Here is a 232500-nt window from a genome sequence, read left to right on the forward strand (position 1 = left end):
GTGGGTGGGGTTTACATTTTTATTAACTTTGCCAAAAGTCCCAGGTTTTCCAGAAATTCTGACTGGAAGATTCCCGGATTCAGATGGGAAGAAGCAGGAAATCCGGAATCCTCTGGCCAGGATTTTTCTGGAAGTTTGCAACCCTACACATGAATGTGAGAGTTCCAAGAATGGAGAATACACGGTAGTGCACATTTTAAATCGAGTCATGGGGATGCCTTGTTGCCATGGTGATGTCTCAGTTTCCATTCACTGGTAAAAGTGATTATTCTCTCTCTCCTCTCCTCTCCTCTCCTCTCCTCACCTCCACTCCTCTCCTCTCCTCAATCCCCATCTTCTTTCACCTCTCTCTCTCCCTCTCTCGCTCTCTATGGTCCTCACAGACACTCCTCTCCTCTCCTCACCTCCACTCCTCTCCTCTCCTCAATCCCCTTCTTCTTTCACCTCTCTCTCCCTCTCTCTTTCTATGGTCCTCACCTCCACTCCACTCCTCTCCTCTCCTCTCCTCTCCTCTCCACTCCTCTCCTCTCCTCTCCTCTCCACTCCTCTCCTCTCCTCTCCACTCCTCTCCTCTCCTCTCCACTCCTCTCCTCTCATACTCCTCTCCACTCCTCTCCTCTCCTCCACTGCTCTCCTCTCCTCTCCTCTCCTCACAGACACTTGAGAGGGTTCTTGTTAGTTGGTTCGCCACCACTCTCTGTGATTATGTAGTCATTCTGCTGTCTTTAGTTCGCCACCTCTCTCTATGATTATGTAGTCATTCTGCTGTCGTTAGTTCGCCACCACTCTCTGTGATTATGTAGTCATTCTGCTGTCGTTAGTTCGCCACCACTCTCTGTGATTATGGAGTCATTCTGCTGTCGTTAGTTTGCCACCACTCTCTGTGATTATGGAGTCATTCTGCTGTCGTTAGTTCGCCACCACTCTCTGTGATTATGGAGTCATTCTGCTGTCGTTAGTTCGCCAGCACTCTCTGTGATTATGGAGTCATTCTGCTGTCGTTAGTTCGCCACCACTCTCTGTCATTATGTAGTCATTCTGCTGTCGTTAGTTCGCCACCACTCTCTGTGATTATGGAGTCATTCTGCTGTCGTTAGTTCGCCACCACTCTCTGTGATTATGGAGTCATTCTGCTGTCGTTAGTTCGCCACCACTCTCTGTCATTATGGAGTCATTCTGCTGTCGTTAGTTCGCCACCACTCTCTGTGATTATGGAGTCATTCTGCTGTCGTTAGTTCCCCACCACTCTCTGTGATTATGTAGTCATTCTGCTGTCGTTAGTTCGCCACCTCTCTCTGTGATTATGTAGTCATTCTGCTGTCGTTAGTTCGCCACCTCTCTCTGTGATTATGGAGTCATTCTGCTGTCGTTAGTTCCCCACCACTCTCTGTCATTATGGAGTCATTCTGCTGTGGTTAGTTCGCCACCACTCTCTGTGATTATGTAGTCATTCTGCTGTCGTTAGTTCGCCACCACTCTCTGTGATTATGGAGTCATTCTGCTGTCGTTAGTTCGCAACCACTCTCTGTGATTATGGAGTCATTCTGCTGTCGTTAGTTCGCCACCACTCTCTGTGATTATGGAGTCATTCTGCTGTCGTTAGTTCGCCTCTGTGATTATGGAGTCATTCTGCTGTCGTTAGTTCCCCACCTCTCTCTGTGATTATGGAGTCATTCTGCTGTCGTTAGTTCGCCACCACTCTCTGTGATTATGTAGTCATTCTGCTGTCGTTAGTTCGCCACCACTCTCTGTGATTATGGAGTCATTCTGCTGTCGTTAGTTCCCCACCTCTCTCTGTCATTATGTAGTCATTCTGCTGTCGTTAGTTCGCCACCACTCTCTGTGATTATGGAGTCATTCTGCTGTCGTTAGTTCGCCACCACTCTCTGTGATTATGGAGTCATTCTGCTGTGGTTAGTTCGCCACCACTCTCTGTCATTATGGAGTCATTCTGCTGTGGTTAGTTCGCCACCACTCTCTGTGATTATGGAGTCATTCTGCTGTCGTTAGTTCGCCACCACTCTCTGTCATTATGGAGTCATTCTGCTGTGGTTAGTTCGCCACCACTCTCTGTGATTATGGAGTCATTCTGCTGTCGTTAGTTCGCCACCACTCTCTGTCATTATGGAGTCATTCTGCTGTCGTTAGTTCGCCACCACTCTCTGTGATTATGGAGTCATTCTGCTGTCGTTAGTTCGCCACCACTCTCTGTCATTATGTAGTCATTCTGCTGTCGTTAGTTCGCCACCACTCTCTGTGATTATGGAGTCATTCTGCTGTCGTTAGTTCGCCACCACTCTCTGTGATTATGGAGTCATTCTGCTGTCGTTAGTTCGCCTCTGTGATTATGGAGTCATTCTGCTGTCGTTAGTTCGCCACCACTCTCTGTCATTATGTAGTCATTCTGCTGTCGTTAGTTCGCCACCACTCTCTGTGATTATGTAGTCATTCTGCTGTCGTTAGTTCGCCACCACTCTCTGTGATTATGGAGTCATTCTGCTGTCGTTAGTTCGCCTCTGTGATTATGGAGTCATTCTGCTGTCGTTAGTTCGCCACCTCTCTCTGTGATTATGTAGTCATTCTGCTGTCGTTATTTCGCTCAGTAAACAGAGAACATCCCTGCTCATCCCTACTGCCTCTGATCTGGCAGACTCACTAAACAGACAACATCCCTGGTCATCCCTACTGCTGTCACGTTCTGACCATAGTTCTGTTATTTTATTATTTGTTTTAGTATGGTCAGGGCGTGAGTTGTGGTGGGCAGTCTATGTTTGTTTTTCTATGTTTGGTTTCTGTGTTCGGCCTAGTATGGTTCTCAATCAGAGGCAGGTGTTGTTAGTTGTCTCTGATTGAGAATCATACTTAGGTAGCCTGGGTTTCACTGTTTGTTTGTGGGTGTTTGTTTCCGTGTGAGTGTTTGAGCCACACGGTACGTGCGGAAACAGGCTGCTTTAGGACTGTGAGGAAACAGGCTGCTTTAGGACTGTGAGGAAACAGGCTGCTTTAGGACTGTGAGGAAACAGGCTGCTTTAGGACTGTGAGGAAACAGGCTGCTTTAGGACTGTGAGGAAACAGGCTGCTTTAGGACTGTGAGGAAACAGGCTGCTTTAGGACTGTGAGGAAACAGGCTGCTTTAGGGACGTGCGGAAACAGGCTGCTTTAGGACCGTGAGGAAGCAGGCTGCTTTAGAACCGTGAGGAAACAGGCTTCTTTAGGGCCATGAGGAAGCAGGCTGCTTTAGGACCATGAGGAAGCAGGCTGCTTTAGGACTGTGAGGAAACAGGCTGCTTTAGGGCTGTGAGGAAACAGGCTGCTTTAGGGACGTGAGGAAACAGGCTGCTTTAGGGCCGTGAGGAAACAGGCTGCTTTAGGGCCATGAGGAAACAGGCTGCTTTAGGGCCATGAGGAAACAGGCTGCTTTAGGACTGTGAGGAAACAGGCTGCTTTAGGGCTGTGAGGAAACAGGCTGCTTTAGGGCTGTGAGGAAACAGGCTGCTTTAGGGCTGTGAGGAAACAGGCTGCTTTAGGACCATGAGGAAACAGGCTGCTTTAGGGCTGTGAGGAAACAGGCTGCTTTAGGACCGTGAGGAAACAGGCTGCTTTAGGACTGTGAGGAAACAGGCTGCTTTAGGGCTGTGAGGAAACAGGCAGCTTTAGGACTGTGAGGAAGCAGGCTGCTTTAGGGCTGTGAGGAATCAGGCTGCTTTAGGACTGTGAGGAAACAGGCTGCTTTAGGACTGTGAGGAAACAGGCTGCTTTAGGGCTGTGAGGAAACAGGCTGCTTTAGGGACGTGAGGAAACAGGCTGCTTTAGGGCTGTGAGGAAACAGGCTGCTTTAGGACTGTGAGGAAACAGGCTGCTTTAGGACTGTGAGGAAACAGGCTGCTTTAGGGCTGTGAGGAAACAGGCTGCTTTAGGACTGTGAGGAAACAGGCTGCTTTAGGACTGTGAGGAAACAGGCTGCTTTAGGGCTGTGAGGAAACAGGCTGCTTTAGGACTGTGAGGAAACAGGCTGCTTTAGGGCTGTGAGGAAACAGGCTGCTTTAGGGCTGTGAGGAAACAGGCTGCTTTAGGACTGTGAGGAAACAGGCTGCTTTAGGACTGTGAGGAAACAGGCTGCTTTAGGGCTGTGAGGAAACAGGCTGCTTTAGGGCTGTGAGGAAACAGGCTGCTTTAGGGCTGTGAGGAAACAGGCTGCTTTAGGGCTGTGAGGAAGCAGGCTGCTTTAGGACTGTGAGGAAGTAGGCTGCTTAAGGGCTGTGATGAAACAGGCTGCTTTAGGGCCATGAGGAAACAGGCTGCTTTAGGGCTGTGAGGAAACAGGCTGCTTTAGGACTGTGAGGAAACAGGCTGCTTTAGGGCTGTGAGGAAACAGGCTGCTTTAGGGACGTGAGGAAACAGGCTGCTTTAGGGACGTGAGGGAACAGGCTGCTTTAGGGCTGTGAGGAAACAGGCTGCTTTAGGGACGTGAGGAAGCAGGCTGCTTTAGGACTGTGAGGAAACAGGCTGCTTTAGGACTGTGAGGAAACAGGCTGCTTTAGGGCTGTGAGGAAACAGGCTGCTTTAGGGCTGTGAGGAAACAGGCTGCTTTAGGGCTGTGAGGAAACAGGCTGCTTTAGGGCTGTGAGGAAACAGGCTGCTTTAGGGACGTGAGGAAACAGGCTGCTTTAGGGCCATGAGGAAACAGGCTGCTTTAGGGCCATGAGGAAACAGGCTGCTTTAGGGCTGTGAGGAAACAGGCTGCTTTAGGACCGTGAGGAAACAGGCTGCTTTAGGGCTGTGAGGAAACAGGCTGCTTTAGGGCTGTGAGGAAACAGGCTGCTTTAGGGCTGTGAGGAAACAGGCTGCTTTAGGGCTGTGAGTAAACAGGCTGCTTCAGGGACGTGAGGAAACAGGCTGCTTTAGGGCCATGAGGAAACAGGCTGCTTTAGGGCCATGAGGAAACAGGCTGCTTTAGAGCTGTGAGGAAACAGGCTGCTTTAGGACCGTGAGGAAACAGGCTGCTTTAGGGCTGTGAGGAAACAGGCTGCTTTAGGGCTGTGAGGAAACAGGCTGCTTTAGGACTGTGAGGAAACAGGCTGCTTTAGGACCATGAGGAAACAGGCTGCTTTAGGGCTGTGAGGAAACAGGCTGCTTTAGGACCGTGAGGAAACAGGCTGCTTTAGGACTGTGAGGAAACAGGCTGCTTTAGGGCTGTGAGGAAACAGGCAGCTTTAGGACTGTGAGGAAGCAGGCTGCTTTAGGGCTGTGAGGAATCAGGCTGCTTTAGGACTGTGAGGAAACAGGCTGCTTTAGGACTGTGAGGAAACAGGCTGCTTTAGGGCTGTGAGGAAACAGGCTGCTTTAGGGACGTGAGGAAACAGGCTGCTTTAGGGCTGTGAGGAAACAGGCTGCTTTAGGACTGTGAGGAAACAGGCTGCTTTAGGACTGTGAGGAAACAGGCTGCTTTAGGACTGTGAGGAAACAGGCTGCTTTAGGACTGTGAGGAAACAGGCTGCTTTAGGGCTGTGAGGAAACAGGCTGCTTTAGGACTGTGAGGAAACAGGCTGCTTTAGGACTGTGAGGAAACAGGCTGCTTTAGGGCTGTGAGGAAACAGGCTGCTTTAGGACTGTGAGGAAACAGGCTGCTTTAGGACTGTGAGGAAACAGGCTGCTTTAGGGCTGTGAGGAAACAGGCTGCTTTAGGGCTGTGAGGAAACAGGCTGCTTTAGGGCTGTGAGGAAACAGGCTGCTTTAGGGCTGTGAGGAAGCAGGCTGCTTTAGGGCTGTGAGGAAACAGGCTGCTTTAGGACTGTGAGGAAACAGGCTGCTTTAGGACCATGAGGAAACAGGCTGCTTTAGGGCTGTGAGGAAACAGGCTGCTTTAGGACTGTGAGGAAACAGGCTGCTTTAGGGCTGTGAGGAAACAGGCTGCTTTAGGGACGTGAGGAAACAGGCTGCTTTAGGGCTGTGAGGAAACAGGCTGCTTTAGGGACGTGAGGGAACAGGCTGCTTTAGGGCTGTGAGGAAACAGGATGCTTTAGGGACGTGAGGAAGCAGGCTGCTTTAGGACTGTGAGGAAACAGGCTGCTTTAGGACTGTGAGGAAACAGGCTGCTTTAGGGCTGTGAGGAAACAGGCTGCTTTAGGGCTGTGAGGAAACAGGCTGCTTTAGGGCTGTGAGGAAACAGGCTGCTTTAGGGCTGTGAGGAAACAGGCTGCTTTAGGGCTGTGAGGAAACAGGCTGCTTTAGGGACGTGAGGAAACAGGCTGCTTTAGGGCCATGAGGAAACAGGCTGCTTTAGGGCCATGAGGAAACAGGCTGCTTTAGGGCTGTGAGGAAACAGGCTGCTTTAGGACCGTGAGGAAACAGGCTGCTTTAGGGCTGTGAGGAAACAGGCTGCTTTAGGGCTGTGAGGAAACAGGCTGCTTTAGGACTGTGAGGAAACAGGCTGCTTTAGGACCATGAGGAAACAGGCTGCTTTAGGGCTGTAAGGAAACAGGCTGCTTTAGGACCGTGAGGAAACAGGCTGCTTTAGGACTGTGAGGAAACAGGCTGCTTTAGGGCTGTGAGGAAACAGGCTCCTTTAGGACTGTGAGGAAGCAGGCTGCTTTAGGGCTGTGAGGAAACAGGCTGCTTTAGGACTGTGAGGAAACAGGCTGCTTTAGGACTGTGAGGAAACAGGCTGCTTTAGGGCTGTGAGGAAACAGGCTGCTTTAGGGACGTGAGGAAACAGGCTGCTTTAGGACTGTGAGGAAACAGGCTGCTTTAGGGCTGTGAGGAAACAGGCTGCTTTAGGACTGTGAGGAAACAGGCTGCTTTAGGACTGTGAGGAAACAGGCTGCTTTAGGGCTGTGAGGAAACAGGCTGCTTTAGGACTGTGAGGAAACAGGCTGCTTTAGGACTGTGAGGAAACAGGCTGCTTTAGGGCTGTGAGGAAACAGGCTGCTTTAGGGACGTGAGGAAGCAGGCTGCTTTAGGGCTGTGAGGAAACAGGCTGCTTTAGGGACGTGAGGGAACAGGCTGCTTTAGGGCTGTGAGGAAACAGGCTGCTTTAGGGACGTGAGGAAGCAGGCTGCTTTAGGGCTGTGAGGAAACAGGCTGCTTTAGGGACGTGAGGAAACAGGCTGCTTTAGGGACGTGAGGAAACAGGCTGCTTTAGGGCTGTGAGGAAACAGGCTGCTTTAGGGACATGAGGAAACAGGCTGCTTTAGGGCTGTGAGGAAACAGGCTGCTTTAGGGACGTGAGGAAGCAGGCTGCTTTAGGGCCGTGAGGAAACAGGCTGCTTTAGGGCTGTGAGGAAACAGGCTGCTTTAGGGCCGTGAGGAAACAGGCTGCTTTAGGACTGTGAGGAAACAGGCTGCTTTAGGGCTGTGAGGAAACAGGCTGCTTTAGGGCCGTCAGGAAACAGGCTGCTTTAGGACTGTGAGGAAACAGGCTGCTTTAGGACTGTGAGGAAACAGGCTGCTTTAGGGACGTGAGGAAACAGGTTGCTTTAGGGCCGTGAGGAGGCAGGCTGCTTTAGGGCCGTGAGGAAACAGGCTGCTTTAGGGCCATGAGGAAGCAGGCCACTTTAGGGCCGTGGTGACTTCAGCAGACTGCAGCAGTGTTTTCTCAGGACAGTTTCTCAGCTCAGTTTAATAACTGGAAATCCTTCTCCACTGCTCTAGAGTTAATGGTGCTGGGGGGGTTGGGGATTTGGCCACCACACCAAATCCCTTCCTAATCAAGAAGTATGCAGTGCAGACACATGAGCAGTAGGCCATAATAAACCAAGCAATTGCTGAAGAAATGTGATCATATAACATGTAGTCCACTTTCCCCCCCCCCCCCAATACACCAAGCAATATGGCTGTGGGGGTACTGTATGATCAAATAACGTTCAATCAATTCAACAGCAGAATTATTCAAGGCATGGGAAAGACATTCATTTTTGTTATGTGCAATTGGTAAACAGCTGGAGGAAGGAAAGAAGGGGAAGAAGGATGATGATGAGGAGGAGGATGATGATGATGGTGAAGAGGATGAGGAGGAGGAGGAGGGTGTTGGTGATGATGATGAGGAGGAGGAGGAGGAGGAGGAGGAGGGTGTTGGTGATGATGATGAGGAGGAGGAGGAGGAGGAGGAGGAGGAGGATGATGATGGTGGTGAAGAGGAGGAGGAGGAGGAGGAGGGTGTTGGTGATGATGAGGAGGAGGAGGAGGGTGTTGGTGATGATGATGAGGAGGATGATGATGATGATGATGATGGTGGTGAAGAGGATGAGGAGGAGGAGGAGGGTGTTGGTGATGATGATGAGGAGGAGGAGGAGGATGATGATGGTGGTGAAGAGGATGAGGAGGAGGATGATGATGGTGGTGAAGAGGATGAGGAGGAGGAGGAGGGTGTTGGTGATGATGATGATGGTGATGACAATGAAAATATAATAGATGCAATTAAGCAAATGATACAATCCAAAGCGACTTAAAATCATGCATGCTTAGATGTTTACATATGGGTGACCCCATTGGGAATCGAACCCACGACCTGTGGGGCTGCAAGTGCCAACGACGTCTATGATGACACAAAGGATAACCACATTGACGACAACGGCTGCGTAGAAAATAAAATCCGCCAAACTCTTTTTAACAAACAGGTACTTTGTTCTCTTGGTTCTCTGTTTTCAGAGCTGGTCATGTGCTTCTTCTTCTCAGTCTAAGTCTTCCTCCGTGACTCCAAAGAGGATTAGCTACACCTGTTTTTTCTTCAGTTTTCTGGCAGGTGTAGAGGTGTGGAAACTTGGTCCCAGTTCCACTATTACAGTTGCAGTCGTATTTCTCCATGTCACACATACTAACGGTGAACCAAATGAAGAAATATTGATCTGTCTTCAATTCAAAACATTACGTTGCTGTTAAATTAATAACTCTAGAACCGAGAATACCAGGGTTAAAACACACGTCTTAAGTAAAAGTCTGAAGAGGTCAATTCCTTTTTCCTAGGAATGTACATTAAGACTTCTTACGTATGCAGTAAGCTTCAGAGTAGTCGCACACTCGGTCTAGACTAAATACCGCTGCTTTTGAAACTTATACGGAGGTCATTTAGCACACAGAAACACCCCCCCCCCCAAAACATTTTACGTGAAATATGAGTAACATTTTTTTTAAATATGAGTAATAATTTTTTAAAAGCTGAAATCCCATTGAGGTGCAACATATCGTAACAGGCTTGCTATTCAAAGCCCACATTGCCTCTCCACTTGGAAGCTGGAGAAAATCTCGGAATCTCAGAATCTCTAAATCTTGGAATCTTTTCTCTATCGGAGAAGAGAAGCAATAATTGAATTCAATGAAGCAGCAGGGGTCTGAACTCCTGCACCCCACACAGGGGGTCTGAACTCCTGCACCCCACACAGGGGGTCTGAGCTACTGCACCTCACACAGGGGGTCTGAACTCCTGCACCCCACACAAGGGGGTTGAACTCCTGCACCCCACGCAAGGGGGCTGAACTCCTGCACCCCACCAACCCACAGGATAAAAATAGGCTTATTACCTTCATGCTCCATCAACTATTAGTAATGTATCAAACCATTAAACAAGGCTTACGAGGTTATAACATGTTCTGATGGTTATAACATGTTCTGATGGTTAACATGTTCTGGTGGTTAACATGTTCTGGTGGTTATAACATGTTCTGGTGGTTAACATGTTCTGGTGGTTATAACATGTTCTGATGGTTATAACATGTTCTGGTGGTTATAACATGTTCTGATGGTTATAACATGTTCTGGTGGTTATAACATGTTCTGGTGGTTATAACATGTTCTGGTGGTTATAACATGTTCTGGTGGTTATAACATGTTCTAGTGGTTATAACATGTTCTGGTGGTTATAACATGTTCTGGTGGTTATAACATGTTCTAGTGGTTATAACATGTTCTGGTGGTTATAACATGTTCTGGTGGTTATAACATGTTTTGGTGGTTAAGGTATGTCTGACCCTCAGGTATAAACTGGTTGAGTGATATCTGGCTGACCCTCAGGTGAAAGCTGATAAGGCAATGTCTATCTCTGCCATTCTGTACTGAAGAGAAACATACAGAGGTACAGACACACACATCGTGATCTTGTTGTCTGGTGGTATTGAACATGCTGTGTTGTGGTTAATGTGGTGTTGTAGGGATGTTATATGATGTACTGTTTCATCTTTAGCTCATTCAGTACAAACATAGTTCACTGTTTAATCTCTTGTGTTCTATGTAATGTGGGTGGTTTGGTGTGTTGGGACCTCGGGAAGAGTAGCTACTGCCTTGACAGTAGGGATCCCTAGCAAATACAATGACTATCTGAAGCACTTATAGGATTTGATTCCCTGGAAGGACAAAACTTCTTAACACTGGTAACGTAAAATTCACCCCCCGGTGTGGTGCTGTAGTCATTATCTGTGGTCCACTGCATAATGTTGACGGCAGCCGAGGCGAGGGTGTACTTATAGATTGAACCTCTCCAAAGGAGATAGCAGAGAGCATAGTGCATTGTGGGGAAAACCAATGAGGGACGGAGGTGGGGTCACGGGCTTAACAAACATGTGAAGACGTGCTGGGTTGGTGTGTATACCTTCTCTCTGAAGTTAATTGAAAGAAAACGTTACGTCACTACAGAGCTTTCTATGACTTTCGCGTTTTTGATATCAGGGGAACAGGGAAGATACAGTGGTGGAAAAAAAGTACCCAATTGTCATACTTGACTCAAACCAAAGCTGCCTTAACAGGAAATGGCTCAAGTAAAAGTGAGTCACGCAGTAAAATACTACTACAGCAAAAGTCTAAAAGTATTTGTTTTTAAATATACTTTCTGTATCAAAAGTAAGTGTACTTGCTCAAATATACTTTTAAGTATCGAAAGTAAACGTAAAAGTATAAATTCCTTATATTAAGCAAACCAGACGGCACAATTTTATTTTTTATTTTATTTTTAATTTATGGATAACCAGGGGCACATACCAAAACTCATACATCATTTACAAACTTAGTGTAATGTAACGAATTATTTTGGCTGTCAGGGAAAATGTAGAGAGTAAAAAAGTACATTTATTTTCTTTAGGAATGTAGTGAAGTAAAAGTAGTCAACAAATATAAATAGTAAAGTACAAACCCCCCCCCCCCCCCCCAAAAAAAAATGACTTAATTAGTACTTTAAAGTGTTTTTACTTAAATACTTTACACCTCTGGATACAATGGGTGGTTTTCATTGATGACGTAGATTACTTGGTGCTGTAACGAAAACATTACAGCCAAAACATGACTATCATTTTCTTATTTTGACATACTTGACAGCATATACACCGAGTGGAGAAAACATTAACAACACCTGCTCTTTTCATGACGTAAACCACAATTCCATCCACAGATGTTATGTGAGGAACGTCATACAGTATACAACAAAATTAATGACAGAATATATACACTGAGTGTAGAAAACATTAGCAACACCTGCTCAGCTGTCCCCAGTCCACCTGGCCGTGCTGCTGCTCCAATTTCAACTGTTCTGCCTTGTTATTATTGGACCATGCTGGTCATTTATGAACATTTGAACATCTTGGCCATGTTCTGTTATAATCTCCACCCGGCACAGCCAGAAGAGGACTGGCCACGCCACATAGCCTGGTTCCTCTCTAGGTTTCTTCCTAGGTTTTGGCCTTTCTAGGGAGTTTTTCCTAGCCACCGTGCTTCTACACCTGCATTGCTTGCTGTTTGGGGTTTTAGGCTGGGTTTCTGTACAGCACTTTGAGATATCAGCTGATGTACGAAGGGCTATATAAATAAATTTGATTTGATTTTCATGACGTAAACCACAATTCCATCCACAGATGTTATGTGAGGAACGTCATACAGTATATAACAAAACTAATGACAGAATATATAAACTGAGTGTAGAAAACATTAGCAACACCTGCTCTTTTCATGACGTAAACCCCAATTCCATCCACAGATGTTATGTGAGGTACGTCATACAGTATATAACAAAACTAATGACAGCCGTAATGGAAACAGGAAGTTTGCGGACCGTTTTCATGAACGCCAATAGATAATTTATTCCGTACAAAATGGTGAGATCTTTTTTGTGTTAGTAAAATTAATTATGTGATAAATGGTGGTAAAAAATATTGATGTAAATTAATACGATGAATATAATATATTAGAGATATTTGCCTGATACATGAAAACTTAAGCGAAAAAGTGCATTTTTGTATGAGAAAAAAAAAGTCAATTTGGTGGAAACACATCACTGGTGGAAAATGTGCATGTTTTATTTATGAGTATTCACATGTTTTATTTATGAGTATTCACATGTCTTCTTTATGAGTTTTCACATGTCTTCTTTATGAGTATTCACATGTTTTATTTATGAGTATTCACATGTCTTCTTTATGAGTATTCACATGTTTTATTTATGAGTATTCACATGTCTTCTTTATGAGTATTCACATGTTTTATTTATGAGTATTCACATGTCTTCTTTATGAGTATTCACATGTTTTATTTATGAGTATTCACATGTCTTCTTTATGAGTATTCACATGTTTTATTTATGAGTATTCACATGTCTTCTTTATGAGTATTCACATGTCTTCTTTATGAGTATTCACATGTTTTATTTATGAGTATTCACATGTCTTCTTTATGAGTATTCACATGTTTTATTTATGAGTATTCACATGTCTTCTTTATGAGTATTCACATGTTTTATTTATGAGTATTCACATGTTTTCTTTATGAGTTTTCACATGTCTTCTTTATGAGTATTCACATGTCTTCTTTATGAGTTTTCACATGTCTTCTTTATGAGTATTCACATGTTTTATTTATGAGTATTCACATGTCTTCTTTATGAGTATTCACATGTCTTCTTTATGAGTATTCACATGTCTTCTTTATGAGTATTCACATGAAAATATGTCACCAATTGGATGGAAACCTAGCTAGTGACTGACCAGGTGAATCCAGGTGAAAGCTGTGATCCCTTATGGATGTCACCTGTTAAATCCACTTCAGTCAGTGCAGATGAAAGGGGAGGAGACAGGGTTAAAGAAGGATTGTTAAGCCTTGAGACAATTGAGACATGGATTGTGTATGTGTGCCATTCAGAGGGTGAATGGGCAAGACAAAATGTTTAAGTGCCTTTGTACTGGGTATGGTAGTAGGTGCCAGGGCGCACCGGTTTGAATGTGTCAAGAACAGCAACGCTGCTGAGTATTTCAGGCTCAACGGTGTCCTGTGTGTATCAAGAATGGTTCACCACCCAAAGAACATCCAGCAAAATTGATACAACTGTGGGAAGCATTGGAGTCAACATGGGGCCAGCATCCCTGTGGAACGCTTTCCACACCTTGTAGAGTCCCATGTCCCGATGAATTGAGGCTGTTCTGAGGTCGAAAAGGGATGCAACTCAATATTAGGAAGTTGTTCCTAATGTTTTGTACACTCAGTGTAAACCTGTCCGTGACCATCATCAGGAAAAAAAATAACAATTGAAACGAAAAAAAAACGACAAACTACATCAGTTAGACACGATCTTTGTAAACCTTGTGGTTTGAACGTTTGAATAAAATATCTTTATATAAGGGTTATAAATGAAATCTGACATTATCTACTAAGCAAAAGACTTTCATTAGGCCTATATTAATTTCAAATTTATCAGAGGTTCATTATTAATTATAAACCGGGTGGTTCGAGCCCTAAATGCTGATAGGCTCAAAGTCGTGGTATATCACTGTATACCACAGGTATGACAAAACATTTATTTTTACTGCTCTAATTACATTGGTAACCAGTTTATAATAGCAATAAGGCACCTCGGGGGTTTGTGGTATATGGCCAATATAACACGGCTAAGGGCTGTATCCAGGCACGCCGCATTGCATCGTGAATAAGAACAGCCTTTAGCCGTGGTATATTGGCCGCATATCGCAAAACCTCGTGCCTTATTGCTCAATTATACCATTCAGTGTGTCGTAAATGGAGCAGTCTGGGCATTGATCTGCAGCGTCTCTGTAGAGTCAATAGGATTGATCCATTGAGGTTTTTTTGTAGGAGAACTAATCACACAGAACCCTTTCTCCCTCAATTAGTCACATCAGACTCTCTTCAGGGGTTGTGTCCTAAATGGTACCCTATTCCCTTTATAGTGCACTACTTTTAACCAGGGCCCTATGGCACCCTATTCCCTTTATAGTGCACTACTTTTAACCAGGGCCCATAGTGCTCTGGTAAAAAGTAGTGCACAATATAGGACATAAGCTGACATTTTGGACTGACCATCTACAACCGAAGGCCCTTTTTAGATGAGTGTTTCTCAATCTGTTTTTAACAGGGTCTGTATTCCAGTCTGTTTTTGCTAAAAATGCCAACAAGTCCTTGTCACTCATTGTTTTGAGAGATGGTGTTGATATCTGAGACCAGGCTAGGACTGGCAAACTATGTTTTAATCCTCCTGGGGTGCTGCTTCCATCAAAACTAGCACTCGAACATCTCAGGGTACCTGGGGTGCTGCTTCCATCAAAACTAGCACTCGAACATCTCAGGGTACCTGGGGTGCTGCTTCCATCAAAACTAGCACTCGAACATCTCAGGGTACCTGGGGTGCTGCTTACATCAAAACTAGCACAAAAACATCTCAGGGTACCTGGGGTGCTGCTTCCATCAAAACTAGCACTCGAACATCTCAGGGTACCTGGGGTGCTGCTTCCATCAAAACTAGCACTCTAACATCTCAGGGTACCTGGGGTGCTGCTTCCATCAAAACTAGCACTCTAACATCTCAGGGTACCTGGGGTGCGTCTTCCATCAGAACTAGCACTCGAACATCTCAGGGTACCTGGGGTGCCACTTTCATCAAAACTAGCACTCGAACATCTCAGGGTACCTGGGGTGCTGCTTCCATCAAAACTAGCACTCTAACATCTCAGGGTACCTGGGGTGCTGCTTCCATCAAAACTAGCACTCGAACATCTCAGGGTACCTGGGGTGCCACTTTCATCAAAACTAGCACTCGAACATCTCAGGGTACCTGGGGTGCTGCTTCCATCAAAACTAGCACTCTAACATCTCAGGGTACCTGGGGTGCTGCTTCCATCAAAACTAGCACTCGAACATCTCAGGGTACCATAAAGCAGTATCCCACGGACCAGGCCCGGTCCAGGAATCTGAGGTTGAGTAACACTGTTTTAGAAGAGTTTTATAATAGAATATAAACAGAACATGAGGATCATATAAACTCAGTTAATCCAAAGTTATTTTATACTATATATTTGCAAACTGTACAATTGCACTTATCATGTCATTAATTTCATTGAATGTTTCAGTCACTGTCTGTACTACAAAGGATTGGCGTTGGAAAGGAATGGTTTTCAATAGATCTGAAGAGACATGTTCTACCATAGAAAATAAACTCAAAATAATATGGAATAAAAAATGAAGCCCACATAGGGACAGCTACAGCTCAAGGCTTGATAGATTTCTCAAAATGAAATATTGCTGGTTCCTTTTGATGAAAAACAACAAGAGAAAATAACATCGCTATGGAGACAAGTGAAAGGTTTGATACAGAAACTCATTCATTATTTAAGACTTGATGATGACAGTTTAATCACGTTAGAAGATGTTTATGTTTATGGAAAAATGTCAATGTCTCACCCAGAATCTAAGATTCATCCAGTGTTCGTGTGACTCAATTCTCCATGTCAATCACAATGTAAATGTGGCATTGCAGGAATCGAATGCATGTACTGTATGTTCAATACATCATTGCCAAACTCATCAAAATCAACTAGATTAAATTGGTTGTGCTAATTAGAAATCAGTTGAAAAGGTTTTATCTGCTCTGCTAGCAGTACCAGTAGAAATCAGTTGAAAAGGTTTTATCTGCTCTGCTAGCAGTACCAGTAGAAATCAGTTGAAAAGGTTTTATCTGCTCTGCTAGCAGTACCAGTAGAAATCAGTTGAAAAGGTTTTATCTGCTCTGCTAGCAGTACCAGTAGAAATCAGTTGAAAAGGTTTTATCTGCTCTGCTAGCAGTACCAGTAGAAATCAGTTGAAAAGGTTTTATCTGCTCTGCTAGCAGTACCAGTAGAAATCAGTTGAAAAGGTTTTATCTGCTCTGTTAGCAGTACCAGTACAAATCAAGTGAAAATATTTATTGGAAAGATAGAACAAGAAAAAAAGAGAGAACATCGAAACCAGGGTAAAAATCCATGTCTTCAGAAAAACGTGACTTTGGTCTTTAGACTTGGGCTATTTGGTGTTCCAGTGGGGACTTTCTAAAATCTCACCAGTCATTGACATAAAATGTATACATTACACGACAGGGAGAATCATCTGAGACAGACTCATCTAGCTCTAGAGTTGTATATCCCTGCTTTCTCTTACAGGTGGTTGGTTAGGTGGTTGGTCAGGTGGTTGGTCAGGTGGTTGGTCAGGTGACTGGTCAGGTGACTGGTCAGGTGGTTGGTCAGGTGGTTGGTCAGGTGGTTGGTCCGGTGACTGGTCAGGTGGTTGGTCAGGTGGTTGGTCAGGTGACTGGTCAGGTGGTTGGTCAGGTGACTGGTCAGGTGACTGGTCAGGTGGTTGGTCAGGTGACTGGTCAGGTGGTTGGTCAGGTGGTTGGTCAGGTGACTGGTCAGGTGGTTGGTCAGGTGACTGGTCAGGTGGTTGGTCAGGTGGTGGTCAGGTGGTTGGTCAGATTTCCTCCATTGACTTTGTATCCAGTCATTGACATAAAATGTATCAAAGAACTTGATAGAAAAAGGAAAAGGTGTATTGCTGTTCTCATTACGCTCCGTCAGTGGAATACTCCTCTGGCTGACCTCCAGCCATAGCTGTCATCAGGGATCATAGGTTCAAAGGTCAACGGACAGGGTAGTTTAAGGGTCGACAACGGGAAAGTTGCTGACCTTGTTGTTCCTGCTGATTCGTCGTTCTGGCCGTGGGCGTGGCTGTTTGGTCTGGATCAGTTCCTCTGGGGTGTTCCCCAGCGGTGGGAGGAGCCTCTTTTTACTGTTCCTGGTCTCCGGCAGCCACTGGGGCGGCAGCTCGAATGGACCGAACCCAAACTGGGTGGCGTTGTCAGGCTCTGTGGGGGTCGCTGGCGCCACCTGTGATGAGGAGGTGTAAGAGCAGGCGTGGACAGGGGCAGGGGAGACTTTGGGCAATATGAGAGGAGGTTCTTTAGTCACTAGGACACTCTCTCTGATTGGTTGGGTCTCTTTCTGTAGAACCATCTTCCCTTTGTGTCCCCCTAGTCTACCCCCGCCAAGGTGGTTCTCTTTGGGTTGCAAACAACCCCCACCACCTCCTGACCCTAACGAAGGTATCTCATTCTCTACCTCCTCCTCGTCCTCTTCATCGGTCGGCCTAAAGATCTGCTGCTGTCCGATATTAAACATCTCCAGGAGCTGGCTCCCGGCCTGAGCCGACCCCTCCAGCCCTCCCTCGCCCCCTAGCCCCAGGGCCCCAGTGCTGACTACGTTACGCCGGCTGTAGCGTCTGTGGACCCGGGCTAAAACATCCAAAAGGCACTGCCTGGCCGTGCGGTTCACCGTCAGAAACAGCAGAGGGTTGGTGAGGAGAGACACCTTTGGCAGCCAGATGGCTGTGAGGTAGAGAGAAGGAGACAATTCCTCACCGTCCCCGAGAAGAGTGCGGTATACCACCAACGCCCCATAGGGGGCGCTACAGGCCGAGAAGGCTAAAACGACAGCTAGTAATGTAGCGTGTAGCTCAGCCTCGCGCTGCGACACGTACGGAATAGAGATGGAGTTCTGAGGGGTTCTCAACGCTGCAATAATCACCTTCTTCTTCTGGCTGGCGCTAAGGGCTCGGCGAATCAGAACCATGAACAGGAAGACAACCGCCAGGGGGAGGATCACCTAAAAATAAAATGCAATTAAAAACACAACAACTGTTGTACTGTTGTCTTTCCTGCACCAACACTCTTAGAAAAAAATTTGGTTCTAAAAAGGGTTCTTCGGTTGTCCCCATAGGATAACCATTTTTGGTTCCAGGTAGAACCATAGAGGGTTCTGGAACAAAAAAAAGAGTTATTCAAACAGTTCTCATATGGGAACAGCCAAAGAATCCTTAAATGTTCGCGAGAACATATTTTTTTTCTAAGAGGGTAGCACTCATACTTCTATTTTGTTACTAAACACTGGCGAGCCGAAAAACTGTGTTTTTTTTATTACTTGCAATGATTGTAATTCACTGGCTGGATAAAAACCGACTGATAAATGATCACAATGTAAATGTAACCACCGTGGTTACGTTGTAGATCACCACGTAGACCATGTGACCCAAGGAGCGTGCGCGGGCGTCGGAGCATGACAAGGTAGCGTACACGTCGGTAACGTTGGTGACGGCGAACACGGGCACGCTGGCGATGGTGGCGTGGATCCAGATGTAGATAACCAGGTCACGTGACTTGGCGTCTGAGATCTTCCTCTCCAGAGGGTAGAGGACAGAGTAGTACCTAAGAGAGAAGAAGAAGAGGAGACAGCATTACACACTGTCCTAAGGGTAGAGGACAGAGTAGTACCTAAGAGAGAAGAAGAAGAGGAGACAGCATTACACACTGTCCTGAGGGTAGAGGACAGAGTAGTACCTAAGAGAGAAGAAGAAGAGGAGACAGCATTACACACTGTCCTAAGGGTAGAGGACAGAGTAGTACCTAAGAGAGAAGAAGAAGAGGAGACAGCATTACACACTGTCCTGAGGGTAGAGGACAGAGTAGTACCTAGAGAGAAGAAGAAGAGGAGACTGCATTACACACTGTCCTGAGGGTAGAGGACAGAGTAGTACCTAGAGAGAAGAAGAAGAGGAGACAACATTACACACTGTCCTGAGGGTAGAGGACAGAGTAGTACCTAAGAGAGAAGAAGAAGAGGAGACAGCATTACACACTGTCCTGAGGGTAGAGGACAGAGTAGTACCTAAGAGAGAAGAAGAAGAGGAGACAGCATTACACACTGTCCTGAGGGTAGAGGACAGAGTAGTACCTAAGAGAGAAGAAGAAGAGGAGACAGCATTACACACTGTCCTGAGGGTAGAGGACAGAGTAGTACCTAAGAGAGAAGAAGAAGAGGAGACAACATTACACACTGTCCTGAGGGTAGAGGACAGAGTAGTACCTAAGAGAGAAGAAGAAGAGGAGACAGCATTACACACTGTCCTGAGGGTAGAGGACAGAGTAGTACCTAGAGAGAAGAAGAAGAGGAGACAGCATTACACACTGTCCTGAGGGTAGAGGACAGAGTAGTACCTAGAGAGAAGAAGAAGAGGAGACAACATTACACACTGTCCTGAGGGTAAATATATATATACACACAGTACCAGTCAAATGTTTGGACACGCCTACTCATTCAAGGGTTTTTTCTTTATTTTTACTATTTTCTACATTGTAGAATGATAGTGAAGACGTCAAAACTATTAAATAATACATATGGAATCATGTAGTAACCAAAAAAGTGCTAAACAAAACATTGTATATTTGAGGTTCTTCAAAGTAGCCACCCTTTGCCTTGATGACAGCTTTGCACACTCTTGGCATTCTCTCAATCAGCTCCATGAGGAATGCTTTTCCAACAGTCTTGAAGGAGTTCACACATATATGCTGGACACTTGTTGGCTGCTTTTCCTTCACTCTGCAGTCCAACTTATCCCAAACCATCTCAGTTGGGTTGAGGTTGGGTGATTGTGGAGACCAGGTCATACCCCCAGGACAGTAGTATCTACCATTAGACATAGACAGGACAGTAGTATCTACCATTAGATGTAGGCAGGACAGTAGTATCTACCATTAGATATAGACAGGACAGTAGTATCTACCATTAGATATAGACAGGACAGTAGTATCTACCATTAGATGTAGACTTGACAGTAGTATCTACCATTAGATATAGACAGGACAGTAGTATCTACCATTAGATGTAGACAGGACAGTAGTATCTACCATTAGATGTAGACAGGACAGTAGTATCTACCATTAGATGTAGACAGGACAGTAGTATCTACCATTAGATGTAGACAGTACAGTAGTATCTACCATTAGATGTAGACTTGACAGTAGTATCTACCATTAGATGTAGACAGGACAGTAGTATCTACCATTAGATATAGACAGGACAGTAGTATCTACCATTAGATGTAGACTTGACAGTAGTATCTACCATTAGATGTAGACTTGACAGTAGTATCTACCATTAGATGTAGACAGGACAGTAGTATCTACCATTAGATGTAGACAGGACAGTAGTATCTACCATTAGATGTAGACAGTACAGTAGTATCTACCATTAGATGTAGACAGGACAGTAGTATCTACCATTAGATATAGACAGGACAGTAGTATCTACCATTAGATATAGACAGGACAGTAGTATCTACCATTAGATGTAGACTTGACAGTAGTATCTACCATTAGATGTAGACTTGACAGTAGTATCTACCATTAGATGTAGACAGGACAGTAGTATCTACCATTAGATGTAGACAGGACAGTAGTATCTACCATTAGATGTAGACAGGACAGTAGTATCTACCATTAGATGTAGACTTGACAGTAGTATCTACCATTAGATGTAGACTTGACAGTAGTATCTACCATTAGATGTAGACTTGACAGTAGTATCTACCATTAGATGTAGACAGGACAGTAGTATCTACCATTAGATGTAGACAGGACAGTAGTATCTACCATTAGATGTAGACAGTACAGTAGTATCTACCATTAGATGTAGACAGGACAGTAGTATCTACCATTAGATATAGACAGGACAGTAGTATCTACCATTAGATATAGACAGGACAGTAGTATCTACCATTAGATGTAGACTTGACAGTAGTATCTACCATTAGATGTAGACTTGACAGTAGTATCTACCATTAGATGTAGACAGGACAGTAGTATCTACCATTAGATGTAGACAGGACAGTAGTATCTACCATTAGATGTAGACAGGACAGTAGTATCTACCATTAGATGTAGACAGGAGAGTAGTATCTACCATTAGATGTAGACAGGACAGTAGTATCTACCATTAGATATAGACAGGACAGTAGTATCTACCATTAGATGTAGACAGGATAGTAGTATCTACCATTAGATGTAGACAGGACAGTAGTATCTACCATTAGATGTAGACAGGACAGTAGTATCTACCATTAGATATAGACAGGACAGTAGTATCTACCATTAGATGTAGACAGGACAGTAGTATCTACCATTAGATGTAGACAGGACAGTAGTATCTACCATTAGATATAGACAGGACAGTAGTATCTACCATTAGATGTAGACAGGACAGTATCATTTACAAAGGCTGCAGTCTGAGCACTAGGAGCAGGAATCTCTCATTAGAGCAGACAGCAGGCATTGACGAGGATTCTCTTGGAAACATCACAGAAGAGAATAAAAGGTAAGACGTGTGTTCTTGTGATTGTTAATTTCCTGTGAGTTTGATGTAAACAGTATGAACACTAAGGAAAGCCTTCTTAGAGGATGTAGATGGAAGACTCTCTGGAGTGGAGACCGAAGGGTCCTTCAATGAGGCTAGATAAATACTCTATAGTTGCACGCATGACTGTAAGTCCCTTTGAATAAAAATGTCTGCTTAATATGATATATTACTTTGCTTGGCCTGCACCTTCTATCTAGACTAACCTTGCTGTACCTACTGTGCCTAGGTCAATGTGAAGAGGACGAGGAAGATCTTAACTGAGGTGTGAAGCGTCTTAACTGAGGTGTGAAGAGTCTTAACTGAGGTGTGAAGAGTCTTAACTGAGGTGTGAAGTGTCTTAACTGAGGTGTGAATAGTCTTGACTGAGGTGTGAAGAGTCTTAACTGAAGTGTGAATGAAGGTGTGAAGAGTCTTAACTGAGTTGTGAAGAGTCTTAACTGAGGTGTGAAGAGTCTTAACTGAGGTGTGAAGAGTCTTAACTGAGGTGTGAAGAGTCTTAACTGAGGTGTGAATGAAGGTGTGAAGAGTCGTAACTGAGTTGTGAAGAGTCTTAACTGAGGTGTGAAGAGTCTTAACTGAGGTGTGAAGAGTCTTAATTGAAGTGTGAAGGGTCTTAACTGAGGTGTGAATAGTCTTGACTGAAGTGTGAATGAAGGTGTGAAGAGTCTTAACTGAGGTGTGAATAGTCTTGACTGAGGTGTGAAGAGTCTTAACTGAGGTGTGAAGAGTCTTAACTGAGGTGTGAAGAGTCTTAACTGAGGTGTGAAAAGTCTTAACTGAGGTGTGAAAAGTCTTAACTGAGGTGTGAATAGTCTTGACTGAAGTGTGAAGAGTCTTAACTGAAGTGTGAATGAAGGTGTGAAGAGTCTTAACTGAGTTGTGAAGAGTCTTAACTGAGGTGTGAAGAGTCTTAATTGAAGTGTGAAGAGTCTTAACTGAGGTGTGAATAGTCTTGACTGAGGTGTGAAGAGTCTTAACTGAAGTGTGAATGAAGGTGTGAAGAGTCTTAACTGAGGTGTGAATAGTCTTGACTGAGGTGTGAATGGTCTTGACTGAGGTGTGAAGAGTCTTAATTGAGGTGTGAATAGTCTTGACTGAGGTGTGAAGAGTCTTAACTGAAGTGTGAATGAAGGTGTGAAGCGTCTTAACTGAGGTGTGAATAGTCTTGACTGAGGTGTGAAGAGTCTTAACTGAAGTGTGCATGAAGGTGTGAAGAGTCTTAACTGAGTTGTGAAGAGTCTTAACTGAGGTGTGAAGGGTCTTAACTGAGGTGTGAAGAGTCTTAATTGAAGTGTGAAGAGTCTTAACTGAAGTGTGAATGAAGGTGTGAAGAGTCTTAACTGAGGTGTGAAGAGTCTTAACTGAGTTGTGAAGAGTCTTAACTGAGGTGTCAAGAGTCTTAACTGAGTTGTGAAGAGTCTTAACTGAGTTGTTGACTCTCCAACAAGGCAATGACCCGAAACATACCTCAAGATCCACACAGAAATGGTTCTGTGACAACAAAATCAATGTTCTGCCTTGGCTCAGTCGCCGGCACGCAATCCAATCGAATACCTGTGGGCTGAGTGGAAGAGGGCAGTTGATAAGCGCAAACCCAAGAATGTGAAGGATCTTGAAAGGATCTGCCTAGAGGAATGGTCCAAAATCCCTCCAAATGTGTTCCTTAACCTTGTCAAACATTTACAGGAAAGGACTCCATGCTGTTATCCTTGCCAGAGTTGGTTGCACTAAGTACTAAATGAGGAGTGCCAATAATTATGAAACCTTGATTTTGGTTAAATGTATTTTGTATTAAATAATTGTATGATTTTGGTTGGTTCCATTGGAACATTAATAAAGTACAGCATTTCTAACATGTTGGTATTTTGAGTTCATCTCTATAACTATATTGTTTATATTTGTTTAAGTATTGTTTGTGCATTGCCGGTCAGGGGTACCAGTCATTTTGGAGCCCACTGTATGATACCTGATGGTCAATGGGCCCCACGCTGGTTGGTAATTCAACCTGCTTACTACAAGTTTAGATAGTTGGCCGCTAGAATAACTTACCATTCTAAAAAAGGTTTTTGCTGACTGCGCTAATTGAGTGATTGTTGATGCACGACCACATTTAGAAATTGCACCTTGTGTATTCTATCGTTCTAACTGTCAACAGGAAGTCGAGACCCCGACTGAGGTCCATATTATTATTTTGTAAAAAAATAAAAAATAAATTGCCTACAAAACAGCGGGCAGCCAGTAGCCCATCCCTGCTATATGTAGTGGGCAGCCAGTGGGCAGCCAGTGGGCAGCCAGTGCCATCCCTGCTATATGTAGTGGGCAGCCAGTGGGAAGCCAGTCCCTGCTATCCCTGCTATATGTAGTGGGCAGCCAGTCCCTGCTATCCCTGCTATATGTAGTGGGCAGCCAGTCCCTGCTATCCCTGCTATATGTAGTGGGCAGCCAGTCGCTGCTATCCCTGCTATATGTAGTGGGCAGCCAGTCCCTGCTATCCCTGCTATATGTAGTGGGCAGCCAGTCCCTGCTATATGTAGTGGGCAGCCAGTCCCTGCTATATGTAGTGGGCAGCCAGTCGCTGCTATCCCTGCTATATGTAGTGGGCAGCCAGTCCCTGCTATCCCTGCTATATGTAGTGGGCAGCCAGTCCCTGCTATCCCTGCTATATGTAGTGGGCAGCAAGTCCCTGCTATCCCTGCTATATGTAGTGGGCAGCCAGTCGCTGCTATCCCTGCTATATGTAGTGGGCAGCCAGTCCCTGCTATATGTAGTGGGCAGCCAGTCCCTGCTATATGTAGTGGGCAGCCAGTCCCTGCTATCCCTGCTATATGTAGTGGGCAGCCAGTCCCTGCTATATGTAGTGGGCAGCCAGTCCCTGCTATATGTAGTGGGCAGCCAGTCCCTGCTATATGTAGTGGGCAGCCAGTCGCTGCTATCCCTGCTATATGTAGTGGGCAGCCAGTCCCTGCTATCCCTGCTATATGTAGTGGGCAGCCAGTCCCTGCTATATGTAGTGGGCAGCCAGTCCCTGCTATATGTAGTGGGCAGCCAGTCCCTGCTATATGTAGTGGGCAGCCAGTCCCTGCTATCCCTGCTATATGTAGTGGGCAGCCAGTCCCTGCTATCCCTGCTATATGTAGTGGGCAGCCAGTCCCTGCTATCCCTGCAATATGTAGTGGGCAGCCAGTCCCTGCTATATGTAGTGGGCAGCCAGTCCCTGCTATATGTAGTGGGCAGCCAGTCCCTGCTATATGTAGTGGGCAGCCAGTCCCTGCTATCCCTGCTATATGTAGTGGGCGGCCAGTCCCTGCTATATGTAGTGGGCAGCCAGTCCCTGCTATATGTAGTGGGCAGCCAGTCCCTGCTATATGTAGTGGGCAGCCAGTCCCTGCTATCCCTGCTATATGTAGTGGGCAGCCAGTCCCTGCTATATGTAGTGGGCAGCCAGTCCCTGCTATATGTAGTGGGCAGCCAGTCCCTGCTATCCCTGCTATATGTAGTGGGCAGCCAGTCCCTGCTATATGTAGTGGGCAGCCAGTCCCTGCTATATGTAGTGGGCAGCCAGTCCCTGCTATCCCTGCTATATGTAGTGGGCAGCCAGTCCCTGCTATCCCTGCTATATGTAGTGGGCAGCCAGTCCCTGCTATCCCTGCTATATGTAGTGGGCAGCCAGTCCCTGCTATCCCTGCTATATGTAGTGGGCAGCCAGTCCCTGCTATATGTAGTGGGCAGCCAGTCCCTGCTATATGTAGTGGGCAGCCAGTCCCTGCTATCCCTGCTATATGTAGTGGGCAGCCAGTCGCTGCTATCCCTGCTATATGTAGTGGGCAGCCAGTCCCTGCTATCCCTGCTATATGTAGTGGGCAGCCAGTCCCTGCTATATGTAGTGGGCAGCCAGTCCCTGCTATATGTAGTGGGCAGCCAGTCGCTGCTATCCCTGCTATATGTAGTGGGCAGCCAGTCCCTGCTATCCCTGCTATATGTAGTGGGCAGCCAGTCCCTGCTATCCCTGCTATATGTAGTGGGCAGCAAGTCCCTGCTATCCCTGCTATATGTAGTGGGCAGCCAGTCGCTGCTATCCCTGCTATATGTAGTGGGCAGCCAGTCCCTGCTATATGTAGTGGGCAGCCAGTCGCTGCTATATGTAGTGGGCAGCCAGTCCCTGCTATCCCTGCTATATGTAGTGGGCAGCCAGTCCCTGCTATATGTAGTGGGCAGCCAGTCCCTGCTATATGTAGTGGGCAGCCAGTCCCTGCTATATGTAGTGGGCAGCCAGTCGCTGCTATCCCTGCTATATGTAGTGGGCAGCCAGTCCCTGCTATCCCTGCTATATGTAGTGGGCAGCCAGTCCCTGCTATATGTAGTGGGCAGCCAGTCCCTGCTATATGTAGTGGGCAGCCAGTCCCTGCTATATGTAGTGGGCAGCCAGTCCCTGCTATATGTAGTGGGCAGCCAGTCCCTGCTATCCCTGCTATATGTAGTGGGCAGCCAGTCCCTGCTATATGTAGTGGGCAGCCAGTCCCTGCTATATGTAGTGGGCAGCCAGTCCCTGCTATATGTAGTGGGCAGCCAGTCCCTGCTATCCCTGCTATATGTAGTGGGCAGCCAGTCGCTGCTATCCCTGCTATATGTAGTGGGCAGCCAGTCCCTGCTATCCCTGCTATATGTAGTGGGCAGCCAGTCCCTGCTATATGTAGTGGGCAGCCAGTCCCTGCTATATGTAGTGGGCAGCCAGTCGCTGCTATCCCTGCTATATGTAGTGGGCAGCCAGTCCCTGCTATCCCTGCTATATGTAGTGGGCAGCCAGTCCCTGCTATCCCTGCTATATGTAGTGGGCAGCAAGTCCCTGCTATCCCTGCTATATGTAGTGGGCAGCCAGTCGCTGCTATCCCTGCTATATGTAGTGGGCAGCCAGTCCCTGCTATATGTAGTGGGCAGCCAGTCGCTGCTATATGTAGTGGGCAGCCAGTCCCTGCTATCCCTGCTATATGTAGTGGGCAGCCAGTCCCTGCTATATGTAGTGGGCAGCCAGTCCCTGCTATATGTAGTGGGCAGCCAGTCCCTGCTATATGTAGTGGGCAGCCAGTCGCTGCTATCCCTGCTATATGTAGTGGGCAGCCAGTCCCTGCTATCCCTGCTATATGTAGTGGGCAGCCAGTCCCTGCTATATGTAGTGGGCAGCCAGTCCCTGCTATATGTAGTGGGCAGCCAGTCCCTGCTATATGTAGTGGGCAGCCAGTCCCTGCTATATGTAGTGGGCAGCCAGTCCCTGCTATATGTAGTGGGCAGCCAGTCCCTGCTATCCCTGCTATATGTAGTGGGCAGCCAGTCCCTGCTATATGTAGTGGGCAGCCAGTCCCTGCTATATGTAGTGGGCAGCCAGTCCCTGCTATATGTAGTGGGCAGCCAGTCCCTGCTATCCCTGCTATATGTAGTGGGCAGCCAGTCCCTGCTATCCCTGCTATATGTAGTGGGCAGCCAGTCCCTGCTATCCCTGCTATATGTAGTGGGCAGCCAGTCCCTGCTATATGTAGTGGGCAGCCAGTCCCTGCTATATGTAGTGGGCAGCCAGTCCCTGCTATATGTAGTGGGCAGCCAGTCCCTGCTATCCCTGCTATATGTAGTGGGCAGCCAGTCCCTGCTATATGTAGTGGGCAGCCAGTCCCTGCTATATGTAGTGGGCAGCCAGTCCCTGCTATATGTAGTGGGCAGCCAGTCCCTGCTATATGTAGTGGGCAGCCAGTCCCTGCTATCCCTGCTATATGTAGTGGGCAGCCAGTCCCTGCTATATGTAGTGGGCAGCCAGTCCCTGCTATATGTAGTGGGCAGCCAGTCCCTGCTATCCCTGCTATATGTAGTGGGCAGCCAGTCCCTGCTATCCCTGCTATATGTAGTGGGCAGCCAGTCCCTGCTATCCCTGCTATATGTAGTGGGCAGCCAGTCCCTGCTATCCCTGCTATATGTAGTGGGCAGCCAGTCCCTGCTATATGTAGTGGGCAGCCAGTCCCTGCTATATGTAGTGGGCAGCCAGTCCCTGCTATATGTAGTGGGCAGCCAGTCCCTGCTATCCCTGCTATATGTAGTGGGCAGCCAGTCCCTGCTATATGTAGTGGGCAGCCAGTCCCTGCTATATGTAGTGGGCAGCCAGTTCCTGCTATATGTAGTGGGCAGCCAGTCGCTGCTATATGTAGTGGGCAGCCAGTCGCTGCTATATGTAGTGGGCAGCCAGTCCCTGCTATCCCTGCTATATGTAGTGGGCAGCCAGTCCCTGCTATCCCTGCTATATGTAGTGGGCAACCAGTCCCTGCTATATGTAGTGGGCAGCCAGTCCCTGCTATATGTAGTGGGCAGCCAGTCCCTGCTATATGTAGTGGGCAGCCAGTCGCTGCTATCCCTGCTATATGTAGTGGGCAGCCAGTCCCTGCTATATGTAGTGGGCAGCCAGTCGCTGCTATATGTAGTGGGCAGCCAGTCGCTGCTATATGTAGTGGGCAGCCAGTCCCTGCTATCCCTGCTATATGTAGTGGGCAGCCAGTCCCTGCTATATGTAGTGGGCAGCCAGTCCCTGCTATATGTAGTGGGCAACCAGTCCCTGCTATATGTAGTGGGCAGCCAGTCCCTGCTATATGTAGTGGGCAGCCAGTCGCTGCTATATGTAGTGGGCAGCCAGTCCCTGCTATCCCTGCTATATGTAGTGGGCAGCCAGTCCCTGCTATATGTAGTGGGCAGCCAGTCCCAGCTAAATATGTAGTGGGCAGCCAGTCCCTGCTATATGTAGTGGGCAGCCAGTCGCTGCTATCCCTGCTATATGTAGTGGGCAGCCAGTCCCTGCTATCCCTGCTATATGTAGTGGGCAGCCAGTCCCTGCTATCCCTGCTATATGTAGTGGGCAGCCAGTCCCTGCTATCCCTGCTATATGTAGTGGGCAGCCAGTCGCTGCTATCCCTGCTATATGTAGTGGGCAGCCAGTCCCTGCTATATGTAGTGGGCAGCCAGTCCCTGCTATATGTAGTGGGCAGCCAGTCGCTGCTATATGTAGTGGGCAGCCAGTCCCTGCTATCCCTGCTATATGTAGTGGGCAGCCAGTCCCTGCTATATGTAGTGGGCAGCCAGTCCCTGCTATATGTAGTGGGCAGCCAGTCCCTGCTATATGTAGTGGGCAGCCAGTCGCTGCTATCCCTGCTATATGTAGTGGGCAGCCAGTCCCTTCTATATGTAGTGGGCAGCCAGTCCCTGCTATATGTAGTGGGCAGCCAGTCCCTGCTATATGTAGTGGGCAGCCAGTCCCTGCTATATGTAGTGGGCAGCCAGTCCCTGCTATATGTAGTGGGCAGCCAGTCCCTGCTATCCCTGCTATATGTAGTGGGCAGCCAGTCCCTGCTATCCCTGCTATATGTAGTGGGCAGCCAGTCCCTGCTATCCCTGCTATATGTAGTGGGCAGCCAGTCCCTGCTATCCCTGCTATATGTAGTGGGCAGCCAGTCCCTGCTATCCCTGCTATATGTAGTGGGCAGCCAGTCCCTGCAATATGTAGTGGGCAGCCAGTCCCTGCTATATGTAGTGGGCAGCCAGTCCCTGCTATATGTAGTGGGCAGCCAGTCCCTGCTATCCCTGCTATATGTAGTGGGCAGCCAGTCCCTGCAAAATGTAGTGGGCAGCCAGTCCCTGCTATATGTAGTGGGCAGCCAGTTCCTGCTATATGTAGTGGGCACCCAGTCCCTGCTATATGTAGTGGGCAGCCAGTCGCTGCTATATGTAGTGGTCAGCCAGTCCCTGCTATCCCTGCTATATGTAGTGGGCAGCCAGTCCCTGCTATCCCTGCTATATGTAGTGGGCAGCCAGTCCCTGCTATATGTAGTGGGCAGCCAGTCCCTGCTATATGTAGTGGGCAGCCAGTCCCTGCTATATGTAGTGGGCAGCCAGTCGCTGCTATCCCTGCTATATGTAGTGGGCAGCCAGTCCCTGCTATCCCTGCTATATGTAGTGGGCAGCCAGTCCCTGCTATATGTAGTGGGCAGCCAGTCCCTGCTATATGTAGTGGGCAGCCAGTCGCTGCTATCCCTGCTATATGTAGTGGGCAGCCAGTCCCTGCTATCCCTGCTATATGTAGTGGGCAGCCAGTCCCTGCTATATGTAGTGGGCAGCCAGTCCCTGCTATATGTAGTGGGCAGCCAGTCCCTGCTATATGTAGTGGGCAGCCAGTCGCTGCTATATGTAGTGGGCAGCCAGTCCCTGCTATCCCTGCTATATGTAGTGGGCAGCCAGTCCCTGCTATATGTAGTGGGCAGCCAGTCCCTGCTATATGTAGTGGGCAGCCAGTCCCTGCTATATGTAGTGGGCAGCCAGTCGCTGCTATCCCTGCTATATGTAGTGGGCAGCCAGTCCCTGCTATCCCTGCTATATGTAGTGGGCAGCCAGTCCCTGCTATCCCTGCTATATGTAGTGGGCAGCCAGTCCCTGCTATCCCTGCTATATGTAGTGGGCAGCCAGTCGCTGCTATCCCTGCTATATGTAGTGGGCAGCCAGTCCCTGCTATATGTAGTGGGCAGCCAGTCCCTGCTATATGTAGTGGGCAGCCAGTCGCTGCTATATGTAGTGGGCAGCCAGTCCCTGCTATCCCTGCTATATGTAGTGGGCAGCCAGTCCCTGCTATATGTAGTGGGCAGCCAGTCCCTGCTATATGTAGTGGGCAGCCAGTCCCTGCTATATGTAGTGGGCAGCCAGTCGCTGCTATCCCTGCTATATGTAGTGGGCAGCCAGTCCCTGCTATCCCTGCTATATGTAGTGGGCAGCCAGTCCCTGCTATATGTAGTGGGCAGCCAGTCCCTGCTATATGTAGTGGGCAGCCAGTCCCTGCTATATGTAGTGGGCAGCCAGTCCCTGCTATATGTAGTGGGCAGCCAGTCCCTGCTATATGTAGTGGGCAGCCAGTCCCTGCTATATGTAGTGGGCAGCCAGTCCCTGCTATATGTAGTGGGCAGCCAGTCCCTGCTATATGTAGTGGGCAGCCAGTCCCTGCTATATGTAGTGGGCAGCCAGTCCCTGCTATATGTAGTGGGCAGCCAGTCCCTGCTATATGTAGTGGGCAGCCAGTCGCTGCTATATGTAGTGGGCAGCCAGTCCCTGCTATCCCTGCTATATGTAGTGGGCAGCCAGTCCCTGCTATATGTAGTGGGCAGCCAGTCCCTGCTATATGTAGTGCCGCCAGTGGTTTGATTTGATAACATGTCGTTCTTATAGCACTTTCTGTAATCCAAACAAAGACGCTGTATTTGACTTGCTTTTCCGTGCAATCACCCACCTGTCGAGAGCGATAGCGGAGAAGCTGAGCACGGTGACAGAACAGAAGAGTTTGTGGAGGAACTTCAGGGCCTTGCAGAGCAGCAGAGTGTGTAGCCACCAGCAGCAGCGAGGGCTGGCCCCTAGAGCCACGTCAAAGGGAACACACACCAGACCCGCACAGATCCCTGAGCACGCCAGGTTCTTAATGAAACGACTGGTCACCGACTTGAAGACACTGGTACAGCATGTACACCATAGAACAGTGGCATTGCCTGGGAGAGGGAGGGAGGGAGGGAGGGAGGGAGGGAGGGAGGGAGGGAGGGAGGGAGGGAGGGAGGGAGGGAGGGAGGGAGGGAGGGAGGGAGGGAGGGAGGGAGGGAGGGAAGGGGGGTAAGGGAGAGAAAGGTGGCGAGTAGGGGGTGAGGGAGGAGAGAGAGAGAGAGAGGGTTTAGACAGGATGACAGTTTGATTGTTTTACAGTATAAGGGCTTGTGAGAAAACGTAATACAGTGAAATGTTATGGTGTGTGAGTTTGTGAAGTACTTTTGAAAGACAATCAGGAACAGACAAAATTGTAGAAATGATCGATCTTGTGGCCACTCAAGCACCCCCTTCTGTCTTTTCCATTACAATCAGTTTGTGAAAACATCAGCAACCAATTTGTCAAAACAATCCATTTAAACTAGAGGGTAGAGGTAGACCTGAGTGATACCAAGAAGACAGATCAATTTAAGCAACAAAGTGTGACATGCCACTGGTATTTACACACACGCCAGAGTTTGTGATTCATCACACACACACACACACACACACACACACACACACACACACACACACACACACACACACACACACACACACACACACACACACACACACAGCACTGCCATGACATTCCATTTGTAATTTTAGCAGAGTTCCATGAGAACAGTTTTCCAAACCCTGTGATGGTGCTCAGACTGGGAACAGAACTTCACACAACCCACCCTCCTTCTGGCACCTTCCCTGCTCTCCCTCCTCTCTCCTTCTCTCCCTCATCTCTCCCTCCTCTCTCCCACCTTTCCTCCTCTCTCCCTCATTTCCTCCTCTATCCCTCCTTCCCTCTTCTCTCCCTCCTTCTGGCACCTTCCCTCCTCTCCCTCCTTTCTCCCTCTATCCCTCTCTCCCTCCTTTCCCTCCTCTCTCCCTCCTCTCTCTCCCTCCTTTCCCTCCTCTCTCCCTCATCTCTCCTTCCTCTCTCCCTCCTTCCCTCCCTCCTCTCTCTCCCTCCTCTCCCTCCCACCTCTCTCTCCCTCCCTCCCTCCTTCTTCTCTCCCTCCCTCCCTCCCCCTCCATCTCTGCCCAGTGCTAATGTCCTGACTAATGGAAGAACTCAAATCACCATGTTCATAGTTGAAGGAGCTGCTATGATAGAAAACTGTACATATAAAACAGGGGAAAATAAATTAGTCTTAGAAATGGTATTCCTGTCACGATCGTCGTAAGAAGCGGACCAAAATGCAGCGTGGTATGTGTTCATGATGATATTTTAATTAAAGAAAGCACTGAACACTGAATACAAAAACAATAAACGAATAACAACCGTGAAGCTATAATGAGAACTGTGCTGACACAAGCAACTAACACAGACAATCACCCACAACCCACAATGACAAAAACAGGCTACCTAAATATGGTTCCAACGACTAACACCTGCCTCTGATTGAGAACCATATCAGGCCCAAACACAGAAACAGACAAACTAGACATCCAACATAGAATGCCCACTCAGATCACACCATGACCAAACAAAACATAGAAACATACAAAGCAAACTATGGTCAGGGCGTGATCATTTCAGATAGTAACCTTTTCAATACAAGTCTCAATGCAATAGACTGTACATTAATATCCATCATCATTCACACTGCTGGTCTGTTACATTAATATCCTTCATCATTCACACTGCTGGTCTGTTACATTAATATCCTTCATCATTCATACTGCTGGTCTGTTACATTAATATCCTTCATCATTCACACTGCTGGTCTGTTACATTAATATCCTTCATCATTCACACTGCTGGTCTGTTCCATTAATATCCTTCATCATTCACACTGCTGGTCTGTTGTATTAATATCCTTCATCATTCACACTGCTGGTCTGATACATTAATATCCTTCATCATTCACACTGCTGGTCTGTTACATTAATATCCTTCATCATTCACACTGCTGGTCTGTTGTATTAATATCCTTCATCATTCACACTGCTGGTCTGTTACATTAATATCCTTCATCATTCACACTGCTGGTCTGTTCCATTAATATCCTTCATCATTCACACTGCTGGTCTGTTACATTAATATCCTTCATCATTCACACTGCTGGTCTGTTATATTAATATCTTTCATCATTCACACTGCTGGTCTGATACATTAATATCCTTCATCATTCACACTGCTGGTCTGTTACATTAATATCCTTCATCATTCATACTGCTGGTCTGATACATTAATATCCTTCATCATTCACACTGCTGGTCTGTTACATTAATATCCTTCATCATTCACACTGCTGGTCTGATACATTAATATCCTTCATCATTCACACTGCTGGTCTGCTACATTAATATCCTTCATCATTCACACTGCTGGTTTGTTACATTAATATCCTTCATCATTCACACTGCTGGTCTGTTACATTAATATCCTTCATCATTCACACTGCTGGTCTGTTACATTAATATCCTTCATCATTCACACTGCTGGTCTGTTACATTAATATCCTTCATCATTCACACTGCTGGTCTGATACATTAATATCCTTCATCATTCACACTGCTGGTCTGTTACATTAATATCCTTCATCATTCACACTGCTGGTCTGTTACATTAATATCCTTCATCATTCATACTGCTGGTCTGTTACATTAATATCCTTCATCATTCACACTGCTGGTCTGATACATTAATATCCTCCATCATTCACACTGCTGGTCTGATACATTAATATCCTTCATCATTCACACTGCTGGTCTGATACATTAATATCCTTCATCATTCATACTGCTGGTCTGTTACATTAATATCCTTCATCATTCACACTGCTGGTCTGTTACATTAATATCCTTCATCATTCACACTGCTGGTCTGATACATTAATATCCTCCATCATTCACACTGCTGGTCTGATACATTAATATCCTTCATCATTCACACTGCTGGTCTGATACATTAATATCCTCCATCATTCACACTGCTGGTCTGTTATATTAATATCCTTCATCATTCACACTGCTGGTCTGTTACATTAATATCCTTCATCATTCACACTGCTGGTCTGTTACATTAATATCCTTCATCATTCACACTGCTGGTCTGTTACATTAATATCCTTCATCATTCACACTGCTGGTCTGTTACATTAATATCCTTCATCATTCACACTGCTGGTCTGTTACATTAATATCCTTCATCATTCACACTGCTGGTCTGTTATATTAATATCCTTCATCATTCACACTGCTGGTCTGTTACATTAATATCCTTCATCATTCACACTGCTGGTCTGTTACATTAATATCCTTCATCATTCACACTGCTGGTCTGTTACATTAATATCCTTCATCATTCACACTGCTGGTCTGTTACATTGAGGCGCTATCCATATATGTTCTTACAGTATTTCTTAACATGTCTCTGAGAGCAGGAGAATGGGTGCCACTGAGCTGGTTAATATGAGCTGGATCTTTCTATGTATCATCCTCATGATGTCTCAATAGGCTGGGACACATGTCCGTCTAGGCACAGAGGTCATATTGGTCATATTGGTCACAGTGGCCATCTCTTCCTGGTAGCTCCTACTCAAAACTGACAAAGAATTTCAAGCCCACAATGGTATTCAATTACATATTTCTCTTCTTTAGGGTATCCTCAGATTGTTTTCTCTGCCTTAAATGCCAGTCAGTCAGTTTTCTGGTAAACTTTTGCTCAGTTCCATTAGACTGCTGCTGAAGGAGTTTGATTAGACTGCTGCTGAAGGAGTTTGATTAGACTGCTGCTGAAGGAGTTTCATTAGACTGCTGCTGAAGGAGTTTCATTAGACTGCTGCTGAAGGAGTTTGATTAGACTGCTGCTGAAGGAGTTTCATTAGACTGCTGCTGAAGGAGTTTCATTAGACTGCTGCTGAAGGAGTCTCATTAGACTGCTGCTGAAGGAGTTTGATTAGACTGCTGCTGAAGGAGTTTGATTAGACTGCTGCTGAAGGAGTTTCATTAGACTGCTGCTGAAGGAGTTTGATTAGACTGCTGCTGAAGGAGTTTGATTAGACTGCTGCTGAAGGAGTTTGATTAGACTGCTGCTGAAGGAGTTTGATTAGACTGCTGCTGAAGGAGTTTGATTAGACTGCTGCTGAAGGAGTTTCATTAGACTGCTGCTGAAGGAGTCTCATTAGACTGCTGCTGAAGGAGTTTGATTAGACTGCTGCTGAAGGAGTTTGATTAGACTGCTGCTGAAGGAGTTTCATTAGACTGCTGCTGAAGGAGTTTGATTAGACTGCTGCTGAAGGAGTTTGATTAGACTGCTGCTGAAGGAGTTTGATTAGACTGCTGCTGAAGGAGTTTCATTAGACTGCTGCTGAAGGAGTTTCATTAGACTGCTGCTGAAGGAGTTTGATTAGACTGCTGCTGAAGGAGTTTGATTAGACTGCTGCTGAAGGAGTTTCATTAGACTGCTGCTGAAGGAGTTTCATTAGACTGCTGCTGAAGGAGTTTCATTAGACTGCTGCTGAAGGAGTTTCATTAGACTGCTGCTGAAGGAGTTTGATTAGACTGCTGCTGAAGGAGTTTCATTAGACTGCTGCTGAAGGAATTTCATTAGACTGCTGCTGAAGGAGTTTCATTAGACTGCTGCTGAAGGAGTTTGATTAGACTGCTGCTGAAGGAGTTTCATTAGACTGCTGCTGAAGGAGTTTCATTAGACTGCTGCTGAAGGAGTTTCATTAGACTGCTGCTGAAGGAGTTTGATTAGACTGCTGCTGAAGGAGTTTGATTAGACTGCTGCTGAAGGAGTTTCATTAGACTGCTGCTGAAGGAGTTTCATTAGACTGCTGCTGAAGGAGTTTGATTAGACTGCTGCTGAAGGAGTTTCATTAGACTGCTGCTGAAGGAGTTTGATTAGACTGCTGCTGAAGGAGTCTCATTAGACTGCTGCTGAAGGAGTTTGATTAGACTGCTGCTGAAGGAGTTTCATTAGACTGCTGCTGAAGGAGTTTCATTAGACTGCTGCTGAAGGAGTTTGATTAGACTGCTGCTGAAGGAGTTTCATTAGACTGCTGCTGAAGGAGTTTGATTAGACTGCTGCTGAAGGAGTCTCATTAGACTGCTGCTGAAGGAGTTTGATTAGACTGCTGCTGAAGGAGTTTGATTAGACTGCTGCTGAAGGAGTTTCATTAGACTGCTGCTGAAGGAGTTTGATTAGACTGCTGCTGAAGGAGTTTGATTAGACTGCTGCTGAAGGAGTTTGATTAGACTGCTGCTGAAGGAGTTTCATTAGACTGCTGCTGAAGGAGTTTCATTAGACTGCTGCTGAAGGAGTTTGATTAGACTGCTGCTGAAGGAGTTTGATTAGACTGCTGCTGAAGGAGTTTCATTAGACTGCTGCTGAAGGAGTTTCATTAGACTGCTGCTGAAGGAGTTTCATTAGACTGCTGCTGAAGGAGTTTCATTAGACTGCTGCTGAAGGAGTTTGATTAGACTGCTGCTGAAGGAGTTTCATTAGACTGCTGCTGAAGGAATTTCATTAGACTGCTGCTGAAGGAGTTTGATTAGACTGCTGCTGAAGGAGTTTGATTAGACTGCTGCTGAAGGAGTTTCATTAGACTGCTGCTGAAGGAGTTTCATTAGACTGCTGCTGAAGGAGTTTCATTAGACTGCTGCTGAAGGAGTTTGATTAGACTGCTGCTGAAGGAGTTTGATTAGACTGCTGCTGAAGGAGTTTGATTAGACTGCTGCTGAAGGAGTTTGATTAGACTGCTGCTGAAGGAGTTTCATTAGACTGCTGCTGAAGGAGTCTCATTAGACTGCTGCTGAAGGAGTTTGATTAGACTGCTGCTGAAGGAGTTTGATTAGACTGCTGCTGAAGGAGTTTGATTAGACTGCTGCTGAAGGAGTTTGATTAGACTGCTAGTGAAGGAGTTTCATTAGACTGCTGCTGAAGGAGTTTCATTAGACTGCTGCTGAAGGAGTTTGATTAGACTGCTGCTGAAGGAGTTTGATTAGACTGCTGCTGAAGGAGTTTCATTAGACTGCTGTTGAAGGAGTTTGATTAGACTGCTGCTGAAGGAGTTTGATTAGACTGCTGCTGAAGGAGTTTGATTAGACTGCTGCTGAAGGAGTTTCATTAGACTGCTGCTGAAGGAGTTTGATTAGACTGCTGCTGAAGGAGTTTCATTAGACTGCTGCTGAAGGAGTTTCATTAGACTGCTGCTGAATTAGTTTCATTAGACTGCTGCTGAAGGAGTTTGATTAGACTGCTGCTGAAGGAGTCTCATTAGACTGCTGCTGAAGGAGTTTGATTAGACTGCTGCTGAAGGAGTTGGATTAGACTGCTGCTGAAGGAGTTTGATTAGACTGCTGCTGAAGGAGTTTGATTAGACTGCTGCTGAAGGAGTTTGATTAGACTGCTGCTGAAGGAGTTTGATTAGACTGCTGCTGAAGGAGTTTGATTAGACTGCTGCTGAAGGAGTTTGATTAGACTGCTGCTGAAGGAGTTTGATTAGACTGCTGCTGAAGGAGTTTGATTAGACTGCTGCTGAAGGAGTTTCATTAGACTGCTGCTGAAGGAGTTTCATTAGACTGCTGCTGAAGGAGTTTCATTAGACTGCTGCTGAAGGAGTTTCATTAGACTGCTGCTGAAGGAGTTTCATTAGACTGCTGCTGAAGGAGTTTGATTAGACTGCTGCTGAAGGAGTTTCATTAGACTGCTGCTGAAGGAGTTTGATTAGACTGCTGCTGAAGGAGTTTGAATAGACTGCTGCTGAATGAGTTTGATTAGACTGCTGCTGAAGGAGTTTGATTAGACTGCTGCTGAAGGAGTTTGATTAGACTGCTGCTGAAGGAGTTTGATTAGACTGCTGCTGAAGGAGTTTCATTAGACTGCTGCTGAATGAGTTTGATTAGACTGCTGCTGAAGGAGTTTGATTAGACTGCTGCTGAAGGAGTTTCATTAGACTGCTGCTGAAGGAGTTTGATTAGACTGCTGCTGAAGAGTTTGATTAGACTGCTGCTGAAGGAGTTTCATTAGACTGCTGCTGAAGGAGTTTGATTAGACTGCTGCTGAAGGAGTTTCATTAGACTGCTGCTGAAGGAGTTTCATTAGACTGCTGCTGAAGGAGTTTGATTAGACTGCTGCTGAAGGAGTTTGATTAGACTGCTGCTGAAGGAGTTTGATTAGACTGCTGCTGAAGGAGTTTGATTAGACTGCTGCTGAAGGAGTTTGATTAGACTGCTGCTGAAGGAGTTTCATTAGACTGCTGCTGAAGGAGTTTCATTAGACTGCTGCTGAATGAGTTTGATTAGACTGCTGCTGAAGGAGTTTCATTAGACTGCTGCTGAATGAGTTTCATTAGACTGCTGCTGAAGGAGTTTCATTAGACTGCTGCTGAAGGAGACTAATGTTATGTCCCAAGTGGCACCCTATTCCCTATTTAGTGCACTACTTTTGACTAGAGCCCAATGGGACTCCCTATGGACCTGGTCAAAAGTAGTACACTATATAGGAAATGGATTGCCAGTTGGGACACATCGTAAGAGCTTTCCTCTATTGCCTCCACAGTAAGTCATTTTCTTCTCCATCTCCTCTGACTCCAGACTGACCGAGCCTTTCAGACCCTCATATCACAGTTACAGTCTCCATCTCTCCCATCTCCTCTGACTCCAGACTGACCGAGCCTTTCAGACCCTCATATCACAGTTACAGTCTCCATCTCTTCCATCTCCTCTGACTCCAGACTGACCGAGCCTTTCAGACCCTCATATCACAGTTACAGTCTCCATCTCTCCCATCTCCTCTGACTCCAGACTGACCGAGCCTTTCAGACCCTCTCAAGAGTTATATTAACGTTCTTTCTTTCCTTAAACTCATCTTTCTGGAAACTTTACTATACTGCAGTCAGCCAGTCATTCAGTCAGTCAATCATTCAGTTAGCCAGTCATTCAGTTAGCCAGTCATTCAGTCAGCTAGTCAGTCATTCAGTCAGCTAGTCAGTCATTCAGTGAGCCAGCCAGTCATTCAGTGAGCCAGCCAGTCACTCAGTGAGCCAGCCAGTCATTCAGTGAGCCAGTCATTCAGTGAGCCAGTCATTCAGTCAGCCAGTCATTCAGTCAGCCAGTCATTCAGTTAGCCAGTCATTCAGTTAGCCAGTCATTCAGTCAGCTAGTCAGTCATTCAGTCAGCTAGTCAGTCATTCAGTGAGCCAGCCAGTCATTCAGTGAGCCAGCCAGTCATTCAGTGAGCCAGCCAGTCATTCAGTGAGCCAGTCATTCAGTGAGCCAGTCATTCAGTCAGCCAGTCATTCAGTGAGCCAGTCATTCAGTCAGCCAGTCATTCAGTCAGCCAGTCATTCAGCCAGCCAGTCATTCAGCCAGCCAGTCATTCAGTGAGCCAGTCATTCAGTCAGCCAGTCATTCAGTCAGCCAGTCATTCAGTGAGCCAGTCATTCAGTCAGCCAGTCATTCAGTCAGCCAGTCATTCAGTAAGCCAGTCATTCAGCCAGCCAGTCATTCAGCCAGCCAGTCATTCAGTCAGCCAGTCATTCAGTCAGCCAGTTAGTTTCTTTACTATTAAACCTATATACATTTTCAGTCAATGACGCCATGCAGCAGAAAGGACTGATACTGGACAGCCTCGTGATGGTAAGTTGGTGGTTGGAGATATCCCTCTAGTGGTGTGGGGGCTGTGCTTTGGCAAAGTGGGTGGGGTTATATCTTGCCTGTTTGGCCTTGTCAGGAGGTATTGTCAGACGGGGCTACAGTGTCTCCTGACCCTTCCTGTCTCAGCCTCCAGTATTTATGCTGCAATAGTTTGTGTCGAGGGGCTAGGGTCAGTCTGTTATATCTGGAGTACTTCTCCTGTCTTATCCGGTGTCCTGTGGGAATTTAAGTATGCTCTCTCCAATTCTCTCTTTCTCTTTCTCTCTCTCGGAGGACCTGAGCCTTAGGACCATGCCTCAGGACTACCTGGCCTGATGACTCCTTTCTGTCCCCAGTCCACCTGGTCGTGCTGCTGCTCCAGTTTCAACTGTTCTGCCTGCGGCTATGGAATCCTGACCGGTTCACCGGACGTGCTACCTGCCCCAGACCTGCTGTTTTCAACTCTCTAGAGACAGCAGGAGCGGTAGAGATACTCTGAATGATCGGCTATGAAAAGCCAGCTGACATTTACTCCTGAGGTGCTGACCTGTTGCACCCTCGACAACCACTGTGATTATTATTATCTGACCATGCTGGTCATCTATGAACATTTGAACATCTTGGCCATGTTCTGTTATAATCGCCACCCGGCACAGCCAGAAGAGGACTGGCCACCCCTCATAGCCTGGTTCCTCTCTAGGTTTCTTCCTAGGTTCTGGCCTTTCTAGGGAGTTTTTCCTAGCCACCGTGCTTCTACACCTGCATTGCTTGCTGTTTGGGGTTTTAGTCTGGGTTTAAGTTCAGCACTTTGAGATATCAGCTGATGTAAGAAGGGCTTTATAAATACATTTAATTGATGGTTGTAGTGTCTAAGTCTATTTACACAGGGTGACTGATGTGAGGTTAAAAACCCCAGTCTATCCCTACCAGGGCTAGTAGTTATCAAGAGTCTCAGAGTAGGAGTGCTGATCTAAAATCAGGTCCTTCCTGGTCATAATGATATGATTAATTGGGATCTGCGATCAGCACTCCTATATTTTCAATGTTCTCAATTCTGTTTCGCTGCTCAAGTGAAGTAACTGAGCTGGCTGTGTTTCCAAAAGAGCAAGGTGTTCTCTTTGGATGAGCTGCCAATGTGTGAAACAGGTCTGAATATACTCTACGTTCAGTTGTCTGCTGAATATACTCTACGTTCATGTTGTCTGCTGAATAAACACTGCCATGTTGTCTAGTGAATAAACACTGCCATGTTGGTTGTCTAGTGAATAAACACTGCGATGTTGGTTGTCTAGTGAATAAACACTGCCATGTTGGTTGTCTAGTGAATAAACACTGCCATGTTGTCTAGTGAATAAACACTGCCATGTTGGTTGTCTAGTGAATAAACACTGCCATGTTGGTTGTCTAGTGAATAAACACTGCCATGTTGTCTAGTGAATAAACACTGCCATGTTGGTTGTCTAGTGAATAAACACTGCCATGTTGGTTGTCTAGTGAATAAACACTGCCATGTTGTCTAGTGAATAAACACTGACATGTTGTCTAGTGAATAAACACTGCCATGTTGGTTGTCTAGTGAATAAACACTGCCATGTTGTCTAGTGAATAAACACTGCCATGTTGGTTGTCTAGTGAATAAACACTGCCATGTTGGTTGTCTAGTGAATAAACACTGCCATGTTGTCTAGTGAATAAACACTGCCATGTTGTCTAGTGAATAAACACTGCCATGTTGTCTAGTGAATAAACACTGCCATGTTGGTTGTCTAGTGAATAAACACTGCCATGTTGGTTGTCTAGTGAATAAACACTGCCATGTTGTCTAGTGAATAAACACTGCCATGTTGGTTGTCTAGTGAATAAACACTGCCATGTTGGTTGTCTAGTGAATAAACACTGCCATGTTGGTTGTCTAGTGAATAAACACTGCCATGTTGTCTAGTGAATAAACACTGCCATGTTGTCTAGTGAATAAACACTGCCATGTTGTCTAGTGAATAAACACTGCCATGTTGGTTGTCTAGTGAATAAACACTGCCATGTTGGTTGTCTAGTGAATAAACACTGCCATGTTGTCAAGTGAATAAACACTGCCATGTTGGTTGTCTAGTGAATAAACACTGCCATGTTGGTTGTCTAGTGAATAAACACTGCCATGTTGTCTAGTGAATAAACACTGCCATGTTGTCTAGTGAATAAACACTGCCATGTTGGTTGTCTAGTGAATAAACACTGCCATGTTGTCTAGTGAATAAACACTGCCATGTTGGTTGTCTAGTGAATAAACACTGCCATGTTGGTTGTCTAGTGAATAAACACTGCCATGTTGTCTAGTGAATAAACACTGCCATGTTGGTTGTCTAGTGAATAAACACTGCCATGTTGGTTGTCTAGTGAATAAACACTGCCATGTTGTCTAGTGAATAAACACTGCCATGTTGGTTGTCTAGTGAATAAACACTGCCATGTTGGTTGTCTAGTGAATAAACACTGCCATGTTGGTTGTCTAGTGAATAAACACTGCCATGTTGGTTGTCTAGTGAATAAACACTGCCATGTTGTCTAGTGAATAAACACTGCCATGTTGGTTGTCTAGTGAATAAACACTGCCATGTTGTCTAGTGAATAAACACTGCCATGTTGTCTAGTGAATAAACACTGCCATGTTGTCTAGTGAATAAACACTGCCATGTTGGTTGTCTAGTGAATAAACACTGCCATGATGTCTAGTGAATAAACACTGCCATGTTGTCTAGTGAATAAACACTGCCATGTTGTCTAGTGAATAAACACTGCCATGTTGTCTAGTGAATAAACACTGCCATGTTGGTTGTCTAGTGAATAAACACTGCCATGTTGTCTAGTGAATAAACACTGCCATGTTGTCTAGTGAATAAACACTGCCATGTTGTCTAGTGAATAAACACTGCCATGTTGTCTAGTGAATAAACACTGCCATGTTGGTTGTCTAGTGAATAAACACTGCCATGTTGGTTGTCTAGTGAATAAACACTGCCATGTTGGTTGTCTAGTGAATAAACACTGCCATGTTGGTTGTCTAGTGAATAAACACTGCCATGTTGTCTAGTGAATAAACACTGCCATGTTGGTTGTCTAGTGAATAAACACTGCCATGTTGGTTGTCTAGTGAATAAACACTGCCATGTTGGTTGTCTAGTGAATAAACACTGCCATGTTGTCTAGTGAATAAACACTGCCATGTTGGTTGTCTAGTGAATAAACACTGCCATGTTGTCTAGTGAATAAACACTGCCATGATGTCTAGTGAATAAACACTGCCATGATGTCTAGTGAATAAACACTGCCATGATGGTTGTCTAGTGAATAAACACTGCCATGTTGGTTGTCTAGTGAATAAACACTGCCATGTTGGTTGTCTAGTGAATAAACACTGCCATGTTGGTTGTCTAGTGAATAAACACTGCCATGTTGTCTAGTGAATAAACACTGCCATGTTGGTTGTCTAGTGAATAAACACTGCCATGTTGTCTAGTGAATAAACACTGCCATGTTGTCTAGTGAATAAACACTGCCATGTTGGTTGTCTAGTGAATAAACACTGCCATGTTGTCTAGTGAATAAACACTGCCATGTTGTCTAGTGAATAAACACTGCCATGTTGTCTAGTGAATAAACACTGCCATGTTGGTTGTCTAGTGAATAAACACTGCCATGTTGGTTGTCTAGTGAATAAACACTGCCATGTTGTCTAGTGAATAAACACTGCCATGTTGTCTAGTGAATAAACACTGCCATGTTGGTTGTCTAGTGAATAAACACTGCCATGTTGGTTGTCTAGTGAATAAACACTGCCATGTTGTCTAGTGAATAAACACTGCCATGATGGTTGTCTAGTGAATAAACACTGCCATGTTGGTTGTCTAGTGAATAAACACTGCCATGTTGTCTAGTGAATAAACACTGCCATGTTGTCTAGTGAATAAACACTGCCATGTTGGTTGTCTAGTGAATAAACACTGCCATGTTGTCTAGTGAATAAACACTGCCATGTTGTCTAGTGAATAAACACTGCCATGTTGTCTAGTGAATAAACACTGCCATGTTGGTTGTCTAGTGAATAAACACTGCCATGTTGTCTAGTGAATAAACACTGCCATGTTGTCTAGTGAATAAACACTGCCATGTTGTCTAGTGAATAAACACTGCCATGTTGTCTAGTGAATAAACACTGCCATGTTGTCTAGTGAATAAACACTGACATGTTGGTTGTCTAGTGAATAAACACTGCCATGTTGTCTAGTGAATAAACACTGCCATGTTGTCTAGTGAATAAACACTGCCATGTTGTCTAGTGAATAAACACTGCCATGTTGGTTGTCTAGTGAATAAACACTGCCATGTTGTCTAGTGAATAAACACTGCCATGTTGTCTAGTGAATAAACACTGCCATGATGTCTAGTGAATAAACACTGCCATGTTGTCTAGTGAATAAACACTGCCATGTTGTCTAGTGAATAAACACTGACATGTTGTCTAGTGAATAAACACTGACATGTTGGTTGTCTAGTGAATAAACACTGCCATGTTGGTTGTCTAGTGAATAAACACTGCCATGTTGTCTAGTGAATAAACACTGCCATGTTGGTTGTCTAGTGAATAAACACTGCCATGTTGGTTGTCTAGTGAATAAACACTGCCATGTTGTCTAGTGAATAAACACTGCCATGTTGTCTAGTGAATAAACACTGCCATGTTGTCTAGTGAATAAACACTGCCATGTTGTCTAGTGAATAAACACTGCCATGTTGTCTAGTGAATAAACACTGCCATGTTGGTTGTCTAGTGAATAAACACTGCCATGTTGGTTGTCTAGTGAATAAACACTGCCATGATGTCTAGTGAATAAACACTGCCATGTTGTCTAGTGAATAAACACTGCCATGTTGTCTAGTGAATAAACACTGCCATGTTGGTTGTCTAGTGAATAAACACTGCCATGTTGTCTAGTGAATAAACACTGCCATGTTGGTTGTCTAGTGAATAAACACTGCCATGTTGGTTGTCTAGTGAATAAACACTGCCATGTTGTCTAGTGAATAAACACTGCCATGTTGTCTAGTGAATAAACACTGCCATGTTGTCTAGTGAATAAACACTGCCATGTTGGTTGTCTAGTGAATAAACACTGCCATGTTGTCTAGTGAATAAACACTGCCATGTTGTCTAGTGAATAAACACTGCCATGTTGTCTAGTGAATAAACACTGCCATGTTGTCTAGTGAATAAACACTGCCATGTTGTCTAGTGAATAAACACTGACATGTTGTCTAGTGAATAAACACTGCCATGTTGGTTGTCTAGTGAATAAACACTGCCATGTTGGTTGTCTAGTGAATAAACACTGCCATGTTGTCTAGTGAATAAACACTGCCATGATGTCTAGTGAATAAACACTGCCATGTTGTCTAGTGAATAAACACTGCCATGTTGTCTAGTGAATAAACACTGCCATGTTGTCTAGTGAATAAACACTGCCATGTTGGTTGTCTAGTGAATAAACACTGCCATGTTGTCTAGTGAATAAACACTGCCATGTTGTCTAGTGAATAAACACTGCCATGTTGGTTGTCTAGTGAATAAACACTGCCATGTTGTCTAGTGAATAAACACTGACATGTTGTCTAGTGAATAAACACTGCCATGTTGGTTGTCTAGTGAATAAACATTGCCATGTTGGTTGTCTAGTGAATAAACACTGCCATGTTGGTTGTCTAGTGAATAAACATTGCCATGTTGGTTGTCTAGTGAATAAACACTGCCATGATGTCTAGTGAATAAACACTGCCATGTTGTCTAGTGAATAAACATTGCCATGTTGTCTAGTGAATAAACACTGCCATGTTGGTTGTCTAGTGAATAAACACTGCCATGTTGGTTGTCTAGTGAATAAACACTGCCATGTTGGTTGTCTAGTGAATAAACACTGCCATGTTGTCTAGTGAATAAACACTGCCATGTTGGTTGTCTAGTGAATAAACACTGCCATGTTGTCTAGTGAATAAACATTGCCATGTTGTCTAGTGAATAAACACTGCCATGTTGGTTGTCTAGTGAATAAACACTGCCATGTTGTCTAGTGAATAAACATTGCCATGTTGTCTAGTGAATAAACACTGCCATGTTGTCTAGTGAATAAACACTGCCATGTTGGTTGTCTAGTGAATAAACACTGCCATGTTGTCTAGTGAATAAACATTGCCATGTTGTCTAGTGAATAAACACTGCCATGTTGTCTAGTGAATAAACACTGACATGTTGGTTGTCTAGTGAATAAACACTGCCATGTTGGTTGTCTAGTGAATAAACACTGCCATGATGGTTGTCTAGTGAATAAACACTGCCATGTTGGTTGTCTAGTGAATAAACACTGCCATGTTGGTTGTCTAGTGAATAAACACTACCATGTTGGTTGTCTAGTGAATAAACACTGCCATGTTGTCTAGTGAATAAACACTGCCATGATGTCTAGTGAATAAACACTGCCATGTTGTCTAGTGAATAAACACTGCCATGTTGGTTGTCTAGTGAATAAACACTGCCATGTTGGTTGTCTAGTGAATAAACACTGCCATGTTGGTTGTCTAGTGAATAAACACTGCCATGTTGTCTAGTGAATAAACACTGCCATGTTGGTTGTCTAGTGAATAAACACTGCCATGTTGGTTGTCTAGTGAATAAACACTGCCATGTTGGTTGTCTAGTGAATAAACACTGCCATGTTGTCTAGTGAATAAACACTGCCATGTTGGTTGTCTAGTGAATAAACACTGCCATGTTGGTTGTCTAGTGAATAAACACTGCCATGTTGGTTGTCTAGTGAATAAACACTGCCATGTTGTCTAGTGAATAAACACTGCCATGTTGTCTAGTGAATAAACACTGCCATGTTGTCTAGTGAATAAACACTGCCATGTTGTCTAGTGAATAAACACTGCCATGATGTCTAGTGAATAAACACTGCCATGTTGTCTAGTGAATAAACACTGTCATGATGTCTAGTGAATAAACACCTCCATGTTGTCTAGTGAATAAACACTGACATGTTGGTTGTCTAGTGAATAAACACTGCCATGTTGTCTAGTGAATAAACACTGCCATGTTGTCTAGTGAATAAACACTGCCATGTTGGTTGTCTAGTGAATAAACACTGCCATGTTGGTTGTCTAGTGAATAAACACTGCCATGTTGGTTGTCTAGTGAATAAACACTGCCATGTTGTCTAGTGAATAAACACTGCCATGTTGGTTGTCTAGTGAATAAACACTGCCATGTTGTCTAGTGAATAAACACTGACATGTTGTCTAGTGAATAAACACTGCCATGTTGGTTGTCTAGTGAATAAACACTGCCATGTTGGTTGTCTAGTGAATAAACACTGCCATGTTGGTTGTCTAGTGAATAAACACTGCCATGTTGGTTGTCTAGTGAATAAACACTGCCATGATGTCTAGTGAATAAACACTGCCATGTTGTCTAGTGAATAAACACTGCCATGTTGTCTAGTGAATAAACACTGACATGTTGTCTAGTGAATAAACACTGACATGTTGGTTGTCTAGTGAATAAACACTGCCATGTTGGTTGTCTAGTGAATAAACACTGCCATGATGGTTGTCTAGTGAATAAACACTGCCATGTTGGTTGTCTAGTGAATAAACACTGCCATGTTGGTTGTCTAGTGAATAAACACTGCCATGTTGTCTAGTGAATAAACACTGCCATGTTGGTTGTCTAGTGAATAAACACTGCCATGTTGTCTAGTGAATAAACACTGCCATGTTGTCTAGTGAATAAACACTGCCATGATGTCTAGTGAATAAACACTGCCATGTTGGTTGTCTAGTGAATAAACACTGCCATGTTGTCTAGTGAATAAACACTGCCATGTTGGTTGTCTAGTGAATAAACACTGCCATGTTGGTTGTCTAGTGAATAAACACTGCCATGTTGTCTAGTGAATAAACACTGCCATGTTGGTTGTCTAGTGAATAAACACTGCCATGTTGTCTAGTGAATAAACACTGCCATGTTGTCTAGTGAATAAACACTGCCATGTTGTCTAGTGAATAAACACTGCCATGTTGGTTGTCTAGTGAATAAACACTGCCATGTTGGTTGTCTAGTGAATAAACACTGCCATGTTGGTTGTCTAGTGAATAAACACTGCCATGTTGGTTGTCTAGTGAATAAACACTGCCATGTTGTCTAGTAAATAAACACTGCCATGTTGTCTAGTGAATAAACACTGCCATGTTGGTTGTCTAGTGAATAAACACTGCCATGTTGTCTAGTGAATAAACACTGCCATGTTGGTTGTCTAGTGAATAAACACTGCCATGTTGTCTAGTGAATAAACACTGCCATGTTGGTTGTCTAGTGAATAAACACTGCCATGTTGGTTGTCTAGTGAATAAACACTGCCATGTTGTCTAGTGAATAAACACTGCCATGTTGGTTGTCTAGTGAATAAACACTGCCATGTTGGTTGTCTAGTGAATAAACACTGCCATGTTGTCTAGTGAATAAACACTGCCATGTTGGTTGTCTAGTGAATAAACACTGCCATGTTGTCTAGTGAATAAACACTGCCATGTTGGTTGTCTAGTGAATAAACACTGACATGTTGTCTAGTGAATAAACACTGCCATGTTGTCTAGTGAATAAACACTGCCATGTTGTCTAGTGAATAAACACTGCCATGTTGTCTAGTGAATAAACACTGCCATGTTGTCTAGTGAATAAACACTGCCATGTTGTCTAGTGAATAAACACTGCCATGTTGGTTGTCTAGTGAATAAACACTGCCATGTTGTCTAGTGAATAAACACTGCCATGTTGGTTGTCTAGTGAATAAACACTGACATGTTGTCTAGTGAATAAACACTGCCATGTTGGTTGTCTAGTGAATAAACACTGCCATGTTGTCTAGTGAATAAACACTGCCATGTTGTCTAGTGAATAAACACTGCCATGTTGTCTAGTGAATAAACACTGCCATGTTGGTTGTCTAGTGAATAAACACTGCCATGTTGGTTGTCTAGTGAATAAACACTGCCATGTTGGTTGTCTAGTGAATAAACACTGCCATGTTGTCTAGTGAATAAACACTGCCATGTTGGTTGTCTAGTGAATAAACACTGCCATGTTGTCTAGTGAATAAACACTGCCATGTTGGTTGTCTAGTGAATAAACACTGCCATGTTGTCTAGTGAATAAACACTGCCATGTTGGTTGTCTAGTGAATAAACACTGCCATGTTGGTTGTCTAGTGAATAAACACTGCCATGTTGTCTAGTGAATAAACACTGCCATGTTGGTTGTCTAGTGAATAAACACTGCCATGTTGGTTGTCTAGTGAATAAACACTGCCATGTTGGTTGTCTAGTGAATAAACACTGCCATGTTGGTTGTCTAGTGAATAAACACTGCCATGTTGGTTGTCTAGTGAATAAACACTGCCATGTTGGTTGTCTAGTGAATAAACACTGCCATGTTGTCTAGTGAATAAACACTGCCATGTTGGTTGTCTAGTGAATGAACACTGCCATGTTGTCTAGTGAATAAACACTGCCATGTTGTCTAGTGAATAAACACTGCCATGTTGTCTAGTGAATGAACACTGCCATGTTGGTTGTCTAGTGAATAAACACTGCCATGTTGTCTAGTGAATAAACACTGCCATGTTGTCTAGTGAATAAACCCTGCCATGTTGTCTAGTGAATAAACACTGCCATGTTGGTTGTCTAGTGAATAAACACTGCCATGTTGGTTGCTGATGGATGATCAACAGTGAGCTCTCAGACAGAGGAACACATGAAAACAGCTATCTCTCCATTATAACAGGTGTGAATGAGAACCAGCATAGCAGACAGAATAAAACTATTTTAAACTGCACACCAACCTGAGCCTGAAATTAACCTTTCAAAGCCAGGTGTTCTCCTATAGTCACAGAGTTCTTTAGGCAGTTCTGTGTCAATTGATTATGCCATGTGATTGTTGTACATTTGATTAGACCAGGGCATATAATAAGTCACTATATTCAAGAAATTTCAGATGAGATCTGGTTATCAAGTGTATCAACAAAGTTTATTGGTGTTGCATGGCACATGATTGGTGCAACGCACGGCATTGATTGTCGGGGCTACTGTACGGCTCACAGGCACAGTAAACACACACACATAAAGCACACACACACACCCACCCCAGAGTATGTGAGCGGATCGAGGAGCTGAGCGGGGAGCGTGTCCAATTTGACTGGAGAGTGGAGTGAGATTCCCAAAGGTTGGAGTCTCAGCCTTCAAGCCCCCTCCAATTTTGCTCCAGTAACGCTCCAAGTAGTGCTCATTTCACAAGCTCAGGGCATGCCCGGCCCAGCATGCATTTCTAGTCTACTTGTATGCTGCTACAGCCCCTTGTTTTAGCTACTGTCATAGAGTTCACTAAATATTTGAGATGACCATCACTCATTCATATATCACTCATTCATATATCCTTATGTACATATTCTTTATCCCCTTACACTGTGTACAAGACAGTAGTTTTGGAATTGTTAGTTAGATTACTTGTTGGTTATTACTGCATTGTCAGAACTAGAAGCACAAGCATTTCGCTACACTCGCATTAACATCTGCTAACCATGTGTATGTGACAAATAAAATTTGATTTGATTTGATTTGATATTTTCATAAAGAAACTGATAAAAACACACAGGTGCTAAATCAAGGTGACTTACAAAGATGAGGACCAAGAGCAAGAGAGGGAGTGTGGTGATGTAGTGTCCACTACTAAAGAGAGGGAGTGTGGTGATTTATTGGCACACAACTAAAGAACCATTGTGAAATCTATAAAGACACGTATCCTGAAAGCATGAGGGTGTACTTAACAATGTGCACATGCTAACAGAAAGGAAGAGGTGGCTAGCTAGCTAGCTCTGTGTGTCAATGTAGCAATTCATTTATAAACTAAAAATCTGATATCTTAAAAGTTTCCTTCATTTTCGTTCTATTATCTATACAATAGGCCATAACTGGATTTTGGCCCAATAGTCCTGGCATATTCCCTCGTTCAAGGAGCTTTCCGTTTTGATTGGGTTATTTTTGCCTAAAAACCTTTAGGCCTAGTTAAAGAAAAATATAAAAAACAACTGTGCATCTCTGCCCAGCCTGTCAAGAGTGACCAACGGGGTGTTATTCATCCCCAGTGGCTCTGCCAGTGTCGAGAGGATATTCTCCCCTGCTGGCCGGCTCTCCAGGCACCATCACATGAGCCTGAAGCCACAGACTAAACTCGTGTTTCTGAAAATGAATTCAAAGGCACTAATAAGTTATTTTTCATTTAATTATAAGTAAGTCACAGCCTATATGGCCAATTCACAGACTATAATGGTTTAATACAACGAAATGCCGTTTAAACGCTGAGCTCTTTATGTTCCTACCAGCCTATTGTGTAGCACTCGCAAATACTTCACAATATATTTCTTTGTAGGCTATAGCCTTGAAATAATTGAAATAACAGACTAATAATATAGCCTAAATAATAAATGTTTGTTTCTTAAGTTCCCTGTCTGGCTCCTGACCTATTTACAGTGTTTTTATGTGTAGCAAAAACTCAGGGAGGAAAAGGTGTAGATTCACGCGCAGAGCGCGGCAGGTGATCATTTAGCCTCCGCAGAAGGCAGGATTCATGGTCATAGGCAGGCAATGGTCATACATAGGTAGGTAAACAGTCAGGTGACTCAAAACTAGGACTGAAGGCTATAACTGGTTGTCACAAACGAGCTGGGAAAAGGCTTAGTAGAGTCTAAACGAACAATACCTCACAAAGGCACAAACAGAATGAACGGAACTAAATAAGGAGCTGATGAGACCAGGTGAGTAACCAACACAGGTGAAAACAATGACAAAAATGAAAGACAGGGCTACGTTCAAGAACACAAAGAAACAGGGCTACGTTCCAGAACACAAAGAAACGGGGCTACGTTCCAGAACACAAAGAAACATTGCTACGTTCCAGATTACAAAGAAACAGGGCTACGTTCCAGAACACAAAGAAACAGGGCTACGTTCCAGAACACAAAGAAACAGGGCTACGTTCCAGAACACAAAGAAACAGGGCTACGTTCCAGAACACAAAGAAACAGAGCTACGTTCCAGAACGCAAAGAAACAGGGCTACATTCCAGAACGCAAAGAAACAGGGCTACGTTCCAGAACACAAAGAAACATTGCTATGTTCCAGAACACAAAGAAACAGGACTACGTTCCAGAACACAAAGAAACAGGGCTACGTTCCAGAACACAAAGAAACAGGGCTACGTTCCAGAACACAAAGAAACAGGGCTACGTTCCAGATTACAAAGAAACAGGGCTACGTTCCAGATCACAAAGAAACAGGGCTACGTTCCAGATCACAAAGAAACAGGGCTACGTTCCAGAACACAAAGAAACAGGGCTACGTTCCAGAACACAAAGAAACAGGGCTACGTTCCACAACACAAAGAAACAGAACACAAGGTTGACTAAGAAAATAAATACAGAACCTTAACAACATGCTGTTTTACATGACATGTAGCCAATTTGAAATGATGTTCGCTTCACATTTTCATGTTTATTCAAATACTTTTCATTCAAATCCATATGGTTTTGTTTCAATACTTAAAAAAACAATTGGTAGGTCCAAGTACTTACATAAATAGACGGGTTTTGGTTCAATTGTGCTTTTAATTAATGGAGCGAATTTGGAGCTGCAGGGAGCATTTTTTTATTTTTTTGCGGAGCGGTTGGAAAGGATGTGGAGTGCTGGAGCATGCGCATCCCTCCATTAACAATGAGCAGGTTATCCAACCACTCACATGCTCTGATACACACACACACACATCCTGGCTTCCTTCCATTGGGATAAAGTCAAGAGCTCTGAGTGAATTGCTTCATTGGAACCATAACCATCACTAAAACACAGGTCATTGATGGGGCTGTCTATACCGTTAAAACACAGGTCATTGATGAGGCTGTCTATACCTTTAAAACACAGGTCATTGATGAGGTCATCTATACCTTTAAAACACAGGTCATTGATGAGGCTGTCTATACCGTTAAAACACAGGTCATTGATGAGGTCATCTATACCGTTAAAACACAGGTCATTGATGGGGCTGTCTATACCGTTAAAACACAGGTCATTGATGAGGTCATCTATACCTTTAAAACACAAGTCATTGATGAGGCTGTCTATACCGTTAAAACACAGGTCATTGATGAGGTCATCTATACCTTTAAAACACAGGTCATTGATGGGGCTGTCTATACCGTTAAAACACAGGTCATTGATGAGGTCATCTATACCTTTAAAACACAGGTCATTGATGAGGCTGTCTATACCGTTAAAACACAGGTCATTGATGAGGTCATCTATACCTTTAAAACACAGGTCATTGATGAGGCTGTCTATACCGTTAAAACACAGGTCATTGATGAGGTCATCTATACCTTTAAAACACAGGTCATTGATGGGGCTGTCTATACCGTTAAAACACAGGTCATTGCACTCTTTATACCCTCTGTCTCTCTCTCTCTCTCTGTCTCTGTGTCTCTCTCTCTCTCTCTAGCTCTCTCTAGCTCTCTCTCTATCTCTCTCTCTAGCTCTCTCTCTAGCTCTCTCTGTCTCTCTGTCTCTCTCTCTCTCTAGCTCGATCTCTGTCTCTCTCTAGCTCTCTCTCTCTCTGTCTCTCTCGTTCTCAACCTGTTCCTCCTTCCTATTTTCTCCCTCTCTCTATTGTCTGTAAAGATCACTCTCTCCAGGCCTTATCAGTGTTGCATGCTTGCTGGTGCGATAATGGTGCACCTCGGTTACTGGTTATTAAACTCAGTGGCTTCTATATAGAGGAACAGCAAACATTGATCATGTTAATGTCCAGGCCAAAACCACAGATGTCAGTTACTAGTATCATTGATGACATGAAAACAGATGGGGCAGTGGTACTGATGGAGACGGGCGATGCCAGAAAAATAGATGGGCAGTGGTACTGATGGGGACGGGTGATGCCAGAAAAATAGATGGGCAGTGGTACTGATGGAGACGGGCGATGCCAGAAAAATAGATGGGCAGTGGTACTGATGGGGACGGGCGATGCCAGAAAAATAGATGGGCAGTGGTACTGATGGAGACGGGCGATGCCAGAAAAATAGATGGGCAGTGGTACTGATGAGGACGGGCGATGCCAGAAAAATAGATGGGCAGTGGTACTGATGGAGACGGGCGATGCCAGAAAAACAGATGGGCAGTGGTACTGATGGGGACGGGCGATGCCAGAAAAATAGATGGGCAGTGGTACTGATGGAGACGGGCGATGCCAGAAAAATAGATGAGCAGAGGTACTGATGGGGACGGGCGATGCCAGAAAAATAGATGGGCAGTGGTACTGATGGAGACGGGCGATGCCAGAAAAATAGATGAGCAGAGGTACTGATGGGGACGGGCGATGCCAGAAAAACAGATGGGCAGTGGTACTGATGGAGACAGGCGATGCCAGAAAAACAGATGGGCAGTGGTACTGATGGAGACAGGCGATGCCAGAAAAACAGATGGGCAGTGGTACTGATGGAGACAGGCGATGCCAGAAAAACAGATGGGCAGTGGTACTGATGGAGACAGGCGATGCCAGAAAAACAGATGGGCAGTGGTACTGATGGAGACAGGCGATGCCAGAAAAACAGATGGGCAGTGGTACTGATGGAGACAGGCGATGCCAGAAAAACAGATGGGCAGTGGTACTGATGGAGACAGGCGATGCCAGAAAAATAGATGGGCAGTGGTACTGATGGAGACAGGCGATGCCAGAAAAACAGATGGGCAGTGGTACTGATGGAGACAGGCGATGCCAGAAAAACAGATGGGCAGTGGTACTGATGGAGACAGGCGATGCCAGAAAAACAGATGGGCAGTGGTACTGATGGAGACAGGCGATGCCAGAAAAACAGATGGGCAGTGGTACTGATGGAGACAGGCGATGCCAGAAAAACAGATGGGCAGTGGTACTGATGGAGACAGGCGATGCCAGAAAAACAGATGGGCAGTGGTACTGATGGAGACAGGCGATGCCAGAAAAACAGATGGGCAGTGGTACTGATGGAGACAGGCGATGCCAGAAAAACAGATGGGCAGTGGTACTGATGGAGACAGGCGATGCCAGAAAAACAGATGGGCAGTGGTACTGATGGAGACAGGCGATGCCAGAAAAACAGATGGGCAGTGGTACTGATGGAGACAGGCGATGCCAGAAAAACAGATGGGCAGTGGTACTGATGGAGACAGGCGATGCCAGAAAAGTAACGTATACGTATACAAAAAAAACACGAGTGAAAGTTGTCACAGCTGGTTGTTTCTCTCCATGTGTTTCTATACGTTCAGGTGGTTTTATACATACGATGTGTCTGAACGGAACAAAAAGGTGTTAACAGCTAAATATAAATACATTGTTGTTACCTCTCCATATGTGATATTAGAAACGGGTCAAGAATACACCTCTCCATATGTGATATTAGAAACGGGTCATGAATACACCTCTCCATACGTGATATTAGAAACGGGTCATGAATACACCTCTCCATATGCCTCCTTTTCTGTATTTGCAAATAAAAAGGCATACTCTGCAAGATTTGCGCACCATCCAAAAAGTGAGCCCAGCAACAATAATGTAATCAATAGAGCAAGATAGAAATATTACAGACTATGGCTTTAAGTATTAGTAAACTCCTGACTCACTTTCAGAGTCCACTTCCAGGACTGGTGATATAAAGGTATCTGTTCCAGCAGTTAGAGTCAGAGGGACTGAGGTTGACCAGGACTGGTGATATAAAGGTATCTGTTCCAGCAGCTAGAGTCAGAGGGACTGAGGTTGACCAGGACTGCTGATATAAAGGTATCTGTTCCAGCAGCTAGAGTCAGAGGGACTGAGGTTGACCAGGACTGGTGATATAAAGATATCTGTTCCAGCAGCTAGAGTCAGAGGGACTGAGGTTGACCAGGACTGGTGATATAAAGGTATCTGTTCCAGCAGCTAGAGTCAGAGGGACTGAGGTTGACCAGGACTGGTGATATAAAGGTATCTGTTCCAGCAGCTAGAGTCAGAGGGACTGAGGTTGACCAGGACTGTATTTGTAGAAAAACAGATTAGTACCGGTGACGATGTGGGTGGCACAGGCACGGTTCACTGAGGCACACTAACCGGATTTACCAAAATACTGAGAATGCAACTTTAAAGTCAGGTGACACCGTAGGCCCTGAGGCTTACAACTGGAACTATATTACTGTATCTTGTATTCCATATCAAATATGAAATGTTTTGACTATAAAATGTTATTAAATATGAAAAAAGTGTGATTACAAAATGTTATCAAATCTGAAATGTCATTGTTATGAAATATTATTACATGTGAAATATTATTATTAAATGTTATGGCCCCTATTATGAATCCTCAGACAACCTGGGACTACTGTCCCTATCACCTGCACTGGGCTATGGCTGGAGTGTGTGTGTGTGTGAGAGAGAGAGAGAGACACACACACACAAGGAGAGAAAGTGAAAGGGGGGGGAGATGGTGTAGGATATTTTACTCACCCAACAGGGATCCTATGAGGATGAGCACCTGGATGGTAGTGGTGAAGTTCCGATAGGCTTGGTCTGTGATGGAGCGCTCCTGGCCGTTATCCAACCGTGTAGGTGTTGGACCTGACCCGTTATGGGGATCCAGCAGGAGGTGGGCCGGGGTGAAATTCGCGGTTCCATCTCCTGCGGTCGGAACCCAACTCCCAACATCCATTTTAGTTCACCTCAAGAGGGTATTACACTTTAAATTACATCTAAGATCCCAGTAAATGGCCAATGAATAGGCTGGAGGTTAGTCGGAAGTCAATACTGGCCGCACTTCATGTGGAATGAAGTCAAGATTCATTTGGAAAATGAGACCTTTTAGAAATGAGGTGTGAGAATGGGTTTGCCCTGAGGTGCCAATAGTCCATTGCCCCGCTGGTGAACAGGCATTCCCGCAGAGGGGCCAATTTCAAGACAGAATGGCATTTATATGTCACTCTCTTCTTGCATTCAAGTCCACACAGTCAAAAAAATGGTTTGGAAAAACAGGCCAGAATATAGATTCACAATTTCATATGTTCAGATTGCCCAAATATTACATCATGTTAAATGTTGTCTCCCTACATCATGCGGTGACATCTCTCCATTCAACAACCGACGAGCGTGCGCTGTCCATTGTGATGAAAAATGCTACCTGTTCTTAAGAGGTAAACTTCTGTCACAGATACATCTAAAAAATAAACAAAAATAAAAAATAAACGTCAACCTACATGAAAAACCGATAAACTACTGACTGACTAGGGTCCAGTCATAATAATTGACATTCAACATCCACATATTTAGATGACAGGATGTGCCAATATCTAGCCTATCAAGCACGTTTCTATTTCAAGGATTTTGTTCACTTATTAAAGACAGTGCATTTTGCCCTCAAATATATGAGATTCAGCTATACATACCTTCAAGGATTTTTCTTATCGAGACTACGGACACAGTCTCGTTGGTTACACCACGGAAATCTAAGATTTCCTTCAGTTTCTTGCTCATCAGCCCGTCCGTCAGCGGTTTGGACTATCAGCCCGTTTCATTAGGCTATTAGGAATAAAGGAGGGAACGCGTTCATCTGTCTCCTCAATCCGATTGATAAAATATTCTCTCCATGCGCGTCACCGTCAGCCCGCCGCTGTCAGTCAGTCTGCCAGCACTCTATCTGCGGGAGACTCGCTGTGCTGTGTGATGGGGCCGTAGATAAACGAATATTTTTCCTAAAGATCAGGCATCACACCGGAGGCAAGAGTCCCTCCTCTTCGTAGTAATAACATGGGCTCTGATAGACTCCTTCATAAATACATGACCGAAAAAAAAAATCGAATGAAATCGTATTTGTCTCACTACAACAGGTGTAAACATAACAGTGACAGGTTTACTTACCAGCTCTTTCCCAATGATGCAGATTAAAGCACATAAAACACACAGGAATGAAGCTATACGCAAGGAGTGCCATAACCATATCAATGTGTAGAGAGATACGTGGTAATTGAGGTAGATATGTAAAAACAGGCAAGGCTAAAGTGACCAGGCATCAGGATATAACACTAAATAAAGAATGACTGGGGCAAATGGAAATATAGCTACATTACACTTAATTTTACAATTTGAGCATTGTTAGCGTACTCATGGATGTCACTGTGCGTTTACATGTATAGTATGTTGCCGAGGCAATTCTTCCCCTGATCGTTGTACTAAAACGTGGCACATGTCCCAGTGGTCTAGAAGGAAATCCAGAGGCCAAAAACGACAACTCTGTATTGTTATGTTGCTACAACGTTACTCAGTTGGGAAATTCCTCTTAAGGTTAGCCGAATTCTCTCCCAGGAACACCCAAATAGGAGACGTTGGGACCAGACCTGCAACCCTGTCTCACATACAACGTTACTCAGTTGGGAAATTCCTCTTAAAGTTAGCCGAATTCTCTCCCAGGAACACCCAAATAGGAGACATTGGGACCAGACCTGCAACCCTGTCTCGCATACAACGTTATAAAGACATGTTTTCCATTCCATAGAGACAAAGATCATTTATGTATTTATTGTCAGCTAATCATCTGTTTATCACCTTTCGATGTAGCTCTACTAAATCAACAGTATGTATATGTTTCATTACATTTGACCTTTATTTAACTTGGCAAGTCAGTTAAGAACAAATTCTTATTTTCAATGACGGCCTAGGAACAGTGGGTGTTCAGGGGCAGAACGACAGATTTGTACCGTATCAGCTCGGGGGTTTGAACTTGCAACCTTCCGGTTACTAGTCCAACACTCGGTTACTAGTCCAACACTAGGCTACCCTGCCGCCCCACATATAAGCAACACACTTTAGCTACATGCAGATATAACTCATCACCTGAGGCTGAATCACTGATAATGTGTATATCAGTTTATTTGTCTCTCCTCACAGTCTGGCAGACTCTCACCTCTCTGACCAAGGCTCTTCTGCCCAGACTGCTCAGTTTGGCTGGGTGGCCAGCTCTAGGAAGAGTCTTGGTTGTTCCAAACTTCTTCCATTTAAGAATGATGGGCGAGACAGCCTACAGGGAGGAGGGGAGGGCACTCGGTATCAGGAAAACAAACTCTCAGTCAACATCAACAAAACAAAGGAGATTATCGTGGACTTCAGGAAACAGCAGAGGGAGCACCTACCTATCCACATCAATGAGACAGCAGTGGAGACCACCCACACAGACAGTGTGGTGAAGAAGGTGCAACAGAACCTCTTCAACCTCAGGAGGCTGAAGAAATGTGGCTTGTCACCTAAAACCCTCACGTTTATGAGATGCACAATTGAGAGCATCCTGTCGGGCTGTATCACCGCCTGGTATGGCAACTGCACCGCAAGGCTCTCCAGAGGGTAGTGAGGTCTGCACAACGCATCACCGGGGGCAAACTACCTGCCCTCCAGGACACCTACACCACCCAATGTCAAAGGAAGGCCATAAAGATCATCAAGGACAACAACCACCCGAGCCACTGCCTGTTCACCCCGCTATCATCCAGAAAGCGAGGTCAGTACAGGTGCATCAAAGCTGGGACCGAGAGACTGAAAAACAGCTTCTATCTCAAAGCCATCAGACTGTTAAACAGCAACAACACAGTGATGCTGCTGCCTACATACAGGCTTGAAATCATTGGCCACTTCAATAAATGGCTCACTATAATGTTTACATATCTGTCATTACTCATCTCATATGTATAGTGGGGCAAAAAAGTATTTAGTCAGCCACCAATTGTGCAAGTTCTCCCACTTAAAAAGATGAGAGAGGCCTGTAATTTTCATCATAGGTACACTTCAACTATGACAGACAAAATGAGGGGAAAAAATCCAGAAACTCACATTGTAGGATTTTTTATTAATTTATTTGCAAATTATGGTGGAAAATAAGTATTTTACATACACCTTAGCCAAATACAGTTAAACTCAGTTTAACTGCGTCCCCTTATGCCATAGTTTGTACATCTCACTTGTCAGTAGAAACCACATTTATTTAAGCAAGTCAGCCATTTCAGCTGTTTGTTTGTTTTTTAAGGCAGGAAATGAGGCTGAATGAACTGTTTCACTGCCAGACATGGCCATTCTGAAGGTGCTGGGACTCTGCTGTTGGCCCTAACAGTTTGTGGACACCGTTTGTCACCGTTACAGTGCAATTAATGTATTGTGGCTTTGCTGGCATGCATCCCACTTCTTTTTTTTTTGCCCCACCAAGAGTTACATGCTAAAATCGCCACTGGATATACACTGCCAGTCAAAAGGTATTAGAACACCTACTCATTCAAGGGTTTTTCTTTATTTTTACTATTTTCTACATTGTAGAATAATAGTGAAGACATCAACACTATGAAATAACACTTATAGAATCATGTAGTAACCAAAAAAAACAGTGTTAACCCAATCAAAATAAATAGTATATTTGAGATTCTTCAAATAGCCACCCTTAGCCTTGATGACAGCTTTGCACACTCTAGGCATTCTCTCAACCAGCATCACCTGGAATGCTTTTCCAACAGTCTTGAAAGAGTTCCCACATATGCTGAGCACTTGCTGGCTGCTTTTCCTTTACTCTGCAGCCTGACTCATTAGGTTGAGGTCGGGTGATTGTGGAGGCCAGGTCATCGGATGCAGCACTCCATCACTCTCCTTTTTGGTCAAATAGCCCTTACCCAGCCTGGAGGTGTGTTGGGTCATTGTCCTGTTGAAAAACAAATATAGTCCCTCTAAGCACAAACCAGATACGATGACGTATCGCTGCAGAATGCTGTGGTAGCCATGCTGTTTAAGTATGCCTTGAATTCTAAATAAATCACAGTGTCACCAGCAAAGCACCCTCACACACCATCACACCTCCATGCTTCACGGTGGGAACTACACATGCGGAGATCATCCGTCGACCTACTCTGCGTCTTACAAAGACCCAGCAGTTGGAACCAAAAATCTCAAATTTGGACTCATCAGACCAAAGGATAGATTTTCAACAGTCTAAAGTCCATTGCTCTTCTTCTGTCCTTTAGTAGTGGTTTCTTTGCAGCAATTCGATTGATTCACACAGTCTACTCTGAAAAGCTGATTTTGAAATGTGTCTGTTACTTGAACTCTGTGAAGCATTTATTTGGGCTGCAATTATTATTTGGGCTGCAATTTCTGAGGTGCAGTCAACTCTAATGACCTTATCCTCTGCAGCAGAGGTAATTCTAGGTCTTCCTTTCCTGTGGCAGTCCTCATGAGAGCCAGTTTCACCATAGCGCTTGATGGTTCTTGAAAGTAATGATGGAGTGTAATTTCTCTTTGCTTATTTGAGCTGTTCTTGCCATAATATGGACTTGGTATTTTACCAAATAGGGCTATCTTCTATATACCACCCCTACCTTGTCACAACACAACTGATTGGCTCAAACGTATTAAGGAAAGAAATTCCACAAATTAACTTTTAACAAGGCACACCTGTTAATTGAAATGCATTCCAGGTAACTACCTCAGGAAGCTGGCTGACAGAATGCCAAGAGCATGCAAAGCTCTCATCAAGGCAAAGGCAAATATACACTGCTCAAAAAAATAAAGGGAACACTTAAACAACACAATGTAACTCCAAGTCAATCACACTTCTGTGAAATCAAACTGTCCACTTAGGAAGCAACACTGATTGACAATACATTTCACATGCTGTTGTGCAAATGGAATAGACATCAGGTGGAAATTATAGGCAAATAGCAAGACACCCCCAATAAAGGAGTGGTTCTGCAGGTGGGGACCACAGACCACTTCACAGTTCTTAAGCTTCCTGGCTGATGTTTTGGTCACTTTTGAATGCTGGCGGTGCTTTCACTCTAGTGGTAGCATGAGACTGAGTCTACAACCCACACAAGTGGCTCAGGTAGTGCAGCTCATCCAGGATGGCACATCAATGTGAGCTGTGGCAAGAAGGTTTGCTGTGTCTGTCAGCGTAGTGTCCAGAGCATGGAGGCGCTACCAGGAGACAGGCCAGTACATCAGGAGATGTGGAGGAGGCCATAGGAGGGCAACAACCCAGCAGCAGGACCGCTACCTCCGCCTTTGTGCAAAGAGGAGCACTGCCAGAGCCCTGCAAAATGACCTTCAGCAGGCCACAAATGTGCATGTGTCTGCTCAAACGGTCAGAAACAGACTCCATGAGGGTGGTATGTGGGCCCGACGTCCACAGGTGGGGGTTGTGCTTACAGGGGGGCCGCACAGCCCTCTTTGGGGGGCCGCACAGCCCTCCATGTGCTCGCCAGAGGTAGCCTGACTGCCATTAGGTACCGAGATGAGATCCTCAGACCCCTTGTGAGACCATATTCTGGTGCGGTTGGCCCTGGGTTCCTCCTAATGCAAGACAATGCTAGACCTCATGTGGCTGGAGTGTGTCAGCAGTTCCTGCAAGAGGAAGGCATTGATGCTATGGACTGGCCCGCCCGTTCCCCAGACCTGAATCCAATTGAGCACATCTGGGACATCATGCTTTAGTCCAGGTCTGGGAGGAGATCCCTCAGGAGACCATCCGCCACCTCGTCAGGAGCATGCCCAGGCGCTGTAGGGAGGTCATACACACACTACTGAGCCTCATTTTGACTTGTTTTAAGGACATTACATCAAAGTTGGATCAGCCTGTAGTGTGGTTTTCCACTTTAATTTTGAGTGTGACTCTAAATCCAGACCTCCATGGGTTGATACATTTGATTTCCATTGATAATTTTTGTGTGATTTTGTTGTCAGCACATTTAACTATGTAATGACAAACGTATTCAATAAGAATATTTCATTCATTCAGATCTAGGATGTGTTATTTTAGTGTTCCCTTTATTTTTTTGAGCAGTGTATTTTGATTTGGTTTACTACATGATTCCATATGTGTTATTTCATAGTTTTGATGTCGTCTTCACTATTATTCTACAATGTAGAAAATAGTACAAATAAAGAAAAACCCTTGAATGAGTTGGTGTGTACAAACAGATGATTGGTACTGTATATAATATATCAAAGTTATTGTTAACAGAATCCAGTTAAATAAAGTACAGCAGCACATTCACAGGCTTATTCATGATACTCGTCTCCAATTGGATAATTTAGTTGCGTTCCAGGCTGACTACATTGCAGGCATTGCATTGCATTCAGCAATGGTTATGTGCCACTTCATTGACTGCACTGTAAGACATCAGATTACTATATCATATGATGTGGTAGGCTGATATGTTAAACACCTATCCACACATTGAGATCTGGCAGGAGTCTGCAAAATAGTCAACCAGGAAAGCAGCCATTCTCTTAGTGTTACAGCCTGGCTTTCTGGACAGTGTTGCTGTTGTGCTTCAGGTGTGTCCTGAAGAACTCCGGGACCCTCCTCCACAGGTCCAGCTGAGCCTCATGGTGGGCTTTAGCTTCCCCCCCAAACACCACCACTTTACCCACCGCAGAGTGGAAGCCAGACGGGCAGTGGGGCATGTAGGGCACCTCCAGGAAATGACCCGCCCTGGGGTAAGTCACCACCTCAAAGTTATCTTTCCCATGATGCCTCAGCTGGGCGGCGGCCTGCTGGGCAAAGAGACAGCTGTTCCAGTTCCTGTCGTCCTCGGAGACAACAAAAAGGAACCTAGAACCGGATCGTTCTATCGGGATCACGGAACCGCGGTTCCTTTCTGCTATCGGATCTGGTAAGGTGTCTCGGATATCGAGAAGGCCGGACGGTGTGAGGGTGATGTTCTCTAGGCTAGGCACGAGGGGAGGGATGACGAGGTCTCTGTAGTGCAGTGGTGTCACGACATTAGCGTTGCAGCCGTTGATCCAGACTGTGGCTGAGATGCCAGAGAGAAAAGAGGCCATGGACAGAGCCAGTTCGCCACTCTTAGAGATGGACAGGATTCCTATTCCTGGACCCTGGACCTAGAGAAAGAGACAATGGTTTGCCAAGAGACTAAAAATCATTACAGACAATCAAAGTAACCTGGTTTTGACAAACCAATAAATAGCATGGTTAAACTGAACACATAAAAAAGCATTGTTGTTATGTTGTCATTGTTATGAGTGTGACTGTTTAGTTGATATGATGTGTAGAGAAACAGCCACTAGGTGGCAGCAGTTACACAGTTAACAAAATATTGAAGTCCAGTGAAAGGAACCTCAAGGTGGCATTTACCTCTCATGGATGGAAGAAATGGCCCATATTCACAATGCATCTCATAGTAAGAGTGCTCGACATTCTATAGAGGAGGGTAAATCCTAGATCAGCACTCTTACTATGAGATGTTTCATAAATACAGGGCCTTGCTCTTCTTCCGCAACTAACCTGAGGCTGTCTCCTCAGGAATGTGATGGCCTCTTCAAAGTACTCCAGGTCAAAGTATTTGGGTAAGGTTTTGGGCAGGTCCTGGAAGCCAGAGTAGCCCAGCGCCAGAACCACAAAGCCTTTGTTAGCCAGCAGACTGGCCCGGACTTCAGATACACCTCCACCCAGAATATACATATCCAGGACACCAGGAAATGGACCTGGCCCTGAGGATGGGGCAATAGGAAAAGGTTGTTGGGCAACCGTTGTTGTCAGTTGCACAACTGAAACGCATTTAGCCCAGCCCCTTTGAATCAGAGGTCCGGGGGATATTTTTAATCGACATCAACGTCATGGGGAGAAGTTGTTGGGGGGTTTACTGCCTTGTTCAAGGGCAACCAGTGACCTTCCGGTTACTGGCCCACTTGGCTACCTGCCGCTCGCTTGCCGAGAGATAGCGACATATAATCTCAAGGCTGTTCTGTAACGGTTTCCTTCAAACACATACACATTCTGTTTTATGAGTCTATGATGCAAAGTTGTGTAGCCTAATACAAAGGCCTATTATCCTACAAGTGTAATTTGTGTTTTTCTGAGGAGATCTCACGACACTTTAAGAACACTTTCAAGCATATGTGCAAAGTAAACGATAGATGACAGACAAGAGGACGATGTGATAGGAGAGAAATGTGAAACTACATACACTTCAGAAAGGCATGACGAAACAGGGGACAACGACAATGGAAATATATACAGAGATATTTTTTTACTATTCATCAAATTAACGGATAGGCCAAGCCTACACAACTAACCTGGTGGTAGAAAGAGGGTCCCCCGAATTCTCCCATTTTTCATGCCCAACGGTATCCTCCTCAGCCCTTCCGTCATGAACTGCCTCTCGATAGTCTCTGTTGCCAAGATCTCACCTGTGTCCTCGTGCAGCGCGTCTATATCAACCATCATTGAACTCAACAAATTCTTTTTCAATAGTTTGTGGTGTGGAGTCTCGGGCGTCATTGCCCAAAACAAGCCCATGGGTTCAACTCCTGTATAACTTCCACCCAGAGAGGGGGAGAGGCACAGGTCTACCTGTCCTGTAGAATCTGCGGAGTACAGAGCGGAAGCTTTGAAGATGATCCCTTTATCGTCCCTGAGTTTGGACCTCAATTCCACTTTCTGGTGCGGAGAAAGTCCATCTACCTTGACGTGCACCGGTTCGTCGAAGAAACAGCGAGGATTGGGGAGAAGACGGACGCGAACCTGTTGCGAATTCGACCGCAATGATGTGTATAACCATAGAAACCATGGTTTTGAGAGAAATTCCTTGTACACCAATTGGGCCAACATGACTAAACTATTTTAATCTTATTTCCAAAATAATAACAGCAACTACTACTGCCGCTGCACGTTTGTAGGTATTTTTACGAGACGGACGCCTCTTACTTTAAACTATAATATTTACTTTGAGCTATAATATGTCCCAGACACAGCCTCCAATATGGCCAGCCGTTGTTTCCAACATAATAAATGGTCGCGCATGACGATGGCGTCTTGTTATTTCGTAATGAGTCTACTTTGCGCCCGAGCCGACATAAAATCGCCCTTCCCCTTCGCGTGAACGCGCACACATTCAAACTTCAATTCTGCAACTGCTAGTTCAAGATTTCTGCTCTGTGTTCCTTCAAGGCAGCTGTCAATGATCACGTTCGGTTTCATTTTTTATGGCGGTTTGATCGCAGGGTAGGCACTAGTAATGTCTGCAGTTTTTGGTTTAGCTATTTGTTTTAAGGTGTATTTGTCTATAAATAACTTTGCCATAATTCGGCATCTCTCCCATGTCGTATTCGACTAGTAGTTGTTCTGAACTGTTTATTGCTTGCCTACATTTTACTCCTTCCTCTGTGTTTAATATAACCAGGGGTGGAAGTAACGAATTACAACTACTCATGTTCCTGTAATTGAGTAGCTTTTCTGTGTACTTGTACATTTAGTATTTTTCAAAAGGCTGTACTTAAGTACTTAACTACTTTACCTAATTCAAAATGTACTTAGAGTACAATCTAGAAAAGGGATGCACATCATCATGGCAAGCACATAAAGTTTTCGCCTTTACATGCTGACCAGACCGGACAGGTCGCGTGCGCGAGCGTCGCAAAATAAATGTTGAAATCCACGTTATTCAATTATTCACCCACACTGCTCACGGGCGCCAACGAGGGTCTGCGATGCCAAGGGCTAAAATAGACGCATATCGTGCTGAAAGTCGTGCCTCTCCCATCTCCTCATTGGTTTATAGAAGCAGGTACCCACGTGCCATCTCCTCATTGGTTATACCCACGTGGGTGATTGAAAGACTAACTGTTTTGCCGGTGGTCGTGGTAATACTATGAAAGTTTAGATGCGATCACCATATAAGTTCAAAGATGAAAAGGCCTGGAAGGAGGAGAGTGTTATGGGTGTAAGATGGCACAGTGATGCCATCTGTTGGTAAATGTTCATTACTGCAACTCTTGTGTTTTACCGGGGTGCTTGAGATACCCGGATGTGTTGTGATGTACTGAACAAGACTGGTTACTCGCATCAATGCCTCTGTCTCGTCATTTAGCATTCAAACAGAGAGATGACTAGAAATGATTCGGTTGGCCATTTTATGTGTGGATTAATTGTCGGAGTAGAGGACCTTGTGCATTTCAGGTAAAATAACAACTCAATGTTTATATCCCAGGGCAAATTAGCTAGCAACAGCAAGCTAACATACATGTTTAATGCTTTTTGACCTGTCCCCAAATGAATGTCATTGGTTCAGAGTTTGTTTTGATATTTTAACCTGCGTATCGTGATCACGTTTGGTGCAGGGGGACAAAATAAATGTATGCACGATGGCGCTCAGACGGTTTGGGTTCCGTGTTAGTAGTAGCTAGAACTGTTCACATGTTTGTCAGTGACAAGTAACATGCAGTGTTGCCAACTCCTCAGTAAGGAAAGTAGCTATTGGCTTTCCTAAAAGTCACTAAATGACATCATCGCCTAATTTGCATAATTTTGCCATCTGCATGTAATTGTGATGGACGCTGTAGAAGCGAGGAATAACGTTGTGGGAGAGACAGGGTGTTTCTTACTCACTTTATGTTTAGAACTACAAATGAGCAAGCTGCAGAGAGTGGCACACAAAGCGAATACGAATCAGATTTGAGGCCATACTCCTCTTCCATCACTTTATGGACCCCATTGTTAATCCCTTCATAAGAGGCATTGTCAATCCCTATCCCCAGGAGTTTCTCTTTAAGACAACACTTCTCGAGGAAAGCCACAACAGCACGGGCTATAGATTTGGCATCTCCTCCCTCCAACTCAACAAGTCCCAGAAATGTTGATAATTGTCTGCTTGGTGTCACTAAAGTACCTTATCACAACCCCCAGGTACTTAGAAACACTTACATCTGCGACCAACTTTTTCAGAAAGTATGTTGGTGCTAGAACACCATTAATAATTTGTGTGTTAGAGTTGCGTAAATTCGAATCTGGTATCAGGAAAAATATGACAATGAGTTACCGATTGTATACTATGTATTTTTTATTAGCTAAGTAATAAATGGCAAATGCAACTTTCGTATATACGGGCTCACTGTAATACCACGCAGGGCAAAACAGGGAACTGACAGGATGTATGTAAACAGTGTTCTTATACTGTGATGGACATAGTTCCAACCCGTCTGTTGGCCTATCACAGTAGAGGCTGAGCGTGGTTTAGACTTGCAACTTTGTAAGATACAGCAAGTCACACCATGTGCTCAATATTCTCACATACAAACACAAGGACAAAGCATCTGCTGGGCTGTTATCTACAGTTTTGCAACATGCAGGTCACACCATGTTACTCAGCTCTTGTCACACACACAAACAGGCAAGTAGATGTAGCAAGCAGTTGTTTAATCTCATGATAATGCTCAAGTGCACAAATGCAGATACCTCACACAGCCAACACCAGATAATATTTAATAATATTTATATGGCAATGGCTATAATGTAAAAACACAGAATCCCACATGTGCAGGTTGTCCTGTGCATTTTGAAGTGGGTAGCAGCAGTCGAGTCTGAGAAAGCAGCTCTACATGCTTCTCCAATGTGATCATATGCCAGCATGGAACAGTGTTCAGCGATAGCTAATGCCATGGTGGCATTAACCATAAATGGCAGCTTGTTTTGGGTGGAACTGTTATCGGGCTTTGCCTTTTGAGTATGTTTTTGAGTTGTCATGTTTTTTTTTTTACATCAAAGTTTGGTGTGGAAATCAGCCTTACAATACAGGCAGTATGCCTGTGTATCGTCTCCAATAAACGGCTTCAACCAGCCTTTGAATTCAGGGTTTGATTCCCACTCCTTTCTGTATTTGAGAGTGTACAGTTTAGACTGAGACATGATGAGCTAGCCAGCTAGATGTCTAGCTTATGTCACAGAGAGGCACACACACACAGTGGACAAGGTGAGTAAGTGACTGACTGGGTTAGTCAAATGCAGTGATTTTTGTGCAGTGATTTATTTTAGACAGAGAACATTTTACATTTACATCCCGCCCTGAATGTAAGCCAGGACATGACCAGACGGACCAATGCATTTACATTTCAATCGCGCCAAAACGGCCCAATCACAGCTGTGTATGCAAACCAACTGATCGGTAAACAGTTTTTTTAAACAGTAAAAAATAGAAGAAAAAAATGTTTCCTAATCAACTTGAAAAAATAAATGGAGCCTAACGAGATTGAGAAGGTTCAGGAGACAATAGACAGAGCCAGTGGCCGGGTCTTCTGAAGATCACGAGGAAGGAAATGCCTGGCCGCATCTCAAAGAACACTTCCGCTTCAAGCAGAGAGGAGGAGACAGTAACTATGGAATGTAAAGATGGTGGAGGTGGCTGCCTACAAAAACTCTGCTTCAAATTTTAGGAAACATGTAATGGTACAAAAAGTAAATGTGTAAATATGTATATATTTTTTAAAGTAAAGTTGTAAATGTATTTTATTGCCATGAATGGCGTTTGTTGTGTAGGCTATGTAGCCAGTTTCATTCAATCTGTAGCGTAATGCTAACGTTAGCTAGCTCATCCTGTTGCTAGCTAGTTAGACGCTAACCCTGACCAATGTCTTAACACAGCTGAAGGAACTTTTGCCTGTAGTGCGGGCTACTACCTCATTGACATTATGGTGGCTAGTAGTTAGCCATCCCCATAATTTAAATTGTTGGGGATAGCTAAAAGTGAAATTAAGGAACTTGTTTAGATAAAATAAATAATTTTGAGACCTGGGATTTTTAGGTAAGTGCATTATCTTATTTGTTTATTACCTAGCTATATCTGGTTGGATCACTGAGTTTCCAATAATATCCCAAAACAATGTTTGGTAAAACTATAACGTTAGTTCTTATAACTGGGGAAAATAACAATATTCCCCAACATCCATAAGTATTTGGACAGTGACATTATTCAAAACATGCTGTAATTTCTAAATGGTTCATTTGATATGAATAAAAAACATCTTATAGCTGACAGTCTGCACTTTAACCCCATTGTCATTGGATCTTTTAAAATCCAAATGTGCTGGACTACAGAGCCAAAACAAAGTGTCATTGCCCAAATACTTAGATTGTAGATTTGATGCGGTTTTAAGTTAAGTTTGGTTTTATACAAACTAGTCAGGCAATATACATTTTGCCCAGACTGATGCAGTAATTTTGTCCACAGAGGAAACATCCATTAAAGATGACAAACTACAATATGCTCACCTTTGCAACCACAAACAAAAGAACCAAGGAACTATCAAACACCTCTTCAACTTGCAAAGATATCTGAAATGGCAGTGGGAGGAGCCAGGTGCGTCTCACAAGCAACCGTTGACAAGCTTGTCATTGATTTGATCTGTGAGGGCCAACAGCCGTTCTCTGCGGTCAAACAACCAGCTTTTAAAGAGTTGGTAACCACCCTGCATCCTCAATGCAAAGTAATCTCCAGACCTACTGTTCGTTCAAGAATAAATGAAGCAGCCAATCACACGAAGAAGACCGTTAGGGTACATTATGTTGCCACCACCACTGATTGGACAGCTCATCAAAGGAGTTACATAGGGGTCACTTGATAGATTAAGAAACTGACGTTCTGCTGCACTCGCTTGCAGGAGATTGAGAGGTTCCCACACAGGTGATGTGCTTGCAGGTGTCCTCGACGACATCCATTATGCATACAGGATCAGGGGAAAAGTAGTAAGAACCACAACAGACAGTGGATCAAACTTCATCAAAGCATTCAATGTTTTTTTTGGGTGAGCAGAGCCAGGCAGTCGAGTCAGCAGACCGAGACACAGATGCTGAAGAGCCAGCAGAGCAGGTTGAATGCTAAGACACCTATTCCATCCTGGAAAATGACAGTGGCCTAGAATAATCAACTCCCTCAGCATCAACGGTGTGCATGTCACCTGCTGAAGCTAATTGCAACAGATTCTGCGCTGGCAGAAACACAGTGATGGCTACAAAAGGTTGTCCAGAGCATCTTTTGCCAAATGCCATGTGGAGTAAAACAGGACGGTCAACCTTAGCTGCTGAAGTTGTAGAGAATGAGTGCAAACTGCAGTTGATCCGTCCAAATCTAAACAAGTTGGAACTCAACTTACCTGACTGTGGAGAGGATCACACATATCATACAAGAGAAGGGGGAGGATACCATAAGAAAGGTGTGACAAGAATTAACTGAAAATGTGAGTAGCAATTCTTTGAATCAACGTAAATATTTTCCTATTACAGTATTATATTGTCAATGAAATGTTAGAATTCTAAGAGGTATTACATTCACCTTGTCTTTCAGGGATGAGCCCGGCAGAAATGTCCTTCTTGAATGAGTACTGCAAAGTGATGAAGCCTTTGGTCTCAGCTTTGAACATTTTACAGTCTGAGACCAACATGCATATGGGGTGGCTGCTACCAGTGATCCGCTTACTAAAATCAAAACTTCAAGAGGTCGGGAAGCATCTTGCCAAATGTGCCTACCACTTATCAGAGCCATTCAGAGAGAAGTGATGTGAGTTAAGTGTTCGATAGGTTGTTCCACAAATAATATGGCTTTTGAACATTTTGTATATGTGAAGTTGAAGATTTAATATTAAAATCAGCTGTGGTGGATCTTATCTTGTTTTCGTTATTTTCTGGTGTTGTCACGAACGTCGTCAGGGAAATGACCGGACCAGGGTGCAACGGGGTGAGCTTACATTTTCTCTTTATTTCTTTAAAATGGAGCCAACAAAACAACAACAATGACCGTGAAGCTCCGTGAGGATATACCTGCATCAAACGAAGACAACTACCCACAACTAAGGTGTAAAAGTAAAAAAAAAAAAAAAAAAGGCTGCCCAAGTAAGATTCCCAATCAGAGACAACGATAGACAGCTGTCCCTGATTGAGAACCATACCCGGCTAAAACATAGAAACAGAAAACATAGAATGCCCACCCCACATCACACCCTGACCAAACCAAATGGAGGAATAAAACGTCTCTAAGGTCAGGGCATATATTGTTACATGTTAACAATATTACATATACAGCAGTATATAGAAAAGTACTTTATTTTTACAATTATTAATTTGTTTGTGAAGCTTGCATTCAGTTGCCATACCCTTTTCACATGAACTTCCATTCTTGTAAAAGGATAATACAAAATAACCATCCAAATTTGAAATAGCAAATTATTTTAGATGTAACTTTTACTCTGAGTACTTTTTAAATCTGCTACATTCTACTTTTTTTTAAACTTTTTTTTTTTTTTACACCAGTACTTTTACTTCTACTTGATTTACAATTTCATTAAAGTAACAGTACTTCAACTTGAGTAGGATTTTAAAGTACTCTTTCCATCCCTGAATATAACACACATACATGAATTATTAACTTTGGTTGCCTGACGTGATGTTTGTTCTATAGAAAGTATTTGATTAAAAATTACGAGGGGTGGGAGTATTTCGGCAGGGCCATTTTCTTGCCTGATTAAACATCATTTACAAACAAAGTAATCGTGTTCAGTGAATCCGCCAGATCAGAGGCATTTGGAATGACCAGGCATTTGGAATGACCAGGCATTTGGAATGACCAGGCATGTTGTCTTGACAAGTGTGTGAATTTGACCATTTTCCTGTCCTGCTAAGCATTCAAAATGTAATGAGTACTTTTGGGTATCAGGGAAATTGTATGGAGTAAAAAGTACATTATTTTCTTTAGGAATGCAGTGAAGTAAAAGTTGCAAAAAGTATAAATAAAGTACAGACACCGCAAAAAAAAAAATCTGACTTTGGTGTAGGCTACTGTATGTTTTGACTCGGGTCCCCGAGCTTACATGAGCAAGGCAGTTAACCCACTGTTCCCCTGAACAAGGCAGTTAACCCACTGTTCCCCTGAGCAAGGCAGTTAACCCACTGTTCCCCTGAGCAAGGCAGTTAACCCACTGTTCCCCTGAGCAAGGCAGTTAACCCACTGTTCCCCTGAGCAAGGCAGTTAACCCACTGTTCCCCTGAACAAGGCAGTTAACCCACTGTTCCCATGAACAAGGCAGTTAACCCACTGTTCCCCTGAACAAGACAGTTAACCCACTGTTCCCTGGGCTCCGATGACGTGGATGTTGATTAAGGCAGCCCTCTGCACCTCTCTGATTCAGAGGGGTTGGGTTAAATGCAGAAGACACATTTCAGTTGAATGCATTCAGTTGTACAACTGACTAGGTATCCCCCTTCCCAGTGGCGCAAGTTCGTTGATTTCTAAAAAATATGTTTTCACTTTGTCACTAGAGGGTATTGTGTGTAGATGGGTAAGAGAAAAAAAATATTTATTTCATCCACTTTGAATTTAGGCTGTAACAACAAAATGTGTAAAAAGTCAAGGGGATTGAATACCTTCTGAAGGCATTGTACTTTTGAAATAAGTTTCCATAGTAACCACAGAAAACACACCTGTTTAAAAACCCATCTTAATTTTTTGGGGGGAAGAACATTCCATTGTTAGTACTTCAGTAGTATTACAATTAAATGTTGTAAAAGTGTATGGTTTAAATGACAGTGATCTGTCTTTTAACTTACTGCCTTCCTTCTTGTTCCTTTCAGTAGCATATTTCTCTTAAGACTTTTTGTTTGTCCGTTTTTCCCCTGGTAGCATTCATGTTTTGTTTGTGCCCACAACTTGAAAAGAACACTATTGAATAGGAGAATTTTACTCTCCCAACTTATTTTGTTTATTTCCCCTACCAAAGGCTGTGTTTTTGTTGATGGTAAAGCATATGACCTACTACTAGTAGAATGAAAGGCATATAGGGAAACATATAACGTTGCTCTATCAAGTAGAGTAACTCCTCTGTGTTTTTAAGAGGAATGGAATCACATTTTAAAATGTGAAGCAGCCACTTTGGTGTTTCCACATAATATTTGGTAGTGAGGGGAAGCCTACTTGTGGACAGTGGGAGAAGATTGAACGAGATGGATTTTTGGCAGACATTCTGTAAATTTTCTCATCGATGAAACATTTGATCTCAATAGAGTTTTCTGTTTCCAAAACTAGAATCTGTTACGAACAGTGGACCAAGGTTTGTTAACGTTAACCTTTGCAAAAGCTTTTAGGAAATGCAAAGGTGAATTGAGTTATTGCACACACGCGTCACAGAGTATGCGTTCCCTAACGAAAACATGCAGATGATGTTAGAACGAAGCCAATAGGATCTCGCTAGCTCGTACTTGGCTCTGTTCATTTGAAATGACAGGCTGTGGTCTATCTTGGTTAAGTTACAAAAATCTTTGATGGAATCCTTTATGCTCGCTAGCTCATTTTAGGTAAGAGTAGCTAAAGTAAGCTATTCGTTATCTAAACGAGAAAAGACAACTCTTTTTTTTGCCCAAAACTTGTCATTTTCTAAAAGTTATGAATTTGTGACTCTTGTTCCCGAACGTATTTAGTCCTCAATCTTGAACTCGAGATATGCCGTTTTGAAAATGAGGCGTTTCCCGATAACAGGAATACGCGTCGTTACACTAGTTCATCCAATTGGTCGAGTAGGCGGGGTTCCTATATTTGGGTTTTTGGTAACTACGTTCTGGTATGGCTCGTCGCCGTAATATTTTCCTAGTTGAAAATAAGTACAAAAGGGCGCGTTCGTAAATTCACTCTGGCTACCTACTCCGATTTCAGAGCACACTCAACTGAGTGTGCAGAGCGCAGAATAATTGATGAATTTACTAACGCTCAACACCCGTTGAATATGACCGGTGCCACTAAACGTCAGCAAAAAAAAAAAGCATAGTTACATTGTTGCCAACATCACAGTTACCAACGCTCTGGATAACATGAAAACAGCCTAACCAGTTCTGCTAATGAGAGTAAAATGGTCAGAGTGAGGTGTTCTCTCTTTTTTTGTTGTCTATCAGTTGTCTCTTTTTTTTAGCCTGGGTGCTTGACTGCCGTTGAGGTCAGAGAACGCTCGGATCAACTCTACTCCTCGGCCACAGCGTCCAGTGTGTCCTCCGAAAGAGAAATGCTCTGAATTTAAGAGGACAATCTGACAACGCTCTGAATTTAAGAGCATGCACTCCAGAGTGAATTTACTAACACACCAAAGGTTCACATCAATGATTTATAGATACCCCCTTTTACGTCATCTAGTGTGCTGTTTTGAAACCCTCGCGTCTCCATCTTGGCACTCCCCTACAATTGCAAAACATATTTTGGAAGCTATAGATATGCATTTACTAACGTCTACATTTGTTTTAGCCACGTTTATTATATTAGACACCTTAATGCATACTTTAAAATGATATGTGAACTAAACATACAAATAAAATATATAAAACCATTTTCCTTAAAGTATAATTTTTTGAAAGTACTAATATTACTCTTCCCACTACAACAACAAAAAAATACATAAATATATTTAATTTTGTCCAAGAACCATTTAAATGAAATACCGAAAGATTCCATCCATTCCCATGGAAAGCGGCTTTTCTAAGGAGTGTCAATATGGCTTACCAGTGGGATCAAAGCTTCTCCTCAAAGATTTTTGTGACTAAACCAAGATATAGACCTCTCAAAGACCTCTCTGATGAGGATAGGCTACCCGTCTTGTTGGGGGAGGACGCAGAGCTGTGGGTTGTCAGCGCACTATATTGCTGCCTGCCATAAGTTGAGGGACAGTGGCTGACAGACCAATCAACCTGCACATGTACTCTACTGTATACGTATTGTTATTGTTGAATGTATGGTTATTTTGACCCTTGGTTATTGTTGTTACTGTTGTCCCGTTGACAATTTAGATTTTCATTCTTATTTATTTTTTATATTGTAAATATCCCAAATGAGCTTTGGCAATATTTACATTGTTACGTCATGCCAATAAAGCGAATTGAATTGAAGCGAATTGATATACCACCGCCTGTCGTTTCCAATGGGAACAAATGAGTCATAGTGGGCAGAGCCAAGCACAAGAAAGCGAGATCCTATTGGTGCGTTCTAGCATCATCTGTATGTTTTTCGTTATAGGGAACGTCTACCCTGTGAAGTGCGCGTGTGCAGTAACAATTCGCCTTTGTACTCATAAACAACGCGATCTTTAAAAGTTTTGCAAAGGTTAAAGTTTACAAACCTTAGCCCACTCTGTTCATAACAGATTCTAGTTTTGGAAACAGACAACTATATTGAGATTAAATGTTTAATCGATAAGAAAATGTGCATAATATCGGCTAAAATCCATCTCGTTCCATCTTCTCCCACTGTGCTCCAGTGGGCTTCCTCTCACTACCATATTTGGTAGTGGATGGAAACAGTAAGCGGATGCTTCACATTTTAAAAATCCAGTGAAATGTCTATCTGTTTGTTTTATCTGTGTTCTCATAGGGTGCGTTCGTAAATTGCCTCCAGTTTGTCAGAGTGCGCTTCGGATAGTTCGTCAAATCAGAGCGCACACTGGACGCTCTTACAGAGGAGTAGGGTTGATCTGAGTGTTCTGACCTTACAATGGCAGTGAAGTACTTAAGTTAACTGGCTAAAGTTGACAAGCTATTTCCAGACGCAAATGAGCAACACAACAAGGGAACACCTTTGACCATTTTACTTAACCTAGCAGAGGTGGTTAGGATGTTTTCATGTTATCTAAGGCGTTGGTGACTGTAACTGTGCTGCTGGCAACAATTTAATTACGCTTCTTTGCCGACGTTTACCGACACCGGACATATTACAAGCATTTCGCTTCACTCGCAATAATATCTGCTAAACACGCGTTGATAGCCAGAGTGAATTTACAAACGCACCCATATTATCTACAATCCAAGGTCTATCAAAATAAATAATTGGTTCACACAGTACATTGTGGACCTGCCCGCCCCTCTCGCAGTCAAACTATCCGCTCGGGCCAAGTCACCGGGCTAACAAAATTGGTCTGGTCCCAATGATTTTCAGTAGACCTGCTGGCCTGGGCTTCACCGAGTAAAAACAATTACTGTGGTACATTAGTTATAACGGATAAAGTCAATTTGACGCTTAATACATTAATGCCCGTCTTCATTCTACAGTAGCATAATAAAGATATCCTGACCACAGTCTTCTACTACCCAAGGAAACCGTGCACGAAAGCGAGGCTGCTGACGTGTTTCCGCTTCCCCTCTTCTCGCAGTGAAAGAAACGGTCTGGCTGTTTGTGACGAAGCGGAAGAAGCGACAACACCGCAGGAAAAGACTATTCGTGATTAAATAACAAATCAATTGGAGGATAGTCTGTCTGGCTATTTGAGTCCATGACCAGACAGTGAGAACGGAGAGGAGGGCTTGAAGGTAGCCTTTACGTTGGTAAGTGTTTTCAATCTTATGTTTTTTTCTCCCTCAAGCTAGCTGTACAGTAGCTAGCTAAGCGTACGGGATCACTCTGGCTTGTGCCGCTGGTATCTATGTTCTTCTTCTGACAGTATACTGCTTTCGATATCGGCCTCTTTGGCTTAGCCCTAATTGTCTATGTTCTGAACCTGTGGAAAAACAGAAACCAATGTTACTAACTACTGTGTAGCTAATACTATTGTCATTTACGATAACATCTGTCTTATTAGCTGCCTTCTACCCGTGTACGATCAACAATGTCCTAGGTCTAGGATAAGGCTAGCTAGAGCTATTATCTACTAGCTAATGAATCTCATTTCATAGACTCTGAGCCTTCAAAGGCTATTTGAACCGTCAAAAGTGTTTGTAAACCAACAATGACATACATGTCTGTCAGTGAGGTAGAGGGAGGAGAGAGGACGGGCCACTGCAACGAGGAAGAAAACCCGTTGTGGATGACGATGCCCAAGTAAAATAGATAACGATAGCTACCATAATACCTCACTACCAGTATAGTAATACCATAAAAACCTAACGAGAAGCAGTGGATAAAATGCATACAAACAGCGTTATTACAGTATAGAGCTGCCCATCCCTTTAAATAGGTGGTTCTACAACAGACTTGGGACTATTTTGTTACAATAACCCTTTGTCTCTAACCTTTGTCTAATAAATCAGATCATCAGCTTTGTACAGTAGCTAACTTATTAGTTACGGTGGTACATCGTGATAGTGGTTACGTTAGTGCTGTAAAATTGGCTATCATTAATCATATTTCCCAACTTTATAACCTTGTGTCCTCCCGACATGCAAGCAGATGCCTAACAATGCATGTCACCCTATATAGTGTGTACTACATTGTTCTCACCTGCTAGATCTGCTACACTGCTACTGTTTTGTGAAACAATGTTGCAATATATCAAAATGTAGACTTGTTTGACGATCCTTGGATATGTGACATTTTGGCATAGATTACAGTGTCGTTTCTGCTCGGTGTTTTATCCAGGAGCAGCGAATGCGGACATACAGTCGGTCCGGCGCACTGCAATCAGTACAGTTGCACGTGTCGGTGCGTGTGACTCGGGCCATTGAAGCATCCGCTGTACTATGAGGGCATTTTCTAATTCAATTTGGCCAAGTTTACTAGGCGCAGTTAAATAAATAAAATAAAACATATTTTTCTACCCCCCCCCCCCCCCCTCCCCAAAGTGTAAATGCTAAAGCTTAAGCATTGTGGTCATATCATAGCCCGATTAACATAATGGCTCATTACAAAGCAATAATGACAACAAAATAAGCAATAAGTACAATTTGATTACTACTTGATCCCCAAAACGTTTTGAAATCTCAGAAATGAAAAGGTAAATAAATGTCCCTTCTCGCGCTCTCTCGTGCAGTAGCACATAGGGATGCTCCTGCATGGGGTTTACACTACATAATGGCCTCCATGGCAAAGGCTTTCTTTCTCTGCTTCCATGCTACTCTCTCTCTCCCTCGATTTCTCATGCTCTCCATGCCCGAGTCCCTATCTTCTACTCGCTATCTTTCTCCTTCACTTATTCAATTCAAAGGGCTTTATTGGCATGGGAAACATACATATGTTTACAAATCATGTATAATAGATAATAAACAAAAGTGAAATAAACAGAAATGAACAGTAAACATTACAACTCACAAGACTTTCAAAGGAATAAAAACATTTTTAAATGTCATTATGTACCGTGTTGTAATGATGTGCACATTGTTAAAGTACAAAGGGGGGCATAAATAAACATAAATATGGGTTGTTTTTACAATTGTGTTTGTTTTTCACTGGTTGCCCTTTTCTTGTGGCAACAGGTGACAACAAATGTTGCTTCTGTGATGGCACACTGGAATTTCACCGAATAGATATGGGAGTTTATCAAAATTGGGTTTGTTTTAAAATTCTTTGTTGGTCTGTGTAATCTGAGGGAAATATGAGTCTCTATGGTCATGCATTGTTAGGAAGCACAGCTCAGTTTCCACCTCATTTTGTGGGCAGTGTGCACATAGCCTGTCTTCTCTTAAGCCAGGTCTGTCTATGGCGGCCTTTCATGGCTTTAGAAGCTTCTGGTAGGCTAATTGATATCATTTGAGTCAATTGGAGGTGTACCTTTGGATGTATTTCACGGCCTACCTTCAAATGTAGTGCTTCTTTGCTGGACATCATGGGAAAATCAAAAGAAATCAGCCAAGACCCCAGAAAAAAATTGTAGACCTCCACAAGTCTGGTTCATCCTTGGGAGCAATTTCCAAACGCCTGAAGGTACCACATTCATCTGTACAAACAATAGTACACAAGTATAAACATCATGGAACCACGCAGTCGTCATACCACTCAGGAAGGAGATGCGTTCTGTCTCCTAGAGATGAACGTACTTGGTGCGAGAAGTGCAAATCAATCCCAGAACAACAGCAAAGGACCTTGTGAAGATGCTGGAGGAAACAGGTACAAAGGTATCTATTTCCACAGTAAAACGAGTCCTATATCGGCATAACCTGAAAGGTCCCTCAGCAAGGAAGAAGACACTGCTCCAAAACCGCCATAAAAAAGCCAGACTACGGTTTGCAACTGTGCATGGGAACAAAGATTGTACTATTTGGAGAAATTTCCTCTGGTCTGATGAAACAAAAATAGAACTGTTTGGCCATAATGACCATCGTTATGTTTGGAGGAATAAGGGGGAGGCTTGCAAGCTGAAGAACCCCATCCCAACCGTGAAGTACGTGGGTTGCAGCATCATGTTGTGGGAGTGCTTTACTGCAGGAGGGACTGGTGCACTTCACAAAATAGATGGCATCATGTAGAAGGAAAATTATGTGGATATATTGAAGCAACATCTCAAGAAATCAGTCAGGAAGATAAAGCTTGGTCGCAAATGGGTCTTCCAAATGGACAATGACCCCAAGCATACTTCCAAGGTTGTGGCAAAATGGCTTAAGGACAACAAAGTCAAGGTATTGGAGTGGCGATCACAAAGCCCTGACCTCAATCCTATAGAAAATTTGCGGGCAGAACGGAAAAAGCGTGTGTGAGCAAGGAGGCCTACAAACCTGACTCAGTTACACCAGCTCTGTGAGGAGGAATGGGCCAAAAATCACCCACCTTATTGTGGGAAGGTTGGGGAAGGCTACCCTAAACATTTGACCCAAGTTAAACTTCTTAAAGGCAATGCTACCAAATACTAATTGAGTGTATGTAAACTTCTGACCCACTGGGAATGTGATGCAAGAGATAATAGCTGAAATGAATAATATTATTCTGACATTTCACATTCTTAAAATAAAGTGGTGATCCTAAGACATGGACTTTTTTACTAAGATCAAATGTCAGTAATTGTAAAAAAACTGAGTTTAAATGTATTTGGCTAAGGTGTATGTAAACTTCAGACTGTAACTGTACATGTTGAAGAGGGTGGGACTTAAGCTGCATCCCTGTCTCAACCCACGGCCCTGTGGAAAGAAATTTATTTTTTTTGCCAATTTTAGTTGCACACTTGTTTGTGTATATTGTTTTTATAGTATGTTTCTCCCCCAACACTACTTTCCATCAGTTTGTATAGCAGACCCTCGTGCCAAATTGAGTCAAACGCGTTTTTGGAGTCAACACGGCATGAGAAGACTTTGCCATTGTTTTGGTTTGATTGTTTGTTAATTAGGATGTGCAGGGTGAAATATGCGGTCTCTCGTATGGTCATTTGGTATAAAGCCAATTTGACATTTGTTCAGTACATTGTTTTCACTGAGGAAATTATAGGAGTCTGCTATTAATGATAACACAGAGGATTTCCCTAAGGTTGCTGTTGATGCATATCCCACGGTAGTTATTGGGGTCAAATTTGTCTTCACTTTTGTGGATTGGTGTGATCAGTCCTTGGTTCCAAATATTGAGGAAGATGCCAGAGCCGAGGATTATTTTATTAAAGTATAGCCAATTTGTGATCTGTATATTTTGTCATTTCATTTAGTATACCATCGACTCCACAGGCCTTTTGGTTTGGTATTTTGTCCTGTAGTTCATTCAACGTAAATGGAAAATCCAGTAGGTTCTGGTAGTCTTTAACAGCTGATTTGTAAGATTTGTAATTGATCATGTATATGTTTATGCTGTTTGTTCTTTGTTATAGAGCCAAAACGATTGGAGAACATCCCTGTTTTGAATCAATACCTATTTATGTTTGTTTAGTGTGTTACAATTTTCCCAGAAGTGGTTATATGCTATGGATTCTTCAGTTACATTGAGCTGATTTCTGAAGTGCGGTTCCTTTTTCATTACATTTCTGTATATAGAGTCTGTCTTCTATTATCCAGAGTTCTTACATTCTCGTCTTCTATTATCCAGAGTTCTTACATTCTCGTCTTCTATTATCCAGAGTTCTTACATTCTTGAAAATCCTGGAGAAGTCATGAGATTTTAAAATGGTGTTTTCCAGGCCTGGGAAAGTTTTGGAAAATAATAAAATCTGAAAATTTTTAAGAAAGTCATGGAAATTAATTTAATACATTATTTTATTTACATTGTATTTAGGCACAGTTTTTTATTTATTTTTAAATCATCATTTCGACCAGGATCGGAATGACTCTAGCACATCTGTGTTTGCGCGCTTAACCTACATAGTGCGAGGCAAGGGGGCCATTGCTCAAGGATTGAGTGACAGTCGGACGTTACAGCAGCAGGCAGGCCTATAAAATAGGATAGAGAACAGATTCATTAGGTAGCCAATTCAAAACATATTTTGTACCCTCTAGTTAACTGTTTGTCATGCCCCCCCCCCCCCCCCCCCCAAAAAGACACTGGCGAATAAGTTGATTTACTTTTTTTAAACAATTCACATGATTCATTTTAAACTATAATTTCTGACTAAATCACAATTCACTTCTTCGTTTGTATTAGTTGAGATTCGGTTCAATCCCAAAGAATCAAATTCATGTCAATCCAAATAATTAGTGAATGGTGAACATTCATTCTAGGCAGAAATATTAGATGTAGCCTTTCTTTTTGAATTATGTGGCTTCAGTAAATGATACTCAGACTGCAAAGTAAACGCTTCTAAACGGGGCATAAAATGAACCCCCGTCACCCGCCAAATGCAGGTAGATTTAGGTATTTGCGGGTAAGAATCTATATTTTACCAGCCATGTTGGCGTGTGGTCAATTTGTAGATCTCTGCAGTGCGAGCATTAGATTTGTGAATAAAAATAGTCAAGTATGAGCACATGCAGTAGCTGTTTTGTTTCATAGTTGCTAATCCCACAAAAAAAATACGAATCCTATATACCACCTGAGGTAGCAACAATGCCTGGTAGGAGAGCTGTATGCTCTGAGTGAAATGCTGATAGATTCATTTTTGGAGGCGCTGCGCACAGGGATATAAGTTTGTCTAATTAACTCTAGGAAGTCTCCAAAGTGAGACTTTGTCCTCGTGTTTCTTGGTTATCTACATCGTGTTAATCATAAGCTGGGTTGTCTTTCAACGTAGTTTGAGTCTGCTGCTTCAACTGATAGCGAAGAGACGCCCAAGTCAGATCCCACATCTCACACACACACACCTGACAAACCTCAAGTGGCCCCGTTACCACAGTAACCTCCCGCCCTTAAAGAGGCAGCTGAACATTTTGTCTCATCTGATATTTTGGTTTAAAGACTCGGGCCACAAAAAAAGGTAAAGAAATTGAGCAATATTACCACATTTACTTGTTACTAATACCTTTCTTGTTTTAGAAACATTACAAAACATGGTCATATGTTTTTAGTTTCTTCGATGTAATTATGGCCCAAAAAGATATTTTGGCTGGTGAAACCAATCTGAGTGGCTGGTGAAACCAATCTGAGTGGCTGGTGAAACCAATCTGAGTGGCTGGTGAAAACAATCTGAGTGGCTGGTGGACCAAAAAGTCAATTTTAGGCCATCCTCCGGGAGAGCTCATGGGGGGGAGGGGGTCAACCATCCTCCGGGAGAGCTCATGGGGGGGAGGGGGTCAACCATCCTCCGGGAGAGCTCATGGGGGGGGTCAACCATCCTCCGGGAGAGCTCATGGGCGGGGGGTCAACCATCCTCCGGGAGAGCTCATGGGGGGGAGGGGGTGAACCATCCTCCGGGAGAGCTCATGGGGGGGAGGGGGTCAACCATCCTCCGGGAGAGCTCATGGGGGGGAGGGGGTCAACCATCCTACGGGAGAGCTCATGGGGGGGTCAACCATCCTCCGGGAGAGCTCATGGGGGGGGTCAACCATCCTCCGGGAGAGCTCATGGGCGGGGGGGTCAACCATCCTCCGGGAGAACTCATGGGGGGGTCAACCATCCTCCGGGAGAGCTCATGGGGGGGGTGGGGGGGGTCAACCATCCCCCGGGAGAACTCATGGGGGGGGGTCAACCATCCCCCGGGAGAACTCATGGGGGGGGTCAACCATCCTCCGGGATTGCTCTAACAAACCACATTTTAGAGATCAGCTGCTCAACCGGACCTTGATAAACTAAGTGTTTGAGCAGGGCTTGATCAAAAGCCTGCACACCCAGTAACTCTGACTGAGGGTTGACCACGTGTGTTTATACAGTTGCCTAACAGGTATTCTATTTGTTGGGTGGGGGGTTATTGGTCTAGATTCCAAGCTATCTGCTCTAATGTTGCTATGTTGTAGAATGCCCTTGATGATACTAGCCAGATGGCCACAGATAAATACTAGATAAATACCTAGCAAGACGACAAAGAAGCAATAAAATTCACTCTCCATAATCACATACTGCCAGTTGCCAGCCCATAGCCAAGTGTTTAGCTAGCTTATGTTAGCATATTCACTAGCTAGCACATCGTAGTGCAGTGTGCTTAGCTAGCTAGCTAACATGGGCACCTGTTTTAATGGATACTAGCTAATCCATTGTGATTTTATTAGAATGTCAATACTAGCTACAGGGGTTAGCTAGCTAGCAGGAAGTAGTTAGTGTTGTGTCCATTGCGTCTGTGCACTTAGCTAGCTAACATCTCATAGCCTACATTGCATATGAAGTGTGACTAGCTCATCTGTGAACGTACGAAGAAAATGCCCACTCTAAAAAATATATTTATATATTAATTTATTTTGTTCCTGCACATGGGGGTTTGTGTTCTCTGATTGGCTTCGAAGTCAAGTTGTTGGCCACTGACAAACATTTTGATTCAACAAGTAGAACCGGTAGAATCGGCACACAGCAGGTACGCCGCCCACTGTGATAAGGCCGTACTTCTAGCCAGACGGGTTGCTGTTCTGTTCAGACTGGCCTCTTGGCATGATGCAGTGCCAATGTGCCAACGTAGTCCTTGCCAAAGGCTCATGCGTCACTCTCTGCCACCTCCCACCAGCCTGCATGCAGGTGACTCTGTTGCCTCTCCACTGGGGATCAGAAAGGAAAGGTGATGACAGGAGGGTACCGGACCTGATTATCAAGGGCCGCCAAGTTTGTGTGTGTGTGTTTCTCCCAGGAATAGGCCTATGTGTATACTTACTCTATGGTCTATTTCTGTGAGTGTCGCCATCGGGCGTACCTGTCTCACCCACTGTGATAAGTTCCTATCGGCAGTGAGATTCTTGGTGTATTTAATGCTTTTAAGGAGTGTTACTCCTTTAAGGTCCAGCGGCCTCATACACTATATATACACCAGTATGTGGACACCCCTTTAAATTAGTGGATAGAGAATAACGTACTACTACCCAGGACATTACTGAGGTTAGAGAATAACATACTTTTACAATATATATATATATATATATATATATATACACACACACACTTTGTGGACACCCCTTCAAATTAGTGGATTCAGCTATTTCAGCCACACCCATTGATGACCGGTGTATAAATCCAGCATAGCCATGCAATCTCCATAGACAAACACGGGTAGTAGAATGGCCTTACTGAAGAGCTCCGTGACTTTCAAAGCATGCCTACGAGTCAGTTAGTCAAATTTCTGCCCTGCTAGAGCCGCCCCGGTCAACTGTAAGTGCTTTTATTGTGAAGTAGAAACTTTTTAAGGTCACAGAATGGGGACCGCCGAGTGCGGAAGCGTGTAGCGCGTACAAAATCTGTCCTCAGTTGTAACACTCACTTCTGAGTTCCAAACTGCCTCTGGAAGTAACGTCATCAGCACAATAAATGTTTGTCGGGAGCTTCCTGAAATGGGTTTCCATGGCTGAGCAGCTGCACACAAGCCTAAGATCACCATGCCCGAATGCATAGTGCCAACTATAAAGTTTGGTGGAGGAGGAATAATGGTCTGGGGCTGTTTTTCATTGTTTGTGCTAGGCCTCTTTGTTTCAGGGAAGGGAAATCCTTAACGCTACAGCCTACAATTACATTCTAGACGATTCTGTGCTTCCAACTTTGTGGCAACAGTTTGGGGAAGGCCCTTTTTGCTGTTTCAGCAAGACAATGACCCTTTGCACAAAGCGAGGTCCATACAGAAATGGTTTGTCAAGATCGGTGTGTGAGAACTTGACTGGCCTGCACTGAGCCCTGACCTCAACCCCATCGAACACCTTTGGGATGAATTGGAATGCCGACTGCGAGCCAGGCCTAATTGCCCATCATCAGTGTCCGACGTCACTAATGCTCTTGTGGCTGAATGGAAGCAAGTCCCCGTTGCAATGTTCCAACATCTAGTGGAAAGCCTTCCCAGAAGAGTGGAGTCTGTTATAGCAGCAATGTTCCAACATCTAGTGGAAAGCCTTCCCAGAAGAGTGGAGGCTGTTATAGCAGCAATGTTCCAACATCTAGTGAAAAGCCTTCCCAGAAGAGTGGAGGCTGTTATAGCAGCAATGTTCCAACATCTAGTGGAAAGCCTTCCCAGAAGATTGGAGGCTGTTATAGCAGCAATGTTCCAACATCTAGTGGAAAGCCTTCCCAGAAGATTGGAGGCTGTTATAGCAGCAATGTTCCAACATCTAGTGGAAAGCCTTCCCAGAAGACTGGAGGTTGTTGTAGCATCAAAGGGGGGAGGGGGGGCCCAATGAGATGTTCGACGAGTGGGTGTCCACACACTTTTGGTCATGTAGTGTATATGTTATTTTCAGAGGTAGACCTGGCCAGCCAAAACCGTCAAATACTCCATGTAAACGTGAATGGATTCTCAATTTGCAGTATGGTTCTGGAAACATAAAGCCAATTTTAAATCAAAATAATTTCTCACTTGCAAAATACACACTTACTGTACACAGATTTAACCAGCTTTATCACAGTTGCAGCTGACAGAAGCCTTTGGTTTTCCTCCATTCCACACAGGTTTTCGGAGCATGCTAGATAGAGAGACCACGTGTTAATTAGCTGTCTTCCGTCTACCAGTGCTGTAAACATGGAGATATGGCCATGTGGGAACACTAACCCCATATAACAGTGTTTATCAATGTGATGTTATTTATTTATTTAGTTTTAAATCTTGCTGATATGAAAGATAAGGTCCTTATGCTTTCAAAGCCGTACCGCTAGAAATGTGTGTTGATGTTCAGACCAAGCATTGGGGCTCTTAACAAAAAATCGGATCAGAGTCGTGAGCTATCTCTCCATCCATCACTCTTTCTCTGGGCTCTCTCTCCCTTTTCCCTCAGCCACAGCCTGGCTCCATCAGCTCCATCAGAGCAGAGGGCTGAATTCAAGGCATTAGTCAGGCCTATCAGATGGCAATCTCTTCACTGCAGTTCTCTGGCACACTGAGTGCTCTGTTTCCTAGACACATGCCTTCTCTCCCCTGCTCTCTGTGTTTCCTAGACACATGCCTTCTCTCCCCTGCTCTCTGTGTTCCCAGACACATGCCTTCTCTCCCCTGCTCTCTGTGTTCCCAGACGTTTGAACAGTAGTGTACATTAGGCTGACATGACTAGTCAAGAAGAACATGATAGTTAGAGACCTCATGACCAGGAGGACTAGACTGTTTTCACTCTTCTTGTTGACCGACAACACAAGGCCTACTTCTGAGGGCAGAGTTGGTCAGATTCACAGTGTTTAATGGTCACATGTACAGGGTTGCAGGTGTGATTGCAGGGTACAGTGAAAATCTTAGGCTTCACGCTCCAACACGGAGGACTAAATGAAATAAGAGTAGAACAGCACAGTAAGAATTGTCCACTTTTCAAGATTTAGACACAATTTTCCACCCAGGTTTTGCTGAGTTTGTAATCTGATTTACAGCAGCAATCTGATTACAGTAGAGTAGTTCTGGGAGTTATTCCCTCTTAACCAGACAGAAGGCTGAGTCCAAATGGCTCCCTATAAAGTGCACTACTTTTCATATATAGTGCACTACTTTTCATATATAGTGCACTACTTTTGACCGGAACCCTATGGGCCATGGTCAAAATTAGTGCATTAGACTATACAGGGAATAGGGTGCCATTTGGGACAGGCCCAAGATCAGATTTTAATAGTCTGGATCCAGCAGATCCCTTCTCACACCACAGAGGCTGTGAGACATACGAGATGAGACAGGATGTGGAATTGTGCCAGAGAGGATGGCATGTTACCGCCACAAATGGCACGGTTGGTGAAATTTAATTTAGAATTAGAAGATGGGTGCTAGCTAGTGTTGGGCTAGCCTGCTCGTGTTGTGCTAGCCTGCTCGTGTTGTGCTAGCCTGCTCGTGTTGTGCTAGCCTGCTCGTGTTGGGCTAGCCTGCTCGTGTTGGGCTAGCCTGCTCGTGTTGTGCTAGCCTGCTCATGTTGTGCTAGCCTGCTCGTGTTGTGCTAGCCTGCTCGTGTTGTGCTAGCCTGCTCGTGTTGGGCTAGCCTGCTCGTGTTGGGCTAGCCTGCTCGTGTTGTGCTAGCCTGCTCATGTGGGCTAGCCTGCTCGTGTTGGGCTAGCCTGCTCGTGTTGGGCTAGCCAGCTGCACATGTAACATTGGTTAACATAGATACTCTGTTTCGTCTGTCACAAGACTACATGGGTTGTAAGTTAATTAACTAGCTTACTACACGACATCCAGAGTAACATCTGTCGCGGGCGCCAATTCAGCCTAAATTGATTTATTTTGATCATTTGTTTTGATGCTATCGGTTTTGTTGTTTTTCTACCAATTAATTCCCAGTCAGATATCTGTTTTCAGCAGTGGCTGTATTGTGTGGGCCAGAGTGTTTTGTTTTTTATAAGGAAGTTTGTTTCTGTTGACGGACTGGTTTGTTCAAACTGTGAAGATGGGTCTATTCCTGGCCGTATCAAACCAGGAAACATTCATTTCTATTGTCATTGTGTGTAAAGAGAAACTGGATGACAGAGACCAGAACTATTCTTAGAATGCTTTGATGACGGGCCAGCTGAGAGCTCAACGGAAAGGTTGGGCCAATAGAAGCAGAGTAATATTAAGGTTATTGCAACTTTTAATGTGTTTATTACAAAAAAAACTCTTATTACACAGTTATTATCATTAACACCAATCAGTGTAATCCAATCTAAAGTAGCAGGTGTGGCGACACCATCATCCTAGAGTGAATCGATCACGCAGCGCGCGTCCATGCCTCCTGGTAACCTTTGGTTACGTGCCTCTGCAGAGGACAAGAAGACTATGGAGGAGACACATGAGGTCAGATGATTTTAGGAATATAAAGGAGAACAATTGATTTTGCACAACACAAGAGAAAGAAGTACAAGAGGTTCTCCTGGCAATCTTAATGTAGTTAGGCTACAGGCTAATCGGGCTGCTTTGTGTTGGAAGGATTTCACAACCTTGGATTTAATAGGTTTGGATTTACTTTTCCGCATCCTTAGACTTGAGAAAGTAATCAAACTCATTCTGCTTTGAGCTTCCCTTCACAGATCACAGTCTCTGCTATAGCAGCATCACTGCTTTGGGCTTCCCTTCACAGATCACAGTCTCTGCTATAGCAGCATCACTGCTTTGGGCTTCCCTTCACAGATCACAGTCTCTGCTATAGCAGCATCGCTGCTTTGGGCTTCCCTTCACAGATCACAGTCTCTGCTATAGCAGCATCGCTGCTTTGGGCTTCCCTTCACAGATCACAGTCTCTGCTATAGCAGCATCACTGCTTTGGGCTTCCCTTCACAGATCACAGTCTCTGCTATAGCAGCATCGCTGCTTTGGGCTTCCCTTCACAGATCACAGTCTCTGCTATAGCAGCATCGCTGCTTTGGGCTTCCCTTCACAGATCAGTCTCTGCTATAGCAGCATCACTGCTTTGGGCTTCCCTTCACAGATCACAGTCTCTGCTATAGCAGCATCGCTGCTTTGGGCTTCCCTTCACAGATCACAGTCTCTGCTATAGCAGCATCGCTGCTTTGGGCTTCCCTTCACAGATCACAGTCTCTGCTATAGCAGCATCGCTGCTTTGGGCTTCCCTTCACAGATCACAGTCTCTGCTATAGCAGCATCGCTGCTTTGGGCTTCCCTTCACAGATCACAGTCTCTGCTATAGCAGCATCGCTGCTTTGGGCTTCCCTTCACAGATCACAGTCTCTGCTATAGCAGCATCGCTGCTTTGGGCTTCCCTTCACAGATCACAGTCTCTGCTATAGCAGCATCGCAGCATCACTGCTTTGAGTTTCCCTTCACAGATCACAGTCTCTGCTATAGCAGCATCGCTGCTTTGGGCTTCCCTTCACAGATCACAGTCTCTGCTAAAGCAGCATCGCTGCTTTGGGCTTCCCTTCACAGATCACAGTCTCTGCTATAGCAGCATCGCTGCTTTGGGCTTCCCTTCACAGATCACAGTCTCTGCTATAGCAGCATCGCAGCATCACTGCTTTGAGTTTCCCTTCACAGATCACAGTCTCTGCTATAGCAGCATCACTGCTTTGGGCTTCCCTTCACAGATCAGTCTCTGCTATAGCAGCATCGCTGCTTTGGGCTTCCCTTCACAGATCACAGTCTCTGCTATAGCAGCATCACTGCTTTGGGCTTCCCTTCACAGATCACAGTCTCTGCTATAGCAGCATCACTGCTTTGGGCTTCCCTTCACAGATCACAGTCTCTGCTATAGCAGCATCGCTGCTTTGGGCTTCCCTTCACAGATCACAGTCTCTGCTATAGCAGCATCACTGCTTTGGGCTTCCCTTCACAGATCACAGTCTCTGCTATAGCAGCATCGCTGCTTTGGGCTTCCCTTCACAGATCACAGTCTCTGCTATAGCAGCATCACTGCTTTGAGCTTCCCTTCACAGATCACAGTCTCTGCTATAGCAGCATCACTGCTTTGGGCTTCCCTTCACAGATCACAGTCTCTGCTATAGCAGCATCGCTGCTTTGGGCTTCCCTTCACAGATCACAGTCTCTGCTATAGCAGCATCACTGCTTTGGGCTTCCCTTCACAGATCACAGTCTCTGCTATAGCAGCATCACTGCTTTGGGCTTCCCTTCACAGATCACAGTCTCTGCTATAGCAGCATCGCTGCTTTGGGCTTCCCTTCACAGATCACAGTCTCTGCTATAGCAGCATCACTGCTTTGGGCTTCCCTTCACAGATCAGTCTCTGCTATAGCAGCATCGCTGCTTTGGGCTTCCCTTCACAGATCACAGTCTCTGCTATAGCAGCATCACTGCTTTGGGCTTCCCTTCACAGATCACAGTCTCTGCTATAGCAGCATCGCTGCTTTGGGCTTCCCTTCACAGATCACAGTCTCTGCTATAGCAGCATCACTGCTTTGGGCTTCCCTTCACAGATCACAGTCTCTGCTATAGCAGCATCACTGCTTTGGGCTTCCCTTCACAGATCACAGTCTCTGCTATAGCAGCATCGCTGCTTTGGGCTTCCCTTCACAGATCACAGTCTCTGCTATAGCAGCATCACTGCTTTGCAAACACACTGTCAAACAGTCGTACAACCAGCTAGGCTACATCTGAAGAGCTCCTTTGAACTAACACAATATAACAGTTGATGTAGCTTTTGTGTTTGTTTGTTGTCGATTAGAGAGGCGGAGCCATCTTGTCCATACAGAGTCCCATCTGCGTCAACAAAGCTTTTCATTATATCCTGGAGTGCATTACAAGTGCAACCAATGCACTGATAACGATAACACCCAACATTTGACTGTTTTTCTATCTGTTGGCCGTACTTCTAGCCAGGCGGGTTGCTGTTCTGTTCAGACTGGCCTCTTGGCATGATGCAGTGCCACTGTGCCAACGTAGTCCTTGCCAAAGGCCCATGCGTCACTCTCTGCCACCTTCCACCAGCCATTTTTCTGAGCGTCGCCATCAGGCGTGTGTGTGTGTCTTGCCACTAGGTCTGTGCCAGTCTTGTGTCGTTACCTACCAGGCCTCCATTCTAATGCAAGCAAAAACAGGAGCCAATCACATTTCCCTCCTCTGTTCTATTCAGCTCAGCGGCTCCATGCTGTTAGCTCCATGCTAGCAGCTCCATGCTGTTAGCTCCTCCATGCTGTTAGCTCCATGCTAGCAGCTCCATGCTGCTAGCTAGCTAGCAGCTCCATGCTGTTAGCTAGCTAGCAGCGCCATGCTGTTAGCTAGCTAGCAGCGCCATGCTATTATCTAGCAGCTCCATGATATTAGCTAGCAACTACAAGGCGCTCAGCAGGCTGCCCGCTACTCTCCTAAGGCATGCTGCCTGGCCTGTCGGGATAGCTTGCTACTGTTATGTTCAGTAACCATGCTATTAGCTTATGGCTATCAATAGCTACCAGATCAGCAGGCTGGCTGTGACTACTGGCTGTCTCTGAGCTAATGGACCCGCTGCCCTCTCTCTCCTGAGGTACGCTGCCTGCCAGGCTTCCGCCACTGCCTGCTGACTAATGACTAAAGCAGCCTAGCGCTAGGCTATCGCTCCCTAGTCTAGCAATCAAGCTTCTGCACCTGGATCTCATTTGTGTTTTAATGATCTTGATTCCTGGATGTGGATTTGATTTGTCCGTTTTTGTTTTCACCCCTAGAGCGCTAGTGTTACGGGTTGTTTCTCTGGGAGAGCTCACTCAGGCCCTGCTGGTTTAAAGAGGTTTAACTGTAAAACATCTCTCTTTGCTGACTTTGCTCCTTTCTTCTCTTCGTCCCCAGCTGTTTCTTGGAACCCAACGCCTCTGGGTTCTGGACTGGGGGGCTGGTGGATTGGGGGGGCGGGATTTCCGCTTCTGCTCTGAAAACTGGAAGTCACTACTGCTCCCTCTCTCTCTGTCCCGCTGTGTCTCTCTCTTTCTCTCTCGCTGTCTCTCTCTGTCTCTCTCTGTCTCTCTCTCTGTCCCGCTGTGTCTCTCTCTCTGTGTCTCTCTCTCTGTCCCGCTGTCGCTCTCTCGCTGTCTCTCTCTCTTTCCTCGTCCCCCCCGTACCCTCAGCTCCAATGTCTGTGTTCTTGTTTTACTGTCGAGTCTCTCTCTCTTTCCCCCCTTTCTTTTATTCTTGACATATTTCTCGTCCATCCCAGTAGATTAGCTAGCATATTAATATAGCTGGCATATTATATTTCCCAGTGTAGTCCTCCACAGTTCAGTCTGTTTTTAGTGTGACAGCAGCAGTGTGAGCAGACCACAGCAGAGATCAGAGGAAGTTTTCAAGCGAATGGTGATGGAAACTGATGTGTTCTGTAATGGGAGAGCTAATGTAACGATACGTAGGCCTCTGTCTGAACCCTCTGTCTGTCTCTGATACTGTCAGAGTGTAAACAGGACTCTCTCGCTCTCTCTGACTCTCTCAATTCAGTTTACTTTATTGACATTGACAATGGAAGTGTTTTCCTTTCAAAGTAAACATATATAAGAACGATGGCCAAAGACAGGAATATACCAGACTGTTTGTAATGAAGCGATAACAGTGATGAAGGTACTCGTATTAACAATAATTACAACACAGAATATGCTAATATGAATAATCAACACTTTCACCAACTATGTATCTAAGTTTATTTTCATCATTTAGGCTTTATAATTCTTTAATGTTTTATTTTTTAAATTTTTAGGAGCATTTTCTGTCAAATAGATCTCTTCCTGGGGGCATAATGACCACAGGCTGCCATCTCTGGGCTGCCATCTCTGGGCTGCCAGGTTTGCCTGTAAGGACCAGTCTCTATGGCCAGACTGTGCTCAGGGAGCCTGTACATAGTAGTTTTCTATCAGTCATAGTGGTCAGATAGTCTAGCTCCTTGTACACTCTGTTTTAGAGCCAAATAGCATGTATTCTTAGTTGTCATGGTTTCATTCTAATAGGTGATATATTTCAGATTTTTTTTTTTTTTTTTTTGCTTAGTGATAATTTGACCAGATTTTTCTGAGTTGTGTAGACAGGACCAAAGCCTCAGGACTTCACACTCACATGTGGCTTCTGCTATCAGAATACGAAGAATGCATTGAAAAGAAGGGTCTAGACTAGAGGTCGGCCGATTAATCGGAATGGCCGATTTAATTGGGGCCGATTTTCAAGTTTTCACAACAATCGGAAATCTGTATTTTTAATTAAAAAAACAACTACAACCTTTATTTAACTCGGCAAGTCCGTTAAGAACACGTTCTTATTTTCAATGACGGCCTACCGGGGAACAGTGGGTTAACTGCCTTGTTCAGGGGCAGAACAACAGATTTTCACCTTATCCGCTCGGGGAGTCAATCTTGCAACCTTACAGTTAACTAGTCTAACGCTCTAACCACTTGCCTCACGAGGAGCCTGCCTGTTACGCGAATGCAGTAAGAAGCCAAGGTAAGTTGCTAGCTAGCATTAAACATATCTTATAAAAAACAATCAATCAATCATAATCACTAGTTATAACTACACATGGTTGATGATATTACAAGTTTATCTAGCGTGTCCTGTGTTGCATATAATCGATGCAACGCTGGGAGATGATTTAACAAAAGCGCATTTGCGAAAAAAGCACAATCGTTGGACGACTGTACCTAACCATAAACACCAATGCCTTTCTTAAAATCAATACACAGAATTATATATTTATAAACCTGCATATTTAGCCAGAAGAAATCCAGGTTAGAAGGCAATATTAAACTAGGGAAATTGTGTCATTTCTCTTGCGTTCATTGCACGCAGAGTCAGGGTATATTCAGCAGTTTGGGCCGCCTGGCTCGTTGCAAACTAATTTTCCAGAATTTTACGTAATTAGGACATAACATTGAAGGTTGTACAATGTAACAGGAATATTTAGACTCATGGATGCCACCCGTTAGATAAAATACGTAACGGTTCTGTATTTCACTGAAAGAATAAACGTTTTGTTTTCTAAATGATAGTTTCCGGATTCTACCATATTAATGACCTAAGGCTCGTATTTCTGTGTGTTATTATGTTATAACTAAGTCTATGATTTGATAGAGCAGTCTGACTGAGCGGTGGTAGGCACCAGCAGGTTCGTAAGCCTCATTTAATCAGCACTTTCGTGCGTTTTGCCAGCAGCTCTTCGCTGTGCTTCAAGCATTGCGCTGTTTATGACAAATGGTATAGAGAGAAATAGTCCTATAATTCCTATAATAACTACAACCTAATACTGCTTACCTGGGAATATTGAAGACTCATGTTAAAAGGAACCACCAGCTTTCATATGTTCTCATGTTCTGAGCAAGGAACTGAAACGTTAGCTTTCTTAAATGGCACATATTGCACTTTTACGTTCTTCTCCAACACTTTGTTTTTGCATTATTTAAACCAAATTGAACATGTTTCATTATTTGGGAGTCCAATAGGGCGGCGCACAATTGTCCCAGCGTCGTCCGGGTTTGGCCGGGGTAGGCCGTCATTGTAAATAAGAATTTGTTCTTAACTGACTTAGATAAATAAAATACATTTTTAAGTGTAGATGCATGACCCGTTCAGAGCGCCCTATGTTCAGAGCGCCCTATGTTCAGAGCGCCCTATGTTCAGAGCGCCCTATGTTCAGAGCGCCCTATGTTCAGACTAATAAAGCTGCATGAACTGTCAAATCTAGACACAGTCTTGGTTGGGTGGTAGAAGTTAGTGAATTGAGCCTCGGGACCAGCTGGCTGAGGGGACTCGTCTCTATGGTCACCTCTTGGCATCTCTCTCTCTCCTCCTGAGGAGATCAGCGCGCTACACACACACACGGTCAATCTGCCATCCTCTGGATTAGTAATCCAACTGAAATGTGTTGCGGAGAGTTCTCTCTCTGCCTCTGTTTCTCTCACGTTCTCTCGCTGTTATGTAATCGTTGCTGTATGTTGATACTGTACTATTTGTCCCCCCCCCCCCCCCCCCACGCTGCCCTGCAGGTTAAGGCTTAGAGGACTGTAGAGTTTCCAGGGGAAAAGATGAGTGATGGAATGGTATTGTGTGAGACGAGAGCCCTGGCCTCCTCTTCCTCTCTAGTCCACAGGCTGGCTACATCTGCAATCCTCTTCCTCCTCCTCTCCCTGCTCCCCCACGGACACGCATCAGGTAAGAGACAGCGCCACCCAAAGAAATACCCACACCGACGCAGCACAGACACACCGGCGCAGCGCAGACACACAGACACGCCGGCGCAGCACAGACACACAGACACTCTGGCGCAACACAGACACTCTGGCGCAACACAGACACTCTGGCGCAGCACAGACACTCTGGCGCAGCACAGACACTCTGGCGCAGCACAGACACTCTGGCGCAGCACAGACACGCCGGCGCAGCACAGACACGCCGGCGCAGCACAGACACGCCGGCGCAGCACAGACACGCCGGCGCAGCACAGACACACAGACACTCTGGCGCAACACAGACACACAGACACTCTGGCGCAACACAGACACACAGACACACCGGCGCAGCACAGACACACAGACACTCTGGCGCAACACAGACACACAGACACACCGGCGCAGCACAGACACACAGACACTCTGGCGCAACACAGACACACAGACACACCGGCGCAGCACAGACACACAGACACGCTGGCGCAGCACAGACACGCTGGCGCAGCACAGACACTCTGGCGCAACACAGACACTCTGGCGCAGCACAGACACGCTGGCGCAGCACAGACACGCTGGCGCAGCACAGACACTCTGGCGCAGCACAGACACACAGACACGCTGGCGCAGCACAGACACTCTGGCGCAGCACAGGCACACAGACACGCTGGCGCAGCCCAGACACTCTGGCGCAACACAGACACTCTGGCGCAGCACAGACACGCTGGCGCAGCACAGACACTCTGGCGCAGCACAGACACACAGACACTCTGGCGCAGCACAGACACACACGCTGGCGCAGCAAAGACACACAGACGCAGCATACCCATTAATGCGTGGAGTCTTTGTACCCCTCCCTCAGTTTTTCCTTTATCTCGTCTTCGTTGCTCCAGAAGGTCGTTGCTGCGTTGCTCCTCACCCTGCACAAAAACACACTCCACACAGATTGCTTGAGAGCCTTGCTAGATGTCCTTACCGAAGCAGGCAGATGTCTGTGTGTAGAGGGGTGTGGTGTGATGCAGTGGCCCCAGGGATGTTTTTTTTCAGAGCTCTAATTGATTTCCCTTTTTAATGTGACATCTGAAAATAGTTCCCCTCCTACCCCTCTGTGTGTGTGTGTGTGTGTGTGTGTGTGTGTGTGTGTGTGTGTGTGTGTGTGTTAGTTAGTTAGGGCTGGCACAATTATAATCATGTTCCAGACGGTTATGGATGAAGACCGTCATGATAAATTCTTAACAACGTGATGAAACAAGCAAGGTGTTGTAGCAACAGAGTCATCGGTGGGGGACAGTAGATTGACATAGGCTAGTGATGTTAATGTTGTTTACTCGTCTTGTTGGCTAGTGATGTTAATGTTGGTTACTTGTCTTGTTGGCTAGTGATGTTAATGTTGGTTACTTGTCTTGTTGGCTAGTGATGTTAATGTTGGTTACTTGTCTTGTTGGCTTGTGATGTTGTTACTTGTCTTGTTGGCTAGTGATGTTAATGTTGTTTACTTGTCTTGTTGGCTAGTGATGTTAATGTTGTTTACTTGTCTTGTTGGCTAGTGATGTTAATGTTGGTTACTTGTCTTGTTGGCTAGTGATGTTGTTACTTGTCTTGTTGGCTAGTGATGTTGATGTTGTTTACTTGTCTTGTTGGCTAGTGATGTTGTTACTTGTCTTGTTGGCTAGTGATGTTAATGTTGTTTTACTTGTCTTGTTGGCTAGTGATGTTGTTACTTGTCTTGTTGGCTAGTGATGTTGTTACTTGTCTTGTTGGCTAGTGATGTTGATGTTGTTTACTTGTCTTGTTGGCTAGTGATGTTGTTACTTGTCTTGTTGGCTAGTGATGTTGTTACTTGTCTTGTTGGCTAGTGATGTTAATGTTGTTACTTGTCTTGTTGGCTAGTGATGTTGTTACTTGTCTTGTTGGCTAGTGATGTTAATGTTGTTTACTTGTCTTGTTGGCTAGTGATGTTGATGTTGTTTACTTGTCTTGTTGGCTAGTGATGTTAATGTTGTTTACTCGTCTTGTTGGCTAGTGATGTTAATGTTGTTACTTGTCTTGTTGGCTAGTGATGTCAATGTTGTTTACTTGTCTTGTTGGCTAGTGATGTTAATGTTGTTACTTGTCTTGTTGGCTAGTGATGTCAATGTTGTTTACTTGTCTTGTTGGCTAGTGATGTTAATGTTGTTTACTCGTCTTGTTGGCTAGTGATGTTAATGTTGGTTACTTGTCTTGTTGGCTAGTGATGTTAATGTTGTTTACTTGTCTTGTTGGCTAGTGATGTTGATGTTGTTTACTTGTCTTGTTGGCTAGTGATGTCAATGTTGTTTACTTGTCTTGTTGGCTAGTGATGTTAATGTTGTTTACTTGTCTTGTTGGCTAGTGATGTTAATGTTGTTTACTTGTCTTGTTGGCTAGTGATGTTGATGTTGTTTACTTGTCTTGTTGGCTAGTGATGTTGATGTTGTTTACTTGTCTTGTTGGCTAGTGATGTTGTTTACTTGTCTTGTTGGCTAGTGATGTTGTTTACTTGTCTTGTTGGCTGGTGATGTTGCTGTTGGTTACTCGTCTTGTTGGCTGGCGATGTTGCTGTTGGTTACTCGTCTTGTTGGCTGGCGATGTTGCTGTTGGTTACTCGTCTTGTTGGCTGACGATGTTGCTGTTGGTTACTCGTCTTGTTGGCTGGCGATGTTGCTGTTGGTTACTCGTCTTGTTGGCTGGCGATGTTGCTGTTGGTTACTCGTCTTGTTGGCTGATGAAAAGTAAGTGTTGGACAGTCGTTCTAACGTCTTCAAATGACACATTGGAATTCAGTAAGAAGGGGATCTCACATCATTCCATCCTCGACTTGCATGTTCTGTTAAGATTCATTACCATAATGTGATTTCTGTCATTCTGAACATCGTGGCTGGACGTCCTAATCAGGTTAGGAACCCAATGCATATGGGCCCGGTAAATGTCCGGTAAATTTAAAATGCTGCTGGTCAAATGTCTGGGACCCCATTCTCCTAACTGTGTGTGCCTCTGCCAATGTCACGGCCCATATATTCCCACCAGATAAACAGATCACAGAGATGGCATACCTGGCAGAAACATTATTATTATTATTATTATTGGTGTTGTTGTTGTTTATTATTGTTATCAGCTTTACTGGCCCATGTTTATTTGATATCTCTCATCCTCTGGTCTAGGGCTGGATTGGTCTCATTTACCATTTTAGTCTGTGACTTTGTCTGAATTATTTTCCTCTGTCCTTGTTTCCTATTTAATTCCTCTCAAAGCTCATTGGAAGAGGAGGTCAGTGGGAGGTACCTTAGATCATTCCTCCTCCAATGAGCTTTGGGAGGAACTGAGGAAACCAGTACGAAGGTAGCAAGGATTTGATGTTTAGAAACGTCCCAAGCCTTCACTTCCTCCCCTCTAGCCATCTCACCATGTACCCCCCCCATCATAACACCTTATTCCCACAGGACACATCACATACAGGAGCCGGAGGATTAGTCTGGTGGAGGGTTTCATGAATATCAAATTCCATTACTCTTGACAGGCTTATTCCAGCCACAGGAAAAAACAAAGTCACGGCAGGAGAATAGAGATGAATAGTGAGCAAAAATGTAGACCTATTCGTCGGGCATATTAAGACTTGTTGTGTCAAACAGGCTTCAAAGAAACTTGCCAAACAGGCTTCACCGGAACATTGAAGACACAGGATGTGAAAACGGCTGTATAGAGTAGAGGTCGACCGATTTTATGATTTTTCAACAACGATAACGATTATTGGAGGACCAAAAAAAGCCGATACCGATTAATCGGTTTGTTTTTATTTATTTATTTATTTATTTCTGATAATGACCATTACAACAATACTGATTGAACACTTATTTTAACTTAATATAATACATCAATAAAATCAATTTAACCTCAAGTAAATAATGAAACATGTTCAATTTGGTTTAAATAATGCAAAAACAAAGTGTTGGAGAAGAAAGTAAAAGTGCAATATGTGCCATGTAAGAAAGCTAACGTTTCAGTTCCTTGCTCAGAACATGAGAACATATGAAAGCTGGTGGTTCCTTTTAACATAAGGCTTAAAATATTCCCAGGTAAGAAGTTTTAGATTGTAGTTATTATTGAAATTATAGGAGTATTTCCCTCTATACCATTTGTATTTCATTAACCTTTGACTATTGGATGTTCTTATAGGCACTTTAGTATTGCCAGTGTAACAGTATAGCTTCCGTCCCTCTCCTCGCTCCTCCCTGGGCTCGAACCAGCAACACAACGACAATTAGCGCGCGCTAACGAGCTAGCCATTTCACTTCGGTTACACCAACCTCATCTCGGGAGTTGATAGGCTTGAAGTCATAAACCGCGCAATGCTTGATGCACAACGAAGAGCTGCTGTCAAACCGCACGAAAGTGCTGTTTGAATGAAGGTTTACGCGCCTGCTTCTGCCTACCACCGCTCATTCAGATACTTAGATACTTGTATGCTCAGTCAGATTATACGCAACGCAGGACACGCTAGATAATATCTAGTAATATCATCAACCATGTGTAGTTAACTAGTGATTATGATTGATTGTTTTTTGTAAGATAAGTTTAATGCTAGCTAGCAACTTACCTTGGCTTACTGCATTCGCGTAACAGGCAGTCTCCTTGTGGAGTGCAACGAGAGAGAGGCATGTCTAGTTAACTGTAAGGTTGCAAGATTGGATCCCCCGAGCTGACAAGGTGAAAATCTGTTGTTCTGCCCCTGAACGAGGCAAGTTAACCCACCGTTCCGTTCCTAGGCCGTCATTGAAAATAAGAATGTGTTCTTATCTGACTTGCCTCGTTAAATAAAGCTTAAAATAAAATAAAAATCGGCAAATCGACGCCCAAAAAATACCGATTTACGATTGTTATGAAAACTTGAAATCGGACCTAATTAATCGGCCATATTGATTAATCGGTCGACCTTTAGTGTAGAGAGGTTGAACTCGCATGCCTCTACGCTACAGTATGTTATTCTGTAACACACACCAAGGGGAAGCAACTGTCTCTAGACAGCTGTGTAGTTCCAGAGAATGTGATCTCAGAGAGACGGTCAATATGGGGAATAAATTCTAAGTTGTTAGTTCATTGTAGTCAGTTACGATAAGCTCTCACTCTCTCTCTCTCCCTCTGGACACATCTACATCTCTGCTCTGATTCAGTCTCTTGACTTTTCTAGTAGTATAGCATTTACCAGATGGTTAGGACTAAATCTCTCACTGATTCCGAGGAAAGGCTGGGCAGGAAGTGAACAGCGGGGGCTAAAAGTCACTCTCTCACACAGACCAGGTCCCGGTTTCCCAAAAGAAAGATACGGCTAAGTTAATCACTAGAACCACAGGATCCTATTGTTCCAAGAGGATCTTTGCATGATGCTTTTGGGAAAGTGTGTGTGTGTGTGTGTGTGTGTGTGTGTGTGTGTGTGTGTGTGTGTGTTCTGTGAGGAAGGGGAAATGGCTCACCTCTGGTCCAGAACAAACTAAAGGGAATAGAGGAGTGGAGGACAGTGGATATGATGTTAGGGATGTGGAGGAGAACAGTGGATATGATGCTAGGGTTAGGGATGTGGAGGAGGACATTGAACATGATGCTAGGGTTAGGGATGTGGAGGAGGACAGTGGATATGATGCTAGGGATGTGGAGGAGAACAGTGGATATGATGCTAGGGTTAGGGATGTGGAGGAGGACAGTGGACATGATGTTAGGGATGTGGAGGAGGACAGTGGACATGATGCTAGGGTTAGGGATGTGGAAGAGGACAGTGGACATGATGCTAGGGTTAGGGATGTGGAGGACAGTGGATATGATGTTAGGGATGTGGAGGAGGACAGTGGATATGATGCTAGGGATGTGGAGGAGAACAGTGGATATGATGCTAGGGTTAGGGATGTGTAGGAGAACAGTGGACATGATGCTAGGGTTAGGGATGTGGAAGAGGACAGTGGACATTATGCTAGGGTTAGGGATGTGGAGGAGGACAGTGGACATGATGCTAGGGTTAGGGATGTGGAGGAGGACAGTGGACATGATGCTAGGGTTAGGGATGTGGAGGACGGCGGTGGACATGATGTTAGGGTTAGGGATGTGGAGGAGAACAGTGGACATGATGCTAGGGTTAGGGATGTGGAGGACGACGGTGGACATGATGCTAGGGTTAGGGATGTGGAGGAGGACAGTGGACATGATGTTAGGGTTAGGGATGTGGAGGAGGACAGTGGATATGATGCTAGGGATGTGGAGGAGGACAGTGGATATGATGCTAGGGTTAGGGATGTGGAGGAGGACAGTGGATATGATGCTAGGGATGTGGAGGAGGACAGTGAATATGATGCTAGGGTTAGGGATGTGGAGGAGGACGACAGTGGATATGATGCTAGGGTTAGGGATGTGGAGGAGGACGACAGTGGATATGATGCTAGGGATGTGGAGGAGGACGACGGTGGACATGATGCTAGGGTTAGGGATGTGGAGGAGAACAGTGGACATGATGCTAGGGTTAGGGATGTGGAGGAGGACAGTGGACATGATGTTAGGGTTACGGATGTGGAGGAGAACAGTGGATATGATGTTAGGGATGTGGAGGAGGACAGTGGATATGATGTTAGGGTTAGGGATGTGGAGGAGGACAGTGGATATGATGTTAGGGTTGTGGAGGAGGACAGTGGATATGATGCTAGGGTTAGGGATGTGGAGGAGGACAGTGGATATGATGTTAGGGTTAGGGATGTGGAGGAGGACAGTGGATATGATGCTAGGGTTAGGGATGTGGAGGAGGACAGTGGATATGATGCTAGGGATGTGGAGGAGAACAGTGGATATGATGTTAGGGTTAGGGATGTGGAGGAGGACAGTGGATATGATGCTAGGGATGTGGAGGAGGACAGTGGATATGATGCTAGGGTTAGGGATGTGGAGGACAGTGGATATGATGTTAGGGATGTGGAGGAGAACAGTGGACATGATGCTAGGGTTAGGGATGTGGAGGAGGACAGTGGATATGATGCTAGGGTTAGGGATGTGGAGGAGGACAGTGGATATGATGCTAGGGTTAGGGATGTGGAGGAGGACAGTGGATATGATGTTAGGGATGTGGAGGAGAACAGTGGATATGATGTTAGGGTTAGGGATGTGGAGGAGGACAGTGGATATGATGCTAGGGTTAGGGATGTGGAGGAGGACAGTGGATATGAGGTTAGGGATGTGGAGGACAGTGGATATGATGTTAGGGTTAGGGATGTGGAGGACAGTGGATATGATGTTAGGGATGTGGAGGAGAACAGTGGACATGATGCTAGGGTTAGGGATGTGGAGGAGAACAGTGGACATGATGCTAGGGTTACGGATGTGGAGGACAGTGGATATGATGTTAGGGTTAGGGATGTGGAGGACAGTGGATATGATGTTAGGGTTAGGGATGTGGAGGACAGTGGATATGATGTTAGGGATGTGGAGGAGGACAGTGGATATGATGCTAGGGTTAGGGATGTGGAGGAGGACAGTGGATATGATGCTAGGGTTAGGGATGTGGAGGAGGACAGTGGATATGATGTTAGGGATGTGGAGGAGGACAGTGGATATGATGCTAGGGTTAGGGATGTGGAGGAGGACAGTGGATATGATGTTAGGGATGTGGAGGAGGACAGTGGATATGATGCTAGGGTTAGGGATGTGGAGGAGGACAGTGGATATGATGTTAGGGATGTGGAGGAGGACAGTGGATATGATGCTAGGGTTAGGGATGTGGAGGAGGACAGTGGATATGATGTTAGGGATGTGGAGGAGGACAGTGGATATGATGTTAGGGTTAGGGATGTGGAGGAGGAGGACAGTGGACATGATGTTAGGGTTAGGGATGTGGAGGAGGAGGACAGTGGACATGATGCTAGGGATGTGGAGGAGGACAGTGGATATGATGTTAGGGTTAGGGATGTACTGGGATATGGAGGAGAACAGTGGATATGATGCTAGGGTTAGGGATGAACTGGGATGTGGAGGAGGACAGTGGACATGATGCTAGGGTTAGGGATGTACTGGGATGTGGAGGAGGACAGTGGACATGATGTTAGGGATGAACTGGGATGTGGAGGAGGACAGTGGATGGTTTATTCCCATAACTGATCTCACACCTCTGTCTCAAAAGCATGTTCTTGTTTGGAATCGGATTGTTTTCCATTTCTCTTGGCTTCGTACAAATCTCACAGCTCCTTTGTCTACCACCGATGATCTCTCACTGATGAGCTCTCACTTCTGCTGCTGAGGACTATCTCAGATTGAACAGGCTGCTATCTCAGACTGAACAGGCTGCTATCTCGGACTGAACAGGCTGCTATCTCGGACTGAACAGGCTGCTATCTCGGACTGAACAGGCTGCTATCTCGGACTGAACAGGCTGCTATCTCGGACTGAACAGGCTGCTATCTCGGACTGAACAGGCTGCTATCTCGGACTGAACCGGCTGCTATCTCGGACTGAACCGGCTGCTATCTCGGACTGAACCGGCTGCTATCTCGGACTGAACCGGCTGCTATCTCGGACTGAACCGGCTGCTATCCCGGACTGAACCGGCTGCTATCTCGGACTGAACCGGCTGCTATCTCGGACTGAACCGGCTGCTATCTCGGACTGAACCGGCTGCTATCTCGGACTGAACCGGCTGCTATCTCGGACTGAACCGGCTGTTATCTCGGACTGAACCGGCTGTTATCTCGGACTGAACAGGCTGCTGTCTCGGACCGAACAGGCGGCTATCTCAGACTGAACAGGCTGCTGGCGTTGGTTTTGGAAACACTTTGGTTTCTCTTTGTGTGAATAACTCCTGAATAAGACGTTTTGTCTTCAGTTCAGTTGTGAAATGATTATTGTGAAAAAGAGAAGTTAGGGCAAGTCTAGGAACTTTGATAATTAGAGAGTGAATGCTAGGTTATACGTCATGATGGCTGCCTGGCCCTGACCACACGGCAGAGGAAAATGTCAAGACCAGCCATGCCCTAGATATCTGGGAGTGTGTGTCAGCGTATTGGTGCAGAGTGCAGAGCGAGTTTCCTAAATGCTGGGGCCACGACCTCCTCGCCCGCTCCAATTTCTCCCCAGCATGCATTTGTAGTCTACTTGTGTGCTGCTACAGCCCCTTGTTTTAGCTACTGTCATGGAGTTCAACTAAATATTTTTTATAAAGAAACTGATAAAAACACACACAGGTGCTACATCAAGGTGACTTGAGGGAGTGTGGGGATGTAGTGTCCACAACTGAAGAATCCTTGTGGAATCTGACAAAACACATATCCCATAAGTAGTGGTGGGAAAAGTACCCAATTGTCATAGTTGAGTAAAAGTATAGATACCTTAATAGAAAGTTACTCAAGTAAAAGTGAAAGTCAGCCAGTAAAATACAACTGGAGTAAAAGTCTGAAATTATTTGGTTCTAAATAATACTTAAGTATCAAAAATAAAAGTATAAATCTTTACTAATTCCTTAAATTAAGCAAAGCAGACGGCAGCATTTGCGGAGAGCCATGGGGCTACATTTACAAACGGTACATTTGTGTTTGCGCGTGCCTTAGCCTTCAGAAATCTGCATTTTCAAAATGCAGACATCAACAAATCAGCTTTTTTTTCTACTTTCAACTGTGTGTGATATTGAAAGTCAAAAGTTATTTTTGTTGTTGTTATTGTTGCTTCAATCGAGTACTCAAGGGCAAGAAACTATAGTTTTTCTCCACACAAAATACATTTATGCAACCCCATCGGCCGAGAAGTGAATTAGTGTAGCTGCTCATGGAAAAAGCTAGGTATTTTTTGTGCAGAAACTATGCGTGGCCATTATATTTTCTACTGTTTATCGTAGAACGAATTCAGCAAGCTCCATTTGACTACTGTTTATCGTAGAACGAATTCAGCAAGCTCCATTTGACTACTGTTTTGATTTGAAGTTAGTCTGGATGAAAAACAACATGGGAGAAATGTTTCTGAATGGTGGAATTTAATTGGTCAAGATGAGAACAAGGGTTATGTTATCTGAGTGGAGAAGGGCAAAATTTGCCCTTTTTTTTTATTCCTGATATTTAGCGCGAAACCTGACTAAAGCCGAGACGAATTTACAATAAGACTCATTCTACATCTGCAAGTACAGATTTTTGTCTTTCCTTTTCTGTGTGAAAAACAGAATCCTGCGTCAACATGACATTTTGTGTGTGTGTGTGTGTGTGTGTGTGTGTGTGTGTGTGTGTGTGTGTGTGTGTGTGTGTGTGTGGTCCCCGAATGTGTTCTTCTAAACGTCGTTCTCACGATAACTACAGAGGCAGGCAGGTGGGATCATATAAAAACCACAGTGTTGTTCTGGCTCAGTCTGTTCAGTTTTCTGTTCTCTTTCTCAGCCTCATACAGGAAGTTGTCTAACCCGAAACCACCAGCCTATCTAGTAAACAAAGCCTGCTGGAAACAATGGCCTTTGTCTTCTGTTCTGTAAACCAGGTGGTGTTTTGCATGTTCCTTCCAAGGCATCCCCCTAAAGACCTGTTAGTCAGCCCATCCAGGCTCAGCCCCTCCAGGCTCAGCCCCTCCAGGCTCAGCCCCTCCAGGCTCAGCCCCTCCAGGCACAGCCCCTCCAGGCACAGCCCCTCCAGGCTCAGCCCCTCCAGGCACAGCCCCTCCAGAGTGTGTTTAACTTCTCTCTCTTCACTTTCTACAGCTAGGAAAGAGGAAGGTCTAAGGTCCACTGTTTACAACCACACTGAAGCAGTGTTGTTAGTTAACCTGTCACTGACACACAGACACAGACACACACACACACGCAAACACGCACGCAGACACGCACGCAGACACGCACACACACACACACACACACAGACACGCACAGACACACACACACACACGCAAACACGCACGCAGACACGCACGCAGACACACACACAGACACACACACACACACAGACACACACACACAGACACGCACGCAGACACGCACGCAGACACGCACGCAGACACGCACACAGAAACACACACAGAAACACACACAGCAACGCACACACGCACACAGAAACACACACACACACACACAGACACGCACACAGAAACACACACCAACTGTTGCAGTGTGAGGCCAGCTTGTAGATAGCAGATCGTGTGTCACTGTCAACCCCTTTTGAGCTCCCCAGGGACATTCTCCCCTGCCCCCCCCCCCAGACAGATACTGCCACTAAACAACCCTACGCAGAGACGTCAGAACCTACTCTGGCCCCCCAGGCAGATACTGCCAGTAAACGACCCTACGCAGAGACGTCAGAACCTACTCTGGCCCCCCAGGCAGATACTGCCTCTAAACGACCCTACGCAGAGACGTCAGAACCTACTCTGGCCCCCCAGGCAGATACTGCCACTAAACGACCCTACGCAGAGACGTCAGAACCTACTCTGGCCCCCCAGGCAGATACTGCCACTAAACAACCCTACGCAGGGACGTCAGAACCTACTCTGGCCCCCCAGGCAGATACTGCCACTAAACGACCCTACGCAGAGACGTCAGAACCTACTCTGGCCCCCCAGGCAGATACTGCCTCTAAACGACCCTACGCAGAGACGTCAGAACCTACTCTGGCCCCCCAGGCAGATACTGCCACTAAACGACCCTACGCAGAGACGTCAGAACCTACTCTGGCCCCCCAGGCAGATACTGCCACTAAACGACCCTACACAGCCTCACATGCTGTTCAGAATAACACCCGAATAAATGATTAAGCTTCGCTTAGCTGACCTATTAATCTAGCACGTGATATGTTGAACTGTTGAACTGTTCAGCTGCCTGGTAACTCTCGAACAGCCGCCTGGTAACTCTCGAACAGCCGCCTGGTAACACTCGAACAGCCGCCTGGTAACACTCGAACAGCCGCCTGGTAACACTCGAACAGCCGCCTGGTAAATCGCGAACAGCCGCCTGGTAAGTCTCGAACAGCCGCCTGGTAACTCTCGAACAGCCGCCTGGTAACTCTCGAACAGCCGCCTGGTAACTCTCGAACAGCCGCCTGGTAACACTCGAACAGCCGCCCGGTAACACTCGAACAGCCGCCCGGTAACTCTCGAACAGCCGCCCGGTAACTCTCGAACAGCCGCCCGGTAACTCTCGAACAGCCGCCCGGTAACTCTCGAACAGGCGCCCGGTAACTCTCGAACAGGCGCCCGGTAACTCTCGAACAGGCGCCCGGTAACTCGTGAACAGGCGCCCGGTAACTCGCGAACAGGCGCCTGGTAACTCTCGAACAGACAGTTGTGGGTGTTTTGAACAGAACACATGCAGTGTAATGAACAAAACAGCTGAAACTGAACAGCAGAGGTGTCATTTGTGAAGGGGTCTGTCACGCTCTGGTCTCTGTGCTGGGGGGAGGGGTCTGTCACGCTCTGGTCTCTGTGTTGGGGGGAGGGGTCTGTCACGCTCTGGTCTCTGTGTTGGGGGGAGGGGTCTGGTATGACATAGGCTGCTCTCTTTGTTTGGAGCTGAGCGTAAGAAATGTCTGCCTTCCAGCTGGCCGGGTGGGGGGGGGGGCTTTCCCTGTTCTTTCTCTTCCCCACTACCCAAACGTACCATGCCCATCTGCTCCTAGGAAGTGTGTGTGCCTGTGTGTTTTTAGATAGCGGGTCAGCCCGACTATAGGGAAGCCCTTGACCTCTCATCCATAATCGACCTCGGTAGATAGAGAGTTCAGTCGTCTCTCCTATTCAGCGTCAGCCTGCTCAGTGATCTTCTGTAGTGAAAGGAGACAATAGACTGCAGTACAGACAGGTGGCTGGCCTCCTAGTTAAAACGCATTGTTCATTTCAGCGTTATAAAGGGAGGGCCTGTGAGATCTCGTATTTGTGTGGCCTCAATGAAACCGAGTAGGCAGCCTATGCACGGGCGGCGAATCACGTGGCAGTTATCTTTTTTTCATTTCAAATACAATTTTTATTTTTTTATTTTTTGTCTCTGTCCTCAAATCGTCCTCCTAAAAGGTAGGCTGTGTCCTATCTGCTGATATAGCCCAGGAATACCGATAGCCTAATATAATGGCCCACGGTGAGATTCTCTAGTAATTTAACCTAGTTCTTAGGTTGTTTTTGTGCATATTGCCAATAGGGTGTAAAAGTGCTAGGCCCATGCCTGGCAGGTGAGCTGTGTCACATATATATACCTGAAATAACATGGCAGGACTGCGGTTGGGTCGGGACCAGGTGACAGCCAGTGGTATGAAAGGCGACAGCGGGATGAATAAATCCGTCCTGCTTAGACCTCTAGTGTGTGTTTGATGAGCTGTGTGTGTGTGTGTGTGTGTGTGTGTGATGAGCAGGGCTGGAGTGTGTGTGTGTGTGATGGAAGGGCGGGAGTGTGTGTGTGTGTGATGAGCAGGGCTGGAGTGTGTGTGTGTGACGGAAGGGCGGGAGTGTGTGTGTGTGATGAGCAGGGCTGGAGTGTGTGTGTGTGTGTGTGTGTGACGGAAGGGCGGGAGAGAGCTGACAGTGGAAATTAGAATTCTCTGGAACATGTTCTTACTTCCGTAGAACAATCCCAGAATCCTACAGCTCAATGACTTTATATAGCCTTGTTCCCTTTTCAACTGTGGTTCTGACAAACAGCTGTTGTTGGGAGGTCAAACAATGACTAGACTAACAGGGGAAGGAAGATTGTGTGTCTATGTTTGTGTATGTGGGGGAATGTTTAAACATTCAACAAAATTGGGATCCTTAACTGTAAGAAAAATCCCTAACTGAAAAACGATATTTTCCCACCAAATTTTAAATCGCAATGCCGTTGTCACAAAACATTATGTTCTGCGTTTAAAGTCGAACTAGACGATATGCTATAAAGGCCTGGGGAAAGTTGTCATTTAAATTAAACCAGAGAGGAAGAGGCTTTACTTTAGGCTATTTGGGGGTCATTTGCGAGGCATGCAAACATTATTTTATTTTTTTTTACGGTTAAGGATCCTAGTTTCTTTTTAACGTTTAAACCCCCTAACGTCCACATACACACAGATTACCAAGACATATGCTCACGGTTCCTTCTGCCTGCGCCCTCCGCTCTCTCCCTCACGCTAGCTCGCTTGCTCTTTCTCTTCACTAATGATGCAAGTGTGTGTTCAAGTCTGTTGCGTGTAGAATATCCTAGCCCAGCCTTTCTTAAAGTATGTGTCGCGACTTGTTAGACTTAATGTATCATCATTTCATGAATTACAGGAATTGCTTTGGCCAAGTGCAAGGAGTCAGGTGATCAATTATTTTGGCAGTTGACTCTCCCACCACTACGTCATCGTCGTTAACATTGGGTAAAAATGTCAAGAGAGAGGCCAGCGACAGCAGCGAAGTCCTGTAATACTTTGAGAAGTTAAATGAGAAGGAAATGCCCACTGGGAGGTGAATTGAGGAGACAGTAATTGTAGTGAAGGTACATCTGAAAGGGGACGTAAGGTGAGACCCAAACCGTCTCTGGTAGCAGTGCAGCTGCACTGTGAATTCATCTGGAATTTTAGTCATTTTTCTAGTATAGTTTTAACGGAAAACAAATTGTATTGTTTTTCCATAGTCAGATCCCTAGTGTACACACACACACACACACACACACACACACACACACACACACACACACACACACACACACACACACACACACAGACAGAGCTCAACCTAACACACACAGAGCTCAACCTAACACACACAGAGCTCAACCTAACACACACACACACACACACACACACACAGAGCTCAACGTAACACACACCGACTAGGTTTCACACACACACCACCCTTCCTTGTCTGGCAGCCAGACTGACTGGTCTGTATCAGTGTGCTCAGACGTGCTGCCTTCTCCCCCATAATCCCTCACTGACTCCTCTCTCCCTAGGGATACATCGGCCTGTCTGTAAGGAGCATGACTTTCACCCCACAGCATGTTCCTTTTTCAATTGCTCAATCTCTCGCTCTCTTTCTCTCTCCCTTCATACCTTTCTCTGCCTTTCTAGAGCATATTAAGCCACCAGCTCTCCTTCTATCTGTCTGCTTCCCTCCCTGTCTGTCCGCTTCTCTCCCTCCCTCCCTGTCTGTCCGCTTCCCTCCCTCCCCCCCTCCCTCCCTGTCTGTCCGCTTCCCTCCCTCCCCCCCTCCCTGTCTGTCCGCTTCCCTCCCTCCCCCCCTCCCTGTCTGTCTGTCCGCTTCCCTCCCTCCCCCCCTCCCTGTCTGTCTGTCCGCTTCCCTCCCTCCCCCCCTCCCTGTCTGTCTGTCCGCTTCCCTCCCTCCCCCCCTCCCTCCCTGTCTGTCCGCTTCCCTCCCCCCCCTCCCTGTCTGTCTGTCCGCTTCCCTCCCTCCCTGTCTGTCCGCTTCCCTCCCTCCCCCCCTCCCTCCCTGTCTGTCCGCTTCCCTCCCTCCCCCCCTCCCTGTCTGTCTGTCCGCTTCCCTCCCTCCCTCCCTCCCTGTCTGTCCGCTTCCCTCCCTCCCTCCCTCCCTCCCTGTCTGTCCGCTTCCCTCCCTCCCCCCTCCCTGTCTGTCTGTCCGCTTCCCTCCCTCCCTGTCTGTCTGTCTGTCCGCTTCCCTCCCTCCCTCCCCCCCTCCCTCCCTGTCTGTCCGCTTCCCTCCCTCCCTGTCTGTCCGCTTCCCTCCCTCCCCCCCTCCCTCCCTGTCTGTCTGTCTGTCCGCTTCCCTCCCTCCCCCCCTCCCTCCCTGTCTGTCCGCTTCCCTCCCTCCCTGTCTGTCTGTCTGTCCGCTTCCCTCCCTCCCCCCCTCCCTCCCTGTCTGTCCGCTTCCCTCCCTCCCTCCCTCCCTCCCTGTCTGTCTGTCCGCTTCCCTCCCTCCCTGTCTGTCTGTCTGTCCGCTTCCCTCCCTCCCCCCCTCCCTCCCTGTCTGTCCGCTTCCCTCCCTCCCTCCCTCCCTCCCTGTCTGTCTGTCCGCTTCCCTCCCTCCCCCCCTGTCTCTGTCTCTGTCTCTCAGCTACAGACCCCCTTCAGACTCATGACTCAGGCCCCAGCTGCTGTCTGACGGCAGTCTGAGGTTTGAAATGAGTACGTTTTAGTCAAACGTTATATCTGTTTGTGCTTCTTGTGGTCAGTTTGCAGGCAACAAAATTAGTTGTAATTATGTTCCCGGCCCCCTGACCAGCCACTCAAGAAGAAAAAAAATGTCCCGCGGCTGAATCTAGTAGGGTAGCTCAGCCCTCACTCAGTCCTCACTCAGTCCCCACTCAGTCCCCACTCAGCCCCCACTCAGTCCCCACTCAGCCCCCACTCAGCCCCCACTCAGCCCCCACTCAGCCCCCACTCAGCCCCCACTCAGCCCTCACTCAGCCCTCACTCAGCCCTCACTCAGCCCCCACTCAGCCCCCACTCAGCCCCCACTCAGCCCTCACTCAGCCCTCACTCAGTCCTCACTCAGTCCTCACTCAGTCCTCACTCAGCCCTCACTCAGTCCTCACTCAGCCCTCACTCAGCCCTCACTCAGCCCTCACTCAGCCCTCACTCAGCCCTCACTCAGCCCTCACTCAGCCCCCACTCAGCCCCCACTCAGCCCTCACTCAGCCCTCACTCAGCCCTCACTCAGCCCTCACTCAGCCCTCACTCAGCCCTCACTCAGTCCTCACTCAGTCCTCACTCAGCCCTCACTCATCTATTCCTCCCGTCAGTTTTTAAAATAGAATTTAGCCGTGGTGGCGAGCGGGGATGCAGACCCTGATGAGTCTCCAGTTGTTACATTTGTACATGTTATACGTTGGAGCAGCGAGGGGAAAGTTGTATCATTTCCTCGCCTGGTTGAACCAGAAGCACAGGCCTGTCTGAGTAGGCTTTGCAAGTTCTCTGTCACGCAGCCTCTGGGAGGGGAAGAACAGCTTTGCGACAGGTATGCTTGTAGCTTTACAGCGAAGAAAACTGCTCGTCTCTAGTTCAAATGTTGTTGTTTTTATTGTTTTTAAAATTATTTTTTACTTCATGTGGCATTTGATATAATTTGACAAACCATTTGAAACTAATCCCGGGTCTGTAATTATTAGTTTGATAACTAATAATTAGAGACCAGATGTCTAAACTATATCACACATCTCTTCCTGGGAGGGAGAGGAGGGGAGAGAGAGAGATGTGAGGTACTGAAGAGGAAAGGTTTCATGCAGTGTTTCCCCCAGACTGACACAATGACGTACAGATCATGATGCATGTACAGTGGGGCAAAAAAATATTTAGTCAGCCACCAATTGTGCAAGTTCTCCCACTTAAAAAGATGAGAGAGGCCTGTAATTTTCATCATAGGTACACTTCAACTGTGACAGACAAAATGAGGGGAAAAAATTCCAGAAAATCTCATTGTAGGATTTTTAAGGAATTATGGTGGAAAATAAGTATTTGGTCAATAACAAAAGTTCATCTCAATACTTTGTTATATACCCTTTCATCTTCCTCTTATCTTTTTAAGCCTCTAGTCTACTGTCTATAGAGCCAATCCCCTCAGCCTCTAGTCTACTGTCAATAGAGCCAACCCCCTCAGCCTCTAGTCTACTGTCTATAGAGCCAACCCCCTCAGCCTCTAGTCTACTGTCAATAGAGCCAACCCCCTCAGCCTCTAGTCTACTGTCAATAGAGCCAACCCCCTCAGCCTCTAGTCTACTGTCAATAGAGCCAACCCCCTCAGCCTCTAGTCTACTGTCAATAGAGCCAACCCCCTCAGCCTCTAGTCTACTGTCAATAGAGCCAACCCCCTCAGCCTCTAGTCTACTGTCAATAGAGCCAACCCCCTCAGCCTCTAGTCTACTGTCAATAGAGCCAACCCCCTCAGCCTCTAGTCTACTGTCAATAGAGCCAATCCCCTCAGCCTCTAGTCTACTGTCAATAGAGCCAACCCCCTCAGCCTCTAGTCTACTGTCAATAGAGCCAACCCCTCTAGACTACTGTCAATAGAGCCAACCTCTCTAGTCTACTGTCAATAGAGCCAACCCCTCTAGTCTACTGTCAATAGAGCCTACCTCTCTAGTCTACTGTCAATAGAGCCAACCCCTCTAGTCTACTGTCAATAGAGCCAACCTCTCTAGTCTACTTTCAATAGAGCCAACCCCTCTAGTCTACTGTCAATAGAGCCAACCCCTCTAGTCTACTGTCAATAGAGCCAACCCCTCTAGTCTACTGTCAATAGAGCCAACCTCTCTAGTCTACTGTCAATAGAGCCAACCTCTCTAGTCTACTGTCAATAGAGCCAACCTCTCTAGTCTACTGTCAATAGAGCCAACCCCTCTAGTCTACTGTCAATAGAGCCAACCCCTCTAGTCTACTGTCAATAGAGCCAGCCCCCTCAGCTTCTGTTCCTTTCCAGCAGTCTCGTGTAATGAGTTTAGCGCTCTGATAATGCCGGTTTGACTCAAATCCCTGGATTAGAGAGAGATAAAGGGAGGCATGGGAACACAACAAAACACCATCCACCCACTCCAACCTAACAACAACAAAAGACTAACAAAGCAACCAAAACATATTTACCAACCCAGGGAGAGGAGTTATCCACCTCCCAGTCTTTAGTCTAATCCTCTCTCTCTATTTCTTTCTCTCTCTCTCTCGCTCTCGCTCTTTCTCTCTCTCTACATTTCTCTCTCTCTCTCTCTCTCTCTATTTCTCTCTCTCTACATTTCTCTCTCTCTCTCTCTCTCTCTATTTCTCTCTCTCTACATTTCTCTCTCTCTCTCTCTCTCTCTCTACATTTCTCTCTCTATATTTTTCTCTCTATTTCTCTCTCTCCATCCCACCCCCATCTCTCTCTCACTCCACCCCCCCCCCCCCCCCCCCCCATCTCTCTCTCACTCCACCCCCCCCCCCCCCCCCCCCCATCTCTCTCTCTGGGTGTCTATTGTCCTGCCGTAGCCTCTCAGCAGCTGCATTGCTATAATAATGTGATCTGAGTTGGCCCCCAGCAGCTTGTAATGAAGGATAATTAGAATTTCAATTTACCAGAGCCGACTAAGACCCTCCCAGTCCCTTCCTCTCTCGGTCTTCTCTCTCTCTCTCTCTCTTTCTCTCTTTTTCAGCTCATTGTTATTGGTGACAGATGGGTGGAGAGAGGATTTTAACACCCTCCCCCGCCTCTCTCTCTCTCTCTCTCTCTCTCTCTCTCTCTCTCTCTCTCTCTCTCTCCATAGGACCCGTTGGAACCCACTAAATGAATGATACAGTCCCATCAGACACTAGGGTATTAGACTCTCACAATGGACCGAGTGATTCTTAAAGGGGAGGTTGAAACAATAACAAAGTGTGCTTTTATTTTGAAGTCCCATCAGACACTAGGGTATTAGACTCTCACAATGGACCGAGTGATTCTTAAAGGGGCGGTTGAAACAATAACAAAGTGTGCTTTTATTTTGAAGTCCCATCAGACACTAGGGTATTAGACTCTCACAATGGACCGAGTGATTCTTAAAGGGGAGGTTGAAACAATAAGAAAGTGTGCTCCCGGCCCCGTTTCAGTAAAAGGCTGAGGGATGGGGCTCGAGAAATCAAACCACTCTCAAATGCGTAGATAGACAGAGCTATGGATACAAGGACTGACCATCCATTATATTAAACAGGTGTAGTTTTAACCATGATTTCAGACTTTATAGTGTGTGTTTTTACATTGACATTGTTTGCAAACATTGGAGTAAAACAAGCTTATATTTTGGGTTCTGACAGTTGAACTAAGCTCACGGGGCATTTATAAGTTATATTCTTTAAGAGTCACTGGATACATATCATTAAGTCCAAAATGGATGTAGCGACTGCTTTAAATGAGCTAAAGCAACATGGAACAGCTAAGCAGGCTAACGTTCCTACCTACACTATTTACCCTGATTATCAGCTAAGCAGGCTAACGTTCCTACCTACACTATTTACCCTGATTATCAGCTAAGCAGGCTAACGTTCCTACCTACACTATTTACCCTGATTATCAGCTAAGCAGGCTAACGTTCCTACCTACACTATTTACCCTGATTATCAGCTAAGCAGGCTAACGTTCCTACCTACACTATTTACCCTGATTTATCAGCTAAGCAGGCTAACATTCCTACCTACACTATTTACCCTGATTATCAGCTAAGCAGGCTAACGTTCATACCTATAGGGAGGTGGGGTATAGAGGAGGAGGGAAGCGGAGGGATGGAGAAGGTGGGGGGTAGAGGGGAGAGGGGTGGAGGTGGGGGGGTGAGTGGGAGGAGCAGAGAGGGAAGCGGGGGATGGGAGAGGGAGGCGGGGGGGATAGAGATGGGAGAGGGATGGAGGTGGGGGGTGATTGTGGGAGAAGAGGGGGAGGCGGGGGAGGGAGGGATGGGGGAGAGGGAGGCAGAGGGATAGAGGTGGGAGAGGGATGGAGGTGGGGAGAGAGGGAAATGGAGGGTGGGAGGGAGGTGGAGGGATGGGGGATAGAGGAGGAGGGGAGAGAGGTGCGGGGGCTCTCACGTCTCTCCTCTCTTTCACGTCTTTCCTCACTCTCTTCTCTTCTCTCTATTCAGTGACTTTTAGAATGATTAGGCTATCTAAATGTGCTTGTACTAGAGACTTAATGAATTATAGCCAGCCAGTGTTCACCGGACGTGCTACCTGTCCCAGACCTGCTGTTTTCAACTCTCTAGAGACAGCAGGAGCGGTAGAGATACTCTGAATGATCGGCTATGAAAAGCCAACTGACATTTACTCCTGAGGTGCTGACCTGTTGCACCCTCGACAACTACTGTGATTATTATTATTGGACCATGCTGGTCATTTATGAACATTTGAACATCTTGGCCATGTTCTGTTATAATCTCCACCCGGCACAGCCAGAAGAGGACTGGCCACCCCTCATAACCTGGTTCCTCTCTAGGTTTCTTCCTAGGTTCTGGCCTTTCTAGGGAGTTTTTCCTAGCCACCGTGCTTCTACACCTGCATTGCTTGCTGTTTGGAGTTTTAGGCTGAGTTTCTGTACAGCACTTTGAGATATCAGCTGATGTAAGAAGGGCTTTATAAATACATTTGATTTGATGATGTACTAGAGACAATAGACTTAATTAATCATAGCCAGCCAGTGGTGATAATGTACTAGTTTGTTTCATACTCGTGACGTTCTAGCAGATGTATGTCTATTAGATGTATGTCTTTCAACACCTTGTTAAAGCAACGAGGACAATAGTAGAGTTCTCTACTAGCAAGGATAACACTACTCCTCGTGTCACATGCTTTTTCAAAAATCATCTGCCTGTGACTTCTCAAGGTTGTTTGTTACCTGTAGTAAAATCATCATCATCCCGTTTGGCAGACTGGAATTGTTATTCGTTACAGTCAGTCCCCTTGGCAACACGTCAAGTTTTAAGTGAGAAAATAATTTGATGGTGTGAGGTTATGTAGTAAAGCTGTAGCTGCCAAATCGAAGCCAGGCTGGCTTCTTCCATGGCTTCTTCCCTGGCTTCTTCCCTGGCTTCTTCAACTAATATGGGATTTATCGCTGCAGCTTCTTGTTGTGCTGGTTGTCCTCTGTTGACCTCTCACACGCAGTCGAGCACAGACACGCAGTCCTCTGGCTGTTTGTGTCCCGCTGGCCTGCGGCATTTGGTCATCGGCTAATCATCCACCAAGACCACATTATGAAGACTCTCTTAAAGATTGGACGATTAATCAGTCAATTGTCACAAGAGGAAGGAGACAGGCGGCAGGTAGCCGAGCGTTTTTAAGAACGTTGGGCCAGTCACCGAATGGTCACCGGTTCGAATCCCTAAGCCGACTAGGTGAAAAGACTGTGCCCTTTGAGCAAGGCACCTCCCCCTGGAGTTAAGAGAGGAAGATGGACCATGGCGGAGCAACACACACACACACACACACACACACACACACCGTCTATTTGTGCCAGCCAGGGCAGAAAGATACCTAAACAGCTCGGCCTCAGACAGAATGGGAACAAAAGTGTCCCTCTCTCTCTCTCCGACTGAAGATAGTCATTCTGGAAGGAATGTTGTTTAGACAATATATTCTATATTGACTTCAAAGAGGTGCCTGCGGCTGTACTTGACACAATGTCCGTCTCCCTGATTTAAACTGTGTAAATGTCCTAAATGCTTATCCTGCCACATACAGTCCGTCAAATCACTGAGACCACGCTGTTGTTAGTCCTGAAGATGAACAGGGTCAGTGTCTGGGATGCTAGTTTACCGTTGGAATGGTAGGTGGTAGAATATCACTTTTCTCACCGTGTTCTAGTGAGGCAGGTGTGTGTGGTCGGCAGGTGTGTGTGGTCGGCAGGTGTGTGTGTGGTCGGCAGGTGTGTGTGTGGGGTAGGCAGGTGTGTGTGTGGGGTAGGCAGGTGTGTGTGGGGTCGACAGGTGTGTGTGGGGTCGACAGGTGTGTGTGGGGTAGGCAGGTGTGTGTGTGGGGTCGGCAGGTGTGTGTGGGGTCGGCAGGTGTGTGTGGGGTAGGCAGGTGTGTGTGGGGTAGGCAGGTGTGTGTGGGGTAGGTAGGTGTGTGTGGGGTCGGCAGGTGTGTGTGGGGTCGGCAGGTGTGTGTGGGGTCGGCAGGTGTGTGTGGGGTCGGCAGGTGTGTGTGGGGTCGGCAGGTGTGTGTGTGTGGGGTCGGCAGGTGTGTGTGTGTGGTCCGGCAGGTGTGTGTGTGGTCCGGCAGGTGTGTGTGTGGTCGGCAGGTGTGTGTGGTCGGCAGGTGTGTGTGTGGTCGGCAGGTGTGTGTGTGGTCGGCAGGTGTGTGTGTGGGGTAGGCAGGTGTGTGTGGGGTAGGCAGGTGTGTGTGGGGTCGACAGGTGTGTGTGGGGTCGACGTGTGTGTGTGGGTTAGGCAGGTGTGTGTGGGGTAGGCAGGTGTGTGTGGGGTAGGCAGGTGTGTGTGGGGTAGGCAGGTGTGTGTGGTCGGCAGGTCGGGCAGGTGTGTGTGGTCGGCGCAGTGGGAAGGTACTGGCACACATTCAGAGAAGTAATGTTCCCTTCCTTTTACTGTGCTGGGAAGTGGAAACTCTACCTCTCTCTCTTTGTCTCTCGGTCTCAGTCACACACACACACACGTCTTTGAGTGGCTTATAGTGCTGTAACTCCGTTCAGTCCCCCTTCCTCTCTTCTTCAGTGAGCCACCAGTCCTTTTTGTTGCGACCAAGACTATAGAGATATTAACCAGGAGAGAAGGAGTCCTCGCAGACATTTTAGGTGACAGCAGACGTTCAGACTAACCTAATCCCTGTTTCTGGTGTGAATGCCGCAGTCTCAACATATTTCCGCTGAGACTGTGAAAAAAGCACAGAAATATAAATCCTTCCGATCCATGAGATGTCTCGTCACCGGTGGTCTTCCCTCCGCAGAGACGCTTATCCTCTCGCCTCTCAAATCTAAACCGCTAATATGAAAGTAACCCCTCCCCCTCTCCTTTAGGATGCCCTCAGCCTCTGGCTGTACAGCATGGGGAGCTGGTGAACCAGACGGAGGCGAACCGAGGCTCCTTCCCTCCTGGTACCCTGCTGTCCTATGGCTGTGAGCCGGGCTACGCCCCCGATGGACCCACCACCATCACCTGTACCACCGCTGGGACATGGTCCCGCCTGCCTCTACGCTGCATCAGCACTAATGGTTAGCAACACACACACACACACTGTCATACACGCTGGCGGTTAGTAGATGGACACACACACACCAGTACTTGTTCTGAAGCATCTTACTGGCTTTCTGCATTGATTAGAATAGTTATCTGACTTCTCGCTCTCTTTACCTCTTTCTCTCTCTTTTCTCTTTCCTCTCTCTTTCCTCTCTCTCTCTTTTCTCTTTCCTCTCTCTTCCCTCTCTCTCTCTTTCCTCTTTCTATTTTCTCTTTCTCTTTCCTCTCTCTTCCCTCTCTCTCTCTTTCCTCTCTCTCTTTTCTCTTTCCTCTCTCTTCCCTCTCTCTCTCTTTCCTCTCTCTCTTTTCTCTTTCCTCTCTCTTCCCTCTCTCTCTCTCTTTCCTCTCTCTATTTTCTCTTTCTCTTTCCTCTCTCTTCCCTCTCTCTCTCTCTTTCCTCTCTCTCTTTTCTCTTTCCTCTCTCTTCCCTCTCTCTCTCTTTCCTCTCTCTCTTTTCTCTTTCCTCTCTCTTCCCTCTCTCTCTCTTTCCTCTCTCTCTTTTCTCTTTCCTCTCTCTTCCCTCTCTCTCTCTCTTCCCTCTCTCTATTTTCTCTTTCTCTTTCCTCTCTCTTCCCTCTCTCTCTCTTTCCTCTCTCTCTCTTCTCTTTCCTCTCTCTTCCCTCTCTCTCTCTCTCTTCCCTCTCTCTCTCTTTCCTCTCTCTCTTTTCTCTTTCCTCTCTCTTCCCTCTCTCTCTATTTTCTCTTTCTCTTTCCTCTCTCTTCCCTCTCTCTCTCTTTCCTCTCTCTATTTTATCTTTCTCTTTCCTCTCTCTTCCCTCTCTCTCTCTTTCCTCTCTCTCTTTTCTCTTTCCTCTCTTCCCTCTCTCTCTCTCTTTCCTCTCTCTTTTCTCTTTCCTCTCTCTTCCCTCTCTCTTTCCTCTCTCTCCTTTTTCTTTCCTCTCTCTCTCTCTTTCCTCTCTCTCTTTTCTCTTTCTCTTTCCTCTCTCTCTCTCTTTCCTCTCTCTCTCTCTCCTCTCTCTCTCCCTCTTTCCTCTCTCTCTCTCTTTCCCCTCTCTCTCTTTCCCCTCTCTCTTTCCTCTCTCTCTCTTTCCTCTCTTTTCTCTTTCTCTCTTTCCTCTCTCTCTCTCTCTCTCTCTTTCCTCTCTCTCTCTTTCCTCTCACTCTCTCCTTTCATTATTACTCACATTGTCAAAGTATACATCTAGAAAAATAAAAAATAAATATTTTTATATATAAATAAATGGTGGGATCAACAGCAATAATAATAGTAGTAGTGGACATGGGATTACCATTAACAACAACTACAACAACAATATTAATGAGAATAACAATACATTAAAGCAATGGTAGTAGACCAGTGTCAACATGACTGAGAAGACACATGACCTGGTAGTAGACCAGTGTCAACATGACTGAGAAGACACATGACCTGGTAGTAGACCAGTGTCAACATGACTGAGAAGACACATGACCTGGTATGAAAGACATATTTGGCTACCAAAACTGCACATTTTGGCTTTTCACCCAATAAATATTTTATAGGTTCATATTCTTTGTATTGAATTATAATTTTGGGAAATAAATATTCTCTTAGGGCTGAGTATTTGTCACAGTGTAATAGGAAATGCAGCTCTGTCTCTACCTCTCCCCTGGAGCAGAGTGAGCACAGCCTGTCCTCTCTGGGTAGCCAGGTTTATCTGTGACGACTGGTCTCTATAGCCAGACTGTCCTCTCTGGGCAGCCAGGTTTGTCTGTGACGACCGGTCTCTATAGCCAGACTGTCCTCTCTGGGTAGCCAGGTTTGTCTGTGGCAACCGGTCTCTATAGCCAGACTGTCCTCTCTGGGTAGCCAGGTTTATCTGTGACGACTGGTCTCTATAGCCAGACTGTCCTCTCTGGGCAGCCAGGTTTGTCTGTGACGACCTGTCTCTATAGCCAGACTGTCCTCTCTGGGCAGCCAGGTTTGTCTGTGACGACCGGTCTCTATAGCCAGACTGTCCTCTCTGGGCAGCCAGGTTTGTCTGTGAAGACCGGTCTCTATAGCCAGACTGTCCTCTCTGGGCAGCCAGGTTGGTCTGTGACGACCGGTCTCTATAGCCAGACTGTCCTCTCTGGGCAGCCAGGTTTGTCTGTGACGACCGGTCTCTATAGCCAGACTGTCCTCTCTGGGCAGCCAGGTTTGTCTGTGAAGACCGGTCTCTATAGCCAGACTGTCCTCTCTGGGCAGCCAGGTTTGTCTGTGACGACCGGTCTCTATAGCCAGACTGTCCTCTCTAGGCAGCCAGTTTTGTCTGTGACGACCGGTCTCTATAGCCAGACTGTCCTCTCTGGGCAGCCAGGTTTGTCTGTGACGACCGGTCTCTATAGCCAGACTTTCCTCTCTGGGCAGCCAGGTTTGTCTGTGACGACCGGTCTCTATAGCCAGACTGTCCTCTCTGGGCAGCCAGGTTTGTCTGTGACGACCGGTCTCTATAGCCAGACTGTCCTCTCTGGGCAGCCAGGTTTGTCTGTGACGACCGGTCTCTATAGCCAGACTGTCCTCTCTGGGCAGCCAGGTTGGTCTGTGACAACCGGTCTCTATAGCCAGACTGTCCTCTCTGGGCAGCCAGGTTGGTCTGTGACAACCGGTCTCTATAGCCAGACTGTCCTCTCTGGGCAGCCAGGTTTGTCTGTGACGACCGGTCTCTATAGCCAGACTGTGCTCACTGGGCAGCCAGGTTGGTCTGTGACGACCGGTCTCTATAGCCAGACTGTGCTCACTGAGTCTGTACCTAGTCAATGTTTTCCTCGGTTTTCTATCAGTCACAGTGGTCAGATAGTCTGCCACCATGTACTGTCTGTTTAGAGACAAATAGCATTGAAGTTTAACTTGTTTGTGGTGTCTTTCCAATAGGTGATTTCTTTTTGTTTTGTGATGATTTGGTTGGGCCAGATTTTCTGAGTGCTGTCCTGAGGCTCTATGGGGTTGGTTTGGGTTAGTGAACTGAGCCTCAGAACCAGCTGGCTGACTGCTGTCCTGAGGCTCTATGGGGTTGGTTTGGGTTTGTAAACTGAGCCTCAGAACCAGCTGGCTGAGGGGACTCTTCTCTTGTTTCATCTCTTGACATTGTAGAGCTGTGTGATGGAATGTTTTGGGTTAGTGAACTGAGCCTCAGAACCAGCTGGCTGAGGGGACTCTTCTCTTGTTTCATCTCCTGACATTGTAGAGCTGTGTGATGGAATGTTTTGGGTTAGTGAACTGAGCCTCAGAACCAGCTGGCTGAGGGGACTCTTCTCTTGTTTCATCTCTTGACATTGTAGAGCTGTGTGATGGAATGTTTTGGGTTAGTGAACTGAGCCTCAGAACCAGCTGGCTGAGGGGACTCTTCTCTTGTTTCATCTCTTGACATTGTAGAGCTGTGTGATGGAATGTTTTGGGTTGGTGAACTGAGCCTCAGAACCAGCTGGCTGAGGGGACTCTTCTCTGGTTTCATCTCTTGACATTGTAGAGCTGTGTGATGGAATGTTTTGGGGTCACTTGTTTTTAGATGGTTGGAAAATGTGATGGCTCTTTTCTCTATTTGAATGAGGAGGGGGTATTGGCCCAATTCTGCTCTACGTGCGTTATTTTGAGTTTTTATTTGCACTTGCAATACAGTCTGGCAAAACTCTGCATGCAGTATTTCAATTGGATGTTTGTCCCATTTGGTTAATTAATTATTAGAGATTGGACCCCATACTTCACTGCCATATAGAGCAATTGGTTCTATAACTGATTGGAACATTTTGAGCCAGATTCTAATTGGAATTTCTATGTTAATATTCCTTTTAATGGCATAGAATGCTCTTCTTGCTTTGTCTCTCAGCTCTCTCAGCTCATTCACAGCCGTGTGAAAGCTACCTGTGTTGCTGATATTTAGTCCTAGATATGTGTAGTTTTTGGTGTGTTCTAATAGAACTGTGTCCAAATAGAATTTATATTTGTCATCCTTATTTCCGGACCTTTTTTGGAGTGTCATTATATTTGTTTATTTTTTAGGTTAACGGTCAGAGCCCAGACAGAACCTGGGGTTAACGGTCAGAGCCCAGACAGAACCTGGGGTTAACGGTCAGAGCCCAGACAGAACCTGGGGTTAACGGTCAGAGCCCAGACAGAACCTGGGGTTAACGGTCAGAGCCCAGACAGAACCTGGGGTTAACGGTCAGAGCCCAGACAGAACCTGGGGTTAACGGTCAGAGCCCAGACAGAACCTGGGGTTAACGGTCAGAGCCCAGGTCTGACAGAACCTGTGGTTAACGGTCAGAGCCCAGACAGAACCTGGGGTTAACGGTCAGAGCCCAGACAGAACCTGGGGTTAACGGTCAGAGCCCAGACAGAACCTGGGGTTAACGGTCAGAGCCCAGACAGAACCTGGGGTTAACGGTCAGAGCCCAGACAGAACCTGGGGTTAACGGTCAGAGCCCAGACAGAACCTGGGGTTAACGGTCAGAGCCCAGGTCTGACAGAACCTGTGGTTAACGGTCAGAGCCCAGGTCTGACAGAACCCGTGGTTAACGGTCAGAGCCCAGACAGAACCCGTGGTTAACGGTCAGAGCCCAGACAGAACCTGTGGTTAACGGTCAGAGCCCAGGTCTGGCAGAACCTGTGGTTAACGGTCAGAGCCCAGGTCTGACAGAACCTGTGGTTAACGGTCAGAGCCCAGGTCTGACAGAACCTGTGGTTAACGGTCAGAGCCCAGGTCTGACAGAACCTGTGGTTAACGGTCAGAGCCCAGGTCTGACAGAACCTGTGGTTAACGGTCAGAGCCCAGACAGAACCTGTGGTTAACGGTCAGAGCCCAGACAGAACCTGTGGTTAACGGTCAGAGCCCAGACAGAACCTGTGGTTAACGGTCAGAGCCCAGACAGAACCTGTGGTTAACGGTCAGAGCCCAGACAGAACCCGTGGTTAACGGTCAGAGCCCAGACAGAACCCGTGGTTAACGGTCAGAGCCCAGGTCTGGCAGAACCTGTGGTTAACGGTCAGAGCCCAGGTCTGGCAGAACCTGTGGTTAACGGTCAGAGCCCAGGTCTGACAGAACCTGTGGTTAACGGTCAGAGCCCAGGTCTGACAGAACCTGTGGTTAACGGTCAGAGCCCAGGTCTGACAGAACCTGTGGTTAACGGTCAGAGCCCAGGTCTGACAGAACCTGTGGTTAACGGTCAGAGCCCAGGTCTGACAGAACCTGGGGTTAACGGTCAGAGCCCAGGTCTGACAGAACCTGTGGTTAACGGTCAGAGCCCAGGTCTGACAGAACCTGGGGTTAACGGTCAGAGCCCAGGTCTGACAGAACCTGGGGTTAACGGTCAGAGCCCAGGTCTGACAGAACCTGGGGTTAACGGTCAGAGCCCAGGTCTGACAGAACCTGTGGTTAACGGTCAGAGCCCAGGTCTGACAGAACCTGGGGTTAACGGTCAGAGCCCAGGTCTGACAGAACCTGTGGTTAACGGTCAGAGCCCAGGTCTGACAGAACCTGGGGTTAACGGTCAGAGCCCAGGTCTGACAGAACCTGTGGTTAACGGTCAGAGCCCAGGTCTGACAGAACCTGGGGTTAACGGTCAGAGCCCAGGTCTGACAGAACCTGGGGTTAACGGTCAGAGCCCAGGTCTGACAGAACCTGGGGTTAACGGTCAGAGCCCAGGTCTGACAGAACCTGGGGTTAACGGTCAGAGCCCAGGTCTGACAGAACCTGGGGTTAACGGTCAGAGCCCAGGTCTGACAGAACCTGTGGTTAACGGTCAGAGCCCAAGTCTGACAGAACCTGGGGTTAACGGTCAGAGCCCAGGTCTGACAGAACCTGGGGTTAACGGTCAGAGCCCAGGTCTGACAGAACCTGTGGTTAACGGTCAGAGCCCAGGTCTGACAGAACCTGTGGTTAACGGTCAGAGCCCAGGTCTGACAGAACCTGTGAAGACGATCTAGGTGCTGCTGTAATTCCTCCTTAGTGGGAGACAGCAGCACCAGGTCATCTGCGTACAGCAGACACTTGATTTCAGTGTTGTGTCGGGTGATACCAGGTGCTTCCGATTCTAATAATGTTTTTACCAATTCATTAATGTAGATGTTGAATAGTGTTGGACTTATTGGGCAGCCCTGTTTCACTCCCCATCCCTGAGAGAAGAAGTCTGTTGGCTTGTTGTTAATTCATTAATGTAGATGTTAAATAGTGTTGGACTTATTGGGCAGCCCTGTTTCACTCCCCGTCCCTGAGAGAAGAAGTCTGTTGGCTTGTTGTTAATTCATTAATGTAGATGTTAAATAGTGTTGGACTTATTGGGCAGCCCTGTTTCACTCCCCATCCCTGAGAGAAGAAGTCTGTTGGCTTGTTGTTAATTCATTAATGTAGATGTTAAATAGTGTTGGACTTATTGAGCAGCCCTGTTTCACTCCCCGTCCCTGAGAGAAGAAGATACTGCCGAGAAATTGGTGTGATCAATCCCTGGTTCCCAATATCAGGGAAAAATACCTGCAGTGAGGATAATGTTGAAGAGTTTGAGTATAGCCAATTTGAATTTGTGGTCTGTATATTTGATCATTTCATTTATAATACCATCAGCACCACAGGCCTTTTTGGGTTGGAGAGTCGTTTTTCCGACAATTCTTCTTCTGTAGTTTTCCTTTTTTGTTCTCAGGGTGTGTCTGTATTGCTTCAGTGTTTCTCCATATTGAAGGTGTATATTTTTGTTGCCTGGTTCTCTGTGTTTTTGATTAGATATATTTCTCAATTACTTTCTTAGATTTTTGCAATCGTTTTGCAAACTATTTTACATTTTCTGTTATTTCTGGTTTGATCTTGTTTTTTTAGATTAGCCAACGAGGTTAATTTGTCAAATCTAAAGTTTATGTTCCAAACTGCCAAATTTACATTGTTAAGGCTAAAAAGTTTTTGGGCTACTAATTGCTTTTTGGTAGATGTCTGTAGTGTTTTCACTCCATCTATAGGCCTGTTTTGTACCATGTAATTTATTGGTCCGTGATGCTTCATGGTTGGGTTCCGCTCTTCTCAGATACACTGTGATTTTACTGTGGTCTGAGAGAGGTGTTAGTTGGCAGACTGTGAAGGCTCTGAGAGACTCTGGGTTTTGGTCGGTGAGGAAGTAGTCTACAGTGCTGCTGCCAAGGGATGAGCTGTAGGTGTACCTACCAAAAGAGTCCCCTCTCAGCCTACCATTGACTATGTACAGACCCAGTGTTCCACAGAGCTGTAGGTGTACCTACCAAAAGAGTCCCCTCTCAGCCTACCATTGACTATGTACAGACCCAGTGTTCCACAGAGCTGTAGGTGTACCTACCAAAAGAGTCCCCTCTCAGCCTACCATTGACTATGTACAGACCCAGTGTTCCACAGAGCTGTAGGTGTACCTACCAAAAGAGTCCCCTCTCAGCCTACCATTGACTATGTACAGACCCAGTGTTCCACAGAGCTGTAGGTGTACCTACCAAAAGAGTCCCCTCTCAGCCTACCATTGACTATGTACAGACCCAGTGTTCCACAGAGCTGTAGGTGTACCTACCAAAAGAGTCCCCTCTCAGCCTACCATTGACTATGTACAGACCCAGTGTTCCACAGAGCTGTAGGTGTACCTACCAAAAGAGTCCCCTCTCAGCCTACCATTGACTATGTACAGACCCAGTGTTCCACAGAGCTGTAGGTGTACCTACCAAAAGAGTCCCCTCTCAGCCTACCATTGACTATGTACAGACCCAGTGTTCCACAGAGCTGTAGGTGTACCTACCAAAAGAGTCCCCTCTCAGCCTACCATTGACTATGTACAGACCCAGTGTTCCACAGAGCTGTAGGTGTACCTACCAAAAGAGTCCCCTCTCAGCCTACCATTGACTATGTACAGACCCAGTGTTCCACAGAGCTGTAGGTGTACCTACCAAAAGAGTCCCCTCTCAGCCTACCATTGACTATGTACAGACCCAGTGTTCGACAGAGCTGTAGGTGTACCTACCAAAAGAGTCCCCCTCTCAGCCTACCATTGACTATGTACAGACCCAGTGTTCCACAGAGCTTCACGAGCTATACTCTGTTTTTGTCATAGTTGTTTCTGGGGGGGTCTGTGGGGAGGGAAAGGTTGTTGCTTCCTGGTAGGTGTTTATGGGGACGTGCTCGCTCTCTCTCTACCGCTCTCTCTACCGCTGTCTCTCTCTCTCTACCGCTCTCTACCCCTGTCTCTCTCTCGCTCTCTACCGCTGTCTCTCTCTCGCTCTCTACCGCTGTCTCTCTCTCGCTCTCTACTGCTGTCTCTCTCTCGCTCTCTACCGCTGTCTCTCTCTCGCTCTCTACCGCTGTCTCTCTCTCGCTCTCTACCGCTGTCTCTCTCTCGCTCTCTACCGCTGTCTCTCTCTCGCTCTCTACCGCTGTCTCTCTCTCGCTCTCTACCGCTGTCTCTCTCTCGCTCTCTACCGCTGTCTCTCTCTCGCTCTCTACCGCTGTCTCTCTCTCGCTCTCTACCGCTGTCTCTCTCTCGCTCTCTACCGCTGTCTCTCTCTCGCTCTCTACCGCTGTCTTTCTCTCGCTCTCTACCGCTGTCTCTCTCGCTCTCTACCGCTCTCTCTCTCGCTCTCTACCGCTGTCTCTCTCGCTCTCTACCGCTGTCTCTCTCGCTCTCTACCGCTGTGTCTCTCTCGCTCTCTACTGCTGTCTCTCTCTCGCTCTCTACTGCTGTCTCTCTTTCGCTCTCTACTGCTGTCTCTCTCTCGCTCTCTACTGCTGTCTCTCTCTCGCTCTCTACTGCTGTCTCTCTCTCGCTCTCTACTGCTGTCTCTCTCTCGCTCTCTACCGCTGTCTCTCTCGCTCTCTACCGCTGTCTCTCTCGCTCTCTACCGCTGTCTCTCTCTCGTTCTCTACTGCTGTCTCTCTCGCTCTCTACCGCTGTCTCTCTCGCTCTCTACTGCTGTCTCTCTCTCTCGCTCTCTACTGCTGTCTCTCTCTCTCGCTACTGCTGTCTCTCTCTCTCTACCTCTCTCTCTACCTCTCTCTCTACCTCTCTCTCTACCTCTCTCTACTGCTGTCTCTCTCGCTCTACTGCTGTCTCTCTCGCTCTACTGCTGTCTCTCTCGCTCTACTGCTGTCTCTCTCGCTCTACTGCTGTCTCTCTCGCTCTACCGCTGTCTCTCTCGCTCTACCGCTGTCTCTCTCTCTACCGCTGTCTCTCTCTCTACCGCTGTCTCTCTCTCTCTCTCGCTACTGCTGTCTCTCTCTCTCGCTACTGCTGTCTCTCTCTCTCTCGCTACTGCTGTCTCTCTCTCTCTCTCGCTACTGCTGTCTCTCTCTCTCTCGCTACTGCTGTCTCTCTCTCTCTCGCTACTGCTGTCTCTCTCTCTCTCTCTCTCGCTACTGCTCTCTCTCTCTCTCGCTACTGCTCTCTCTCTCTCTCTCGCTACTGCTCTCTCTCTCTCTCTCTCTCTCTCGCTACTGCTGTCTCTCTCTCTCTCTCTCTCGCTACTGCTGTCTCTCTCTCTCTCTCTCTACTGCTGTCTCTCTCTCTCGCTACTGCTGTCTCTCTCTACTGCTGTCTCTCTCTCTCTACCTCTCTCTCCCTCTCTCTCTTCCTCTCTCTCTACCTCTCTCTCTACTGCTGTCTCTCTCTCTCTCTCTACTGCTGTCTCTCTCTCCTTCTACTGCTGTCTCTCTCTACTGCTGTCTCTGCCTCCATCTTTACCTCTCCTCTCTCCCCCCAGTGTGCCCCCCTCCCACGGAGCCAGAGAACGGAGGGTACAGGTGCCACCCGTCCCCCTGCCACCGCCTCACCCAGAAGACCGTGATAGAGTACTTCTGTGACGAGGGCTACGCTCTGAAGGGGGACTACAAGTTCCTCACCTGTCAGAATGGGGAGTGGGACGCACCCATGCAGATCACCTGCCGCCTCAGCCCAGGTAATATCATCTCTACTCATACCCCTCACCTCATACCCCTCATACCCCTCACCCCTCATACGCCTCACCTCATACCCCTCACCCCTCACACCTCATACCCCTCACACCTCATACCCCTCATCTCATACCCCTCACCTCATACCCCTCACCCCTCATACGCCTCACCTTGTACCCCTCACCTCATACCCCTCATACATCTCATACCCCTCATACCCCTCACCTCATACCCCTCACCTCATACCCCTCATACCCCTCACCCCTCACCTCATACCCCTCACCCCTCATACCCCTCACCCCCATACGCCTCACCTCATACACCTCATACACCTCATACCCCTCACCCCTCACCTCATACCCCTCACCTCATACCCCTCACCTCATACCCCTCATACACCTCATACCCATCACCCCTTATACCATCACCCCTCATACCCCTCACCCCTCATACCCCTCACCCCTCATACCCCTCACCTCATACACCTCATACCCCTCACTCCTCATACCCCTCACCTCATACCCTTCACCTCATACCCATCACCCCTCATACCCATCACCTCATACCTCACACCACTCACCCCTCATACCCCTCACCTCATGCGCCTCACCTCATACCAATCACCCCTCATACGCCTCACCTCATACCAATCACCCCTCATACGCCTCACCTCATACCACTCACCCCTCATACGCCTCACCTCATACCCCTCACCTCATACCTCACACCACTCATCACCTCATACCTCACACCACTCACCCCTCATACCATACCTCACACCCCTCACCTCATACCTCACACCACTCACCCCTCATACCTCACACCACTCACCCCTCATACCCCTCACCTCATACCTCACACCACTCACCCCTCATACTCATCACCTCATACGTCACACCACTCACCCCTCATACCCCTCACCTCATACCTCACACCACTCACCCCTCATACCCCTCACCTCATACCTCACACCACTCACCTCATACCTCACACCACTCACCCCTCATACCTCACACCACTCACCCCTCATACCCCTCAACCTCACACCCCTCACACCACTCACCCCTCACCTCACACCACTCACCCCTCATACCCCTCACCCCCATACGCCTCACCTCATACGCCTCATACACCTCATACCCCTCACCTCATACCCCTCACCTCATACCCCTCATACACCTCATACCCATCACCCCTCATACCCCTCACCCCTCATACCCCTCACCTCATACACCTCACCTCATACCCTTCACCTCATACCCATCACCCCTCATACCCCTCACCCCTCATACCCATCACCTCATACCTCACACCACTCACCCCTCATACCCATCACCTCATGCGCCTCACCTCATACCAATCACCCCTCATACGCCTCACCTCATACCAATCACCCCTCATACGCCTCACCTCATACCACTCACCCCTCATACGCCTCACCTCATACCCCTCACCTCATACCTCACACCACTCACCCCTCATACTCATCACCTCATACCTCACACCACTCACCCCTCATACCCCTCACCTCATACCTCACACCAATCACCCCTCATACCCCTCACCTCATACCTCACACCACTCACCTCATACCTCACACCACTCACCCCTCATACCTCACACCACTCACCCCTCATACCCCTCACCTCACACCACTCACCCCTCATACCCCTCACCTCATACCTCACACCACTCACCCCTCATACACCCCTCACCCCCCTCACATCCTACTGTATGTAGTGTAGTAGACCAGCATCCATATTTAGTTGTCTGAGTCAGACTAAGAGCTCGTTGTCTCAGAACGTTGAGAAACCCTTCCGTTGATTCTATCCAAATGCTCAGGAAATATCAAACTCACTTTTTACACATTTTGTAACAAAAAAGTATCGTCCAGCGCATGCTGTCTCCTGGCTGTCTCCTGACTGTCTCCTGACTGTCTCCTGGCTGTCTCCTGACTGTCTCCTGACTGTCTCCTGTCTCCCTCTCTGAAATTCAATTTCACAGTGCTCTATTGCATGACAGAAGTAGATATTTGTTCTGCCAAAGCAACAATCCTAAACCTCTCCTCTCCATCTTTCTCTCTCTCGCTCTCTGTCTCTCGGTCTCTGTCTCTCTCTCTCTCGGTCTCTCTCTGTCTGTCTCTCTCTCTGTCTCTCTCTCTCTCTCTGTCTGTGTCTCAGATAAGGAGCTGCGGTCTCCGTTGGCGATGCCAGCGCTGTCCATCGTAGCGTCCACAGCCTCCTCTGTGGCCCTCCTGCTGCTGCTGGTGGTGCTGTTTGTTCTGCTGCAGCCCAAACTCAAGTCCTTCCACCACAGCAGGTTACACACACACCCACAGAGACACACACCCACAGAGACACACACCCACAGAGACACACACCCACAGAGACACACACCCACAGAGACACACACCCACAGAGACACACACCCACAGAGACACACACCCACAGAGACACACACCCACAGAGACACACACCCACAGAGACACACACCCACAGAGACACACACCCACAGAGACACACACCCACAGAGACACACACACACACACAGAAACACACACAGACAGACACACACACAAACACACACAGAGAAACACACACAGACACCCACACACAGACACACACACACACACACACACACACACACACACACACACACACCTTTTACCTCTGCATGTGTGTTTTGCTGCCCTTTTGGGCCAGTCAGATAAAAATGTACCTGGTTTTACAGGTTAACCTTTCTGATCTCCCCATCCCGGATCCGGGTTCGTGAATACAGACTCAAGCTCATTACCATAACGCAACGTTAACTATTCATGAAAATCGCAAATGAAATGAAATAAATATGCTAGCTCTCAAGCTTAGCCTTTTGTTAACAACACTGTCATCTCAGATTTTCAAAATATGCTTCTCAACCATTGCAAAACAAGCATTTGTGTAACAGTATTGATGGCTAACGTAGCATTTAGCATTAGCATTCAGCTGGCAACATTTACACAAAAAAACAGAAAAGCATTCAAAAAAATCATTTACCTTTGAAGAACTTCAGATGTTTTCAATGAGGAGACTCTCAGATAGCAAATGTTCAGTTTTTCCTGAAAGATTATTTGTTTAGGACAAATCGCTCCGTTTTCTGCGTCACGTTTAGCTATGAAAAAACCCCTGTATCCAGGATTGTGTAAATCTATCAGCAAGCTCATTAGCATAACACAACGTTAACTATTTATGAAAATCGCAAATGAAATGAAATAAATATGCCATCTCTCAAGCTTAGCCTTTTGTAAACAACACTGTCATCTCAGATTTTCAAAATATGCTTCTCAACCATAGGAAAACAATCATTTGTGTAAAAGTAGCTAGCTAGAGTTAGCATTTCGCGTTAGCATTTAGCGTTAGCATTAGCGTTAGCATCCAGCACGCAACATTAACAAAAACATAAAAGCCTTCAAATAAAATCATTTACCTTTGAAGAACTTCTGATGTTTTCAATGAGGATACTCTCAGTTAGATAGCAGATGCTCAGTTTTTCCAAAAAGATTCCTTGTGTATTAGAAATAGCTCCGTTTTATACATCACATTTGGCTACCAAAAAAAATCCATAAATTCAGTCCTCAAAACGCAAACTTTTTTCCAAATTAACTCCATAATATCGACTGAAAACATGGCAAACGTTGTTTAGAATCAATCATCAAGGTGTTTTTCACATATCTCTTCATTGATACATCGTTCTTGGACACATGCTTTCTCCCCTGAATCAAATGGTAAAGTGGAAGCAGCTGGCAATTGCGCACCGAATTCGACGCAGGACACCAGGCGGACACTTGGAAAATGTAGTCTCTTATGGTCAATCTTCCAATGATATGCCTACAAATACGTCACAATGCTGCTAAGACCTTGGGCGAACGACAGAAAGTGTAGGCTCATTCCTTGCGCAATCACAGCCATATAAGGAGAGAATGGAAAACAGAGCTTCAGAAATTCTGCTAATTCCTGGGTGATGCATCATCTTGGTTTCGCCTGTAGAATGAGTTCTGGGGCACTTACAGACAAAATCTTTGCAGATTCTGAAACTTCAGAGTGTTTTCTTTCCAAAACTGTCAAGAATATGCATAGTCGAGCATCTTTTCGTGACAAAATATCGCGCTTAAAACGGGAACGTTTTTTATCCAAAAATGAAATAGCGCCCCTAGAGCTCTAAGAGTTAACAGGCCAAGCAAATGAAAACACTGAAAGCTGCAGGAGAAATGGTTCAACAGTTAACCGCCATACTCAAATCAAATCAAACTTTATTAGTCACACACGCGGAATTAAATGATGAAAAGTAACACAATAAAATAACAATAACAAGGCTCTATACAGGGGTACCGGTACCGAGTCAGTGTGGGGGGGGTACCGGTACCGAGTCAGTGTGGGGGGGGTACCGGTACCGAGTCAGTGTGGGGGGGGGGGGTACCGGTACCAAGTCAGTGTGGGGGGGGTACCGGTACCGAGTCAGTGTGTGGGGGGGGGGGGGTTACCGGTACCAAGTCAGTGTGGGGGGGGGGGTACCGGTACCAAGTCAGTGTGGGGGGGGGGTACCGGTACCAAGTCAGTGTGGGGTGGGTACCGGTACCGAGTCAGTGTGGGGGGGGGGGGTACCAAGTCAGTGTGGGGGGGGGTACCGGTACCGAGTCAGTGTGGGGGGGGGGGGTACCGAGTCAGTGTGGGGTGGGTACCGGTACCAAGTCAGTGTGGGGGGGGGGGGGGGGGGTACCGGTACCGAGTCAGTGTGGGGGGGGGTACCGGTACCAAGTCAGTGTGGGGGGGGGGGGGGGGGGGGGGGGGGGGTACCGGTACCAAGTCAGTGTGGGGTGGGTACCGGTACCGAGTCAGTGTGGGGGGGTACCGGTACCGAGTCAGTGTGTGGGGGGGGGGGGGTACCGGTACCGAGTCAGTGTGTGGGGGGGGTACCGGTACCGAGTCAGTGTGGGGTGGGTACCGGTACCGAGTCAGTGTGGCGGGGGGGTACCGGTACCGAGTCAGTGTGGGGGGGGGGTACCGGTACCAAGTCAGTGTGGGGGGGGGTACCGGTACCAAGTCAGTGTGGGGGGGTACCGGTACCAAGTCAGTGTGTGGGGGGGGGGGGGGGTACCAAGTCAGTGTGGGGGGGTACCGGTACCGAGTCAGTGTGGGGGGGGTACCGGTACCGAGTCAGTGTGGGGGGGGGTACCGGTACCGGTACCAAGTCAGTGTGGGGGGGGGGGTACCGGTACCAAGTCAGTGTGGGGGGGTACCGGTACCAAGTCAGTGTGTGGGGGGGGGGGGGGTACCGGTACCAAGTCAGTGTGGGGGGGGTACCGGTACCAAGTCAGTGTGGGGGGGGGTACCGGTACCGAGTCAGTGTGGGGGGGGGGGGGGTACCGGTACCGGTACCGAGTCAGTGTGGGGGGGGGGGTACCGGTACCGAGTCAGTGTGGGGGGGGTACCGGTACCGAGTCAGTGTGGGGGGGGGGGTACCAGTACCGAGTCAGTGTGGGGTGGGTACCGGTACCGAGTCAGTGTGGGGGGGGTACCGGTACCGAGTCAGTGTGGGGGGGGGGGGGTACCGGTACCGAGTCAGTGTGTGGGGGTGGGTACCGGTACCAAGTCAGTGTGTGGGGGGGGGGGTACCGGTACCGAGTCAGTGTGGGGGGGGTACCGGTACCGAGTCAGTGTGTGGGGGTGGGTACCGGTACCAAGTCAGTGTGGGGGGATAGTTAGTTGAGGTACTGTGTACATGTAGGTGGGGGTGAAGTGACTATGTATAGATAATGAACCGCGAGTAGCAGCAGTGTACAAAACAAAGGGGGGGGGGTCAATGTAAATAGTATGGTGGTGATTTGATTAGTTCTTCAGCAGTCTTATGGCTGGGGGGGTAGAAGCTGTTAAGGAGCCTTTTGGACCTAGACTTGGAGCTCCGGTACCGCTTGTCGTGAGGTAGCAGAGAGAACAGTCTATGACTTGGGTGACTGGAGTCTCTGACAATTTTCAGGGCCTTCCTCTGACACCGCCTAGTATAGAGGTCCTGGATGGCAATTAGCTTGGCCCCAATGATGTACTGGGCTGTACGCATTACCCTCTGTAGCACTTTGCCGAGCAGTTGTCTCTGGTTCTGTGATTTTAACAGTGAGCTCTCATTAGATCTAATCTTAGTAGGCAGCTCTGTTGATTGTGTTGTCCGGTCTGGGGGGCTGTGAGGCCGTGGGGGGCCGTGGGGGGCCTGTCTGGGGGGCCTGTCTGGGGGGCCGTGAGGCCTGGCGCCATCTATGATGAGTTCCACAACCACCTCTAGTCTAGGACAGGAACATCACACAGCACCACACCACCAGAAATACTGGATGGCATGCAATAACCTAAAGATCTCTCTCCTCCCTCTCTCGTACACTCATTCTTTCTCTTATATTTTATTCCCCCCCCTCTCTCTCTCTCTCTCTCTCTCTCTCTCTCTCTCCAGGCGTGAGCAGGGTGTGTCAGGCCAGCCAGCCTCCATGGTGGTGGAGGGGCTCCAGGTGGCCCTCCCCTCCTATGAGGAGGCGGTTTACGGTAGCGGAGGTGCCTCCCTCCCACCGCCTCCAGAGTCCCGGGTCCAGATCGTCCTGTCTGAGGGGCCCCAGGGGGCCGAGGGGCCCAGCAGTAGGTCTCAGTCCCACCATCACAGAGATACAGAGCTGTGCCTCCCCTCCACGTCCTCCTCCTCTTCTTCATCCTCCCGTCGCGCAGAGACAGTACTAGTCCACCAGGCCCCCTCCTCCTCCTCCTCTTCGTCGTCGTGGGTTACGGAGCACGGAGGAGGTGCGTGTGGTGGTGTCCCACCCCTGGTCACTCTGGCCAGACGTAGAGACTCCGAGAGCAGCGACCAGCACAGCCTGCTTTCTGCCACCTCCGTAGACGACTTCTCTGATGGTAGGTGGTGCCGTGTTTGTGTACAAATGCATGTCCTCAACTGTCGAAGGCTTAGCGTTGGCCGTTTAACATCCCATCTTCACTCCTACCTGCGTTTATACTGTAGCCTGATGCTATGATCTCTATCTCTCTAGATATCCCCCTGTTAAAGGAAGCCTGATGCCCCTGCAGCAGGACCACTCCCCCTTACAGCTGACCAGGAAACACTGAGGCTTCTACTGGGGCCTTCTACCTGAATTATACCACCCTACCCTACAGCTGACCAGGAAACACTGAGGCTTCTACTGGGGCCTTCTACCTGAACTATACCACCCTACCCTAGAGCTGACCAGGAAACACTGAGGCTTCTACTGGGGCCTTCTACCTGAACTATACCACCCTACCCTACAGCTGACCAGGAAACACTGAGGCTTCTACTGGGGGCCTTCTACCTGAATTATACCACCCTACCCTAGAGCTGACCAGGAAACACTGAGGCTTCTACTGGGGCCTTCTACCTGAATTATACCACTCTACCCTACAGCTCTGAACCACAGAACTACAAAATGACCCAGCGTACCAAAAACAGGAATCATGTCAAAGAAACTCAACCTCCCTCCACGTCTGCAACTTCTCACACGGCTCAAAGACAAGAGCAGAGTCCAACTTCACCCCCAACTATTACCAACCGTGAAATTAGACATAACTATTTCCACCACCAGTATCCTCTCCCCACGTCCTGGCTACCCCTTCTGCAATGATCTCTAAACTAACCCTTCTGATCTCTAAACTACCACCCATGTACAGAAAATACAAGACTGCTCCCTCTCTCTCTTACTGGGAACTAACGAGCCCTTAATGCCTACTTCCCCCCTCAGCTTCAGAATGGACCTCAACGCAGGCAGGCAGGCAGGCAGGCAGGCAGGCAGGCAGGCAGGCAGGCAGGCAGGCAGGCAGGCAGGCAGGCAGGCAGGCAGGCAGGCAGGCAGGCAGGCAGGCAGGCAGGCAGGCAGGCAGGCAGGCAGGCAGGCAGGCAGGCAGGCAGGCAGGCAGGCAGGCAGGCAGGCAGGCAGGCAGGCAGGCAGGCAGGCAGGCAGGCAGGCAGGCAGGCAGGCAGGCAGGCAGGCAGGCAGGCAGGCAGGCAGGCAGGCAGGCAGGCAGGCAGGCAGGCAGGCAGGCAGGCAGGCAGGCAGGCAGGCAGGCAGGCAGGCAGGCAGGCAGGCAGGCAGGCAGGCAGGCAGGCAGGCAGGCAGGCAGGCAGGCAGGCAGGCAGGCAGGCAGGCAGGCAGGCAGGCAGGCAGGCAGGCAGGCAGGCAGGCAGGCAGGCAGGCAGGCAGGCAGGCAGGCAGGCAGGCAGGCAGGCAGGCAGGCAGGCAGGCAGGCAGGCAGGCAGGCAGGCAGGCAGGCAGGCAGGCAGGCAGGCAGGCAGGCAGGCAGGCAGGCAGGCAGGCAGGCAGGCAGGCAGGCAGGCAGGCAGGCAGGCAGGCAGGCAGGCAGGCAGGCAGGCAGGCAGGCAGGCAGGCAGGCAGGCAGGCAGGCAGGCAGGCAGGCAGGCAGGCAGGCAGGCAGGCAGGCAGGCAGGCAGGCAGGCAGGCAGGCAGGCAGGCAGGCAGGCAGGCAGGCAGGCAGGCAGGCAGGCAGGCAGGCAGGCAGGCAGGCAGGCAGGCAGGCAGGCAGGCAGGCAGGCAGGCAGGCAGGCAGGCAGGCAGGCAGGCAGGCAGGCAGGCAGGCAGGCAGGCAGGCAGGCAGGCAGGCAGGCAGGCAGGCAGGCAGGCAGGCAGGCAGGCAGGCAGGCAGGCAGGCAGGCAGGCAGGCAGGCAGGCAGGCAGGCAGGCAGGCAGGCAGGCAGGCAGGCAGGCAGGCAGGCAGGCAGGCAGGCAGGCAGGCAGGCATCAAGTGGTTTCAGCTGAATATAGATACATATGTATAAAAGCATACAATCTCAGAGTCCAGGTTTGGTACTGTCTGTCTGTCTGTCTCACTATGTACACAGCAGAGTCCAGGTTTGGTACTGTCTGTCTCACTATGTACACAGCAGAGTCCAGGTTTGGTACTGTCTGTATGTGTTAGTATGTACACAGCAGAGTCCAGGTTTGGTACTGTCTGTCTCACTATGTACACAGCAGAGTCCAGGTTTGGTACTGTCTGTCTGTCTGTCTCACTATGTACACAGCATAGTCCAGGTTTGGTACTGTCTGTATGTGTTACTATGTACACAGCAGTCATTTATGGATAGCCCTGTTACACAGAACACACGTCTCTCTAGGCCTGCACCTGATCAACCACACTCCCAAAGGCTTCATGTCCAACTGCAAGGTTAGTGGAAAACATACTGATGTTTTTACCACGGCTGCTGATGGTGATGATGACTGTGGATACAGACTTGAACTTGTGCCTCTCTAGTGGAGATAAAGAGTATCTCTCTTCAGTGAGGACTGTCTTGGTTTGGGCCTGGGCTTTGTTCGCTGGCATATGCTGCATGTTCTCTCTCTCTGTCTCTCTCTCTCTCTGTCTCTCTCTCTCTGTCTCTCTCTCTCTCTCTGTCTCTCTCTCTCTCTGTCTATCTCTCTCTCTCTGTGTCTCTCTCTCTCTCTCTCTCTCTCTCTGTGTCTCTCTCTCTCTCTCTCTCTCTGTCTCTCTGTCTCTCTCTCTCTCTCTCTGTCTCTCTCTCTCTCTCTGTCTCTCTCTCTCTCTGTGTCTCTCTCTCTCTCTCTGTCTCTCTCTCTCTCTCTCTCTCTGTCTCTCTCTCTCTCTCTGTCTCTCTCTCTCTTTCTTTCTGAAACATCCTGCTAAGCTAAGCATGAATTCCCTCTCCAACTCTGCTGCCACTCTGGCATCTCCAAGTAGGGCATTGTCTTGGGTCAGACAGCGACACTTTTGTCTAGTGTTTCCTAGGAGTGAGGCCACCTGTCAGAAGACAATGCACCATGGGATGGATTGAGCACGTCACCAGAGCCAGCGGCAGGGTTATAAACGGACAGATCTGTGTCATGAAAAAAAGAAGATCAACGACACGCTTGCCTTTTTTTTCTGTTCGTCACAACAACCGATACCTGTTATGTGTTCTGCTCCCTTGTTGATGTGGCTATCTGGGGTGTCTTAGTGGCTACAGTATCTTCTAGGCACCTGTGTGTGTGTGTCTCTCTCTCCTCTCCTCTCCTCTCCTCTCCTCTCCTCTCTCCTCTCCTCTCTCCTCTCTCTCTCTGTGTGTATTTGGCCGTGGAACTGAACAACACATCATGACTGTTTCATGAATGAAGAGTGTTACGCTGTAATGTTAAATTAACTAAGGCCTTGTTCTGTTCAAAGCAGGGGAGTTTATTTTTTTTTCATGATGAAAACCATGTTGATTTGTGTGTTTGGTGACTGCACATTGGGTAATATATATTTGTTTTTCCAATCTATTTATTATGTGTGTGTGTGTGGTGTGTGTGTGTGGCCAGGTTGGGTTTACAAGGATGGAATATCGGCTCATTTTCTGCAGAGTTGCTTCAAAACTGTTAGTGACCTTGTGAATCTGAGTCTTTAAAAAGCTGAAAAAAACAGCGCATTGTAAACGACCATTTTTCTTTTGTTTTAATTAAATGTTTGTTTTTAAATGTTCAGTTCAAATTTGAATGAGCACAGCTTTAATGTATCTCTGGTGTGTGAGGAAAGCAGGTCATGTGCGTCTTGGGAGATGAGGTCACCACCCGAGTCCATTAGTTCCAGACAGGGTCTGAGTTGAGTCGTTGTTTTGAACTCCTTTTTCCACATTTGTTTTTAAAATGTTTTTCCTCCATATTTACCTGCTTTACGATGTTGAAACGTCTTCAGTGTTTCCCCAGTTGCCTTACTAGTCATACAACTGTGTTTTTTGTTTTTGGATGGGATTTTAAATAAAGTCCATCCTCTTCTCTCTCTGTCCTCCCCAAGGCTTCTTCAGCAACGGTGATATTCAAAAGGCTAAGCATCTAAAACAAATACTTGTTTCTTTTTTTCCTGTCTTAAGAAATTGTAAATGTTGCATTGAAGTGTAAAAAAAAAGAAAGAAAGTTTTAAAGCGTTTTTCTGGCGTCCAGACCACTGTTCTACGGTGTTGTTTCCTAGAAAAGGACAAAAGAAAATAATGTCCATCTCTTGATTCTGCATTTCAATGATTTCATGTTTTGGTTTTCCTCTGTACATTGCAATGGGCGTGAAGATAGTATTTTAATATTTGTATAAAGTTTAATTTAATTCTACCATGTGTACATAACTATTTCTTATTAAAGCTTTCTTTTGAAATGTGTGAGACCTGATTTAGTTGGGGTTTTTTACATTGAAAATCATATTGTGTGTATCCAAAATGGCACCCTATTCCCTATATAGTGCACTACTATAGACCAGAGCCCTATTCCCTATATAGTGCACTACTATTGACCAGAGCCCTATTCCCTATAAAGTGCACTACTATAGACCAGAGCCCTATTCCCTATATAGTGCACTACTATTGACCAGAGCCCTATTCCCTATATAGTGCACTACTTTAGACCAGAGCCCTATTCCCTATATAGTGCACTACTTTGGCCTGAGCCCTATTGATCCTGGTCAAAAGTAGTGCACTGTAGGGGAATATAGAGCAATTTAGGAGGCAAGCAATATTGACATTTCTATACTGAAAAAGAATGCAGGTCAGGGTTATTCCACTACAAATGAGAATTCAGCTGAACATCGTTTCCGCTAACACTGCATGGCCAAATATAATGTAACTTGGTATTTGTGTTCAATTCACCCAGATAGTTCCAGCCATACGTTGTATTTCGTTACTCAAAAATGTTGTAGAACAAAAAATAGGTGAATGTTGTCGGCCTTTTTTTTTATTTTATTGATTTGGCAAAACTGAACGGTTGGATCTCTACTTTTATAAGAGGATTTTCACCTTCTGTAGTTTTCTATTTGTATTATTTAACCAGGCAAGTCGGTTAAGGACAAATTCTTACTTTCAATGATGACCTACGAACAAGTGGGTTAACTGCCTTGTTCAGAGGCAGAACGACAGATTTGTACCTTGTCGGCCCAGGGATTCGAGCCAGCAACCTTTTCAGTTACTGGCCCAACGCTCTAACCACTAGGCTACCCTGCCGCCCAACTTAGTCAGGAAGCAGAGAAGAATACACGGTTTAAGAACAGCTGAATGGAAGCCTAAAATAGGTCAAAACTGTGTTTTAAATGTTTTTTTATTCGACGGCCCAAAGACTGACATAATAATAGTAATGTAGTAAAAAAGTAAGCAGACTAAAAGATTGATGTACCCATGTGTAGTAAACATATGAGTGAAACGCCTGTAGAGAACAGATCCTTAAAAGGCCTACCCACTGTTACCTCAAGGACACTCCAGGACAACCACACCTGAGTGTACAGGGCGAATGTGTGTCTCTGTCCGTCAGTCATATTATCATGCTACTGCACCCACCTAGTTGCGCATCTTACGAACAGTCAGTAAAGAGCCAATGCCATTTTTGCACCCTGTCCTGTGACGAACAAACACCAAACCATTGTTTTGATGTAGATGGTGAACCGTGTGACTGGGTGACATCTAGCGGCAGAGACACGGTACTGCAGCGTGTCATTGAAAAGCCGAGAGAAAACGGGCTCCATTTTGTGTCCTCCTCGCAGTAAAAGCAGCAAGACAATCCCTCCGAAGGAAGGAAAAAACCCAACACAAAAGGTATATTAACATTTGTACAATTTTTAAATGGACAAAAACTCATTTTAACAGCATTATTGCACTAGTATTGCCAGTGGGGAAACAATGTTTTTAACAAGCTAGTTAGGTTTGTTTATCTTGCGTTTGCAAAATGCAATCACAAGGCCCCCCCCCCTAAAAAATGCACAATGTCTGTGTCGCAGCTCACGTTAAGGTCACGATAAACGCTCGGTTTTAAAACCTCTCCGGGATGAGTATACGCGGTTTATCACGTTTTAGGCATCTAAAATAGTGTATATATATTTTTTTTTAATACTCCCAATTTGTGTACTATATATAATTCTAGTTAGCTAAAATTGCTAATGTTGTGGGTGTAGCATTTAACTACGCAGAAAAGATGAATGGTGTCGTTTGAGTTTCTTACAACATTCCTTCCACATAGTGGGTGGGGTTTCTTTTTTTTAGTTTCAAAATGTGTCATTTTAGGGAATTATTTTAAAATGATACATTTGATTTACTCTGTTTTCGGATAGACATATTTTACAGGCAGAATGAGTGGCTGCCGCATATTTGTGGGCCGGTTGAACCCGTCCGCCAGAGAGAAGGACGTGGAGAGATTCTTCAAAGGATACGGCCGCATCCGAGACATCGACCTCAAGAGGGGCTTTGGTTTTGTGGTAAAGTACACACACACACCTACACCATGTCATTTCACACTGCGTTGTTCTTAGCCCCAGGTTAAGGAGGCAGTTCAGTCTTGGCTAAGTGCAGTGTGGACTCGCATACAGGTTTTAGTTTTTGGGGGTCAGTATACACACTGAGGCAAGAGGCACATATCTGAACCCTCAATTACGACCTCTACTTACTAGATAATTGCTACCATAGGCTAGTTACATGGTTTAGTAGAAAACCTTGTAGACAGGAGGTCTAGAATAGATCGTCTGAATGTTGTAATCTGTTCTCCAGGAGTTTGATGATCCTAGGGATGCTGAGGATGCAGTTTATGAGTTGGACGGCAAGGAGCTCTGCAATGAGAGGTAAAGCAGCATCTCTGTTCATGATGGACATTTGCACATCATCACGTTGGCGCACATATCAATAAATAGTCCTGGGTTATTATAACAGCATTCCATAACCTGTTCTGTGTCTTAAGGCCTCTTCTTTTTTTTCTCTCTCTCTCTCTCTCAGGGTGACCATTGAGCATGCTCGTGTGCGCCTGCGTGGTGGGCGAGGACGTGGTGGTGACAGAGGGGGAGGAGGAGGAGGAGGAGGAGGAGGCCGCTTCCCAGATCGCTATGGCCGTGGCTCCCAGGATAGTCGGAGGTACTTGGACTTAAATATTATTGGCTAGCTCTTACAAGTCTCAGTGTGGACTACCCACACTAGTCGCTAAACAAATAGATCTCAGAAGACTGTACAGTCCCTTTTTTACAAGAGGAAATTTTAGACAAAATATCCCCAAGGAGAAAAAATATATATATTATCCAACCAACTTCAAAACTCTGCTTTGTGTGTTTGGCTTTCATGGTTTTTTTGTTCATCCCCTGAGGAACGCATACATACGGGGCATGCATATATCAGGTGATAGAAATATCGACGCCGGTACCAGAATTTTAAAATAAAAAGTATGTTTTAATAATACTTTCCTGTGGAATATTTTGTCTCAAATTTCCATAAGGACCAACCAACCAAGTGGACCACCGGCAGAGTAAGTTCAAAGGACAGTTTATTCAACATTCTGTCTACACGAGGCACCTTTCGGAAATGTGCAATGGATATAAATCAACGTAATCTAGGAGGTCAGCAAACTATCAGCTCAGTGGGAGGGGCAACACTGTTCTTTGTCATTGACTCTAATCCCGGTGGTACTATTTGATATTTCTAGTCAGAATCATGGGTCTGAATATAGAAAATCTGAATAGGCGTGTCGATCTAGGGTCTGTTAAGGATGTTAAACTATAATGAATGGACAATGGGAAACTGATCCTAGATCAGCCCTTGAGGTGCTTGTGTTCTCTCTCTCCCACTACAACAAAATGTAATAGGCTACTAGTCAGGATGAACTCCAAGCTTCAGCTAGAAGGAAGGAACTAGCTGTGGATGACTCACCAATGGGTTTTAGCCCACTGTTATGGAACCACGGTTCTAGATTATCTGCAAGGTTTTCATACTTTTCTCTCTCTCCCGCCACAGTAGGAACCCCCCACCGATGCGCACGGAGAACCGTCTCATCGTGGAGAACCTGTCATCTCGCGTCAGCTGGCAGGTGAGTTCCTTACCTGGGCGTGTCTGCTCATCTACCGTACCTGCCTGTTAGTAACAACACCAGGTGCTGAGTAATCAGAGGGAGAGAGTGACAATGCTCAGCTTTTATACCTTATCTTCACTAGTAATGATCTCAAGGCAACTGCCTGGTTCACTCCAGGTAAAGAAATTCAGTCATGTTTTTTTTCCTTACGTTTATTGGAGAGAATGTAATAATATTTTAATGGGCTGAGAGCACATGCATATGAAAATCAGCAGCACTAGCCAAATGTGTTGTTGGGTCTCATTTCTCCTTACAAGTGATTTTGAACTATAAGAGGCTATATGTGCTGAGAGCCCATCTAGCTCTCTCCTGAGAGCTTCCAGTGAAAATAACCAGCCATAGATATTTACTGCATCTAAAGAATACAGTTTGATAAGATACAAAAGAGAGGAAAAAACAAAACTAATTTGTCTTGTTTATTTATTTTATTTTAACCAATTCTTCACCCCTTTATTTACCAGCCTGACTGTTGTGTCGTATGGACGAGAGCGCTTCTTATGGTGGAGTTAACCCAATCAGGGTCCCTCTCTCTGGGTTGAGCCATGTCGTGCCAGCCAGAGTGCCTGTCGGCCTACTCCTAATTGGTATCCTCCTGCTGGTCGTATGAGTGCTCCCTTCCTCGCTTGGTTGGGGGTGAGGTCCCACCCCCCCCCCCTGGGTCCCACTACCCACTCTGCTCTAGAAGCACTGGCGTGGCCGGCGACCACTTCGCTCGCACTCGCTGCCCCCCCCCTCAACGGCGGGAGCGCTGTGCTGACAGAGAGGGAGAAATCGCAAACAGAGAGGCAGATGGGCAGAAAGAGAGTCGATGGTGGTGTTGATGGTGGCTGGCGTGTTGGCCTGATCGATGGTGGTTCGTAAATTTGAGAGGCTTCAATCGATCCATGCAACCCCCCCTCCCCTCACCCCCCTCCCCTCCCCCCCGTGTGCTGTGATTCCGTCCGCACATCGTGAGCGGTGCCCAGAGGTGGATAAAATCTGCTGAGCGAGGTCACGAGAGGTCAAGGTTGGATGACGAGGTGCGATCAAGGTGGTTATGATGGTATGGTGGACTAGGAGAGTCTGCTGCGGCCCGCTCCAAGGGGGGTCTCAGGTATTGGTTTCCTCTCTTCCTCTGTACTGAGCCTGAGAGGGGTGGGGGGAGGGGTGCCGAGCCCTAGACATGGTACCCGTCCCAGGCGTTAGGGGGCAGGGAGCCCTGTGCCCTCGGCTCCTAGCTAGCAAGAGACAACCTTATTCAACATGCTGCTCAACACAGCTCCTCTACTGCTCATTCAGTATGTTCTATATGAACTGTTCTATGTAGTTGTTTACAGTGAGTGGGGTCCAAGAATATACTTTTAATTCAAAAGATTATATATTTTTTTTTTTAGTTCTTTTTGTCTTTAAAAAAAATCTTCCTCCATTTTACAGACCTAATTTAGAGAGTACGTTTTTTTATGTACTTCCGGGAAGATTTTTATTCACGTTTTCTTTTGCCAAGCTCTTTTCACAAAGGAGTTTCTTAAGGAAGTGTGTGACATTTTCCAAACCGTTTCCTGTCCATTTGGCTTGTCCCGTACATCAACATGCACACAGACACCTAACTGGTAAATGGAACAACTACTTTAACACAATGACTTTGTTGCTGGACCAGTAATTAGTACTAGTAATTCTGCTGTGATCTCTGAGGTTCTTGGACCCCTCTCGTCGTCTCTGTTAGTCTCTGTAGTTCCTCCTATGATATCTAACCTTTTTTTCTCTCGTTGGTGAATGATGATACATTATGTTGACCGTGTTGTCCTGGTCTGGTCCTAACTTGGCCTGTCGTTGTGTAGGACCTGAAGGATTTCATGAGACAGGCTGGGGAAGTCACCTTTGCAGACGCACACCGCCCCAAGCTCAACGAAGGGTAAGAATAATAAAATACTCTTCTTTCTAGACCTGTAAACTACCCCTTCTTTCTAGACCTGTAAACTACCCCTTCTTTCTAGACCTGTAAACTACGTGTAAACTACGTGTAAACTCTCCAACATCCACCTACTCCTAAAACGTTTTACATTCAACCCTCCTTGTCAGTTGTATTCCACTGACCTGTTGTTTTGTCGTGTCGGTCTTCAGAGTGGTTGAGTTCGCTTCTTACAGCGACCTGAAAAACGCCCTTGAGAAGCTGTCTGGCAAGGAGATCAATGGAAGGAAAATCAAACTGATCGAGGCAGCTAAGAAGAGGTGAGTTGGTCTGGAGAATAAGCCCTTCTAGATGTTTCTACTAGTGTTTCCTCTAAGGAACTGAGGACGGCAGTGTCAGTAAAGTGATGATGCGGTTGGTTTCACCTTTTCCCCTCTTTCTCCTCCAGGGGTTCAAGGAGTCGTTCCCGCTCTGAGAGCTCTTCTCGTTCTCGCTCCCGTTCTCGTAACCGTTCCCCGTCCCGCTCCAGGACCCCTCGTCGTTCCAGGTCCCACTCCCCCAAAGCCCGCTCCCCCAAGAGGGACTACAAACGCTCTCGTTCTCGTTCCCACAGCGGCTCCCCAGCGCCCCGTGCTGCTGCCCCTGGCTCCCCACCCCCGAGGGCCAAAGAGACCTCTTCCTCCTCCTCTAAACGACCCTCTAAGCCCAGCAAGTCTGCCTCCCCCAACTCCACTCCCCCTGCACAGCGTGCACCTTCCAGGTCTCCTTCCAGGTCTCGTGGCTCTCGCTCCCCGTCTACGGACAGCCGCCACTGAGAACACCTAGCGCAGGAGTATACACGTTTTAAAATAAACACACACCTCGTACATAAATACTCACATTCAGACAAAACAGGACAGGGCAGGAACTGTTTTACCCAGCGGTTCTTGCCTGGTGTCCCTGTATTTCCCCCTCCGTTTCCTCCCTCCGCTCTTCTCTTCTGACATAGCTGATCTTTGACCTACTTTTGTATGGTCAGTGTTCTCAGTAAAAGCGTGGCTCTTGCTGTGAACACAACGAGGGCTTCGTTTTCAATTTGAGCATCAAGTCTAAAACCTTCTGGGGGTTTTGGTTAGTATTTTTATTTGTAATAATGGATGTAATTCTTGGTAAGGTATTACATTTTTTTTATTTTTTATCATTCAACACTCGTGTGGTGGACCCCCCCCCCCCCCCCCCCCTCTACCGGCTTTTGTTTGTCAGCTCTGATATCATGAGCTGTTGAGAATTCAAGTCCCGTTCCATGATGGCTATGAATGTGATTGGCTAAGGTTTTGGGTCGAACCATTCTGATCTCAGTGTAGGGTTCTTTTTTTGGGGGGGATTTGATTAGTTTTATGCTGTGATTTATTTGATTGAACGCCATTCTTCTTTTTTTGGGGGGTGTATCAGATTGTGATCTGTTTTTTTGGGGGGGGGTGTATCAGATTGTGATCAGTTTTTTTTTGTGGCGGCAATAAAGGTCCTCGTTTTAAGACGTCTGGTGAAAACATTGTGGCAGGCTGCGTTATTATTTCACCCGTTTTGTTTTGACCGTTTTACCGGAGTGGTTGTCTGTGTCTGTACTCTTTTGTTTCTATAAAGCATTATACACGTTTCCTTTCACAAGGTATTGTAATGAAGCGTCGACACAACCTAGAGAATAGTTTGGAAAGTAACAATTTTTAATGCTAAATGAAGTCGTTTTTGTTTGTTTTTGTTTTTTTTTCTCTCTCCGTGTTCAATATGAGGGTTGTAATTTGTACTTAATTGAAAAAAGAACAAGACACAGCAAACGACAAATGAAAACAGTTTTAAATAAAGCGCCCAGGGCATTTTGTATGTCAGAACTTGAGAATAAAGTGAAACTTCCACAAAGAGTTGTTTGCCACTGTTTGTAAAAATGTTCTTAGTCGTGGATTTAGATTTAGATTTTATTGTTTGAAACATTCAGTATTAAAACGTCACTTATTACAATGTTTTCTATAGCTTGTACACACAGACCTACTGCACTAGCTTGCCTTGATCATAAATACACGTGTAGTACAGACAGTACGTACTTATAATTACCAATTTCATTCCGGAAATGTGTCATACGGTAGTCAATTGGCGCAATCGCTCCACCTGTTCAAAACGACAGTAGCCGTGCCTCACCATCAATGCGAGACACCGATTTGTAAATGCAGTTACTGGGGGGTGTTTTCAAGTCGACTGTACTTATCGTAATGGTTCATGGTAAATCATCAGACTGATGTGATTGTTTCTGGATGCTCGAGAGAAATACTGATCATTCGGAGAGAGATACTGATCATTTGGAGCTTCCGGAACATTCTGTGACCGTTAGGGATCCCTGTCAGTTCAGCCGATGCAGCAGCCACTCTGCCTGGGCTACAAAAATGACTTGCATGATAAAACAGTACATCATAGTTACATTCTGCATTGTACAACAATATTACAATGTGTGTGTGTGTGTGCTTGTGTCTGTACCTTTGTGTGTGTCTCTTCACAGTCCCCGCTGTTCTACAAGATGTATTTTTATCTGTTTTTAAATCTAATTTTACTGTTTGCATCAGTTACCTGATGTGGAATAGAGTTCCATGTAGTCATGGCTCTATGTAGGACTGTGCACCTCCCATAGTCTGTTCTGGACTTGGGGACTGTGAAGAGACCTCTGGTGGCATGTCTTGTGGGGTATGTATGGGTGTCAGAGCCGTGTGCCAGTAGTTTAGACAGACAACTTCTAGCCTTGATTTTTCACTCTTGATACCATATCTACAGTCTTTCACCTTTTAATGTGTATAGTGTTACATACTAGGTGTTGTCCAATGAATTCCTGTAATCACTCCGGCTTCAAATCAGGGTTGATTGAGAAAAGCTGTTCAAAAGAGGATAATGCATATCTTTGTACTCCCTGACGAAGGCCATGCAGCCAAATTGTGTCAAGTTTTTCAGTCTTTGTTTCCACTGATCATGCCATTCAAATAAAGGCATTTTAAGTAACTATATGAATAGTACCTTGGATCTCAGTGCATTCAGCTTGTCAACACTTCTTACAAAAACAAGTAGTCACGAAGTCTCTGCTCCACTTTGAACCATGAGAGATTGACATTGCATATTATTGTTATCTCTCCGTGTACATATAAGGGCCAGCCGTGCTGCCCTGTTCTGAGAAAAATTACAATGGTCTAAGTCCCTTTTGTGGCACATGACCACACGACTGAACAGTAGTCCAGGTGTGACAAAACTAGGGCCTGTAGGACCTGCCTTGTTGATAGTGTTGTTAAGAAGGCAGAACAGCGCTTTATTATGGACAGACTTCTCACCAACTTAACTACTGTTGTATCAATATGTTTTGACCATGACAGTTTACCAACAACCAGGGTTACTCCAGACAGTTAAGTCACCTCAACTTGCTCAATTTCCACATGATTTATTACAAGATATAGTTGAGGTTTAAGGTTTAGTGAATGATTTGTCCCAAACACAATGGTTTTAGTTTAGGAAATATTCATGACTTAACTTATTCCTTGCCACTCACTCCGAAACTAACTGCAGCTCTTTGTTGACTGTTAGTAATTTCAGTCGCTGTAGTAGCTGACGTGTGTAGTGTCTGCATCGTCTGCATACATAAACACACTGGCTTTACTCAAAACTAGTGGCATGTCGTTAAAGAATTTTAAAAGTAAGGGGCCTAGACAGCTGCCCTGGGGAATTCCTGATTTTACCTGGATTATGTTGGAGAAGCTTCCGTTAAAGAACACCCTCTGTGTTCTGTTAGACAGGTAACTCTTTATCCACAATATAGCAGGGGGTGTAAAGCCATAATACAAGTTTTTCCAGTAGCAGACTATGGTCGATAATGTCAAAAGCCGCACTGAAGTCTAACAACACAATTGTCATCGTCCGGGTTAGGGAGGGTTTGGCCGGTAGGGATATCCTTGTCTCATCGCGCACCTGTGGCGGGCCGGGCGCAGTGCGCGCTAACCAAGGTTAGGTAGCGGAATGACTTTTGCTTCCCTCCAGGCCTGAGGTCACACATATTTATTTTGCTTCTTTGCACCCCATTATTTCTATCTCTACTTTGCACATTCTCCCACTGCAAATCTACTATTCCAGTGTTTTACTTGCTATATTGTATTTACTTTGCCACCATGGGCTTTTTTTTGCCTTTACCTCCCTTATCTCACCTCATTTGCTCACATTGTATTATTGACTGTATGTTTGTTTTACTCCATGTGTAACTCTGTGTCGTTGTATCTGTCGAACTGCTATGCTTTATCTTGGCCAGGTCGCAGTTGCAAATGAGAACTTGTTCTCAACTGGCCTACCTGGTTAAATAAAGGTGAAATAAAATAAATACATAAAAAAAAAATCATAAAACATCTCAGAGTGCTGATCTAGGATCAGTTTGGCCTTCTAACAAAATAAAGAATAAGACCGGGGATACCTGATCTTAGATCAGTACTCCTCCTCTGAGACACTTTGTGATGACAAAACTGATGTAATCATAAGGGACCTGATGTCCAGGTCTCAGACTAGATGCTTTTTTTTAACTGTATATCATTCAAAGACAAGGGTCAGTCAAGCCCACCTTTCTTTGTTGTTTTAAAGAACCTCTGGTGAACCCAGAAGAGGACGATGAGCAGTAAGGCCTCTCCCACTTGGAACACTATGTAGACTATAGGGAAGAGGTAGAGCGGACCAATCACATCGGGAGGGAACGCCACCTTCAAAATGGCGGAACACAGCTGGATGTTCTGACATCCCGTCTCCATGGCGATGGTCCTCTGCCCCCTGAGGAAAGAAGGAAGGATGTCCAAATAAGGATTTGATTGCTTGACATTGAATTCTAACTGAGGTAAATGAGTTTCTTTCCTCCAAGCATTTAGCATTAGAAATCTACTGAGCTGGAATATACTTTTACTAGAGGAATAGGAAGATACGTTGTTTTTTTTTCTTATAGAAAAACTTCACATGCAATCTATCAACATAATTATAATCTTGATCTTCACCATCATGGTAATCCTAATCTTCATCAATTTACAGTTTACCTTCAACATCATCCTCATCACCATGACTTACGATCTGTTGACTCTGAACAGGTATGAAAGGACGTATCCTAAAGTGTAGCCAATGAGGGGCATGAGGGCAGCAGTGGCCATTAGTTGAGGGGACAGGACGGTCAGCATCACATTCATTCTTCCTCTGGTCACGCTGGCCAATAGGCCGATCACTACCATGGATATCAACAGGAGGGACAGACCGATCTGAAGAGCAGGAGGACATTCAGCCACAAACTGTATATTATTATCAATTTATGCTGGGCTGTCTAAAACAACCTGTATGTTTTCAATGTTTTGAACTTTTAAAATGAGGCCCTTTACCAGATTTGTGTTTTTCAACAAGATTGTAAAATCTAACTGTAAACCTAACTACCCAGTTGAAGATATTACTCAAAAGCTAGCCTCGAAGCCCTCCAGGCTTCCCTAAAACAGGAAGGGAGTTTCCCTAAAACTCCTCCAAGGAAGGCATGACAACGACATGATTTTGGAGGTATGGCAACGTGAGACTACCCAAAACGCAGACCATTATCTGTCATACCTTGGTAATGGTCTTGGAGTACTGCGGCCTGTAGTAGTTGATGAGGATGCCGATGCCACAAGGGAACAGAGTCATGACCAGGGCCAGAGTGATGCCAGCGTAGGGGACAGCACTCTCCAGGTTGGAGAAGCCCTGGCAGTATAGGTAGAGGAGCAGTGGCATCATACCCAGGGCTAGGAATGTAGAGCAGGTAGTCATCACAATACTGAGGAGGAAGAGAGGGAGAGAGAAGGAGGGACGGAGAGAGAGACAGAGTGGGGGGGATAGAGAAAGGGAAGGAGAGAGAGAGGAGGCGGGAAAGGGGGAGAGAGGGATAGAAAGAGAGGGAGAGATAGTCGTGTATAAACAGCAGGGTTAGTTACATATGTGTGGGAAGGAGAGAGGAGGAGGGAAAGGGGGAGAGAGAGAGATAGAAAGAGAGGGGGAGAGGGATAGAAAGAGAGAGGGAGAGATAGAAAGAGAGGGGGGAGAGAGAGAGATAGTCGTGTATAAACAGCAGGGTTAGTTACATATGTGTGGGAAGGAGAGAGAGGAGGAGGGAAAGGGGGAGAGAGAGAGATAGAAAGAGAGAGGGAGAGGGATAGAAAGAGAGAGGGAGGAGAGAGAGGGAGAGATAGAAAGAGAGGGGGAGAGAAAGAGAGAGGGAGGAGAGAGAGAGGGAGAGATAGAAAGAGAGGGGGAGAGAAAGAGATGGTCGTGTATAAACAGCAGGGTTAGTTACATATGTGTGGGAAGGAGAGAGAGGAGGAGGGAAAGGGGGAGAGAGAGAGATAGAAAGAGAGGGGGAGAGGGAGAGGGATAGAAAGAGAGAGGGAGAGGGATAGAAAGAGAGAGGGAGAGATAGAAAGAGAGGGGGGAGAGAGAGAGATAGTCGTGTATAAATAGCAGGGTTACTTACATATGTGTGTATTTCCATTCTTCCTAACCTGGCGAACGTGATGTTATGGTTACGCTCGATATCCACATTGACGGAACGTGGAACAACACATAGCTGTGACCTTGAAATCACAACTCGGACATTTCTCTATTGGGTGAATGCCAAGGGGGCAGTCATCTCAATAGAAGGGTTAGTTGACAATGTCGGGAAAACAAAGTGCAAGTTTCAAAGGGTCAGAAGTCCATGTGTTGTGATTCTGGATGGCCAGAGACCTAGCAACAATGACGCTTCAGCTCCTTGTATCTTGATACCATGTCTTGTTTTGAGTTGTTTTGAATAATGGCATATCTAATCCTAATATGGTAATACATTCGCTAGTTAGCTAACCAAACAACTGTAACCATGTTTTTTCTGAGACTCATTGTGCAAGTGTAGTTATGTTTTCAATAAACATTTGGAGACTAACTAAAGTCAGCAATCTAAGCAAAAACCCCAGCTGTTTTGTCCTATACTTCTGCAAGCATCTGTTTTGTTGCTAAACAACCAACTATAGTGTCATTCCGGTTGTTCTGTTATCTAGTTTGTCTTTTTCTGTGGATAATGTTATACTTAAAAAAACAAACAGTAAGAAAAATATCTGAATCTATTTGTCCTATATCCTGACAGACAGCACTCGTGTACATGTCATCTCTGCACACATAAACAAGAGACTAGTGTGAGTAAAATATTTGGCAGTTGCCATTATTAATAATTAACAGTAGGCAAGTCCTTGAGACAGTCAGAGACAGTGTTCATTCAGATGATACCTACAGGGGGGGTAAGAGGAGTAAAATCTCCTCTGCATCTCTAGGTATCGTGTCCTAATGGAGGTTTCCAGGTACGTTCTGGGGTTAATGACTGACTAGGTGGTTAAAACGAGGGTGAAAGGTGTGACGCGGTAACTGATGACGTTGTTTAATATCTATGATAATTACAGTGCCTTGCGAAAGTATTCGGCCCCCTTGAACTTTGCGACCTTTTGCCACATTTCAGGCTTCAAACATAAAGATATAAAACTGTATTTTTTTTGTGAAGAATCAACAACAAGTGGGACACAATCATGAAGTGGAACGACATTTATTGGATATTTCAAACTTTTTTAACAAATCAAAAACTGAAAAATTGGGCACGCAAAATTATTCAGCCCCCTTAAGTTAATACTTTGTAGCGCCACCTTTTGCTGTGATTACAGCTGTAAGTCGCTTGGGGTATGTCTCTATCAGTTTTGCACATCGAGAGACTGAAATGTTTTCCCATTCCTCCTTGCAAAACAGCTCGAGCTCAGTGAGGTTGGATGGAGAGCATTTGTGAACAGCAGTTTTCAGTTCTTTCCACAGATTCTCGATTGGATTCAGGTCTGGACTTTGACTTGGCTATTCTAACACCTGGATATGTTTATTTTTGAACCATTCCATTGTAGATTTTGCTTTATGTTTTGGATCATTGTCTTGTTGGAAGACAAATCTCCGTCCCAGTCTCAGGTCTTTTGCAGACTCCATCAGGTTTTCTTCCAGAATGGTCCTGTATTTGGCTCCATCCATCTTCCCATCAATTTTAACCATCTTCCCTGTCCCTGCTGAAGAAAAGCAGGCCCAAACCATGATGCTGCCACCACCATGTTTGACAGTGGGGATGGTGTGTTCAGCTGTGTTGCTTTTCCGCCAAACATAACGTTTTGCATTGTTGCCAAAAAGTTCAATTTTGGTTTCATCTGACCAGAGCACCTTCTTCCACATGTTTGGTGTGTCTCCCAGGTGGCTTGTGGCAAACTTTAAACGACACTTTTTATGGATATCTTTAAGAAATGGCTTTCTTCTTGCCACTCTTCCATAAAGGCCAGATTTGTGCAATATACGACTGATTGTTGTCCTATGGACAGAGTCTCCCACCTCAGCTGTAGATCTCTGCAGTTCATCCAGAGTGATCATGGGCCTCTTGGCTGCATCTCTGATCAGTCTTCTCCTTGTGTGAGCTGAAAGTTTAGAGGGACGGCCAGGTCTTGGTAGATTTGCAGTGGTCTGATACTCCTTCCATTTCAATATTATCGCTTGCACAGTGCTCCTTGGGATGTTTAAAGCTTGGGAAATATTTTTGTATCCAAATCCGGCTTTAAACTTCTTCACAACAGTATCTCGGACCTGCCTGGTGTGTTCCTTGTTCTTCATGATGCTCTCTGCGCTTTTAACGGACCTCTGAGACTATCACAGTGCAGGTGCATTTATACAGAGACTTGATTACACACAGGTGGATTGTAGTTATCATCATTAGTTATTTAGGTCAACATTGGATCATTCAGAGATCCTCACTGAACTTCTGGAGAGAGTTTGCTGCACTGAAAGTAAAGGGGCTGAATAATTTTGCACGCCCAATTTTTCAGTCTTTGAATTGTTAAAAAAGTTTGAAATATCCAATAAATGTCGTTCCACTTCATGATTGTGTCCCACTTGTTGTTGATTCTTCACAAAAAAATACAATTTTATATCTTTATGTTTAAAGCCTGAAATGTGGCAAAAGGTCGCAAAGTTCAAGGGGGCCGAATACTTTCGCAAGGCACTGTATGTTAAGGTCTTGGACGGGTAGTGGCCAATAGAGGAGTTGGGGATCTGCCGGTTCAAACTAAAACATGGGATGGAATTCATTCATGGGATGGATGGGGTGTCTGATGGTAGAATTCATTCATGGGATGGATGGGGTGTCTGATGGTAGAATTCATTCATGGGATGGATGGGGTGTCTGATGGTGGAATTCATTCATATAATAGTTTTATGATCTGGGTCAGGGATCATCAACTAGATTCAGCCACGGGGTATTTTTTCTTAAGCAAACAGTCAGGAGGCCGGAGTGTATAGTAACACACCAATAAGAAGAAGAGACTTGGGCCAAGAATCACAAACAATGGACATTAGACCGGTAGAAATCTGTCCTTTGGTCTGATGAGTCCAAATTTGAGATTTTTGATTCCAACCTCTGTGTCTTTGTGAGACGCAGAGTAGGTGAACGGATGATCTCTGCATATGTGGTTCCCACTGTGAAGCACGGAGGAGGAGGTGTGATGGTGTGGGAGTGCTTTGCTTGTGACACTGTCAGCATGGCTACCACAGCATTCTGCAGCGATACGCCATCCCATCTGGTTTGCACTTATCATTTGTTTTTCAACAGGACAATGACCCAACACACCTCCAGGCTGTGTAAGGGCTATTTGATCAAGAAGGAGAGTGATGGAGTGCTGCATCAGATGACCTGGCCTCCACAATCACCCAAACTCAATCCATTTGAGATAGTTTGGGATGAGTTGAACCGCAGAGTGAAGGAAAAGCAGCCAATAAGTGCTCAGCATATGTGGGAACTCCTTCAAGACTGTTGGAAAAGCATTCCTCATGAAGCTGGTTGAGAGAATGCCAAGAGTGTGCAAAGCTGTCATCAAGGCAAAGGGTGGCTATTTCGAAGAATCTCAAATATAAATATATTTTGATTTGTTTAACACTTTTCTTGGTTACTACATGATTCCATATGTGTTATTTTGTTGTTCAAATGTCTTCACTATTATTCTACAATAAAGAAAAACTCTTGAATGAGTAGGTGTGTCTAAACCTTTGACTGGTACTGTATATACAGTATAATTACTGGGGATGCATAAAAAAGGTCATGAGACAAATTTGGCCCATAGGCCGCCAATTAAGGGACCTTGATCTAGGTCAATGTAAGCCAGTAATTACCAAGTCATGAATGTAGATCTGAGAACAGACTAATTACCAAGGCATGAATATAGATCTGGGAACAGGCTAATTACCAAGGCATGAATGTAGGTCTGAGAACATACTAATTACCAAGGCATGAATGTAGGTCTGAGAACAGACTAATTACCAAGGCATGAATGTAGGTCTGAGAACAGGGTGATTACCAAGGCATGAATGTACGTCTGAGAACAGGGTGATTACCAAGGCATGAATGTAGGTCTGAGAACAGGCTAATTACCAAGGCATGAATGTAGGTCTGAAAACAGGGTGATTACCAAGGGTTTTCTGATGATCAATTATCCTTTTAAAATGATAAACTTGGATTAGCTAACACAACGTGCCATTGGAACACAGGAGTGATGGTTGCTGATAATGGGCCTCTGTACGCCTATGTAGATATTCCATAACAAATCTGCTGTTTCCAGCTACAATAGTCATTTACAACATTAACAATGTCTACACTGTATTTCTGATCAATTTGATGTTATTTTAATGGACAAAAAATGTTGCTTTTCTTTCAAAAACAAGGACATTTCTAAGTGACCCCAAACGTTTGAATGGTAGTAAAATGAGATGTAGTTACCAGGAATATGTCAAATTTGGGGAACAGTCAGTGACTAATGAGACCAGTCTTTAGGGTGGAGACCCAGTCAGAAACAAGATGATTTTCACCTGAACGTTAATGCCACACTGTGATAACGGGAACATTTGGGAGAGAATAAATCAAAATTCATAGAGGTTCCATGTGAATAGTTAAGAATGTTGTCTACCTGAGGTTCACGTCTCCCTTCAGTGCCAGGGCCAGTATATTGGAGATGTTTCCCCCTGGACAGCATCCACAGATCAGCAACGCTACAGCCTCCATCGGCCCCAGCTGTAACACCTGAAGACACAGGACAGGACGCACACCTGAGGCTACACTGAACAGCTTGGCATAGTCCTGTCCTGTCATTCCTGAAGGCCTGGGAGCCAGACTGTAAAACGCCAAGACAGCTATGGAAACTAATAACCTGAGCCAATGAGAAATACTAGCCTGAGCCAATGAGAAATACTAGCCTTAGCCAATGAGAAATACTAGCCTGAGCCAATGAGAAATACTAGCCTGAGCCAATGAGTAATACTAGCCTGAGCCAATGAGAAATACTAACCTGAGCCAATGAGAAATACTAACCTGAGCCAATGAGAAATACTAGCCTGAGCCAATGAGAAATACTAACCTGAGCCAATGAGAAATACTAACCTGAGCCAATGAGAAATACTAGCCTGAGCCAATGAGAAATACTAGCCTGAGCCAATGAGAAATACTAGCCTGAGCCAATGAGAAATGCTAACCGTAGCCAATGAGAAATGCTAACCTAAGCCAATGAGAAATACTAGCCTGAGCCAATGAGAAATACTAGCCTGAGCCAATGAGAAATGCTAACCGTAGCCAATGAGAAATGCTAACCTAAGCCAATGAGAAATACTAGCCTGAGCCAATGAGAAATACTAGCCTGTGCCAATGAGAAATACTAGCCTGAGCCAATGAGAAATACTAACCTGAGCCAATGAGAAATACTAGCCTGAGCCAATGAGAAATACTAGCCTGAGCCAATGAGAAATGCTAACCGTAGCCAATGAGAAATGCTAACCTAAGCCAATGAGAAATACTAGCCTGAGCCAATGAGAAATACTAGCCTGAGCCAATGAGAAATACTAACCTGAGCCAATGAGAAATACTAGCCTGAGCCAATGAGAAATACTAGCCTGAGCCAATGAGAAATGCTAACCGTAGCCAATGAGAAATGCTAACCTTATCCAATGAGAAAAACTAACCTTAGCCAATGAAAAGGCAGTGAGGGGCATTACTCCGAACTGTGCCACCACTGCGATGGCTACTCCTTTAGGTTTCAGGATGTGGGTCTATAGAAATAGATTAATAACAATATTAAATGTTATGAATATAATATTTAATTTGTATACATTTCATAAACCTTAAAACTGCTTTAATCACAAAAAAAACATAAAAGAAAGAAAATGAAATTAACCACAAAAAGTCTGAAACAACCAGAAACTAGATATGAACACCATCATGAGAATCACCTTGATCTTGGACACCTCCATGGTACAGCCCAGTGAAACCATGGTGATGAAGAGGACCACTATGATGGTGAAGCTGATGGTCTGGTCTATTATGGGTGGCAGGGGGGGGAAGTGGGTTGGTGTGATGTTGAAAAGTAAACTGTCATTGGACGCCAGGTACTGATAAGAGAACACCCCCATGGCGGTGTCAATGGTATCTTCCATTTGTATCTTCTTTTCTGGTTGGAGCCTTTGACAGAGAGAGAAGGGGGGGGTTCATTCTATTTGGCAAAAATCCTTCAAATTCCAGTCATTTGTCCTTAAAATACTATTGCCTAAACCATTGCTTGCAGCATACTAGTCTAGCCTGTCTTGTAAATATAAAATGAAAGATTTACAGCAGGTAATACTCACATTCTGTATCTCACTATCTCCTAGTTAATGATCTGTTTTTGAATGCTGTTTGTTGAATCTGCATGAGTTATGCAGTCAGTTTCATGTCTTCAGGTTAAATCTCTGTGACATTCAGAGACAGTACCGCCTTTTGCCTTTGCTTTCCCACCTCAAAGCATTACGCCCCTTCGGCTTTGATGCCAAGCTGCTCACCTCATCCCTCCCTACTCTCTATATCTCTATAGCCACATCCTCCCTTCCACTGCTGTGAGGGATGTTGTTTTTAGTATGCTGCCTGTAGACTGTGTTCACCTACTGTTTAAACACACAATAACTACATACCACAACTCTCCTACCTCTACTACTAGTAGTCCACGAGAATCTTCATGTAGAATTGGTATTTGAATACTATGGAAAACTGTAAAAAAATAAAATAATAAAATTAAAAAAAGGAATGCACACACACAACATCTTGTGTTGAAGTGTCAAACATTATTCAACTGTTAAAGGAAGAAGGTCTTTCTTTACAAGGGAGCAGTCGGTAGGAGCTGTCTTCTTCTTGAACGCGTGGGAACTACCATATTGTAATCCCTTAATTAAAAGTAGACCATCGTTGTAAATAAGGATTAGTTCTTTAACTGACTTGCCTTGTTCAATAAAGGTAAAAAAATAAATAAATAAAACATTGTCAAAGAAATGTCAAACCCTCATTTTTACTGAGAGTGTGCAAAAGTTGAGAATAGATGTAGGATCCAAATGGCCTCCTATTCCTAAAAAGTGCACTACCCTAATAAAAATCAGTGCACTAAATAAAGAACAGGTTGCTATTTGGGATACAGCCTAGGGCACCTGTCACGTTGTATGAGTCTCTTTACAGTTCTGCCAGTGGATTATCCAGAAACATCCAACAGCGTCAGACATGACACTAAACCCTGACTGCTTTCTCCTCTGAAAATGGAGTGAAACTACGAGCTGAAGTGAGAGTGTGAGTCAACTAATAAAGCATTTTTCACCCTCAGAACCAACATTTAGGTTCTTACCTTCTAGGTGTATGTCCCTCTTCCCTTCACACTGCCTGCGTTCGGTCGGTGTTGTCAAATGAAGTCCTTGTGTGATGTGGTCTGTGTGTGTGTGTGTGTGTGTGTGTGTGTGTGTGTGTGTGTGTGTGTGTGTGTGTGTGTGTGTGTGTGTATGTGTGTGTGTGTGTGTGTGTGTGTGTGTGTGTGTGTGTGTGTGTGTGTGTGTGTGTGTGTGTGTGTGTGTGTGTGTGTGTGTGTATGTGTGTGTGTGTGTGTGTGTGTGTGTGACCTTATTGCAGCTGTATACAAAGCAATGAGATCTGCCATACAAAAACCCTGAAGTGCTGTGTTATGTCAGTATGTACTACTAGGTCACCGTAGACAACGTAACCATTGACTCTGTATTCATGTATAATTACTGTCCAGTGTTAGGACGTGTTGTCTTATGCACGGTAATAAACCAGAAGCAGAAAAAACGACATTAATGCCTCTGAGCTGCAGTGTCCATTAGCGCCATCTAGTGTTTCCTTGAAGTACCCGGATTGAAGACGACAAAAGAGGTGAAAACAGTAATACGTCATTAATTCAGCGCTGGAACGCAATTTTTTATTCAATGACACCTTTTAAAACATATACAACTAGGGTTCTCAAACAAGTTTTTTTTTTATTGAGTTAATCACAGGAGTTGATGTGATTTAAATGATTTTTTATTCAAAAATCCTTACGAGAATATTGACCTCTTAATTTTGTCCAAAGTAATGAAAAGCAAAAAAATGTTGTACATTGATAAAGCCAACCTTCTTTTGACCTCAATGTCGACTTGTTTTGACATCTCATTGTTGTTTCTGGCTGTGTAGCCGATGTATTTGACATCTCATTGTTGTTTCTGGCTGTGTAGCCGATGTATTTGACATCTCATTGTTGTTTCTGGCTGTATGGCCGATGTATTTGACATCTCATTGTTGTTTCTGGCTGTATAGCCGATGTATTTGACATCTCATTGTTGTTTCTGGCTGTATAGCCGATGTATTTGACATCTCATTGTTGTTTCTGGCTGTGTAGCCGATGTATTTGACATCTCATTGTTGTTTCTGGCTGTATAGCCGATGTATTTGACATCTCATTGTTGTTTCTGGCTGTATAGCCGATGTATTTGGGATGTTTTCAGTGTACTGTATTTTACACGCTTTCAGAAAATGAGATTAATCAAAATTAAAATAAAAATAAAAGTGCACTAAAATTACAAACAGTTAACTAACTCTGACAGCCCTAATAAGTAGATAGTAGATTGCACTGATGAACTCTGACAGCCCTAATAAGTAGATAGTAGATTGTACTGATGAACTCTGACAGCCCTAATAAGTAGATAGTAGATTGCACTGATGAACTCTGACAGCCCTAATAAGTAGATAGTAGATTGCACTGATGAACTCTGACAGCCCTAATAAGTAGATAGTAGATTGCACTGATGAACTCTGACAGCCCTAGTAAGTAGATAGTAGATTGCACTGATGAACTCTGACAGCCCTAATAAGTAGATAGTAGATTGCACTGATGAACTCTGACAGCCCTAATAAGTAGATAGTAGATTGCACTGATGAACTCTGACAGCCCTAATAAGTAGATAGTAGATTGCACTGATGAACTCTGACAGCCCTAATAAGTAGATAGTAGATTGCACTGATGAACTCTGACAGCCCTAATAAGTAGATAGTAGATTGCACTGATGAACTCTGACAACCCTAATAAGTAGATAGTAGATTGCACTGATGAACTCTGACAGCCCTAATAAGTAGATAGTAGATTGCACTGATGAACTCTGACAACCCTAATAAGTAGATAGTAGATTGCACTGATGAACTCTGACAGCCCTAGTAAGTAGATAGTAGATTGCACTGATGAACTCTGACAGCCCTAGTAAGTAGATAGTAGATTGCACTGATGAACTCTGACAACCCTAATAAGTAGATAGTAGATTGCACTGATGAACTCTGACAGCCCTAATAAGTAGATAGTAGATTGCACTGATGAACTCTGACAGCCCTAGTAAGTAGATAGTAGATTGCACTAATGAACTCTGACAGCCCTAGTAAGTAGATAGTAGATTGCGCTAATGAACTCTGACAGCCCTAGTAAGTAGATAGTAGATTGCACTAATGAACTCTGACAGCCCTAATAAGTAGATAGTAGATTGCACTGATGAACTCTGACAGCCCTAATAAGTAGATAGTAGATTGCACTAATGAACTCTGACAGCCCTAATAAGTAGATAGTAGATTGCACTGATGAACTCTGACAGCCCTAATAAGTAGATAGTAGATTGCGCTAATGAACTCTGACAGCCCTAGTAAGTAGATAGTAGATTGCACTAATGAACTCTGACAGCCCTAATAAGTAGATAGTAGATTGCACTGATGAACTCTGACAGCCCTAATAAGTAGATAGTAGATTGCACTAATGAACTCTGACAGCCCTAATAAGTAGATAGTAGATTGCACAAACTCTAGACCACCTTTACTCCACACACAGAGATGAGTACAAAACTCTCTCGCCCTCCATTTGGCAAATCTGACCATAATTATATCCTACTGATTCTTGCTTACAAATAAAACTAAAGCAGGAAGTACCAGTGACTCGCTCAATATGGAAGTGGTCAGATGACGCAGATCAAATCAAATCAAATGTATTTATTTATATAGCCCTTCGTACATCAGCTGATATCTCAAAGTGCTGTACAGAAACCCAGCCTAAAACCCCAAACAGCAAGCAATGCAGGTGTAGAAGCACGGTGGCTAGGAAAAACTCCCTAGAAAGGCCAAAACCTAGGAAGAAACCTAGAGAGGAACCAGGCTATGTGGGGTGGCCAGTCCTCTTCTGGCTGTGCCGGGTGGAGATTATAACAAAACATGGTCAAGATGTTCAAATGTTCATAAATGACCAGCATGGTCGAATAATAATAAGGCAGAATAGTTGAAACTGGAGCAGCAGCACAGTCAGGTGGACTGGGGACAGCAAGGAGTCATCATGTCAGGTATTCCTGGGGCATGGTCCTAGGGCTCAGGTCCTCCGAGAGAGAGAAAGAAAGAGAGAATTACAGAGAGCCTATGTGGGATGGCCAGTCCTCTTCTGGCTGTGCCGGGTGGAGATTATAACAGAACATGGCCAAGATGTTCAAATGTTCATAAATGACCAGCATGGTCGAATAATAATAAGGCAGAACAGTTGAAACTGGAGCAGCAGCACAGCCAGGTGGACTGGGGACAGCAAGGAGTCATCATGTCAGGTAGTCCTGGGGCATGGTCCTAGGGCTCAGGTCCTCCGAGAGAGAGAAAGAGAGAAGGAGAGAATTAGAGAACGCACACTTAGATTCACACAGGACACCGAATAGGACAGGAGAAGTACTCCAGATATAACAAACTGACCCTAGCCCCCCGACACATAAACTACTGCAGCATAAATACTGGAGGCTGAGACAGGAGGGGTCAGGAGACACTGTGGCCCACTCCGAGGACACCCCCGGACAGGGCCAAACAGGAAGGATATAACCCCACCCACTTTGCCAAAGCACAGCCCCCACACCACTAGAGGGATATCTTCAACCACCAACTTACCATCCTGAGACAAGGCTGAGTATAGCCCACAAAGACCTCCGCCACGCCAGATGCTAAGCTACAGGACTGTTTTGCTAGCACAGACTGGAATATGTTCCGGGACTCATCCGATGGCATTGAGGGGTATTCCACATCAGTCACAGGCTTCATCAAAAAGTGCATCGATGAAGTTGTTCCCACAGTGACAGTACGTACGTATCTCAACCAGAAGCTTTGGATTAAAGGCAACAAAGGGTAAAGCTGCCGCTTTCAAGGAGCGGGACTCAAACCCGGACGCTTATAAGAATTCCTGTTTATTCTTTCAGTGAAATACGGAACTGTTCCGTATTTTATGAAACGGATGGCATCCCTAAGTCTAAATATTGCTGTTACATTGTACATTGCATCGCAGTGCTAGCTGTGCCACCAGAGACAAGTAGCCCAGGCTCTGTCACAGCCGGCTACGACCGGGAGGCCCATGGGGCGATGCACAATTGGCCCAGCGTCTTCCGGTTTAGGGAGGGTTACATGCTGACCAGGTTGCCAGGTGTACGGTGTTTCCTCCGACACATTGGTGCAGCTGGCTTCCGGGTCGGATGCGCATTGTGTCAAGAAGCAGTGCGGCTAGGTTGAATTGTGTTTCGGAGGACGCATGGCTCTCGATCTTCGCCTCTCCTGAGTCCGTACGGGAGTTGCAGCGATGAGACAAGCCTGTAACTACCAATTGGAAACCATAAAAAGGGGGTAATTATTATTTTTTTTTACTTTGGCTCCATCAAAAGGACCTTGTGCCACGCAGCCACGCCGTTTCCTCGTGTATTGCAATGTGACCTTGACCTTGTGACCTTGTGCCACGCAGCCACGCCGTTTCCTCGTGTATTGCAATGTAATCGCCCATAATCGGCATCCAAAAAGGCAGATCAGTAGATTGTTATGAAAACTTGAATTAGTCGACCTCTAGTCCAAACCCACCAAGACAGTCATGAAGAGGGCACGACAATGTCTATTCCCCCTCATAAGACCGAAAGTATTTGGCATTGGTCCTCAGATCCGTAAAAGGTTATACAGCTGCACCATCGAGAGCAACCTGACTTGTTGCATCATTGCCTGGTATGGCAACTTGTTATGGGATTTTTATGAATAATGACTAAATTATGTATACATTTAGCTTAGAACTATAACTAAACAGAATACTACTCTGTTACTGTATGAATGTATGAATCTTATTATAATCATAATACTGAATATAATGCGTGTAGTTTTAGTCAAGAATTAGAACAAGGACTTTCTGTTCCTTGTTAGAAACGAATGGAGCTATCGTCAGACAGGCTGGAATACTGTGTTCCTTACAGGACATTCTGTCCCTACCCAGGGAGGGGAGAGACCTTGGGCTAGTAGTAGATTGTTTAACAGCTGGCAGACAATGTGGGAAGGCTTGTGTTCCTTACAGGACATTCTGTCCCTACCCAGGGAGGGGAGAGACCTTGAGCTTGTGGTAGATTGTTTAACAGGTGGCAGACAATGTGAGAAGGCTTGTGAACTATATTGCCATTGTATCTGAGAGGAGGAGGGACATTTATGACAAAATGTGAGGTATATAAACCAATGTACATGGTATTATGACCAGAGCTCTCTAGAATAAACACTATTGGCTAATTTTGGTTGACTGGTCTCTGTCTATTTTATGCAAATAAGAACCTTACAAATTCTTAGAAACGGACAGAGTGTTTTAATTGAATTGGTTAATGAACACATAAGAACTAAGTTCATCTAACACAACTGCTCTGCCTCCGACCGCAATGCTGTACAGAAGGTAGTGCGTATGGCCCAGTGCATCATGGGGGCTAAGCTTCCTGCCATGGAGGAGAGTCTTGGAGAGACGGCGCAGCTTTAAGAACTTGGAGGGGTCGTCTTCTCCTTTTGTCTCTCTCTTTCTCTCTTTTTCTCTCTCCTCTCCCTCTCTCTCCACCACTATCTTTCTGCCTCTCTCTCTCTCTCTCTCTCTCTCTATCTCTCTCTCTCTCTCTCGATCCCTCACTTTCTCTCTCTCTGCCTCTCTCTTTCTCTCTTCCTCTCTGTCTCTCTCTCTCTCGTTCTCTCTTTCTCCCTCTCTGTATCTCTACCTCCATCTCTCTCTTTCTCTCCCTCCCTCTGCCTGCCTCTCTCTCTCTCCCTCTGCCTTTATCTCTCTCTATTTCTTTCTTTCTTTCTCTCTCTCTCAATCTATTTCTTTCTTTCTCTCTCTCTATTTATTTCTTTCTCTCTAATTCTTTCTTTCTCTCTCTCTATTTCTTTAAATTCAAGGGGCTTTATTGTTATGGGAAATGTATGTTTACATTGCCAAAGCAAGTGAAATGGATAAACAAAAGTAAAATAAACAATAAAAAGTGAACAGTAAATATTACACTCACACAAGTTCCAAAAGAATAAAGACATTTAAAATGTCATATTACGTCTATATACAGTGTTGTAATGATGTGCAAATAGTTAAAGTACAAAAGGGAAAATAAATTAATATGGGTTGTATTTACAATGGTGTTTGTTCTTCACTGTAGCCCCCCAACCCCTCTTTTACGCTGCTGCTACTCTCTGTTCATCATCTATGCATAGTCACTTTAACCATATCTACATGTACATACTACCTCAATAAGCCTGACTAACAGGTGTCTGCATAAAGCCTTGCTACTGTTATTTTGTTGTTTTTATTTCTTTGCTTACCTACACACACACACACACACACACACACACACACACACACACACACACACACACACACACACACACACACACACACACACACACACACACAGAGAGAGAGAGAACACACACACACACACACACACACACAGAGAACACACACACACACACACACACAGAGGACACACACACACACACACACACACACCAAATAAACTTTGATTTGATTTTCTTGTTGCGACAGGGTCCAAATATTGCTGTGATGATGGCACACTGTGGTATTTCACTGTGGTATTTCACTGTGATATTTCACTGTATTTCACTGTGATATTTCACTGTGGTATTTCACTGTGATATTTCACTGTGGTATTTCACTGTGGTATTTCACTGTGATATTTCACTGTGGTATTTCACTGTGATATTTCACTGTATTTCACTGTGATATTTCACTGTGGTATTTCACTGTGATATTTCACTGTGGTATTTCACTGTGGTATTTCACTGTGATATTTCACTGTGGTATTTCACTGTGATATTTCACTGTATTTCACTGTGATATTTCACTGTGGTATTTCACTGTGATATTTCACTGTGGTATTTCACTGTGGTATTTCACTGTGATATTTCACTGTGGTATTTCACTGTGATATTTCACTGTGGTATTTCACTGTGGTATTTCACTGTGATATTTCACTGTGGTATTTCACTGTGGTATTTCACTGTGGTATTTCACTGTGGTATTTCACTGTGATATTTCACTGTGGTATTTCACTGTGATATTTCACTGTGGTATTTCACTGTGGTATTTCACTGTGGTATTTCACTGTGGTATTTCACTGTGATATTTCACTGTGGTATTTTACTGTGGTATTTCACTGTGGTATTTCACTGTGGTATTTCACTGTGGTATTTCACTGTGATATTTCACTGTGGTATTTCACTGTGGTATTTCACTGTGATATTTCACTGTGGCATTTCACTGTGGTATTTCACTGTGGTATTTCACTGTGGTATTTCACTGTGATATTTCACTGTGGCATTTCACTGTGGTATTTCACTGTGATATTTCACTGTGGTATTTCACTGTGATATTTCACTGTGGTATTTCACTGTGATATTTCACTGTGGTATTTCACTGTGGTATTTCACTGTGATATTTCACTGTGGTATTTCACTGTGGTATTTCACTGTGGTATTTCACTGTGGTATTTTACTGTGGTATTTCACTGTGGTATTTCACTGTGGTATTTCACTGTGGTATTTCACTGTGATATTTCACTGTGGTATTTCACTGTGGTATTTCACTGTGGTATTTCACTGTGATATTTCACTGTGGTATTTTACTGTGGTATTTCACTGTGGTATTTCACTGTGGTATTTCACTGTGGTATTTCACTGTGATATTTCACTGTGGTATTTCACTGTGGTATTTCACTGTGGTATTTCACTGTGATATTTCACTGTGGTATTTCACTGTGGTATTTCACTGTGGTATTTCACTGTGGTATTTCACTATGGTATTTCATTGTGGTATTTCACTGTGGTATTTCACTGTGGTATTTTACTGTGGTATTTCACTGTGATATTTCACTGTGGTATTTCACTGTGGTATTTCACTGTGGTATTTCACTGTGGTATTTCACTGTGATATTTCACTGTGGTATTTCACTGTGGTATTTCACTGTGGTATTTCACTGTGGTATTTCACTGTGGTATTTCACTGTGGTATTTCACTGTGATATTTCACTGTGGTATTTCACTGTGATATTTCACTGTGGTATTTCACTGTGGTATTTCACTGTGATATTTCACTGTGGTATTTCACTGTGGTATTTCACTGTGGTATTTCACTGTGATATTTCACTGTGGTATTTCACTGTGATATTTCACTGTGGTATTTCACTGTGGTATTTCACTGTGGTATTTCACTGTGGTATTTCACTGTGGTATTTCACTGTGGTATTTCACTATGGTATTTCATTGTGGTATTTCACTGTGGTATTTCACTGTGGTATTTTACTGTGGTATTTCACTGTGATATTTCACTGTGGTATTTCACTGTGGTATTTCACTGTGGTATTTCACTGTGGTATTTCACTGTGATATTTCACTGTGGTATTTCACTGTGGTATTTCACTGTGGTATTTCACTGTGGTATTTCACTGTGGTATTTCACTGTGGTATTTCACTGTGATATTTCACTGTGGTATTTCACTGTGATATTTCACTGTGGTATTTCACTGTGGTATTTCACTGTGATATTTCACTGTGGTATTTCACTGTGGTATTTCACTGTGGTATTTCACTGTGATATTTCACTGTGGTATTTCACTGTGATATTTCACTGTGGTATTTCACTGTGGTATTTCACTGTGGTATTTCACTGTGGTATTTCACTGTGGTATTTTGTTTTTCAAATTCTTTGTGGATCTGTGTAATCTCAGGGAATCATGTGTCTATAATATGGTCATGCATTGTGCAGGAGGTTAGGAAGTGCAGCTCAGTTTCCACCTCATTTTGTGGGCAGTGTGCACATAGCCTGTCTTCTCTTGAGAGCCATGTCTGCCTACGGCGGCCTTTCTCAATAGCAAGGCTATGCTCACTGAGTCTGTACAGAGTCAAAGATTTCCTTAATGTTTGGTCAGTCACAGTGGTCAGGTATTCTGCCACTGTGTACTCTCTGTTTAGGGCCAAATAACATTATATTTGCTCAGTTTTTTTGGAAATTCTTTCCAATGTGTCAAGTAATTATCTTTTTGTTTTCTCATGATTTGTTTGGGTCTAATTGTGTTTCTGTCCTGGGGCTCTGTAGGGTGTGTTTGTGTTTGTGAACAGAGCCCCAGGACCAGCTTGCTTAGGGGACTCTTCTCCAGGTTCATCTCTCTGTAGGTGATGGCTTTGTTATGGAAGGTTTGTGAATCACTTCCTTTTAGGTGGTTATAGAATTTAACGGCTCTTTTCTGGATTTTAATAATTAGTGGGTATCGGCCTAATTCTGCTCTGCATGCATTATTTGGTGTTTTACGTTGTACAAGGAGAATATTTTTTCAGATTTCTGCATGCAGAGTCTCAATTTGGTGTTTGTCCCATTTTGTGAATTCTTGGTTGGTGAGCAGACCCCAGACCTCACAACCATAAAGGGCAATGGGCTCTATAACTGATTCAAGTATTTTTTAGCCAGATCCTAATATATATGTCAAACATTTTGTTCCTTCTTGCCTTGTCTCTCAGATTGTTTACAGTTTTGTGGAAGTTACCTGTGGCGCTGATGTTTAGGCCGAGGTATGTATAGTTTTTTGTGTGCTCTAGGGCGACAGTGTCTAGATGGAATTTGTATTCGTGGTCCTAGGGACTGGACCTTTTTTGCAACACCATTATTTTTGTCTTACTGAGATTTACTGTCAGGGCCCAGGTCTGACAGAATCTGTGCATAAGATCTAGGTGCTGCTGTAGGCCCTCCTTGGTTTGTGACAGAAGCACCAGATCATCAGCAAACAGTAGACATTTGACTTCAGATTTTAGTAGTGTGAGGCCAGGTGCTGCAGACTGTTCTAGTGCCCTCGCCAATTCATTGATATATATGTGTTGAAGAGGGTGGAGCTTAAGCTGCATCCCTGTCTCACCCCATAGCCCTGTGGAAAGAAATGTGTGCCTTTTGCCAATTTTAACCGCACACTTGTTGTTTGTGTACATGGATTTTATAATGTCGTATGTTTTTCCCCCAACACCACTTTCCATCAATTTGTATAGCAGGCCCTCATGCCGAACACTTTTTTTTTAAATCAACAAAGCATGAGAAGACTTTGCCTTTGTTTTGTTTGGTTGTCAATTAGGGTGTGCAGGGTGAAAACGTGGTCTGTCGTGCGGTAATTTGGTAAAAAGCCAATTTGACATTTACTCAGTACATTGTTTTCAAAGAGGAAATGTACGAGTCTGCTGTTAATGATAACGCAGAGGATTTTCCCAAGGTTGCTGTTGAAGCATATCCCGCGGTAGTTTTGGGGTTAAATTTGTCTCCACTTTTGTGGATTGTGGTGATCAGTCCTTGGTTCCAAATATTGTGAAATGTGCCAGAGCTCACTCTTTCTCTGCCTCTCTCTCTCTCTACCTCTCTCTCTTTGCCTCTCTCTCTCTCTCTGCCCCTCTCTCTCTTTCTCTCTCTCTGCCTCTCTCTCTCTCTGCCTCTCTGTCTCTCTGTCTCTCTACCTCTAACTCTCTACCTCTCTCTTTCTCTCTCTCTGCCTCTCTCTCTCTACCTCTCTCTCTTTGCCTCTCTCTCTGCCCCTCTCTCTCTCTCTCTCTCTCTCTCTCTCTGCCCCTCTCTCTCTCTGCCCCTCTCTCTCTCTCTCTACCTCTCTCTCTGCCTCTCTACCTCTCTCTCTCTCTACCTCTCTCTCTTTCTCTCTCTCTGCCTCTCTCTCTCTACCTCTCTCTCTTTGCCTCTCTCTCTCCCCCTCTCTCTCTCTCTCTCTGCCCCTCTTTCTCTCTGCCTCTCTCTCTCTCTGCCCCTCTCTCTCTATCTCTCCCCCTCTCTCTCTCTCTCTCTGCCCCTCTTTCTCTCTGCCTCTCTCTCACTCTGCCTCTCTGTCTCTCAATTCAATTCAAAGGGCTTCAATGGCATTGGATTTTTTATTTATTTATTTATTTTTTTACATATGTGAGATGGATAATAAACAAGGGTGAAATAAACATTCTCTCTCTCTCTGTCAGACTACAGGCCAATCAATGGTTGCCACTGACAGGGTTTTTCATAGACCTCTGCAGCCTACTTCTGACAGACAGAGTGATAAGACGTGATGGGGGATGGAGGCATCAAAGGCGGTAAAAACTCATAGACCCTCTGTTGCCCTCGGGATTATCATGTAATGTTGTTCTGCGTGACTGCTGTACCTTTTTCAGTCCAGTGTGATTGTTAAATACAAAAACCATGTCACACGGCAAACATGACTGTACACTTAACCCAGCTTTTTTTCTGCAATATTTATATATTTTGAAGTGAAACAACACTCAGGAAAATTAAAATGGATTTTTCTTGACATTTTAGTTGATCATTATTTTTTCTTCACGATAGCTGAACAACCACACGTTTGCTCCTCCTGTCTAGAATCACACGTCCATCCAGACGTCTTCCTAGCCCTCCTGTGGTACTTGCAGAACAGAGGGAGCTAGATGGAGTGCTCCCGAGTTGCGCGGCAGTCTAAGGCACTGCATCGCAGTACTAGACCCTGGTTTGATTCCAGGCTGTATCACAACCGGTTGTGATTGGAAGTCTCATAGGGCGGTGCACAATTGGCCCAGGGTTAGGGTTTGGCCAGAGCAGGCCGTCATTGTAAATAAGAATTTGTTTTTAACTGACTTGCCTAGTTGAATAAAGGTTAAATAAAAAAAATTGACTGTGTCCTAAATGACACTCAATTCCCTACATAGTGCACTACTTTTGACCAGAGCCCTATGGGACCTGTATAGTTAAAAGTAGTCCACTATATAGGAAGTAGGGTTCCATTTGGGAGACAAACATAGTGGTTCCGCAGCGCTGCCTGAATGCATTATTAAAGCCTGGCCTTTTGTGTTGTCATCCCTTTAAACGGACTGTTATGCTGCTACGGCCCTCTAACTGGGTGACCCTGTTTAGCCTACAGCTTTATGTACACTGCTGCTGCTGTGGGACAGGGCAAAAGAGGGAGGGAGGGGGGAGGGAGGGAGGGAGGGAAAGACAGGGGGTGGAAAAAGAGGGATGGCAGGAAAGGTCTGAATCTGTGTGGGTGGGGGGATCTGGTCAGAGACAGGGAGAGAGCTAGTCTGCGGATAGAATGAGGGATGAAGGGAGGGAAAGAGAGAGAGGATGGATGGGGGTCACTGCGAGTGTGTACGTGGTTGGTGGGGGTGTCGTTGGCAGCTGCCAGTGCCCTCCTGACCTGTTGGGGAATGGATGCTACCCTCACTATGCGTGTTTTTACACATTTGCCGATCCGCTGATGGAGCAGCTCAAATAATCCACTCTGTAAGCTCCTTATATAGAGTACAATTTTGTGGAGAAAAAAAGCCTAGATTATTCCCTATACGCTCAGGGCTGCCCCCACAATCTTTATGCAGAGTAAATCAAATCAAATCAAATTTTATTAGGGGAGCTAGTAGGGGAGCTTAATAGTTGACCTTGATGAAAAATACGTTCATTTCAAATAAGGAAACACTTTACAATCAGTAGATGCAATGTAAAGCACAGTTGCAGGATTTACACAGCAAAGTGGTAAAATGTGACAAATGTGGTAAAATAAATGTTCATGCCTATTACACATGTATATCGCAATTGTTTACTAAATAGAAAAATAAAGAAATAAAGAAGATAGTATTCAACATTGACAGTATAAAGAGGCCGATATCGCTATTGTAGCGATCCACGTGTCTCAATCGTTGCCCCACTGAAGCAGCTCCTGTCTAAACTACACATCCCAGCCTTCATCGCGAGGAAAAATAGAACGCTTTTGACGTTATTCTGACGCACTGCATTCGTTTCAGTTGTGGGTAATGTGGTTAATAGACAAGCCACATCATGGTTTTGAGGATTTGGTAATAATAGTACAAAAAAACTACAAATCCCATACACCTACAGGCATATTGCGGAACGGTAGCTGTCTGTGTTGAGGCAGTCACGTGTAAAATAGTGTTCGTTTAGTCTTATTTCTTTCGTTCTTGACTGTAGGGAGAAGAGGTCTTGTCTTGTCTGTGCATTTTCCTCATCGTCAGGTGTTTGCTTCATGTTGTGAGCTATCCTTTCATTTTAAATTCACCATTTCACCGAAGAATGAGTGATAACGATGATATCGAAGTCGATAGTGACGTGAGTAAATGTATATATTTCGTTACTTTGCTATAGCTTGTTGACTCGGTAACGAGCCATTTAAAAAAGCCTAGTATTGATGAACCCGTGGCTGCTAGCTAGTTGCTAACTACCCGGCTAGTACAGTAACTGGTAGCGAGCTAACGTTAATCCACAAACACATCAACAGCTCATAAAGGTTAGCTAGCTCAGCTAGTAGCAAGCACTAGCAGTGCTGACTCACAAATGGATTATGTTCACTTACCAGCGAGCTACAGATATTCTTTGCATTAGGTTTGCTGCAATTATATGAAGGGGGGGGGGTATAATTGATTGCTAACTAAGTTAGCTAGATCAAGCTACATGGAATTGTGGCCTACAATCGTACTTTTCTGTTCTGTTTCTTTTTACAGGAAGACTCACCGAGATATCACAATGTGGTGCGTAATGTTAAATATATCCAAATGTATTGGAATTCTATCAAATGTATTGAAATGATGCCGTGATCATATCAAAATATTTTAAAATATATATATATATATATATATAATATATATGTGTTCCTCCTGCTAGCTAACGTTAGATGATACACATTCCCGGTAAACTTAGCAAGTGATGGTGGGAATGGATACTGTGTCGGAATAAAAGGGTGTCCTGCATTTTTAGTGAGTGAGAATAAATCAACCAACCATGTTAACTAGCATGCAAACCTAGCCACATACCCCCCCCCCTCCCCCTCCCCCGAATATACCATTACACACTACACACACACGGAGGATGTAACTAGTAGCCAGAATGCAAGGAGGTAGCTGAAAACTGGGGGGTTTGGACAGGAGTTGGCAATTTGTCCTGTGGCAACTATGATTTTGCTTTTACATAATGCCTGGGATATATCCATCAAGCCAATGTTTTTGCTTTCACACATATCATCTTATCCATATATTGAAGTGTATGTTCATCCCACATGCGGCTAAAGGGGAGACACGGAATTTATGCTATATTTAGAATAAATCCAATTCCTGAAAAACAAGGCAGCAAGCCGAAGCATATGTACAAAAAATACTAACCAGCTTCTCCTAGGCTGTTCACGACCAGATGCGCTTTTGCCAAATTACACTTCTAGGTCATCTGTTTAATCATGAAGTGGCAATTAAATCGCCAATGTGATACTTTTGAAATGGGAATTTACTATATATAGCTGGCTAGTGACAACGGTGTCCGTTTAGTTAATAAATTACTGCATCGTCAAGTAAGGAAAGGAGAAGTCACGGAGCCACTGTTTTGTTTTTAGAGGATTCAGAGTGAAAATGATATCAAATTGTATTTATTTGTCACGGTCTACACCTTTCTTTTAAGAAGCACAACAGTGAAATGCTTACTTACAGGGCCGGTCCTAACAATGCAGAGTTAAAGATAAAACAAGAAGTATAAATAGTGACACAAGGATTAAAGAGTGTGTAACAATAACATGGCTATATACAGGGAGTACCAGTACCAAGTCAATGTACTATGTAATTGAGGTAGCTATGTACATATAAGTAGGGTTAAAGTGATTAGGCAACGGGATAGATAATAGACAGTAGCAGCAGAGTATGTGGTGAGTGTGTATGGCGTCAGTATGGGTGTTGGTGTCGGTGCAAGAGTTTCGCTAAATAGTTAATCAAATGTTTACACAATCTTGTTTAGCAGTCTTATGGCTTGGGGGTAGAAGCTGTTTAGGGTCCTGTTGGTTCCAGACATTGCACTTGTACAGCTTGATGTGCGGTAGCAGAGAGCACAGTCTGGCTTGGGTGGCTAGAGTCTTTGACCATTTTTTGGGGCCTTCCTCTGACACCACCAGGTATAGAGGACCTGGATGGCAGGGAGCTCGGTCCCAGTGATGTACTGGGCCGTACTCACTACTAAGGTTGCACATTTTGGGGAATATTCAGAGATGGAAATTATCCATGGGAATTAATGGAAATATATGGGAAATATGAGAATATATGGGAATTAATGAGAATATATGGGTATTAATGAGAATATATGGGAATTAATGAGAATATGCACATTAATATTAATACAATTTTAAATGTAATTGGATTTTTGCTTTAGATATATTTACCATATCATATGGAGACAGAAACATAAACCTTTAACCTCATAAGTAGACATAATTTCAAATGATTGAATCCTTCCAATAGAAATATATATATATATATATATATATATATTTATTTATTTATTTATTTAGTTACGAATTGAACTTTTAATTAAATGAGTTGACTCTTCACATGATTTCACTGAACAACAAAAGAAAGGGAATATTGAATGATCCCCAATGGAGATCATACATCTGTAAAATGATAGTCTAGAAACTAAAGCTCAGGCTTCTCCATGTCCACCTTTTGAACATCATACTCTGAGGCTTCCTCTTCACTGTCACTTTCCAACCTTGTTGAGGATGACTTGTTGTCAGGCTCAAAAAGCCTCAAATTTGTCAAAATGGCCACCAATTTTTCAACCCTTGTATTGGTCAGCCTGTTGCGTGCTTTGATGTGTATGTTCCCAAACAAGGACCAGTTGCGCTCTGAGATGGCTGATGTTGGTGGATTTGGAGGATTTGGAGGATGATGGAGGCAACAGGGGAAAGAGCCTCAGATCCACAAAGTGGATATGTTGGCACGACTGGCATATTGCATCTCCATCCCAAAGCCCTTGCTTGGAAGTGTACTTCGCCAGACTGCCAAGAACCTTGCCCTCATCCAGGCCAAGGTGGTGAGACACGGTTGTTGATCTCTGCTCTTACCCCTTTTTCTCCCCAATTTCGTGGTATCCAATTGTTGTCGTAGCTACTATCTTGTCTCATTGCTACAACTCCCTTACGGGCTCGGGAGAGACTAAGGCTGAATGTCATGCGTCCTCCGATACACAACCCAACCAGCCGTACTGCTTCTTAACACAGCGCGCATCCAACCCGGAAGCCAGCCGCACCAATGTGTCGGAGGCTACACCGTGCACCTGCAACCTTGGCAACCTTGGCTAGCGCGCACTGCGCCCGGCCCGCCACAGGAGTCGCTGGTGCGCGATGAGACAAGGAGATCCCTACCGACCAATCTCTCCCTAACCAGGACGATGCTAGGCCAATTATGCGTCGCCCCACGGACCTCCCGGTCGCGGCCGGTTACGACAGAGCCTGGGCGCGAACCCAGGGACTCTGATGGCACAGCTGGCGCTGCAGTACAGCGCCCTTAACCACTGCGCCACCCGGGAGGCCTTGCCAGCATACTTAAGGTCCAGATTGCTGCCTTAACTTGATGACCCTTCACATACCTAACCATTTCCTTGGCTCTCTTGTAGAGTGTATCCATTGTTTTCAGTGCTATGTTGTCCTTGAGGACCAGATTCAATGCATGAGCAGCACAGCCAATAGGTGTGATGTGAGGGTTGGACTCCTCCACTTTAGACTAAGCAGCCTTCATGTTCACAGCATTGTCTGTCACCAGTGCGAATACCTTCTGTGGTCCAAGGACATTGACTGCCTTCAGCTCATCTGCAATGTAGAGACCAGTGTGTCTGTTGTCCCCCGTCTGTGCTCTTGTAGAATACTGGTTGAGGGGTGGAGATGATGTAGTTAATTATTCCTTGCCTACGAACATTCAACCATCCATCAGAGATGATTGCAATACAGTCTGCTTTCTCTGATTTGCTCGACCTTCACTTGAACTCTGTTGAACTCTGCATCCAGCAAATTAGTAGATAAAGCATGTCTGGTTGGAGGGGTGCATGCTGGGCGAAGAACATTCAGAAATCTCTTCCAACACACATTGCCTGTGAGCATCAGAGGTGAACCAGTTGCATACACAGCTCGAGCAAGACATTCATCAGCATTTCTGACTACGTTCCTCCATTGAGTCAAAACTTCTGATTCCAGGAGGACCATGAGCTGTTGCTATCAATGAGGTGTCTGATTCATCATTTTCACCTCGAATAGAAGTAGTGGGACTATTGTCAGAGGTTGCGCTGTTGTGAGCGCTGAGGGAACTTTATGCACTTGGCCAGATGATTCTGCATCTATGTTGCGTTCTTCACATATGATTTGGCACAGTATTTGTAAATGTACACCGCTTTTTCTTCTACATTAGCTACAGTGAAATGTCTCCACACATCAGAGTTCCTGTGGCAATTTCCTGTAAAGATTAGAAAAAAATAATTTAATACCCAAATACAATGTACACATAAATAGTTAATCAGTTAGATTAAACAACTCCTTTGTAAGATAAATGTTTTAAAAAGAAACGTGTATGGAAACAGGTGAATTAACACTCCTCAGTTAGCAGGCTCAAGCAAGCTAAAACCCACATGGTAGCAAAAAGTAACTAGCAGAAATTAACAAGTTAGAAATTATTTAAATTAGAGGTCGACCGATTATGATTTTTCAATGCCGATACCGATTATTGGAGGACCAAAAAAGCCGATACCGATTAATCGGCCTATTTTTATTTTTTTCTAATAATGACTAATTAATTAATATAATACATCAATAAAATCAATTTAGCCTCAAGTAAATAATGACACGTTCAATTTGGTTTAAATAATGCAAAAACGTGTTGGAGAAGAAAGTAAAAGTACAATATGTGCCATGTAAGAAAGCTTTCGTTTCAGTTCCTTGCTCAGAACATGAGAACATATGAAAGCTGGTGGTTCCTTTTAACATGAGTCTTCAATATTCCCAGGTAAGAAGTTTTAGGTTGTACTTATTATAGGACTATTTCTCTCTATACCATTTGTATTTCATTAACTTTTGACTATTGGATGTTCTTATAGGCACTTTAGCATTGCCAGTGTAACAGTATAGCTTCCGTCCCTCTCCTCGCTCCTCCCTGGGCTCGAACCAGCAACACAACGACAACAGCCACCATCGAAGCAGCGTTACCCATGCAGAGCAAGGGGAACAACTACTAGAAGGCTCAGAGCGAGTGACGTTCGTAACGCTATTAGCGTGCACTAACTAGCTAGCCATTTCACTTTGGATACACCGGCCTCATCTCAGGAGTTGATAGGCTTGAAGTCATAAACAGCGCAATGCTTGACGCACAACGAAGAGCTGCTGGCAAAACGCACGAAAGTGCTGTTTGAATGAATGTTTACGCGCCTGCTTCTGCCTACCACCGCTCAGTCAGATACTTAGATACTTGTATGCGCAGTCAGATTATATGCAACGCAGGACACGCTAGATAATATCTAGTAATATCATCAACCATGTGTAGTTAACTAGTGATTATGATTTATTGTTTTTTATAGGGTAAGTTTAATGCTAGCTAGCAACTTACCGTGGCTTACTGCATTCGCGTAACAGGCAGTCTCCTTGTGGAGTGCAACGAGAGAGAGGCAGGTCGTTATTGCGTTGGACTAGTTAACTGTAAGGTTGCAAGATTGAATCCCCCAAGCTGACAAGGTGAAAATCTGTTGTTCTGCCCCTGAACAAGGCAGTTAATCCACCGTTCCTAGGCCGTCATTGAAAATAAGAACGTGTTCTTATCTTTATTTAACTAGGAAAGTCAGTTGTAAAAAAAAATCGACGCCCAAAAATACAGATTTCCGATTGTTATGAAAACTTGAAATCGGCCCTGATTAATCGGCCATTCCGATTTAATCGGTCGACCTCTAATTTAAACGCACTTTGCTGAAAGGCTACTATTTACTAGTTCACAAAAAATGACAAAATATATTACATTTTATACAATGTACATATGTCACGTAAAATATATTCACCCAGTATTGTAATCAACTTACCAGAGAGCATGTAGTCCTTGGCTCAGACTGTATGGTAGTGTGGACTCAATGGCATCTCGTTAGTGTGTAAGATCTTGAGAATCAGCTGTACATGTGATGGAAGGAATGCACTGCCGCATGTGATGGAAGGAATGCACTGCCCCATGTGATGGAAGGAATGCACTGCCCCATGTGATGGAAGGAATGCACTGCCCCATGTGATGGAAGGAATGCACTGCCCCATGTGATGGAAGGAATGCACTGCCGCATGTGATGGAAGGAATGCACTGCCCCATGTGATGGAAGGAATGCACTGCCCCATGTGATGGAAGGAATGCACTGCCCCATGTGATGGAAGGAATGCACTGCCCCATGTGATGGAAGGAATGCACTGCCCCATGTGATGGAAGGAATGCACTGCCCCATGTGATGGAAGGAATGCACTGCCGCATGTGATGGAAGAATGCACTGTGCATGCGGAGGGTTGCAATTCCATTTAATTGGGGATAGTTTAACCAAAATATGCCACAAGACCTAGAATTGCCTTATGTGTATCCCACAAAAAAGGTTTACTGTTATAGGCTAACATTTTGGATGAATTTAAGCAAAATTCCAAGGCTTTACTTCCCAGAAAAACCACCCTACTCACCACCCTATATATAGATTTTTTTTACGTGTTTATTTAAACCCCTAAATCCACTCCACGGTGGCCAATCGATTTAAAGCTTGTCATCGTCATCATGGACGTCCCTAAGATGATCTGCGATAGTCTTCTCCTCATGAACCATATGCCGGATTCACTCCAGATTTTTGTATTTAAACACCTTACATCAGTCTTCAATGGTCGCACTGTACCTATAGATGCATGTTAGCACATATGCTAACGCTAAAAATAATGTTAAAAAAAATCTTATGTGAAATTGACTGCAGATTTGCTATATAGCCTCTAATAAATATAATGATTAGCTGCTTTGTTCAAAGTAACACTGAAAATATTTCACTCATTAGTCAAATTGACCTCTGAATTGGTATGCTATATAAACTCTATGTTAATGACTTTAGACTTCAAGTATAATTACCAGCTGCATTCAAAGATGACCAACTTCCAGCATTAAACTTCACTTGCGTCATCCTTGTGGTATTGAGAGAGAGAAACATGGTAATGCTGTCACTGATTGAACATACAGGAAAGATAGTGCTTGTTTTGTTATCCAACTGATCTTGTCCTTTCATCTTCTGAACCCCATTCATTGCTGCTCGCAGCTATATTCTTGTCTGCTTGTTTCAGCTAGCTAGTGATTAGTGCCATATTTACTGGACAGGTCACAGTGTACTTACTGGGCTGCTGGCAGGCTGAATGAATGACGCGGCCACGTTGCCTACCGGCGAAGAAAACGCGCATGCTGGTGGCAGGACATACAGTACTTTTGCATACCAGCACATCGTGTTTTTCCCCCTGTCAGCTAGGCCAGTCTTTATCAAACTGATTCGCATCGACTTAACATTTAGCTGCCGAATGTTCTCGATACACAGTGAACACTAATCATCTAGGCAGGGCTTTTATGTCGTATTTTTCAAACTCCACAAATAGTACAACTTACAATATGACATTCAAAAAAACAATTATGTATCATGGTTGACCATTTGGATGAGGATTGGACTATGAGAACAATTAGACTGTTTTTGCACATCTCACTTTCATGTAACCTACAAAATAATCTTTGTTGTCGACGGTTCCAATCGATTTCCTCATATAAATCTGTTTTTAATGCGTCTCAAACGTGGGATGTGATGTGACCCATATCTGAGATATATCTTTTTAGTTTTTACATAGTTAACCCAGACATACTGGCTCCTGTAAGACAATAGCTTCCACTGGGACCCACCTAGTCAGTCCCCGAGGAACATTGTTATAAAGTGGAACACACACTGATAAGGGATGAGACCTCTCGATAACAGGACATAGTGTACGGACACTGTGTGTGTGTATCAGCACCAGAAGTATCTAGCTGTTTAGTGACACGTTATTCTGAGTGTCAGAATGACCATGTTGGAAGTGCAGTAAGTGACCTGCTGTCTCTCAATGCAACACAGTTCTGAAGACTTTCAGCACAATGCAGGGTGCCACTGGTTTAGTTGGGAGAACAGTTACTCTGCTATACTACTGTACTCTAGTCTACTTCACTATTCATTTGTCCCGCATGGCACCCTGTTCCCTGTATAGTGCACTACTTTTGGCTGGAGTCCTATGGGCCCTCGTCAAAAGTAGTGCACTACAAAGGAAAGTGTGCGCAATTTGGGATTCAAGCACTTACTCCACTCAGCAACAATTGGAGGTTTTCTTCTGTTTTTGTAATTGGTCGCTAAACGACCTATGGGAACCTCCTTCCCCTTTCACGCCATGTGATTTGAGATGCTTAATATCAAAGATGTTTATAGTCACGCCACACCCTTACTGTACCCATGTGACCTGTCACTATAAAAAGGTGATGTGGCGTTGTATTTTCTTCACTCTCACGTTTTGTTTTTGGGATTATGAGATTGCTATTAATCCCTTTTTGGATTACTTTCTTACGGAATTGCGATTCTTCAACGACTCAAATTGGTGCTGTTAGTAGTTGATTTTTGGTGCTGTTAGTAGTTGATTTTTGGTGCTGTTAGTAGTTTAATGAAGTAGTTAAGTAGTTAAATCTAATCCACTCACGTTATTGTGCCTGACCATATTAGCTAACTTTATTTTTGTTAGTTTTTTTGTCGCGCATTTCCATCCTTGTCTGTTGTACCTTTTTTTTTGTTGCTTGTTGACACGTGGCCACACCAGCCCTTTGATCCAGCTCTCTCGCTTGTAGTTCAGCTGTGATCACGGAGCTCAGCGACGCTGTAGGCTTCCGGGTCCTCGCTTGTAGTTCAGCTGTGATCACGGAGCTCAGCGATGCTGTAGGCTTCCGGGTCCTCGCTTGTAGTTCAGCTGTGATCACGGAGCTCAGCAACGCTGTAGGCTTCCGGGTCCTCGCTTGTAGTTCAGCTGTGATCACGGAGCTCAGCGACGCTGTAGGCTTCCGGGTCCTCGCTTGACCGAGTCCACCAACGCCGAGACTTGATAGCTCATGCTTGATTGTGCCGTTCAGATGACTTCATGTCGGCGGGAGTTCGAGCCCGGATCTTGATACATATTTAAGCGGGAGTCTCGACCCCGAAGCACGACGTTTGGAGTAACTTTCTCTCGACGCATCCGAAGCCGATACCAAAGGGCAATCGACGCATACACCGAGACACACCGAAACAAACAGCTACCGTTGTCTTCGAGTACAGCCCTTTCCCTCCTTGGTAAATTGATACCCACCTGAATTGTATCTTCTTCGTAAACCCTGTATTTCTTGTTGGATTGTGTTCAGGAAGTTGTGTGTCCACCGTGTAGAATCGCTATCGTCTCTGCCCAATTCCTGCTATTTTGACTTCCTCCAGGAGGTTATCCCTGTTATGGCTGCAGCCATAACCTCCTGGAGGAAGTCAAAATAGCAGGAATTGGGCAGAGACGATAGCGATTCTACACGGTCAAGTCTCGGATACACACACAGTGTCCGTACACTATGCCCTGTTATGGTCTCATCCCTCAAGCTACATTGAAAGTATGTGGCAGATTGTGGCTGCATAACCAGGGACACGCCCCTCCAGTATCATAGTTCATGAAAGGTGCCAGCAGGCTACGGCTCCCTTAAAACTCCTTCCGTACCTTCACGGGAGTTAGATGTTGTTCTATGATCACTGATAAGCCCACCATTTTTGAGGCCCTGTCTTCACTTGAGCTATGTGAGCTCTGTCAATACCAAGTCTGTTTTGAAGAATTTACATTCCATCCTTCATGCCTCAGTTTAGCCGAAGATGGATCTAAGGCATTGCTTCGGCCGTATCCAACCTTCTTACCCGAGGTGCTTTCGTCGTCACACGCTAACCAGCCCTTAATCGGTAGCGGTATTTCGTCCGCCTCATCGCTCATCGTTGTGTACACTTTGCCGTGTTCGACGTCGTGGCAACAACACACACAACCAGAGGGGTCTTCCTGGACTCGGTGTTGCTGAAATTTGGACAAGTTCACATACTGTGGACCTCGTTGATACTTACTTATCAACTGCCAGTGCAACTGGCACACATAGTACCAGTCAAAAGTTGGACACCCACTCAAGGGGTTTTTCTTTGTTTGTACTAGTTTCTGCATTCTAGAATAATAGTGAAGACATCAAAACTATGAAATAACAAACATGGAATCAAAATATATTTTAGATTCTTCAAAGTTTTGCCTTTGCCTTGACGACAGCTTTGCACACTCTTGGGATTCTCTCAACCAGCTTCATGAAGTAGTTATCTGGAATGCATTTCAATTAACAGGATTGCCTTGTTAAAAGTTGATTTGTGGAATTTCTTTCCTTAATGCGTTTGAGACAATCAGTTGTGTTGTGACGTGGTAGGGGTGGTATACAGAAGATAGCCCTATTTGGTAAAATACCAAATCCATATTATGGCAAGAACAGCTCAAATAAGCAAAGAGAAACGACAGTCCATTACTTTGACTGACTTTCATGTCTTAATCTGAAAAATGTCAACTTTTTAAAGTTTCATCAAGTGCAGTTGCAAAAACCATCGAGCGCTATGATGAAACTGTCTCTCATGAGGACCGCCACAGGAAAGGAAGACCCAGAGTTACCTCAGCTGCAGAGGATAAATTCATTGAACTGCACATCAGAAATTGCAGCCCAAGTAAATGCTTCAGAGTTCAAGTAAAAGACACATCTCAACATCAACTGTTCAGAGGAGAGTGTGTGAATCAGAACTTCATGGTCTAATTGCTGCAAAGAAACCACTACTAAAGGACACCAAGAAGAAGAGACTTGCTTGATTGACACACTGTAGAATTCCATTCATTCCTATGGATTGCTCCTTCTGGGGAGTGCCAATATGACCAGCCTCTCTCTGGCCAATACGCAGCATCAGCAATCCAGGGTTTATATACAGTACATAATTGGTTATGAGTCAGAGTCTAGGACCTTTTGGGAGCTACTGTTGCTCTGGGCCTAGCCCTAGTCACGTAACATCTTGTAAATATCTAAAGGCTACGAGTGTTTTTTAGTGGATGAGAATGTGCATAAAATAAACAATTTAGCTTTGAGGCCTGACGGAGCGGGTTTGACGGGCCTGGCGGAGCGGGTTTGACGGGCCTGGCGGAGCGGGTTTGACGGGCCTGGCGGAGCGGGTTTGACGGGCCTGACGGAGCGGGTTTGACGGGCCTGATAGTCACTCAGTGCAGTATATCTATTTGGTGGCTGAAGCCTGTCAAACCTCTATTGTTCAGTCTAGTGTGTAGAGAGACATGGACTAACTATGGCTTCTGTCCCAAATGGCACCCTATACCCTATTGGTCCTGGTCAAAAGTAGTGTACTACATGGGGAATAGAGAGGCATTTGGGACACTAGCTATGTGTGTTAGGTAGATGAGGCCCTGGCAGCAGTATGGTGTGGCTGAGGAAGGGCTGTCTCCGTGTTAGGTAGATGAGGCCCTGGCAGCCCTATGGTGTGGCTGAGGGAGGGCTGTCTCCCTGTTAGGTAAATGAGGCCCTGGCAGCAGTATGGTGTGGCTGAGGAAGGGCTGTCTCCGTGTTGGGTAGACGATCCCAACAAGATGTCTGTTCTGTGTGTATTCTATAGAGACTAAAGGTGATCCTCACTAGACGGCAGATCACAGGGATAATTGAGGTTTGTGTTCAGAACAACCGGCTATATATAGCCATACGCCTAAACCACAAAATGTGCCCACTGTTAGGCCGTAAACAAACATCTTATGAAATGTTCTGTAACAAATACAATAGGCCTTTACAATACATAACAAAAAAAGATAATCTGAAGACACATTTCACTGTATAAGAACACACCAGCATCAGTAAATTCATCTATACAGAGTCATCCCCCATGTTACTGTGCCAAATAACACATCCTCAAGTTGTTAAATACCAGTCCTAACCCAGAACAGAACTCCTAATAATTTGTCATTTAGTCCTAGTTGTCAGGTGTTGGCGAATTAGAAACTGTAACACTAAAACACGATGCCACCCTTTCACCTCATCTGAATGGGTTTAGTGTCTTTCTCCACCCTGGTGTCAGTTCTAGTCAAACCCTGAAGAACACGGCTGCGCTGGGGTCAGTTCTAGTCAAACCCTGAAGAACACGGCTGCGCTGGGGTCAGTTCTAGTCAAACCCTGAAGAACACGGCTGCGCTGGGGTCAGTTCTAGTCAAACCCTGAAGAACACGGCTGCGCTGGGGTCAGTTCTAGTCAAACCCTGAAGAACACGGCTGCGCTGGGGTCAGTTCTAGTCAACCCTGAAGAACACGGCTGCGCTGGGGTCAGTTCTAGTCAAACCCTGAAGAACACGGCTGCGCTGGGGTCAGTTCTAGTCAACCCTGAAGAACAAAGCTGCGCTGGGGTCAGTTCTAGTCAACCCTGAAGAACACAGCTGCGCTGGGGTCAGTTCTAGGCAACCCTGAAGAACACAGCTGCGCTGGGGTCAGTTCTAGTCACTCGTGGGGTGGTGCCAGTGTTACTATACCAATTTGTAGAAATAAACAAAACCATAGAAATGAATGTAGAATATAATCATAAATGAATATTCTAGATCTATGGTGGCAGTCAGTTTCCTCCGTGAACAACTCCTTAGCTGCCTCGCCAACTCACTGCCTGCCCAGTTTTGGACGGGCCACACACACACACGACTCTGAACTGGTGCTGGTAGGGATTCATGGGGACGGTTTGTCGCTGAACTAGAGGTCGACCGATTTATGTTTTATTTTTTTTCCAACACTGATAGCGATTTTATTGGAGGACCCAAAAAAAGCTGATACTGATTTAATAGGCCGAATTTGATGTATTATTTATTTATTTTTTGTATTTTTATTAATACATTTTTTTAATGTATGTGTAATAATGACAATTACAACAATACTGAATTAACACTTATTTTAACTTAATATAATACATCAATAAAATCTATTTAGTCTAAAAGGAATAATGAAACATGTTCAATTTGGTTTAAATAATGCAAAAACAAAGTGTTGGAGAAGAAAGTAAAAGTGCAATATGTGCCATGTAAGAAAGCTAACGTTTCAGTTCCTTGCTCAGAACATGAGAACATATGAAAGCTGGTGGTTCCTTTTAACATGAGTCTTCAATATTCCCAGGTAAGAAGTTTTAGGTTGTACTTATTATAGGACTATTTCTCTCTATACCATTTGTATTTCATATACCTTTGACTATTGGATGTTCTTATAGGCACTTTAGTATTGCCAGCCTAATCTTGGGAGTTGATAGGCTTGAAGTCATAAACAGCACAATGCTTGAAGCACAGCAAAGAGCTGCTGGCAAACGCAGGAAAGTGCTGTTTGAATGAATGCTTACGAGCCTGCTGCTGCCTACCACCGCTCAGTCAGACTGCTCTATCAAATATCAAATCATAGACTTAATTATAATATAATAAAAACACAGAAATACGGGCCTTAGGGCATTAATATGGTCAAATCCGGAAACTATAATTTCAAAAACAAAACGTTTATTCTTTCAGTGAAATACAGAACCATTCGGTATTTTATCTAACGGGTGGCATCCATCAGTCTAAATATTCCTGTTACATTACACAACCTTCAATGTTATGTCATAATTACGTACAATTGTGGCAAATTAATTAAGGTTTTTGTTAGGAAGTTAGCACAGTTAGCAACGAGCCAGGCGGCCCAAACTGCTGCATATACCCTGACTCTGCTTGCACAGAACGCAAGAGAAGAGACACAATTTCCCTATTTAAAATAAATTAATGTTAGCAGGCAATATTAACTAAATATGCAGGTTTAAAAATATATACTTGTGTATTGATTTTAAAGGCGTTGATGTTTATCGTTAGGTACACGTTGGTGCAACGACAGTGCTTTTTTCCGCGAATGCGTTTGTTAAATCATCACCCGTTTGGCGAAGTAGGCTGATTTATCATTGAATCAACAGGCACCGCATCGATTATATGCAACGCAGGACAAGCTAGATAACGACACATGGTTGATGATATTACTAGTTTAACTAGTGATTATGTTAAGATTGCTTGTTTTTTTCTAAGATAAGTTTAATGCTAGCTAGCACCTTACCTTGGCTCCTTGCTACACTCGCATAACAGGTAGTCAGCCTGCCACGCAGTCTCCTCGTGGAGTGCAATGTAGTTGGCCATAATCGGTGTCCAAAAATGTCGATTACCGATTTGTTATGAAAACCTGTAATCGGCTTTAATTAATCGGCCGTTCTGATTAATCGGTCGACCTCTAGTCCTAACCTCCCTGGACCCCCCCCCCCCCCCCTGTGACTTTCTCTCATTGCAGGCAGACAAACGAGCACACCACAATGCACTGGAGCGCAAGCGCAGGGATCACATCAAAGACAGCTTTCACAGCCTGCGGGACTCGGTGCCCGCCTTGCAAGGGGAAAAGGTTGGTAGAGAGGTAAAAACCCAACGCTTTTAGGGAGACGGGATCCTTTTGGGGAGGGAAGGATTGTTTTTGTTGTGTTCGTTCAGAGCAATGTATTTAGAGTTGGGACACCTTTTTTTTTTTTTTTAAATAGAATTTGGAGTGTTGTAATTCTAGACATTCCGTTACGTAGCATTGTTGAAATATTCCTCATGTAAACGTTAATGGGGTTCTAACATGGCTGCCATAGAATGTTGTAGTGTCATGTAAAATGCATCATAATTCTCCTTCTGAACATTCTATCCCTCATGTAATGCATTGTCTTACATCAGGTGGCGTCAGTCCTACGCGACGCTCGTCCCTCAACAGGGACCGGTGCAGGCGGAATCGTCGCGCTGTCTGACGTAAGACTGCCGTGGAATGTTGATGGGGTGTCAACATGGCTGTCATTTATTTTTCTAGTGTCATGTAAATCACCATAATGCAGAATCCTCAATGTCCCCACTCTCTAAATGCATGGCTCTCTGTGTGTCACGGACTTATCATTCTTAGGATTGTTCAAATGCAATATGGATAAACAAAGTGAATGTAATTGCAATGTGTTATGATATCTTGTATGTTGAGATATGTAGGTTTGTGTTGCTGTAATTAATATTTGTAAATAATGCCACAGAAAACATAGCTACTTCCTTCAGTGTATCCAATAGATAGCTAGTTATGACATGGAAGCGCGAGGAGTGATGGGAAGGAGAAGAGATGTGTTCTAAACAGACACACAGAGACACAGGCTAGCGGCAGGAAGTTATGACTAAATCTGTTGCTGCTTCCTGTTTTGACATCTCTTGACATTGAGGGCATCGGAGCGTGCCCAACTGCCCAGGCTATGATCAGGCACAGCACCCTGTTAACTTTTCAAACCAAAGAACTGGTCTGGTCTGGTAGTGTGGCCTGGTTGAAGCAGACACTGTGCCATTATTGTGAGAGAGAAGCCATAGAATTATATATAGGGTGTCTGAACTCAGTATTCAGTCTGGTTTAACCAGGCTAGTGTTAGTCGGAGTATTACAGTAGCTGGGTGGGAGGGGTTAGTCAGGGTATTACAGTAGCTGGGTGGGAGGGGTTAGTCGGGGTATTACAGTAGCTGGGTGGGAGGGGTTAGTCGGTATTACAGTAGCTGGGTGGGAGGGGTTAGTCGGGTTATTACAGTAGCTGGGTGGGAGGGGTTAGTCGGGGTATTACAGTAGCTGCATGGGAGGGGTTAGTCCGGGTATTACAGTAGCTGCGTGGGAGGGGTTAGTCGGGGTATTACAGTAGCTGGGTGGGAGGGGTTAGTCGGGGTATTACAGTAGCTGGGTGGGAGGGGTTAGTCGGGGTATTACAGTAGCTGGGTGGGAGGGGTTAGTCGGGGTATTACAGTAGCTGGGTGGGAGGGGTTAGTCGGGGTATTACAGTAGCTGTGTGGGAGGGGTTGGTCGGGGTATTACAGTAGCTGGGTGGGAGGGGTTAGTCGGGGTATTACAGTAGCTGGGTGGGAGGGGTTAGTCGGGGTATTACAGTAGCTGGGTGGGAGGGGTTAGTCGGGGTATTACAGTAGCTGGGTGGGAGGGGTTAGTCGGGGTATTACAGTAGCTGCGTGGGAGGGGTTAGTCGGGGTATTACAGTAGCTGCGTGGGAGGGGTTGGTCGGGGTATTACAGTAGCTGGGTGGGAGGGGTTAGTCGGGGTATTACAGTAGCTGGGTGGGAGGGGTTAGTCGGGGTATTACAGTAGCTGGGTGGGAGGGGTTAGTCGGGGTATTACAGTAGCTGGGTGGGAGGGGTTAGTCGGGGTATTACAGTAGCTGGGTGGGAGGGGTTAGTCGGGGTATTACAGTAGCTGGGTGGGAGGGGTTAGTTGGTATTACAGTAGCTGGGTGGGAGGGGTTAGTCGGGGTATTACAGTAGCTGGGTGGGAGGGGTTAGTCGGGGTATTACAGTAGCTGGGTGGGAGGGGTTAGTCGGGGTATTACAGTAGCTGGGTGGGAGGGGTTAGGCAGGGTATTACAGTAGCTGGGTGGGAGGGGTTAGTCGGGGTATTACAGTAGCTGGGTGGGAGGGGTTAGTCGGTGATGTCACTGCAACCCTTGCCTCGTGTCAAATGAGTTTTTCCTTTGTTTCCAACAGCAATCTATCAAACAGGCGTCCCGAGCTCAGATCCTAGACAAAGCCACGGACTATATCCAGTACATGAGGAGGAAAAACCACACCCACCAGCAGGACATCGACGACCTGAAGAGGCAGAACGCACTGCTGGAGCAGCAAGGTGAGTATGATGGAGAATCTACTGTACCATCTACCTGTAGTATGATGGAGAATCTACCGTACCTACGGACCATCTCTTCCTGTAGTATGATGGAGAATCTGCCGTACCTACGGACCATCTCTTCCTGTAGTATGATGGAGAATCTACCGTACCTACGGACCATCTCTCCCTGTAGTATGATGGAGAATCTACCGTACCTACGGACCATCTCTTCCTGTAGTATGATGGAGAATCTACCGTACCTACGGACCATCTCTTCCTGTAGTATGATGGAGAATCTACCGTACCTACGGACCATCTCTCCCTGTAGTATGATGGAGAATCTACCGTACCTACGGACCATCTCTCCCTGTAGTATGATGGAGAATCTACCGTACCTACGGACCATCTCTTCCTGTAGTATGATGGAGAATCTGCCGTACCTACGGACCATCTCTTCCTGTAGTATGATGGAGAATCTGCCGTACCTACGGACCATCTCTTCCTGTAGTATGATGGAGAATCTGCCGTACCTACGGACCATCTCTTCCTGTAGTATGATGGAGAATCTACCGTACCTACGGACCATCTCTCCCTGTAGTATGATGGAGAATCTACCGTACCTACGGACCATCTCTCCCTGTAGTATGATGGAGAATCTACCGTACCTACGGACCATCTCTTCCTGTAGTATGATGGAGAATCTGCCGTACCTACGGACCATCTCTTCCTGTAGTATGATGGAGAATCTGCCGTACCTACGGACCATCTCTTCCTGTAGTATGATGGAGAATCTACCGTACCTACGGACCATCTCTCCCTGTAGTATGATGGAGAATCTACCGTACCTACGGACCATCTCTCCCTGTAGTATGATGGAGAATCTACCGTACCTACGGACCATCTCTTCCTGTAGTATGATGGAGAATCTGCCGTACCTACGGACCATCTCTTCCTGTAGTATGATGGAGAATCCGCCGTACCTACGGACCATCTCTCCCTGTAGTATGATGGAGAATCTGCCGTACCTACGGACCATCTCTTCCTGTAGTATGATGGAGAATCTGCCGTACCTACGGACCATCTCTTCCTGTAGTATGATGGAGAATCTACCGTACCTACGGACCATCTCTTCCTGTAGTATGATGGAGAATCTACTGTACCTATGGACCATCTCTCCCTGTAGTATGATGGAGAATCTACCGCACCTACGGACCATCTACCTGTAGTATGATGGAGAATCTGCCGTACCTACGGACCATCTCTTCCTGTAGTATGATGGAGAATCCACCGTACCTACGGACCATCTCTCCCTGTAGTATGATGGAGAATCTACCGTACCTACGGACCATCTACCTGTAGCTTGTGTGTTTGTCTGCTTATGGGCCAAATGTTGACCTCTTCATTTCCCCCACCCCTTTCTCTATTCCTCCTCCCCTCGCTCTCTCTCCTCCTCCCCTCGCTCTCTCTCCTCCTCCCCTCGCTCTCTCTCCTCCTCCCCCCCTCGCTCTCTCTTCTCCATCCTCTTTCTATTGTCTCTCCCTTGCAGTGCGTGCCCTGGAGAAGGTGAAGGGTTCGACCCAGCTCCAGGCCAGCTACAGTTCTTCAGACAGCAGCCTGTACACCAACCCTAAAGGCAGCGCTGTGTCCGCTTTCGACGGAGGCTCTGACTCCAGCTCCGAGTCCGAGCCAGAGGAACCCCCCGCCCCCAGGAAGAAGCTCCGAGTGGAGGCCAGCTAGAGCGACGGGCTAGACCACAGCGCCACGCCTGGCGTGGAGGGGTACTGCATGCACAGTTACTGGTCCAGTAGTCGGTGCTGCTCCTCTATTTCTCACTACCACCTCCTTCCCTCCCTCCCTCCCTGCATATCGCTGAATGTGCTCTCGCTGGAGAGTGGAGGCGACATCCGTCCCTGCCGATCTGTCTATCCTAACGTTCTTTCATCACGCCATCCCCTGGGGAGGGAGGGAAGCCAGCTGGGAGGGAGGGAAGCCAGCTGGGAGGAAGAAAAGTAGACTGATTTTAGAATAGGACGTGCAAAGCTTCTGTTTTTCTTCCCCCTGTCGGTTCCTTTCTTCCTTTTCTGTCCTCTCTCTCTTTCTGACTTCACAGCTTTGGTATCTCTCAGCAACTATCCAAAACCCCAACATGAGGCAGCTTCACTACCTAAAGGACTCGATGCTTCGGTACCCTCTACTACGTACTCTCTCCTCTCGGCTGAAAACTACGGAGAGAAGAGAGGGAGGCGTACTCCAAGCACTGAGAACACCTAATACTTTTGTTTATTTCATCAATTTATCTTGTTAAGAACCTGTTTTTAGAATTTATACACACGCTTAGAAGAGTCGTCCTGTCGGTTGGAGTGGCATACCTTCAAAACATTTTTTTCCCCCCGCACACACAAAAAAAAAAAGTACTTTTGATGTGATAAACAAACCTCAGGCCAACAGGATTGCAGATCTTTTCCATTTTGACACGTTTTAGAAATTAAATATCATCCCCCTTTGTGGAAAATAATTGATGTTATGAAAAAAGATTCCAAAACTTGTATTGTATTTCGTCCTCTAGCTTGAACTATAGTGAATGAATTTAGGTGGCAGAGCAAAAGTTAGGAATCTTGATAATAAAAAAATAAAAATAAAAATGGTTATTGATTGGATGTTTTCAAGTTCTCTAAAAAAAAAAAAAAAATGTGATGCATTTTGTATTCTCACAAAATCATTGAAAAATACCAATTTGTCACTTGTAGTTTTCCTTCAAAGTATGGAATAGATATGGATTGTCAAAAGGTAGTCCATTTTTTTTTTTTTTTTTTCAATATGAGGAGAAAATTAAGTCAATATGTTGTGAATTACACAGTAAAATCTTAAATGTCGCTGACTCAACTAAAAAAAGAAGCATTTTGCATCTAGGAAATGTGTGTGTATATCCCCCCCCCCCCCAATCCATTTATTTTCCCCCCCCACCCCCCTTTTTAGGGTATGATTAGCGTATACTAGATAGATCTTTGATTCCATTCCATGGAAATTACAAGTATGTTGTACATACTGCCAAGAATTGTCTTGCAAGTTGAGGCCTACCTTTACTATGAGACTATAAATAAAACTATTTTATCCTTTAAAAAGTGTTTGGTGGTTAATTCTGTATTTTGTTACATCCCCTCAGTGAAGTGGACAATATATCCCGAGCATTTATGGAGTTTATCTGAAGACCATTTTGTTAAATTTGTGATGACATTTAGTTGTGTGTTTTTAACGACTTGTTGCATTGTTGGCAGAAGATGGATCCAGTTTAATGCATAATTGATATCATTCACCAATACCTATTTTTCTTTGGAGTCAAACAAAATTGCAAATCACAGCTGGCCTGGTACATTGTGTCCTTCCACAACCCATTCGGGATGCACCGTTTCAGTTTTAAATGATTCAATATCTAAGAAAACGGACGACTGTAAAGGCTGGGAATGATCACAAGTCAGTCATGGCGTGTCATAGTTGAAGTGTACCTATGATGAACATTACAGGCCTCTCTCATCCTTTTAAGTGGGAGAACTTGCACAATTGGTGGCTGACTAAATACTTTTTTGCCCCACTGTAATATAAACTGAACTAAAATATAAATGCAACGTGCAACAATTTTACTGAGCAGAAATCGATCAATTGAAATAAATGAATTAGGCTGTAATGTTTGGGTTTCACATGACTGGACAGAGAAGTAGACATGGGAGGGCATAGGCCCACCCTCTAGGGAGCGAGGCCCAGCCAATCAGAATGAGTTTGTCCTCTCAAAAGGGCTTTATTACAGACAGAAATACTCCTCCATTTCATCGGATGTCTGGGTGTCTAGTCAGATGATCCCGTAGATGAAGAAGTTGGATGTGGAGGTCCTGGGCTGTCCTGGGTTTCACGTGGTCTGGAGGTTGTGAGGCCGGTTGGATGTACTGACAGATTCTCAAAAATTACATTGGAGGCAGTTTATGATAACTGAACAATCCTTTCTCTATTTGGCAACAGCTCTGATGGACATTCCTGCAGTCAGCATGCCAATTGCATGCTCCCTCAAAACTTGAAACATCTCTGGCATTGTGATACAGTGAATTACAAGTTAAATAATCTGTCTGTAAACAATTGTTGGAAAGACTACTTGTGTCATGCACAAAGTAGATGTCCTGACCAACTTGCCAAAACTATAGTTTGTTAACAAGACATTTGTGGAGTGGTTGAAAAACGAGTTTTAATGACTCCAACCTAAGTGCATGTAAACTTCCCGACTTCAACTGTATGTGTGAACTCCTTCAAGACTGTTGGAAAGCATTCCTCGTGATGCTGGTTGAGAGAATGCCAAGAGTGTTTAAAACTGTCAAGGCAAAGGGTGGCTACTTTGTAGAATCTGAAATAAACAAATCTATAAAAAATATAATATTTTATAACCCTTATGGTTACTACATGATTCCATATGTGTTATTTCATAGTTTTGATGTCTTCACTATTATTCTACAATGTAGAAAATAGTAAAAATAAAGAAAAAACCTTGAATGACAAGGTGTGTCCTAACCTTTGACTGGTACTGTATATTTTTTTGGGGGTGGGAATTTACGCGCCCCCCCTTGCCGACCACTAAGGGGCGCACCCCGCAGTTTGGGAACCACTGACTTAGGGCAGCACTGTGATCGTTTCTGTAGATTTACCTTCTTTGAAGAGGGTAGCAAGGGGGAGCAGCCCGGCCTGCCAGAAGGAGTAGCAGCCGTCCACCAGTTTGTTACAACGACCCTGGAACCATCCCTCAAACCTCATGTGTCTGCTGGCCACCCACTGCTATGGAGACAGGGAGGAGGAGGAGAGAGGGAGGAAGAGGAGAGAGGGAGTAGGAGGAAGAGGAGAGGAGAGGGGAGGGAGGAGGAGGAGAGAGGGAGGAGGAGAGAGAGGGAGGAGGAGGAGAGAGGGAGGAAGAGGAGAGAGGGAGTAGGTGGAGAGAGGGAGTAGGAGGAGAGGAGAGGAGAGGAAGAGGAGAGAGAGGGAGTAGGAGGGAGAGGAGAGGAGAGGAGAGAGAGGGAGGGAGGAGGAGAGAGAGGGAGGAAGAGGGGAGAGGGAGGAGGAGGAGAGAGAGGGAGAAGGAGGAGAGAGGGAGGAGGAGAGAGGGAGGAGAAAGCGAGAGGCAGTAAGAGTGAGAAAAAGAGAGAAAGAGAGAGTAATGTGGTTGCTATTGTCACTTATCACAATGGAAGAAACTGACAACATTTTACGAACAGTCCCAGCAAGGCCATTTTCTATCCAGCCTTACAGTGTAAATATAGCTTGGTTTGTATAACCAGCCTATTATGGTTCAATGTCCACAGTGAGGGGATGTTTGAGTTTCATCCAGCCCTTTATACTGTTTGAAAGCAGCCAGATGATGAAATCCACAAGGTTCCTATCAGAGAAGGGCTAATAATATGAATTGATATTTGCAAACAGAGAAATGTGGACCCGGTTGCTATAGCAACCACTAATTGGAGTCCTTCTAAAACACGAGGACTGGATCCTTATTGAATTGGTGTAAATACCAGCTGGAATCCTCAATCCTGTCTGTTGTCCTAGGGACCTGGGCGTGAGAAGATAGCCTAGTGAAAATGACTTTACATTTATTTTGTGGTGTGGACTGATGCAGAGTGGGGTGGTATCAGTGTGGGGTGGTATCAGTGTGGGGTGGTATCAGTGTGGGGTGCAGAAGTGTGGGGTGGTATCAGTGTGTGGTGGAGAGGTCTGGACTGATGCAGAGTGGGGTGGTATCAGTGTGGGGTGGTATCAGTGTGGGGTGGTATCAGTGTGGGTTGATTTCAGTATGGGGTGGTATCAGTGTGGGGTGGTATCAGTGTGGGGTGGTATCAGTGTGGGGTGGTATCAGAGTGGGGTGGTATCAGTGTGGGGTGGTATCAGTGTGGGGTGGTATCAGTGTGGGGTGGTATTAGTGTGGGTTGATATCAGTGTGGGGTGGTATCAGTGTGGGGTGGTATCAGTGTGTGTTGATATCAGTGTGGGTTGATATCAGTGTGGGGTGGTATCAGTGTGGGGTGGTATTAGTGTGTGTTGATATCAGTGTGGGTTGATTTCAGTGTGGGGTGGTATCAGTGTGGGTTGATATCAGTGTGGGTTGATTTCAGTGTGGGGTGGTATCAGTGTGGGGTGGTATTAGTGTGGGTTGATATCAGTGTGGGGTGGTATCAGTGTGGGGTGGTATCAGGGTGGGTTGATATCAGTGTGGGGTGGTATCAGTGTGGGGTGGTATTAGTGTGGGTGGATATCAATGTGGGTTGATATCAGTGTGGGGTGGTATCAGTGTGGGGTGGTATCAGTGTGAGGTGGTATTAGTGTGGGTTGATATCAGTGTGGGGTGGTATCAGTGTGGGGTGGTATCAGTGTGAGGTGGTATTAGTGTGGGTTGATATCAGTGTGGGGTGGATATCAGTGTGGGGTGGATATCAGTGTGGGTTGATATCAGTGTGGGGTGGTATTAGTGTGGGTTGATATCAGTGTGGGGTGGTATTAGTGTGGGTTGATATCAGTGTGAGCTGAAGAGGTCTGGACCAAAATGGCACCCTGTTCCCTCTATAGTGCACTACTTTTGACCAGATCCCCATGGGCCTTGCTTAAAAGTAGGGGACTATTTAGGGGGTAGGGGGCCTCCGACCTACAGGGGCCTCTGTGTATCTCCTAAATGCTTTACGGTCTCTGGGGTTACTCTGGTTACCATTGATAAAGTCATCTGAATTATCTGGGGACAGGAAGTAGTGACATGGGATACCCCTGCAGAGGACACCAAGTGACATTGGACATTTGCAGGGAACTGGCTGCTACAGAGGACAAAGTTAAACTGGCTGCTACAGAGGACAAAGCTAAACTGGCTGCTACAGAGGACAAAGTTAAACTGGCTGCCACAGAAGACAAAGTTAAACTGGCTGCTACAGAGGACAAAGCTAAACTGGCTGCTACAGAGGACAAAGCTAAACTGGCTGTTACAGAGGACAAAGTTAAACTGGCTGTTACAGAGGACAAAGTTAAACTGGCTGCTACAGAGGACAAAGCTAAACTGGCTGTTACAGAGGACAAAGTTAAACTGGCTGCTACAGAGGACAAAGTTAAACTGGCTGCTACAGAGGACAAAGTTAAACTGGCTGCTACAGAGGACAGTTAAACTGGCTGCTACAGAGGACAAAGCTAAACTGGCTGCTACAGAGGACAAAGCTAAACTGGCTGCTACAGAGGACAAAGCTAAACTGGCTGCTACAGAGGACAAAGCTAAACTGGCTGCTACAGAGGACAAAGTTAAACTGGCTGCTACAGAGGACAAAGTTAAACTGGCTGCTACAGAGGACAAAGTTAAACTGGCTGCTACAGAGGACAAAGTTAAACTGGCTGCTACAGAGGACAAAGTTAAACTGGCTGCTACAGAGGACAAAGTTAAACTGGCTGCTACAGAGGACAAAGCTAAACTGGCTGCTACAGAGGACAAAGTTAAATTGGCTGCTACAGAGGACAAAGCTAAACTGGCTGCTACAGAGGACAAAGTTAAACTGGCTGCTACAGAGGACAAAGTTAAACTGGCTGCTACAGAGGACAAAGTTAAACTGGCTGCTACAGAGGACAACGTTAAACTGGCTGCTACAGAGGACAGTTAAACTGGCTGCTACAGAGGACAAAGCTAAACTGGCTGCTACAGAGGACAAAGCTAAACTGGCTGCTACAGAGGACAAAGCTACTGTCGGCATTTAGGCTTACCACCACAAATAACCCCTTTTAACTGTGTTAAAACAAACACACACACACACACACACACAACAGTAGTTCTGGACGAGTCTATTACCATCAACTAACTCACGTTGTAGAGGACTCACCAGCAGGGTCTTGAGATCCAGCATGTGCTCCTTCCCCAGGATGACCACGGCAGCCGTCCCACAGAAGGTGTACCCTCCATGGGCCTCTAGCCCCGGGACGCCCCCTAGACCCCCCTCCCAGTTCTGACAGCTGGAGGGAGACAGAAAGGACAGTGAGTAAGCATTTACTGTCTTCCTATAGAAGTACGGAAACACATGCTCACTACACAGCATAGGATCCCAAATCCTTGATATTATTCTATTCAACAAAGAATTACACTGATAGTACGACTACACAATTAAAAAAAATAAATGTGATTTAAAGGTTTAATATAAAAATGACGTTAGGAACGCTAGCCAGTTAAATAAGCCACAAATTAACTAAATGGTGTATCTGTGTGGGACACGTTGTGTGGGACACGTTGTGTGGGACACGTTGTGTGGGACACGTTGTGTGGGACACGTGTGAGCTCTATACTGCAGTACCTGACGATCCGTGTACAGGGGGGAGAACAAGTATTTGATACACTGCCGATTTTGCATCATACCATGTGATCATACATCATACCATGTGATCATACATCATACCATGTGATCATACATCATACCATGTGATCATACATCATACCATGTGATTTTCTGGATTTTTGTTTTAGATTCCGTCTCTCACAGTTGAAGTGTACCTATGATAACAATTACAGACCTCTACGTGCTTTGTAAGTAGGAAAACCTGCAAAATCGGCAGTGTATCAACTACTTGTTCTCCCCACTGTAGGTGTGTCCTGGAACAGTGTGGGTGTCATGATGTTGGTGAGAGGCGCCACTGACGCAGCACAGTACGCACTCCTACAACACCAGAGAGGTAGGAGTTAACACACAATACACCAGAGAGAGAGAGAGACAAGAAGAGGAAGAGGAGAGACAGATTTAACTTAAACAGGCTGTTGTAGACTGTTGGTTAGGTGAGAGAGTGGCCTGAACTGCCACATTTCTGTCTGCTACCAAGATAGAGAAAGCAAATGAGTTAAACAGTGAGACATAGACAGAGAGGACAGCAGGGGTGAGAGAGAGAAATGGACAGGGAGACAGAGAGGACAGCAGGGGTGAGAGAGAGAGAAATGGACACAGAATACAGCCGTGGTGAGAGAGAGAGAAATGGACACAGAGGACAGCAGTGGTGAGAGAGGGAGAAACGGACACAGAGGACAGCAGTGGTGAGAGAGAGACAAAATGGACACAGAGGACAGCAGTGGTGAGAGAGGGAGAAACGGACACAGAGGACAGCAGTGGTGAGAGAGAGACAAAATGGACACAGAGGACAGCAGTGGTGAGAGAGGGAGAAACAGACACAGAGGACAACAGTGGTGAGAGAGGGAGAAACAGACACAGAGGACAGCAGTGGTGAGAGAGAGAGAAAATGGACACAGAGGACAGCAGAGAAGAGGAAGTTTGGTTGTTATCACGTGTCAGCAGTGCTCCAGTCACAGTGAAACCATGGCGATGGAAAGAAGGCTGCTCAGCTGTCTCACCTGATGTCCACCTCTCCTCCTCCGTGTATCACAAAGGACCCATCTGTCTGCTTCACAGAGAACAGGAAGGAGAGCAGCTTCTCCCTGGGAGGATTCAAAACAACATCACACCTGCTGCTGCTACACCTGGGTCATGTTGATTAGTTCAGTAGGCGGTACTATAATCGGAAACATTTCCTATCTTGGCTTCCTTTGGGGTTTTAATTTAGGTGTGAGAACTTTTTGGACGTTTTAATTTTATATATATATTTTTTTTTACATTGTTTTTTTACATTGTCTCCGACGCCCAGCCCCCCACTGCCCGTCTACGACGCCCCGCCCCCCACTGCCCGTCTCCGACGCCCCGCACCCCACTGCCCGTCTCCGACGCCCCGCCCCCCACTGCCCGTCCCCGACGCCCCGCCCCCCACTGCCCGTCTCCGACGCCCCGCCCCCCACTGCCCGTCTCCGACGCCCCGCACCCCACTGCCCGTCTCCGACGCCCCGCCCCCCACTGCCCGTCCCCGACGCCCCGCCCCCCACTGCCCGTCTCCGACGCCCCGCCCCCCAACTGCCCGTCTCCGACGCCCCGCTCCCCACTGTCCGTCTCTGACGCCCCGCCCCCCACTGCCCGTCTTCGACGCCCCGCCCCCCACTGCCCGTCTCCGACGCCCCTCCCCCCACTGCCCGTCTCCGACGACCCGCCCCCCACTGCCCGTCTCCGACGCCCCGCCCCCCACTGCCCGTCTCCGACGCCCCGCCCCCCACTGCCTGTCTCCGACGCTCCGCCCCCAACTGCTCGTCTCCGACGCCCCTCCCCCCACTGCCTGTCTCTGGCGTCACATCCTACCTGTGTACATTGTGGTAACAGAAGTGACTGTACCTCGTTGTGGTAACAGAAAGTGACTGTACCTCGATGTGGTAACAGAAAGTGACTGTACCTCGATGTGGTAACAGAAGTGACTGTACCTCGTTGTGGTAACAGAAAGTGACTGTACCTCGTTGTGGTACAGTGCCTTGCGAAAGTATTCGGCCCCCTTGAACTTTGCGACCTTTTGACACATTTCAGGCTTCAAACATAAAGATATAAAACTGTATTTTTTTGTGAAGAATCAACAACAAGTGGGACACAATCATGAAGTGGAACGACATTTATTGGATATTTCAAACTTTTTTAACAAATCAAAAACTGAAAAATTGGGCGTGCAAAATTATTCAGCCCCCTTAAGTTAATACTTTGTAGCGCCACCTTTTGCTGCGATTACAGCTGTAAGTCGCTTGGGGTATGTCTCTATCAGTTTTGCACATCGAGAGACTGAAACTTTTTCCCATTCCTCCTTGCAAAACAGCTCGAGCTCAGTGAGGTTGGATGGAGAGCATTTGTGAACAGCAGTTTTCAGGTCTTTCCACAGATTCGATTGGATTCAGGTCTGGACTTTGACTTGGCTATTCTAACACCTGGATATGTTTATTTTTGAACCATTCCATTGTAGATTTTGCTTTATGTTTTGGATCATTGTCTTGTTGGAATCAGGTTTTCTTCCAGAATGGTCCTGTATTTGGCTCCATCCATCTTCCCATCAATTTTAACCATCTTCCCTGTCCCTGCTGAAGAAAAGCAGGCCCAAACCATGATGCTGCCACCACCATGTTTGACAGTGGGGATGGTGTGTTCAGCTGTGTTGCTTTTACGCCAAACATAACGTTTTGCATTGTTGCCAAAAAGTTCAATTTTGGTTTCATCTGACCAGAGCACCTTCTTCCACATGTTTGGTGTGTCTCCCAGGTGGCTTGTGGCAAACTTTAAACAACACTTTTTATGAATATCTTTAAGAAATGGCTTTCTTCTTGCCACTCTTCCATAAAGGCCAGATTTGTGCAATATACGACTGATTGTTGTCCTATGGACAGAGTCTCCCACCTCAGCAGTAGATCTCTGCAGTTCATCCAGAGTGATCATGGGCCTCTCGGCTGCATCTCTGATCAGTCTTCTCCTTGTATGAGCTGAAAGTTTAGAGGGACGGCCAGGTCTTGGTAGATTTGCAGTGGTCTGATACTCCTTCCATTTCAATATTATCGCTTGCACAGTGCTCCTTGGGATGTTTAAAGCTTGGGAAATCTTTTTGTATCCAAATCCGGCTTTAAACTTCTTCACAACAGTATCTCGGACCTGCCTGGTGTGTTCCTTGTTCTTCATGATGCTCTCTGCGCTTTTGACGGACCTCTGAGACTATCACAGTGCAGGTGCATTTATACGGAGACTTGATTACACACAGGTGGATTGTATTTATCATCATTAGTCATTTAGGTCAACATTGGATCATTCAGAGATCCTCACTGAACTTCTGGAGAGAGTTTGCTGCACTGAAAGTAAAGGGGCTGAATAATTTTGCATGCCCAATTTTTCAGTTTTTGATTTGTTAAAAAAGTTTGAAATATCCAATAAATGTCGTTCCACTTCATGATTGTGTCCCACTTGTTGTTGATTCTTCTCAAAAAAATACAGTTTTATATCTTTATGTTTGAAGCCTGAAATGTGGCAAAAGGTCGCAAAGTTCAAGGGGGCCGAATACTTTCGCAAGGCACTGTATAATGCCGAGGCCTGTTGGCTCGGGTAGCAGAGCTCTAGTTGGTAGTGACGGCCAGTAGGTTGTCATTATGGTTGGGGTGGTGTGTGTTGGGACAAGGTGTGTTACAGTGTCAGTATATATCTGTTATGTTAGTGTAGCAGAACAGTGGCTGTACTCTCTGAGGCAATGGAGGTGGGGACAGTGGCTGTACTCACTGAGGCGATGGAGGTGGGGACAGTGGCTGTACTCACTGAGGAGATGGAGGTGGGGACAGTGGCTGTACTCACTGAGGAGATGGAGGTGGGGACAGTGGCTGTACTCACTGAGGCGATGGAGGTGGGGACAGTGGCTGTACTCTCTGAGGAGATGGAGGTGGGGACAGTGGCTGTACTCACTGAGGAGATGGAGGTGGGGACAGTGGCTGTACTCACTGAGGCGATGGAGGTGGGGACAGTGGCTGTACTCACTGAGGCGATGGAGGTGGGGACAGTGGCTGTACTCACTGAGGAGATGGAGGTGGGGACAGTGGCTGTACTCACTCTGAGGCGATGGAGGTGGGGACAGGTTCCTCCAGCAGCTCCAGACTGTGTAGGATCCAGTAACACAACCAGGGCCTGCTGGCGTCTAGACACCACAGAGAGAACACACACACTATAGACACTATAGGATCTAGTACCAGAACCACGGCCGGCTTACAGAGAGAACACACACACTATAGATACTATAGGATCTAGTACCAGAACCACGGCCAGCTGGCCTCTAGACACCACAGAGAGAACACACACACTATAGATACTATAGGCTCTAGTACCAGAACCAAGGCCGGCTGGCCTCTAGACACCACAGAGAGAACACACACACTATAGATACTATAGGATCTAGTACCAGAACCACGGCCGGCTGGCGTCTAGACACCACAGAGAGAACACACACACTATAGACACTATAGGATCTAGTACCAGAACCACGGCCGGCTGGCGTCTAGACACCACAGAGAGAACACACACACTATAGACACTATAGGATCTAGTAACAGAACCACGGCCGGCTTACAGAGAGAACACACACACTATAGATACTATAGGATCTAGTACCAGAACCACGGCCAGCTGGCCTCTAGACACCACAGAGAGAACACACACACTATAGATACTATAGGATCTAGTACCAGAACCACGGCCGGCTGGCGTCTAGACACCACAGAGAGAACATCTATCTGACTTCCCTACAGTCAGACAGATTCTACACTACAGAGAGAACAGTCAGAGACTATAGTGACACAACCTACTGGCTTCAAGACACTACGTGTAGGTTGACTCATAATCCGCTTGGTGGGCGGGTTGAGAGTCATGAAATATTGTGTGGATGAAAGGCGTGTGGGTGTGTTGGGTGGGTTGAGAGTCATGAAATATTGTGTGGATGAAAGGCGTGTGGGTGTGTTGGGCGGGTTGAGAGTCATGAAATATTGTGTGGATGAAAGGCGTGTGGGTGTGTTGGGCGGGTTGAGAGTCATGAAATATTGTGTGGATGAAAGGCGTGTGGGTGTGTTGGGCGGGTTGAGAGTCATGAAATATTGTGTGGATGAAAGGCGTGTGGGTGTGTTGGGCGGGTTGAGAGTCATGAAATATTGTGTGGATGAAAGGCGTGTGGGTGTGTTGGGCGGGTTGAGAGTCATGAAATATTGTGTGGATGAAAGGCGTGTGGGTGTGTTGGGTGGGTTGAGAGTCATGAAATATTGTGTGGATGAAAGGCGTGTGGGTGTGTTGGGTGGGTTGAGAGTCATGAAATATTGTGTGGATGAAAGGCGTGTGGGTGTGTTGGGCGGGTTGAGAGTCATGAAATATTGTGTGGATGAAAGGCGTGTGGGTGTGTTGGGCGGGTTGAGAGTCATGAAATATTGTGTGGATGAAAGGCGTGTGGGTGTGTTGGGTGGGTTGAGAGTCATGAAATATTGTGTGGATGAAAGGCGTGTGGGTGTGTTGGGCGGGTTGAGAGTCATGAAATATTGTGTGGATGAAAGGCGTGTGGGTGTGTTGGGCGGGTTGAGAGTCATGAAATATTGTGTGGATGAAAGGCGTGTGGGTGTGTTGGGCGGGTTGAGAGTCATGAAATATTGTGTGGATGAAAGGCGTGTGGGTGTGTTGGGCGGGTTGAGAGTCATGAAATATTGTGTGGATGAAAGGCGTGTGGGTGTGTTGGGCGGGTTGAGAGTCATGAAATATTGTGTGGATGAAAGGCGTGTGGGTGTGTTGGGCGGGTTGAGAGTCATGAAATATTGTGTGGATGAAAGGCGTGTGGGTGTGTTGGGCGGGTTGAGAGTCATGAAATATTGTGTGGATGAAAGGCGTGTGGGTGTGTTGGGCGGGTTGAGAGTCATGAAATATTGTGTGGATGAAAGGCGTGTGGGTGTGTTGGGCGGGTTGAGAGTCATGAAATATTGTGTGGATGAAAGGCGTGTGGGTGTGTTGGGCGGGTTGAGAGTCATGAAATATTGTGTGGATGAAAGGCGTGTGGGTGTGTTGGGCGGGTTGAGAGTCATGAAATATTGTGTGGATGAAAGGCGTGTGGGTGTGTTGGGTGGGTTGAGAGTCATGAAATATTGTGTGGATGAAAGGCGTGTGGGTGTGTTGGGCGGGTTGAGAGTCATGAAATATTGTGTGGATGAAAGGCGTGTGGGTGTGTTGGGCGGGTTGAGAGTCATGAAATATTGTGTGGATGAAAGGCGTGTGGGTGTGTTGGGCGGGTTGAGAGTCATGAAATATTGTGTGGATGAAAGGCGTGTGGGTGTGTTGGGCGGGTTGAATGAAGGGAAAACAATGCATTCAAATTCCATAAATGTATAATTCTGGATCATATCTGTAGGCTACATTGAGGGGTTTTTTCCCCATATTTTATCTGCCGCTAGTTGCGTAGCCTCAGCGTAAGCTTTAGGGTCTAACTGTAACTGCCCAATACACACCAATAGCCAAATGCTGTCGGGAACTTGGGCAGGAAAAGTTCACGTCGATCCACTGAGGCTAAAAGGACAATGTCAGAGTTTAATTCAATAAGAGAAAAGCCACGAAATGGAGAGTTGAAAATAAAGAGAAGAGAGGTGCAGAAAAGTAATGTTTGGGAAACATTAGGTGAAGTGGTAACACAGGATGATGGCAGTGCTGGCTATGTTATAACTAGGTTATGTTAACGTTATGCTAACGTTATGTTATGTTAACGTTATGTTGTGGTTATGTTATAACTATGTTATGTTAACGTTATGTTATGGCTAGGTTATAACTAGGTTATGTTAACGTTATGTTAATGTTATGTTATGTTAACGTTATGTTATGGCTAGGTTATAACTAGGTTATGTTAACGTTATGTTAATGTTATGTTATGTTAACGTTATGTTATGGCTAGGTTATAACTAGGTTATGTTAACGTTATGTTATGGCTATGTTATAACTAGGTTATGTTAACGTTATGTTATGGCTATGTTATAACTAGGTTATGTTAACGTTATGTTAATGTTATGTTATGTTAACGTTATGTTATGGCTAGGTTATAACTAGGTTATGTTAACGTTATGTTATGGCTATGTTATAACTAGGTTATGTTAACGTTATGTTATGGCTATGTTATAACTATGTTATGTTAACGTTATGTTATGTTAACGTTATGTTATGGCTAGGTTATAACTAGGTTATGTTAACGTTATGTTAATGTTATGTTAACATTATGTTATGGCTAGGTTATAACTAGGTTATGTTAACGTTATGTTATGGCTATGTTATAACTATGTTTGTTAGCGTTATGTTAATGTTATGTTAATGTTATGTTAACGTTATGTTATGGCTATGTTATAACTATGTTATGTTAACGTTATGTTATGGCTATGTTATAACTATGTTATGTTAATGTTATGTTATGGCTATGTTATAACTATGTTATGTTAACGTTATGTTATGGCTATGTTATAACTATGTTATGTTAACGTTATGTTATGGCTATGTTATAACTATGTTATGTTAACATTATGTTATGGCTATGTTATAACTATGTTATGTTAACATTATGTTATGTCTATGTTATAACTATGTTATGTTAACATTATGTTATGGCTATGCTATAACTATGTTATGTTAACGTTATGTTATGTTATGTCTATGTTATGTTAACGTTATGTTATGGCTATGTTATAACTATGTTATGTTAACATTATGTTATGTCTATGTTATAACTATGTTATGTTAACGTTATGTTATGGCTATGTTATGTTAACGTTATGGCTATGTTATGTTAACGTTATGGCTATGTTATGTTAACATTATGTTATGTTATGTCTATGTTATGTTAACGTTATGTTATGGCTATGTTATAACTATGTTATGTTAACGTTATGTTATGGCTAGGTTATAACTATGTTATGTTAACGTTATGTTATGGCTATGTTATGTTAACGTTATGTTATGGCTATGTTATAACTATGTTATGTTAACGTTATGTTATGGCTATGTTATGTTAACGTTATGTTATGTCTATGTTATAACTATGTTATGTTAACGTTATGTTATGTCTATTTTATAACTATGTTATGTTAACGTTATGTTATAGCTATGTTATGTTAACGTTATGGCTATGTTATGTTAATGTTATGGCTATGTTATGTTAACGTTATGGCTATGTTATGTTAACGTTATGGCTATGTTATGTTAACGTTATGTTATGCTTGGTGCTTGGAGTTCGCCAAGTGGCACCTAAAGGACTCTCAGACCATAAGAAATAAGATTCTCTGGTCTGATGAAACCAAGATTGAACTATATGGCCTGAATACCAAGCGTCAGGTCTGGAGGAAACCTGGCACCATCCCTACGGTGAAGCATGGTAGTGTTTTTCAGTGGCAGGGACTGAGACACTAGTCAGGATCGAGGGAAAGATGAACGGGGCAAAGTACAGAGAGATCCTTGATGAAAACTTGCTCCAGAGCTCTCAGGACCTCAGACAGGGACGATGGTTCACCTTCCTACAGGACAATGACCCTAAGCACACAGCCAAGACAACACAGGAGTGGCTTCTTTGAATGTCCTCGAGTGGCCCAGCCAGTGCCCAGACATGAATCCGATCGAACATCTCGAGAGACCTGAAAATATCTGTACAGCGACGCTCCCCATCCAACCAGACAGAGCTTGAGAGAATCTGCTGACAAGAATGGGAGAAACTCCCCAAATACAGGTGTGCCAAGTTTGTAGCATCATGCCCAAGAAGACTCGAGGCTGTAACCGCTGCCAAAGGTGATTCAACAAAGTACTGAGTAAAGGGTCTGAATACTTATGTAAATGTGATATCAGTTATAAAAAACTAAAAAAATGTAAACTTGTTTTGCTTTGTCACTATTGTAGATTGACAAGGGGGTGGAAAAACGATTTAAATCAATTTTAGAATAAGGCAGTAACGTAACAAAGTGGGGAAAAAGTGAAAGGGTCTGAATACTTTCAGAATGCAATTGTGTTCGTTGTCCGTAGCTTATTCCTGCCCCATACCATAACCCCACCACCACCATGGGGCACTCTGTTCACAACGTTGATATCAGCAAACCGCTCGCCCACACGACGACATACACGTGTGTGGTTGTGAGGCGGGTTGGACGTATTGCCAAATTCTCTAAAACAACGTTGGAGACGGCTTATGGTAGAGCAATTGACATTGAATTATCTGGCAACAGCTCTGGTGGACATTCCTGCAGTCAAAATCAAATCAAATCTTATTGGTCACATACTGTACACATATTTGGCAGATATTATTGCGCATGTAGCGAAAAGCTTGTGTTCAATTGCACGCTCACTAAAATCTTGAGACGTGTGCCATTGTGTTGTGCGACAAAACTGCCTTTTATTGTCCCCAGCACAAGGTGCACCTGTGTAATAGTCATGCTGTTTAATCAGCTTCTCGATATGCCACACCTGTCAGGTGGATGGATTATTTTGGCAAAGGAGAAATGCTCACTAACAGGGATGTAAACAAATTTGAGCACAAAATTTGAGATAAATTATCTTGCGTATGGAACATTTCTGAGCTCTTTATACACATGTTGCATCTCTATTTTTGTTCAGTGTAGTTCTTCAGTTTCAGATAAAACAGAATTTGGAATACTTAAGAGACTTCAACTTGCAATGGGTCGGAACATTGGCTTCAAAGTATAAATTCTTAACGCAACTTAGAAACTATGACGAGGATGACAGGAGGCAGGAGACCATTTTAGAATATGAGGCACATCTTCAGTTCTGACCAGTAGCAACGAAGAAGAATATCTTGATTAAGCCCCGCCCCCCTCCCCCCCCCCAACCACTTGTTTTTTCCTACTAGCACTGACTTTGCTGATAGCTACTATGTTGAGGAAACATGTACTTACTGTGACATGCGGTTGACTCACCTAGCTATCTTTAGAAGAACACAAATAAGTGATGGAGATGAGTTCTGAGAGATGACATAAGCCCATCTTCAGATAAATGGCATATATTATATAAAGTATGTGGTCATCAATGATATGCTTTGTGGGAAATACTCTTAGGTAATTAGTTCTCGTGCAGGCTCAGAGTTCATACAGTTGTCTGCCTGGCAGTAGTCTCCATACCACATAAGCATCAGAGAGATGACGCAATCCCTTCTTCGGGTACTGGTAGTGCTGGTCTCTCAATAGAGTGGGCCTGAGGAGAAAACACAGAGTGGGAATCCATACACTGTACACATACATGGTTGCTAATAGGCTGAGCGCCAGTCTGTTTGTGCTATCATGCCAACTCACTGCCATGTATGGCTTGACAATGACAGCAGTGGAGTAGGTGAGAGTATAAACTGATCTGGGACCAGGGTACATTATGGCTTCTAAAGCTAGTGACACATCTATCACTCCAGTGTTAATGCTAAATTGTAATTATTATTTCGCCTCTATGGCCTATTTATTGCCTTTACCTCCCTGCTCTTCTACATTTTGCACACACTGTACATAGAGTTTGATATTGTTCTATTGACTGTACGTTTGTTTATGTGTAACTCTGTGTTGTTGTTTTTGTCGCACTGATTTGCTTTATCTTGGGCCAGGTCGCCGTTGTGAATGAGACTGGCCTACCTGGTTAAATAAAGAAATCTGATATTGGCTTGGATACATACACAACAAACATAACACAGGCTACACAACAAGCTAAATACATGTGGGGTACCTTAAACTACTAGGATACCTTTTATGCATAAAACACACATTTTTTATACGTTTAAAATGACTGTACATTCTACTTAGAGTGACTTCTTTAACAACTTCAGAAGTAAATCATCTCTCTCCTTTCTCCCAAATAACCAACTCAGTACTGTTGATCTGCAGGTGCCAACAGTGACACGTGCACATCCATTCCTCTGCGTCAAAGGCTATGTGTGTGTGTGTGTGTCACATCACACCCGACACTCCCCCTCCTCTCCCGAGTAAGTAACCTTTCCTCAGAGGTGTGTGTGTGTATGTGTGTGTGTGTGTGTGTGTGTGTGTGTGTAGAGGTGCATGTCATTAGAATCCACCTGCTCTGGCCTGCTATGTTCAGTACAGGCTTAGTCACTGAGTTAGTCACAGATCAGCTGGCATTTCATTATTACCCTACTGTACAATAAAGAACATCACAACACCCCAGCAACCACGCAGACGTTAACACACGACAGAAGTCTTCAAGCACTACAGCATGTGGAAAGCATACGGTCCTTTCAAACTTGAATGTTTGGACTAGGACGGATAATAACTTTACAGGCTAATCACAAAGTTGTAATTTGTATTCAGATGTGCTGGTCTGTCTTCATCTAATCTCATATATATATATATATATATATATATATATATATATAGTGCATCCCTAATAAATATATCGGTGAGCATATCGGAATCGGCTGATATTAGCTAAAAATGCCAACATCGGTATCGGCCGATGTCTAGTTTATGTAGGTATGCACATGGCATAATGACGCCGTGTAAAATGTTACGCTATACGTGCAACACAGCGTTCCTAACCTCACCCACAATGTCTGCTGTGTGGATCGAGCAGTCAACAAGTCCAGCAGTCGTTTGAAAGAGTAAGAACATTTCAGAGAGACAACTCAAAGGCGAAATCGATTAACGCCAAGATAATGGAATTGATTGCCCTTGACAATCAACCGTTTTCTGTCGCCGACTGGTTGAGCACCGGGACAACACTACCAAGTGCGTCATTTTTCAGATGTCGCCCTACAGGAGTTACACAGTGATAGCGTCACTGCTATTAGCTTCCTGACTTACATACTATGGAACGCCGTTTGGGTCTTTGCGTGTCAAAAAAGACACAGTAGCACTGTCAAAGCTGTACAAAAAAAGTATACAAACAAGCAAACACCGGCCACGAACGATGTGTTTACAATACCGCTTTGGTAATAAAGCATCATTTGTTTCACCACAACTTCTGGGGTAGCTAGCTTTAGCTTGATACTTAGCTAGCACCAATACAACCAGCCTGAAAGCAATGATCAGTAGAAACTGCAGTCATTTTCATTATTCTTAGCAATGATTTAGGAATCCTTGTGAGTAAGTATTAGCTAGGTTGCCACTTGTTGTTCGCCTATTGAAATTGAACTTCTGTTCATGAAAATATATAGCTAGCCAGCTACTTAACCCTGTTGCCCAAAGCTAACGTTGTAAGCAGCCAGCTAGCTTCCTCTGGCGAGTGAGGCTCACCCGGCCTGGATTGTTTTGTGAAGCTAGCCACAATAAGGATTAGACACAAATGGAATTTGCGGTTAACCTTCAAAATAAAAGTATGTCATTGACAGTGATGCAAATGAATACAAATAGTTGAATTATGCCATATGTTTATTTTGAAGGCTAACCCAAAAGTCCACTATTGTGGCTCATCCACCATTAATCAAATAAGAACTGTCTTTATAAATTAAGGTTATTTTAGATGATGACACCTAGCTATATAGAAACAGATTGTCGTTTTGCTATGTTTTTGGGGAAGAACATTGTTTGGATCCGTTGAGCTAGCTAGCTAGCTTTTTGTTATGACCAGCACTGAAGGTGCGCGAGACAACTTTACCAGCATCATAGCATACAGCATCATAGCAACATATGAATCGTTGTGACATATGAAATACGAGTGATCATGTAATCAATGTGTAATAACTTCGTAAAACATTTATGAACCCGTTAAATTATTACGTGACGTGCCGTCATATTCATGTCCTGATTGGTCAACAAGAGTGTTATTTGACAAAAAATGTCAAATAGTATATTTTTTGACACGCAAAGACCCAAATGGCGTTCCATTGAAATCCTGGTTGAGAATGAAACGACTTGACAACGAAACAGCACAGCAAGTAAGTGAAAGAAATAGGTTTTGATGATGTTTTACTGGCAATGGGGACATACGTAAATGCCAACAAAATAACTTTTTTGGTCAGTGTTGTGTATGTGTGTAACCTTTTTATTTAATTTGCTGTCATATTAGTGCATGAATATTCTGATGAATCCTAAAATACATGCCTAGGGGTAGGGGTCATTTATGAAAAAATGTGTTAACTCAATCCAACCATGCTTTATTTGTTATGTGGTAAAACGTCTACTAGAATCCTTTACAGATAAACGTGTAGGCTACTTGGCACATCATAAAATAACAATTATTTTAGGCTGTGGGAATAAAAGAAATAGCCCTATTTAATTTAGCTCACTTTAGGTAGCCCGTGTTTTCTTTGCACAATTACTCTTCCTGGTGTAGTTTACGGACAATAAAATAATAAAGGTGTTTCTTCTGTACTGTCGTGTTTACTCCCGCGCGTTCTCAACCAACCATCTCGCGTGTCGGTGATGTCAAGTGAAAAGCGGATGCTGCTGGGAGCTTCCCCCGCCACCGCACCCATCAGAGGAGGAGTGGGCTGGGTGGAATCCCTTCTCTTATACCTAGGCTTTGTTACCAAAGAGACCGCTCCTCTTGGTTTGATAGACAGAGCTGCTCGCCGGTTCCTCGAAAGACGATCAAAAGACTTGATTGCATTTTGGGCAGACATGGGCTGGGGTGTAGCTGTGTTGCTTTTGGTAATTCGTTGCTGAGTTAGCTTTGCTGGCTGTTCTAATTTCTAACACGCTATGGCTAAGCAGTATGATGTGCTCTTCCGACTCCTGCTTCTCGGAGATTCGGGGGTCGGAAAAACATGTTTATTATGCAGATTCACGGACAACGAATTTCACCCGTCTCACATTTCCACAATCGGTAAGACCATTCCTTTGATGCACGAATACATTATTATTTTTTTGGAGGGGGGGGGGGGGGGGGGGGGGGGGTTGATCAGAATGCACCTAATCAGATCTGATTATCTCTATGCTAAATAGTCTAATCGAATATAATTGTCGCTCTATCAATTAGCCTATTGAAAAGAGCATGTACATTATTCTACATTTTATTTGTGCAGAATGTACCAATTTGCTATTAGACATTTGCAATTAGCCCCATTGTGTATTAAAATGAAGTGTCCCTCTCTTTCTCAAAGCATTGTATCATTCTATTGTTTTGCATATCTGAGCTCTGATTACAAAACGAATTAGTTTCAGTAATATAATTTTTTTTTTTTTTTTAAAGCCAGTTGCGAGGTTGGGGGGGGGGGTCGTCCACTTGGTAAAATATCCAACTGCACTAATGATGACCACCAGTAGACTACACTTACTGCAGTTGCTACCTGGATACAGAGTGATACATGGTATACCACATCAGATGTTATCTGCAAACTATGAGCAGGATATTGAATATGTTTATGTTATTTTGAACAAAGTAAAAATGCATGAATACAAGTAGAGTATTCCAAGACGTTATGTAGCCTATGGGACTATCAGTAACTGTCAGAAACAATTGGGACACATTTGTTACACCATTTTTTTTGTGAATAGCTGCTTCTTTTACTAAATGCACGTGAACAAAAGTAAAGTGAATTTTTTTTTTTGTGGGAAAATGTGTCACTTTTACCCACAATTACCTCAGGGTAGCCTAGTGGTTAGAGCATTGGACTAGTACCCGAAAGGCTGCAAGTTCAAATCCCCGAGCTGACAAGGTACAAAATCTGTCATTCTGCCCCTGAACAGGCAGTTAACCCACTGTTCCTAGGCCCTCATTGAAAATAGGAATTTGTTCTTAACTGACTTGCCTAGTAAAATAAAGGTAAAAAAAAACTACTTGTACCCCTGCACATTGCCTCGGTACTGGTACTCCTGGTTTATAACCTTGTTACGTTTTAACTCGGCACTGTTGGGAATGGGCACTGTTGGCACTGTTGGGAATGGGCACTGTTGGGACTGTTGGGATTGGGCACTGTTGGGACTGTTGGGAATGGGCACTGTTGGCACTGTTGGGAATGGGCACTGTTGGCACTGTTGGGAATGGGCACTGTTGGCACTGTTGGGAATGGGCACTGTTGGCATTGTTGGGAATGGGCACTGTTAGGAATGGGCACTGTTGGGAATGGGCACTGTTGGCATTGTTGGGAATGGGCACTGTTGGGAATGGGCACTGTTGGGAATGAGACTGTTGGGAATGGGCACTGTTAGGAATGGGCACTGTTGGGAATGGGCACTGTTGGCATTGTTGGGAATGGGCACTGTTGGCACTGTTGGGAATGGGCACTGTTGGCATTGTTGGGAATGGGCACTGTTGGGAATGGGCACTGTTGGGAATGAGACTGTTGGGAATGGGCACTGTTAGGAATGGGCACTGTTGGGAATGGGCACTGTTGGCATTGTTGAGAATGGGCACTGTTGGGAATGGGCACTGTTGGGAATGAGACTGTTGGGAATGGGCACTGTTGGGGCTTGTAAATAAGCATTTCACTGTGAAGTCTACACTTGTTGTATTCAGCGCGTGTGACCAATGATATTATTTTGGTTTGAAATATATACATAATCTACATGCCTTGTCATTTTACTGCAATATAATATATATATTAGAGTTACTAATAGTGTAAAAGTTATTGTCATGCAAAATAGTGTAATTTCACCTACGCTTCATCCTTGGTCATTGCTTTGCCTCGGTCCAACCCTTGTAGAGAGAGAGAGAGAGAGAGAGAGAGAGAGAGAGAGAGAGAGAGAGAGAGAGAGAGCGAGAGAGAGAGAGAGAGAGAGAGAGAGAGAGAGAGAGAGAGAGAGAGAGAGAGAGGCAGAGAGACAGAGAGAGACAGAGAGAGAGAGAGAGAGCGAGAGAGAGAGAGAGAGAGAGAGAGAGAGAGAGAGAGAGAGAGAGAGAGCATTAAAGCAGTGGCCTACGGACCCAACAAGGTTTTCCCCTATAGTTAATATGGGCTGTCATACTCCATTCCTCAAATGAACAGCTCCTCACTCTACTCCACTGCCTTCCTATTGAGCCCGGTGAAATAAGCTATCAGAACCGACCTGTACCAGTCATTCTCCTATCTTCCCAGTCAAGGCAGGTTTTCCTTTCTGTGACTGAACTCCTCCTCCCTGGGTTCAGGGACATCACAGAGAAATATCAGATTATGTTCCAAATGGAACCCTATTCCCTATATAGTGCACTACTTTTGACCAGGGCCCTATTCCCTATATAGTGCACTACTAGAGCCGTATTCCCTATGTAGTGCACTACTTTTAACCAGGGCCCTATTCCATATATAGTGCACTACTATTGACCAGAGCCCTATTCCCTATATAGTGCACTACTATTGACCAGAGCCCTATTCCCTATATAGTGCACTACTTTAGACATTCGGTCCTCTAATACAGGACTAGTAAAGTACACTAGCAACCTGCATGTCCCTTCCACCTGATGATCTCTCTTTTTCAGCTATCTATTTCCTGTGTTTGAGGGGTTCAAAATCTACTTGTCACTTAAATCTCACTGGATTGATTGTTTTCCTTTTACTCCTGCGACTTTTTCATACGCTTTGCTTGTGCTTCTAGTTGTTTTAGTAATGACCTGTCAAACACACCCTGGTACTGGCTGAAATAGACTCAACGGAATAGATTGTCTTTCTGTTGCATCAGGATCTGGATCTTATATCACTTATATCACAAGAACAAGAAAGATAACTTTATTTTGATGGGTGTAAAAAAATTTTTTTTTGTGGAATTTAAAAAAGTAATAATTAGAAATGTTTACAAATTAGATGCTCTGAAATGAAAGCAATTTACGAAAATTAACATTCAGATTATAGTAGTATTATGTCTCGTCTCACAAACAATGTAAAGTACACTACATGATCAAAAGTATGTGGACACCTCCTCGTCTAACATCTCATTGCATAATCATGGGCATTAATATATAGTTGGTCCCTCCCTTTGCTGCTATAACAGCCTCCACTCTTCTGGGAAGGCTTTCCACTAGATGTTGGAACATTGCTGCGGGGACTTGCTTCCATTCAGCCACAAGAGCATTAGTGAGGTTGAGCACTGATGTTGGGTGATTAGGCCTGGCTCACAGTCGGCGTTCCAATTCATCCCAAAGGTGTGCGATGGGGTTGAGGTCGGGGCTCTGCAGGCCAGTGAAGTTCTTCCACACCGATCTCAACAAACCATTTCTGTATGGACCTCACTTTGTGCAAGGGGGCATTGTCATGCTGAAACAGAAAAGGGCCTTCCCCAAACTGTTGCCACAAAGTTGGAAGCACAGAATCGTCTAGAATGTCATTGTATGCTGTAGCGTTAAGATTTCTATTCGCTGGAACTAAGGGGCCCGAAACATGAAAATCAGCCCCAGACCATTAAGCCTCCTCCACCAAACTTTACAGTTGGCACTAGGCATTGGGGCAAGTAGCGTTCTCTTGGCATCTGCCAAACCCAGGCTGCCAGATGGGGAAGCATGATTCATCACTCCAGAGAACGCGTTTCCCGTGCTCCAGAGTCCAATGGCAGCGAGCTTTACACCACTCCAGTCGACGCTTGGCCTTGCGCATGGTGATCTTAGGCTTGTGTGCGGCTGATCGGCCATGGAAACCCATTTCATGAAGCTCCCGACAAACAGTTATTGTGCTGACGTTGCTTACAGAGGCAGTTTGGCACTCAGTAGTGAGTGTTGCAACCGAGTACAGGTCCCGTTCTATGAGCTTGTGTGGCCTACCACTTAGCGGCTGAGCCGTTGTTGCTCCTAGATGTTTCCAATTCACAATAAGAGCACTTAAAGTTGACCGGGGCAGTTCTAGCAGGGCAGAAATCTGACGAACTGACTTGTTGGAAAGGTGGCATCCTATGACGGCGCCAACATTGAAAAGTCCCTGAGCTCTTCAGTAAGGCCATTCTACTGCCAATGTTTGTCTATGGAGATTGCATGGCTGTGTGCTCGATTTTATACACCTGTCAGCAAAGGGTGTGGCTGAAACAGCTGAATCCACTAATTTGAAGGGGTGTCCACAAACTTTTTAATATTCAGTATAGTGTATGGATAAATAGGTGTAATCTAGACCCAAACGTGTATATATATTTTTCCCAGGGTATTCTGCTATTGACACACTAGTTGAATTATGCAACAGAACGTGACAACAACAATAATAAGCAGGCAGTGTAGACAGCGCAGGTGAATGTAGGCAGGCCTCGTCAGAGGACGTTATTGGGGTTGCAGCCTTGTTCCACCCCTTTATGCTAATGTATCAAATATACAAATACACCACAATAATTATGCAAATTATGTACTTTTATTTATTTTAACACTGAATATCAAATAAATACCTGACACCATTAGAAAATGTATATATGAGATAATTCTAAGCGTTTTGACGACTGTTGCCAGAGTACATTATACACATTATCAACATTCTAGGATAGAATTTTGGAAGAACCCATTTCTAGAGTTCTATGGTGTTCTCTGTCTAAAGTTGTAGAACCTGGAGTGTTCTTCAGAGAACTACATCCCTAGTGTTATCTCTGTGGTGTTCTCTGTCTAAAGTTCTAGAACCTGGAGTGTTCTTCAGAGAACTACACCCCTAGTGATATATCTGTGGTGTTCTCTGTCTAACGTTCTAGAACCTGGAGTGTTCTTCATAGAACTACATCCCTAGTGATATCTCTGTGGTGTTCTCTGTCTAAAGTTCTAGAACCTGGAGTGTTCTTCAGAGAACTACATCCCTAGTGATCTCTCTGTGGTGTTCTCTGTCTAAAGTTCTAGAACCTGGAGTGTTCTTCAGAGAACTACATCCCTAGTGATCTCTCTGTGGTGTTCTCTGTCTAACGTTCTAGAACCTGGAGTGTTCTTCATAGAACTACATCCCTAGTGATATCTCTGTGGTGTTCTCTGTCTAACGTTCTAGAACCTGGAGTGTTCTTCATAGAACTACATCCCTAGTGATATCTCTGTGGTGTTCTCTGTCTAAAGTTCTAGAACCTGGAGTGTTCTTCATAGAACTATATCCCTAGTGATATCTCTGTGGTGTTCTCTGTCTAAAGTTCTAGAACCTGGAGTGTTCTTCAGAGAACTACATCCCTAGTGATCTCTCTGTGGTGTTCTCTGTCTAAAGTTCTAGAACCTGGAGTGTTCTTCATAGAACTACATCCCTAGTGATATCTCTGTGGTGTTCTCTGGCACAAAGCATATTGTGTTCTAGAATATAGTGTTCTGTTCTCTGTCGACTGCTCCAGCTCGCCCAGCCGGCTACGTCAGATCAAATAACTGGGTGGGTTGCAGGTGCAGCCAGGTATTCCAGCCAGGAGTGGAGTGGTAATATGTTTGTCTGTCTGCTATAAGACAACAGTGCTTCTGTAAACAGGGTTACAGATGGCCACTCATGTGCCTGTCTGCTATCGGCTGTCTACCAAATGACATCCTATTCACTAAATAGTGCACTACTCTTGACCAGGGCCCATAGAGCTCTGGTGAAAGGTTGTGCACTATGTTGGGAATAGGGAGCCATTTGGGATGCGGTCTGTCTAAGGACCTCTATGGGAGATCAAACAAACCAAATTGAGTCCACAGAGAGGCATAGATCCAGACCGACTGACCAACACTGGCTAACACCACTCTGACTATCAATATAGTGTATACACACACACACACACACACACACACACACACACACACGTTGGTTTTACTATCCTTGTGGGGACCAAACAATTGATTTCCATTCAAAATCCTATTTTCCTAACCTAACCCTAACCCCAATGCCCTACCTCTAATCCCTAACCCTAACCCCAATGCCCTACCCCTAATCCCTAAACCTAACCCCAATGCCCTACCTCTAATCCCTAACCCTAACCCCAATGCCCTACCTCTAATCCCTAAACCTAACCCCAATGCCCTACCTCTAATCCCTAACCCTAACCCCAATGCCCTACCCCTAATCCCTAACCCTAACCCCAATGCCCTACCCCTAATCCCTAAACCTAACCCCAATGCCCTACCTCTAATCCCTAACCCTAACCCCAATGCCCTACCTCTAATCCCTAAACCTAACCCCAATGCCCTACCTCTAATCCCTAACCCTAACCCCAATGCCCTACCCCTAATCCCTAACACTAACCCCAATGCCCTACCTCTAATCCCTAAACCTAACCCCAATGCCCTACCTCTAATCCCTAACCCTAACCCCAATGCCCTACCCCTAATCCCTAAACCTAACCCCAGTCCCCTAACCCTAACCCTAATGCCCTACCCCTAATCCCTAAACCTAACCCCAGTCCCCTAACCCTAATGCCCTACCCCTAATCCCTAAACCTAACCCCAGTCCCCTAACCCTAACCCTAATGCCCTACCCCTAATCCCTAAACCTAACCCCAGTCCCCTAACCCTAACCCCAATGTCCTACCCCCAAACCTAAACCTAACCCCAATCCCCTAACCCCAATGTCCTAAACCTAAACCTAACCCCAGTCCCCTAAACCTAACCCCAATGTCCTACCCCTAATCCCTAAACCTAACCCCAGTCCCCTAACCCTAACCCCAATGTCCTACCCCCAAACCTAAACCTAACCCCAGTCCCCTAACCCTAACCCCAATGCCCTACCCCTAATCCCTAAACCTAACCCCAATGCCCTACCCCTAATCCCTAACCCTAACCCCAATGCCCTACCCCTAATCCCTAAACCTAACCCCAGTCCCCTGACCCTAACCCCAATGCCCTACCTCTAATCCCTAACCCTAACCCCAATGCCCTACCCCTAATCCCTAAACCTAACCCCAGTCCCCTAACCCTAACCCCAATGCCCTACCCCTAATCCCTAACCCTAACCCCAATGCCCTACCCCTAATCCCTAAACCTAACCCCAATGCCCTACCTCTAATCCCTAAACCTAACCCCAATGCCCTACCCCTAATCCCTAAACCTAACCCCAATGCCCTACCCCTAATCCCTAAACCTAACCCCAATGCCCTACCTCTAATCCCTAACCCTAACCCCAATGCCCTACCCCTAATCCCTAAACCTAACCCCAGTCCCCTAACCCTAACCCCAATGCCCTACCCCTAATCCCTAAACCTAACCTCAGTCCCCTAACCCTAACCCCAATGTCCTACCCCCAAACCTAAACCTAACCCCAATCCCCTAACCCCAATTCCTTAACCCTAACCCCAATCCCTTAACCCTAACCCCTAAACCTGAACCTACCCTCTAAGCCTGAACCTAACCTCTAAGCCTGAACCTAACCCCTAAGCCTAAAATATCATTTGTTATAGCTGCCTCCACATGTTCTTCAAATACTCAAGTAGGCCAACACGTTCTTCAAATACTCAAGTAGGCCCACATGTTTGTCAAATACTCAAGTAGACCCACATGTTCTTCAAATACTCAAGTAGAATCCACATGTTCTTCAAATACTCAAGTCGATTCCACATGTTCTTCAAATACTCAAGTAGGCCCACGTGTTCTTCACATACTCAAGTAGGCCCACATGTTCTTCAAATACTCAAGTAGGCCGACATCTTTGTCAAATACTCAAGTAGACCCACACTTTCTTAAAATACTCCAGTAGGCCCACATGTTCTTCAAATACTCAAGTAGGCCCACGTCTTCGTCAAATACTCAAGTAGGCCCGCACGTTCTTCAAATGCTCAGGTAGGCCCGCACGTTCTTCAAATGCTCAGGTAGGCCCGCACGTTCTTCAAATGCTCAAGTAGGCCCACATGTTCTTCAAATACTCAAGTAGGCCCACATGTTCTTCAAATACTCAAGTAGGCCCACATGTCCTAAATAGTGTTTCTATTAATATCTTCTTCTGAATATTTGTGTTCATTTCAAGTTTAGACTCTCAACTAAGACCTGTGACTGTGTTTTTGACAGTGTCTCAGAAACACACAGCCAAGACTCTATAGATGGGAGTATATTATATTGTTATGTATATATATATATATATATATTGTTTCTGAGACTCAGCATTTAGGATAGAGTGTTTCCAAGCAGAGGAAGACCAAAAGGCCATTACCACTATTGGCAGACTCACTAAAGGTTAGAGACAGTGATTTAATAGAACAATAACGTTCTTCCCTGTGTTCCCACAGCCTGACAGATACCAGGTGTTCTAGCTGTAGATGGCTATGACTAAAATGATGTTGTACCTTACGCTAGGTAGGGCTCAGAGTTTACCTGTCAGGTCATGTGATCTGGTGATGCTGTACATTACGCTAGGTAGGGCTCAGAGTTTACCTGTCAGGTCATGTGATCTGGTGATGCTGTACCTTACGCTAGGTAGGGCTCAGAGTTTACCTGTCAGGTCATGTGATCCGGTGATGCTGTACATTACGCTAGGTAGAGCTCAGAGTTTACCTCTCAGGTCATGTGGCCTGTAGGAACTCCTGCCCCCCTCTTCTTCTGTTAGTTTAGAACTCTAGACCTGAATGCATTAATGTTATTAATTTAATAAGGTTCAGGTTAACACACTATTACCATGTGTCCAGCTGGTGGTCCTCTGTAGCTCAGTCGGTAGATCATGAGGCATGAATCACCAAGACAGTGGGTTTGATTCCCAGAACTACCCGTATGTGAAATATTTCAGCACTCATGACTATAAATGTGTTTGGATAAAATCATCTGCTAAATGGTATATATATTATTGCCACTTTATGTGCAACCTCCACTACCTCCACTGGTCACCGCAGTAAGCAGCTACCGCCAGGCAGCCATGATTTAGGAGACATGTTTAATCACACGATCCATGCATTTAATCTCCCTCGCCTGAGCGGTCGGCCTGTCAATGACCTGTGAACTCCTTGGAGCCTCTGGCTGTCATATTGGCTGTGAGGGATAGTAGGAGGTGTGTGTGTGTGCGTGCGTGCGTGCGTGCGTGCCCTATATCATGAAACAATAAGCAGCTCTTCGAACCCACATCTACTACGTCCCCCCCCCCACCACCACTGTTAAGTGCTGCTTATTATGGGATAGCTACAATAAAGGGGATGCCCTGGACATGGCTCACTGACAGAGATAGGATACGTCCCAAATAACACCCTATTCCCTATATAGTGCACTACTTTTGACCAGGGCCCATAGTGTTCTGGTCAAAAGTAGTGCACAATATAGGGCAATAGGGTGTCATTTGGCACGCACATATACTTATGCATTCATAGAAATGGTTGGCTAATTGCTACGCTAAGTAGAAACACTGTTGTCAGTATGTTGAATTAAACTGTTGGGTGTGATGAACATAGATCTACTGAATACTATATGACTGTGTGATACAACTCTGGGTTAAACACACTGTAAACACAAAATACTATATCAACTCTGGGTAAAACACACTGTAAACACTCAATTCTATATAAACTCTGGGTAAAACACACTAAACAGTAAATACTATATCAACTCTGGGTAAAACACACTGTAAACACTAAATACTATATCAACTCTGGGTAAAACACACTGTAAACACTAAATACTATATAAACTGTGTAAAACACACTGTAAACACTAAATACTATATAAACTGTGTAAAACACACTGTAAACACTAAATACTATATCAACTCTGGGTAAAACACACTGTAAACACTAAATACTATATCAACTCTGGGTAAAACACACTGTAAACACTAAATACTATATCAACTCTGGGTAAAACACACTGTAAACACTAAATACTATATCAACTCTGGGTAAAACACACTGTAAACACTAAATACTATATCAACTCTGGGTAAAACACACTGTAAACACTAAATACTATATCAACTCTGGGTAAAACACACTGTAAACACTCAATTCTATATTAACTCTGGGTAAAACACACTGTAAACACAAAATACTATATAAACTCTGGGTAAAACGCACTGTAAACACTAAATACTATATCAACTCTGGGTAAAACACACTGTAAACTCTACATACCGTATGGCCGTCTGATACAACTCTGGGTAAAACACACTGTAAACACTAAATACTATATCAACTCTGGGTAAAACACACTGTAAACACTAAATACTATATCAACTCTGGGTAAAACACACTGTAAACACTAAATACTATATCAACTCTGGGTAAAACACACTGTAAACTCTACATACCGTATGGCCGTCTGATACAACTCTGGGTAAAACACACTGTAAACACTAAATACTATATCAACTCTGGGTAAAACACACTGTAAACACTAAATACTATATCAACTCTGGGTAAAACACACTGTAAACACTAAATCAACTCTGGGTAAAACACACTGTAAACACTAAATACTATATCAACTCTGGGTAAAACACACTGTAAACACTAAATACTATATCAACTCTGGGTAAAACACACTGTAAACACTAAATACTATATCAACTCTGGGTAAAACACACTGTAAACTCTACATACCGTATGGCCGTCTGATACAACTCTGGATAAAACACACTGTAAACACTAAATACTATATCAACTCTGTGTAAAACACACTGTAAACACTAAATCAACTCTGGGTAAAACACACTGTAAACAGTAAATACTATATCAACTCTGGGTAAAACACACTGTAAACACTAAATCAACTCTGTGTAAAACACACTGTAAACAGTAAATACTATATCAACTCTGGGTAAAACCCACTTAATAGGTCTAGTTGAAAGCTGCTTGTTTTCTTTGCCTTACTTGTCCCAAGGTGGACGCTTTAGTTTATTCTCCCTCCCTTCCCCTGTCCTTTTGTATGTTTCAGTGCTGCCAATGTAGTTTACAATGGACAAGCTTGCTGTTTGTGTCCTAAGCATAGAGTCCCCTGAAGACTACAGTACTGTGAATGGCTTGGCATGGCCTTAGTGAGGAGAATCACTCTGATTCACTCTTATAGGGTTTGCAAAATTTCCAGGTTTTCCAGAAATCCTGGTCGGTGGATTCTGGGATTTAATTCCCACCTGAATCTAGGAATTTTGATACCAGGATTTCTGGAAAAGCTGGGATTTTTTTTGGCGGGGAAAAGTTACTGGATTGTTGCAACGTCTCTCACACTGTGTGACAGATCCAGAGATGTGACTGGAGACTCCTATGGTGTCACTGTCTACAACCATTTATATTGTAGTCATTGTAGCAGACTCTCTCTCCTAATCCTAAACGATTTTGCTGTCAGTGCATTCAACTAAGGCAGGTAAGACAACCGCATTAGCACAGTCACAGCCATGTTTTAGGGTAAGACAGGCCCCGCTCTCCCCAGTTGTCCCAGCGTCTATGTGTCCAACATAAAAGCCTGTCTGTCAGTATTAGGCCCACTGCCTACAGTACACTCCTGTCGTGTCATCACCTGATGAAGGTAGAAGTGAGCTGTGTCCAAGGTCATTAGACCAGTCACCTCCTTGTACCTATTAACCCTGTACAGCTTCTCCGCCTTGCAGACTGTGATGAAACGCTTACCGTGACAAATTAGCCACGGCTTTCTCAGAGGGGAGCTGTATTTGAGCTGTCATTGTCACGGCCGGGTGTGATGTGTGATGGGCTGTAGAGTCATAGACGGTGTCCATTTCATTCACAGAGACACAGACACTGTGACAAAAGACTTCGGGTCTGCAAGTCGACCGGTACACACCTAGTGATCCTATTGTAGCGACCTCATCAAGGGTGGCGAGCGGCGCCAGCAGTTTAAGGCACTGCATCTTAGTGCTGGAGGTGTCACTACAGACCCTGGTTCGACCTTAGGTTGTAAGCACATCCGGCTGTGATTGGGAGTCCCATAGGGCGGCGCACAATTGGCCCATTGTCGTTAGGGTTTGGCCGGTGTAAGTGTCCCTGTCGGGGTCGTGTCCCTGCCGGGGTCGTGTCCCTGTCGGGGCCACCCCCCGGAACTCGCTACAATATGAAAACCCCTCTCACCTTATACAATAATATTTTTCTTCTTCAAATCCGATGTTTGAACACTACTGTGATATATTCTATCAGATCTTGCTTAGATAGCTGAGCCAACACTTCCCATTCATCTATTCTAGAGGACATCTTAGATAGCTGAGCCAACACTTCCCATTAGTCTATTCTAGAGGACATCTTAGATAGCTGAGCCAACACTTCCCATTCATCTATTCTAGAGGACATCTTAGATAGCTGAGCCAACACTTCCCATTCATCTATTCTAGAGGACATCTTAGATAGCTGAGCCAACACTTCCCATTCGTCTATTCTAGAGGACATCTTAGATAGCTGAGCCAACACTTCCCATTCATCTATTCTAGAGGACATCTTAGATAGCTGAGCCAACACTTCCCATTCATCTATTCTAGAGGACATCTTAGATAGCTGAGCCAACACTTCCCATTCATCTATTCTAGAGGACATCTTAGATAGCTGAGCCAACACTTCCCATTCATCTATTCTAGAGGACATCTTAGATAGCTGAGCCAACACTTCCCATTCATCTATTCTAGAGGACATCTTAGATGGCTGAGCCAACACTTCCCATTAATCTATTCTAGAGGACATCTTAGATAGCTGAGCCAACACTTCCCATTCATCTATTCTAGAGGACATCTTAGATAGCTGAGCCAACACTTCCCATTCATCTATTCTAGAGGACATTTTAGATAGCTGAGCCAACACTTCCCATTCATCTATTATAGAGGACATCTTAGATAGCTGAGCCAACACTTCCCATTCATCTATTCTAGAGGACATCTTAGATAGCTGAGCCAACACTTCCCATTCGTCTATTCTAGAGGACATCTTAGATAGCTGAGCCAACACTTCCCATTCATCTATTCTAGAGGACATCTTAGATAGCTGAGCCAACACTTCCCATTCATCTATTCTAGAGGACATCTTAGATAGCTGAGCCAACACTTCCCATTCATCTATTCTAGAGGACATCTTAGATAGCTGAGCCAACACTTCCCATTCATCTATTCTAGAGGACATTTTAGATAGCTGAGCCAACACTTCCCATTCATCTATTCTAGAGGACATCTTAGATAGCTGAGCCAACACTTCCCATTCATCTATTCTAGAGGACATCTTAGATAGCTGAGCCAACACTTCCCATTCGTCTATTCTAGAGGACATCTTAGATAGCTGAGCCAACACTTCCCATTCATCTATTCTAGAGGACATCTTAGATAGCTGAGCCAACACTTCCCATTCATATATTCTAGAGGACATCTTAGATGGCTGAGCCAACACTTCCCATTCATCTATTCTAGAGGACATCTTATATAGCTGAGCCAACACTTCCCATTCATCTATTCTATAGGACATCTTAGATAGCTGAGCCAACACTTCCCATTCATCTATTCTAGAGGACATCTTAGATAGCTGAGCCAACACTTCCCATTCATCTATTCTAGAGGACATCTTAGATAGCTGAGCCAACACTTCCCATTCATCTATTCTAGAGGACATCTTAGATAGCATATACTTTGAAGCTGCACGTCACTCACTCCCAGATCACTGAATGCAGGGATGACTCCAGGAGAGAAGCAAAATGAAAGATGTAGAGGGAGAGACGTGGAGAGCGAGAAGCATAGAAAGAGTGAGGGGAAGAGAGAGAGAGAGAGATGCTTGGAGAGAAGCAAGACAAAGAGAGAGAAAGAGGGAGAAAGAGGGAGAGAACGAGAGCCTTCATGTCTGTGTTTTTTCCTGCTTTCACTCCTCCCAGCCCCAGGCAAGACAAGCCAGTGACCTTTCACTGTGCCACGGTCTGCATACTCCTTCCCTAGTCGCACAGTCCTAGTTGTCACACAGTCCTAGTAGTCACACAGTCCTAGTTGTCACACAGTCCTAGTAGTCTCACAGTCCTAGTAGTCACACAGTCCTAGTAGTCACACAGTCCTAGTAGTCTCACAGTCCTAGTAGTCACACAGTCCTAGTTGTCACACAGTCCTAGTTGTCACACAGTCCTAGTAGTCTCACAGTCCTAGTAGTCACACAGTCCTAGTAGTCACACAGTCCTAGTTGTCACACAGTCCTAGTAGTCACACAGTCCTAGTAGTCACACAGTCCTAGTAGTCACACAGTCCTAGTAGTCACACAGTCCTAGTTGTCACACAGTCCTAGTAATCTCACAGTCCTAGTTGTCACACAGTCCTAGTAGTCACACAGTCCTAGTTGTCGCACAGTCCTAGTAGTCACACAGTCCTAGTAGTCACACAGTCCTAGTTGTCACACAGTCCTAGTAGTCACACAGTCCTAGTTGTCACACAGTCCTAGTAGTCACACAGTCCTAGTAGTCACACAGTCCTAGTTGTCACACAGTCCTAGTAGTCACACAGTCCTAGTAGTCACACACTCCTAGTAGTCACACAGTCCTAGTAGTCACACAGTCCTAGTTGTCACACAGTCCTAGTAGTCACACAGTCCTAGTTGTCACACAGTCCTAGTAGTCACACAGTCCTAGTAGTCACACAGTCCTAGTTGTCACACAGTCCTAGTTGTCACACAGTCCTAGTTGTCACACAGTCCTAGTAGTCACACAGTCCTAGTTGTCACACAGTCCTAGTAGTCACACAGTCCTAGTAGTCACACAGTCCTAGTTGTCACACAGTCCTAGTAGTCACACAGTCCTAGTAGTCACACAGTCCTAGTTGTCACACAGTCCTAGTAGTCACACAGTCCTAGTAGTCACACAGTCCTAGTAGTCGCACAGTCCTAGTAGTCACACAGTCCTAGTTGTCACACAGTCCTAGTAGTCGCACAGTCCTAGTTGTCACACAGTCCTAGTTGTCACACAGTCCTAGTAGTCACACAGTCCTAGTAGTCACACAGTCCTAGTAGTCACACAGTCCTAGTAGTCACACAGTCCTAGTTGTCACACAGTCCTAGTAGTCACACAGTCCTAGTTGTCACACAGTCCTAGTTGTCACACAGTCCTAGTTGTCACACAGTCCTAGTTGTCACACAGTCCTAGTTGTCACACAGTCCTAGTTGTCACACAGTCCTAGTAGTCACACAGTCCTAGTAGTCAGACAGTCCTAGTAGTCACACAGTCCTAGTTGTCACACAGTCCTAGTAGTCACACAGTCCTAGTAGTCACACAGTCCTAGTAGTCAGACAGTCCTAGTAGTCACACAGTCCTAGTTGTCACACAGTCCTAGTAGTCACACAGTCCTAGTAGTCAGACAGTCTTAGTAGTCACACAGTCCTAGTTGTCACACAGTCCTAGTTGTCACACAGTCCTAGTTGTCACACAGTCCTAGTTGTCACACAGTCCTAGTAGTCACACAGTCCTAGTAGTCACACAGTCCTAGTAGTCACACAGTCCTAGTAGTCAGACAGTCCTAGTAGTCACACAGTCCTAGTTGTCACACAGTCCTAGTAGTCACACAGTCCTAGTAGTCAGACAGTCCTAGTAGTCACACAGTCCTAGTTGTCACACAGTCCTAGTAGTCACACAGTCCTAGTAGTCACACAGTCCTAGTTGTCACACAGTCCTAGTTGTCACACAGTCCTAGTAGTCACACAGTCCTAGTTGTCACACAGTCCTAGTTGTCACACAGTCCTAGTATTCACACAGTCCTAGTAGTCAGACAGTCCTAGTAGTCAGACAGTCCTAGTTGTCAGACAGTCCTAGTTGTCACACAGTCCTAGTAGTCAGACAGTCCTAGTAGTCAGACAGTCCTAGTTGTCACACAGTCCTAGTAGTCACACAGTCCTAGTAGTCACACAGTCCTAGTTGTCACACAGTCCTAGTAGTCACACAGTCCTAGTTGTCACACAGTCCTAGTAGTCACACAGTCCTAGTAGTCACACAGTCCTAGTTGTCACACAGTCCTAGTAGTCACACAGTCCTAGTAGTCACACAGTCCTAGTAGTCACACAGTCCTAGTTGTCACACAGTCCTAGTTGTCACACAGTCCTAGTTGTCACACAGTCCTAGTAGTCAGACAGTCCTAGTAGTCACACATTCCTAGTTCTCACACAGTCCTAGTTGTCACACAGTCCTAGTTGTCACACAGTCCTAGTAGTCACACAGTCCTAGTAGTCACACAGTCCTAGTAGTCGCACAGTCCTAGTAGTCGCACAGTCCTAGTAGTCACACAGTCCTAGTAGTCATACAGTCCTAGTAGTCACACAGTCCTAGTTGTCACACAGTCCTAGTAGTCACACAGTCCTAGTTGTCACACAGTCCTAGTAGTCACACAGTCCTAGTAGTCACACAGTCCTAGTAGTCACACAGTCCTAGTAGTCACACAGTCCTAGTAGTCGCACAGTCCTAGTAGTCACACAGTCCTAGTAGTCGCACAGTCCTAGTAGTCACACAGTCCTAGTAGTCGCACAGTCCTAGTAGTCACACATTCCTAGTTGTCACACATTCCTAGTAGTCACACAGTCCTAGTTGTCACCCAGTCCTAGTAGTCACACAGTCCTAGTAGTCACACAGTCCTAGTTGTCACACAGTCCTAGTTGTCACACAGTCCTAGTAGTCACACAGTCCTAGTAGTCGCACAGTCCTAGTAGTCACACAGTCCTAGTAGTCGCACAGTCCTAGTAGTCACACAGTCCTAGTTGTCACACAGTCCTAGTAGTCACACAGTCCTAGTTGTCACACAGTCCTAGTAGTCACACAGTCCTAGTTGTCACACAGTCCTAGTAGTCACACAGTCCTAGTTGTCACACAGTCCTAGTAGTCACACAGTCCTAGTTGTCACACAGTCCTAGTAGTCACACAGTCCTAGTAGTCACACAGTCCTAGTAGTCGCACAGTCCTAGTAGTCGCACAGTCCTAGTAGTCGCACAGTCCTAGTAGTCACACAGTCCTAGTAGTCACACAGTCCTAGTAGTCACACAGTCCTAGTTGTCGCACAGTCCTAGTAGTCACACAGTCCTAGTAGTCGCACAGTCCTAGTAGTCACACAGTCCTAGTTGTCACACAGTCCTAGTAGTCACACAGTCCTAGTTGTCACACAGTCCTAGTAGTCTCACAGTCCTAGTTGTCACACAGTCCTAGTAGTCACACAGTCCTAGTAGTCGCACAGTCCTAGTAGTCGCACAGTCCTAGTAGTCACACAGTCCTAGTTGTCACACAGTCCTAGTAGTCACACAGTCCTAGTAGTCGCACAGTCCTAGTAGTCACACAGTCCTAGTAGTCACACAGTCTTAGTAGTCACACAGTCCTAGTAGTCACACAGTCCTAGTAGTCAGACTGTCCTAGTAGTCACACAGTCCTAGTTGTCACACAGTCCTAGTTGTCACACAGTCCTAGTTGTCAGACATTCCTAGTTGTCAGACAGTCCTAGTTGTCAGACAGTCCTAGTTATCACACATTCCTAGTTGTCACGCAGTCCTAGTAGTCAGACAGTCCTAGTAGTCACACAGTCCTAGTAGTCACACAGTCCTAGTTGTCACACAGTCCTAGTTGTCAGACAGTCCTAGTTATCACACAGTCCTAGTTGTCAGACAGTCCTAATAGTCACACAGTCCTAATAGTCACACAGTTCTACACTCTTAGAAAAAAAGGGTTCCCTTAGGATAACCCTTTTTGGTTCCAGGTAGAACCATTTTGGGTTCCAGGTAGAACCCTCTGTGGAAAGGGACATACAGTATATGGATCCCAAAAGGGTCGTACCTGGAAACAAAAGGTTTCGACCTGGAACCAAAAATGGTTCCTCAAAGGGTTCTCCTGTGAGGACAGCCAAATAACCATTTTAGGTTCTAGGTAGAAACCTTTTCTTAAAAAAAAAAGTGTTGCTTTACTGTTTCAACAGACCTCTCTGTCTCTCCCTGAAGTGGAGTGAACTCCAGTCTAGGCCCAGGCCTGTGAGAGAGTGTCTATCGTGTTTAAGATGAGTGTCTGAGTGCAGAGACTGTATCAAGCCATCACACGGCAGTATGAAAAGTAGGCCTGTGAGAGTGTCACTAGTTGTCTATCGTGTTTTAGATATGCGTGCCGAGATGAGACTCGTTTCGAATGAACACACTGAAGTACAAAAGCAATATGTCACATCTATCAGAGTATCTTTCTCATGGGAGTGCCCTGTCAACAGAAGAGGTGTATATCACCCACAATGGGCATCTCACGGGTTAAGTCTGAGGGTCTGAGAGTGTGGCTACAGGGTCGACAGATGAGCTTCAGTGCCAAAGCCCTTATCAAGTGAACACACTGCAGTTTAAAAGCAGTATTTCTGTCATCTACGCTGCTCATTTTCAATGGAGGGCCTGCTCAGGCTGAGTAGAGGAGGAATGTAACTGATGAAAAACACACCACAGGCAGAGTATCAGAGTGTCTGAGGGACTGAGTATTGATTTGCCACAGTTAACCCTTCCCTGGAGTGGAGCCTTACATCATGAGTAATGGTTTGTGAGTCTTTTATCTTTTTTAGTTGGGGTTCATTGGTTAGAGCTGTTTGTTGACTGTTGGGGTGGTTAAATGCCATGTATGTTTACCTACGTATTAGTCTGAGAGAGGATTTCAGATCGGCCAAAAACATTTAGGATAGAAAACATATTAGTCTAATAGTTTAGGATAGAAAACAGAAGAGAAAATCTCACCTCACCCCCCCCCCTTACCACGGCTCACCTTAACCACGCCTCACCTTAACCTTGCCTCACCCCCCCTTACCTCGCCTCACTTCACCTCACCCCCCCCCCCCCACGCCTCACCTTAACCTCACCTCGCCTCACCTTAACCTCGCCTCACCTCTCCACACATTAAATAGGATGAATTAACCTGAGGTTTCCATAGGCACAATATTGACTTGTCTGTTCTTTGTCTCTCCTCAGGAGTCGATTTCAAAATGAAGACGCTAGAGATAGACGGCATCAAAGTGAGGATACAGATTTGGTAAACCAAAAGCAGCCGCATTCATATTCTACATTGACACCATGTTAGTCATTTAGGAGGACACTCGTGTTCAGGCTTACAGTGGCTGACATACGGCTGCTTACAGACGGGACACTAAACAAGTTCAGACAAAAGGACATCCCCTCTCTGTAGTGCACAAAAACCCTTTGCAATGACTCGTACCTCAAGATAAAAAAAACGTTTTTTTGAACTCACAAAGATCCACCGTGGATCGAAACAGCCTGATATTATCACTATTCACTGGCCTGTATGGTAATTTTCTAAAAGAGGGTGATTGACTTTTGATTTCTTCCAGGGACACAGCAGGACAGGAGAGATATCAGACCATCACTAAGCAGTACTACAGACGAGCACAGGTATGATAACTACTATTCCTCATGATATTGCAGGTACGAGGTCAGATCAGGTAAGATAACTACTCTCTCTGCTAGTTAGTGTCATAGTAACAGTTTCCTGGTGTTAGTTAGTGTCATAGTAACAGTTTCCTGGTGCTAGTTAGTGTCATAGTAACAGTTTCCTGGTGCTAGTTAGTGTCATAGTAACAGTTTCCTGGTGATAGTTAGTGTCATAGTAACAGTTTCCTGGTGCTAGTTAGTGTTATAGTAACAGTTTCCTGGTGCTAGTTAGTGTCATAGTAACAGTTTCCTGGTGCTAGTTAGTGTTATAGTAACAGTTTACTGGTGCTAGTTAGTGTTATAGTAACAGTTTACTGGTGCTAGTTAGTGTCATAGTAACAGTTTCCTGGTGCTAGTTAGTGTCATAGTAACAGTTTCCTGGTGCTAGTTAGTGTCATAGTAACAGTTTCCTGGTGCTAGTTTGTGTCATAGTAACAGTTTCCTGGTGATAGTTAGTGTCATAGTAACAGTTTCCTGGTGATAGTTAGTGTTATAGTAACAGTTTCCTGGTGCTAGTTAGTGTCATAGTAACAGTTTCCTGGTGCTAGTTAGTGTCATAGTAACAGTTTCCTGGTGCTAGTTAGTGTCATAGTAACAGTTTCCTGGTGCTGGTTAGTGTCATAGTAACAGTTTCCTGGTGCTAGTTAGTGTTATAGTAACAGTTTCCTGGTGCTAGTTAGTGTCATAGTAACAGTTTCCTGGTGATAGTTAGTGTCATAGTAACAGTTTCCTGGTGATAGTTAGTGTCATAGTAACAGTTTCCTGGTGCTAGTTAGTGTCATAGTAACAGTTTCCTGGTGATAGTTAGTGTCATAGTAACAGTTTCCTGGTGCTAGTTAGTGTCATAGTAACAGTTTCCTGGTGCTAGTTAGTGTCATAGTAACATTTTCCTGGTGCTAGTTAGTGTCATAGTAACAGTTTCCTGGTGCTAGTTAGTGTCATAGTAACAGTTTCCTGGTGATAGTTAGTGTCATAGTAACAGTTTCCTGGTGCTAGTTAGTGTCATAGTAACAGTTTCCTGGTGCTAGTTAGTGTCATAGTAACAGTTTCCTGGTGCTAGTTAGTGTTATAGTAACAGTTTCCTGGTGATAGTTTTATTTAAATGTTTTACCTTCGATCCAGCAACCTTTCGGTTACTGGCCAACACTCTGACCACTAGGCTACCTGCCGTCCCTACACTCTGACCACTAGGCTACCTGCCGTCCCTACACTCTGACCACTAGGCTACCTGCCGTCCCTACACTCTGAACACTAGGCTACCTGCCGTCCCTACACTCTGACCACTAGGCTTCCTGCCGTCCCTACACTCTAACCACTAGGCTACCTGCCGTCCCTACACTCTAACCACTAGGCTACCTGCCGTCCCTACACTCTAACCACTAGGTTACCTGCCGTCCCTACACTCTAACCACTAGGCTACCTGCCGTCCCTACACTCTAACCACTAGGCTACCTGCCGTCCCTACACTCTAACCACTAGGCTACCTGCCGTCCCTACACTCTAACCACTAGGCTACCTGCCGTCCCTACACTCTAACCACTAGGCTACCTGCCGTCCCTACACTCTAACCACTAGGCTACCTGCCGTCCCTATACTCTAACCACTAGGCTACCTGCCGTCCCTACGCTCTAACCACTAGGCTACCTGCCGTCCCTACGCTCTAACCACTAGGCTACCTGCCGTCCCTACGCTCTAACCACTAGGTTACCTGCCGTCCCTACACTCTAACCACTAGGCTACCTGCCACCCCTACACTCTAACCACTAGGTTACCTGCCACCCCTACACTCTAACCACTAGGCTACCTGCCACCCCTACACTCTAACCACTAGGCTACCTGCCGTCCTTACACTCTAACCACTAGGCTACCTGCCGTCCCTACACTCTAACCACTAGGCTACCTGCCGTCCCTACACTCTAACCACTAGGCTACCTGCCGTCCCTACACTCTAACCACTAGGCTACCTGCCACCCTATTTATTGTCATAGTAACAGTTTCCTCCTGTCCACTCACCACCCTTATCACCCATGGATACTATAATACGTGGTGTTGCTTTGACAACCATAACAGAATCAGATGACATGTTTCTTCCCTTCCCCCCCCCTTCCTTTCCCTTCCCTTCCTTTCCCTTCCCTTCCCTT

The 232500-nt window shown here is 45.1% G+C and overlaps 7 protein-coding genes and 2 long non-coding RNA genes across 23 annotated transcripts in view; 6 read left to right on the forward strand and 3 right to left on the reverse strand.

Moving 5' to 3' along the window:
* Positions 1-16394: 16394 nt before the first annotated feature.
* Positions 16395-56592, reverse strand: LOC110521102 (putative G protein-coupled receptor 176). Its single transcript, XM_090233227.1, has 4 exons — positions 56299-56592; positions 30772-31024; positions 18274-18487; positions 16395-17888 (listed from the first exon to the last, which is right to left on the reverse strand). The coding sequence occupies exons 1-4, from the start codon at positions 56498-56500 to the stop codon at positions 16884-16886; spliced, it is 1674 nt and encodes a 557-aa protein (XP_090089353.1). The 5' UTR covers positions 56501-56592; the 3' UTR covers positions 16395-16883.
* Positions 56593-59665: 3073 nt separating this feature from the next.
* On the reverse strand, positions 59666-66311 carry LOC110522589 (acyl-coenzyme A thioesterase 1). Of its 3 annotated transcripts, XM_036976232.2 has the most exons (4): positions 64909-66311; positions 64118-64323; positions 63244-63714; positions 59666-60514 (listed from the first exon to the last, which is right to left on the reverse strand). In XM_036976232.2, exons 1-4 carry the CDS (start codon positions 65441-65443, stop codon positions 60482-60484), a joined length of 1245 nt encoding a protein of 414 aa, XP_036832127.1. In that variant the 5' UTR covers positions 65444-66311; the 3' UTR covers positions 59666-60481. The 3 variants fall into 3 exon arrangements, with proteins under 3 accessions (XP_036832127.1, XP_021456716.2, XP_090089352.1); XM_021601041.3 differs by lacking the exon at positions 59666-60514 and having other exon boundaries at positions 62616-63714; XM_090233226.1 differs by lacking the exons at positions 59666-60514; positions 64118-64323 and having other exon boundaries at positions 62616-63714; positions 64909-65689.
* A 321-nt stretch (positions 66312-66632) lies between these two features.
* Positions 66633-71265, forward strand: LOC110522590 (uncharacterized). 2 transcript variants are annotated; one of them, XR_016495487.1, is made up of 3 exons: positions 66633-66790; positions 69834-70839; positions 70947-71265. It is a non-coding gene; the product is annotated as an uncharacterized LOC110522590 (long non-coding RNA). The 2 variants fall into 2 exon arrangements; XR_002473345.3 differs by lacking the exon at positions 66633-66790 and adding an exon at positions 68947-69407.
* Positions 71266-74328: 3063 nt separating this feature from the next.
* LOC118964474 (sushi domain-containing protein 6) lies at positions 74329-136507 on the forward strand. The gene is made up of 7 exons (XM_036976233.2): positions 74329-76945; positions 95136-95301; positions 118692-118886; positions 128582-128776; positions 130952-131090; positions 135243-135691; positions 135826-136507. Exons 2-7 carry the CDS (start codon positions 95175-95177, stop codon positions 135849-135851), a joined length of 1131 nt encoding a protein of 376 aa, XP_036832128.1. The 5' UTR covers positions 74329-76945; positions 95136-95174; the 3' UTR covers positions 135852-136507.
* Positions 136508-141048: 4541 nt separating this feature from the next.
* On the forward strand, positions 141049-148552 carry LOC110522591 (serine/arginine-rich splicing factor 5). Of its 3 annotated transcripts, XM_090233228.1 has the most exons (8): positions 141049-141359; positions 141872-142015; positions 142305-142375; positions 142527-142661; positions 143532-143604; positions 145464-145537; positions 145747-145854; positions 145983-148552. In XM_090233228.1, exons 2-8 carry the CDS (start codon positions 141890-141892, stop codon positions 146347-146349), a joined length of 954 nt encoding a protein of 317 aa, XP_090089354.1. In that variant the 5' UTR covers positions 141049-141359; positions 141872-141889; the 3' UTR covers positions 146350-148552. The 3 variants fall into 3 exon arrangements, with proteins under 3 accessions (XP_090089354.1, XP_090089356.1, XP_090089355.1); XM_090233230.1 differs by lacking the exons at positions 145464-145537; positions 145747-145854; positions 145983-148552 and adding an exon at positions 144108-144739 and having other exon boundaries at positions 141256-141359; XM_090233229.1 differs by lacking the exons at positions 141049-141359; positions 141872-142015; positions 142305-142375; positions 142527-142661; positions 143532-143604 and adding an exon at positions 144108-144739.
* Positions 147473-158114, reverse strand: LOC110521103 (hepatic sodium/bile acid cotransporter-like). Its single transcript, XM_036976241.2, has 6 exons — positions 157889-158114; positions 157622-157708; positions 156577-156689; positions 151154-151358; positions 150635-150819; positions 147473-150346 (listed from the first exon to the last, which is right to left on the reverse strand). The coding sequence occupies exons 1-6, from the start codon at positions 158090-158092 to the stop codon at positions 150130-150132; spliced, it is 1011 nt and encodes a 336-aa protein (XP_036832136.2). The 5' UTR covers positions 158093-158114; the 3' UTR covers positions 147473-150129.
* Positions 150274-152520, forward strand: LOC118964476 (uncharacterized). Of its 2 annotated transcripts, none has more exons than XR_005051533.2 (2): positions 150274-150410; positions 150655-152520. It is a non-coding gene; the product is annotated as an uncharacterized LOC118964476 (long non-coding RNA). The 2 variants fall into 2 exon arrangements; XR_016495488.1 differs by having other exon boundaries at positions 150275-150410; positions 150599-151593.
* Positions 158115-172039: 13925 nt separating the features above from the next.
* On the forward strand, positions 172040-192032 carry LOC110522592 (protein max). 8 transcript variants are annotated; one of them, XM_021601044.3, is made up of 6 exons: positions 172040-172404; positions 172797-172823; positions 186542-186661; positions 186961-187032; positions 188790-188928; positions 190457-192032. In XM_021601044.3, the coding sequence occupies exons 1-6, from the start codon at positions 172369-172371 to the stop codon at positions 190645-190647; spliced, it is 585 nt and encodes a 194-aa protein (XP_021456719.1). In that variant the 5' UTR covers positions 172040-172368; the 3' UTR covers positions 190648-192032. The 8 variants fall into 8 exon arrangements, with proteins under 8 accessions (XP_021456719.1, XP_021456723.1, XP_021456720.1 ...); XM_021601045.3 differs by having other exon boundaries at positions 172080-172404; positions 186542-186649; XM_021601048.3 differs by lacking the exon at positions 186961-187032.
* Positions 192033-210678: 18646 nt separating this feature from the next.
* Positions 210679-232500, forward strand: part of LOC110521104 (ras-related protein Rab-15) — a 35198-nt gene continuing 13376 nt past the window's right edge. Inside the window, exons 1-3 of one of the 2 annotated variants that reach the window (XM_090233231.1) lie at positions 210679-211082; positions 229883-229926; positions 230260-230320. Coding sequence is in view for 1 of the 2 variants with exons in the window: in XM_036976243.2 (XP_036832138.1) it covers positions 210959-211082; positions 229883-229943; positions 230260-230320 (246 nt within the window). In the remaining variant the exon portion in view is untranslated. Of the gene's footprint in view, positions 211083-229882; positions 229944-230259; positions 230321-232500 lie in introns of both variants that reach the window. The other variant, XM_036976243.2, reaches the window with a different exon arrangement.

The sequence above is a fragment of the Oncorhynchus mykiss genome, chromosome 4 (genome assembly GCF_057628025.1).
Source record: "Oncorhynchus mykiss isolate SJ-2025 chromosome 4, ASM5762802v1, whole genome shotgun sequence".
Taxonomy (NCBI): Eukaryota; Metazoa; Chordata; class Actinopteri; order Salmoniformes; family Salmonidae; genus Oncorhynchus; species Oncorhynchus mykiss.

Excerpts from the sequence above, each read along its gene's own strand:
- LOC110521102 (XM_090233227.1), bottom strand. The coding sequence starts at position 56,500 with ATGGATGTTGGGAGTTGGGTTCCGACCGCAGGAGATGGAACCGCGAAT. Across the intron at positions 18,488-30,771 it reads TCCGCTATCGCTCTCGACAG|GTACTACTCTGTCCTCTACC; the intron begins GTGGGTGATTGC and ends CTTCTCTCTTAG. Across the intron at positions 17,889-18,273 it reads TGATCTACAACGTAACCACG|GTGATCCTCCCCCTGGCGGT; the intron begins GTGGTTACATTT and ends TTTTATTTTTAG.
- LOC110522589 (XM_021601041.3), bottom strand. The coding sequence starts at position 65,443 with ATGTTGGCCCAATTGGTGTACAAGGAATTTCTCTCAAAACCATGGTTT. Across the intron at positions 64,324-64,908 it reads GACCCTCTTTCTACCACCAG|GGCCAGGTCCATTTCCTGGT; the intron begins GTTAGTTGTGTA and ends CCCCATCCTCAG. Across the intron at positions 63,715-64,117 it reads TCCTGAGGAGACAGCCTCAG|GTCCAGGGTCCAGGAATAGG; the intron begins GTTAGTTGCGGA and ends CTCTTTCTCTAG.
- LOC118964474 (XM_036976233.2), top strand. The coding sequence starts at position 95,175 with ATGAGTGATGGAATGGTATTGTGTGAGACGAGAGCCCTGGCCTCCTCT. Across the intron at positions 118,887-128,581 it reads ACGCTGCATCAGCACTAATG|TGTGCCCCCCTCCCACGGAG; the intron begins GTTAGCAACACA and ends CTCTCCCCCCAG. Across the intron at positions 135,692-135,825 it reads CGTAGACGACTTCTCTGATG|ATATCCCCCTGTTAAAGGAA; the intron begins GTAGGTGGTGCC and ends CTATCTCTCTAG.
- LOC110522591 (XM_090233228.1), top strand. The coding sequence starts at position 141,890 with ATGAGTGGCTGCCGCATATTTGTGGGCCGGTTGAACCCGTCCGCCAGA. Across the intron at positions 143,605-145,463 it reads CATCTCGCGTCAGCTGGCAG|GACCTGAAGGATTTCATGAG; the intron begins GTGAGTTCCTTA and ends GTCGTTGTGTAG. Across the intron at positions 145,855-145,982 it reads ATCGAGGCAGCTAAGAAGAG|GGGTTCAAGGAGTCGTTCCC; the intron begins GTGAGTTGGTCT and ends TTTCTCCTCCAG.
- LOC110521103 (XM_036976241.2), bottom strand. The coding sequence starts at position 158,092 with ATGGAAGATACCATTGACACCGCCATGGGGGTGTTCTCTTATCAGTAC. Across the intron at positions 157,709-157,888 it reads TGGAGGTGTCCAAGATCAAG|ACCCACATCCTGAAACCTAA; the intron begins GTGATTCTCATG and ends CTATTTCTATAG. Across the intron at positions 151,359-156,576 it reads AAGGGAGACGTGAACCTCAG|TATTGTGATGACTACCTGCT; the intron begins GTAGACAACATT and ends CTTCCTCCTCAG.
- LOC110522592 (XM_021601044.3), top strand. The coding sequence starts at position 172,369 with ATGAGTGATAACGATGATATCGAAGTCGATAGTGAC. Across the intron at positions 186,662-186,960 it reads GGGAAAAGGTTGGTAGAGAG|GTGGCGTCAGTCCTACGCGA; the intron begins GTAAAAACCCAA and ends GTCTTACATCAG. Across the intron at positions 188,929-190,456 it reads CGCACTGCTGGAGCAGCAAG|TGCGTGCCCTGGAGAAGGTG; the intron begins GTGAGTATGATG and ends TCTCCCTTGCAG.